The sequence below is a fragment of the Euwallacea similis genome, chromosome 20, assembly GCF_039881205.1.
Source record: "Euwallacea similis isolate ESF13 chromosome 20, ESF131.1, whole genome shotgun sequence".
Taxonomy (NCBI): Eukaryota; Metazoa; Arthropoda; class Insecta; order Coleoptera; family Curculionidae; genus Euwallacea; species Euwallacea similis.
The window spans coordinates 2,329,460-2,557,538 of NC_089628.1; the positions used below are offsets into that span (position 1 = coordinate 2,329,460).

A 228,079-nucleotide genomic window follows, 5' to 3' on the forward strand; every position below is an offset into this window, starting at 1 on the left:
TTGCGTAATGAAATGTCGATTTCCGACATAATATACCTTGATGAACAATACTTGTAAAAACACTTACTGGTGGTATTCAAGTCCTTACTACACAAATTTCTTAGTCTCGGCGCGACCTTCAATGTACCGTGAAAGTTTTATTGAAGAGCGAGAAGGAGAAGGTCAAAAGTTTTGACCCACAGGTTGGTATTTATAGATTTCGCTTTGGCTCCTTCCTTAGGGAAAACACTTATGATTTTTTAAAATAAAAACAATTCGATAAGTCAATAATTTTTATTATTAATAAAAATAAAAATGTGACATTATTGCACACCTGTACTCTCAATAGTTATAGAAATACGAAAAATCTCTCTTACAATTTACATAATTTGTTCTTCAGTAACTCCCATAATACTTCAATTAACAGTTATATACAGCATGACTTAAAGCTAGGAAAGGGAGACAGAAAAGGGGTCTTTATATACAGAAATGAAGCAGCAACAATAACAAGCAACAACTCAGGTTTTAAGCTGGTTAGTCCCAGCCGTGATGTTTGTGTACTTTAACCCACACTTTTTCCCACACTGGGATAGACACTTTCTTCCAGGCAGGCACTTGAATGGACTTCCATACAGGCACCCATTTCTTCTTCCACTGATCGACCCAAATTTGCTTCTTCTCTGACACCCATTTCTGCACCTTTTCTGTCCGCCAGATCTGTACTTTCTCTTGTTTCCAAACTAGCTGCTTTTGGGGTACCCATATTTGCTTTTTCTGGGTACGCCATATTTGCACTTTCTTCGAAACCCAGATTTGTTTCTTCTCAGTTCTCCAAATTTGCTTCTTCTCGGTTCTCCATACCTGTTTCTTTTCGGTCCTCCAGATCTGCTTCTTTTCGGTCTTCCAGACTTTTACCCACTCAGCTTTCCACTCCATTTTCTTTTGGGATACCCACACTTGTTTCTTCTCAGTTTTCCATACTTTCTTCCATACGGGTTTCCAAATCAGTTTTTTCCTCCATAAATCATGAGCAGTGTACTCGTTCCCATGCTCGTCCTTGCCCAAATAGTGTTCTCCATGAATCCCTTCCTTCACCCACTCGGGCGCAAACTCCTTCTTCCATTCCGGTACTTGGACCTCCTTCCAGGCGGGTACTTGTTGATCCACCCAGACGGGCTTCCAGATTTTTTTCCAGGCTGGAACTTGCACTTCTTTCCAATCGGGCACTTGGATTTCCTTCCAGTCGGGGACCTGAATTTCCTTCCAATCGGGTACTTGAATCTCCTTCCATGCGGGCACTTGCTTTTCCACCCAATCTGGCACTTGAATCTCTTTCCAGGCAGGCACCTGCTTCTCCACCCATATAGGTTTTGTAACAGTTTTCCAATCAGGAACCTGAATCTCCTTCCATATAGGCACTTGAATCTCCTTCCAAGCTGGCACTTGAATCTTCACCCATTCAGGTTTCCATTCGAGCTTCTTATCAGTTTTCCAAACCTTGACCCATTCAGTTTTCCAGATGAGGCGTTTACTCCAGTACCCTTCGGGTTCGTGGTGGGATCGTTTCGTGCGCGAGAGACTAATAGGACTCGAACGAGTTGGGATGGCTAAGAAGCATCCGATCACCTGAAAATTAAATGAATATATCATATGTTGAAGTTGAAGGAAAACCTCGGGTTCGCAACTGCTAAATGACAACACTGCGGCTGACTTTTGTTTTTCAAAATGCAAAGGTTTAAAGGGCTCCTTCTAGCAGTTGAAACTGAGGCAATGTCGCCGGCTTTTCCGATTTTTCTTCGACTACTTAGTTATTTTGTTGCATTAAACACAACTTAAACTCTCTATAGTCTATAAGATTCTTATCGAGCGACAATGCTACAAAGTAACAATATCTTGTTTATGACTTTCAAACATAAAAACAATAATTCAAATTAGAAATTATTGTTTGCAAAAGGTGTCGTAACAATTAATAATGACGAGCTCGTAAACAATAAACACTGTTGCTTTGCAGGGAAAGCTGTTTTACTTATTACAGAAATTAAGACGAAAATTTCCTGAAATTCTTTGGTATTTTTACAGGAATTAATGTATCAATTTCGCTGATTTCTCTATACATATATATCATGTTAATTTCATTATGTTACATGGTGCGCACTTTAAATTGGAAATTGGGCGGAAGTCATTCTTGGACACGAGTTGCTATGTTGAGATAAAAATCAGTCTGAAAGCTGCGAAATGGCTTATCAAATAATTGTACATTTATTAATGGGTAATTATAAATTTATAGGTTGATTAATTGCATATTTAATATCAGAAGTTATCTGTAAATTCGGCGTTACTTGAATATTGAATAGACGAAATGTAGCACTAAGTGGTAACAATCGCAAAAATGTAATTTAAGGAGTCGGTTCTTGTGGTCAAAATGTCTTAATCTTTATAGAGAGGAGAGTGGGAAAAATCGAGATTTTAGGAAAAAAAAGAATTATGACAAAAACTCCCTTTAAACAGTATTTCGGAGTGGTCTTATTAAGTGTAACTTTACTTGAAAACTGTCAGACAAATCAACCTCAATGAGAGGCAAATAAAAAAATCGCATGTACAGGGTGTTTCACATGAATAAAAATTAATTTTCGCGTCCCAACATAAGCGAAAATAATCATCCAAAAAAGACATTTTTCAAGCTCCTCCCGTTCCGAAGTACCCATTATGCACCCCTCAAACAACCACCACTAGAATAATCCATGTCAAACGTCACCGTTAAATCACTATAAAACATGCACAAACGAAATCGTCCATATAAACAAAAAAAAATTACACTGACCAGTAGTGATAGCCACTGCATAATGAATGCCACCCCTGTTCGTAAGGGTTGGTGGTGGACGTAAACGCTGTCGATTTACTGAGCGGTCAGGCACCCAACTTGGTACCTTTATACCTAGTTGATAATGTGCTTTTTGCACTACGGTCCCCTCTTATGGCGGTCTAATGTGCCGAAAGGAGAACGCATAATGATGGGCGCACTTTCTTCTAACTCTTCGTCGGCGATGTTTGGGGGGTCACCTCCTAATGAAGGCTCCCTCGGAGACCATGTGATTCAATGCGTTATTTAATCGGTGATGATGGAACTAATTCCTGGTTCATACAGAAGGACGGAATTGGGTTTTGGAGTCATTGAACAGAAGAAATTTGATCATGCTTGAGATCAAGCGCAGATTCGTACCTCCCATAAGAAAGTTTATGTGGTTTTTAGTTGCCATTTCGCGTTTCGCATTTTCGTGTAGAACTCCTGGTAAGTTCTTAGGCATGACCGTGTAGTAAATTGAACAATAAACTCTTCATTTCATACAACAACCTTAAAATCCTTAAGTTGAGTAAGAGATTATTAGATTTCAGTTATAAATCAGGAGTTTCTTTTATAGATATCCTTGAGTTTCGACCTCTGTACAGAAATTTGGGTGCGTCCGGGCGTCAAACTGTTGTGCAACTGTGACTCGATGGTAATCCTGCTTACGGGCATTTTCATTGCCATTATCGTGCTTTTTCCGATTTTTAAGAAAAGTATTCTCTAGGAACACTTGCGATACGAATATTTACATAAACTTGTTTAAGATATTTATTTACATCACCATATAATGTATGCAGAGATTCCGAAATCCCTCAGCCTCCTACGAAATTTTCAGTATGTCATCATTACATAAATGACTTCATTTTACTACTAAAAGCAAAATTCTTCAAATCTTGAATACAAAAACCCTCGAATTCCGCATTCCTTCCAAGGTGAAGATCAAATTCCGGGCTCCCGTCTGAGCTGCTTTAATTTATTTGCATTATTAAGCAAAACAGGCTGATTTCGTATACGATGAATCGGTGATAATGAACCGGAAACTGCAATTTTCACTATACCTGCTCGAGATCTTCAATGTGTTTACGCGTCGATCGGAATTATGAATGGACTTCTACGATGAAATCCATTGTTGTTCAAATTACTCGAAAACCGATAAAGATAGAAGCGTGTATGAAGGAATTATCTTCAGTAATCTACAGGGTGTCCAATAAATAAAGGGATGTTTACGTCGAGTTTTACTCGAAAACTCAAGGAAATAAGGCGGGGGAGGTGGGGCATTCAATGAAAAAAATTTAGACAATTTTAACAAAAGCAAAGCCCATCGTTATCAGTTTAACTCAATTCTGTTTTAAGCGGTTGAAAAATAAACAGTTTAAGAGTGCGTTTTCCTGGCAAATTGCCCCACAGGGGCAGAACCTATTGAGGAGCAACAAATTGTATTTTGACGCTTAAACCTTCAAATGCCGCGTAATTTCCAACGTTTTTTTCCTGTCAATGCTGAATTACAACTGCACTTTGCAACAAAACTAAAAATCTGTGCCGAATTTCGCCACATCTGTCCTATTAGAATGCCCGTAGTGGGCTGCTTCGATGAGACAGGCAAACAAATGACCAATTAGGAAAGGAATCGCACAACATTAAATTATCATTCACGTGCCATACAATTTATTAGTAACATAATTACCCGTGTGTGTGCCTCTTTATTCTGAAATAGTTATTTGTTTGTTAGTTATTGGCTTCGCGTTATATAATGACGAATTTACGTGGAATTATTCGGGTCGAATTTGGGTCAACGGTTCAAGACATCGCTTATACCGTTCATCTTTGGTAGGTCTACAAGGCACAAAACAACAATTGTCCATCTTCACATGTCTCTGTAAGCTGTTAAATCACATTTCATAACTGCGTAAGTAGGTAATCGAATTTTGCGGTAGTCATCATCAGCAGTTGCGACAGTAAAGAATATTTTACGATGGGTAACAACGCTTCGCGCAATTACCTTCAAGATGACCTACCACAAATGGCTCAGCAGTAGAAAATCTCAATTTACCAGCCTTTATTTGTTGAATTCTGATTTTTCAGGTATGTTTAGTTTGCTTGCAATGTTGTCTTTTGAAATTGACGATTGCCCCCACTGTGCGAAATGCAATTGTCATCAATAGTTTGTTTTAGTCAAACATTGATCTAGGTCGTATAGCTATCCTTCTTTGCTTTATGCGCTTGTTGGGATAGAGCGAGTCGGGTGTAATTAGTTGCAAAAGTGGATTAAAGCTGCAGTGGCTGAAAGTGGCAATTTTTAATTGACCAAACCCATTTTGTACCAGGAGAATTCTTTAGGTTCTTCCCATATTCTCGGGTATTAATTTTAATTATTCGTAGAATCATCAAAATGGTTTTCATGTGATTTTGTTCATCCTCGTGATTGCTTTCACTGATGAGCCGTACCGTACGTAACTTCAGTTTCTACACAACGTTAAATCGAATATTATTTGAATATGAATGTGGTATACAAACTAAGATTTTATCTAGTCTGTCACATTAAAATGTAATAAACATTTCGAAATACATAATTCTCTTGTCTGGATTGCATTTAAGATACGAGGAATTTCGGTGACAAATGGTTTGTTGGATTGAAAGGTGAAATTCAAGTAGATAAGATAGATTTAATGACTATATACGCTCATTTTTCTTCTATACTTGCAACAATTGCGCTTAGAACAATATCTATTTAATGTACTTTTAAGTCCTCTTTCCACTCAATTGAAGCAACCAATATGGGCGCTTACGCAATCTCACAACTTGATGGAGTTACACATAAACAACCAGTAATTAGTCTTTTCACCTGTTAAGATGAGAAACCGGAAAGAATACTGTACATCACGAAGAAAAAGATTTCATTTTCCCTTGACTACCGCTTTCTTTGAGACACAACGGTTTGATGATTGTGTGAAAAAGATCTCGTAACCATTAGTCAAATCATAAATAAATTGAATAAAAACAACTCCGAGCAACTCATTGTTGTTTTCTTTACTGGGATGCGGGCATTAGGTAAATTGAACCACTTTTTGCTGTTGCAAAGGTGGCTGCAATATGTGCATAATCATGGCAATTAATGCCAAACACGTAAAATGGTATTGCTGAGGATTGTGATTTTTACTCAATTAAATTCCTTGAAATTGTCGTAAGACGCGAGTTTTAACTTTTGTAATGTTGACATTTTTCCTTTAAATTCTTTAGCAAAACGACCTTCAAAACACAATATTCAAATTTAGTCAGTGTATACGTAGCTCTATCAAAACCATTAATATTTTTTACTCGATTGTGGTGGAAGCAACGAACAATGACTGAAGAATTAGCTTATTAACCTATACTCTGCTATACCGAGTGTCCCAGATTTTATGTGACAGTAGCTATCTCAAACCAGTATATGTTGCTAAGACTGCATCCAGATTAGTCGGTTGCTCCAGAACTTTTCTGTTAGTCTGGACCGTCCTATTGATACCATTGAAGCCTATTGAAACATAAGATTAGAAACCATTAAAGTTAAGAGCGAATATGATCTAATCGCTCTTAACTGAAAAACCGGAAATACGCGCACATACATAACCCAACTACCTGCTAAATATAATTGACTTTACAGCCAGGTACCTCATATGGCACTGTTTGAATCCTTTCACTGACTAATCTGCATAATGGGGTCGCGAGCCATACCGTCGGAAAAGTATTATTGCGAAAAGTATCATCCTGCAATTTCTCCAAATACTACTAAGACGTCGTTATAGTACCTTAATAATCTGGTATTTTAGTCGCATGACATTTGCTATGAGCAGGTACATTTCCTACAAAATAACGTAACGAATTTTTAATGTCACAAAAGCAGTGTTATGCATCAATCTCGGAAAGCTGAAGTGGGCGAGTGTCATATAACATCTTTGGTCACTCCCTGAAATTTCTCTCTTAAAGTAGATCCATGGCGATAAATCATATTTACATCAAATGTGTCTCATTCTTAATTAACCGGTGATGCAATAATTACTATACTCTTGGATTAATGGAGACAATAATGATGTAATAACTGCATACCTGGTAGCGGAATTTCGTGCAAATGACAAAATCACACCCTTTTGATCACACACATCGAAGTGAAAATGTTCGGAAATGAGGGCGATAATGTTAAAAATCACTTTATTCCGCAAGATTTAAATTGCTCTTTACATGGGTCCATTTGGTAACTCATGTAGGTCAGCTTTTGGTGGCTATAGATGACTTACACTCTCTTCAAGTATGTTATGTTGTCTAATGACGCAACATGGAAAATTGATTGGTAGACTTGCGATTAAGACTATCATACGTCTGACAACAAAATATCATGCAATTTTAATTATTTAATGAGCGAGACTTTAAAAGTTGAGTAATGGAATGTAATGTTGGAATTTCTCTTCTATTTTAGGGAATAACCTGTTTTGTCTACTAAAATTCGCAATTGCCACCACCATCCAGTTGTATATGTCCAGACAAAAATATAAAGTGGTCTCAGTTACTCTAATGCTAAGTGAAGTACGCGAATTGTTAATTTGAAGCTTAGTTTCAACGCGACAGTTCCCACTAAACTGAGAATGCTTAATGTCAATATTTGAAAGCAATTTCAAAATTACCCATAACAGTTTTTCTATTTTTTTTTTTCGGTTTTTAACATCCATTATCGGCCCTCTAAATTGCGATCCAAAAAAAACAAAACCAAAACACAATACAAATGCGTCACGCATTTATCACTTTTATTGCCATTAATTAACACCAGCGCCGGAACTAATCTCGCTTGTAGGAGGATTTTTGTTTCTTCATTAAATCAGAGACCCTGTTAATGTCATTCCACTGAGTGGCGCTTAACATTAGCATAAAAAACATTCTAAATGGCGCCTTCGCAATCCGCTGTTAATATTATCTAATAGATTGTTAAATTAGGCAAGCAATAGCTATGTATGATTTCGAGTTTCATTCGGAACGTGCTTTGGTCTATAATCGTGATTTTTATTAGCGAGTATTTTGATTGGATTTTAATGCGATATCCATCTTTTGAATGCATTATATAAAGAGTTATTATTCGATTTGTAATGATGAGACCGCATTTTATAACTCATTAAAAAAAATTATTTTGCCTGTTGAATTTCGAAATTGTGGCCACTGTGTCATATTAGCTGACAAGCGGGTCAAATCTAATGTCAGTGCCTTTGGAGCGATCCTCGTTTGATGAAAGTGTTATTTGAAGAGCCCTCCACAAGAGTAATAAAATGGCCGACCATTCAAAGCTGTGTTTATTCAAGTATGAGGTTTAACGTGTTAGAGAGAGATAGATATTTCTTGGCAGCCATTTTAAGGTATTGATTTGATATTTTAAAAAATTTCTCCAAAGCACAAAACGTACTTGATTTTATAACAAAAATGCCATATTTGTTCGACATCATCAAGTGGGTGCAAGGCAAGGCCATAGACATCAACCACTTTCACCCGGCTAATTTCAGTATAATAATGTGCGATATGGATGGTACTTTGGTACTCACGAAAGATGCCCCGAAAGGTCAAACAGCGACGAACAATTTGAAAGAGAAAGGATGCGACTTTTTGTTCTTTGTTTCATACGAGATTATTTCGTTTTGTTTATATTTTTTGCATAATAAATGACTTGTGGAACTAAGATAGATAAACATAATGCGTTTCTCAATAACTCTTAAGGCCAAAAACATAAAGCAAAAAGTCCTAGACAACGAGCAAATGTTGAACAATGGCCGATATATCGAAAACGGATTTCCGCAAACCACCGGTTTCTTTATCCTAAAGGAAAGTGAAATTTATAGTGGGATGATGGCATGGCTATACATTGACTCGTTACGAGAAGCTAATCTCAGGTATTTTCATTCAATTTGTTGCGTAATTTTGATGATGGGTGTGCAAATTACATTTCAGATTACCCAATTCGTATGTCTAGTGCGTCTGTAAGATCGATCGATGAAAGTGTAATGAGAAATGAGATGACAGATAATGTCCGATAAATCCATCTGAAAGAATCAGTGCGATCTTTTCACTCATCCTAAAGTAAAAGCCAGCTGCCTTCACGTAATTCACAGACATCCCTTCAGGGTGTTACCATTTAATAATTAAAGAAAAAAAATCCCGATTATCGATTCACCGATAACAAGAGTCAAATAAGCAGCAATCCGGAAAGAATAACGTAATGTGACAAAAAAGAAGTAACTAGACTGTGAATGAATAATGATAATCCGAATTATTAGAGTGTAGAACAGTCGCAATCGTCTGGCATGCACAATAACTTTGAAATGCAATGTTCAAGTTCAGTTCCGTCTGGCGAAAAATTGTGAATTTTTACTCAGCTTTCGCAAGCCAAATTGAAATGTTTCACACCCAAATTACCGCAATCATCTTTTTCTCATCACGATGCAGAGTTCCTGAGGATTAAATCTATTTTTTTGGTGGATGATCTAAGGAGACTCATTTTTTTAGCTTCGCTTGCACAATTTGACAAAATCAGTATACAATAGTTATATACGCAATACGTAATAACGCTATAATAATAGCTGTTTTACACAATTTTGTATTTAGAATAATTAGACCAAACTTAATGTTATGCCTAAAACTTATTTTTTGCCTCAAATTGTTAATTTTGATAAACAATTTTTACATTCTTGACAATCTGGTGATTGATGATTAAATACCTCATCGACGTTGGTATTATAAATGTATTAAAAAGTGGCGAAGGTGATGATATTTCGCATCCAAATTGCTTTAATTATTTTATAATTGTGATGCAGGGTTCGCCAGGAGAATGAGTTACTACGAGTAGCTTCAAACTTGAGTAAATATATCATTTTTATAGATAATCTAAAGAGGATTAAATTTTTAGCTTATTTTGTTGTACAAGTTGATAAAACCAAAATAGCCATTTTACGTGCTTTTGTGTCTAGAATAGCACAGCTAAACTTGACGTTATATCTAAAACTGATGTCTTGCCTAAAATTGCCAATAAATAATTCTAATATTCTTCACAATTTGGTGAATAAAGGTTACTACTCAGAATGCACTAGAATTAAGTGCTTTCCTTCTATAATTTAAGAAGAATAAAGTCACGTACTGTTCGTATATCAATAGAGATGGTATAAAAAATAGTAATTTTTGACATAAATGTATATTTAAAACATAATATATACAAATAACAATAACGGTAACTATTTAAAAACATATTAACACAATGCAAGTGGAACTACAGAGACTTAGCAGCTGGGCGTGGAACCAGAGACATCTTGCACTTTCCATTGGTCATTGTGTCACATGTGTTTTCTGATGATTTACTTAAAATTTAAAAAAATATTCATGGTGTTGCTAAGAATACTTAGTTTAGTCCAATTTTACCGATCTATTTTTGCACTATTTGCAGGTGGCAAAGTGTCTTTAATGGTCGAATTACCACCAGCCTCCCTGCCAGGCATCGTGATGCCCATGATGTTCAATGATAGGCTCGTGATGGGTCTCAATTGGGACAAATACCTTCTTCACAACTGGCACCGGTACGTGCACTGGAACATGTACTTTTTCGATGTGGTGATGGTGCACGTGCTCCGTATGGTAGTGCGAAGGCACAATGATTTTTACGTGCTTGCTAAGGTCAGAATTAGAGAAGTCATCATGATTGAAAGCATTTTGACTTACTGTGAATATCCCCAAGGTTTTGGAGCAGCACAAGCGAAGCCTAAGATGAGGGTAAGCATCACGACCTAAAAATGTATTTGCATTGTTTACATTGTAGACACGTAAATGTGAATCGAGTATCTATTTTACCTGGGATTTCAAACAATTGTCAATATCTCAGTATATCGGATAGCTTCCATGGTAACGTCATTTTGACGTGTCAAATGCCTTAAGGGCCTTTACACCGCATTATGCGTATATAATGTTATTATTTATTATTCTATGTAAAGACGGTAATAACTGAATCAGTACATAAGAAGTTTTGGTTCACATAATATCAATGAAGTCCATCATCGTGCTAATTAGCCTTATAAGTCGCTGATTATTTTCAAAATAAGGAGGTAAACTTACGAATGTGTGGGATTCTTAATTTAGGATTTTTAGCGTTTCAGTTTTGCGGTGATCGTTTTTTTTTTAGTTGTGAATTTTTTCATGAATAACCCCAGAGAGGAGCCTGCGAAATCGTTGAGGTTTTCATGGTTTCAGGCAAAATTGAATAAAAAGAAGATTTAATTTTGAAATGTGAGTCAAAGTCAATATATATAATAAATGGATAAGAAACATGCCCATTTGTGGATAGAGTGACTGCAAAATTTCTTTCTGCAGGTGAATAATTGCATCTACAGCGTCAGTGCCTTTTCCCTAATTAAATTTAGTTAAAGAAATAAAAAAAAACACAAATTTAACTGGAGAAAGGGCACTGACGATGCAGACTCAATTACAAATCTACAAAAAGTGATTTGACTGTCTGTCCAAAAATGGGCAAACTTCTTATCCATTTATTTCATATATTCACTTTAACTCATAGCTTTGCTTAATTTTCTCAATTATCTGCTTATTGCTTAGCTAAAGTTTAAGTTTTTCTTAAAATAGACGAGGAACCTTAATGTAATTCATTGAGAAAAGTTGAAGATTAAAGGAGAGATCAAAAGATTGGTTAAAGCATAGACATGAGACAAGAAACTTTTAGGTAATTTAAAAGGCTTCAGTTGAAGACTGTAAAGACTCAAAAAGTTCAGAGCTTGAGAACGATACGATCAATTGCCAAATGGGCCTATAAATTTGGGGGGCGGGTCTCCAAAGAGCTCTGAGCAGCAATCTCTCCTTTAGGAGCCCTAAATAAATTACTCAGCTTGACCATAAAATGGAAGTGAACACTTACGACAGCTCTAAGGGAGATCATTTCGATGGTAATCCAACAAAGCAGGTCACTAAAACACCGAAAACAAAGTGATACCGCACCATATCAAAATTACTTATTTTATACCCGAACGACACAAGTGGCGCAGAGCCCCCCTCTACGAACCGGTTAAGGAATTCGCTCGGGTTCCACCAAGGCGTTACGTAAAAATAAAAATTCCTTTTGAAACCCTCCCCCATCAAAAAATCGTTTTTCGACCAAAGAAAGGTTGGGTTGACAGTCCAATCACGGAACCACCACTCTTGTGACCTAATTGGTCCTCATTAAGCCGGTCGGTCGTGCATTTCGATTAAGTATTATGTAGCGGTTTTTGGGTCAGTTCTAGATGATGACACCATATTCGTGCATAATGTTTAAAATTTATTTTTCATGCATAAATAGTCTCCGTTTATCGAGTTTATTCCATTGCGGGCCCAGAGCCAGCGAGGCCTTAAAGTTAATTTTTGTCGGCGACCTTAAATGATTTACTTCAGTCTCAATGTCTCTGCCGGAAGACAAATAAGAGAAATGCACGCTCAACGGCAGCAAACTTGAAACGAAATCTTGAACCAGTTTCTGATCGTGGTCGATTACGTGCGCATGACCAAATCGGGTATAATAGAAAATTACGTGCTTTATGTAACGTTTATGCACCAGTTTTTGTTACATATCGTAAAATGCACTTTCTTCACGCGTGGGTAAAGTCCCGCGTGCTTTTCCTCATATGTGACGCAACTCGATGTGATCCAGAATAAAACACGAAAAGTCACAAAATAATGCGATTCGATCTAATATTAATTACGCAGGAATTATTGCGCATCTACTACTCGTGACTCATTGTGCAATGAAGACGAGTTGTAGATCGTCACGATTCCTTTTTATTGTGCGCGTGTAAACACCTTGCAGACGATTGTATAACAAGATTTATATCTGCTTGAATAAATAGTAAGCAATTTCTTTGCATCCATCGATATTGCGAATTAAATGGATATTTAATGCCACCGTGGAGAGTTTATGCTATTCAGCTGCTGGAGACGCACATTACGCGCCTTCTCTTGCAATTTCATTAAATATATATATATGTAATTTTATTAGTAGAAAGCGTATATATATATATATATATATATATAGTATATGTAATCCCTGAAAGTGAGAGTGAAATTATTTTCAGTATCTGGCTCAAATGTCGCCCCATTGGCCTACTACTGTAAAGGTCAAAAACTGAAGCAATTCCAATGTGAATTGGATGGTCTGGTGTCGACAGGCATATGAGTGAGCATTAAAGAAAGAGAAATCCCATATTTGGCTTTATAAAACCATATGGGAATGAGCCTGCACGTTTCAACAGCGGTCCAATCACTCAGAGTGTCCTTTTCTAGACTTCAACCATCGATAACCATAAATGATGCGAAGTCGGTTAAATTAGGGCGAAGTTGCGCAAATTCAGAAATTTTCCGTTTTGAAATTTGAAAAATTCCGCTGGCTCTCGAGAGTATTCGAAAACACTAAAATTTTCAAAAAACGCTTTTATATTTTCTTCGGCTGATTTGACGAAATAATTTAAAATGATCGACACTTGATCGACGCAACTTTGCCTCTTCTGCAACGTGACGATGTCAGATTCGAAATCCGACGTTTCGATTTTCAATAATCATCATCAATCTTGTTTATTCTCATGTGGGCCATCTGAGATTTCGGAACTAGGCTTCAGAGCGGTTTTTCGCAAAACGCAAACTGAATCGTGAGTGATTGTTCGACTACAAGTGAATCGGCCGTCAAGTGATGTGGGGTTGCCTAAAGTTGAAAACGCTCTTTTAGTCTAAGAGGGACCAGATCGCTGGCGCCATCTAGCGGAACGCGCTTATTACTATTAATTCCTCAGGTTGTTTTTGATTTTTCTAAAGCGGCGGTTAGCTCTTTGGTGGGGTGTTCCCTAATAAATCAATCGATACAGTACTGAACTTATGAAAAATGCATCATATTTCGTTTGATATCTAGTTTATACATTCAATCTAAAGCGAAACGCCCTTTCTGAGCAAACAACATTTAGGTCCTTATAACAGATGTTTCCGTACGGTATGTGTATTTCATCTTCCTTACATTTACCTTAACTTAATAAATTAAAACAAAACACATAATAAACAATCCTAGTGCTTGTGGTACTTGTAGCTGGGGTGCGACACCACTCTCCTCTTCTTTACTTTACGCTTGTGCTCGTGCAAAGGCGCGTTCCTCTTCCTCTTGTAAAAGTCTGAACTCCCGAACTCCAACGAATCTTCGTGATGATGCTCCTTCTCCTTGATTATAATGGGATGATGCTCGATCTTCGGCGGCTCTTTCTCGATAATGATTTTCTCCTTCTCGTGGAAATGGTGGTGGTGTTCAGGTACTTTGATGATCTTTGTGTGATAGATCGTTTTGATTTTTTGAGGCACGTGGATTCGGTGATGGACACTGTGAAAGCAGCAGTCAACAGTTAATGTGAGTATTGACACGAGGAAATGTGAAGAAACTGAATTTTTGCGCCACATGCAAGCGCGTCTGCAGCCATTTGCAATACTAATTAATTAAGGAGAGAGTTTAATTTGTGATGTAATGAAGTGTTGCCTGAAGACATAAAATCTTAACAATGCTTATTATAGTCAATTTGAGTATTAACAAGTTTCTCTATGAATTATTATATATATTATTTCGAAAATTCGAGTGCATTCCGGAAGCGATTACCATTTTTACGCATGTACTTAAACTTGATCGAGAACTTTCTTTAGGGGAAAGTTCTGACATGTTACACAATGTTCACGAAACCCTTGTAGTTAAATTAACAACGGACTTTTAAACCGAAGAGATTCACGCCATCTGGCAAGCGCCGATGACGGCTTTTTGCTGATTTAAATGCTGCTTAACTCTCAGTGATGGATTAACTGTATGATAGTAATTGACTCTTTAGACTGGTGAATGGCATTGGAATTAGTCAACTTTAGACAGTGAAGGCGCCATAAAGAAGGTAAAGTCTGCCTCTCAAAAAACTGAGATTTTAAAAAGTTATGCGGACACTTTGTATATATTACAGGTACACATGCAAAGTTGAAAAACACAAAAATTTAGAGATGTATTGATTAAAAAACAGAGCCGGTCCGGGGAAAAACAAAAATGGCGCCGCGGCATGTTATGTTAATATGGCGGATTTGAGTATTAAATCGGCGGCATTTCAGAGGATACAATATATTCGTCTTCACTTTGTGGAGAGCGGATTAAATTGACTGAATTTGTGGATGGATTCGAATTGTTATGGGCGTACTTACTGATGGTATGAACCTCCTGGAAGCGATTGGACAATCGCGAATAGAACAGTGGCCAAAATCAAGTCCTAAAAAAAAAAAAAAAAGTAAAATTTTTTACGTGATGCAAATGAATTGTAACATGTTCGAAGAGCAGAATGGTGAATACATACTCTGATAAGTGTCATCGCGATGGATGACTACAATGAGATCCTTGAAAAGGCACAAGTTCAGGAAACCGACACCGACGATTTCTCTCAATATTATCGAGACCCGTTTCTTGCAACACTTTCCTATATACATACGAATTCGGAACTAAACTCTATAGTGGGGCTGACTATAATAATTCGACGAGAACAAATAACAAGCCTCCCGTTTCCGCTATACAGTATCAATCGCCGCACTATTATTTCACTAGTACGCAAAAATTTTACTTTTCGTAACGCCCTGATTGTGCTGGAATAATGGAACGAAGACACGCATTTTTTATCGCCGTTTCGCAATTTGGATGTCAAGAGCGAGTTAATCTTGGAATTTGAATATCATATATGAGTGTGTATTCCGAAAGCGTTTAAACCCCTCCATTTTGCACTCGAATTGTGTGGCGGCTAAAGACTTTCTTCTATACATATTTAATATAATAATAAGATAGAGATTGTTTAATAACTTAGTACGTACAGCCAGTTAATTTATGTGCAATTAAAGCAAAATTGTCATGCCAACTAAAGTCACGTAAACGGCAACATGGCATCTAGCATTTGTTTTTTAGGGGTGGTTGTAGGGCGTACGACGTTGACACGAACGGTATCGGACTCGAGGAGGCAGTGTTGCCAGACGCAGCAAAATCTCTAATGCTTCATGGTTTCAAAGATTTGAGACTCGCTCAAGCGAGAATTATTTGAATTTATTCAATGCAATAATCGCTCCTTTTAGTATCCATGAAATGGGTAATTCAATGTGCATTGTTTCTCCAAAATATCATAAATAGGATCTTTTATTTCAAGTGAGTTTCTAATAAATTTGACTGAACCCAAGAATGCTTTGTAAAAGGATTACTGCTCGAAAGAGAAAACCACAAGAATATGATGGTTTCCTGAAATAGGAAATGTCCGGTAATTTTACGTAATGTGAAAATTTCCCAGAAGCCTTCTCCTATAATGAACTTTGCGTTATGTGAGGGTATCAGGAAATTAGCTAGGAATCTGAGACATTTACTAGCAGCAGTTTGGTTGCAGTAAATTGGTTAAGCGCATTATGCGTAATAAGAACCAACGCATTAGCATAATTTTAAACTAAATAATCAAATACCGTAGAAATGCAAAGATTCTACCCATAGAAAAATCACAAAAACAATTATAAATAAACGGGGAATAATTGGTAATAAATTAAATCTCTTAAATATTTCTCAGGTCAGTTGTGAGTTATAAGTTTTACTTAGTAATAGCAGGGATTTGAACCAGGCCGCTGGCGCCATCTACTGGAAAGCGTCTGTTACTAATTTTTCCGAGGTTTTGATTATTTTAAAGCGGTTTTTTAATCATTTAAATGCCACCCCAATTTGTGTCTGAGGTCATATTCCCAAACAAAATAAAACAGATTGCTGCATAACTCTCTGAGATAACACATTTGTTTTACAACACCGTCAAATGATTTAAGTTATTATCTGCGTCACTGACTTAGATTCGAGCCACTACACAAATAAAATTGTTTTCGACAAATATCGCTTATTGCACCCAACGAATGGTGTTCCAGAACCACCTTCGGCAATGTACAAAACAGCATTTGGTGGGTGGTAATTGGGTTTTCTATTACGCCGTCTTTAAAAAAAATTTAAGGCAAAAAAAGTGGATTATCTTTTAATTCTTCAAAAAATGACTTGAAATTTTAATATGAGAATATATGTATGTTTCCTATCACCAAATTTAAGTTATTTAATCATTAATCAAACAAATAATATATTTATAGTTCTTGAGACAATGGTGAATGATAATTTTGCAGTTGAGCTCTGATTAGATTTAAATCTAGGTGCTAAAATTAGAAATGAAAAGTATTTCTCAAATAAAAGGGCCCCATTTACTGCATAACACTGTCTACAATATACCTTAACCTTTATTGCTTAACGTCTAATCTGAAGGCCAAACCGTGCTGCTATTTGAAGGTGACCTCGAATGCATCCAGGAATTTTACGTTCATGAAAAAATGTTCTTAAAGCAAAAAAAGGAACAAAGTAATACAAACAAGAGTTTTTTTGTAAACTGTTTAATGTAGTAAACTTAAAAGTAACCTTAAAAACAATATATTTACAATTAACAATAAAAATTAACAACACGGTATTTACAGTACCTTTACGGCTTGAACATGAGACATGCAATAACACGTTCTAAAATCTAGAATATTCTGTGTACTGACAGATTGATAAGAATATCAAATGCATGTCTCAATCATCACATCACAAATGAGCAGAGGGAAGAAACATTCCTTCAGTTTATACAGTAATTCAAACAAATTTCAGACCATTACTTGAAAGATGCTATGGTAAAAAAATTTAGGAAATTTATGACTAAAAATATGAAGTTAAGAGAACAGAAAGGTCATGTAATTTAATACTGGTTTGAAGTAGAGTTGGTTCAAGAATTCGAGAATCTTCTTATTTCTTATCCCATCCTCCTCCATGACCACTGCCGCCTCCTCCTCCATATCCACCCCCTCCTCCGTATCCACCTCCGCCGCCAAAACCGCCTCCTCCTCCGTATCCACCTCCTCCTCCGCCTCCATGATGATCATCGTGACCGCCTCCGAATCCGCCACCTAAGTATAATGCTTTCATTTTCAGAAACATGTTCCTGTTGATTATTCATTCATTTACCTCCGCCAAATCCGCCGCCTCCACCATAGCCTCCGCCTCCGCCATAGCCTCCTCCTCCGCCTCCACCATATCCTCCTCCTCCGCCGCCGTGGTGGTCATCGTGGCCGCCTCCGAATCCTCCACCTTAAATAATCATTTTTTTTTATATTTCGATTAAGGATTGCGAATTGAGGCTTACCGCCTCCATAACCACCACCACCTCCTCCACCGTGATCATCGTGGCCACCTCCAAATCCTCCGCCTGGAATTATTTGTACTTTTAAGAACAATCTTGGTAATAATACAATGGAAATATTACCTCCGCCAAATCCACCGCCGCCTCCGTAGCCGCCTCCTCCACCGCCATGGTGGTCATCGTGGCCTCCTCCAAATCCTCCACCTATAATTAATAAGAAAGTGAAAATGAATGAAAATAGATTTCAATACCTTACCTCCTCCGAATCCACCGCCGCCTCCGTAACCTCCACCTCCACCACCATGGTGATCGTCATGTCCGCCGAATCCTCCCCCTTAAGACACATTTTTTAGTAAATGATTTTTAAATAGGAAGTAAAAAAACGTACCACCTCCGAAACCACCGCCACCTCCGTATCCGCCACCTCCTCCATGGTCATCATGTCCACCACCTCCTCCAAATCCTCCGCCTGCAATTCGAAAATTACCATTTTTGTTTCATAAAATTGCAAATTAAGTTGATAAAAAAAATACCTCCTCCAAAACCTCCACCGCCTCCATAGCCTCCTCCTCCACCGTGGTGGTCATCATAGTCACCACCTCCTCCTCCGCCGCCTCCTCCATGATGATCATCGAAACTACCTCCGAATCCACTGCCTAAAAATAAAATGCACGTGTAATTTAGGATTATCGGAATGAGAATTTTGTTTTCTCCATACCTCCTCCGAATCCGCCGCCTCCTCCATATCCGCCTCCCCCACCTCCATGATCATCATGACCTCCTCCGAATCCACCGCCTCCTCCATATCCACCTCCGCCACCACCGTGATCATCATGACCTCCTCCAAAGCCGCCGCCGCCTCCGTAACCTCCTCCTCCTGAAAAACCACACCATGTTCACCTCATTCCGTATATTACGAAAAATTTTAATGTATTCACCTCCACTTGGCAAAGGGTCTCCACCTTGTAAGTGAATTATTTTAACGACACCTCCGCCACCATGGCCACCACCACCGCCATGACCGCCTCCCCCTCCGTAACCTCCGCCCCCTCCAAATCCTCCTCCATGCCCACCTCCATAGCCTTCTCCGTGACCTCCTCCATGACCTCCTCCATGACCTCCTCCATATCCTCCTCCATGACCTCCTCCATATCCTCCTCCATGACCACCGCCAAAGCCGCCTCCGCCACCGCCTCCATGATGCTCTTTTATCGCGATCGTATATGAAGCGGTGCCGCCTCCATGGCCACCCCCGCCGCCGTGACCGCCTCCAAATCCACCTGCAAACGCGTGTTTGGTTCTTTCTTTTTAGAGAATTTTGACGAAATTTAGTACCTCCTCCGCCATAACCACCGCCACCTCCGCCGCCTCCGTGGTGATCGTCAAAGCCACCTCCGAAACCACCTTAAAAATGAATAAGGTGATTTTTTTTATATAGGAACGATGAATATTTACCTCCAAATCCGCCGCCTCCTCCGCCATAACCGCCGTCTCCGTGATCGCTATGGCCGCCACCTCCGTGATCGCCGTGGCCGCCACCTCCGTGATGCTGTTCAGGTTCAGGGACATGAATTTTTATGTGAACACTGCAAGAAAAGTAAGATTTCCATAACCTCCAGTTACTGGTGTTCATAAGAACTTATTAAATACTCCAGTTAGTTATCTGAACATGGGTTAAAACACCCGTAAATGTGCGTAATGTTTTCATAGCGATTTTGGATAGAGGATTCATTTAATTTTAGTCCAAAGTGTTTCTGCCTCTGCAAAGCCATCCTCGGGGGCAATGTGTATAGTTCTAATTAACTTAAGAGAAACTTGCCTAATATCTCCGTTTAATTATCTCGGCATTTATAGTCGTGCTTCGAGTAAATATATATTATATACAGGAAAGAGGTCCAAAGCGTGAGAAGTGCTCAGGGTCTGAAAATCGCTTGACACGACGGATCTAATGGAAACTTTCTTTTTAATTACTTTTGCAAGTACTAAGATATATGTAGAGAAATGTTAAAACGTCCAAACAAGTGCTTTTGTCCCGTGACAAATAGTGATTTTCTCGAGATTTCTCGCTTATGAAAATTTATTAAAAATTCAGTATTTGCAGACACATAGTCATATTGAACATACCCCTTCTGGCTTTAATACTTACTGTTCCTTCCCAAATGTCGCCTCACTGTATGCCAAGAAGACTACAACCAGCAGCGCCCCCTATAAAGAAAAATATTGTCAATAACTATACAAGGTGATTCAGAAATATTAATAAAGATAAAAACATTTTTCTCATTTGTGACAACGCCACTTTACTTTTAAATTACTTATTGACCCAAGGTTTTTACGACTTCCATTGAAAGGACTCAAGAGTCCCGAAAATATTAGCGCAACTTAACCTAAAACTAATGACCCCCCCCCCCCCTTCCCCCTCGCACACACAAACGTTAATAAAATATATTTTTTAAATTTTATATTGAAATCATTTTTTTTTTACTTACGAGAAACTTTGAAGTCATAATGCGTATATGACTCTGGCGCACGCCACGTTTTTGTCAAATCGTGAATGCGCCGTCCGAACAAACGCACCTCGGATTTATATGGGTGTCTAAGCTTACGGGAACACCCCGTATAACTCGTCATAGACGTGGGGAATGGAGGGATGCAGATGTGCCCGCCAAAAGCGCGCTTTCTTGCCTTAGCACGCGTGTTGCCAAATCTCTGGTCTAGAGCAGATATTGCCGCGTCGTATTTGAAAGACGGTGGTTAAAGTGAGGTGTTAAAATATCCCATTGAAAAGTATAGAAAACACGTTTTAAATGAGCTTCTTAAGTTACTACTCGTATCTATTGTTTAAGCTTTTTGGAGGGTCAACAGGTAACGGTCTCGCTAACCCCAAGTTTCACAATTTCTCATTAATCTCTGATGATTTTAAAGCATTTTCGCTAGTACTCTGAAAATAAACAAGCACAATCTGACAACAGCGCTAGTGACACTGACCCAGAGCCTTATGCTAAGAATATGTTAGAGAGTGAAAGGATGATAGAAAACTCCACAATTTGCTTGATTGCAGAAGTAGTAAAGGCAGCATTGGCTTTGGCGTGTCCTGTGAAGCAGGAAATAATGCTTTCTTCCAAGGTTAACATGCACGTGATTTACATAAACAATCTTCGATATTTTACCAAAAAATCAGTATCGATTATTGAGGGGTGGTGATGCGGTGCGGATCTCAATTGTTTTCCTTTAACTGTCAAGTTAATACTTACGTTGTCAAACTTCCTACTTCCCAAAGTTAGTTTTTGGTATCGGAGTTAACGGCATAAACAGCGTTGCAACGTTGCTGGGTAGTGTCAAAAATTCGAAAACATAGCGAACACCTACCACAAGTAATTTGACTGTCCCTTAATTTCCTGGCGAGGTACCATACACTAAATGCCTTTTCCTCGATTGTCCTGTAGAAGAGCTCATTTTTATTGCGAACCACGATTTAATATTCCAAAAGTCTGAATTATTTACAAACCGAAAATGCGCATCTTGTCATTTGCGCTCTTATATCTGAATATTTATATTAGATATGCGAGTAATAGGACAATTTAAAGGGAATGAATACAGTTCTAATTTGATGCTTGACCGAAATTTGCGTCTGATTAATAGCGTTCAGATTGGGATTATAATTTTCCTAAAAATGATGGATTTTTTTGCCAAATTTAAAATATCTGTCTCTAATCGCACTACTTCAAAAATAATTCCTCTAGAACCACAATTGTGAGTTGTCTGTCATTGGCCGCATTCAGCAATTTCTTACTTCACTCAAACTCGTGTCGTACCTTACGTCATTGATACGCTCAATCATAATCCTGACCTAAACCATAATCTACCACTGATCGTTCCTCACAGGTCGTTAGACCCACCGTAATTGATTAAGTTGCGTTTTCTTTCCTCAAATAAACTTTTTTCAAATCTTTAATAAACCTACTATACGCTCTTCATTAGCATTCATATCCCATTACGTACTATTTACCACTGACCGTGCCGATTGCATCAAAATGTAGTACCCACAAATCTTCCTGTGAAAGTCCGACCAAATTGACGTTTCTTCATGGCCCAACCTTTATAGACAAACGGTTTCATCAATTGCACGTCTTCAGGCAGTAAAATCAACACAGAATTGAGATTAGGAATGATGATAATTGAGATTTTTCACCTTTCGGCAGTTGTGAAAGAAAATGACAATTCGGGAAACGAATTTAATAGTCTGAAAACGCATAATTTCGGCTCAAAATTCCGCCTCTTAACGTGGGTAAATGTTGGCTTAAAGGTGATAATTACCGGTGAGTTAAACTCGGTCGCAGTGTGTCAATAAGCCACTGAAGAGAGAATTAACGCCACACTGTGCGAATAGGAAAAGTAAAAGTAAGCCGTAAAAGGAATTTTTCGTAAATGTAATAACCGTTATTGCATAGTCTTGTTTGAATGCATTAGCGCTTCTGCAGAGTGTAATGGGAAGAAGCACTTGCTGGTATACAATGATGGGAATACACACAGGAAGTCCCACGTATTCGATCATAGAGAGAAAGAAAGAAATTTATTTCGTGAAATTTGAAGTTAATCACAAAACGGGGATTCTCACTGCTGCTTTTTTCAGCTTGTTAAATGTTAAAAATTCTACCGCAACTGAAAATTTTTTTCCGTTACTTTGGTGACGCTAAAACTCTACTTTTTCATATAGAGCATCGCGCATACTATTTGGTTTTTTGGATCTCCTATTCATCAGAGTTATTTTTCCTATAGAAATCCCTGTCTTCATCTGGCTGAGTTTCCAGATAACATAAAGGTTGTTAAGATTACGTTTTTAATAAAAGATCTTTAAAGGGAGTTTTCGACACGATCCTCTTTATGCCCAAGCAGCTCGATTTTTCTCCACAGCGCACCCTGAACGTCATTGAACAGCACATGCCCAATAAATACAATATTAAAAAAAATTTTGGAAATCTATGTATAGAAATTTCTGCTGTTTGTCCACTTTAGGAACAAAGCTTCAAGTTATAAAAAAACTTCTATTACATCTCGTACGTATGACTAAGCACAGATTGCGAACAAGACAAATAACGATACATCAAATGATAGTGGGTAATTGAATCTCAACACTACAATCTTCAAAATAGTGAAAGTGCTTGAATGCCCATAGTCACGAAGACAGGGATATTGCTCCTTGAAGAGTGGTTCTTTCACATATTCCGCAACCATAATATCATCATACGATTGCATAATGAAGATCAAATATGGGGTCATTCACTCGAAGGTAATATTGAACAAAAAATCATTGATCAATGTTAAAATTGGCCATAAAAGATGCCAAACGTTAATGGTTTTCTCACGCCATCAGGAAGAGATACTACATCAATAATACCATCATGAAGAGCCCATTGCGTCATCAGTATAATGCACCATCATCAGGTATGCTGGTCGTGACATATTCCCAAGTGAAGAGGAAAGTACACTTCGTTCCTTTCACTATCACTTGAGATGGTGGGACCAATAAATCTCGAACTTTAGCAGAATGTGCGCGATGAATTATGAAATTTCCTGCACCGGAGGAAGCAAAACGATAGAAAAATGTCAAAGTTCAAAAAATCTGCATAGTTTCCTGCGTAATTTACATCTTGTTTCTCATCAGGCGGGGAATCCTCCTTTCTCCTTTTTGTTATGCACTCTATGGTCAAACATTAATCGTAAGTAGTAAAGTTGAAAAAGCGGCATTGGTTTCTCTTTCATGCAATAATAATGTTAACAAAAGCTCGATATCTGCGACGTTGTGTACCTGTATAAACTACACTGAAAGAATATTACGGGTAGTAGCCTAAACTGAATGAAAGTAGTTGTGTGAGTCGAGGGTCTTTCATATGTTTAAGGTTTCCCTATTGAACTCCTACTTACTTGGGACTTACCCGAAGAGTGTGCTTATCAAAAGGTTATCAGAATGAGTGGTTCTCATTTATTTTCAAAATTTTGTTTTTGAGAAATTACAAAAATAGAAAGTAATAAAAAAAAAATTGAGCCAGCCCAGTTTCGAACCGTCTTACACTAACTCACGAAGACGATTTTTTACTACTACGCCAAAAGCAAACTAGTCAAAGAAGTCGAATATCTGAATTAAATGTAAGCGCCAAAAGCTAAAAAAGGTAAATAGTGCAACAAAAATTGAATTCAGCTAAATCGACGAGTAACCCCTGATAATATCAAAAAAGGTAAAAGAGGAGATATGAAAAATTTCAAAGCAAAAGAAAAAACAAGCGGAGTGTCCGGTGAGATTCAAATCCTTCAAAACATAATTGCAACGAACAATTTGCGCCATGATGACGATGAAACTTCAAATCCGATTATCTCCGTTTATTTCTGTAGCTTACAAAGCGGCTTTGATGAAGCAGTTTGACGTATCATTGAATTACAGTAATTAATTCTCTAAATTAAACAAGTGGTTGAAATAAATATTATTTATAATTAATTTTTAAAATTGTGAACGCGACAGACAGCTCGAGACTCCTATCGTAGAATAATATGTGTGCTGCCACCTTTTGATATTGCGATGCATTGAACGTCCTCCTTTTACCAGTACAAAGAAGCAGACAACACACAGTACTTACATGTGTTGCGCTTTTTCAAGCTAATAAAAGAGGACGCCATGGTCTTCATTGCATTCATATGCAAGTTTTAAAAACGGATTTTCAAAAAATGAAATATGCATTATCTCTAGAATGTATTTGATACTTAACATGAATTAGAAACATTAGGGATTAAATTTTTAATGTAAAGAGTAAGAATGGAATAGATCAATGGTATATGCAATTCAAATTAGTGCAAGAAAGTTGGTTGAATTTCCACGATAATGCACTTCAGTGCGGGCAACTTACTCCTGTTATACGTGTCCGTATGCACGTCCAGAGACCAGAAACCACCGTTAAAACTCATTTACGGCACTATAAATCGGTCCAAAACCGTAATCCGTATCATTCGTCGGCCTCTCAACAAACCTGATTAAACCAAACTGTACTTTTCGGTGAAATTTCTGTTCCGACCAAAAACGAGAAATTTGAATTTTAGATTTCATTATTGCCCACTAATTTTCCACTCATTTCATTAATATTTAAGATTATTCAAATTAATGTGTGAGCTTGGCTGGACGAAGAGGAAAATCGGTTTTGTCATGTTCTAGAACGAATGAGACTAACAGATTCAACTATAGATCCCTTGGAACCCATAACAAAAATTGTAGGTTCGGGATGCCACAGTTCTTCATTCGTTACGTCACAAGTAAGTAAATATTATTGAATATTTCTAAATACACTTTGATGCAGAGGTTCCAATTGATGATAGAGTAATTAGAGCCTTCAGGAAGTCGTGATTTCGAAATTTAGAATTTCCAAATTTTCGAGACGCGAAAACTCTACTTTTTCATATAGAATTCCCTGTGAATTATTCGACCACCCCGTATCTCTTAAGATAATTGAAATCACAGTGGTGGGGCTCGCTAAACGGGCACCCTGTATATTACGCTATTGTTTTAGTTTTCTGCTCATTAAAGCCTCGAAGAAGCTCCTTAGGAAACCACCATGGAGGTGCTTAAAACGGAAGCACTCAGCTTATAATAACGGTTATCCGTATTAGTGTCATTTCTTCCAATGACAACAAGCACTATGCAAACCAGGAATTTGTATTGCTTTCTATTACTTTCGCCGTTATGCAGCACTTTTACTCCGCAAAGCAATAAATCAATTGTTATTAATAGGATTTCAAATTACATACTAGAATATATCGAGATCGTTGCTGCTGATACAGAGTGTTCATTCGGATAATAATACAGTGCTGCACATACAGAAAACGCATTTATTCGTCACATAATCTTGCACCTCGTATCACAGTTAATATTGAATGGGGACGAGAACATCAGTGGGCACAGTTACTTCAAATTAATTTATTGGCAATATCTCTAATTAGACAATATTCAGTGCATTACCCTGTAAATTGTAAACTCAAACCTTCAGCTAACTTTGGACCTTAAGTTTTGCCTTGAAAGCAATGAAAATTGCCCTTTAACTTAACGTGTCAAATCATCTGAATGAGTGAATTTTGGTCCTGAAATCGTACTTCAAATCATCAGGATGCTCTTCTTTAACGGGCTTCACCCCATTATCCGCTGCTGCGGCTTGGAACCATGGGTTGACCACCGCACTGCCCTGATTTAGTAACAGAGGTTTCTCCTAAAAATGCCATTATCTTAGAACGTAAAAGAAAGTGCCTAGGTAAGAAACAGGAAAAGCAGTTATGCGTTTAAGAATATTCGATGCGGCTTAAAAATGTAGATCGACAACGTAATAAAGTCGTAGAACCGGATGATATTCATATGCGGTTATAATTATAACCATTAGGTATTCATGATTGGATAATTGCTAAACTAGCTTACAATGCGTTAATACGCTTTTTATCAACTCGGGTTTTATTTCATATTAATTATTCCACAGAGCCGATGACCTTTATGAGATTGAAGATGAAGATGGGATGAGAGGGACGTGTGGGCTGTGCCGTGGGAACTGTTAAGCCCCTTACTAACTAGATACGATCTTGATTTAGAGATAACATAATTTCCGGATTTCCAAATTGAATGTTGGATTTAAATAAATTTTAACGATGGGCCCTTTAGTGTACATGTTGGTCCAATATTGCCTAACATGTAGTTCCATTAGTAACAATTTTGACCTATAAATTATTGATCGGAAGGTACAAAAGGTACCGCCTCAGTTCCATTGCCCACACTCTTACAAACGTCCTGCTGTTCCGAGTTAAGATATATGATCGTGGTTTCTTTAATTCAAATTTTATTCATTTTATTGCCTGTTTAGTTGTTATAACTTCCCATCGATTACATTTCGAGGAGCACTATTGATGGAGAGGATTCGACTTGAAAGAATTCCTATACATGGGAAAATGGCTTCATTTAATGTGGGTTCCTGGTCAGTGAAGCGGTCTCAGAGAGAAAGATACTTAATTTGCCTTCTTCATTAACGATTTAAATAATCTCCTTTCGGGTTTGAAGTTGAATTAGAACGTTTGAATCAACTGATATAAGAAATACTAGGAATATTACGTTTTCTTGACAAAAGGTGACGGACAATTAACAGACTGTAATGATGCTATTTTAGATACAGCTTTAGGGTCAGAAAACCGCTTTTCTAATGAAAAAAATCATTAACTCGGCCGAGTATTCGATTGGTTTTATAATTCTCCAGTCATTTCAGCCTTGATCTGGCTATGATATGAAATTAAAAAAAAAAGTAATATTTGAAACGCTAAAACTCCACTTATTTATAACGAGCGCCTTGTGAATTATGCGATTTCGACCAGTAGACATACCTGTGGCCGGAGTAAGGCACGACTGCCACCCAAAGACCTACTATACGATGGGGCATACCCACTAAGGTAGCTCCCGAAATAAGGGCCAATAGGGTGCGATCTTAGCCTCAAATCGTCTACATTTGTGAGCGCCTTTCCAGCACCGGATCTGCCGTACTTGAATACAGGGTCGTAGAAATGATCTTGAAGATCCCTTAAAATATCGAAAATAGTTTTAAAATGCTTAAAAGAACGTTGGAAAATTGTCCCTTTACCTCTAATTAAATAATGATATGTGTTGGATCACTAAAAGTCAAGAAGATGAACATGAAACTAGAGAAAAAGATGAAGAAGACAAAGACGAGAAATTTGCGAGACAAATTCCACTTACTTCGAAATATATTTGGGGTGTTTATTTGGAGTCTCTTCAGAGAAAAATACATCTTCATCATCAGAGACTACAGAATCAATAAACCTTACTCGAGATTCTTTAGGTGTTATCAACGCTTCCTCATCATCCAAATATACTCGGACCGTTTTAGGCGCTTTCCTGCAAGTAGTTAATCACAAACAAATGGCATTTTAATTGCCAATTGAAAGTTTTGACTGACGAGGTAATGAGATTTTAAAGACGTGCAAGGGAGCAATGTCAAGGCACAATATTGAGTCATTTAAGTGTCGTTTTCTGACTATTGCACCATCATTATCTATGGTACATGGCCTGTACGACGGAACAATAACGCTCTTCATTTGTACATGTTCTCGTTGCTAAATCTGTGTTTTTATGACATACTTACGCAAATCCATATGAAGCACTGATTATTCGGTATTGGAGGACAAGAATTGCAACCTAAAATAATGCAAAAAATAGGGCTCTATATTCGACAATTTGTATATAATTTGCTTTGATTCCTCATTTACAATTTGGCAATCTTGCTTTATGCAGTTTGAGGACTCCCGATCACGCCGTCCTTGTCGCACTCGTATGAATTCTCCATAGGGCGGCTGCAATGGTTTGACAAAAGACTAACGCAGTGTTGCAAGTTTTTGGTGCCTATAGGGAATTTAAAGGGTAGCCATATGATTTTAAGTAGTCAATAATAATTTTGCGTCGTCAGAGTCCTTGTAACTATTTGTAAGAGGTCAGAGGGGGGTTTATTTGAAATTGACACCTTAAATATTATTACGCAACCAGCAAGTAAAGGGAACCAAAGCAAATCCGATTAGAACCATAATAGTAAGAAAAGCACTTACGCACCTGTAAAACAATAGCAGCGGTCTTCATATTGTTAGAATCGGCACTGGCCCCCTGGCGACAGACGCGCGTTCTTTTATCGCACTGCACTAACGAAGAAAGCTTCATTTATAACCTTTTTCACTCCCAGCTGAAAAGTCTGCATTTTTCTTCAGATATAGCTTAACATCACTGCAAATATCAGTGTTACTGCTTCGACCTTAATCCTTGAAATTCACGTTGAAAGTGCAGGTGAGCATTCAAATTTGCACTTTTTATCGAAGATTAAAGGAATAATTGTCGTAGTTCGATTACGCCTTAGGTGTTCGAATAACACATGCGCATCACCGGTGGTGCTACTTTTAAGTGGCAGGTGCGAAATGCTCAAGATGTGACGCATTTTCCTTCTTCATGCTTCCCATCACATGGTTAGTTGCGTAACCGGTAATGCGTAACGCAAATCGGCGCAATGAGGAATTAAGCGATAAATGCCGGACGGAAGAACCGGCTGACGAGAGTTAAACCGCGAAGACTACTGGTTGGGAGAGGGGCCGTATATCGAAATTCAGTTATGTAATGTATAGCCGTCTCCATGCGCTTAAAGCCAAACCACCAACACTTGTTGCTTAACTCAATGTCCGAAACTTACCGATATGGGACCAGCAGAGGCCACTGTAAAAGTATCATCACTACTGTAAACTACCAGTTAAAACCAACAGCCTTGTAAAACCTAAGCCTTATAGTCATAATTATGGATGTGTTGCGTAGCTATTAGCCGAGCCAGCACTAAATCGGCTTGTTCCACCTATACTTCGCAATCTCGTCCCTTTTCCCGTGGCCAAATTTACTTTCGAAGAAAGTGTTTGTTATGGTCCGATTCGAATTGGAGAAATCCCAGTGATAGTGCGGCACTGTCCGCTACCATTAACGTGATGGTGAAGATGAAGGTAGAGTGAGAGCCATTAAGCCATTAACTCAATCGAATCGGTAGAAAGGATACTAATTTGGTCAAGCAAGTGGGAAATTGTTGAAAAAACTACAAATATAACTTTTCCTTCCATCTCAATAAATATTATAAAATTTGCAAGTGTAGCACCCTTATTAGGATTTAAAAGTTAATCAATCATCATTGAAAAAATTAGACTTTATTAGCGCACCTCGACAGGTTTTGGATTGAATCAATGCCTGAAACCATTAAATTTCACCTGGAAATGGAAGACAAACTGCGTCGGGGTTTTCAATGAAAAAACATTAAATTTGCAGGTATAATGAGAAGTGAAGAAACCGAGGAAACAATTACAATGCAATATCTTCGAGGACCGTCATATCCTCGTTTGCCCATGCAGAACTACATAACTTTCCCGCAAAAAAGGTGCTGCTTTGGTATTAGAAAAATCACCCAAATAAGCCTGAAAAGGGTCTTGGGACAAGACAGCAAAAAAGGGAAACTGCGACCATAAGAAATGCGAAGCAAACAACCTTCTTAATGTTTCTTAACTCGGGTTGAACCATTCACCTAACCGCAAAGAAAGCGAAATTAAATGCTTCGATAAGTAATTGTAATAAATAAATAAATGATCTGCGAAATATCTTTGTTCGCAGCAGTTACTCCCTCCATCTGCCCTTAGATATACCAAGAAACTGTTCCTTGCGGTGGGTAGAGGTATGCAGAATGCCCCATGGAAAAAGACCCAGTTTTCATTGGGACTTAAACGTCAAAACCTCCATTAACAAGGCATGGAAAATTTGCTCTTATTAATCGTTCATGTGTAATAAATTCGAAAAACAGAATATGCAGTGTTCGTTTCTGGAACTCAAGCGTGAGGATCTCGGTAACCGTGAAAGATACGAGATCGGTTAAACTGGGACAAAGTTCTGCAATACGGAGTTCAAGAATTTGCCGCTTCAAAATTCGAAAAATTCAGATAACTTTCGGAGGTATTTAAAGAAAACTGAAATTTCCGAAAAACTTTTTAATTTCTCCTCAATTTATTTGGCGAGATAATTCAAAATCACTGACCCTTCATCATGGCAACTTTTTCCATTCCAGAATGTGGCGATGTCATATTTGAAATCCGACGTTTCGGTTTTCGACAACCATCATCAACCTCTTTTTCGTCCCTATCTTGGATGTTCCCATTTTTGAATTCAGCTTTTTTCTGATTATGATGATCACATGTTAAAGTTCAGTCTGCTCCAGTTGAACATGAGTTGAGCTCCAGAAATGGAGACTCGTGTAGGGTAAAAGTAGAGTTTTTGCGCAGCGAAAATAGTTTTCGGACATTTTGAAGGCTAAAATTCCTCGATAAAGAGGCGAGGTATGGACAAGTGTATGAAAGAATTGTGCTTTGTGATTGCGTTCTATGGAAAAAACAGAATTTCCGCGGCTCAAAACGAATCACATCATCACAGAAGCATTGGAACCAGGTCCTTATTAATCCTGATATTACTCTACAACAGAGAGATAGCTATAGGATTTCTATAGTTAAGTGCATCTTAACGAATGGTAACTTCAGCAAATTAAATAATATACAGGGTATTCAGAAACAGAATCCCAACTAATCGAAAGTCATTTCTCCGCTCTATTTTGATATTGGAACCTCCCTAATCAGATTTGGTCACCTACAGATTGATTGACTCTTGTCCTTGATTAACATCATTAGCATTGCATTACACGAAGAGCATCAAGGTGGTGCCAAGTCGGTTCATTGACAAGTTGAACGCTCCGCTAAATCTTCCTTTTGCTTTCATACCGCCGCCTCCTCGGTTTGTATCACGAACGTCCTTTCATTTCACTCTTCTGATATGATACCGAAATGTAGCATATAAATAGAGAGACCGACACTTACGTTACCGCATTCATCCCGATTTAGTGCAGTGTGATTTCTATACGTTAGCTCGTCGTAGCGGATATTACGCGCAATGGCTTCCGGATACATGGTAAACGTACTCTAAAATTTCATTCCGATGCCTTAAATTCAAAGAAAATTTTCAGATTGCTTCCATTTTGTTCCTAGCCCTGTTTGAGTATTGCAGTGCTGGTGGAGGACATGGAGGAGGGTAAGTAAGTTCTATAATCCTTTCATTGCCTCCTAGGACTTTCCGAGAGGAGAAATTGTGTTTTATATCCTTGTTTAAGACGCAGGAAACAGTTCTGTGCGCTCAGAACCCTTTAGCTTTAACATAGAACCCAAAAAAGTCTGCTTTTGCTAAGCGGAACTTTTCCAAGTTCAGTGTTGCAGCGCCAAGGTTGCACGAAATGGTCCGATAATCTCGCTTTAATCACCGCAATTATTGTCCTAAAATTGCCTTAGCACACACATCGACTATGAACGAGCCCCATTTGATTTCAAAAACATCACCATTCGTCAAAATTAGGGTCCATTTGCGGCTTACGTTCGCGAAAAGGAACATCTTATGAGAGGCTCGCGTGCTTGACAAAGAAAGGTAATATTGAACCCTGTTTCAAGGCGAGATGTGGAGAATTAAAATTGCACTTCATTTTTTTACGAGTTCAAATCCTTTCAGAAAAAAAATCAGTAAAATTGGCAAATGGAAGATAAATTACGAATATCAGCTAAAACTCTTTAGGGCTTTAGGTGCAAATGTAAATTGGAGCAGATTGAGGGTGCGCGACAACTCTCAAGGGCATTTCTCTTTGTAGACCAATGAAATTCCAGTGTATCAGAAAGTGGAGTTTTAGCGTCCCAAATATAGCGCTGGAAGTTTTCAAATATTTTGAAAAATCACCTTATGAAGGGTCATCTGTATCGATTTTGAGGAAGATCCGTGTTAGCGCATTTGCTTTGGGCATCAATTATTTTCAGCAACATTTAAGGGCAGATTATGAACATACGGTTAATACTATCTGAAAGTTAATGTTTGTGACTGGCACAACACGTGGGCGAAAGGCACATTTAACAATGTTATTTCAACTATTCACGCATTGCAACGTTTTCACTTTCAGTTTTTTAAATTTGCTTAACATTAACATTGAATCAACCCTGTACATTGGCCCATGAACTGTTTTCATCAGTAAAAACCCATGGCCGTAACTCGAGGAATTTAACGTTCCTCTCGACGGAGCGTAAAGAATTAAAAGATAATCGAGAAATGCTTTCACTGATCTTCTTTCCGTAAATTATCGGATTTCTCTTCCTAACGAGATACTTCGTATGGTTCCGGATTGCTGATCAATAATAAGTATGATAAAGCACAATATGCACCAATTAGCAGTCGAATTGGAGAAGTGAACGCGCAGCTCATTAAAGATTTATCTTTTGCACGAACTTTCTTCAATTAATTTTTTTTTTTTTTAATTTCAGACACAAAAAAGTAATCATCCACGTGCCGTACAAAGTCAAGACCATCCACCACACCCATACGGTCTACAAGCACGTAGGAGGGGGTGGTGGAGACGAGGGTGGCTACAAGGTCATTGGCTATTCCGGAGATGGTGACGTCAGCTTGGGTCATGGACACGAAGTGCACGCAGACGCAGGTGAACATGCTGGAGGATTCTCTGTGGGGGGTGACCATGGATACTGGCACTCAGGTAGTTAGAACGAGACGGATGCTGCCTTTCACTTTCTTCCTCGTTTTCATAATTTCTTCGAATAACCTCAACTTCATCCTAACTTATAAAATCTAACCTAACTTTATTAACAATTCCGCTGAGAGGATGGTAGCGAAGAGTTGTGGTCTGTGGCGCAGAAGTACCTTCTAAGCATGCTCCCATTCACGTGGTCCGACCATTTACCATCCCGTACTTAAGGTAATTATTTCACCACTGCACCTAAGTATGTTAAACCTGCTGGTCATATCCCTCTTCATGTACAAGATTACACTGATGCCTCAATTAATCGTACTTGTTTGACATGATTCTTGGGAGTCCCTGTATGTTTATTCATGAGACACCCTATATATTGTATTTAACGTTTTTATAACTTTTCCTGCAGTTTGAGCCTTTATGGGTCCATGATTTCAAAATTTTTAAGATTAACTATGACTGGAGTGCTAAAACTCTACCTTTTCATTTGCAACGCCGAATGTACTATGTCAGTTTTAGAATTTGTTACTCTTTAAAGTCAATTTATCCGCAATATTTCATATACCGATTTCTCTTAGTTTTCAAGAAATATTTGGATTTAAAAAAGGAAACATTTTTCATTGTTTTTAATGGAAGTTTTGGGAGTGATTCTATTTACTCGATTTTTCCCATTGAGCTGTATTACTGATTATCATGAGTCTACCAATCAGAAGGGCCAATTTCCTAATACACTTTCCTACAGCTATCTTTATCGGTTTCGAACAATCTGAGTAGCAATTTTCTCTTAGTATGTTATGCGAAAATTCCACTTCTTCCTAAGTATCCACTAAAACTTTCTTCGTATACGCCGTTCATTCCGGCACTATTTCTGAGCCTTAACCTTCGGCAGGCGGATCAGACGGAGGTCACTCTGAAGGCATCAGCCTCGGAGGATCCGGAGGTCACGACTGGAGTGGAAGTTCTGGAGTAGGAGGCGGCGACCTCGGTCTGGGAGCCTACAGTGGCCACGATCTTGGAGGAGCCGATTTGGGCGGCGGATACGACCTCAGTGGTGGTGACGGAGGTTACGGAGTCGGTAACTCCATCGGCAGCGAAGGTGGTCACGACCTAGGCGGCAGTTTGGGCGGTTACGGAGGTTTCGGAGGAGGCGACGACGGAGGCCACAAAGGCTACGACTAGATTTCTTTTTGCTGATTCTTGTTGATGAAAAGACTTATTTATTCTGAATTCGTTACCTGCATTAGTTCTCACACTCACTAGTCTGTTGAATAGTTGTATAGTTAGTTTTAAGGTTAGTTTTATCATTGATCATTGTTAAGTTGCCGAGATTTTTTGTTTTTTAATAAAATTTTTTGTAAATATTTGGTCAGTACGTACTTCATCGCAGCCATCAAAGCAATCCCGAATCTTAGAAACTCAAAGATTTAATAAAGACTTGTTAGTCTAGGCACATGAAGCTCGATGAATTTGAGCTGTTTTTAAGCAGCAATTGCTGCACGGGTTCCCGAGATATTGGCGCCAAAAATCAGAAATACGTTTGTTCTTTGGAAATTTTCGAAAAAATTCGAATCTTTAGAGGTGTAGTTTGTGACCCAAATCGACAGATATACCGGATGTTCATGCAAAGTGATTCCTCCCAAGTTTTTCAAATTTTTTAAAATAAATATTTGAAGTGAATTAAATGAAGAATACGCCATTTTGACATAAAAAAAAGCGTCTTTAACAGCCATTCTGAATCCAAATATCAGCTGTGTATTGAAACCTTACATATAAAATAGTCGAGGTCACTTCCGATTAAACCGGAAGATGTAAATAACTGTCTCATGCGTCAAAAAATGGCAACTTGAGAACTTATTATGTGATAAAGAATTGAAATGTTTATTTTAAAAATTGTGCAAAAATTTAGAAAGAAATCGCTTTGCCAAAACCACTCAGTAGATTCCATATTGGGCTTGAATTCCTCAATTAAAGTTCTGAAGCTGTGGAAACTTCAGGCATCTTTATTTTAAGTCATTTTCAAAATCGCAAAATGGGAACAGTGAAAGGGGAAGTATTTAATCTCCGAAACTACAAGAGATATTGCAACGTCGTTCGCGCAAGCTCTTAGCTCACCAAGATCAATTTTAGCCGTTTTTTTCAGACAATTGCTCCGCTGCGTTTCGAAGCGCTCTCTTCTTTTGGAAATTTTCTAAAATTTGGTCGACTCCCTTTCACCTAATTCGACTGATTTGAATTCTATATTGACCCACTGATTTTCATTTGGGGACCGAAAATTATTTATCGACATTATCATCTGACCCTTCACACGTTGATTAACGTGGCAGCCATGATGTTTTGACAAAATCGTAACGCTGTGTTGCCATTTAATGAATAATTACCAAATTCAAGTTTTCAGGAATGGGCTGATAAGGACAAAAGACAACGTCGTGTAAAACAATTGATATAATTTCAACTAGTTACACGTAAGAAAAAGGTACAAAGTCGAATGGACACTATTTACAAACATTTCAGATACAATAATTCGAGGCGTAAAGAGCTCCAAAAGAAACCTCCAAAATTTCCCATATTCTCCATTACCGCAGATCAGAGAAAATCGTATTCCATTTACACTGGCACTGGCCACTTTCTCATCATCGCTGCAGCCACTGTACCTATTAACTAGAAGACTAAAGTGGGCCGTGCCGTAGTGCAGCAAATCTGAACTCGTTCCTTTTCTCTGATTATAACAAAACATATTTGGGGACCGGTAACAAAATTAAGAATAACAACGAACGAAGAACAATAAATAACACTGAAATTCTTTCAAGGAAACTAGAAACTTTCCTATTTACAAGGATGAGGGATAGAGATCATTGGTTGCCAACTAGTGCCAGCCGTGATGGGATATTCCATGGGAGTAGGTGGGTTCTCCTATGTGGATGCTGCCAGAGACATGTCCAGAGCTGAAGGCGTCTCCTCCCTCACCGCCGTGACTGACCACCTCCCCGTCGTCGGTCCCGACGATTTTTATGTGTTTGGTGATGATCTTCTTGGTGTGGACGTTGGTGTGCTTGATAGGGACATGGATTATAACATGTTTGTGTCTAGAAGAGGTATAAAATTATTTAAATTAATTAATAAAAATATTTATTTTTAATGGCAAAAACGCAGCCATTCTCATTTAAAACCCTTGTGTATAAATATCCAAAGATCTTGCGTTTTGCCGTCAGGAACGGAATGTTTTACATTGTATAACACTAAAATAATATTGATCTTTTTTTATCATGAACCAGATCGCTGGTTAACAAGGAAATTGAGGTAAACTTTCATCTACGCGGAGCGCTAACGGCAAGCGAATGTGAATCGACCCACAATGGATCAAGTGATTAAAGCTTACGTAATTTGGAATATGAATTTGTTATAAAATCAGCTATATTTACAATAGTAACCTCAGGATAATGCCAGTTATTAGACAAAGTTTGGCAACCTGGCACACGCATAATGACAAAACAGTAACGCTGCATTGCCATTTAGTGAAAGTACAGGGGTAAATTTTTTAAACGAATGATCTTACCCTCCTCCTCCATGGCCTCCACATTCACTTAGTGCCACGAGAGCTAGGACCAAAGCACATGCAATCTGAATTAAAAAAAGCAAAATTAAAGTACTTTACCGCGAAATCACTGACATTTTTGACAGCTGTGGCAAATATCAATTTATTATAAAACTCTTTGAAAACGAATGCCAGTGGGTAACTCTGTCGTTTATAACGGCCATTGCGTAGATCTCTAGATTTTTGAGCAAAAAAATGGTCTTACCAAAATTTTGGAGGTCATTTTGAAAATAATGCGATCGAATCGGATGGAAGTGCACCGCACCAAATGTGATTAAGCTATGGATTCCTAGACATGCGGACACTTTCCCTTTATATGCCATAATTTAATGAACGAAAGGAAAGGAAGTGATACAATTCGAGATCCGCGCCAATTGGCCGATAGTTTAGAGGAGAACTACCGAAGCGTTCACCTTGATTCTGACGTAGCATCAGGAAGTAAAGCAGCTAAAACCATCCCGTAATCAGTGCGCTCGAAGAGAGAGGGAGAGAAATTGAGAACTGTGGTAATCTGTTATGTAACGATTATTCGAGCTAATTGTCGTTAATTCGGGTAGCTTTAAAGATAAATTTCCTGCGAAATTGCAGCAACAAAATATAGAGGTAAAACCTTTTTTCGAAGATGGTTCGGCAACCTGGCAGAGTTCACTTTACAGCGACCTTCTTGCCCCATGACGCACCCTGCTTTGACAAATGAATAACGCCACGTTGCCATTTTTTGTACTTAAATAAAACACCCTACAAGTAAAAAAACACTATATTTACATTTAAAATTCGATCGTTCACGCCACAGAAACTACGCCTTATAGAAAAATTGCTTCAAGGGCTCAAATTCATAATTCCCTGCAAGAAGAGTACTTTTTTTCTCTTCAGCGCCATAATCGAAATTTTCATAGTCTTTGCCCCATTCATCATTCAGCCCTTCCTCCTCCTCAAAATTACTTCTCGACGCATCTCCTCCGTAGCTGGTTTGCTGCAAGTGGATGTCGGCCAAAGGGACCTGGAACAATTTCTGCTCCTTTGAAGTAGATCCTACCCCATCAGGGCTGCTCTGCTGCACCCTGTAACTGCCAGTGACCACGTGTTGTCTCACAGGGTCGATTTCGCCCGAATTTTTAGCCTCGTGTAATTGAAACTTCTCCAGTTTCACAGATTTTTGAGAGTTGGCATAATCGCCTTCATAATTTTCAGGATTAGACTCAATCTCATTAAAAGTGTAGGGGTCAACTTCAGGGGGGGGACTGAGGCCTGGGTCTTCGTTTAAACCTGAGTCCGCGTAGCTGCTCCAGTCGTGGTGTTTTTTATGCTCGTATTCATCCTGGATATCCCAGTTCTCATGTTCATTACCATCTGAAAAATAAGTAAATAAACTTAGAAAAAATGCCGATTTCATGCTGCCAAATTCACCTAAATCTTTGTGGTGATGTCCATGTTGATGCTCATGTCCGACCTTGTGCTTGTGGTCGTGTCCATGTTGCTTATGCCCGTGATGGTGGTGGTGCTTATGGATGATTATGTTGGGTAGAGGAGGCGGTGGTACATGCTTGTAAACTGTGTGCACATGCCGATGGTTGTGTTTGTAGATCGGTAGTAGAACTTTGATATGGACACTGCAATATTTTATTTAGACTTGTTTGAATGCGAACTAGTCACGATGAACTTACTGTTTCCCTTGATGGCCCTCTGAGCAGCATAAGGTGAAGTAATACCCCATGAAAACTAAGACAATTGAAGGCCCGTTCATCGTTAATCAGTAGTTTGAGCTCTGTAGTTTTAAACTTGAACAGACCGCACAAAAGAAATTATTTTATATTAACTTCCGAATTTCCCCCCAAATAGATCCAATTATTATTTGTGGGTTTTGCTTAATCCTGCAATTTTTGCCTAATTAGCAGTAATTTATTAAGCGGCAATAAATGGTGTTTTCACTTGTAAATTTAAAGAAAAATCGATTTCTGCATGAAGTGTACAAATGTTGATGATTAGATTTGGCATAATACAGCCTGGGAGCAAGTTATTATTACGCAACAAAATTATTTATCCGGAATAAACAAGATTTAGAGATTAAAAATGGATGTTGTGCAGTCAAAGGAAAAGTTGTGCTAATATTCAAATATCGCCGAAAAATTTGAATAAGCCGCCACCTGCAGAATAGCGATGCGTCAATTCAAGTGACCAATAGCGAAACAGCTTTCAGCGGTCATAATGTTTTTTCTTTCATTTGTTTAATCAGTGGTTTTTAATGGCGGCTTTTTGACAGGATGCAGAGCTCAGTGAGAGTTGTGATTTTCAGGAGATTTTTGTCTGGAAGTGTGCCAAAAACTTAAAAAAATTTAAGTCTTGGTCGTTATAGGTAACTCGTGCAAAGCCAGTATTAAAATGTCTCTTGATTTGCGATTTTTGATGAATTGGACACAGGGTGCCAAACTTGTGAGGAGTTTTCATGCCTTCACGGCTTATTTCTCTGTTTATCAAGGGGGTATGAAATAATTTTTCTTGACCTTGGTAAATTCACATAATTCATAATGCTGCAGTTTGGTGTTCAATGCCGAGCCGGTTTTCGACGGTTACAATGACTCTTCGCTCATTTGTTTAAATGACGTTCTGTAATGGCGGCTCTGACGCAATAAACTGTGATCATTTAAGAACATCTCAAGTAGGCAGTGGAATATCAGACACGTGTCTGAGATTAGTTCACATGTTTGATGATAAATACTAATATGTTTAAGCAACGTCCTACGTTTTGGTTCTCTGCCTACTGCAAAGTTTCTTTTAAGAATCACCCTGCATAAATGTTAAATAGTTCGATTTATTGTGATTTTAAAAAGAAATCCTCCCTCCCCTCCCACTCCACAATTTAGTGGGGCCTATACACGTGCTTTGGGTAATTTTCGAGATTGAGGATGCCTAATTTGGAGGGAAGTTCGGCACTTCAGGAGCCAATCTAGGTTTTTTCGTTTATTAATCAACTAGAACGACAAACTAGACTCAAAAACGCAATTTCCACAGTCAAATTTATCTTAATTAAAAGTCTGTAGAACTGCTGTATCATCAGAGATGTGAAGAAAAAGCCAGCTTTCATTAACAAACAGTTTAATTTTATATTGAAATGTACGACACCTATTCAATACTCAAAAAACCACATAAAAAGCAAATTAATAGCTTAAAACTACCATCCTCCGTGTCCTCCAAAGCTGAAGGGCTTTCCTCCATGACTGTGTCCGCCACCGCCACCACCTCCATGGTGGACGGTTTTGTAGACGGTTTCGTGATGGTGGTGAGTATGATGAAATTCCGGCACTATTATCTTCACGTGCTCATGATGACTGAAATTTGTTGCCAAGTCATAGAAGCTAGGCAGAGACCTAGAGCTACTTACTCTCCTCCTCCTCCTCCCGCTTTGACTACTGTGCAGTAAATTAGGGACACCACCGAGTAAAATAGCTAAAAACAAACAAGTGAAACCAATTTCTTATGACTCAAAAACATTCCTCACCCAAGAGAAAAAATTCATTTTCACTGTGTCCAAAGACTAAAGAATCGCAAATATCTCCGGTACATTATCGTCTGCTGTTTTTATATACGGTGTGCCCAAAAACTTTTTGGTTCTTGTAAGCGTTGGTGGTGGTGCCGAAAAGAGGCCGGCCGCACTCGTTCCATTCGCGAACAGAGATGCGATGCAATCTATGTTTGTAATAAGGACAGAATGTGGTCTAGATATGACATAAGTCGCTTTCGTTAGTTCGATAACTAGTGCCGGGTTTAATGCATTTTTGGTGCGAGGAATTCCCCCAAAAACTGCGCCACACACCACCTGATCTTTGCACGTATTTATCAGAGAATGCCCCATGTATATGTAACATAGTTAGGCCACAGAAACGATCAGCGCTAGGTGTTAGCTAATATTACATAACTCTTAATTAGGGAGTCATTAGCGATTTTGTTTGATTGTGCTCGATTTCCGGGGGGTGATCTAATCATCCTCATTCACAGCAGGGGAATCCATCAGGAGATAATCTAGCGATTAACCTAAATCTGTCCAGAGTATACCCATGAGTGGTATTCTTATACTACAATAGTGATGTAACTGCCATCTCTGTATATTGTTTCAGTAGATGATGAATGAAACCAGGGATAATCAAAACCGAGGCACTGGGTAAATATTATAGTTCTTTAGTTGGACCGTTCTAGGTAAATACCCATCAACATCAATTAAGGTTTAATATTTCGGAGTAGCTGCAGGTTCGGGTGTTGTAGTTGGTTTGAAATCAACTAATGCTCAAGTAACAGTCTTTATTTTTAAATAAATACGGACGTAGTAAAATCGCTGCGTTCCCAAATTAATTAACCTAATAAAGTCAACTATGTTAGCAGGACTTAAGTCTATAGCTTACTTGAATTTAAACACCTAAGGTAAAAATGTCAGGTACCTGCTCCTCATTGAGGAAATGTATTAATTAAACCCGTAAATTGTCTAGACTCGAGATGAGCCCCACAGAGTGGTCGACTTTTTTGTTAATCAATTAAGATATATTAAATTAAACTGAACATCTCGTTTACTTCCTCCTTTGCTGATGAGCAACTGGTTGCATCTTCCTGGTGTGATCTGGCGAATTTTCGTACGAATACTCTTGACTAACTGGACATAGGCAGGGCACCAGCTGGACGTTCTGGACAGCACTGGGAGTGAGTTGGGCAGGCAGGGGCACTTGAAGAGGTATGCTGTATGGTAGGGGAGCGGGCACGTACTGCCTGTAGTAGTCTGGCGGAGAGTATAGAACTCTAGGGCTCCTGAAATTAATTTGAGAAAATTTCATTTTTTTTCTTGACAAAATGGTAGATGGTAGGGCGTTATTGTTGCTATTCAGAGTTGATGGAAACTGCTCTGCTCTGCTCGACCACCCTTCACTTAGATTTCCCATCTGCCTGTTGTCGACCACGTATGTGGTCAAGTGGTTTTCGAAATTAATTACTGAGAAGCGCATCAGATATTGCAACATCATGCCGTGGCTTCTGAAGTAGAACGAGGTTATTTAGGTCTGACAGCGGGTCCATCGTAGGCACTACTAAGTCATTCCGGGTTTTTAATGATCGAGCAAAAACAAGTGTTTGGTTTACTAATTGTTTTTCTCCGTGTATTTACGTAAGCATGGTCGGTAGACGCAACATTACAGAAGAATGGTGGAGCGTAAAGAATGGAATGAAGCTTACAGCGTTACAAGCGGTGAAGCAGTAAAAGAGGATGATGTCTTCTTTGATTATGTGTTCTTGATTTGGATTACTACTTTGATTAGCACTTGATTACTGTTTATTGTATGTGATATCGAGTGTTTTAACTTACGTGGGTTTTGGTTCTTCGGCGGTGCTGAACCAGAAGGCTGAAGACTGAGACAGGGCCGCCAAAAGACTTGCCATGAACATCTATAAAAAAGGAGAGCCTTGAAATAAAGACATTTTAAGGCAAAATTATGTTCACTTTGTCGCTTTAATAGAACAATCAAAGGAACGAGTACGTATCCGAGGCCAGTTTTTTATTCTTCTCAATATTTTATATATTTTTTTCTTCAAATGATCCTTTAACCTGCGACTAAATTCAAATCCAATATTGTATTCTTGGTTGCATAATTCGACGTAACTACGTCTATGTAAAAAATTCCAAAGAAACAAAGATAGCCATGGAACACTGCCAGTTTTAGTCGTCATGGATACCGCTGCAAATTGACGTAAGCTAGACAAAATGGAGTCGACAGGAGTTTTCACTCATAGAGAGATTTGCATTTGTGGAAAATTAAAAAGAAAATTAGCAGCAAAATGGTCAACGCTTGGATTAGTTCGGATCAAACTTACCGCAGGTTTCGTGGAACCCAACGAGGGGTAAGATTTACTATTTACATACATACATCGGTATTTCTTAAAATGTTTTTATTGCGAGACGTGGCAGAGTAGGGTTGGGTACCTGGTAATTCAGGGGCGGAATCAAATTTTTTTAAAGGCGCCCAACCTATATTTGTAGAATTAATGTAAATTATGAGCATTTCATTGTCTTTCTAAGAGATATGTGCACATGCAGATATATTCATTTTGATGAAGAACATTTGCAAAATACGATTTTCTGTAGCCAAAGGATAAAGATACCACAGACAAAATTGAAATTGATATCGATAAATAAATATCGTTGGACGGACTATTACAGATCAAATCAAATACTTTCTTGTCCATTGATGAGGAGATAAAAATCTGAAAGAAATCGGGCCGATTAACATGTTAAAGGATGCGCGAGTCAAGGAAATTGAATATCCGGCCAACACCTGTATCAACTGTTTTAGATAGTGGAATGCGACCGGTTAAACCTCAAGAAAAGTCACCGCACCTCTGGGAAAATAGAGCTAATAAACGACTCAGGATTTGTGTTTCCAGTTATAAGGGAATAATGCGATGATCAGTTAACACATACGTGTCAGAGATGTGTTAGTTTGAGCACAATTTACTTACTAACCAAGTAGCGAAAAAACTTGAAACTCAGGAAAATAGCATATTATTAGCCTCATAATTAAGACCCAAGAAACTTAACCAAAAACTGACAAACTTGAATACAAAAACCAAATAAATTAATGATGGCCCAATGAAGAAATTTACGAGCCTGTCAGTCAAATAACACATATTTACACTGGCACGACGATAAATAAGCCGAGGAGACAACATAATGAGTACCACTTTTCAACGATTCATAGGATGCGGGAACAATAGCCGACAGTCAGGTTCAACCTCCCCCCCCTGGTTCTATATGGAGATATCAGGCAATTAGTAGTCAGAAGTCGTGAAGAGTTCTTGAAGAGACTCATTGCTGCTGTCAGATTTTCGAGATCAAAATGATCTGTTAAGCGGCAATGATTGACAGCTCCTCATTACTCAGTTTAATAAAATCCAGGGTACTTACCAATACGTGGGTACCACTAACCGTCATGGTGCACAAACAAGCGGACGAGAAAAATCAATGATTTTGGGAACTAAAGAGCACCTGTAACGCGATTCTATCGGAGATGAGCAGAAGAATGTGGCCGGATGGCGCCCGGCTTGATTATATAAACTTATATGGGGCCTAAACCCTTCCTTCCATGCATGAGGCCGCCTTCATGGCAGTAGTGTCGGAGGCCCTTGGTCACATACGCGCTTCCGATAGGTCCGTCAGTGCCTTAAGACCGGTCATATATTGTTTGAGAAGTTGAGTAAGTTATTGAAGAATTATTAGTCAAATTTTCTAAGAATAAGGGTTCTTAATATGGGGCCTTGCTAGGGACTGCAAGCCTTGACTGTAATGGGAAATAAAACACTTTCTGCGAGTGACGTCGGAAATCCAATAGCTGCCATAGAAGTGGCGTATTGCGAAATGAGTTAAGTTTTTGTGGGGTTTTTAGTGTAATTCTTGGCAGGTCTTTCCAGGAATGACTTTGTTTTCGGTAGCCAAATTCTCAAATCTGAAAAATAGATCTCTCTAAGGGAATGACGTCAACATGCCATAGGCATCCCCGCGATTCTGTAAAGGCCAAACTCTGTAGGGAGCATTGATTGATATTTGAAATGTTTCTACACCTCTTTTTAATTGCCATTTAAGTTTCCCGATTAGTGGCAACCACTAGGCGATTCCTCGCAATTTAGAAACCGGAAAACTTACTCATCCAGTATCTCATTTAATTTATCAAAACAGGGCTCGTAGTGGAGTGCTTAATTGGCCCTCGGTAAACTCCGACGATCTCCTAAATTATTTTAAAGCGTTTGCTGCTTCTTCGGCCATCCCCCCCCCCCCCCCCCCCTCTCGCGGTCTTTATTCTTCATCTGATGATCTACGATCCGAAACAATTTACATATTATCTATGTATGTGCCGGTTGTGGGCAGGCCGCACATTGTCCGTAACGAATAAATTTGGGCCGCTTACAAGATCTACAAGTCATAATGTCAGGTTTTTCGGAATATATTGTCGTGTTTAGAAGGCACCGTTTAGGTGCAACGGCTGCCGTAATGGGTTTATATCGACATTGTATATCTAGAAATTTTTTAAAATACCGTTTCGAGCTTTTACGACTTTTCCGAGTATTTTCCGGCAGATTGTGCGGTTGTACTGCTAACTGAACAAATAAATTGTAAAACTTTATTTGTCCCGCCATGAATTAGGAGCCGGTATTGCTTTACTGGTTGTAAACCAAGTCATTGATCAGAGACGGACTTTGCTTTAGTTTTGCCTCTTCCCTACTCAACGATAATTTGACATCTGACAGTCGAGGCGGCAAGAGGGCTCATGCAACTGTTAGAAAACTTAATTTTCAGAAAAGATTGATGGACTTCGGCTCGTCTGACCGAACTACACCGCCCTTTCCTTTTATTAAATTGTTAGAAGTTTTTTCGTGTAGTCCGCGGCTCACGTCTTCATTATTTCGTAATTTAATGACTCTTTTATGCTAATTTGTTAATGAAATAAAAATAATGCCGTCGCTCTTAACGGGGTGCTCGTAATGGCAATTAAAAATGAGGCACAGGGGCGGCCTTGCTCCACGAAACAGCACCTATGGAATATCTAGACGGAAGAGTTGAGAAAAGATAAAAGTGCGTTTCTGCTCACATGTCTGTATTAACCGTGGTTGAATTCTTTTCGAGCCGTCCCTGACTCACCAAACTTATCTCTAACGTTAACACTTACCGTGTTTAGTAAAACAAAGGGCCCTGTTGTGATTCCTGCATAGGAAATGCGGTCAGATCAAATTGAAATATAATTTACTTTTAACAAGGCACAAAAGGCAATTAGTCGAAACAACTGGTTTTGGTTTATTACATGCCCGGGTTAATCACTTTAAGCCTTTTATGACAGTGGAAGAAGTGCGCTTCACGCAGCCAAACACGATTGTTTATTTTGAGAACAAATTCAAAGAACTCCAAAACTAAAGAAAAATCTCAAATCTTAACAACGTGGATGCCGCCCTGACAACTTCGTCATTCGGTCTAGAGCCATGACAGTTTTAAAACGAGAGAATGGGACGTTGTTGCTATCTCTTCAGAGGGGAAAAATTTTAAGGGATTTTTGTTATTTTAGTGTATCATCTGTTCTAATTTTAAAAAAATTCCGAGAAAACTACATTATTCTGACTGTTTCTACAGCTATGACAGTTTGGACACAGATGTAGAACGCATCGTTGCAATTTTTCGTTTAAGCTGGCAAATTTTTAAAAATTTCAATTGCTCTGTTTCTTTTTCTTCCATTGCCGTTTTCATTGAAACGCAACGCAAAAACCCCGCAAGTCATCGTATTTCTCAAGAGAATAACAAAAGAGAAAGTACCTCCTGTGAACATTCGCAGTAAAATTACGCTTGTGCAAACATATTTTTCGCGGTCGCTAATTAACCGCAAATCCATTTAACACGGTCACGTGAGCTGAAATGGCCGTTTCGACGCTACTAATAACGTTATTGATGACGCTTGTCATCACGTGCTGCATATGGGCAGCCGCCGGGTACGACCCTAATGATCCTGAAATTAAAACGGTGATTCCTGAAAAAGGTAAGAAGAAATGCAGTCATGGAAAGACTCTTTTAAGTTTCAATCTTTGGAGAGTTTGTGAAACTGGCATTTGAGCTTGAGCGAAGGTTAAAGGGGCATTTTGGAAAACACAAGTGTCAAAAATTTTAGGTCATTTTGAGGCTTTTTATCCCAGAGGGGAAGTTCTGGGTTCGGCGAGGGCTGCACACTCTCATGGAAGCTTTTACAAACACCGAAACCCAGCCTTGGTCGACGCGAGGAATGCGGCTGCTTATGGGTTCAGATTTGACGGGAAAAGGAGATTTAACTACGATTAAATACGCATTTGCTTGTAATCTATGCTGACAATAATTAAAGCTTCTATTGAATGGTTCGCCCTGAATTTTTATACGGAAAATGAAAACAATTTTTTTATTGATAATAATTACAAAAACATTTATTTACAAAAAAACCAAAAACATAAATTATCACATTGGTTCAACTTTGGTTGCTCAGCAACAATCACGTAACCTCAGAATTGTCTTCTAAATCTAACACTTTCCTCTTTTTAAATATCTTCTTCCCCCTCAGCTCCTCTACCTTCCGCTTCTTGGCCACCTTCTTCTTCTCGTGAATTTTAATTTTCTTCTTGGCGTAAACCTCCGGGTCGGTGACGGCCAATTGCGTTCGCTCTCTCTTCCGCTCCGCTCTCTTCACCGTCAAGTTCTGCTGCAGCCTCTGCAACGTTTTCGTGTATTCTTCCATGCCGATCCTCTTCTTCACATGATGAGAGACCTCTTTCGCAAGTTGCCGTAAAGGAGCATTCTTCTCCTCGGTAGTGATCATTTCTCGCACTAGAGGTGCTAATAAATGATGCAACATCGGTTTGTAAACTTCCAAATCTAAGGCCGTCACCACACCAGCAATCCATTTGAAGACTTCCGTGCGCAGTACTGTGCTAGAACTGTTCTCAATCACTTCTGAATTGACAACTTTGCGCATTCGCTTGCAGAGCCAAAGCAAATTGACTTTCTTGCTCTCGCAGTTGGGTACTTTACTTAAAACGCGTGCTATGAATACTAAATTTTTTATCACTTGCTCAGCTAAATCGCTTTTCACTCCCGGTTGTAGCTGATCGCACAAGTCTAGCGTGAGACTTTTGATGCAACTCTCAGGATCCAGTTTTAAGTAGCCCGGCTCTGACTGGTTCTCTGCGAGCAGCGTTGCCAGCTTGTCGACGTCCAAAAAAGAGAGTACGAAGCCTAAAAACTGGGCTGCAGAAAGCCGTACCCAGTCATGGGGATGTGCGAGCAAAGTCTGGCAATGATAAGCCAAGTTTTCGATTGCATCGTTCTTTTTCAGGAATCCCGGGCAGTTCGAGCAGATTTTCAGGATGAGCTGCAAAACCTGGAAATGATGGTGGTCTTTAAGACGTTGCAGCTCCTCAGTAGTATTCTCGTTTTTGTTGATTTTAACGAATTTGCCGGCGCTTTCACTCGTGAGGCCGAACTGTTTGAGTATTATAGGAACAATGGTGTTCAGGCGACTGTCAAATTCTTCCTTTTCTACGGTGACGAGAAGACCGCACAACTGGGCCCCCAGACGACGGTGACTTGTCTGAAATCGAAGTTCCTTTTAGTGGAAATTACTTCACTTTTATCGTTAATTACTTCTTTATCTTTAAGCCACAAAGTAATGATTTCAAACAGAGGGTCTCGGTCAGGTTTGGAAAGACGCTCAAGCATTGAAGAGATGCATTCGGCTATCATTTTTCTTAATTCGGGCACATCGTCGTTGACCAGTCGAGCTCCCAAGGTAACCAGCAAAGTGGGGCTATTTTTCTTCAAAACCGACTAAAACCAACGCAAGAAACTTTTTAATGTGATCCACTAATTTCACTTAATTAAAAGAGATTTCTATAAGGTTTGCAGTTATATGGCGCATCCATCATTTAATCAAGAAGTAGCAAAATTTATATAAAATATCTTACCAGTGGAAACGAATTAATCAACGAATGTAACGTTTCCACAGCCGATTCTCGCCCATACTGTATCTCATAGCTCATCTGAGAAATAAAGAAACTCAAATGTTTCTCCAGTGTGTTCCCCAGCGGATATTCCATCGCGAATTGATAGAAGACCGATCTAGCCTGAGCTCTAACGTGACTCAGCTCTGAAACGACGCTCAATTCCGCAACTTTGCTCATCACGTCATGAATCTCCGGGACGATCAGTTTGCGAGCGATAATCGCTTTCAGAAGGCTGAAAGCTGTTGCTTGTCGATCGTGATCGTGCATGTCTTGCTCCACATACAGCAACAGTACTTTTAGTTGATTTGTGTCTACTGTGTAGTATTGAACATCCCTTACTAAAACTGCCATGCTCTACAACAGACAAATATTGTATTTTTAAGAGATTGCAACGTTGAAAAGTTACCTTAAAAGCGGCAACAACCAAATCGAAATTGTCTCCTTTGCTTAATCCTGCAGCAGCGTATTTGTGCAGTATCGAAAACATGTCTTTAGTGATTCCTTTTATGTTTTGTTGCATCGCAGGAATATCGTATTTCATCACCCATTGAAGGCACTGCAAAGTCAGCGAGCATAACTGAAAATGACCACGTAGAATGAAAAGCTAAATTGCCAGTGTAACAAGGTCAAACCTTGACATGCTTTGACTTCAAACACTTTTTAAACACCATCACAAAGGGGTCTATAAACGGCCGGTACTCCTCATCTTTGATTTTTTCCCTTTTTAACATGAGGAAGCACAAGCGAAGTCCAAATTCTATAATAATGTGCGCGTTTGTGTTTGAAGAAGTCTTGACGTTCAATTCTCTATAAGCAGTTCTATTTCCAGGCACTTTAGGAATGATAAAGCAGTCTTCTTTAATCGGATTTTGTTGCTGCTGAGTCTTTTCCTCTTTCTTTTTTGCTGGCAAAAGCTCTGCGATTTTTTGGGCAGAAGTACCGTAGGCAAATTTGAGTAGAGATTGTGCGGAAATGAACGTGTTGTCCACGAGGCCTAGGGCGATGTGTTTCAAAGCGTCCTGAGCCTTCTGCACGGTCTTAAAAGAGTGACTGGCCTCTAGGAACTTTTTAATGGGTAGAATAATATCCATTAGACATTTTTCCGTTATATGCTGAGCCAGAATTTGGAGCGTACTGTAGCTCTTGGTGGACCTGGCTTCGGAGATTTTGACGGCGATTTTTACCACTTCTTTTTCCTCGGACAAGATGCCAAATAAATCGGCGGTACAGAGCTAAAAAAATGAATTTAATTATATTCTCCGATAAATAATACTGGTATCACTTAAATCAAGGCTGATAAAACTATAGGGAAACAAATCAAATTTACTTACATTAAGAACAGTCAGCAAAATACTGTCGACATCCTTAGGTTCATACGCCCCTTTCAGCGAGCAGAGCACTCCATGAATGGTGAATACGAGCACATGCACTTGGAAGCCTCGATTCATCAAAGGTGCAATTTCTCCTAATAACATTCCCAAGTACTTAGGACCTAAGGTTTGCATGATTTTCTGAAAAGTTTCCCGGGCCACTCTTCGCACGGATTCCAGGTGAGATTTCAGGAAAGTGCATAACTTCAAGAAAACCCTAGAAAAGGAGATATCTCGTTGGACAACAGAAATTTCCTCGCAATCGCTGCTTATCTTTCATTGAATTATAAAATAAATAAATAAATGCAACGTCATAATCTCTGTTAATAATATAAAGCGAAGCGTTGACCTACGATATTTGTATTGTGTAAGTAGTGGGCGACTAAGTTTGTTTAATTGTGTGTGTGGGTACATTGTCAACGATGAAGATCGTTTGAAAGGTGTGCGGGGGTATAGCTCAGTGGTAGAGCATTCGACTGCAGATCGAGAGGTCCCCGGTTCAAACCCGGGTGCCCCCTCATTATTTTTTTGCTGTCCTCGCTATAAATCCTCTTCCTTCTCCCTTGCCCTCTTTTCAAAGCTGATGTTAAGTGAACTTACCTAGGTAAATTGAAGTCCAATATGGCCTTAGGTAACCTCTGCAACAACTTGACTACGGCCAAAGAAATGGGCACTCGCATTAAATCGTCCTCTTCCCGCTCGATACCTGTCTTTTTTCTATTCAACTTGTGCGAGAAATCGTAGTTAGTAAACTCGGCTAAGGACCTGTGTAATTGCGGCAGCAAAACGCCCTAAATAACGGATAACATTGACTATTTTTAGGAGTGGATCAAGACGCAAAAACTCACTTGAATCGTCTTTATAACCCGGGTAGCAGTGGATTTGCATAGCACCGAAACTTTGTCTACTATCTTCACTGTCTCACATTCAGCACCATCTTCAGCTTCTTCATCTAACTCCTCACTGCATAAATCTTCGAGATCAGGCTCTTCTTCTAACTCCTCTGTGTTTTCTTTCACTGCATCTAGAACTCCTTCAACACTTCCTTTTCGTAAATCAAAATGAAATCCATCCAATACCACCACAACCAACCGAACCAGCTGCTTTTGAAACTCAGCCTTATAACGCAGCTTTGACAAAGTGTACTTCAACACCCCTTCGTACTGGTGCCACGGTACTATCCTGCAAATGACCCCCACCATATCGATAGCCCCGTCTACCACTGCGTTCTTGCCGCTGAACTTTTCTGTGCATAAATAGTAGGTGGCCAAAGGCAGCAGGAACTGTGTCACTGTTTTTGGATTCAGGCCTTGAGTCTCCTCATTCATGACTTGGCCAAATTTGTTCATTGCCCGGGCATGTCTATGCATCTGCAAATGGGTCAAATTCTCAAAGAAATCCACTTCTAAGTCGGCTTTGTTGGTCAGTTTATTGAGATCTCTGAGGGCGAAGTGCACTCCGGGACACTCCCTGGCCAAATGGCCCAGTAGGGAAATACATTCGTTGCGGAACTCCTGGTTGTTGTGCGTTTTAAGGCCGGTTTTGATCACAAAGAAAATGCAACTGTTCAGTAAATAATCCAAATCTTTTGAAGTTGTGGTCAATAATAGAGTGGTACATACTGTGCGTAATGCGTGAGAGGAGTTGTCTCTTAAAGCCAGATCTTTTTCGGTTTTCATTGTATAAAACAAGTTAAAAACGAGCAGAGCTCCGCAGGAGGTGTCCATCTGAGTTAAATCCTGGATGTTCTTGAAGGCCTGATGGCGCCTCTCGAAGTCAGGCTGGTCAAGCCACTTGGCGTCAAAAGCGTTCAATTCTCCAATTATTTCTGAAACGCGCAAAAGCTCCTTTGACTCGCTCTTTGCGGCGATGTGACTTAAAATGCTCAGCAGGATTTTTCTGCATGAGGCATGCGTTATATCTCCAAACAGAGGAGTCAAGCTTCTCAAGTGCGCAGAAGGGTTTTCGACGTTTTGCAGTAAATTATACACAGTGGTCAGTAATTCCTTCACCACCTCTTCATCTGCAGTACTTCGCTTCAACACCACGGGGACTAAGAGACCTAGAACGGAATCGCTAATTCGGGCCTCCCACACTAACTCGGATATCCGGCACAAAATAAACAGCTCCGCTTTATTCAAGCTTTTGCTTCTGCTCTCGAGCTTCTGTTTGATCTTCTCCAGAACTTTTGGAACGTGAGGCAGCAAAATGCAGCTTCCGTAATTTAACTTTTCGTTAACTTTGCACCTTGCCAGCAAATCCCCGCTTAATTCCATCACACCATTGACCTCAATTTCCAACTTCAACTCCTCCTCCGAGGCCTCATATTTCAGTAAACACTCGATCATCTCGTAAATTACATTCACGACTGAAATGTGGCTCTTGGGGTTTGCGAGTAATTCAAAAATTAGGGGTAATATATAATGCTCTTCATTATCTTTTTGATGCTTGACCAACAGTTTGAAGAAGCGGGGGTTTAAGCTCCACTGTCTAAACAGCCGCAAAAGAGCAGTTGGACTGTGAATTCCTTCTATGGTAAGTTTGCTCAAATAGGGCCAGATGAAAGTGTCGAAAATTGCGTCAATTTGAGTGCTATTCCAGGGATACTGGTGAAACTGCTCAAAGAACCTTTCAAGGGTTTTTATAGAGGTAGTTCGAATAGTGCGGAGAATGGATAAATAGCCTGAGTGGACTTTGGCCAGTTGATTCATAATACCGCTCACTAGAGCCCCCACTATCAAGAGGATTTTCAGCAAGTAAGTCAGTAGTTGATCTCCCATGAGGCCCCCAAATTGATCTAAGATAACGTTGAGCAAGTTTACAGTGCTGAGTAGCTTTTTTGGAGCTAAACACCTCTCCAAATCAACCCTCCCGGCCACGTCTGTGACTAAATCACACTCATTATCTTGCAGATATCTAGAGTAAATCGAGAAACTTTTCTGCACGAACGTCAGCATTTCCAGTTCTTCGCACCCGGCCAAAAACCGCAAAATCAAATTGCGTCTGTTTTGCCCCGAGGCCTTGCCCCCGGTCCTCAAACCCGTTTTACTACTCATCTTGCTGAACACTATTTGTAAAATAACGGGTATTAAACCCTCCCTGTGGCCAACCTGGACTTGTGTAGTCTCCTTATCTATGCGGAAGTCGCTGATGACGTGCTTAAAGTTCTTGTCGTTTATCAAGTCGTACAATTGGTCTTTGTAGGGTAGAAGGTGTGTGAATTTGTAGGTCATCAAACAGTCCAAGGCCAATTTTTGTATCTCGGCGTTTTTGTGTTTTAATAGATCGAAATAGAGACGGTAAAGTTCCGGTTCGCGATACATGGATTTTGGGCTTTTGAATTGGGAGAAAACCGCCAATTTGTTAAGAAAAGTACTGGAAATTATACAAAAGAATGAGATTATCACTGAAAAATCAGCTAAAAAACTTACTTAATCATCGCCTTTCTACCAGTCTTCCCCACTTTAACATCCTCAATTACAGCCTCATCTTCCTGCTCCTCAATATTTTTCTCTGGGCTTTCAGGAATTTTCTGGGCCGTTGTCTCCCCATCCTCAGCAAACACTTTAATATTACATATTGTAGCCATCTCAGTGTTCGCATTGGTATATTCCTCCCTAAAAAAATCGTATATAATCGTATCTGTATATAATATTAGATCTGAAAAACCCACTTACTCAACAAAGCTTAAAAACAGCTGAGAGACATCCCTAGTCTTAGCCTCTGCCACATCAGCAAACATCCCCAAAGCCCTCCATAGCAGCTGCCTATAGTTGATAAAATCTGGTTTGTCTTCCATCTTCTGGGATTGCTTAAAAGCCTCATTTAGAGCTTCAAAGCCACTCTCAATTGAATCCACCATAACGTCAGGAGTACCTTTAACTCTAAGCGCCACATACTTTAGTTCTTCTCCAAAAATACCCCAGAACACATTGGCCTCCATCCCATGAGCGTGAGTTTCAATCATTTTACACACGGGTTCCCATAGCAGCTTGAAATTCATATAGAGAACTCCGCATAAATAGCGCAAAGGAATTAGCTTAAAGACTGTCTGGGAAGACATAATCATTTGGGGCTTGTCAAAACTAAGCTTTTCCAAGCGTTGAAGTTGGTCTCTATAGGTGTGCACTAATGGTTCGATGGTTTCAACTTGGTGGATGAGGGAGAAGACTTTGAAGGGTTGAATAGGTACTTCAGGGTTGTTAGAGTGTTTCAATTCAAATTCAGGTAAGTGTTCAAACTGCGAGTATATGTAGGAAGTCTCGAGACGCATCTGGTATGAAAGAATAAGAACAATTACTGATGAAATGAGACGTGAATAAAACTTACCTGATGGCATGGACTGCTGAAATTGCTCTCACACGCACTATTAAAGTTCTTCAATATGTTTATCTTTGTTACAGTTTCGCTCAAGAATCCAAACATAAAACTCAGAGATTTAAGTGCACACAAATGCTTAACACTTGAAGCATATTTGAGAAGTGTGTCAAAGACTTTGGGAAACAGCTCCTCTAAAGCAGTTCTTCCCTCCAGGTGAATTAAACTTTCAAGTACATTATTGATCCAAAACAGTCGCTTTTTAGTTAGGAAATCATCCTCTGAGCTCCGCAAAGCTTCCAACAGCGAAATTAGGACCTTGTGCTGCTTTTGCACAAATGAGTCTTTTTGAATCGTTGTCAATTCCATATGAGGAGAAATAATCAATGCGCAGAAATATAAATCACTGTTGGAATCTTCTAAATCTTCAAGGATCTCAGATAATTTTTCAAATATCTCTTGGCGGTAATCTTTGAAGTCAATTGAGTATTTATTCCATTGAGGTAAATTGATCCCAGAGGTACACAAAGGCCTTTTTGCAAGAAGTAATTTTGTAAGGGAGTAAATGCAGTCTTTATCCAAGCCATAAATGACACATTTTCTGAGAAAGGAGGGCAAAATTAAAGTCTCAAACAAGGAGCATTGGCTAATATGGTCAACAAAGTATAAAATATGTTTCTTGTCATTCAAAAACAGAATTTTACGTATTAACTGTGAGGCCTGTTCTTGAGGCAACCTGATTGCTTTTGACAGCAATACTGAAACTCCAATTTGAATCAAAATTATCAACACACTCTCAGGTATTTCCTCAACTGAGAGCAACTTCACAACTTGTTGAATTAAAGGTCCAGAGTCCTGCACCAGTTTCCCATGTTTATATTCCACCATCTGACCCATTAGCTTCAAAGTGAGCTCTAAATTTGCGACGTCATTAGTAGATAGGTTGCTTAAATTGTTTATTAAAGCATCCCAAAAGGGCTGAGTCTTTTTCGGATGGATGTGAGCGACAATATTGGCAATAATGTGCTCAAAAATTTCAAAAAATGTGCATTGAAAGTGTGAGTCTTTATAGAGAAATTCAAAGTAGAATGGTAGAAATTGTTCTGAGCAGTTGTGGAACTGGCCATCAATCCCATTTATTACTTGAAATAGTAATGTTCCACAGCCAGATTTTCCCTAAAATATATAAATAAATTTTAAAAGACCAGTGAAAGGAATTTTTCTTGATTTTGAGGACTGAAATACTTCAAAATTAGAAGTAACAATTTGATATTTTTTTCCAATTTTGACTCACTCAGTCTACAAACTCACACCTCACTCTACTCACATCTTCATTTTTATGCACAGCTTTAAGTAGAAGACTCAAAAAAGCGTCTTTATCTTTAACTTTCCTGGCGACGAATGCGAAACTTTCTGCAGCAAAAGCTCTTATATACTCGGGTCTGGAGTCTGATAACAATGGCAATAAGGATATGAACACCTCATTTATGTTTTTGATCATAGGCCTCCAGAGGATTTTAAATAAATGTGCCAAACTGGCAAAAGCCCATTCAAGCTGATCGGTATCTTTTGTGTTTAAAAGGTCTATAATAACTTTGAGGAATTGCTGGTAATGGGGGTAAAATTGCTTTTGCAAATCTTGAGCTACAGCTATGACAATGTCTAGTATTGGCTGCAAATACAAGGGATCCTTCTCTTTCAAGTAATTTAGCAGTACTTTAACAATTTGGTCCTTCTCCAATAAAACTTGAGGTAAAGTAATGAGGCTCTGAGCCTTAATGTCTCGTTTAAAACGGCTATAACCCTCTGTCAAATTGAGGACGTTCCATTTTTGAATAGACTGATAAAAGTAGCTTTCACCTTCCTCGGCCTGATCTTCGTATTCATGATTAACTTTGTGGAAAATGTCTATGTCAATGTTGGATATTCTCTCAGCAAATGGGATGAACTAAAAAATTACATTCAGTATTAGATTTATACATAGACATGGAGAGTTTGTATTGTATTTGCAGTGAAAATGAAATATAGATCCCAGAATCGCAGATATGTGTGATGTCTGATGCGTTGAGTGGTATTTACATGACTTAAATGTGAGCTTACCTTGAATGTATTGGCATCTTTATGCTTTGAAGATTTATTCTTCATGATGGCAATTATAATGCAGCTCTATTTTATTAATGTCAGGTTTAATTTAAAGTTTAAATCAACAATTTTCACATTCTTTTTTGCGGAAAAACACAAACGTTTTCGATCATTACCTCAATCGCTCAGCACGTGCTATTGACATTCGTGACATACCTGTTACCGTCACTGTCAGTACCCAAATTAATAAAGTTCCAGTATATCTCTATCTAGGCTATTGAGCCAGAAAAAAGTAGATAGCCAGTTATGCCTCCTCCATTACAAAAACTTATTTTCTGACGTCATAAAATGCCTTCTTCAAATTTGTATTTAGTCAATAAAACTCAAAACAAAAATTTCTTGTAATTGTTTTTTTAATATAAATAAATAAATAAAATAATTATAATTACATTAACGAATCACAACAATATCTAACTTCATATAGCGACCTACGATTCCTTCCTGTTGCTACTATTGAACAACCTCAAAATGCTATACAGGGTACAATTATACACAGTAATGCTCCCCAAAATTGGTTCTATTTGCGTAAGACGCTGGGAAGTGGCACCCACTCTTTGATTTCCACGGGGGTCCATACCTTTTTCCACACAGGTATGAAGACCTGCATTTGGCGAATGAATTAATTTCACTATAACTGATATATTTAATACCTTTTTTTCGTGCCATTCTTTCAACCACTGGAATTTCCATTGAGTCTTGGTTTTCCACACCCCTTCAGGATTGTGCAAAGCAACCGAACGTGCCACCACTGGATGATTCTTAACTGAAAAGTATCCACTAATTTCTGCAAATAACGCCAAGAATATGAGTACCTGAAACACACTTTTCAAAATTTTATTATATCTTTAGAACCACTGGAAACCATACATAAATTTTCATTATCTAATGTAACTAATACCAGCGATTCTGAAGCCTCATTGGAGGTTCATACATACGAAACCGCGAATTTATACTTTGTAGAAACGTGGGTAATTTGCATCCAAGACACTAACACTGAAAGTGTTCCAATTTTGTGCGGTTTAGCAGACCAAAATCTCATCGAAATTCAAAGCCACGAGACTTCAAATTTTAGCTTTTATTTGCTGACTTATATGGAATTTTAAATAGCTACAAGTTAAACGATGCTTTCGTTTTTAATCCAATTTCTGAAGAAATAGAGAACTCCATGACGCCGCTCACTGTGCACCTTATTACTGAGGGATGCTTAAATGATCATCTTTGTATAACCAGTTGCAGATTCTATTGAGAACATCACTAATATTACAAGACTTGTCTGAAAAATGTCGGTCAAAAAATCAGTGGCGTACATGACAATTTTGCACTAAAAAAATTAAGTGAAAATTGAGTGCTCCGATTTCAGTGAGATTGAGTTCCGCAGTAGGTATACGATACAGCTTTAATATGCTGCAGTCAAAAGTCGAATCGGACAACTTCGATTTTTGAGCCCAAAATTTTTCATGATGTATAGTCCATGATATTTTTTGGGCTCAAAAATCGAAGTTGTCCGATTCGAGTTTTGACCGCAGCATATTAAAGCTGTATCGTATACCTACTGCGGAACTCAATCTCACTGAAATCGGAGCACTCAATTTTCACTTAATTGTTTTAGTGCAAAATTGTCATGTACGCCACTGATTTTTTGACCGACATTTTTCAGACAAGTCTTGTAATATTAGTGATGTTCTCAATAGAATCTGCAACTTTTCTTCGAAAGCCGTTTCAAGAATGAACTACCATAGGAGAAAATTAAATGAAACACTGGATTGGAAACGTTTATAACGATTATCGAATTTATTCCAACTCACTTGGCTTGACAATACAGAATTTAACGATATAGACAAATAACTTAAAAAATTATTTATAATCTAATAATAAATAAGCAAATTCTTTCATATGGCATAAAGCCAGTACAGAGTTCGTTTACAGCCGCAGAAAATTGCATATCTTGGCTCAAATGGATCCTTATCTGTAACGACTCCCTCCTCTGTTATAATTGGACCTTCCTCTGTGATAAAACCCGCGTCCTCCTCTTTGATATTGCTGGTTGTGCTGACTCTCCTGCACGTACTGATCGGCGTATGTACTTTTACTGGCCTGAATACATGGAAAAACATAATTCCTGATGGTTTAAAAAGGTGTGAAAATTACCTGAAAGTTGTCGTAAGTTTTGGGACGTTTGTTTTGCTGGTAGTGAGAGGGACCGCTGTAACCACCACTGTCGCGTCGGTTGTAGCTGTAGCCCCGATTCTCATAAGAACTGTTACCGCCGTCGTAAGAACTGGTGCCGACGTCGTAAGAACTGGTACCGCCGCGGTTGTCGTAGTAATTGTTGCTGTAACGGTTGTCGTATGAGCCGCGACTATCATACTGACTACCTCCGGAGTAACGCTTCTGGCCGTAGTCTTCTCTGCCTTGGCCTGAGTAACCGCGAGTACTTTCGGAATCCTGATAATTGCCCGAATTTCTCCCTTGGTAACCGCCACCTAAACCATCTGAGCTGAAACTCTGAAGAGCAAAATTTTTAAAAAAATCATACTCTCATTGCGATTGCGATCGTTGCCTCGCCCTCCCCGTCCTCCAAAACCACCACGATTACTAAAATCTCCACGACCCCTCTGAGCACCAGTAGTAGGTCCTCCAGCCCGATTCTGCTGCCAAGAAGGCATTTCCGGTGGTGGAGGTGCCTGTTCCCAACTGCGACCTCCTCGATCTGGAACCTAACAAGAAAACGTATTTTCTATCTCACTTGACAACCCAGTAAACAAACATGAATTTCGCACTTGAAAAAGGTAGTTACCTACCTGTCCAATAATGACTTTATTGATGGGTGTCTGGGTATTTTTCCTCACTGAGGCATTGCTAGTTTTCTCAATAATTGCCAACTCAGTGCGGGCAGCAATTAAGTCAGACATGTCCACATCTGGATCTGCATGCAACAGTTTCCTCTTATCACAATAAATCTTCTCAAATAGATGCTCTTTGCCTTTGGTTTTATCTGACCACTGAAGCCCTACATTACTACACAAAAAATACATATGAACAAGTTAAACATACCTGAAAAGACTGAATAGTGACATCAAGTCTAGTGAGTATCATCTCCCTCCTAATCTTATATTCATTATTTAAGTCATTATGCACCCCCTTCAGTGCTTCACATTGCTTATCTGACAAAACCCCATTAAAAATCCCTTCTCCCACTAAATCAGTCCCAGTTTTCTTTAAAACTAGAGACAATGTGGTATCTATTTTGTCAAAAAGTTGCTTTATGGTAATATTGGCTGGAGGTTTGGGGAAACGTAATGTTTGAAGGATTTGTCTCATATCAGCCCCCTCAGGAGTCTCTCGCTGTGGAATTGACAAGAGAGGAAAATATTCTGTTATTCTTCAAGAGCTACTCTAAACACTCACCAGCTTAAGTTCAATTTTCTTTTCTGGTTTTTTATCATGCAAAATCCGAGCAACCATTAACTCAGTAATTAAATAATCTAACAATAAAAGACGCTCACAGTACTTCTGAAGTCTTTCTGATACTAATCCTTGAGTTAAAGCTTTATATGGACAACCTATAAAAGGATTTTAGGATTCAAACAAAGATACACTACTAGCATTCTTGATGACCATACTTAATTCCTTTAAAAATGAGGTAATCTCCATAACAAATGCCACTGCATCCCCAGGGGATGTCACTGCATTCACTTGCTCATCTAGGCTAAGTAAAGTCCTAAGTTCTTTGGTTAAAAATTGAACTAGTTCTGTGAAATCTTTGCCCTTTTGTCCAATTTCCGTGGCAGCTTGCAGCTCAGACAATTTAAGCAAATGCCCATTGTATCTGTAATTTGAGGAAGTTATACAGGTAGACCATAAATGAAGTTGTACTAGGGCAAAACTGTTTAGATTTCAATGGAAATTGCATGGAAAGGCCTAAAAAACTGTTTACCCAATGTCCTTTAACCCTCTCAAAATTTTATCTTCCAGAGAGGCCATTTTTACTGGCGAAGATGTAGTAGAAGGGGAAACGGTCGAAGCTCCTAAAAATGGATCCAAATGGGGTAACTTTTTATTATTTGAGAACCTATTAACAAATTAAATTGACAAATATAAATATGGAAAGCTTCAATTAACCTTCATCATTTCTTTTTGACATTGGTAGTTGTTTGACACAAGAGGAACGGGATCAGTACAGTGTTGAACGGATTTTAAAGAATTCGTTCCTGTTGTGACGTCATAAAGAGCCAGAGCCTCAAATGTAACAGCTTTGGCAAAGTAATTTTAAATGTTTGTAAATCACTTATAAGTTTTAACTGGAAGTTTAACAGCAACTCCTGACCTTTGGGACCACTTTTCTCATCAAAATTCTATAATATTCGCCATCTTAAACCACAGATCATCAAGGAAAGTGTAACAGAAAACTCAAACCTCGGTAAACTATTTAAATTTGATAATTAATGCAAACTAATAGGAAAACAATAACATGCAAAAAATTAGTAGAAACACAGCTTTCGTTTATCCTGAAGGAGTTTTAAGTGCCTCTGGTGGCGCTAGCTATGCATCACATAAAGTCTTAAGATTATAGATTTCTGCATATAGGAAAGGAGTTATTTAACCAAGTGATGTGTAGATGGCGTTACGTCAAGTCATTCTTGCTAAATTGGCGAATGAAGTCTAACCCACACAACAATAGTTCACTATGAATGTGACCTTAGTGGCCTACGTTTTCTATTCAATAATACACAATAATCTAGTGAAGATTAATAAATTCATTCGTGTTTATCTTCACAATTTACATTCTATAATTAGATCCCGAGGTCACAAATGTGACACGAAGCTTATTATGTGTAAATACACTGACCCCAAACAAACTTAAAGTTATGTGTTGCCACTGAAAAATTATAGTCCGAACACAGCCTTAAGTAATATGGCTACAAGAAAGTTGGCCACCATCCGAAACAACTTGATCAAACCACCAAAATGCGATTTTGTCCCCAAAAAATACCAAGTAAGTACATTCAAATCTATTAAACAACGCTCCAAGGGAAGATACGATAGGGCCCGTCTTTACCGGTACTGGACCAAATGAGGAAATCCTACTTAAGCCCTGCTTTAACCACCTACTACAACAAACCTCTAGCTATTCACCAAGGTTTTAAGCAGTGGCTTTTTGATCTCCAGGGCAACCGCTATTTGGATATGTTTGGGGGGATTTGCACAGTTTCTGTAGGGCATTGCCACCCGTAAGTTATTTGAAAAAAATGATCAATTTCCCGAGAAATCAATTCATAGGAGGATTACTGAAGCGGTAAAGGAACAAATGGGAACTTTAGGGCATTGTTCTAATGTATATATCCATGCGAAAATTCATGAATATGCTGAAAAACTGGCCGGGACATTGCCAGACGGACTGAAAGTGAGGGAAACTTACGGTACACCTGTAAAAACCTAACGTAGTATTCCAGGTAATATACCTGGTAAATAGCGGCTCTGAAGCGAACGACTTGGCAATACTAATGGCTCGGTGTTACACGCGAAACCACGAAATTATATCTCTAAAAAATTGTTACCATGGAATGACCTATCAGACGATGGGTTTAACGTGTAATAGCAACTACAAATATCCAGTATTGCCAAATCCTGGATTCTCCAAAGTATACAAAATTTCCTTTGAAACATTTTATTACTTCAAAGTCACATTATTTATTAGACAACGAACCCGGACGTGTACCGGGGAATTTGGGGCGGAAATAAATGCAGAGATAGCCCAGTTCAAACTGAGCGAAGCTGTAGCTGCAGTTGTGGAGACTGCCAAGCCGGAAATCAGTACATTAACCAATTCAACGAGGACTTAAAATTCGAATTTTCTAAGAGCGGCATAGCGGCATTTTTCGCTGAAAGCATCCAAGGAGTCGGGGGGGCAGTGCAATTCCCCAGAAATTACATCAAAGGCGTTTACAACTTGGTAAAATCCGCTGGCGGAGTGTTCATTTCTGATGAAGTGCAGACTGGTTTTGGAAGGACCGGCGAGAATTTCTGGGGTTTTGAATCTCATAATATAAAGCCGGATATTGTCACGATGGCCAAAGGCATTGGCAATGGTTTCCCCCTGGCTGCAGTAGCAACTACCAAGGAAATCGCCGAAAGTTTAACGCAGGCTGGGCATTTCAACACTTTCGGGGGTAACCCTGTGTCCTCCACAGTAGGGATAACTGTCCTTGAGGTAATGTGGCTTCATGTTTCAAAGCACTTAATTTTTCTATGTGACGCAGATAATTGAGGAAGAAAAGTTGCAAGAAAACGCCAAAGAAGTAGGAACGCGCTTGTTGCTGGGACTGGAAAAACTGAGGAATGAAAGCGCCTTCGTTGGGGATGTTCGCGGAAAAGGACTGATGATTGGAGTTGAATTGGTACAGGACAAACTTTCGAAACAACCTTTGGAAGCTGACAAGTTTATCCAAGTTTGGGAGAGTTGTTTGAGGCTGGGTTTGATCTTGGGAAAAGGCGGGCTATACGGAAATGTGCGGATTCGGGTAGATTTTTTACACATTAACTAAAATTTCGATATTTTAGGTTCTGCGAATCAAGCCCCCGATGTGCATCACCAAAGAAGATGCCGATTTTACTGTGGATGTTTTAAGTGAAGCTTTGAAAAGCATTTTATAAATGCTAATTATATATTTAACATTTATTAAATAAAAGAATTTCCCAAAAACAATACCACTGAAGTACCGTATTTATTTTATCGTGGATACTAATCTCTGAATATAAACAACATCAGTTAAAACTCACATAAACAAGCGCGCTTAAAACCAAACATCATCGTCGTCTTCGGGAATTCCTTCTGGTTCCGGCTGAACTTGAGGCCGATGGCCATCCTCTTCCTCGCTTTCGCTCACCGCCAAATCATCGTGAATTTTAATGTCTTGGCCTTGAATAGGGTCTTCTACTTTGCGCACAGAAGCTAAGCCCGACATTAGGAAGTCGGAGGGATCGTAGTTAGGGTCGACATCCATACTGTCCTCTACGGAAACCACGAAATATATAGTTATAAAACCTATATGGAAACGAATTTAACTATTACGGTAACAATGTAATAAACAATGTGTTCTGAAACAAGAAACAGTCTGAATGTATTCACCTTCTTATCAAGAATAAGAAAAGTGTCTACCAGTAAACATCACCCCCTTTTTTACATTTTCCATACTTGTTCCCCTTGAAAATAATGAGTCATTGGCGCACTCTACTACCTTTGAACATAAGGGGTTCGGCCTCAGCCATCTCCCCCTGCTGATAGAAGCCCATGGATCCCAGCTGTACCATCGCTTCTGCGGCCTGTTGACTGTCATCATCTGCCGGCAACTCCGCAGAGATCAAGATCCCTTTCTGGTCGTTTTGGTCAGCCTCGAATTCTGTTAACGGCACCTCGTCTAGTTCGTCTTCGCTCGAAAACTGCAAGTCTTGTTCCAGCGTCGCTTGCTCGGTTTTGACGCGCTTTTTCGATTGTTTCGGGATGAGTAGTGTTTCGTCTAATTGAACGTCGCCCTCAACATCCACGAAATCATAGTCCTCTTCGTGGGTTTTCGAGGGAGACATGCCGTGATCCGGGGAGCTTAGTTGACTCTGTTTTTTTGTTAGTTTACTTATTGGGTTGTCTGATTTCCGACCTCACTTACAGCTCTGTCGTGCTCGCTGACTGAATAGCCCTCTTCCTCTGCCACCATCCAAGATTCGTCATCTTGAGCCGCCTTTTCCTGCTCCAACGCCAGCTTATTCTCCATGGCACTCAAATGCTCATCAAACTACACCATTTTAAACTACATTTCTTCGTCAACAAGTGTGTGTTCACTTACCTCATCTAAAGCAGCCTTACACGTCTGCACTAGTAGCTCTGCCTTTTCGGTAAAGGGTGAATCTTTTCCATTATACAAAATGCAATTCTGCAAAATTTGCTCCACGTCCACCAGAAAATCGTGTCTATTATGGTATCGATGCGATAGTATTCTCTTGGAAATCGTCTCTAAATCCATAGGTCTTTTGACGATCATGTAATAATCCTTGACGTTCTTTTTGTTCACAGGTTTATGGAAAGGCCAAGATTCAGACATGGATTTCAGCTTTGTATTCATGATGTTCTCGAGCAAATACGTGAAAGCCACTTGATCGTTGTCCAGCAGAGGATTTATTGCTTTTTCCAGGCGCATCAGTCTATCCTCCTTCTCTCTTAATCGTTCCACGCACTTGTTTAACATACGAGTAGCCGCAATGGTCAAGCTGCTCTTTGGACCATTGTAGAGAGTAGAATTCTCCACGATCTGGTTCACATCGGCTAGGAATTCTTCTCTGCTTTGATACTTCTTTTGCCTGGAAACTACTTAAAAAAAAATTGCTAAATTCTAACTTATTAGCACCTTAAATTCTCTCGAATCGTCTGTAAGTCCATGGGTCTCTGGACGATTTTGTAGTAGTCGCTGACTAATTTCTGGTTAACAGGGAAAATGAACGGTTGCACATCTGGCATATCACGCATTTCGTTTAAAATCGCCTCAAGGATGCTGGATAAAACCACTACGGGGTCAGTTCTGCGTCTGTTCGCAGATTTGTTGGGTCTCTTAAGGTAATCGCAATGAAGATCCGCTAGCGCGGCTACAAAAATACTAGTTTAATATGCTAGAATAACGCAATTATTAAGAGTTTCAACCTCGACGTCGCTTCTTCCCTAAGGCATCTTTGGGCACTTTTAACAACAGGCTTCTTCGCTTCATTTCCTCTGCGTGTTTAATAAGCCTCGAGGAGAGTTTGACTTTGGTTCCGTCGACGTTGACTAAATCTTCGTCGTCTGTGTTTAGTTGCTTTTCAATTTCCTCCTCTTGCTCCTCACTCAGAGCCACAGCCATGGGGGTTCCAGTTCCACCTTTAAAATAAGGTGATTTTTGATTCTACCTTGTATTTTCATCATTTGATTTACTCATTAGTTAAACTTTCAAAATATGAAAAACGTAAAAGAAAATGATGTCCAGTTTAAGAGACTTAAACGTTGCAATATTCCAAGTTTCTCGATAAGACAAATGTACACAGTCATTTTAAGTGATAAAGCTGAAACTGCAAACGCAATAACACTGTGACTATCACAAAAGGGGCAATATTTTATCGTATATTTTCCTCAATCGTGTCAGGAAGGACAGAGTATTAGCAAATCAAAGGAGTCATAGTTGAGATAATTTTAAACTTACCAGAACCTTGGTAAAGCGGACATGCTTTATTGGTCCTCATATGCCCCACCTGCCCGCAAGCTCCGCATTTCAACTTTAAATCAGGTTTGAGCTTTGTTTTCCTGCGCGATTTCGACGGGCTTTGAGCGGTACTTTTGGTCGGCGTCGACGGGGAAATGGTAGTTGGCGAATCATTTGGATTGGGCAATTTTTCAGTCGACACATTCGGAGTCATAATCGAGCTTGGGTTGTGATGCGCCAAGCTCATGCTGAAAAAAAAAAGAAAAAAAATGTTGAAACTTGAACTATTACTGAATTTCTTGCTCTACAATTCGATAATGGTATTGAAATTTAACTGGCTGCAACTATACAACTATATAATATTTCATAAATTAGATACATAATTCAATGCAATCGGATGCCATTTTCTCATATGTTTTTGAGGAACTATCTATAACCATTTAATAAAATGATAAACAGAATATCTTACACTTACCGCTCTTTCTCTTGATTCCTCTTGATCCGACGTAACTGTTCCTGAATTCGTCGTTTTTCGCGCTTCATTTCTTCTTTCTGCGCCTCGTCTAATGTGGCAAATTGCCGTATAAAACTCTCGTCCTTGGTTGTCCTGATTTTAACGTACGCATCTATAACTGCGGGCTTACGCACGTACTCGACACGCGTGAATTCCTTCCCTTCCGGATTCTTAAACGTCCTGATGATTTTCAACACACGTCCCTGCGGATATCCCCCCTGGTCTTGACTCTCATCTTCCTCCTTTTTCTTCTCCTTGTTGCGCTCCCGGTCACCTTCCATAATCATCTTGCGCAGTTCCTGTCTCTCCTGCTCTTCCCTCTCCAAGGACAGTTGCGTGCTAGTTTTCTTGTTCGAGAGCATGTTTTCAATGTTCTTGCCCATCTCTTCGATGTCCTCGTCGCTTTCGTCCTCGGAGCTCTCACCCTCATCGGTACTTAGCACTTCAGAGCTTGCCAGAACTCTGTTTTGTAAATCGAAGATCCTTTGGCATTCCTCCTTGTAGCGCTCCTGGTGCTCGGCAATAGAAAATCTGTTTCCACGGGAGAATTTGTCCATGCCCTCTTCTCCAGCTTTAGCTTTTTCTGTAGAGAGGGTGCGCACCACATCAATGACTTCCCAGCGAGATAGCTTTTTAATTTCCTCTTCGGGGACTCCGAATTTGCGCAATAGCGCTTTAGCGTTGTTCAGAGAGAGACGTCTTAAGTCGGCGTCCGTGCCTAGAGAGAAAAACAATTTAATGCTTCAACACAATATTAGTTAACTCACCAGTAACAGTTCTCTTCGGCTGCGACTCCTGTTCCTCCTTGCTCTGCGTGGGCTTGTTTGGTACCCGCACGTAGCTGAACCCCTCCCCACACCCAGTCGGATCTGCAGGTCCAGTCAATTGAAGCAGACACTTGCCTTTCATGGCCTGAATGTAAGCCCTAGTCGTGTTCCAAGGAGCCACCTTAACTTCGTCGTCCATCTTTAATTGCATCTCTTCATCGTCGTCTTCGGCCGGAGTCAAAATAAATTTCTCGCCATAACCCGCATCTTTTAATCGCTGCTCGGCCGCCACCATACTGAAATAGGCGCAGCACTGTTCCGGCGAAACCATAGCCCGTATTTCCTCTTCTGTAGGCAGGCGAAATTCTGGTTTTATCACCCACCAATTGGAGTCCATGCCTGTTCTTTTAAAGTCGGCGCACAGCTTCAGTCTCTTCCTAATGCTGCTCTCGGAGTGTGATGGAAAAGCCCGCTTAATATCATCCATTTTGATGCGACGTGGATTGTCACGGCTCTTCCAGAACAGCCGGTAAATGAAGACTTGCAGAAAGTCTCGGACAAAGTTGTTAGCTCTCTTGGAGTTCGGACCCGGTACCTCATATAGGGGGCACTCCTGCCCCGCTACAAATAGGGCGTCTATTTCGCGGATGTAATACTGCTGCCGCGTACGAATTATCAAGAAGTCTAGAAAGTTATTGGAGGTACAAATTGAAATTAGGAGGAAGAGGGAGAATTACCAGTTATGGGAATTTGATGATTATAAATCGGAGCTCTATACATGTTGTTTTCTACTGCTTGAATGGACTGACCAGGGTGGAGGATACCTAAAAAGGGGGAAGTGTGCGCGTAGGCGGTCTCCCCGTATCGGTAGCTGGGCGGGCCGTTATCTTTGGCTGCCTTTCTTTTATAGTAGTTCTTGATCTTAGAACACATGCCCACCTAAATATGCCCACTAATCTTTCGCGAGTCTACCAAATTATTCGTCCTTGCCTGGTTCATTAATGGTGGGTGTTCCTCGCAAAACTCCACAAATACGAGATCGCCATCACGGCCGGTTAAATCGTCGGGGGTGCGCATGAAGAACACGTCTCCTCCTCCTGAGGCCATTCGCTCCTGTTCGCGCAGTTTTGCCTTCTTCTTTATGTGTTTTACCTGTAATAAATTATAAAATTGAAGAAAAAAATGGGGAAGATCGAAAAAATACGTTCAGGTCAAGTGATGGTGTGGAAACAGTAAAAATGAAAGCCAATTACAACAATTTTAATTTGACAAACAGTGAAATTGAAAATTTGGCAACATTAACTAGCAAAAAAGTTATAAGGTGTATCATCCACTTTCTGTGGTCGTCCGGTAAACTTATTGCCATTTTAGAGGAGAGGAAGGAAATGTATGTATTAGTCGAACTCTAAGCAAATCACAGGCGTAGTATAGTTACCACAAATGTATTACATTCAATTGAATTTAACCTATTAAGGAAACATTTCTTCAATCTTGAAAATATCACCCTTTATCATAAATACAATTTCACTCACACAATTTATACCCCAATACATCTTAATGTCTTTACTTAATAGTACCTGTTAAAGCGGTTGGAGTTCTGATAGCATCTTTCGACACTCATAACAACACACCCGATGTTTCTCAGTCATGGCTAGATCCTTAACTTTAACCAATTCCACTTTAGTGTTGGGCATTTGCCTCTGTAAAACTTCAGTCAATTTGTCAAGCTTAATGTTTATCACCTCAGCCCAATAAGACGCCCTTGAAGGAACCTCCCGCTCAACGCAGTAAGACATCAGGGCAATAACGTCTTTTAAACGAAAATAGTTCTCTGATTTCATGATCTCATTTTCGTCAATTTGCCAGCAGAAATATTTAAGTTTGTTCTTCAAGGTGATTATGCAGTCGAACACCTCAGAGTTTTCCAAAGCAATGTCACGGATCGAGCTGAAATTTTGTGTTCTGCTAGTATTTCTATTGAAAGAAATTGTGAGATGACTAAGATTGAAGTCGGCGAGTTGCTTCATCAAATTGTGCGTGCCTGCGTTTGGTGATAACGATATCTGTAGTAGAATCAATTCTTTTAAGTTTGGCAAATATTTCAGATTCCTTAAAATGCCGAAGTCACTTTTGGTATTGTTGATCTGCAATTTCCTTAGAGCTTTCAAATATCTCACAGAACTCTCCTCAAATGAGGTACAAATTAATGAACTGAACAATGAATCTAGTTCTCTGTTAAGACACAAAGATTCCAAAGATCCCATGTGCATGAGTTCATCTTTCATGTTCCTTCTTGAAAATCTAAAAAACTTAAGGTGTCTAAGCTTTTCTAACTTTAGCAAGTGATGCAGACTTCCCACTATTTCATGCGAAATTGTTACATTTAAATAGGTGAGTTTCTGAAATACACTGAAAAACTTCAGATCTGTTTGGTCACAGCAGATTTCTACAGATATTTCTTCCAACTTTTCTGAAGCCGTTTCAGCCAAGATTCTCAAGTGATCTACATGGCATTTATGCAAGCGGATACTATTTATCACAGGAAGGTTTATGCAAAGTTTTGAGAAATTGTCAAAAGATATGTGGATGGGATCCCCTATTTCTAAATGCTTCAAATTTGACCCGCAAAAATTCACTAGGGTATATACATGTTCCGCACAGCTGAACACTGAGATATTCCTCCAAAGGGGAAGCGTCTTAACAACCCACCGCCACGTTTTGCATACTTGCGCGCAGTTTAGCAAGTCCTTAAAGTTGAGATACTTGAAAACGTTGATCAGGGTGTTAAAAGCGAAGGATTCGTCAGTGGTCAATAAGTGGCCCAAGGTGTTCTCCATATTAGGGATTCAGGTTGGTTAATTTCGCGTGATATCAAAATGTACACTGAGCGCACTAAAAGCGTCTATTTAGTTAAATTTAACGCATATTTTGGTTTTTTCAACGACCACATTAAAGATACTTTTTTTCTGCATACGTATCGCAAAATGCCTGAATTTTGTTTATTTACAAAAAATAGCATTGTGTGTTTGTTCGATTTTACTGCTTGCCTGGGACTAGATTTTCTCTTCTAGGGAGAAGAACGTTTCGCGGGAAATAATGCCAAAATGACGTGAATTTGTTTTTCTCTTACGTAATTAAAATTGCAAGAGATGTTCAAGATAGTACTAAAACATACCAAAGGTAGGGCAGAATGGGGTCCCGGTTGAGACAAAGGCCCGTGCGAAAACCGTTTCATTGGCGGTCTGTGGAAGTTCCTCAGTCTCATGGGGCCCATATGAGTCTGAATGAAGGGCACGCGCAATTCCACCACTGGGGTTGAATGCTGAATTAAGTTTGCGCCGCCTACCTTCAGACGCATCGTCGATTCGGTCGTTCGTGGTTGATAAAAGCTGAAAAGGCGGATTTAAAACTATCTTGAAATTGATGCAAAACTTACATGTCATTAGATATATTAAATGGATCCCGGTCGGGGGATTTCGGAGGCGGTGGTGGAGTGTCTTCTTGCAAAACGTTAATTACGCCAGCTTTTCCCAGCAAAATTTTCGATTTTTTCACGTGGGGGTGCGGAATTTTCACCTTCACTGGGGTAGGTTGCCCAGCAACTTGTTTCGACGGGTCTATATCATCAGGAATACCTGCACGGAGAAAAAATATCAAGTTTGCTCAACGAAATTGAATTTTACTTTCCTAAGATGATGTTTTCGTCATTGGGATCTAAAGTGAGAATCGAAGGCTTTGGTATATAATTCATATTGTCGCTGTCCCAAATCACATCGTCTTCCCATCGGCCATAAACCAAATCTTCATTTTCCACAGGAAATATTGAGTACCAAGTATCATCCTGTTCCTGATCAACTCTCTGTTTCGTCGGTATTCTAAATGACAATTCCGCCTTTAAATCGCATAATTAGAGTTGCCTAAAAACCTCACATTGCACTTTTCTGCTTAAAGCTGCTTAAAACGGGGCTCGCGGCAGGTGGAATACGAATATTAGTCCCCATTTTACCAGGTTGACTGAATGCCTGCGCCGTCCTGTTTCCGCTGCTCGGAACCCAGCCGGCGGCATTGGTTTTGCTGTTCAATTTTTGCAATACCTAATTTATTGAATTTGGTAAATTTAAGTTTATTGGGCAGTTGAAAATCCTTCTACCTTATGTTTAATATCGTTGCCGTCCCACACTACATCGTCTTCCCAATGTAGTTGAGTAACCATGAGGAAAGCATCGTCTGGGTATGCGTCGCAATCAGAAGGTTCTTCGAGTTTTGAAGACACCTTAAGAAGACATATTTTGTTAGACATAGATAAATTAATAAAACAAAACAGTAGGACCTGGCAGCTGTTCTAATGTGGCAACATTGTGGCTAGGGCAATATTTTAAGAGTCTTTACTTACCTCTTTCTCATCTTTTAATTTAAACCCATAATTAAATCCATCTCCACCTTCTGGTACTTCCAGCATGTCATACCAAATTTGAGCTGGCCCAAACCTCCAGTCAGCTGCTTTAGGTCCAGTCTCATCTCTCTTCTCCATATCTTCCTTATTGGCCTCATTATGTTGTTCTGCTGGTTTTAGAAATTTTTCCTGCAAAAACAAAGTTTTCAAAACCTTTTGAGGAGTTTTTTCTGATTATTGTACCTCATCATCACTCATCACAGATTCTGGAGCAACATTAATTGCATAATCAAAAAACCACCCTCTATTCTTGGGCTTTTCCTCATCAGAAGAATCAGAGTCATGTTGATTATCCTTCTGTTTCCTTTTCCTACGCTTTTTCCTTACACTTTTCCAAATATTGGGCAAACTGCTGGGCTTTCCAGGCCCAAACAGCCTTGAAAACCTCAAAACCTTTAAGTGAAAAAATATTGTTTTTTTGTTGTCCCATTAGTGAAACTTCAAACTCACCTTTCCATGTCTGAAATCAGGAAACAACTCAGTAACATCCACATCAGCATACTTTGAAGGCAACATAGCAGCCAATGGAGTGTCCAGTTTCTTCTTTTCTACCCCTTCATGACCAGTCTCTAATACTTGACTACTTGAAGAACTGCTAGGCACTGGTGGAGGGGGCATAAGGGCTTTATCTTTTGGAATGGTATCATCTGCATTATAATTTAGTTCCTAGACATGAAACTAATAGTTAAAAATTCCTGTCAAAGACTCATAACTAAACTAGAAAAGCCACAATACTATAATATTTCTATCTATATTCCTTCAAACATGCTTACCTCGTCTTCAGCAACTTCATTTATATCAAAAAAATCCTCAGCAGTAGGAGATTTCTGGTCATCCATATAGAATCCCTCTGCATCTGATTCATTCTTAATACCCTGCAGAAACTGTTCCTGAGAATGGTTGTCTGATGTTTCATAATCACTTCCAGAATCATCTATAATTATTCTTTCTTCTCCTATTACATCTTTCAGTATAGAGCCAAATGCAAGTCTACAAAATCATGTCAATTTCTGGTTAATTACAGTTTTCAGTGTTTACCTGCCCACAGAGGATAATTGCTTCTGGGTCTCAGAATCAAATACATCACTTTCTAAATTACCTGACTCATCAATATTACCAAAAAGAAAGCCAGTGAGATTAAGACTATTGGATTCACTGAATCCTTCTTCATCACTATCAGCCATAACTAAAAGACATAACCATTAGTAGCTGCAATTCGATATTTTAGTTTCAGGGATACTTGTCAAATGGCTTAAAAAAATTGGACTAAAGAAGGTTGGAACGTGGTACCTGGCGAAAAGAGTTCTATTTGGTAAAATACTCTACTTACTTGTGTTACTAATTAGCTTAGATTCACCATAAGAATTAACATTTGAACTGTTAAACCCTTTAGACTGTTAAAGCCCTTAAAGCTTCTTTATAAGGGACCCTATTTACCATTGAATTAAACTATGTTGTGCTCTCATTTTTAAGTTAAATTGTTAAGAAATCTTTAGGAGGCTTCAAAGCCCTCCCCTCTTCTGGATTACAAATACCTTTCCTAACAGAATATGTAGCCATAACCTATAAAATAAACAAAACACTAACAAAACAATTAAAACAAGTGACGAGAGACAATTGACTTTTGCGTCACATACTTTTTCTTTTGTTTTTTTAGTTCACAACGCTTCAGATACAAGTGGTCGTTGTTGGAGCAGTAGAAATGCCACTATTCTCATTAAAAGTTAATTGAAAATAATATTCACCCATTGCTAAGGGCTCGGAGGAAAAATAAAAGCATAATTTTCCTCGATTTGAGATTACCTTAAACCGTCATAACATTTAAAAACTGATTATATGATATTGTTCAATTTTGTTCTCGGACTGTTCGATGCTTCTATTTCCTCTCTCTCTCTCTCTCTCTCTCTTTTTTCCTATCTATCTCTCTCTATCCCTCCCCCTCACTCTTCTGGAAATTTTATGTTTTTCTGTATCATTCGAAAATGCTTAATTTTTATTATTTTTGTTTTTAATTAGTTTTTATTGAATTGTTAAATTCTTTTAAGTCCTTTAATTTTAACATTTAAATTAATTAAGGAATTCTTGTAAGAGGTTTATACGTATACATATATGTATTTTTGTCTATTAAAAGCATAAAAACCTTTGTATGTGGGAATTATATTAGCTTCCACCCAAACTCAACCCAGAACATCTCTTGTGTTTACCAGCCCCTATTTGAAGTCAAAATAGCCCCATGGCTCTCCTGTATCTAGAGGAAGATCCCTGGTAACTACACTGCATTCTCATAGAAAAACACTCATTAATCCCTACAAAATTAGGATCATCGAACATGAATCTTGCGAGAAGCTGCAGCGGGAAGTGATGGGACAGTTAGCTGAAAGGGAAAAGTTCCCCAGGACCAGCACCAAATACGCACAAATATCAGCTGACATAAGGCTAAGACTTAAACAGTTCAACAATGAAGTTATGCAGTTAAAACAAAAATTGGATGCAACATCAGGAACAAGTTCAATGTGAGAGTTCCAGGTTTCTTTCTGTTTATAGTAAAATTTATCCCACATAGAACTTTGGCGGAATCAGAGAGAAGGACCAGGCAGATTGAAGTATTGATGACCAAAGCCACTCAGATGCAGAAATTGTTTGATGAGCAGTTGTCAAAGAAAAGGATGGCTGAGAGATCAGATTTAATAGGAGGCATGAGAGGAGCTGATTGGGATACAGTTGAGACTTCAGGTTTGACTGTTGAGGAGGTTCAATCCAGACAAAGACAAATGTTGGGTGGTAAGTGTCTTTAAGCTTTGATCCTTAATTTCTTCACTCATTTAGTCATTGTAGATCAAGAACAGGGCTTGGAAAACCTTGCAAAAATCATTTCTCGACAGAAAGATATTGCTAACACCATCTCTAATGAAGTGGATTACCATAATGGTTAGTAGTAGTATTATGATTTGTGCCTGAAAGTTCTTCCATAATTTATTGTTTATATGCAGAAATATTGAATGATATTGGCACTCAAATTGATCAAACTGACCAACGTGTTCGTGCAGAAACAGAACGGGTGAGCACTGTAAGCCAAAAAGACAGCACATGTGGATATTGGATTGTTATTATTATTTTATTTATTAGTATTATTATAGTCGCCGCTCTTTAAAATTAGTTACCAAAATTTCAAAGGTTGCAAATATAGAATTGTTATAAAATGATGAAAGTGCTGAAAATTCTCAACTATTTTAATATTACTCCAAATATTCTTTTTACCTATAGATTTGCAACTTTATTAAATAAAACATTATCACGTGTTATAAGAAAGAATAATCCTAAAAAGGGTTTTACCTGACCTTAAAAAGGTCACTCTATATGTAATAATTTATTATTAAGAATGATAATTACACAAAACAAAACACTTAACAAAGTGCTCACTTCAAGTCGTCGGCGTAAGGTACATTCGCCAAATTACCTACTGATGCAATGGTCAATTTCTTGCCCACTTTCTGAAGAATCTAAAAATTAAATTACATTGGTAATCTGCTTGATAAACTCAATATTAGCCCATACATTGCGCACGTCACTCGTGGTCACAGAATCAACAGCAGCAGAAAGATCACTAGGCGACAAACCACTTCTAGTCAACACTGCTTGGGTTCCCAGAAGCTGTACTGCCTTGGAACCGCTCTCCAGTTCAAGCAAAAGGGATGACTTCAATTGGTTTTTGCCTAAATACACAGAAAAATATAATTCCAATTTGTTATGAGAAATGAGAATCTAGATTGTACCGCGGGTTACATCGACATCAGAAATATTGCCACTTTGCAGCAATTTAACTGCGCTTTCCACCAACTTGCCGGCAGATCGAGCAGGAGCGGCAAGCAAAACTCCCACCAAGCCAGTGTCAGAATAATTGGCATTAATAGCTGAAGAAGCAAACGGTTCACTTGAAGACCCAACAATGGCCTTGCTGATGAGACCATTATCATTACTACTCCATTTAACCTTTAAAAAAAAAACTGAATATTTCCAACACCATCTTGACTTTAACTTACCTGAGGCCCTACTCCCAGAGCTCTCTGTAAGACTGCAGCTGCTAAAGCTTCTTTTGTGTTCTTGATTGAGGCACCTTCCCCAGCAATAGCAACAAAGGCAAAATCTCCACCTTTGTCAGACCTGATTTCCCCTCCTTTATAAGGGCTAGCAGTATTCTTCCCATCACTATCATCCAAACTTAATGACTGCGCAAATGCAGTGACTTTATTAGGCTCAACCCCCACACCCACTACAGCAGCCCTTCCTGAGGTAAAGTTACTGGCAACATAATGCTGTAAAGTCTCAGTGGATATTTTCCCAATTTGGAATTTTGGAACAAACAGAGAGTTCCCTAAACCAGTGTGGAATGCAGCTTTATGCAACAAATCTACAGCACGCAGCTGAAATAAAAAAGCTTTGATTAAAGTCCTTTTTTTCTCAATACCATACTTGTAGTGGCCTGACAGCCAGTTCTAGCTTTAACCGATCAGCCAATTCAGCTACTTCCCAAGGTCTAAAAATTTGTTGAGTGGCTACTTCACTGAGGAATGGCAAAGCTTTCTCCACTGCCTCTCTAGTGCCTTCCAATGTGTAAGAAATTGTCTCACGGTCTGAAGTGGCAGTCAAACTGGCCCCAAGCTGCTGAATGTTACGGGTGATAGCAAACTGTGACTGATTTTTTGTGGTTAGGCCCGCAGCCACCCTTACAACATGGCTGGCGCCCAAATTGTCCGCTGTCTCGTTTCTGGCTCCAGCTCTGGGTTAGATAATATTGTCAGCATTGTGATTATAAGTTATTTGCAACTTTACCTAAATACTATGGAAATTCTGGAAATAGCTGATTCGTTTTCGGCGGCGACAACGACAAGTTTATTGGGGAGAGTGTTGATTTTGAGGTCATAGTTAGTGGTGCCGCTTACAGGGGACAGTTGAGCGTAACCTCTAACCTGAAAATTTTGTTTATGTAATACGGATAAAACCCAAACCATACGATCTTAAGAAATACAAAGGGAACAGACTTACCCCAATCGTCCGCAATAAGGTCCTTTTTGCAATTGTCGAAGCCATAATTCCTATATTGAAGTTATTATGTAATTAATAAGAAACTTTAGGAAACTTCTAACAAATTTTTGTTTCTACTATGACAACTGTCAAATCAGATGATCTCCATCAAAAGATTCCGCTATAAAAAACGACTACCGACACTATTCCCTTCTTTATTTAATCACATTTATAAAATAAAGATAAAAACTGGCAGGCATTGGGATGATGAAAAAAGACAAATTCAATATGGCCGTTGAACTATACAACATTTGACAAAAGTAGGGTAAAGTTACACGGATCTTTAATTAAATTTAAATTAAAGTGTGGAGATATGGCTGCAATTGGTACAGAAGAATCATTTTGTATAGAATGCTCAGATGATGAATTAAAAGACAGTGGAGATCCGTGGGAGCCCGACCTTGAAGAAATTTACCGCATCTATAGTCTTCTCAGCAAGGGTGAAATTCCACAACTCAAATGGAGCTGCCCAGGATACAGAACCCCTTCCCCAGAACCTAGTGAAGAACCCAAGGAGGAGAATACAGAAATGAATACGTGAGTACCAATAAATTTCATTGGTGTGTAGTTGATTCCTTTCATATAATACATTTTTAGGGATGAACAAGACGATTTTGATTTTATGGATGAAACTTCGTCGCCAAGACTGAAAATAAGGCACAATAAGACTGGAGATACCCTCAAAGGGAGCGCTAAGAAAAAAACTACATCTCTAGATGGGGTAATAAATAACATGAGGAGACACCACTTGTTGCCATCAGCGAAGTAACATAATTCTCAATATTTGTGTTAATTAATTATAAGGACGTGAATAAAAGCTGTTTTAGTTTCTAAAATGTTTTAATTATTAATTATTATTAAGCGTATTTAGCGGTCTTTTTGTAATTTTCTTAATACAGAAGAGAAAATACCAGTTCAGGACAGTCTTTTGACCAGTAAATAACTAGCAGGAATCCAATAAATATAACTAATTACAAAGGAAAAACTACTATCTTTGAGGCGCTGGCTTCGGTTTGGGCATTTTAGCCAAAAACCCTTGAATTTCCTTTTTCTCATCGTACGTTTTCCACAACTCAAACAAATTCATAATATACCTAGCAATCTCCTGTATCTTTTCCAAATCCACATTTAGTTCAGCAAACCACTGCTTCTGGTCCTTTTGCAAAATTACACAAGCAATTCCTAAACATCCTAAAAAACACTCCAATCATGATTAGTCCACTTCTTTTCCCCTGAAACAAACCTATAGCAATTTGATAAGGTGGAAAAAGGAGACAAACATCAGTCCTCAGGGAATCATTCACAATTCTCCAGGCTAATGTAAGCAGCTGTTCTTCATGACCAATGTCCTGCACTAATTGGAGTAAGGGCCGGTAAGGCTGATAAACTATCAAGCAGCAGTCGAGATTTTCCAACAAATAAAACTCACATTCTAAGATATGATTGGTTCTATAGGGAAATTCTTGACTGTAAGCGTAGGCAAATTTGTTCTTTACTGCACATGGAGGAAAGAAAGAAATGACTAATATTCCTATGATATCTGCAGATTTTTTACTTACTGACTGTTTGACAGGTGGATATCAGTCTAGTGTTCGAAATCACCCCAAATTCTTCAACCTTTGAAGCCAGGAATATACAGGTTGGTGCTAGGAGCAATGGATCTATGCACTTCAAAGAGTTTCTGGCATAAAATCTTTTAAAGTATACTGTTGCTGTGGCAATTACTTGCTGCCTCAACTTCAGCTGTTCTCCTAATGTCTGGATTACTGCAGAAGGGAAAATTTTTACGTATTTGTCCCCCAATAAAAGCGACAACATCACATCGTTATGTTCTGTTCTTACCACTGGCAAAGAAGATAAAAATTTTCTGATATTCTTCCTCTGTTAGTATGGCTAAATCGTGCTGTCTTTCTCTGGTTAAATCCTGTTTGTCTAGAATCCACTGTTGGCTGAAAGTTTTCATAATTATAAGAGGCAAAGCTGGAAAATTGAGGAAGTTATTAGAGAAAAAGCTTAGGCGCATCCCTTGGAACTTTTAGAGGCCTTTGAAGTGAAAAGCGGCAATTGTACATTGTTTTTGTAGGTTTTAAAGTTGTAATTAAACTGCAGAAGTGGAATTAAAGGAGGCTACTGTGAGTAAGAAAGTGGGTACTTACTGATGAGAGCTTTGCCAAAAATTCCCTGCCATTCTCTTGAATCAACCCCTAATGTACTAGAATTGTATACAAATATTTAATTCAGATTTTCACGTCTCAGTCACCAGTTTTTTAATATTTTCTCATAATTATTTAATTTGTTTTGGTATTTGAAAATTGTTGATTAAAACACTTTTTGAGGTTAATCATCGACCTTGACTTGAGAGTGTTGTAGTCTTCGACTTGTACACGATAATTTCATATTTCTACCTCTGTTGCACACTAGTCGTTTTCTGTAAGGGGTTATATTGGTCTCTCACTCTTATAGAACCTCCTACCCAATAATACAGTGACAGCAGCGACAGGGACAGTGACAACACCCGAAAACATTTCCTCGCCTCTGATTGTGCAAATTGTGATTTGTGATGTGTTTACATTGTTTATAAATTTCTGCGATTATTATTAATTAGTTCGTATTTCTCATAAATCACGGGTTAGTAAATAAATCGACTAATCTATTTTCAATAAATCAATACTCCATTGTCCATTCTACAGCGTCTGTGGTGATCTCATTCCTTATCTGTGGCTACTTATTCGTCCACAACTTCCCCATCCGTCCTATGATTCATTTCAAGATTACTAAACAACGATTCCTCTCATTTCTAGGTGTGAACATATTGAGCTATTTTGTTTGACGTGCTGCCTGTTATCAAAAGAAAAACTAAACCACCATGGGTACAGTGACTGTGGGGGATCACTTTGGGCTCAAGTGGGACCCAAAGAATCTGGAAATACGGACGATGTCCGTGGAGAAGACACTGGAGCCGCTAGTGTTGCAAGTGACCACTCTGGTCAACACTAATGGACCTTCGAAGAAGAAGAAGGGCAAGTCAAAAAGAGCCACTGCCCTGGTGCAAACTGTAGAGAAGGCCACTCAGAATTTCATTGAGAAAGGAGAACAAATTGCCTATGAGAATCCAGACATCACTGAGGAAATGTTGGCTGCAGTGGATGAAGTTAGGAAAACAGGTAAGAAGTTTTATCATAGCATGGGGATCAGATTTTACTCAAAAACCATCTCCTAGTCAATCATATCATTGAATTGTCCCTGAGCATATATTATTATCCCTGTCCTCAGGAACCCAAATGAGTAAAGACGCCCGAGATTTTGCGGAAGACCCCTGTTCCTCCTTGAAGCGCAGCAACATGGTGCGAGCAGCCAGAAATCTTCTATCTGCCGTCACTCGTCTATTAATATTAGCAGATATGGTCGATGTGCATTTGCTCCTTAAGTCTTTACATGTTGTGGAAGGGGACTTGGAAAAGCTGAAAATGGCATCCAGTAACGATGAGCTTTTAAATAACATTGAAACATTTAAACGTAATGCCCATGAACTGATGAATCAGGCAGCCAAGAGGCAGCTGGAGCTAAAAGATCCTCAACTAAGAGATGATTTGGCAGCTGCAAGGGCAGTATTAAAGAAACATTCCACCATGTTACTTACAGCTTCGAAAGTGTATGTGAGGCATCCTGAATTGGCTGCAGCCAAAGCCAACAGGGACTATGTTTTAAAGCAGGTTTGTTGTAATGCAAGGATTAAAACGTCTAAAGTACCAATTTTTTTCTTTCCTGATATATCTAGGTTTGTGAAGCTGTAAATACAATTAATGATGTGGCACAAGGCAGAGCCCCACAGGGCATTGGCCCATATGATGGACCTGGAGAATTGGCTGCTGCTTTGGACGATTTTGATGATCATGTTGTTATGGAGCCGCTGGCTTATAATGAGGTATTTTTTACAGCTGTTCATTTTGGCAAAATGTAATTTTTGGGTGTTTAGGTGCACACAAGACCATCTCTAGAGGAGCGCCTGGAGAGCATTATAAGTGGAGCTGCCTTAATGGCGGATTCGAGCTGCACCAGGGATGACAGGCGTGAACGAATTGTGGCTGAGTGCAATGCCGTCAGGCAAGCATTACAAGATTTATTGTCGGAATATATGTCCAATGTATGCACTAGTAGAATTTGTATTGTATCAAAAGTTCCAAATGGTTTTTCTTCTTCAGATGGGAGCTAAAGAAAAAACCGAAAGTTTAGGCAAAGCCATTGATACAATGAAGGGAAAAACCAAGGATTTGAGACGCCAACTCCGGAAAGCAGTTGTAGATCACATTTCCGATAGGTAAATGTACATAAGGGTTTATTAAAAACTTGTTTTTCTATAGCGGTTTTACAGTTTCATGGAAACAAGTACGCCACTGCTGATTTTGATAAAGGCGGCTCAAAATGGAGAAGAAAAACTGGTGGAGGAATATGCCGGAATATTCACTGATCATTCAAATAAGCTAGTTGAGGTTGCTAACCTAGTGTGCAGCATGTCCAACCACGAGGATGGAGTGAAGATGGTGCGCTACGCCGCTGCGCAGATCGATGCGTTGTGTCCTGAGGTTATCAACGCCGCCAGGATATTAGCGGCCAGACCTAGAAGTAAAGTGGCCCTAGAGAATATGGAGGCCTTTAGGCACAATTGGGAGAGTCAGGTAAAAGCTATTATCTTGTACTCCTGATTGTTAAAAAATAACCTCGCGGTGAATTGAAAACATTGTGTCTTTATGCATGATTTCTAATTTTGTTGCATCTTCTAGGTGCGCATTTTAACCGATGCCATCGACGACATAACCACAGTTGACGACTTTTTAGCCGTCTCGGAGAATCACATCTTGGAGGACGTGAATAAATGCGTTCTAGCTTTACAGGAGAATGAAGCTGACATGTTAGAGAGAACAGCGGCAGCGATTAGAGGCCGCACCGAGCGAATTGGGGTGGTTGTAGCTGCTGAAATGGACAATTACGAACCGTGCATTTACACTAAAAGAGTGCTGGAAGCTGTCAAGGTATTGAATGACCAAGTGATGCCCAAGTTTACCCAGAGGGTCCAAGTGGCAGTACAGGCCATCGTGAACAGTCAAGGAGGTGTTCCGCCTAAGGAATTGGACGAAAATGAATTCATTGATGCTTCGCGGTTGGTGTATGATGGAGTGCGCGAAATTCGACGTGCAGTGCTTATGAACCGAGCAGATGAAGATTTGGATCCTGAGGATGTTGAACTGGACGAGAACTACACTCTGGAAACCAAGAGCAAATGTATTATATTTCGTCTATTTTTTTTTGTAAATTATTAATTGGGTTATAATACTCTTCAGCAAGTGCCCATACTGGTGAACATGGAGTGGATGAGTATCCAGAAATCAGCGGCATTACCACTGCCCGGGAGGCCATGGGTAAAATGCCCGAGGAGGACCGCAAGAAGATTCTGCAGCAGGTTGAGTACTTCAGGAGCGAAAAACTGAAATTCGATCGAGAAGTGGCCAAATGGGACGACACAGGCAACGACATAATCGTGCTAGCGAAACATATGTGTGTCATCATGATGGAGATGACTGATTTTACACGAGGCAGGGGTCCATTGAAGACCACTATGGATGTCATTAACGCAGCCAAGAAGATTTCAGAAGCTGGCACCAAACTGGACAAGTTGACTAGGCAAATCGCCGATCAATGCCCGGAGAGTTCCACCAAGAAGGATTTGCTGGCCTATTTGCAAAGAATCGCCCTGTATTGTCATCAAATGAATATTACGTCGAAGGTGACAGAAGCCATGTTAAGCTGAGACAGTGATTAAAATAGGTTTTATGTTGCAGGTGAAAGCGGACGTGCAAAACATCAGTGGTGAGTTGATTGTATCTGGATTGGACAGCGCCACCTCCCTCATTCAGGCTGCAAAGAACCTTATGAACGCCGTGGTACTGACGGTGAAAGCTTCTTATGTAGCTTCGACTAAGTACCCCAGACAAGGAACTGTGGCCGTAAGTGAATAATTGGGGATGTTGATTATTGATGAATCATATTTTTTTCTGTTCTTAGTCTCCGATCGTTGTATGGAAGATGAAAGCGCCAGAAAAGAAGCCCTTGGTGAGGCCCGAGAAACCCGAAGAAGTGCGCGCCAAGGTCAGGAAAGCCTCCCAAAAGAAACTCGAGAACCCAATTCGCGCCCTTTCCGAATTCCAAAGCCCCACCGAGTCAGTTTAAATCGTCGACGAACGGACATTCCCTTCGTGATAGAGAATTTGCATTTATTTATTTAACTGGACGTGTGCGTTTTATTCATAGTCGACTACGAATATCTCGGCAATCAATCAGTTACTAGGATTTTACCTACTTTATCGTATTTATATATATATGAGTTGCGTGGCCTAAAAGGACTCACAGTATCTTATTATTTATTTAAATAAAGACATATTTGGATCAACCATCTGAAGGCAGCTTTATAAACTTTACGGTCTGCATTCTATCATAAAAACCTTCTCAATGTGACAAAAAAATGGCCTACGTACACCAATTTTACGTTTGGGATCAAAACTACGAAGTAGGGTGGTCTCATCCGTGTCAAAATGGAATAGTACTTGCCATCAAATGGCCTCTACTGTTAGTGTTTATATATCGTATCAATATCCTCACTTTCATTCGGTTTTTGGTTCATTTAAGCTATTAAGATATACAGTGTATCAATTACATAACTTGTTTCGCCAAACGAAAAAAAAACGACTTAAATTTTCGGATTCAAAGTAAGTATTTATAATTGTAAACAATAAGGGAAATAACACTTTGAACAGGTCCGCTTAAGCTTACTTAAACGACAATGTAAATTAGAGCATAAAAGGGTTCATAAACGACGTCCTACACTGTAGTTGTTTTAGGTAAAATCGTTGTGTTGAGCCCTTAAAATTGGTCTGAATTCGGGAAAAAAAAAACAAACAAGTCTTGCTTCATTTAAAACTTTTGGCCCTGGATTTTCCTTAAATGTATTGGTGCAAACCTTTATAGTATTAGGTATATTGTAATAATGTATTCTAGCCTAAGATAGAAGTAACGCATTTTCGTACACCTATTTCAAAGAATTATTTTATACCCTGGTCAACTAGCTGTACTTCTAATAGAATTATACCTATTTGTAAGTGTTTTTTTAGTATCCTTGACAGAGCTGCATACTACGTTGGTTTGCCGGTTCCAGTCCAGTCACCGAAGTAGATCGGCGTCGGGCTTGATCAGCAAATGGATGGGATGATCGCAGGTAAAGAACGACCTACTGCATCACCACCACAAAAAGAACTGGCTCTCGGGCAAAAAAACACGTCAGAGGCCCATAAAAGATCAAGACGAAACAGCAGAACTAGCAAAAAGATAAATAATTTGTCTCCAACACTGACGATGATATATTTCTGAGGGACAGTTCCCGAGTCGGAGAAGAGTTCTCTTCCATTTCTAAGGTTTTTGGTAGGTAGACGCCTTGGCGAATCCCACACTACCCCTGCCGATAGAACATTTGGCCAGAGGTGTCTTTCGAAGACTTTCATCGTGATAAAAAAAATCCCTGACAGAAGCTCCGTAACATATCCTATTCTCGATAGGTTCTTGAATAGTGTACGCCTTTTATAGGCCTTTAAAGCAGCGGTCTTTGGTCCAACCCAAACTCCTGACAATCTGGTGAACTCATTTGTAATAATCTTATATTTGGTGAATTCTCTGGTATATGTAAATTTACAAATACTTAACATAATAGTTCCAGATATTTAGATTATGATATTATGCCAAATTAGCTTTAAAAACTTTGATTTAGTAGCGATTCCTGTCGTCTCTAGGCGACTTAAACAAATGGTTGAAACATGTTAATTGTTGTCAACGACTTTTTGGAAACTTTGCTTACTTAAGGCTTAATAATAAACTAAAACTTTGCATTGAACAGATACGAAGAACTCTCCTTTATTTACTAGGAATGTAAATTTAAACATGTAGATAATGTAAAAATTGCAAATTAAGGCATAATAATAATTGGTAAAATTTGTAATACACGTTTATGAAACATATTTCTACATATGTACACGTTTCTATACACCTACCAAATATAGCTTAAAAGACAATAATACTGAGTAACAAATTACGTACTTTTTAACTTCCATTCACGGGGGTGCCTCCATTCTATTTCAATTTCAAGATTTTTCCCTCGACACAGCAGCTCCTTTCCATTGAAATGGACATACAACAGTTCTAACACATATAACATCTCACATTTAGCTATACAAAAACTCACACTAACTCTACAACACTTATTCTTGCATGATGAAGTTAAAAATGTGAAAAACCTTCAATTTCCGTGAAAATATTTATGGAACTTAGGACCATCAACCGTCACCGGCTGATTACCATTGAACTTATCTGCTACGGGCATTTTATTCTCATCATTGCAATTAACGCTCAAATTGGCAATTTCTTCTTTCAACCGCTTCTGGAGACCATCATCATCAAGCTCCAACACCGAATTAACTATGCTATCATTGTCTTCAAGTTTGCGCGTCCCAGGCTTCTGTATGTTATGATCATTGCCAATGGAATGATCACTCTGTATATACACGGATTTATTCAAATTGAGCTGATTATTCGGACTGTCGAACCAGTGAAATGTAGGAGAATCGCACGATTGCGGGGTAACGCATTCGAAGACAGTCTTGTCTGCCACTTTCGAGCCTTTTTGGTTCGTCGTTTTGAGAAGGTATCTGAATTTCTCGGCTGCTTCCAGCCCGTTGCTTTCTTTGAGGTAGTTGTACCAACGCTCTTGCATTGACTGCGGTTGCAGGAGCATTTCCGCCAAAGATGTGTTATGGGGGAGCAAGTTTATGCAATCACTAAAGGAAGTAACTTCGGGGAAATGGACGTTGTTCATGAATTGTATGAGATTGTTCCCTGTGTTGGCAGTCGAAGATTTCCGCAAATGTGTAGCATTATTTTGCTCCAAAACAGGGTTCATTGCTGGGTGGTGCATGATATTTAGTTTTTGTGCATTGGAGACGGAATTTTGAACTACTGCTAAAGGGTGAGTTACAACCGCAGAAGGCCTCAAAAGCAATGGGGAGGTGTGGCGTTGATACACTAAAGGGGCAAAGGGTGGTCGATATTGAAGAATTACAGGCGACATTGGAAGGTAAGACTGGTGCATTGCCGGTAATCTCTGAGGGGAATGTAAATTGGGGACGCACTGCTGCGGCTGTACATAATTCCTAGGGTAAAATTCTGGGGCTAATGGATTTAGAGTGTAAATCTTCTTAAGCTCAATGGAATCGAGTTGGAATCTCAGTTGAGTCCATGTCATACCAAAGAAACTTTTATTCTCGTTGCAAAGTTCAATATATCGCTCCCAAACTTTGCTGCAAAGCCCCACAGAGCACAGAGCCACTGGGTCTCCAACTACCACCACTAGGCTTTGAGACCTCGTTATTGCAGTATTCAAAAGTTTGGCGTTAGACAGAAACCCATAGTCTGCGTCGTCAGTTTGCCCGCTTGTGCAGGTTTTCCTAGTACGCACAGTGGACAACATAATCACTCTAAATTGTTTGCCTTGAACATTCAAAACTCTCTCAACGCACACGTTATCAATTCTTTTTTTTCTCAACTCAGACCTGATCCTGAACACTTGGTCTGCATAGGGGGTAACCACCCCGATAGATTGATCCGTAAACTTTCCCCATTCCTCCGGCCATGTTAACTTCAAGTTAGAAATACACTCAACCACTTCGTAGACCTCAGAGTTATTGTAAAATGCAGTGGAGTTTTTGTCCTGAATATCTTCCCCTCGGGTGGTTAAAAAAGTTAAGGGGTAAAAATCAGAGTGCCTTGGTTGTTTGCTGCTGGATAGCAACTTTTGGTCGTAGAAAGACTCAGAAGCGAACTGAATAATGCTCTCATGGGAGCGATAGTTCTCGCACAACAGTATTTTGCAGGAAAACTGTTTGTGGTAATGATCGTACAAACGCTCTAATAAAGATATGTGCAGGTTTCTCTCTTTCGCGAAGGGGGAGAACACATCTGGGCCTATTTGTATGTGATCTCCTGCTAAAACTATTCGCGTTTGAGGATTTGCCAATGCCAGAGGAATTATGGTCTCGCACTCTAATGCCTGCGCGGCTTCATCAAGGAGAATGTGAGTAAAGAAACTTTGGGGCAACCCAATTGATGAGAGATAGACGGACGTTGAAAATGTGACAACTATAATGCGATGTTTTACCAAATCGTCCAGGGAGGGATAACGGAAGGAGCGTTTTCCTGCCGTTTCTTCTATTAGACAATACTGAAACATTTTTTAAGTAAATAATAATACTTTTGACAATATATCTAAATTATTTCTACCTTCTGTACTGTCGGGTTAACAGTGGTCACCCATCGCTTTTCATAGTAAATCCTCAATGGCCGTGCATTCTTTTCTCCTTCCTCGTACCAAGTATTGAAATATTCTCTGATGTATAAGTCAGCGGCGCTGTTCGAATGTGTACAAAGGAGAATGCGATTTGATGGGTCTTTAATCAATATTCCAATCGCCTGGGCCAGGGTAAACGTTTTCCCAGTGCCAAACGGACCTACAACGATTTGAAAATGAGAGTTGAAACAGTTGGCAAAATACATCGAAAAACATGCGCCACGAGAAGAACTACGCTACAATCGAATGAAACCCTGAATTCCTAAGACTTAGGATCCACGAGTCTGGACAAAAAGCTTTGGAGATCCACAACTCACACACACAATAAATTTACTGGTGCTTACCAATCACCAAAATTGGCGGCAGCGCCACTTCCAGAGGCGTTGTAATGGCTATCACCGCTTCCCTCTGTTTAACATTGAGCCGAGAATCCAAATTCCTTGACCACTGCCTCGAGGGCGACCACGGAATTGTCGGCTCAATATACGTATCTGGAAACAGTATCTTAAAATTACCTATTTGGTCCAAAATATAATGCAGCTCGCAATAAGGCAAGCGATTCAAGTGGAATTGAATTTTCACTTCAATTTCAGAATCAGGTTTCAGTTCGAGTTCCTTTACGGTATTACTCGACAACCTACGAGTTAAAACAGGTGCTGAACCTATTCCAACCGTAAATAAAAATCACCTCAGATATATTGTATGTTTGCCTTTATCTTCGATTTGAGCCTCATACACCTTACAGTTTGAACCAGGAGTATCCATATGAGACGGTTTCAAAAAAACATAGTTGCAGTGCATCAAAATTAGCCGCCCTTCTGACGTGTCCTCAGAGAGGTCTCTTCCAAGTTCTATTCGCGCGAATAGTTCGTCGTCAATGGAATATTTGGCCGTGCTGGCTGCAATGCCATTGGGAGATAAGATGTAGCTTCGCGTAATCTTCATTTTTGTTGAAAAATTATAGCGGGATACTAAACCGTAACGCGCCATTTCTTCCACAAAAAGCAGTTGATGCATGCGATCTCTAAAAATGAACAAGAAGACTTCACATTAGTGAATATAAGAGGGGGCATATATAATACCTATAATTATGCCTAGTGAACTTTTTATCTGCAATTGTGGAATGTGACAAATTAAATGTCCCCGCTTGAGGACAAGGATATATTGACTTCAACATGTTCTCAAATTCAAGGCTTTTACTTGGCTTAAGGGAATCTGACTGAAAATGCTCAATAATGCAATTATCTGGCGTCCATCTTTCTGCTATGGACAAGGTAATTCCCTTGCGAATTTCATTAATTCCTTCAACTTCACAGTCCGGAATTAAATCCACACAAAGATGTTTTACCTGCAAAATTTCCATATATTTCAAGCAACATAAGAGAATCTTGAGTCCTGATATTTCTTTATACCAGAGCTATCTCCAGTTTAAACAAAAGCAAATTACTGCTATTTTGAGAGTAAAGAAAACTTACCAAAACAGGTTCCATGTTAAAGTCAAAGACAATGCTTTGATGAAAAGTCCCAAAAACATTTGCTTTAAATGTCACTATTACTGAGTATTCGAATAATCTTGTCATATCTCTAAGGGATAAAGGGGAAATCCACTCTTGGTTGTTGACCAGTTGGACTTTTGTATCATTCACCATGATGCAAGAAATATGAAAATACATTCTGAAGGAATCTTGCAAGAGTGCAACTGCCTTAAGGGGCTTATAAGTTTTTATTTTAAATTTCCAATTATGGAAATTATTTTTTGAGGATACTGTTGCAGAGAGAGGACAAGAGCACTCAACAATCACTTCACTGATATGGTCTTGCATTATGTTTTTAGGATTAGTGGATTGAACTAATTTTTCTAATAATTCGTCAGTATATGAAGCTCCTTAAATTGACAAATCAGCCAGAATACATGACAAATAAATTCACAAACCTAGAAGCTCCTTCTCTCTTGCCCTTTGAAATTTCATCTCTCTATACCGAAATCTCTCATTCCACTCATCAAGCTCCTCCTTGCCATGAGCCTGAACACACTGAATCCCAAACCTAAATACCAATTTTCACATGGTAGCTAATAACAGACCAAGATTAAATGCTACCTGCAGTGTCTCAAATCCTCCCAATTTTGACACAAAACATATGTATTGCACTTAAGACCACGTGGAGGAGGTCTCCACTTCCAATCATGCCCTTCATCACTCATGACCACTGATTCATGTGACTCAGTTTGGCAATGGGCTCTAAGCTGGTTTCTATCTTTAAAGTGCAAATTACAGTAGATGCAAAAATGCATAATTTCAGCCATCTGTAATGCAAAAAAAAAAAATATTATTTGTTTTATCAAGAACATTGGTATCAGTCAACATATTTGAGTTTGAATATGAAATTTTTTAACTTTGTAATTTGAGCTGTACTGACTGTGATTAATGTTATCAAGATATGATAATGATGGATTGGGATGATCCCTCAATTTTATGTATATAACTATGGGTTGGGAATTTGGCGTAATTCACCTTGTTTCGCGATTTTCGGAGCTGATTCTGGATAAATCAACTCACAAACTGAGACGCAAGGATTTTTGGCAAAATCTTGAAAGAGACCTCTAAGCCTGAAATACAGTAAAAAACGTTGATTTTTTAGCTACAAATAAGGTACTTACGGTAGGTCGAATATATGGGAAATAAAAGCCAAACACCCGGCACCTATCAAATCATAATTAACACGAATACAATTTTAATAACAATAATAATTAAAAAAATTTAACAAAAACAAAATTCAACATAACCTAACCTCAAACGACAAGTTGATTGACACTAATGAGAGTGTAGATCACAATCGTCCAAAATCGTAAGTAGAGCAATCAGAATCAATTCCGAACTCATCCGAAACCTTCCGGTGAACTGATATTCCTACATAGTGATCGTCACTTGATCAGCTGATTGTCACTTTGTATTTGACATTTTCTAAATTAGTTTATTTTGTTTATCTATTTCCCGTTTATTCACATTTTAGCTAACTTTGAGTTCAGAACCAATAATGGAAAGAGATTTGGAGGGTCTTCATTCAGCCTTAAATTCCCTCAAAGTCCTCAGATCTAACGTACGCCGCGTGTTTGAATCTGTAAGTAACGGTTTACGAGCGGATCATGGAGAAGAAGGAAAAGAAAATAAATACATCTTAGAACTCCAAGAGCTTTTAACTACCGTAAATAATAATTTACGAGATGTGGAAAATCACGTCGCGAGTCTTACGCCCCCACCAGGAGCCTTTAATTTGGGTAACACCACTTATTTAAGTCAAGAAACCACTCAGGAGAAACAGCAGTTATATGGGCAGTTGGTGAATAGCTACAAATGGACTGACAAAATTCGAGAGTACAGCGCTCTTGCTGGAAACATATTGGCGTCAAACTCGTTTAACAAAACTTACAAAACTTTAAGCACCACAAAGCGTAGGAAAACACAAACAAGTAACCATAATGTTGCCCCTGAAGTTATCGAAAATCTGATTACCACAGTGGACAGGCTGTTTAATGATGTCACAATTACTACAAATAGGCCATTTGTGCCTAATCCTGTTATTCAGGTTACTCTAGGTAGGGTGCTGAAGGCCTCTATTGCATTTAAAGGTAAATATTTTAAAACAAAAATTGACAGATTTTAAGCATTGTTCAATGTGTTAAAGGAAGGTTAATAAATATTAAATTGACATTTATAACCCTTAATTTGAAATTCTTTATTTCCAGGTCTAATGATTGAATATGTAGTAGTTAAAAACTTCTCAGAAAACAATGATTTATGGACCGAATCCAGATACAAAGTGTTCCGAAAAGTCACTGAGAACTGTCATGCTGCAATGTGCCACTTTCATTCTCCTATGATGCCTGAACTTGCGGTGCGATCATTCATGCACTGGTTCCATAGCTACATCACCTTATTCAGTGCCCCCTGCAAACGCTGCTCAAAACATTTGAATTACAACTTGCCCCCTACTTGGAGGGATTTAAGGTCTTTGGAACCTTTTCACGAAGAGTGCAAATAGTGATTTTTAAGTAATACACAAAGACAGTTTTGAGAAACCTAGATGTGAGAATTTGTATTTGTAAGATTGAATGCAGATGTGTGACATGTTCAGGGTGTCTGTGATGTCGACAAATAACTTTAGGAAAATAAAAGAAATTGATAACAGGAAAAATCTATTATCTTTTCAGGTTTTGCTAGATCTACCTGCTACTTGTTCCAGCTCACTCCTAACATATTCCTTGCCTGAAAAAAGCAACAACTTTAAACTCTGTACTCTTGCAAAATAATCATTAATAACTTACAGTCACAAATACTGATTTGGCAACGTCCTTCACGCCTTGTCCAGCAATATCTGATTTCCTAATGATCCCATACAGCTGAACTGCTTCTTCCATTCTCCTCCTCAGAAAATCCCAAGTTTGTTGATTTCCTTCAGATTTATCTTGTATTAGATACAATTCTGTCGCTTTGTACACTCCGGCTACTCCTAATCGGCGCATATACCAATTAAACTAAAATAGCCCACATTAATCATTATAGATCGACAGTATCAGTTTCTAGTTTTAGGCAGTATTTTCAATCGCATACTTACGTCTACTGACCTGTCACCCGCATAATAACAAATATCGTCAATCATCGTCAACAACGCGGCCAGGGAATATGGCACATTTGGAGGCAAAGACATTATAGCAATGGCTTGCGGCCATTTATGGATATAAGGAACCAGCAACTTTAATCGCTCTTGAATGGCTAACTCAACAAACTTTTCAGGGGCAACTGGTTTTTGGGAAAATTCATTTTGGAGCTAAAATTCACCCTCGTCAGTTAGTTTTCTATAAAGTCAAGACATCATACCTGTTGTAGAATTTCTTTCAATTTCGAATTTGAACTAGTATTGAAGTAGTGGACGAGGTCGCCCGCTCCATGAGTAAACATCCCATAGGCGATGCCAGGGTAGCCCACCCTTTCGGCACCCCTAACGAGACATTCCTTAGACCAGCCCAGCTCTAGAACATAAGGGAGGGAGGCGGCCAGAATCTTATTCTTAATATCCTCTTCATACTCCGTACTATCCTGTTTTGAAGGGGTACTTGAAAAGTATTGCGCTTGTGTAACCCATATGCAATACGTACCTGAAATACAAAATGTCGGCAAATGCATTTTGTTCCTTACAGAGATGCTGTGAGGGAGAACTACAAAAACTCTTTCTTGACAAAATTATTTATTTCCTTCTTCAATTTTCTATAACTTCAGTAACTCTAACTAATAAACAGCTAATCACGTCTAACACAGTTCGGGATATTTTAAGAAAATTCAACCGCTCTAGCTTGCTCATCTTGGGAAACTCTGGCCCATAAGCGTTGGACAGGGCCTCATCATTGCCGGATTGCTCGTTATTTATATTATGTATCTCCAAATCATAATGGGCCTTTGACAATTCCAGGCCTCTCCTTAATGGATCTAGGAATATCTCCTCCAAAACTGGTACAAAGTCTTTTAGCTGAGTGATGTTGTCCTTATCCTTGAGGATCATGTATCTGATCAAGTTAAGGGCGGATATTATCTGGTCGGAATTATCTATAATGTTGGTATTCTCCATTTCCTCAAGGTGGCAAAATTTCCGTAGCAATCTAAACATTTTGGGGCCCCGATAAAACGGTAGCAAATCTTCACTTTTCTTAGTAAAGTTTTTGTCTAATGAATCTTTATAGATGGTGACTAAAAATCCCTTCATGCCACTATGGTTGATGGTAGTGAGCAAATTGTAAAGTATTGTATAAAGAGCCTTTGGCTCGAAACGCAATAAATACTGAATAAACATCTGCATGGCTGCTTTGCGAAGCTTCTCACAGTAATTGTAGATTATAACATTTGTCACCACTGTACAGAACTGGGGGTGACGTTCACAAACTAAGAGATCATATGGAAGCTCCCCAATTCCAATAGGACTCAGGAGACGCAGGGTCAACTTTATGCCATTTTCAATTTCAACTATGTTCCCTAATTCTAACATACTGGTTGCAAGATGTAAGGAAGATTCAAGCACAAACTGATGTGTGTACACCTTTGGTATAGACGTATAATGTAGGCCTTCAGAATAAATTAAAAACATATAATTTGCAAGACTGTAAATGTCTGTTCTGGTGAAGTCATTAGGATCCCTATCATACCACAATTCAGACAGCGCAATTGGATCTACAACACTCAGATTTTTAAAGATTCTCTCAACTATCTGCTCAGCTAATTTTCTTCCTTCACTCATGGTGAGCCCCCCTCTTCCTGCAGTCAAATGAGAAAAAACATTCCCTAAAAGTTGCATTAAAAATTTTCTTATCACATTCCGAAGAGTCTGATCTTCTGACTCCACAAAGGTTTGACATTTAGTATAGAAAATTATAACTTTTTCATAAAGATATGCAATGTTATAAACAAAACGTCTTTCATCAGGTGCACATGTCTTATTTGCCTTAGTGTTTCCATAGTCACGCAACATGTTGTTGTTACACAAGAATGTCTGAATGGCATTAAAACACCAGCAAAATGAAGTATATTTCTTAGGTGAAGTTCTGACGAGAACTTCATATAATGGTTCAAGCAATGCTGTAAACTTGGATTTGTCTTTGGATTCCTCAATTTCAGTCACCAACTGTAACAAGACATCTTCTGTGTTTGAGCTGACACTTATAGTATTAATAAGCTTAAAACAGCATTCAAACACTTCAGGGTTGGTCTCTTGATTTGCAAAAGTAAGATGACAACATATTGCTCGAATAACGTCTGAGGAATTGTTTTTAATTTCATCCTGGTGTTCACGAGCATTGAACAATTTCATGACATAATCAGTGTCCCCATCTTGCAGCGCAATATGCAAGGCTTTAGCAAGTCCCTTGAGGGAGTCTGACATTTTTTCGGATTAAAAGGGCCGAGCCTCTGCAAAGAAATGTTTGTGTTGACCCCAAATGCTGAGTGGTTAGGAAATGTTGGTGAATACCGAGGGGCAAAAGGTTATCGCTAATGTGGACAGGTGAGGTAGGTACTTACGTCTGGACGCAATTCTCAATGCTGATAAATGGAGGGTGGAGAAGAAAGACATGCTTCTGCAATCTTGGAAATTTCTCAATCCTGGAGCTATCCAAAAATAGACATTTTTCTATTGAGTAAACTCTGCGAAAACCGGTTAAAAGTTATTTGATGAATGGAGAATTGAAATAGAGATAAAATAGGAAGCGAAAGAGTGATTTTATTATCGCTTGATTTGAAATGAGCATATAACCTCTTTTTCTCTTCATCATCTGAAAAAAAATGTTGACAATCAGCTGATTAATACCGAAATCGACCAATCACAACACAAGAAAAGAACGTCAAGTGGCAAAATTCAAAATGGCCTATGAAGGCCAAGGACAACATGTGAAATTAATAATTGTTTAAAAATGTTCAGAGAGTGTTTTACTCTAAAAGGAACTTGAGGCATCAAAGGGTTGACCAAACCCTTCGCTTAAATGGCAAACAACCCCAAGTAAAGCCCAATTTCTGACGTTTATCTCATTTGCATCGTGGTGGCCATATTGACATTCAATATTCACATAACTGCACCATTAAAATTCCTCATATAATCATGAAATTCATAATTATTCAAGCACAAAACTGTATAAAAATGTGACTAAAACAAATCGGTCTTTCCTCGATGTTTTTGTTTTTCTCGCACCCACTGACACGTTTTGAGATGTCCAAATCACTCAGTTTTGAAGTAAATGTTCAATAGTTATGCAAAAATCATCCTAAAATATTCTTGTAGCTCAATGACGACACTTTTAAACCATGAATGACGAAGATGAAGTAATGTATGAGGATTCCGGAAACGAGACTAGCGGAGATGACGTTGATTTTGCTATAGAAATGGACAACAACTTGAGCAAAGCCTTTCCTAGCTGCGAAGAGGAATATCAGTATGAGGTGCTCTCCACTGAAGAAATTGTTAAGCACATGGTTGACTGCATTAAAGAGGTGAATGTGGTAGTGCAAATACCCTCTACGACCACCCGGATCCTCTTGAATTATTTCAATTGGGACAAAGAGAAACTCATGGAGAAATTTTTTGATGGAAATCAGGATGAGTTGTTCAAGGAAGCAAGGGTGGTGAATCCTTTCAAAAAAGTTAATGCAGTAAAACCCAAAGTGGCCAACAAGGCTTTGGGTACTGAGGAATGTGATATTTGCTTTATGGTTTATCTGCCCACTCAAATGACAGGGCTACAATGTGGGCACAGGTTCTGCCTGCAGTGTTGGAATGAGTATTTAAGCACGAAAATAATGGAAGAGGGGGTGGGACAAACTATTGCTTGCCCTGCTCACACCTGTTCTATACTGGTTGATGATGAAACTGCAATGGGACTCTTGAAAGATTCAAGGGTTAAATTGAAGTTTCAGCATCTCATTACAAATAGCTTTGTGAAGTGCAATAGATTGTTGAGGTGGTGCCCCAGTCCTGACTGCAGTTATGCACTGAAAGTAAGTTGCAAGTCATTTAAAAATTAATGTAATTTCATTAAACCTTTACAGGTTACATATGTAGATACAAAGGCTGTAACATGTTATTGTGGGCACAAATTTTGCTTTAACTGTGGAGAAAATTGGCATGATCCAGTTAAGTGTGCTTTGCTTAAGAAATGGCAAAAGAAGTGTGATGATGATTCAGAGACATCCAACTGGATTGCTGCCAACACCAAAGAGTGTCCCAAATGCAATGCTACAATTGAAAAAGATGGTGGGTGCAATCACATGGTTTGCAAGAACCAGAACTGCAAGGCTGATTTTTGTTGGGTGTGTCTGGGACCATGGGAACCACATGGCAGCTCTTGGTGAGTATAATAGGTTTAAATAGTTAATAGCTCCAAAAGAGCACCTGTCTGTTGGCTTGATATCTATCATTTTAATAGGGGTCTCATTATACATCTTCACACTATTTAACCTCAGGTACAACTGCAACCGATATGATGAAGATGAAGCAAAAGCAGCCAGAGACGCTCAAGAACAATCCCGGGCAGCGCTTCAACGTTATCTATTTTACTGCAATCGTTATATGAACCATATGCAGTCGCTCAAATTCGAGAATAAACTGTACGCGGCAGTAAAAGACAAAATGGAGGAAATGCAACAGCACAACATGAGCTGGATTGAGGTGCAATTCCTGAGGAACGCAGTGGATATTTTGTGTCAGTGTCGTCAAACTTTGATGTATACGTACGTGTTCGCGTATTACCTTAAAAAAACCAACCAGTCTGTGATATTTGAGGAAAACCAAAAAGATTTAGAGCGAGCTACAGAATTGTTGAGCGAATATCTGGAGAGGGACATTACTCAGGAGAATTTAGTGGATGTTAAACAGAAGGTGCAGGATAAGAACAGGTATTGTGATGGAAGGCAGATGGCCCTGCTGAGGCATGTCCACGAAGGCTACGAAAAAGATTGGTGGATTTATAGCGAGTAGCTATAAAGGATTCATGTGTAATAAACCTTGGGAGAGGAGATTCGAAATTACGGTGTATCAACTGATTTAATATTTTAACTCTTTTTTTAAAAATAAATATATCTCTATTAAAGTTGGACTTTATTGGAGTAAAAGCGCGAATGTTTGAAGAGACATACACAGTACATTCCGCGAAATACCGAAAATTATAAGCAACACAAAAGCAACAAATGGTTATTCTACACAGGTTTATAATCCAACTTGCTCTCCAGTTTCTTGTTATCTGCAACTTTCCTTACGGCCTTCATGAAGTCCTCTTGAATAACGTATTCCCTCTCAGATCTGATGGCGAACAATCCCGCCTCCGTACACACATTCCTAGCGAGATAATGCTAAATATTTCAACATTTCAAAGTCGCATTGAAAAATACCTTAAATCCGCTCCGTTAAAATTGTCTGATAATTTAACGATCGCCTCATAATCGATCTCTCCATGCTTCGCTATAGGCCCAGCGTGAATCTTCAAAATTTCTAGTCTGGCCTGTTCGTTAGGCAGAGGAATTTCAATTTTCCTATCCAGACGTCCGGGCCGCAGTAGGGCGGGATCGAGGGTGTCTGGGCGGTTGGTTGCCATTATCATTTTAACCTTATAAATTATATATTTGTGCTTAAGTGGCAAAGAATGGTGGATAAAACTCACTTGACCCAGGGAATCAAAACCATCCATTTGATTTAGCAACTCCATTAAAGTTCGTTGAATTTCTCGATCAGCAGATGTGCCCTCAGAAAACCTACGTCCACCTAGAAACATAAAGAATAGTCCTTCATTGCAAAAAAAGAGAAAAAAAACAATATTCACCAATGGCATCAATTTCGTCCATGAAAATTATACAAGGCTGATGGTCTTTGGCATAATTGAACATTTCCCTGATCAGTCTCGCAGATTCGCCAATGTATTTGTCCACAATGGCACTGGACACCACCTTCAGGAAGTTGGCATCTAATTGGGAAGCTACCGCGCGGGCCAAGAGTGTTTTACCAGTTCCAGGAGGACCATAAAGTAGACATCCTAAAGTGTTATTGTACTCAATAAATTCAATTTTGTCTTCAATCAAATCTCCTACCTTTGGGAGGTGTAATACCAACTCTCATAAACAACTCAGGGTTGAGTAAAGGCAGCTCAATAACCTCTCTAAGCTCTCGGATTTGTTCAGACAATCCTCCAATAGCAGAGTAAGTTACATCTCCTGGGTCTTCATGGCTCATATTATATACCAATGGGTCCACTTCTCTGGGTAAATATCTCATAATAGTTAGAGTAGTCATATCCAAAGCAACTCGCGTTCCTGCCTTGAGTTTCAATTTGTCAAGCTGCCTTCGACACCCTACCACATAGCGAGGACCATTGGTAGCTTTGACAATGACTAGAAAGGAAATACACATCCATGAATCTTTAATTGTTAGACATATGCTTGAACCCTATTTGTATTAAACATTTGGACAAAAAAAGTCACTGGTCTATGGGAACTCTTAGAAAAACTTACATTTCTCTTCAGTAAGTTGCTTCAGAACTTCCCCAACTATCTGCCCCATGCTCTGTAGTGCCTTAAGGTCGTTTTCTGATTTATCATACTGTTTTGTGAGGTCCTTTAACTGCTCTCTCACTGCAATATGATTGGAGTCAGTGTGGGTTTAAAAAAAGAAATGAAACTAGTGCTCACTTTCTTTTAATCGAGATTCGACTTCTTTATGTTCCATCAACTTCTTTCTGTAGTCCTGAAGGACCTTTTCGCGGTCCACCTCCACGGAGCTCATTTTGATAGCTTTTGGTCAAAGTAGTTGCAGTGTTTTTGTATGAAGGCGAACCTGAACTGGCCTGAACCGATAAGAAGGGTTTCGAATATTCTGTATACTGTAGAACTTGAAATATCGATGATTACCTATCTTAATAAATATAATTTAAGGGGTTTTAAGGGATAATATAATAGAACGAAATGATAAATCAAAAATTTATATTTCTTTGAGGTTAGGAAGATGTCATTGGATGACGAGCAAAATTCAACAAAGCGAATGACAGACCAATTGAATGAGAGTGGAAGTGAGTTTTGTGTGAGAGAGGCAAAATATCCGACATGCAGAAACATGTTGATACAAGAGAGATGAAGCTAATAAGGGCAGATGAGAAAAATTTTATATAACCCTTGTTCTTTCTAGTCTTCATGCTCGTTCTCAATCCGCACCCTGTGTTTTTGTCTTTAATTTTCACGGTCTTTATTTCTAAAAATTCCTTTCTGAACCCCAATCTCGTGTGTTTAATTTTTCTGCACACACACAAAATCACAATAATTTTACATTAAATTGGAATAACTCTATAAGCTCTTCAATTCAATACATACCTTTTTTTTATTGCAATGGGCGAAGGGGAGTTTGAAGCCCTTCCAGAGGACCGGCCCAAAAAATCTCGCCACCGCAAAAAGCACCTTTACAGCACAATCTTACAACAAATGGAATTTTATTTCAGCGACGCTAACCTATCCAAGGACCGATACCTATCGCAACAACTCTCATGTGGAGGTGAAGATGGTAAATACATCTCCAAAGCCCTCATGATTTCAACTTGTATTATCTCATGAATTTTGTAGGTGTTGACACGTATGTTTTCTTGAGATTTAATAAAATCAAGAAGTTAAATTGTACAGTTGAGGATATCCAAAAAGCCCTCAGAAAGTCAGACCTTATTGGTGTAAATAAAGAGGGTGCAAAAATATTCCGTAAGGTTCCATTCAAAGGTGAAATGGAATGGGATGTTGAGCGTCGCACGATATATGTAGAAAACATAAAGGCTGATGCCACACATGAAAGTCTCTCCCAGTTATTCTCAGATTTTGGCAAAGTTATCTATGTTTCTATACCAAAGTATAAGCACAATAGAGCAAACAAAGGCTTTGCATTTATAGAATATGAGACGCGTTTGGAGGCACAGACTGCTATTTCCTTTTTTGAAGATATTGGGTGTAAAATTCCCTTCCCTAATACTGATCCTGAAGTGTTAATGAGTATTGCCACATTTGAAGGAAATGGTGACCAGGGACAGGGTACAGAAATTGCAGATAATGAGATTGAATCTGGTGAAGAAAAAGGGAAGAAAAGGAAGGCAGAACCCGAGCAGCCTTTGAGCTCTAAAAAGCAGAAAACAGGCGAAAGCTCTGAAGAAACTGTTGCATCAGACTCTCAAAAAGAGCCACCAGCTATTTCAATTCCTGAAGAAGAGTTGACAAAACAAGAAGAAACTGAGGAGGTAAAAAAGAAGAAGAAGAGCAAAAAGGATAAAAGAAGAAATTTTATTAAAGATTTAGGAATGCAAGTTCTTCCAAAGTATTTAAAGTGCTCTCATTGATTTGGCTGAAAATCTTATTTCTGTAAGTTTGTAGGGAGGAATGGAAAAAGCTTCGAAATTACTATTTGAACCTACAAAGAAAGAAAATGAAGGAATTCAAGCAATATTTAAAAAAACAGAAAAATTCCAAAAACTCTGATAAGGATAAAGTGTATCAATATACAGGAGAGCCTTACCATATTGATATCAACAAAGATGAGCCAATTGAGGAAAAAATTCCAAAGCTTGATTTCACCTCAGGAGTCATTGTAAAACTCAGATTACCTGAGCCATGTGTAGATGTAAAGAAACTAAAGGTACTAGAGTAATTGTGTTTTATAAACACAAACTAACAATAATTGCTTCCAGAATGAACTGAAAGCCATATCCCCAGAAGTGAAATATGTAGACATTCCATTACCATCTGGAAGTGAGGAGGTACATGTGCGTTTCGGTACAAGCGAAGCTGCTAATGACTTCTGCAAACACGAATTCGAGGGAGAGAAAACGCTGTTAAGTGGTGAAGACGAGAGGAAATATTGGGAGAAAATTGAGGCTGATAGGGAAGTTAAATTTGAAAAGAGCCGGAAGAAAGTTAGGGGCCGCTATAAGTTGTTGAAGAGAGCTGAGAAGGAGTTGAACAAACATATAAGATTTGATGAAAATGATTGATTAGATTAGTGATTTTATGTCTAAGTTGGTTATTATATTATTTAAGTATAATTAGTTCAGAAGTGTAAAATTATCTCGAAGTTCTAATAAAGAGAATGTATGCAGCACAATCTTCACGTCAGTATTGTGGGTTTCATGCCTCACTGGAAGTGCCAAGGCTAAATACTGTTGACTTGAGTAGGTTCCTGTCGACTTGGATGTGTCGGGTTTATAGGTGTTTGCGTTTACCGATGGGATTCGGGGTAACGCGGCGTGCTATAGCTGCTAACGGTGTAATCTATGTTTCCGTTACGAGGTGAACACACTTAAGGGACCAGTATTCTAACCCGGCCAATATACTAGTCCTTGATACAAAATACGCGCTGATACTGCTCGACTATCTTTATTTACACAAAACTATTGCTACGCTTATTATCACAGTCTGTATGTACTATTCAGAGGGTGATAATCGTGGGACCTTCCTCGAGAGAGCTAAGAGTAAAAAAAGTAAAAATGAGAGAGCTTTTAAGGGTCGTTTTGAGTTTATATAGCTAACCAACCCTTTCGCTATTTCCGCACCTGCTACTCGTCAACTGTCACTTGTCGGTGCAGGTTCTCGGAGTGAACTACTCTCGAGTGTATAATGCACCACAGATGGAAGAATTGTCTATTTCATTTAAATTTGTGGTTAGGTTTTGATGTTTTTATTTGCTGATTTGGTTTTATATTAGAAAGACATTAAAATTCGTCTTCTCCGGCCTTTAATCTCCATTCAAAACCCCGAAAATAGATGGATTTAGCAGACACCTTTAACGCCATCGATCTCAATAGAGAATCTCTGCTGTCGACTAAAACTTTTGCAGCTGTAATCGACACTCATCACACTGAATTCATCATCACTGTGTTCAGCAATAAGGTAATCCTCCTTATAACACAATTTGAGAAAATCGGTAATTTATACTCTATTGAAACTGAACAAATTGAGAATGAAATACTGAGCAATGAACCAGTCTACAATTTGCGGCCTGTTCTTGGTGCTGGGAGTATAGAGGTTGAGGTAGGGGTTAGATTCCTTGCGGAGCAACTTGCGTTTAACAAACCCCTTATAATCAGCCTTACGCTAAAAAACTATACACCTGAACATTTGAAAAAAATTGTTTGTTTCATTAAAAGTTATAATAATGGCCCTGGTGAAAAAAACTAAATTAGCTGAAAGCTATTTTGGGCAGGTGGTCATAGGGCCTCCAGGCAGTGGCAAAACTACTTACTGTGGCAAAGTATTTGATTTTTATAAAATGAAGTTAAACAGGCAAGTGGAAGTCATTAATCTGGATCCTGCTAATGACAACATGAACTACTCTCCTAAAATTGATATAATGCAGCTGATTACTGTTGAGGATGTTATGAAGAATTATCAGTTGGGCCCTAATGGAGCATTGATGTATTGCATGGAGTATCTAGAAGCAAACTTTGATTGGCTATTGAACCAGCTATTTCAAATTAAAGACTGCTACTTAATATTCGATATGCCTGGCCAAGTGGAATTGTACACCCATCATGACTCAATTAAAAATATATTTTCCAAGCTTGACAAGCTCAGTTACCATTTATGTGCAGTTCACTTAGTGGATTCCCACTACTGCTCTGATGCAACCAAATTCATCTCAACTTTACTTCTGTCCCTATCCACAATGATGCAAGTGGGGCTACCACATGTAAATGTGCTTAGCAAGGCTGATTTGCTGAAAAAAAATTTGTCAAAACTAGACTTTGGTCTGGATTTTTATACTGATGTACTGGATTTGCAATATTTGCTAGAACAATTAAATGAGGGGGCTTTTACTAAGAAATACAAGAAACTTAATAAAGCAATTGTGGGGCTTATAGAAGACTATAGTTTAGTGTCCTTCATCCCCTTGGATGTGAAATCTGATAGGAGTCTGTTGGAGTTGAAAGGGGCTATAGATAAGGTTAGTATGGGATTTGTTTGTTTGTTCAGAGAGTTGATGTTGCTGCTGCTTTTAGGCAAATGGTTATATTTATGGAAGTGGTGAGGAGAGGAGTATTCAAGCTCTTTTATCATGTGCAGTAGGGGCCAGGACTGATTCTGAAAGGTTTGACACTGATTACATGTGATTCTTGCTGTTGCTAAGATTAAAAAAACAATTATCATTGTACTCATTGAAGGATTTTTATTAATAAAAAAAATTGTAATTAAGGAATCTCTTAATGCTAATTACACATTGAGAAGATGCTCCATTTACTTTGCTGGCGGTTTGGTTTTCTGTTTCTCAAGTTGCGCCCTTTGGAAAGATTGAGTTAGAATTGATAAACTGTAATTTGAGTATAAATCTTACCTCAGTTGTTTATTAAAGTCATCTTCAATATTATCATCTTCCCAATTGTCTTCCCATACGCTGATGTCTTGATCGTCCTTCTCTTTGCCCGTCCAATCTAGATCATCATAAAACCATGAGTAAAAAAGGCTTATAGTCTCTTATTGCCTTAATGTTGGTTTAACGTTATCATTAAAAAATTATAATGTACGTACCTTCTACGGGGAATTCTTCGAATTCGTCGTCTTCTTCCAGTACTCCCAGATCAAGCTTGGGCTTCTCGGACATTGTGTTTAGGTTTAAAAACACAGTTTAAAAACAATTGAAAATTTTTCTCTTTGGAAAAACGCAAGTAATCAAATTAAAAAAAAATTGTGGTTAAGTAGGGAAAATGCATTCTGTCATATTATTGTCTTGAAGACAGAATTGGCAACATGCGAGTTGGTTGGTTTTACCCAGCTCAATGTGTATTAAATAAAAAAAATGCAACTAAAGAAGCAAAGATACTAAAATTTTGCAAATTTCGGTATGGATTTTACAAAATGTTATTCATTTAATAAATCATTATTTATTAACTATTAATAATTTTCAAAGAGAGGATATGAAAAAATGGCGTAGGTTGCCGGCTACGTTGCCACATTTCCATTATTATTAGGCACACATCTATTATTTCATCATTTACCTTTACTAAGGGCTCGGACGAGAATGTGATAGTAATGTAGGATGGTAAATGTGATGTATGTGTCACCATTGTCATTGTCACTATGTAAGTTGTGTCATATTAGAATGTAAAATGAATTCATCTTTTAGGTTTAATAGAATCTAAATCTAAATTGAAATTTTAAGCAGTGTAGAGTTCAGTAGTTTTTGCTGCAGCAGACGTCCTTGAACTCGTAAAAATTCTTTTCAGTCTTTAATTCTTCATTCCCCATTTTGCCATCGAACACCGGCCTCCAAGGTTGATCTCAAGGTTCTGTAACTAAAGTGACTTAAAATGTAAGTATAAAGGGCTCCCTTTCGTTATTAGAATAGCTATAGCCCCTTTAGCTCAGTTTTATCATAAAAAATTCATTAAACTAACAATTGCTCTTGATGCAGAAACCAAGTCCTATTCCCATAAAATATTTTGAAGTTTATTCTCTAAATATATTGTAAATGAAAAATTTCCCTTTGTCAATCTTGGTTTTAGTTTCCACTCTTTGCAAAACACATTTCTGAGACTTGTTTCCCTTTTTTTTTTATTTTTGTGAAAAAACATATTCCATACCTTTAAAGCTCCAAAAAATAGTAAAATTATCTCAATTTTTGTTTCAAGAAGAAACAAACAAAGATTCACAAATTTGGTTGATTAGGTCCTTCAATCATGGCAGTAGTGGAGGCTTTCGAGGACGAGATGGTGGAGGTGGAGGCAGTAGATTCGGCGGTCGTGGCGGCGACGGAGGAGGTTTCAGGAGTGGAGGAGGAGGCGGCGGTGGTTTTCGTAGTGGTGGAGGTGGAGGCGGCGGATTCAGAAGCAATGGTGGTAAGTTGTGCACAATCTTACTTTTCCCCAAGTTATGAGAAGGCAAGGAATGAAATGTATGCGATTTTGTGCCATTTTTATGTTCCACCTACTAGCCTGAGGGTAATTTTACATCTTTTTCCCAATTGCGGTAGAATTTCCAAACGATCTTGTATTTTGGCATTTTCCAGGTGGCCGAGGTGGCGATCGTTTCGGCGGAGGCGGTGGACGATTCGGAGGTCGTGGAGGCGGAAACGGCGGCCCGGGAAGAGGTCTAAGAAAGCCCCATTGGGACATGCAGCAATTGCGTCCCTTTAAAAAGGACTTTTATGTGCCGCATCCCGCTGTTGCTAGCAGATCGCAGTTTGAGGTGGATGCGTTCCGCCAGGCCAAAGAAATTACTGCTGATGTGGATGCTCCTAATCCTATACAGAATTTCGATGAGGCGGGATTTCCCGAATATGTTTTAGAGGAAATTCGGAATCAAGGTAAGGATCTTTTTTGTTTTTTTTAAAAGAAAACAGAATGTGAAATTCCTGGTTTTGGGCGAATTTTTCAGGCTACGATGTTCCTACTCCAATCCAAGCTCAAGGTTGGCCGATTGCCTTGAGTGGTCGCGACATGGTGGGAATCGCTCAGACCGGTTCTGGAAAAACTCTGGCTTATATATTGCCAGCCATAGTCCATATAAATAATCAACAACGGCTTAGCGCCGGTGAAGGTCCTATAGTACTAGTATTGGCCCCTACTAGGGAACTTGCGCAGCAAATCCAACAGGTCAGTCAAAAATCTGACTTTCCATCATGTTCTTTTCTGACTCAAAAGGTGGTATATCCTTTCTAAATCAGGTAGCTGCCGATTTCGGGAGATCTTCATATATTCGAAACACCTGTGTATTCGGCGGAGCCCCGAAAGGGCCTCAGGCAAGAGACTTGGAAAGAGGAGTGGAAATTTGCATTGCAACTCCTGGCCGATTAATTGATTTCCTGGAAAAGGGATCCACTAATTTAGCCCGTTGTACTTACCTGGTTTTGGATGAAGCTGATAGAATGCTGGACATGGGTTTTGAACCTCAAATTCGTAAGATCATAGAGCAAATCAGACCTGACAGACAGACTCTTATGTGGTCCGCCACATGGCCCAAAGAAGTCATGAAATTGGCTTCGGATTTCATGCAAGATTACACCACAATAAACATCGGTTCTCTACAATTATCCGCCAATCACAATATTCTTCAGATCGTGGATGTATGTCAGGAGCACGAAAAGGAGTATAAGTAAGATTTTATTTGATGTATGGGAGGGAATGGTTTTCTATGTTCGATGTTTAGGTTAAACCAGCTGCTGCAGGAAATCTCGAATAGTGCCGATCCGGGTGCGAAAATCATAATTTTCGTTGAGACCAAGAAAAAAGTGGAACAAATCACTAGGAATATTAAGCGTTTCGGCTGGCCTGCTCTGTGCATGCACGGCGACAAAAGCCAGCAGGAACGCGACTATGTTTTGAGGGATTTTAGGACTGGGAAGTCCACTATACTCGTCGCCACTGATGTGGCGGCGAGAGGCTTAGGTGAGCAGGCCTTCCCGGCCCACAATCTATTCTTCTTAACTACAATTTTTCGCCCATTTTGTTCAGTTTTGAGTTTGAGAGTTTGAATTAATCTAAAAAAGCACATAAGGAAAATATTTCCAAATCAGCTTCATCTATAGTAGCAATGGGGATTTGCCAGACTGGTTTTTAATGACGTAAGTAATATGACCGCCTTTGCCAGTGAGACAGAGAACGTCTTGTCATTGAAGATGATGTCTGACAGTGTGAAAGCCAATCTCCGCGGCCATATTGAACCGGGGTTTCAGCCCGGTTACGTACAGCGGAGAAGTACCATTGGTCCAAAACGAGAGTAAAATCCCACGTTATACAGGTTGTCTCAAATTCGAGACTCAAGAGAATGTAATGCGATCTGTTAATTTTACTTGTAATAATTACTTGTACGAGCGGTAAACTTATGGGCGCGAGGAGACAGTCTTTTTCCATGATCCTTTAAGCAAATCTGCGAGGACATGCTGACAATGTTTGTTCCATTACAACAAGCGGCGTGTAGAGGGTGGTGCATTGGGACTCCATCTAATGATTATGAGAAAACTGAATAATAACTGGATAAATAACCTGAAGTGCCGTTTCTCCTGCTTAAAATTTCCATTGCACCACCCGATTTTAAATAAGTTGGAATAGGATATACATTTAACACTTAACATTTATTTTAATCATTGAATTAATCAGTCTGGGCATCCTTTTTTCTGTTTCAGAGGCACAAGCAGGCTCCGGCGTATTCGGCATAATAAAACTCTTAACCTCAGCAATGCCCAGAATACGCCACGCGGTTGTGTTCTAGTAAACAAATAGGATACAATTCAGCGTCTTGCGGGTGTCTCTGGCTGGCTACCCACCCTTTCTGAGGAACGGGTAGAAGACCGATGGGCGAGTTTGATGTTGGCCGCATCAAATCGTTGGCATATCAATGGATTCATTTACCCTCCCACTCTCTTTTCTCAAATTATGTCTGCCTCCCAACCATCGTTTTCCCCCATCGAACAATCCCAGCTCGGCGGTCGAGAGAAGATGCCGAGCTGTCTTTAAATTCAACCAGAAGTATGTCAACCTGTCGGTCCTGCAGTGGGAGTGTGTTGCAACTGAATCTCATTCCCGACACGAGGTCTCGCTTATTGTATCAAACGGCGAGACACCACTGCAGCAGCAATGAAATATACATATAATACGCTACTATAGAGAACTTTACGTTATCGCTCCTGGCCAGAGCTCTTTCGTCGCGCGGAAATTGCAGTACCGAGTTTTGAACGGTTAGTACCACTGTGTTTTCTTTCACTTTAGTTTTTAGTGTTAATTTAATCGTGAGATTCGTACATAAGTGCTTTAAAAGTTCCTAAACTGATCAAATAATTAAATTCTCGAAGAAATGACCACATCTAGTAGAAACATTCACAGGTACTTAAGACCTAACTCTCCAATGGTTGCAACATAGCTTTCAAAGCGCGCACACATTGCGACAACTCAGCGTTGTCCGTCTTTAATGCAATTGCACTGTTGATTTAGATGTGGACGGGATTAAATACGTCATAAATTACGACTACCCAAACTCCTCTGAAGATTATATTCATAGAATTGGAAGGACTGCTCGCTCAGATTCAACAGGCACTTCATATGCCTTTTTCACGCCTGGCAACTCTAGACAGGCCAAAGATTTGATCTCTGTGCTCAAAGAAGCCAACCAGGCAAGGAACACTCTTAGTGGGTTTATCATATACTTACCTCATTAATTTTCGCAGGTAGTGAATCCCAAGTTAGCTGAAATGATGGGTCGTGGGGGCGGAGGTTATGGAGGTAAAGGTGGCAGCCGTTGGGGAAGTTCTGGTGGTGGAGGAAGTCGCAGCGGATTTTCTCGAGGCAGCCGAAGCGGTCCTCCTGGTAAATGAATTTCTCAGAACAGACTCGTTCATTTTCTTTGAATTTATCCAGGTGGAGGTAGTATGGGCAGTCGTTCAGGTCCCAGTAGTAGAGGTGGTTCAATGGGTGAGGGAAGTTCTGGCAGCCGTGGGGGATTCGGAAGTCGCAGTGGTGGAGGCTTTCGTGGAGGTGACAGTGGCAGTTTTGGGAACTCCAGGAGCATGGGAGGAAGAGGAGGCGGTAGTCGTTTTGGAGGAGATCGCAACTCATCTGGAAGCGGTGGATTAGGAAGCGGAGGACCTGGAGGATTTAGGTTAGAATTTTTGAGTAAAAAAGAACGTTTTTGTTCTAGCTTGATACATTTTAGTCGAGGTGGTGGAATGTCCAGGGGAGGTAGCGGAGGAGGATCTCGTGGTGGACCAGGTGCAGGTCGCGGTGGTTTTCGAAGTGGTGGTCCGTCCCGGTTTAGTGGAGGACAAGGCGGTTGTAAGTAGACTTATTTAACCGATTTTTTGCCATTGGAAGTTTTATTGTTCCAAAATGTTGAGTACACATTATCACCACAGTTTTGTGAAATAAAATTTTTGGTATACTATCACTGAAGCTTTCGAGCCGCGTGGCCAAATACTCGGATTTGACTTACACTGAAAAGCTCGTAAAACGATTTTTTCATATCTATGCGTGGTTAAAACTAAAGTTTTTTTTTCAGTTAATTAATTATCTTGCTGTGAGCTCCCAGAATGTACGGCTTTATTCAATCATCGTATACTAATAAATCCACTCTACAGCGCATAAGCGTCAGTGTTTGATTGCTCCATTTTTCCTAGGTATAAGTAAATATCTATCTTGTTAATAATTTAGGTTTCGAGAATCTTGCATGTACGATTCTGTAGGTTGCTATAAATGCCATTACCGTATTAATTCGAATGGATGTTATCGTTTCTAAGACATGTAATAGTAGGATGAAAGTGAAGTTATTTTCGCCTTCAAGATGCATACTTTTTTATAATTTAATTCTAATTTCAATAAATCTTTCGTTCGAAACAGTGTTTGATTCAGAGTAATACAGTAAGGTGGAATTCTAGAATATTATTTTCAAGAGAAACCGAAAAATACGCTTTTATTAATATCTTAATGATCGCGATCAGTACGTAGAGTGAGGCATTTGCATCTGTCATTACCTGAAATTTCAATGCGTCATATTATCAAGATATATGATGCCGTTCCATAACCATCTCTTCGCCTCTAAAGCACTGCAAATTAAATTTTTATAAAAAAAAAGAATTATAGCAAAAACATTTAATTCTCATCAGAATCATTAAATGAACATTCTCTCTTATAAAACTTAAACTAAAGAAAAGTAAACTACTTCTATCACAGTCATAATAAATACATTACAATCATGACAGAATCAGATTAGAATGTTTTAAATTTCTTCGGATGCATGTTACGTATCTTAGACGAACTACGAAATAAGAGAGGAATACTTGTTACAGGTGCTATGTAATAAATAATGGAACTAAGCTAACACTGTGGAATTCACGGATTCAAGAATGTCACAGATCGGAATTTTCTTAATAACCTGAAAAAAAAAAACAAATTCGTTAAAGCCAGTTGAAGCAGAAACTCGTCGATTTCTAACTTTTGCCATATCCGTTGCTTTTAAAGCCACCGGAATTGAACTTAAAGTGTTGCCTTTGGACACCGTTGTTCTCTCTACCTTTGAAGCCGCCCCCTCCATAACTGCCCCATCTACCCTTGCTTGTTCCCCCATAGTTGCCACTTCTATTGGCAATTTCTTGTAATTTCGGATTGACCACCTAAACGGAAAATCTCTTTTGATCGGGGACAAACAAATTACGATAATGATTTATACAGATCACAAATGTTGGGAAACTTGAGGATGGGATTCAGACTTTTAAGTGTGTGAACACCGAAGGCATATTTCCCCATCAATTTACCTTCCACAAGCATTCATGCTTTGCCGATGTGTCAAGGCAATGGCATGCCAATTAGGAAGGATACAAATAAGTACTAAACGAAGGAGCAAGTAAACATCACTCACCTGATTGGCTTCTTTTAAGACGGAAACTAAATCTTTGGCCTGTTTAAAGTTGGACGGAGTAAAGAACGCATATGAGGTTCCAGTACTCTCAGACCGTCCAGTTCTACCAATTCGGTGAATATAGTCTTCTGACGAGTTAGGGTAGTCATAATTGACTACATACTTGATACCGTCTACGTCTAATTCAGAGAAAAAAGGATCATTTTCGATGTTTGTTCACTTTTTTACTAATCCAATTAATTAATTTTTAAATCAGTCTTAATTTCAATGAATTCTACAACAGCACAATATGAAAAGCTTCAAAAGATGGCAACAATACGTTCTAGAATAAAAGTAGTATCGCACGGTTGTAGATCGCATTATATAACAAAAACAAAGTAAACTGATACTAACCGTGATCGGGTGTCTTAACGAAAATCCATGAAGTTGTGAACCCTGGCTAGATTCAATTCAGAAGAGTAACATTGCAAAAATTAGTAGCATAACTATCTGCCTTATTTGCTTCAGTGGACCCCGTCCCAATGCGGACTTAAGGTCTACTCAAACACTCCAGCAGATCGACCATAGGAAGACAGATTTTACTTATTTACTTTTCCTCCCAATTATCACCTCCCAAGCGATCAATCAGTGATATTTTTTTGGGGGGGGGAAAGTGCTACTCCCGGTGGGTAACACAGCTTCAATGTCAAAAATCTTCCGCTGGTCTTATAGAGGCACCCGCAAGACAATATTGCATCCTTTTTGTTTATTTTTTTAGAACACAACTGCCATATTTTAGCTCAAACTCTGGCTAAATTTATAGCTATCCTGCTTGTGCCTCTGAAACAAAACAGGATAATACCCAGACTGATTAATAGAGTGAGGAATTGAATGTGGACTGAGTGATATTAAACTCTTTTAGACAAGGTTTAAGACTGAACCTTCATGGTTTTAATGAATGATTTAATATCACACACCACAACAAGAGGATTAAACTAAAAAATAATGTAATATTAACAATTGATAACTTATAATTACTGATAACTTATAATCTTCGCGCACAGTTATTTGATGCCCCGGGTTATCGATTGAAATTTCAAGGATGAAAAACCAAAATTTGACTCGGAAAGCTAAACCCACATAGACACAAAATTAGTTTTCCACCATACGTATTCAAATTGAAAAATTACCAAATTGCGCAATGCTCATAACAAGGTTTTAACACAATAAAGAACCTTGATTCGAATGAATTGAACAACGCAGGAAAAAACCGTAACATTCTTTCAACAGGGACAAGAAAAAAAATTAAAAACATACGTTCAATCAATAAAATTTCGATCAAACATCTGCAAACATTCAAAGCTTGACCAGTCTGGAAAATCCCAATAAATGCTACTAAAACTCATTAGGTCTGGTTTTTCAATTTAAGCGGAAAATGAACCGTAAGCATAACACGCAACACCTGCTCTTTTTTTTATTGCTGTTAACTGATAAACCGGCCCCTTTATACGCAAGCTACTCATTGAATCTCAAAATTCACAATTTAACATTTAGGATCTCGAAGTTTCCGATCATCTATATAGAGACAGAATCAACTCACCTAATCCTCGGGCAGCAACGTCGGTGGCTACCAATACGGTGGCCTTGCCATTTCTGAATTCTTTAAGTACATAGTCACGTTCTTGTTGGCTTTTATCGCCGTGCATGGCGACGGCCGGCCAACCGAACCGTCTAATAACGCGGGTAATATTGTCTACTTTCTTCTTGGTTTCAACGAAAATTATTATTTTTGAATTCGGTTCCCCGTTGTTGCCGATCTCTTGCAAAAGACCATTTAATCTAAAACGAATAATTTGCGATTACTTACAAAGTATAAAAATCAATGGAACATAAAAGATAATTATGCAAATTTAATCAGATCTTCTTAGAGGATTAAAAGGTGTGTAAGACATAATCACGGTACTCATAATCACTTGTCATCATGATGAAATTAATAAAATGTTAGAAGTATATACAAACACTCACTTATTTTCCTTCTCATGCTCCTGGCAAACATCTACGATTTGCAAAATGTTGTGATTGGCGGAAAGTTCCAAGGATCCCACATTCAACTGAATGTATTCCTTCATAAAATCCTCAGCTAACTTTTTGACCTCTTTTGGCCACGTGGCCGACCACATCAAGGTCTGTCTGTCAGGCCTAATTTGGCTAATAATTTTCCTAATTTGAGGTTCGAAACCCATATCCAACATTCTATCAGCTTCATCCAACACCAAGTAGGTGCATCTCTCTAAGTTGGTGGCGCCCTTCTCCAAGAAATCAATTAAACGGCCGGGGGTGGCAATGCAAATTTCCACACCGCGTTCCAAATCTCTGCCTTGGGGTCCTTTGGGGGCGCCACCGAAGATGCAAGAGTTGCGGATGTGCGACGATTTGCCAAAATCATTGGCAACTTGCTGAATTTGTTGGGCCAATTCTCTGGTGGGGGCAAGAACCAGAACGATCGGCCCGTCGCCTCGACGAACTTCTGGCTGATGGTTGATGTGAACTATCGCCGGTAAAATGTAGGCCAAAGTTTTTCCTGTAATTTAAGCATTTTCATAAACAACACGGCTTTAATGAAAATTTAGTTGGGAGAATTTTCACAAATCAGGTCTTCTTAGAGGTAAAGGGTGTATGATAATCATAGCTGTTCATAGAACCGTCTCATCATGTTCACGAGAAATACATTTTATTTGATTATAAAAATAATTCTCTTTCCAAACCTTACCCGAGCCAGTGTGTGCAACTCCTACCATGTCGTGCCCACTCATCGCAATGGGCCAACCTTGAGCTTGAATTGAAGTGGGACTTTCATACCCCTGAGCCACAATTGCATCCATCACATAATCAGGAAAGTTTGCCTCATGGAAGCTTTGAATTGGCTTAGGACAATTGTCACTCTCTATGGTGATTTCTTTGGCGGCTCGGAATTGATTGACTTCAAAATCAGATCTTGCTTGAATGGTTTTATGTTCCTGGTAGAAGTCTTTCTTGAAGGGTTGCAATTGCTTGTTTCCCCATTCCACTGGGCGCATACGCTGGCCAGCTCCTAACGATTTTCCGCCATATCCCTGATTGGACCAGTTGGAATCGCGCTGGCTGTAACCGCCATTTCTTTGGAAGCCGCTATTACGCGAGCCGTAACTGTCTCTACTTCCGCCGTTTTGGAAACTGTTTTGACGCCCGCCGCCGTAGCCTCCACTGCTGCCGTTCTGATATTTACCGCCATAAGACCTGTGAAAGGAAGAAGAATGACATTCAAAACGCGTCATGATTCTTAAACTAAATTCACATTCTCTTTCTACTCTGGTTGCTGCTTCTTCGTAGAAGCTTCAGATTTAGGCCATGTATGCCTCTCATTATAGTCGAATTAATGTGCCTTTTTGACAGATTGTTAAGGACATGCAAAATCATATGTTGAAATGCACATATTACCAACAGGCCCTTTCCGTTTAGAGAACCTAGAATCACGATCAAACACACAGTACCAGACTAACCGACTTTTAGGTACTTTGGCAATTTCACAAGAAATTAAAGGAAATTCGGGAGATACTGCAAGAATTGCATGGGATACTGCTAATGTGGAAAAAATAGAAAATAAACGTGAAACGTAAAATTTTGCTTTATTTCTGTTGAGCAAGTAATTAGTTCACATGGCACTGCGAGCTTGATGAGAAACGTGCAGACTACATGCTTACTTTTGTTAAGGATGTTGCACGAGCGGCAAAACGCGGATGAACTCAATAAAAAGTTAAATTTCAGAAATTTATAGAAACGTTGACCCCACGTGCAACATCCAAACCCGGATTCGCAACAAATCGGTTTAATATTTCTTCGGCAAATTACGTCATCAAAAGGTAAAAAAAAACTCCGCCATTACACGCCTGAACCTAAGACTTTTACCCGAACAAAATGGTGGCCAAACGAAGGGAATCAAATGAAAATACAATAGTTACGTAAAAATCGGCGCTTTAGTTTAACAATATTCTCTGAGGAGGCAAATACTTACATATTAAAGTTTTGTTGGTGTTGGGACGTTTTTTGATACACGTTCGGTTTGAGAATGTTGTGGCCGGCACGGAGCTGAAGAGTCCTCAGTCTGAAAACAAGACGGAACATTACAGACAAATTAGGCTGCTACAACAGTATTTGAGCGAATTATCTAAACCTACGATGTGGTTACGAACGCGTGTAAATGGAAAAACCACGGTTGAATACAGAAAACGACTGGAACATGAACAAACAATACGGAACCCAACTCACCTCTTCGGAAGGCAGACGAACAGAGAGAGAGATGACTGTTTGAAAGATCCAGATCCATGACGTTGGTCTTGGCCGGAAGAACGGTTTTGGTATTAGGATTTTCCGATAGGTGGCCGAATTTCCTGTTAGGTCGCGGATTTAGGAGAGTAGGGAAAAGCGGTGCAAATTTACTGGAAGTTTATGATATCAAAAACTTAATGTTTCTAGTTTCAGCAGCACTAGATTCGGTGTTCTCGCTTAAAAAGTTATGACAGATATGCCGTAAATTCGGATGAAATGAATGGAGAGCGCTAGTAAATCTAATCTCTCCGCGACACAGTTTCTTGAACTTAGCAAATCCCATTCCCTGAATTTGTACTCAACTAAAGCTTGTCCTATCTACACTTTAGCCTGCGTGTCACAACTTCCATTTCGTCGTATCTTTTCCATTCATACATATTTTGGGTGCAAATCTCAAACTATGCTATATTCAGCACTAATTGGTTCTAGGGACAAGTTGGACTTACTAGGATTTGCAACAGTGGCACCACTGTATTATTCCCTGAGTATTTGGCGAATGGATTCGGAAATGCCCGGCAAAATTCGGTTCGCGGTTTCTGGTTGAGGCAGGAAGGTGAGCACATTTTTAAAAATTATTATTAATCAAGTTTTCATGTTGAAAAACTGATTTAATGGTTGTGATTTTGCACTTAAAGCATTACTTAAGATATGTGGATTATGTGGCATACATTAGCTATGATTTTATCCATCTTAAACATCTTTTTTCCGTGTAGTTGCTGGTGCTGCAGATTGATATTTGGCCGCCATTTGAGAAAAATCTGCTGACATACTTCATAGCCACGACAGAATGCAGTACAACAACGTTTTTCATAATTCACAAATGTAAGTGAATTAGATCTAAATATTGCGTAAAGTAAAACACCCGTAATTTCTTGGTAATTAAGGCTGAGAATTGAGGTTATTGGTATGGGCCGTCGTGGCCCGCTTTGTAGTCCGCGTATATCTTGGGTGTATACAGAATTCAACTGCCTATCGTGTTTTCGTGAAGTATTAACAATTGTTATAAATCTAACAACACAAGTGCCGAGAAACGTGCTTCTCCTACAACGACCTCGAAGCTACCCCACACTAATGTGAGAGCTGCTACCTCTTCCATTCAAATACCTGGTGGAAACTGCCTTTTTCTGCAGATATATGAACAATAGTTATTTTTTTACGAGCGTGCTGTAAAGTTGTTTTATTGCCGGCATTTGCCAGTTGAACCTCCCCCACTTTACCACAAATATGCATTAAAAAGTTTTCTCGCTAGCAAATGGTAATGGGATGTGTAAGTAAAAATTTTTTTGTGGTTAGTTAACATTGATAACTAGGCGGTAAAACTTTTCTATGTCTACCAGGGGCAAAAGTACATTTTCCGAACTTAATTGCCTACCAAACCAGTTCGTATCATAACTGTTCCACTCTTTAAATAAATAATTACTGTGCATATACAGTGTGTCCAAGATGGATGGAACTCATAAACATCAGTAAATACAAACTTGGTTGCATGACTGTCGCAAAAATAAAGTGCCTTATGAAACTGACATGTATTTTTTCTTCACCTCTCATTTATCCATTATGATTCGCCATTGAGTTCACAAATGAACTTTGTTAATTCTCAAACGTAATAAATTTGTGTTATTTCTGCTATGATTAATGCCTTTTTAATTTCTTCTTAAATTGTATTATGCTATCTGAACATTTTCTTTTACTGTAGCAAGTAAAAAAAAAGTTTATTAACAACTTTAGGTATAGGTCACGACCCGACCGTAATGAACAACAATATGGAAAACCTTCAAACTATTGGAATGGACCACACAATATTGCGGCAGTTCAAGATTTTGGAGGTCCCAACATGCGGCACTTCAATAGCAGAAGATTTACCCCAAGGAACTTCAACAATTACCAGCAGAACCAGTTAGATCAGGATGACAAGAGTGACACTGAAAGGCAGGGAACCCCCAATTGGGAATCTACTGATTTGGTAGGCATTGTAGTTGATTTGTGTTTTGGTTTATAAGGGTTGTTTCCATTGCAGATGTCCCATCTCTTTTCCAATTTCTTCTAAATAGAAAGGCTTCAATTTCAGATCCCATTCAAGAAGGATTTCTATGTTCCACATGCAAACACCAAAAATAGGACTCCAGAGGAGATTGAGAAATACAGGGAGTCCAAAGACATCATTGTCCGTGGTAAAGATGTACCTCAACCCAACTTTAATTTTGAAGAAAGTAGTTTTCCTGATTATATAATGAACGTCCTTATGAGTCAAGGATTCGACGATCCAACTGCAATTCAGGCTCAGGGTTGGCCTGTTGTCTTAAGCGGTCGCGATTTAGTAGGTAAGCGATAAACTCCGAAAAACAATATTCGGTCATTTTTTTCCATGTGTATCTGTTTATTCAGGCATTGCACAAACTGGATCTGGAAAGACTTTGGCTTATATGCTACCTGCCACAGTTCACATTAACAGCCAGCAGAGACCTCAAAGAGGAGAGGGACCAATAGCATTGATTCTTGCTCCAACAAGGTATAAAATAATCTCAGTTTCTTCCTTCTTACAATTTTAATGATTTTGCTGTGTAAAAAACGATTCTATTGTACATGTAAGACTTATGACGATCTCCGAAATGGATTTAACTTCATCAATCAATAGTTTTCTTATAATTGTAACAGAAATTAAAAACTGCGATATTTATTTCAGAGAGCTAGCACAGCAGATTCAAAAGGTTGCCCATGAGTTTGGTTCAAACACCATGATCCGAAATACGTGTATTTTCGGAGGCTCACCCAAAGGTCCTCAAGCTAGAGATCTGGAACGAGGAGTGGAAATTGTTATTGCCACTCCAGGAAGATTGATTGACTTCCTGGAAAAGGGCACCACTAATTTGGCCAGATGCACTTACTTAGTGTTGGATGAGGCGGATAGGATGCTAGACATGGGCTTTGAACCTCAAATAAGAAAGATTATCAAACAAATAAGGCCGGATAGGCAGGTGCTTATGTGGTCAGCAACGTGGCCGAAACAAGTGCAAGCTTTAGCTGAAGAATTTCTGGAGAATTACATTCAGGTACGTCACGCTGTTGATTGGAATGTTTGGGATTTTTTAAAATTTAATTGCAGGTTAATATTGGAAGTCTTTCTTTATCGGCTAATCACAATATCAAACAAGTAGTGGATGTTTGCGAAGAGCCCGCTAAAGAAGAGAAATTGAACAGCCTGCTAAAGCAGATCGCCTCAGATCGCAATAACAAAATCATCGTATTCGTTGAGACTAAGAAGAAGGTGGACGACATCACCAAAGTTGTTAAGTCTGTGGGTACGTCTTTGTAGTTTTGTGATTTCCATTTTTGGCTTTGTTATTCCCCACATGTTAGAGCCCACTTGGAAGCAATAATTATCATCCAGTTGGGTGTCGGAATTGTGGGAGATTATACTTGAAATATGTCCCATTGAATTTATGCTTTTTGTTTGGAAGTATTCGGGTGTATTTGAACATTAAAAAAAAAACAGTTTGAATCAAAACTATTACTGTCTGGAATGATCAAAACTTTATTTATCATCACCTAGGTTTTTCTGCGATTTGCATTCACGGTGACAAGTCTCAACCAGAGCGCGATTACGTCTTAAACGAGTTTAGAACTGGCAAATTTTCGATCTTGGTGGCTACCGATGTGGCTGCTCGTGGACTTGATGTTGAAGATGTGAAATACGTAATTAACTATGATTACCCGAACTCGAGCGAAGACTACGTTCATCGCATTGGTAGGCTCATGGGTCTTTTTTGGTGTATTTGCCACGTTGAATGATCGAATTTCAGGGCGAACTGGTCGATGTCAACAAATTGGTACTGCATACACGTTCTTTACTCCTAACAATCAACGACAAGCCAAAGACCTGATTTCTGTTCTTGAGGAAGCCGGACAAGCCGTTAATCCCCAACTACTAGAATTGGCTCAAAGTTCGAAGCATATGCAAACCGGTCGCAACCGTTGGAATCAGAGGAAAAAGGTTAATAGTTGTGATTTTAGAGAAAATGATTATGTATATGTGAATAGGTTTTTTTTATTTGCAACTAATTCTTTAGATCATTTTTCATTTGAAATTTAAGTTTTTCACGCCTTCGTCCACTTAATTTAATCCAAATATTAACTGTTCAATCATCATTCCGTATTGTTTAATTTACAAGCCTTTAAATTACTGTTTTTGTGCTGAAAATATCTTAATTTCCTTCAAGGATAATTCGTCACCTAATTCGAATAATTCTGGTAATCGTGCTTGGCAAAAGAAGCCCCAGGGCAACTATATGGGAGGCATGGAATTCTACGGAAATCAGCAGCAGAACGTTCTCGGTGGAATGAAAAATATGCAGAGCAGGGAGGGCGCCTATCAGCACAAGCCAAGATACAACAACAGCGGTTTTAATCAGTATCAGAACTCGCAGTATCAGGGCTCTCAGGTTTACCAGCAGAACTACAGTCCGCCCTTGTATGGTCAGGGACAAATGAACAATCAAGGGAGAAACAATTATGGTAAGTAAAGAAAATGAGTTGTCGATGGTCCAGGCAAGAAATATACATTTGTTTTATTAGTAATTTAAATTTAAAAAAAGGACCCAAGTGGGTCTTTGCTATTTTAGCAAATGAATATAGTGAAATAGAAATTTTCAATTGTATTTTCTGTGACTGTGACGCACACTGTAACGGTTTTCGCTTCATAAACAGCTTAAAACATTACGCTGATAAATTTTCAATTTTTGTTAGTCATAAATTGAAAAATATAACAAGTGTGTGACTCACACATTAGAGCCCAATCAGTGTTATCATTATCTAATTGGGTGTCGGACGTGTGGAACATAATATGAAATATTTTAATTATTTGATTTTTGGTGTCTTCAGACTAAGAATCAAAACAATATAGTATTCCAACATACGAATATTTGTATCCGGATTACAAGCACATTAGAGTGTTCTTTCTCCCTGTTACGTATTTTGATGTTCGAGTCAAGGCAAAACTATTGCTGACAGAATCGCCGTCAAACTCAGCGTGAATAAAGATTTTAAAAACCTGATATTTTCTTCCAGGTCAAGGCAACCAAAGAAACTTCAACCGTTTCAACCAGCGCCAACAGTACCAAAACCCCATGCAGTCAGCCTCATACATGCCAACGGGTAACAGCTCGTACATGGTGCAAGGCCCCGCTAACTCCGGAGTACCCGATAGCATTCAAAATCTTATCAGCCACAAATTTTTCCAGAGCCGCGGGCTCACGGGGGCTGCAAATCCTTGCGCATATCAAAATCAAGGCGGTCCTTACGGGCAGTACGCTGCCGCTCCTGTGGGATATACTGCATATCCTGCACAGTACGCTGCGCCTCCAACGGCAACCGTGCAGCAGTAGATCCGTTTAAACAGGGTTGTCGCATACGGATCAGTTTAGTAAGTGCTGATTTTTTTGCCAGAAAAATCCTATTTGTTTCCGTAGCTTTATTCATACGAAGGTTAAATTTGATGTGCGACAACCACCGCTTTTATTCGCATACGCGGTACTCGCATAATATTTATCTTGCATGTATTAGCGTCTAGAAATAATCACATTATAGTTTTGCTTTCTCTCTTTCTATCTCTCTCTCTGTTTCTCTCTTGCAGTGTATCACTTGCTTCTGTTCAAGATCTTAATGTTAATTGTCGATTCGCGATCTTCGCACTCTTTTCAACCGATGTAACGTTGTATTAGGTGGAGAGGAGTTGTTTCGAATCGGGTCATTCCATCTCTGGTTTTACGTAGAGTCGAATTTAAGCTGCAGCGGATGCTCAGTGCCAGCTCCCCGCTCTAGCAAACTTTTACTTCAGCAGAAGTTCAAAAAAACCTTTAACGTTTTTCGCCTAGTGTAGAGGAAAGCTTCTGTTCGTTGCTATTAGAGAGTCAAAAAACTACTTTGCCGGAAATAGTAGCAGCCGCGCCTGTTGCTTTTATTTTTTCAAAACGATTGAATTTTCTAATAGTCACAAGGCCGTGAGGCGGGCAATGTTGCCAAAAGAATTTGGCATTTAAAGAGACATTTGTTTGAGAAATATGCGGATAAATTTGCTTAACTTTGTTCCCGTTCAATTCCATGGATTGCCATATTCAAACGAATTATGGCAACGTTGCCGTTTTTCCAAAGATAATCGTCTAACATAAGTGGATAGGGCCGTTTTTAGACAGCGTTGCCGTATCTTTAAAAACTACCGTACATGTAGGGAAGCCACATTGATGTTTTGCAGTAGCGTAGCAACGGACCGAAGTTTGATTTATATGTGAAGTAGTTAGAAGTAGTTAAGGTTATCCTGTATGCCATTGAAATGCACGAAACATATAGAAGGGGAGTTTCGGCTACTTTATAAGTATTTACAAATGATACATAATATTATATTGATACTATGCGGTGCTAATATCGTACCAGGATCCCAATTTTATATATATATGACTTGCATAGTAGATCAAAAATGCAGTATTTTCTTTCATAATTATTTCTACTTATCTACTGTAGGTTTTTAGGTTAGTTAGATGCCAAAATCTTAATTTTTTCTTCTTAAACGCAGTTCATTTTTTAAGGGAAAAAAGGCGGCATATTTTTAAATTTTAGTACTATACGAGACTGTAGGCGGTCGTCGGTTTACATACGTAGATCATATTTAGCTTCCAAAGTGTCGTAACGGAACCAGGAACTCTGCAAAATCAATGAAATAGCATAGTTTACGTAGAAATAACTCTAAATATTAAAAATGTTGAATCTTCAAACGGGCTGTGCTTAAGGGAAGTGTTTCGGGAGATTTGGATGCCCCCTGCGTCGAAATTAGCCAAAGAGTGTGAGTCATATTATTATTATTTCGTTCCGAATAAGGTTTTAGATTGAAATGCAAGCGATTTATATTTGCATCAATTCGACCCTTATGCGTCATAACGAACATTTAACCTACAAACAGCTGTGTAATCATAGACAATAAATTATTGCAGTGAAACCAAAATTTGTCTGGAAAAGGTTAGATTAGACTTTCACCGTTCGTTTCCTTGAATAAGGCTGTTGATTTTTCCAAGTCTCGAATGTTTGAGGTTAAATTGTGATATTGCGTGTTGGGGCATTAAAAGTGGATCTTAAGGACTGCTAGTGTCGTGTAAATATAATATGTAGTATTAAGTAAACTCTCGTTTATCGTTTGTAAGCGTGGTGCTAAATACGCTCGATATCGGATAAATTCAGGATGTGTTTTTTGGGACGTGGACCGAATGAAATTCGCCAGCAAACTCTCCGTACCAATTAAGCGTCTTGAGTGTTGTTATTAGCAATTAGCTCACGGTGTCATCTGTGATATTCTCTAGGAAATAAAAAGATAGCAAAGAATAATACATTAACTGCTCCGAGTAAAAGAGGCGCGTTACGTTTTTTACGATTATGATGTGATATTTATTCCTGTTCAAAGACTGACTGAAATAACGCATTAGTACTATACTTTATTTTAAATCGAGTAATGATTATTACTTTCCCTGATCAATTGCTATCGTTAATCTAAGTTAACCAGGGCAGTCCAAAAATACCACATTCTAAACGTACCTCGTATTCGGACTCGCGTGCATAAAATACTAAATTGGCATGCACAAAGTGAAGTTATTTCATTATTCTGTGATAAGCGCCATTGCATCGTAACGATTGACGACTTTCCCTATTTATGATTCGCAAAAACAAATTTAAAAAAAACGGGCAAGTGTCGTTTGAAGTATGAAGTACCCACGCGAAATAAATGCTTTATACCGAGCCATCTTGTACCAAAGCGGTATGTCGTGTCGCATTCCAACATTCTGGGATACATAATTTACTCACATTACCCCCCTCCCCCCATAACGTGATAAAAGATTTTTCAATGATACTCTTCTGTAAGTTTCAAGAGAAGTGCATTTCTTGTATGTAATACAGTATTATATATTAATCTAGAATGTAACTTGGATTTTGTTTTCTTTCACTTTGTTAAACAGTTTAAAATTTGATGTAGAATGGGTATAGTGTGTGTATCTAATGCCATTCGACGAATACATTTATAATTTAAAGGTAAGCTGTTTCATTGACCCATGTGGGAAACATTTGAAATTTTTATCCTATCTTCCCCTTATTTTTGAGCGGTTTCGACCTGGCCTCTCCTACCTTTCATGAAGTGTGAAAAGAACAACAATGCCATTTCCCTTTTGGCAGCAATCTAGAGTGCAACATAAATATTAGGTCGTGTAGCATGAAATGAGTAGAATTGAATTGAAACTTTAGTCATTTTTTTTTCATATGAAATGTTTTTCTTGTCAATCGAAATATGCACCACCATTATCAATACACTTCTGCCATTTAACGGGAAGTTCATTGATCCCCCTGCTGTAAAAGCCTGCAGGCCGGGAGTCGATAAACTCTTGGAAGGCAGCTTTGACAGCCTCGTCGGAGTTGAATGTTTTCCCTACCAAGAAGTTATCCAAATTTCGAAAGAAGTGGTAATCAGTGGGTGCTAAGTCGGGTGAATACGGTGGATGACGAAGAGTTTCCAATTCCAACTCCCGTAGCTTGGCCAAGGTGACTTGTGCGGCGTGTGGCCGAGCGTTGTCGTGCAACAATAGCGGTGCGCTTCGATTGACTAATCTTGGCTGCTTAACCGTCAGTTGCCTCAGCATTTCGGTCAGTTGTCGGCAGTAGACATCAGCCGTAATCGATTCACCAGGTTTCATGAAGCTGTGATGGATGACACCTGCGTTGGACCACCAAACGGACACCATAAGCTTCTTTTGATGAAGATTTTTTTTCGCACAATCTTGATCCAACCACTGCGATGAACGTCTGGTATTGTCATATAGGATCCATTTCTCATCACAAGTAACAATCCGATTCAAAAATGGATCGTTATTATACCGGCACAACAAAGAAACACAAGCTTCGAGACGTCGTTCTTTCTGTATGTCGCTCAACTCATACGGTGCCCACTCGTCCAGCTTTTTCACCTTACCAATTTCAGCCAAATGAGTCAATATTGTTTTTTTGGTTACACTGAACATTAACGATAATTCGCTTGCACTTTGACGTGGATTCGCTTCCACCACGGCTTTCAGATAATCGTTATCCACTTGAGTTTCAGGTCGTCCACGTGGTTCATTTGTTAGGTCAAAATTGCCAGAACGAAATTTCATGAACCAACGAGATACTGTTTGCTGCGAAGTGACTTCAGTACCAAACACATCATTAATATTGCGAGCCGTCTGAGCTGTTGTGGTTCCACGGTGGAACTCATATTTCATCAACACACGAATTTCACTATTTTGCATGGCTGCACAAAAATGTTTATAAAAATAAAAGTTTTCAATAATTTTTAACACTTTAAACTCTGATCGAAAGAGGAAGAATGTGCCTTTTCCACATAAAAAAGTCAAGTCCAAATGTAGATTTAGAGTGAAGTTATTCGCGGTTGAATGTGGCATTTCGAGAATCTACTCATTTCATACTACACGACCTAATACATATCAAAAAAGATGACGTGACAACGCGGCTTCGGTTTTAATCACTGGCGGCCATTTTGAGCTTTTTTCCTTACTATAAATAATAGTACCCCCTTCCCCTTAATTTTTTTCTGTAAACGCATTCATTTATCGTCTATTATATATATTATACAGAATTTAATAATACATTATAAAATAATTATGTGTCAGCAACAATCAATCAACACTTTGCAAACAACTGTCTCACAAATTCTAAGCAGCACTAAATTCCCTTTAATTTTAAAAAGTTTTATGGTCGTGCAATTGTCCTACATCAATTTCAACAAATAACTATTTCAGTGGCATTTCAAAAGGCGAAACCGGCACATTCGGAACACACTGAACGAACTTTTCTTTCACTTTTTGACATTATGTTTAACAATCCGGAATGAGACAGAACTACTAGGCCGTGAGGTGAAAGTTAAGTAAAAAAATAAAATGTTGCTATTACGTCCGATTTCAATTTGCGTTTGATGCCCTTTCCTCAGTTAAATTGCTTCTGTTCTTCATTATTTGGGGGAATATTATCTGATTGTCTGTGAACCGTCTTTCTTATCGCCCCTCATTATCTTCTTCTTCCAAAAACTTATCCCAGCCCTCTAATCGTTGATTAATCTGAGAATCTGTCTCAGATATTTTATACTTCGTTTTGCCGTCGTAAATTTCCGCACTAAGCTGCCGCTTCATGAACCACCTGCCGTTCAACATTTTGACAACTTGGGATGCCTCTTCTGGGTTACCCATTGTGATCTGGGCAATACCCTCTGGGTGCCGGTCAAAAAGAGTCACTTTCCGGACTTCTCCTATTTTTCCTGCCTCCTCTCGCAAATCTTCTTGGAATTCCAAAATTAAGCTGACATCCTTATCAAAAATGTCTGGATCAAATAAGTTCTTTATTATAACTATTCTTTCGTGTTTGGATTTTTCCCCTTCTTTCTTCTCAGGCCTCCAATCAAACAGCTTGTCTTGTTGTTTCTTAAGCTTCATTTTCTCTTTCCTTTTTTTCATTTTTGGTTTCAATTTGGGATTAAACTCTCCCTTTAACTCAAACTTTGCCCTTTCTACCTTGATTTTTTGCCCCCTCAAATTACAGCCATCCAGCAAGTTCAAAGCCAGCTCCACGGATTCAATTCTAATATATGTGCATAAGGCATCTCCTTTCAGATAATTAGTTCCTGGATCTTTGTACAGTTTCACTTTAAAACTTCCACTTACTGGATCTCTCATCACCAAACCACATTTCTGCATAAACTCCACAAATTCTTCTTCCTCAATATCTAAAGGCAAATTTGAAACATAGACATTAGTATTTTGGTCTTCATTTACTTGGAACCATGTCGGTTCTGAGGCTTTTCGTTTTTCACCTTTTGGCAGTTTAGCTTCAACTTTTGGAGCCTCTTTGTCTGGTACTGTCCTTGATTCTTCGCTACTATGCTCATTAAAACCATAAGACATTTGATAACGTGCCATAAAGTCATCATCAACCTTTGGAAACCAGGCTTTCTTCTCTTTGTCCCAAAACAGTTTCGTGCCATCAGGCTCTGTGTATACATGAGTGTCATCTTCAAATTCATAAGTAAGGTTTTGCCTTGGTATCCATTCTTGTTTGTTATCGTCCCATTGATATTGATAACCTGTGTATTGATCTGTGTAAATTGCCGTATCTCCATCGTAATGTACATTTTTGGAGTCATATTGCTGCTTTCCCACCTCAGTGTCTCTTACTTGGTTTTCTCTGCTTTGCATGTTGGTACTGTCTTGGGTGACAACAGATTTTTCCTCTGTTAAGAGTGTAGGATTTTCTGAAATTGGACGAGTGTTCTCTGTGCTGTTTAAATCCATATTAGGGTTCCTGTTTAATAAGCTAGTACATTTCTTACTCTATCAGCTTCAATTTATGACCGAACCGGGATATTTTGATTTTGCCGAGCTCGACAGTATTATTATTGATTTTTTGTTTGTTTTTTAGCTTTATTATAAAGTTTATTCAAGAAGAAATACCCAGAATGACCCCCAAAATTGTCGCTTGAACTAACCTATTGTTAACTAATCTGTCAAATGTCAAAATATTTATTCATAACCTCAATAAATGAAGGATTTTCGTGATGCGATGTGAAACAAGGATGTCAATAGATTATGAGTATCTTTCTGTTGTTGACATTTACTTCGTATTAGATATAGTAAACACCTAGCTTCATTGATATTCTCGTATTTAAGGTTATGTTCCATGTTATGATACTTTACGTATTTTTTTAAAATTTTGGATAAATAAAGTTCCAAATTAAATCCTTTTTAATTTTGAGAGGGTAATTAATCACGAGATATTGATTTACGAGATAACAAAAATTCAACCACTTTGCTGTAATATATCCTTTTTGTGGTAGTGATAGTACTTGCAAGACCCAAATTTAAGTTATTACACATTTAAGAATGTTTAACTATCCCAGTATTAATGACTTACTGACCACTATTATTATATAGTCGGCCTCACAATCAGGTGTACGCAAATATTAAATAAAAATGTTAATATAATAATGAAATATTAATGATTAAGGATCCCACTCACTGATTACAACAACAAACAATTATTTAATTTTAGGTGAAACAGAAAGGTTGATGCTTTAGAATGGAGGGTACCAAACGGAGCCTAGTAGAACTACTCTCCTATTTAGACAAAGATTCTTTAATTTCCTTAGCTCGTAATGTTACGCAAGGGCTAAAACAAAGTAGAAATGCTAAAGGTTCATTTTTGGTTCTTTAGGAAAAATCCTAATTTCTGTGGGAATATGTTTTTTAGAAGCCATTGAAAACATAATCAAGTATTCTCCAGATGAATTAAGCATTTTAAGGAAAAAAGCAGTGACCAGGGATATTCTGTTTAATTATTTGGAGGCAAATAATATCAAAGTCCGCCTGCCAATAACAAAAAATGAGCTAATTGACGGCGTAGCAGACTTCTGGAATTTACCACGTATAGGTGGAGGTCAAAATAATGAAATTACTGAACCAAGTCCCAGTAAAGTTTCTGTTGAAAGAACCCAACAAGAGGGTGGTAGCGTACATCTTATGGCAACTAAATTTGCTAATTGGTTTTATTCAATGTTGAATGATAACGAATGTGGAGCTGAGCACTTTTTTTCAGGTACAGGCAAAATCTGAGAAAAAAGTCACTCAAATTTACTTAATGCACCCTTACAGATGCCAAACTTAGACTCAACATGTTTGTGAATGATTCCTGTGACACCACTGAAGTGGACAACAATCCCAAAGAAGTTACAGAAGCTTTACTTAAGGTGAGACTTCAACACAATCTGCACTTCAATCTCAATGACACAAGCGAGGGAATCCAGGGCAGAATGGACCCTCACGGCTTGGTAATGGTATTGGCATGTGGGACCCTGCATGTAGGGAACACTTGCATAGGAGTGTTTGAACAAGTATTTGCCTTAGCCAGGGATCCCTTCAGTGAGAATAATTGGAAGATTAAAAACACGAGACTGAACCTGCGAGCTAAAAACAACGTTTTACAATTTCCAAAGTTGTGTGATAATGAGTTAACTCGAGATTTGTTGATGTTGCCTTCAGAGTGATTATTTTTATTTCAATTTGTAAGAATAAACTTGCTGTGTTGTGAGGACGAGATATGGACAATAGTTACTGTCACCTTCAGGCTGTAATAAAAATACAAATATAAAGAAGTATTACTGTAAAAATTGAATTCATGGTGTCCAACTAGTTTAGATTTTTTTCCTTTAGACGGCTTTGTCAAGGCCTACAAAGATTGCCTAGAGCACAGTTTTTTATGGGCACGTGACGGGGCATTGGTTAAAGTTTTCAACTAGCAGTAATCGCTCCTCGAATATGCCTCATTGATCACGATAATGCCACTGCGCAAATGGAAATTGCACAAATATGTTTACTTAATTCGCTTTATTTTGCATGGTAAGCAAGGGAGAACGTGTGGTGCGTTCTATTAGTAAATTAGACAAACTTGGACCTTCCACTAGTTAGGGCCGCCACGGGTAATAAATACATTTAAAGCAGTAACGCCAACATTATGTTACTGAGAATGTAGTTTTCGCTTTAATGCATCGCTCATTGAAGATGTAGTGAAAATAATACTGTCTGTATCATTTATGGGGTTCAGCAAGCTTTTATCCAATGTTTCCTATACGGTAAAAATTCATTTGAACGTTATACAGTTTTGTACAGGCTAAGGTGCGGACGCAAAAAAACCTAGAGTCTATTAAAAATTCTTAAGAAAATGGCGATCGCGACGTTGCCATAATTTCTGCTTTTTGTCTCAAAAACTGATTAAAATATAACGGGTTCTTGCGTCATGGTGTTTTTAACCTCAAATTCTAGAATATACATAAGCGGCGGGGTTACTCGTGTTGCTACACGTTCAAAACTGTTAAGGTCTCCAACAAGCTGCGATTTCAATGTATTGGATATTTGTATTTAATTTAATGTAAAAATATAATGCCTAATACATTGAAATATTGGTATCTATAGCTAGAAAATCAATTTTTTGTCCTCTATATGGAGGTTTAAGATGGAATCTTCCAGTGAAGATACCACCTCTGTCTCTACAAATGTAGGTAACATTGGGAAGTTTGACACGCAAACCCAAGACCTGTATGATTGTGGATCACCTTTAGTGCAGTAAGTTTATAACACATTAACTTTTTTATGAAACTCACTACTGTTGAGGACAGATGGGATCAAACACATTACGTTTTCGGTTGTGCCCTTATGTTTAGATATATTTACCTTTTTTAGTTCTAAGAAGAAAAAGCAAAGGATAAAAGCTATAGCTATTCAAGATCAGGACAAGTAAGATAAAATAAATTAGTTTAACGAAAGTCGAGATGTATACCTCCATTTTTAGTGAAAGCCCCATTTTTTTTACAAGACGTAAGAAGCACAATTTGGATATTAGGAAGGCAACAAGTTTCAATGAATCAATGAATACAGATAATTCTTTAGTGATAGACGAAAGGTTTGAGGATTATTTGCATTATAATAATACTGTATATGCTTGAATACTTAACTTTTTTTTAGGGAAAACAATGCTCTTAAACTTAAAAGAAGGAAGGTGAAAAAATCAGATTCTAAAAAGAACATTAAGTTAAATTCTAGTGGAAGTTTACATGATCTAACTGATTCTCAGTCCTCAGTAAGGTAATTAGTTTGATGTAATCACTCTGTATGGAACTAAAGAATTCATTTTGTTTAGTTCTAGAATACCTTCACTTTCACAATTAAGCCAAAAATCAAATGTACAAAGTGAGTCTATGTTAGATAGGGAAAATGAGAGTTCTTTAATGATACATGGATTGGAAAGGTAAGAATGTGCAGTTAGTTGGTTCTATTTGGCATGGAAAGGTACTTTGGCAAATGTGCCCTTTGTGTGTCTTTTGATGTACTTGCACAATAAACATTATTACTTATAGTATGTATATCTTACAGATCATTCAAAACAAAGAAGAGAAAATCAACTTATTGTGAAAACAGTGCTGATGAAAAAAAATCAAAACTAAAAGAGGATGAAGCTCTTTCTGCAACCAGTTTTGATACCTCTGAGATTGTATTCACTGCCTCAACCCCACATAAAAGTAGGAAGAAAATTAAAATGAATGATGCAAGTTCAGACTCTGGTATGCCCAGTGACCAAGAAGAAAATCAAGGATGTGTAAAGCTTGAGGGTAAGTTTACTAAGTAATTTTACATTAGTGTTAATTTAATAACTCCTAAACCAGTAAATTCTATTTAATTCTATAAATCTCACTGAGCAGCATAACATGTAGACCTCTTTAGGAGGCTGAATCTACTGGATGATTTGCAATAGCTATTGAGCTTTGCTTCGGGTAAGAAGTAGGAAATCCCCAATGCCGGTTCAGGTCCTACAAATGGTGAATCTACCATTTTGTCCCTAAATGGGTATTTCTGGGGGTCAAGCTGCAGGATTGGGCTCAGGTTTAGGCCATCCTAAACAAAGTCCCTAAGCAATCAATCAATCAATCAATGAGGCTTATTCTTTTTGCACTAACTGTCCATTACCTCAACCATACCTGAATGGTATTGGTGGATTTCTTATTATAACCAGTTGAGATTACTATTATTTTAGAATCTTTGAAAGAGGACGATAGTAACGATTTGTCAATCCAAGAAAGTTTTTGCGAAAAAGAGGAGGATATCAAGGTTTTTTCTTATGTTCCATAACAACTTCAATTCTTATATTTTTTTCCTTTTCAGTTGATGTTTAAGAGAAAATTTTTGGAGGTGCATTTTGAGGTCCCGCAGCTTCACAGCATCCTTGATCGCGCCTCTAAACCCACGCCCGAACAGCGTAAGCGTTTACAAACCAATGACATTAAAGTGAAATACGGCCGATTTGATAGACAAGAAGACAAACAGATCAGGGAGAACTGGGAGTATTTTGTAAAGGTTTGTGTAAGACTTAAAGGAGTCCTCAAGAAGTTTATTATCCGTTGTTTCAGTTGAATGAGTTGAACGTGGAACCTGAGGCGTTCTTTACCTTGAGTAAGAATCGCATTAGCGTGGCGCAAAAGAAGATCTTTCTGCATTATTTGGCACGAGATATGCCGGAAAGGACGCCATACAATGTTTATAAACGATTTAAAATCCTGATGCAGACTGCTAAGATTGGAAGGTAAGTTGTTTGTTGTTGTTGTGTTAATTAGAATTAAAATTAAAATTACTGAATGTTTTTCTCATAGATTTACAATAGAGGAAGATGCTTGCATAAAAGATTCGCTGAATTCAAATAAAAATGGATCCATGTCAATTACGAAATTAGCTAAGAAGTTGCAAAGACTACCTCGTTCTGTAGAAAAGAAAGTGAAAGCTTTAAAGATAAATCAGAGGAACATTAAATGGCACGGAAGAAATATCTCTGTTTTCATAAAATACATGCTAAAAGTGACGAAAACCCCTGAAGACCGAATAGACGAGTTAAAAACTCGGGACGTAACCGTCAATGAGTGGAAGACTCTCTCGATGAAGTTAGATAGCGTTCCAGTGCGGGTTCTGCAACGAGTGTGGTATCAATCGCTGTATCCCGCTCTGTTTATTCCTCATGCAGTATGTGATTTAAAGGAAATTAAGCTGCAGCTCATTAAAATGTGAGTCGTCTGTAAAATGTCAACAGTGCACCGTTGTTTTGTTTTACATTAAAGGATTTGCGTCTCTGCCTAAAAAGTGGCCCATATGACCACCTTGCGAGATTTGTCTTAAGGTTTTCGGAATTTACAGGTTGCACGAAAATAATGAAACCGAGTGGTGTAAAGTTGACTGGAAGCGATATGCGACACATTTTGAAGGAATGACTGCTCCGAAAGTCTACGCGTTATTCAGAATGGTGGTTACGCTTTTCGTACCAAAAGACAAGAGGACCAACCTTAAAAGTAAGTCAACTTAATAGCGTGCATCTCTATCTCAGAATTTGTGCTGTTTGTAAATAAGTAAAAATACACTTTTTTACAGAATGTCTTAAGATACTAATAAAAGTGGAAAACGCAAAGATCCGTTCTCATCTACTGCACAAAATTATTTATGACAAAGGTGAAGTTAAGTATGAAAGTCCAAATGTCATTACAATTTACGATGTCGATTCTGAAGAAAGTCTTGAAGGAGTGAATTCTATTAGTTGAAAAATATTATACACCAAAGTTGTGAAGCATATTATTATACCATTTTAAATCCCGAAGCGCACAACGCTGAGGGCACAACGTGAGGATAATAAGTATTCATAACCGCAGTGTATATTCAATTTTTTCCACTTTAGATTTAACTAGTTTTAATAAAATTACGGTAAAGTTAGTTAAATTAAGCAAATGAAAACATCAACGGTAACGTTTCATTTGACGTTAATTTCCATAGCAACCATAATAATACAATTACAGAAATGATGACAAGATTGTGGCCGATTAGCTCGCTAGGTAAATAATTATTAACCTGTTATTTAACTGTTTTAAGGAACATACTTCACAGTCATTTACACACCCAATAATGGTTTTTCTTAAAGTTAGTGGCGGAAAATTGTTTTTATTTGGAAGTGAAGTGCTCTTATTTGCTTTTCGGCTTTATATGTAGTTTTATTTGAGCTTATCCTTCTATTTCCCTATGGATAATTGTTTAACATAAATTTTATATCGTCTTAGGAAAGCAAGTTTTCATTTTACAGCTTGAGATTTAACACAATTGTTATATTACAATAGTTATATGGCATAAGTAATATTGCGTTTTATTGATTTTATTATTCCCCATCCACGCCAAATGCATACCCGGAAAACAAATATCTTTCAAACACGAATAGAAACAATAATTTTCATAAAATTAAGTGCAAATGAAAATTTACCTCACATATTGTCCGTTAATAACTTCAATCAGATTTTAATTAAATTTACAATAACGCGATTTGGGTATTTTCTTAGAACATCATTTTCATAATCTGCCCAATTTTAATACGACAAAAACTAAGTCAATTTTGATGTAAAACCTTAAAAGTACCTAATCAGTCGAACTTTTGCGATCCACTATCAATCGGGAGACTTGGTAACTTTCTTATTTCATTATAAGGCAAAATGTTTTATTTTGGGGCAAAATTGAATAAATTCAATACTGAAAGACCGTTTATTGAAAAGGTAATAATTAACGCGAGTCACATAATTAATTAACAGTAAAATTTTCTTTTTTTGCTGCACCTTTCGAAGTGGAAATAATGCATATTAATTTCTCAAAAGCGCACTTTTCTAGACAATCTGGCGGGGTTTATTCAACTATTCGATTTAATAAGTTACCTTTTCAAAAAAAAGGTAAAAAACACATATTCACGTTAAATAGGTATAAAATATCATGAGCATACAATCATTTGCCGTTAATACAAATATCTTATGCACTTAAATGCTACGTCTAAAAATATCGTTAAAAATAAATAAACAAAAACCTAATGTACACTGTCATAACAAAGGTAAAATATTTACAAAAGGCTATATAGTAAGATAAATTAATTTAAACAAAAAGGACATCCCTAATGACTAATTTAGTTACTATTAATCTTTGGATTGTACAAAAATCTTAAGTGTAGGAATAGTAATTCTACCTATGATATTTAGGAATACACACATTCACGCCGAACCGAGAACAACGGACTTTGATAGCACTTCTCGAGGTCACGAGAGTCTCAGCACAGAAGTTTGTATGAGGTCAAAATTGAGTAGCAGAGCTTCTCGAACCTCACAGGACCACAAGCAAAATGTTTTTGGGCACACTGGTAATGCCGTGAAATCATTTTTTAAGACTAGTAAGTAAAAGTAAGGGATATTTAACGCCTTGGTCCAAGGTTTGCTATTATTCTGATCTAGACAAAGTTTTAAGCGAGTCTTTGGATGGAAAGATATCGGTTACTATTGCACTAAAATCATATTATAATGGGACCTTACACCATTTTTATTTTAAATCAATCAGTCGTATTTTTAAAAGCATTTTATGTCTATCTTTGCACTGAACGTCCTTGGTGGGAGCCCTTCGAAGCGGAAGTTAGAGCAAATACCAGTTTTTTCCCTTAACCCTACATTTTTACCTTGATGAATGAAAAGATGATGTATCTAAAAAGTCATGGTAGAGTTGATGCACGGAGGCTACAGATGCAGGTCCCATTATTTACCAAACACTGCTAAAAATCTACGGGTTTTCAACCAAAACCTGTCTTTTATGGTACAGTCTAACAGGTTCACTGGAGGGGAAATAAGATCTGTCCTATAGTTTCGCCAGAGTGACCGCTTACAAATTAAAAGTATTCGTCCACTGAGACTTATAAATGCGAATTAGCGTTAGGCCCTTGAAATCAGCTTAAATCACTTTTTTAATTATAATTAACAAAATAGTCATGGACCTTGAAAGGAAAGTTATGTGAGTATTAAAAATGAGACTTGACGTTGCAAATGAATCGGGCTTCGTTTCCAAATTTCTTGGAGAGGTCCCGTAATACTCATATCCTAACTAAACGTTACGAAATAATATTGAGCATACACTAAAATTATTACCTAGTAAAGGTCGGTATCACAGTTGATTCAAAAAATATAGGACAGGATGCGCGGGCTACGAAATACCGACTTATTATCAATAGTTAGGGTAGGCGCGGACAATTGTCAAGACAACTAACAAATCGGTATTCGCACGTTAAATTTATACAAATTTTAGCGACAATCTAAACAAATCACATACTCACACAAATTGCCCCCTATGGAGTACCTCGCAAGCGCAAAATGTTTAAATGGTCCTTACCTTCGTATATTGTTTGAGTAAGATTCTACGTAATAATACGAATAATTAATTACTACTTACCAGTTCAGCCCAGGCCCTTTCCTAATCTCGGACTCATATTTCGCACAAAAAAGGGCTTAGACTGAACTTATAATCGCCTAAATTCCATCCATTCTATCGAAACACAACATTCACTACATCTTTAATAGTATTATTCACCTCATTGATACATCTAGTGTTTTCAGTTTGATTTCTCGTGCTCGCAGATCGCATTTGTCTGCCTTGATGCTCCAACCTTATTAAAAGAAGCAATTAGAAATTTTTCCTGTGGGTTAAATTTAGAATATACAAACCTGGTTAAAAGCTCTCTAAAATGGAATTTTGTGTGTGCCGGCACTGCGTTGTCCGCGTAATCCATGCACGAGCCATGCAGAAGGCCTATTTTATCGGAAAGTTGCAACCAGGTGGCGGTTGGCACAGCTGGAGTGCTTCTGCAGACAAATTATGATAATTATAATTGCGTACCGAAGACAAACGAACGTACCTTATCGTGTTTAACGTACTCTCGAGGGCCTGAGAAATCTCGAGAATACTCTCTTTTCCAGTCTTATCAACAGAAGCAGGGGATGCCCCCAATTTTTGGCTTTCCTCTTCAGGAGTTTTATTGTTTGCGTTAATACTATTATTACTACAATCAGTGCTGACGGGTTTGACTGATATTGGAGGTTTTGGAGCGATAGGAGTTGCGTAGATGGCGGGCCCGGCCGGCCGGTTCACTATAGGTTTGACTGCTTTCACGGGAGGTTTAATCGGTATCACTGGCTTTTCCTCACTACCGCAAGGAGGCCAAGATTTTTTCTCTGATTTTGTGGAGGATTTTTCTAAAAAAATAATAAAGTAATTTCTTGAATGCCTTATATTGATACTCACCAGAACTGACACTTCGGTCCATTTTCGAGGAATCGTCCGAATTATCAATGGGTGAATGCTCAAGAATTTCTTCACTTTTCGTACTCTTAATCGACAATTTTGGGCTCAATTGCACAGTCCCGTAATCCGAGTCTTTGGCCTCCCACAATTTCTTTAAACTACTGATGCTGCCTGTGCTCTTCCGCTTATCATCTGCCTCTTCAATCTTCAAATTCGCGCTCTCGTTGCTGGCCGTACTCTCTCGTTTCCCGGTCAATTCCGAAATCGTCTCGTTGTCTTCTAATTTATCACCTACAAATCTCAGATTAAAATGCTGCTTTAGTGCCATAATGAGAGACTTGCCTTCTTTTTTTGTATTTTTCTCATCTACTTTCCTAAGCCTAGATTTGAAGTCGATTATCAACGAGGAATCACCCAAGTCACTTTTTTCTTTGGTTAAAACTTTCTTAACTTGATCAGTTTTTTTAAGTTGCGAAACAAAAGTCACACCGTTCGTTTCTTTCTCGCAACTTTCCTGGGACCTTTTCAAATTCGTTGCCCCTAGGGAATTCTTCCGAAAAGGTTCTTTTTCTATATTTAACGACTGGGATAATTCAGTTACTAAAAACACATAAATGATCATTAGTAACCTAGAAAAAATAAGCAACCGTTTCCTACCTAATTGAGACACAGGATCGTGGCTAATGCCACTCACAGCCAAAATTGGGTCAATCGGAGATTCTTTCAAGTTTCTACCCTGCTTTTGATCCGCCCTTTCCTTTATTTCTGCGACTAGTTTCAGCTCCATTTCCTTCATTACTAATCTATTTTTGAACACTTTAGATGCCGTTTTATTGTCATCGCTCGCTGCGGCATCATCAAGCAGGCACGTTTCCAATGACTCTTCGTCTAAAAAAAAAACTTTAATTTCGGACGAAAAAATATACATCTATTTGTCAGAACATCAATGGGAGTTTTTGTCGATTTGGTCAGTTTTCGCTCTACAATTTAAAACGTTGATGGTGAATTGTGCCATGGAAACAGAGTTGTCAAATGTGATTTTTTGCCATCGCTCCAATTGTGTTTATAATGGAACATATTTCCTTAGGCCTACATTTTGATTTTTCAGTTCTAACCGCAAAAACTATTCAAAAAATGGTAATACTATCAGAAGTTTTTCTTAATAATATTTGGTTGGAGACGAACATAAAAAATCTGGTAATGCTAAAATAAAACTGCAAAACAAAAATGGCGATCAACACAAATAATAAAACATATCTTATTACCTACTGAACTAGTAATAAAATGTTTGAGTAAATGTAGAATCTGTCTACTACCTACTCTGTGTCTGTACATTCTGTCTTTTCTTTCTGTCATACGTTTGAATTAAAAATTTCGTCCTTTCCATCATAAGACATTTTGTGTTGACGAAATGGTGAACGAAAGATAATGAATTAATTTAATTTATTTTATTTTATTAATATTAAAAATGTATTGATCAAATTACTAAACTTACCAGCTTCAGGGAAAACTGGAGGAGGGGGCAAAGGCTCCAGAGGAGAACCCACGGCAGGAACATCGGAATCAACGCTCATAGGGCTCTTGCCGTCATGACTAGGACTAGTGAGACTCAAACTTGTTCGTTGCGGACTTTTCTCTTCTTTCGATTTATTTTCTTCCTTGTTTACGACTTCTTTTACGCTACTACAACTATCCGAAGAAAGCTCGCGTCGTTTCAAGCTAACACCGAATCTGAAGCAGAAAACCCTCAGCATTAATCGACACTTATATTTACCAGTTAGTAATTAATCGATCCCATTATCTTTAGAAACGCATCACTTAATTTTTGTAACGAAATTTTACCTCGAACTAGCTTCTTCTACCGACGGCTGCAATGTACTAACATCCCCCCCGCCGCCCTCCAAACCTTCCAAGACGCTCTTCTTGCTCGGCAACATCGGAGACATGGGAACTATTTTCTTCTTCAATTCGGTGGACGATGTCATTAGTGACGCTGTGCAGTCCACTGTGTCGATGCTGTCAAACTCTTCCGGAGGCGGTGGCAAGTCCGTGGGCGGCGGGGGAAACTCCAGATCGGCTAAAGTTGGAGGGGGAAGGGAACGGGACGGACTGCCCCCGCGAAAGGAGCTTTGCGGAGCTTTAAAAGTGCGGAGACTGGATCTGAGGCTGTCCGTATTATTCCTGAAAAGAAGTACACATTGAAGGCTATTTGTTAAAGTAATTTTACAGTTGAGAATACCTGGTCAAGTTCCTATTTCTAGATAATTTCGAAGAGGTGGGCGAGCTTGGCGGATGGGTCGCGTGAAATGCAGTAACACCACTGGATGAGTTGCTGCGTATCATTTGAGGCTGAGCCCTGATGTTCGTTCTGGGGGATAATGACCTGAAACCATAGTGACAAAGTTAAAAAATTATATCTGTGTTGAAAGAGAGTTATGTCATTGATCATTTACAGTTTGTAAAGCCCTAAAAACTCAGCAATTATTTTGAATAGCTAAATTTGCCTTGAACAAAATTGCGAAACTTCTTCACCAATATCTTACCTTGGAGTAGACTCAGACTCGCCTTGGACCGCAATACCAGCCACAGCTTGACCAGTCGCTGATTCATCATTTGCAGAAATTCCGCTCTGTCGAAGTGATTCCAAATACGCCCCAATTCGCGCCCCTTTCGGCAAGGTCCCATACCTACTAATAGCTTTTCGCACATTTTGTACTTCCAATGCAGCCACCTGTACCTAAAATAAACATACCGACTCAGAAACTTTCTCCAAAATTCTAACTTTTATGTCTCAGCTTACTGCGGGTGAATCTTTGGTTTTAGTCTTCTTCCCCCTTTGCTCTAGTCCGCGGTTACCCATTATAGGGACTCTTTTAAAGGAACCGAGGCCGCTGCCCCCTAAACTGCCCACAGCCGATATTTCGGGGTAGGAATGCGCCCCGGAATCGTCGGTGTCGGGGGTTTGGTCTTGGAAATCGCTCTCACTATCGCCCCTAGTACTGGCGGTTAAATTTTGCATTTCCCTTGTCAACCCTATACGCATAAGGAGGCTAATAAAGAGGAAATGAAAAAGGGTGGGTGGAAGAGCTCGTTAGTTAAAGTTAGTTATGGTACTTACGATGTAAAATGTGTGACGATGAAATGATGGTTAATTAATTAGGTTGAGATATTGACAGTTATAACGCACAGGCTTGATTAAAAAACGTGAGGAAAGGCTGATGAACTATAAGGAAAATGCGGAGCTGTGAATAAAAAAATGATAATCCATTCGGATTTATTAAGCAAAAACGGGGAAAACTCCGATTCTTATTAATTTTATTCTCCGTAAGTCCACAAATCGGCGTAACTTTTAAGTGTGGCTTAAATTGATGATTTTGCGTGCAAGTAGTAAATTAAACCACGTTTGTACTGGAGTTGGGCCTACGGGGAATACAAGGGTTGGTCCACCCAATACAATGGTCAATTAAACGTGCACATTATTCGTAACCTACACGACCAACTACTAATCTCTTTCAATTCGAGCAAAATTGGTGATCGCGAACACCGCCACTCAATCTATTTCTCCTCAGTTAAAAGTTTTAGAAACGAGGTTAGTATGCATAAGAGAAATCACCCTTTTTCAACGTCAAGCAAAACCCAAAAAGACTCGAGCTCAAACCACGTAAAACGTGAACAAAATACCTTTGAATCGCTTTTTTAATATACCATTTAGCTCGGATCCATCCTCGTTGGCGTGCTCTCCCTGACCCTGGTCGTCGAACGTACTGTCGCGGAACGAACTGCAAGAAGACAGGAGGCTGCAAAGATAATTCGGTGATGTGTTATAGCACACGTGGAGGGTTAGTTTGAGTTAATCAGGAAGAAATCATGCTTTATGATAATTTCGACTGAAAAAAAAATTAGTTAAACTGCACTGAAATAACTAAATTTGGGCAATAAAACGGGTTAATAGAAATTTAGTATAAAAGTGCATATTATTAACTTCAACTGAAACCGAACCAATGATCATGCATATGAGGATGCGGGAGCAGTAATTTTTATACAAAATGTGGAGACAAATTTTGATTAAACTTACCTGGTTCGTTTAGGGGGCGCTGGGGCGGTTTTGCCCTTTTTGTTGGTAGTTCTCCTCATTTGCACCAGACTGCTTTTCGAGCCCCCCGTAAATGTGGTTAATTTCGTGGAAATACTATTCAAGTTGTCTAAAAAAATCATGATTTTATAACAATGAAAAAGTCAACCAAAACAATTACCTGTAATATTCTGATCCGCCAAACCGACTAACCCGTGCAAGTTCCCTGTACTGCCCGAATGCGATTTCTTGTAAGACATGTGAGGTGTGCCAATCGGCACGGGAAAATCGTTACCCTGTAATTGTTTCTCTACCTCTGAAAAAGACGAGACACAAATAACTACCCAAATTGCCCTCGTGTGTTCTAAATGTACCTTCTGTAATACTCGACTCTTGAAACATATTTTCAAGGGCGTGATGGATCTCTTTAAACGTCGGTCTATCATTGGCGTGCCACTGCCAACACTGCCGCATCAACTCGTAGATTTTCGGGGGGCAACCCGGGGGAATCTCCATCCTATAGCCTATAAACCGAAAAGCAAAATCCTACAATACTCACAAAAAAAACAAATTTTACCCTTCTCTAGCATGTGATAGACGTCAGTCAAATCCACCCCTGGATAGGGAGACATCCCGTACGTGGCAATTTCCCACAGCAAAATGCCGAAGGCCCAAACATCGGACTTCGTGGAGAATTTATTGTAAGCCAGTCCTTCTGGCGCGGTCCATTTAATCGGGAATTTTGCTCCTAAATGAGTGTTATTAAACTGAATATATTTGATATGTAATAAATCACCTGCATGGGCAGTGTATGTGTCGTCCCTCATTAGCCTTGCTAGACCGAAATCGGCCACTTTAACCAGATGATTCTCTCCCACCAAACAGTTCCTCGCGGCCAAGTCTCGGTGAATAAAACTGCGGCTCTCCAAGTAGCTCATCCCGCTTGCGATTTGCGTTGCTATGTACATTAGTACTACAGCGTCGATTTGTTCTTTGCTACCGTTCCTTAGATAATCAAGCAAATTACCTAGATAGAGATCACGATAAGCCTGAGAAATTTCACCGGGCAAAACAATATGCATACCTTTGCTCATAAATTCTGTAATGATGTAAAAAGGCGGCTCTCGAGTGCAAACGCCCATCAATTGCACTAAATTGGGATGTTTCATCTCTTTCATTATGGCCGCTTCTTCCAGGAAATCTTTCAGTGCCATGGTATCTTCTTTTAGGGTTTTTACGGCCACCGTCATATTGTATCTGAAGGAAACATGTGATAGAGGGCATTTGACAGTGGATGGCACCTCAGACTTTTGTGGAATATTAGATATAGATACTAGATAGAAATACTAGGAAGTAATCTAGATATTTATTCATAAGAATCAGTTTTAGGACGAGTTACTTTTAACTCGTGATTTTAACTGACTATTTGGAACCTGTTCTAATTTGTTGCTTCACCATTGTCAAGAAGACAACCACCATGTATGGACGTGCTGCTAATCTAAAGCTATCTGTTTCAATTTGACATTATGCGAAACGTCATTATAAGGTTGTTTTCGCCTAATCTTTGATTTTTCGATATCTCGTTGCATAACGCTTAAACTTAATGCCAGGAAGGCCTAAAAATTGCCCCATTACTTAAATAGTAATGGAATTTCGAAGAAAAGTATGAATTGTAACGGAATAATGAAAAACACTGATTTACTTATCCTGGCCGCCAGCCCGCCGGCATTGCGGCAACATTAATCTTTACCAACATCAGTGAGTTTCACCAACATCCGGTCCGAGCGGATCTAATATTAAGTACCCATTTCCAGTAACGATGTCTGTTTACGAATAAAAAAAACCCTTACGGCCCGACTTTTGCTAAAAATTAATCGATATGGTGTAGCAACTTTTTAATGCGAACGTGGTAGAAAAACAAAAAACTTTCGAACTATTTCCCACAATCCCCGCAATGACATTGTTGTCGTCATGCACAGCCAACTTTCTGATGAGAATTTCGGATTAATCGTTCTGAAGACGCAATGCTGGTTGCATATAAATCGGAGAGACACAACTGCAGGGGTCGACATCAATCAGAAAACTTTATTTATGTGCCCTTCCATACAATCCTGATATGGATGCATGGCAAATGGTTCATTGCTTTTCTTTTGGTTCTATCTCTTTTTTCGGTCTGCTCACGACACTCGGTTTAATTCCTTCAGAAATCAAATACATTCTCACCTTTTCCATATGGCCTCGTATACGTCTCCGTATTGGCCGCCGCCCAATTTATGTTTCATTACGATATCGGTCCGATTAATCTCCCATTCGTCCGGCTCGGGACTCAACGGGAACACCGTGGGTTTGTTGTGTTTCGGAGCGGGATAGAGCAATTGAGTTATTAGTCCGTCCGAAAGCATCGAATGGTGGTGAACGAGTTCGGCCAAAGTGTTGAATTTGCTTTCGGCAGTGACGTAGACTTTGCCCTCGGGGTCTTCGTTAATTCTAAATGGAAAGAAAAATTTATTTCTCTCGATGGCACTTCGGATACGACAGAAAACTTGCAATAAAATAAAAACATATCTTCCCTTAGTACCAAAATAGCGAATTCGTTTAAACACGGTCGAAAATAAAAAATAGTCCATTATTACCATCTGAGCACATAAAAACTGTTGAATAATTTCGAATTTCTCATGCATTTCATACCCCAGACAGATAATTATAACTCTAATGAAAATTACCAATTTAGGCACTCTCATTATAAGCCAATCACCAGCAAAATTTGCCATAATCACTAATAAAACACATGATAGACATTCCCTGCACAATGCATTAATATCGCAATACCATCTACTGGTCTATATATAATCCACACCCATCAAACTCACTATTTAACACGATCTCGATGCGGGAACGCGCTTAGTAGCGAAACAATATTTTATAAGGTCGATTGGTTTAGTTAATCACAGAAACATGTCTGAGAAACATTTAGGACCCGGTAAGAAACATGAAATTATCGCGTCTGTTTCTAGGCCTTTAATTTTAATTATAGGTTCCGTGGAACCCTCACGAGTACAAAGACTCCTTCGAATGTACTCAATGGTATTTTGCCCCTTTGTAAAGCGGGCCCGATTGGTGGCGAAAATAAAAAACATCCCCACGACATCGTCAATATCGACCTCACAAATAAGCCTGAATGGTACTAGACAATTTATCTTAAAGATATAGTTTTTCTTGCTTTTCTGACAATGGAGTAATTGTGATTATGTACAGGATAAGTCCCATCTATCCTAGACGGAGACAAAATTGACATTAAAGAATATAGCGGACTATCTATGAATGGAAAAAGACTCTACTGATGAACTTTTATACCCAAACGATCCAGCGGAGAAACTGGAGGATAAAGCTGTAATAAGGACCCTTGTGGGCAACACCACGGGGGCATTTAATGGCTTCATGTGTTCCAAAGCAGAAGATAATCAAATCCCGACAGCAGGGAAGACCATTGGAACCACACTTCCCAGCGTTCAGTCATTGGAGAATGAATTAATTCATGGGAAAAGACTATTTTTCGGAGAAAAAAACAGGAATGGTATGTCAACAAAATCCTTATTGTTCGCTTCATAGGATTTCTCTCTCAACACAGATTGATTATATGTTGTGGCCTTGGGTGGAAATTATTTTTGTATTGCCAAAGTGGGAGTCCGAAAACTACCTTCAAAAGTAGACCAAATACCTATCCTGTGTCAATGGGGAGACAAATGGCCGAAGAGCCCATAATAAAGGAGCTCTTCGTGTCGCCAAAGGTACTGGCCGAGGTCGCAGAATCCAGGAAACACATCATGAACTATGACGTAGTTGGTAGTAAGATTCAGGCCAATGCAGTGGCAAATTTGTAAAAATATAGAAGATAAATATCACAGTAACTTTTATTTGAAGCTTTCCTTTCCAAATATCTGTCTCTTCAATCAAATCCAATTTTGCTTCTCCTGAAAATGGCAACAATGTACCGCTCATTTGTTTTTTTCTTACTATCGCGTCATGCCGATCTTCAACTGGCATGAATAGTGTTGTCACGTCGTGCAGACGCTCAAGCTTTTCACTGAAAATTTCCGTGCGTGCAAACTTAAGTTTTTACCGAAATTGTGCTGATTTCAAGGAATAACTTTCTATTGAATTATTCACAAAATAAATAAACAATTAAGAAAAAAAAACAAAATTTTGCTGCACTATCAGCGATTCTTTTATGAGAGCTTTAAAGCCATCAAAGTCTAAGATTTGACACCACAAATTTGTTGAAAAATACACGATAATATTCAAAGATAGATAACATGCATTTCTTCTGGAGTATGTGTGTACAATCGTGCACTATACATATGATATAATACACTATGTTCCGAGTAAACACAGATTTTAACTGGTAACACTAGTTAGCCGCAATGCAATGCAAGTGATACGAAAGCTTGTGAACTGTTTAACACAGGTTGGCGTTATGTTCGAGAAACACCTTTCTGCTGGTAGGTAAATGAGTCGCACGGTGAAGTTAAAAGTTATGGGAAATGCGCGAGGGATCAATAACACTAAATTTCAGGATCCCTCACGAGTCAAAGGACTGCTAAGGGTTTACTCAATGCAAAAATTTGCTCTTTTGCTAAGAGGGTTACGCTGGTGGTCAAGGTGAAAAACCTACCGTATAATATAGTTACCATTGACATTTAGATCAAGCCCGATTGGTATTTCAAGATACATCCAAAACGCAAAAGATCCGAGAAACTTAGAGGAAATAAAATAAAATATGAACTACGCTTTAATTTCAATAACATCACACACAAAACTCTAAAACTAGGATTGTATTGCCATATTTACCAGTTCCCCTCGTAAAAAATATACGTTGTTATAAGCAACCAGACATACACGTGCATGTCCGCTTGGTTGCCTACTGACGGCGAACACATAGATATGGAATCAACGTTATTGAACCGACTGGATTTCTATTTTTCTAAGGCAAATCTTTGCCCTTCTCAACAGCGACAAAATAACAATCGAAAGCCTAGATATTGCCGATTATCTGGATGAGAAATATCCGGAAAAAGCCGCTATACTTTGGGATAAGTTCAATATAGCACCGAATCTTACACTGTGGAGTCGGCTTTAAAAATTCTACTGCCAGAGCCGCAATTTTTACAAGACGAACTGGAGAGAACTGGCTCTTTCTTCGAAGGAGAAAGACCTGGGATGGTCGATATACAATATTAAATGTTGGTTCCCCTTTAAAAGTTAAATTTTAAATTGACTGTGTATTGTGGTTGTGGGCGGAACGCACTGCTAGTTTACTGCAACTACTGGAAGTGGCAAAACTCGCTTTGAAAGATGACCAAATTCCGAAACTGAGAAAATGCATAAAGGCAACGATCGAAGTACCAGATATCAAGGAACCATATACCCCTTCAGATATCTTGATTAGGGCCGTAGTGGTCGGGAAGAATAATATTTTGAATTATGCCACTCTGTTCAATGAATAAAGCTGTGAATTTTCCCTTTAATTCACTTACCTGTAATGGTATACTCTCCCCTCATACCGCAGCGAAATGCTTCGTTGTCCAGGGCTGCTCTCCGACTCCCTGACCAGGAAACTGCCATTAATGCCGGAACTGAGGAGGTATTCCGCTGCGTTCCGAGATATAGGTCCGTGGTACCACGAGTGCTTTTCTAGGGAATTTACAGGGGTTACGTAATTGGAGGGTACCCAGCCGACCAGATTGGAGGAGGAATGAGCTTCGCACCATTCGCCACTTTTGTTGTAGCTCAATATTCGGACGTGTTCACCTGAAAATTGTCATTGTGCAAATATTCGCAAAGGCCAATATGTCGGCATCCGTGTTTAGCGCATATCGTCACGTGTGTCCGTTAACCGATTATGGCTCTTCATTGTTGAACAGCCGCTAAATAGCCGGACCTAGATTTTTGATACGTATTCAGAGCATTCAATAAGTAAAAATTATCAAAATTCTTCAAATTCAAAATTAGTATGATCATCTCAAAGGATCTCCAAACGGCCCCATATTCATTTACATTACCTACGCAAAAAGGAGGATTACACATACTTGATGGCTCTCCAAGAGACGCTTAAAAATAGTCACGATCGTGCCCTCTTCTCCGGTTATTTTAAGATGAAGCGGGTAATAATAGAATGTTCACGTAATTAACCTATAAAAGCGGTTTTTGAGTGATTAAGAAGCGACGTGAGTGGACGAAAAATAACCGCATTCTAATTAGGTACAAACACTACCGGTATAAAATCAACCGAAAGAGTCATTTTGAGCTGCTGCAACCTTTGGTATTTCTTTGCTACTATGAGACAGCCTTAGAGGCGAGTCCTCCAAAGACCTGCAGCAGAGCTTCCTATCCCGTAACAGTTTATATGCCCAAAATCAGTCTGCAGGGCGTTCTAATCACACGTGGACATAACTCGTCTTGAAACGCCTTTATCGCCAGACAGGGATTTTTGTGATTCATAAAACAATCGTCTCACCTTTCTTCAAGCTGAGCTGATTCTCTCCCCCGGCTTGAAAATCATAGAGGGCCACAAACAACTGCGGATCGTCCTCCTCCTGCGCCAGCAGGTTCTCTTTAGATGTCCACCGATTTGCTGTCTCCAAGGAGAGGGGTGTGGAGGGACCGGCCGCCGCTCCTCCGTTGGTACCTCCTGACTGGGCACCTCCCCCGGAGGTGCCTCCCGATCCGCTCGAAGGAGGGTCCGACTCTGGAAGACTGGGAATATGCGGCAGGGGTCTACTTTGCAGGAGAGCTTCTGTAAGAGATACAGAAAATGTTGGTAATTTGATGAATTGTTATTGAACGGTGAAGAGTCATGTGTGACATAAAGGAATATGCAAATGAAAGTGTGTGTAGGTAATATAGATAAATTGGTTTTAATATTAAGATTGGCGTGATAAGTGAATTTAAACTGTGTATGAATAAGAGTGACTTCAGACACGCTTTAACCTCGTCAAGGGCCCTAAATTGTCGATTACGCAGCCGTGAATTAATTGTACACTGCACAACCCCAAAAGCATGTCATAGGACGCATACTGCGCTATATGTTAACTAACAGATGCGCAATGACCCTGCAATAACTATTTCTTTATTTAATATGAGCTTTTCTTTCCTGCGGCCACAGAGAACAAACGACCATTAAATCCAATATCGGCTTCGTCTACTTTCAATAATTTGTTTGAATTTGCTTTGAGACTATCTAGAGCGGAAGCGACGCCCAATATAAATGCCCTCCAATTGAACAGATAAAACAAGTAAAAGAAGGTACAACATCAACATAGACTTTGGTACATTATAAGGGGATACAGAACATAAGGTTTGTTGTTTAATGAGGCACAGTGAGCCCTCTTATCGCCAATCAATTTGTTACTGACTGGCAGGACAATTAATGAGACTTCCTATACGTGTTGTGTAGGCAGATATCTCAAAGCAAGTGCATTAATTTTAGATGCAGTAAATTTTCGTGTATTTTCAGTGCGACTTCGGTTCACTTTTAAATTCGCAATAACACTAAAATGCGACGAGTACTTGAGGAACTTAATGGGTTAAGTGATCCAAGTAGCTTTCTAACATATTCTTACTCCACCATTTTGCCAAGAAACACACTTCCCATTACCGAGCCCTTTGTAACACCAAGTTCCCTTTTGAAAGACTTGATTACTCTACAAACTATAACTGACTCAATCGGATGAGATGAGCATGATAATTTATCTGGACACTTTGAAGGCATTTTTGAGACGGAACTAGGCAGCACATAAGAATGAAACAGCTGTTAATAACAAGTGCATTGATCAGAATGGGATTCGACCAGAAGTCTGGCGAAAACAAAGAGTGAAGGCGATTGTTATTAGTATGAAAACCAAAGCAAAACACATAAACACACACAGATCTTCCAAAATACTCACCATTTTTAATAAGAAGTTTTTTCACTAGACCTACTGGATCTACAAAAGACAAAAATAAAGCAAATTAAAACATAAACTGGCGATTCTCTTTAATGCACGCTCAATCAGTTTCAATTGAAATTAGTGTTTAAATTTCAAATTAATTAAATTTAAGTTATAATCGACAATTAATAAAAATAATTTCAGTTTTTGAAAGGTGCTGCAAATTTCCTGATCGAGGGCGCTGGTGCAAATCGCAGCGATGGCTATTTAAACTTGACGGAACTGGACATGCGACAACGTCGCGAGCGGTGCGGCCGAAAATTATTTCCTGTATACGCTAAAACCAAACTTCAATTTCAAAAACTCCAAACACATTTTAATAATACCAAAGAATGATTCAGACACGTCAAATAAATGGTGAATTAATTAGCGATCAACAAACCTCGAGTTAATGAAGGTCTCGTGTTATCTAAACCGCGATTTCCCATCCAAAACAATGGATTCAGAATTCGTTGCGCAATAAAGGGGCTCTTCTTCGCTTCAATTAACCCAGAAATAAGCCCATGGACACCCTTGCGGGATGGAAACAAGGAGACTAATTACTGAAGCTGGTACCTACGACTTTAATTTACTTAACTTTGAGTGACGAAGGTTAAAAATAGACTAAACCCAACCCTTGTCGTTTTCTCATTTGCCCCCGCGTAAGGGATGGTATTAGTTAATTGAGGATGATGAAATGTACATTAAGCAGGTTTCTTTGTTTGGATAGTGTGTCTACAGAGCGTTTCCTCGTACGTATTTCGACTCTGTGCTTTTCAGTGTTTTTCTCGTCGCGTATCGACGGGTCGTGGATTTAAATCCGGTTCAAAATTGATGTAATAGATATGATGCGTATATGGTTAAATAGCCCAGGAATTTCCGCCTCGGGTTCTGGCTATTTTAATTATTATATCTACTCTTCACAGCAAAAATGCGGCTCTCTGTTGAGTATGAAAATAGCCAGAGATCCGACCGTGTTTTGTATTCCCGTGGCATTTTTGCCTGTTTGCGAGATTATCAAATCTCTCTTCAGGATAAGAGAATTTGAGTTTTATTGACGTCAGTACCGCCTTGTTCGGCGGGATAAATCGTGCGGTTCATACGCGCATCTTCATACTTATCACTGTGGCTATTACTGAATTTCACTGTTTACCTCATGGCACGCTAACATGAGCCACAGTGATATCTTATCGTGTTTCTGGACGTATCCTGATGAACGCTCTCGATGCATCAATGTTTACACGTGGAATTAACCCAATTACTCCACTCTAAAAACAGATATTCGCGCCCGGAGTGTGTACACCCGGTAAACAAAAACAAACTGAACATGCGGCTTAAAATCAGTTCAATGGGCCCGTTACAATCTATGATTAACGGCGATAGAAAAAGGCATTGTTTCATCTGGTTCCATCAATAAGATTTAGTCACTGGAGCTCTTGCTGCACCGGTGGCATAATGTTTGTTTTATGCATGAATGGTCGCCGCATTAAAACATGATACGTCGTTGCAGATCAAATAATTTGTTTGCCATGTAAAAACGAGTAATCAGGCACTTGCGAATCACGGCATAAAATTATGTATGCAGGTTAGTTTTTTTTATACAGGGTGTAACGTATCATCGTGGAGATGTTTCAGGGGGCATTTTTGACCGTGGGTCTGTTAGCGTTTTTTCATTATTTCGTTCACTAAAATATCTCCATGATGGTGTGCTACATCCTGTATAATCATTAAAGACATCAAAACCTGAAGTGTCCCGAATCAATCGATAGTCACGTAAAGTGAGTATGACTAGTCACCCCCTTAAAAGCGGCAGACGCAGTCTGTTGACCTTCTGCTCGGAAATCCGTCGTCGGCCTCAAAGCCCCTCGTTTTCCAAGAAAACACTCTCTCATATGCCCGAATTTATCCACGTTTCTGCCTCTATTTGATTCACGACGATCACTAAAGTGTTTACTGAAGTGCGATATTGAAGTTGATGAACAAAAGCCCACAGCGAAGAGCAATGATTTTTTTAGACCAATAAATCTTATGAGTCTGTAAATTTAAAGTAGCTCATGAGGCTTCTCTGAGGCTATCTTCTTTCAGCCTTAAGTTCCAACCCTCAGCTATTCCAAATTGTTATTGCGTAAATTCACCACCCAAATGAGTGGTTGTCAAATAGCAATTGAAATAGTCCTCAGAGAATACCTTTAGCGATAATAGCACAGAAATGGGTATGGAAAAGATTGAAGATTTCCTAACCTGTCAAACAATGTCATGTCACTCATGTGACGTTGGTCTCAACAACTATTTTGAATGAGGATTTTGACACCATTTTGAAACACCTTAGGAGGAGGAAACAATTTTCGAGCAGAAGCATTCACCAAAGGTTCTGTAGATTCTCAGCAGAAGGGTAGATAGGAGAAATTCTAAATATCTACTCCCGTACTCCCAATAAACTTGACACAATCAATTATGGCAAAATTAGTACAACATAAACAATTATTCCTGTTGAGACCTGAGAAACCACAACAAAGATGATGCCTTAGGGTACAATAAACATGGAACAATTCTGTGGTTGGATACGCAATAATTTCAGCTAGAAACATTGGGAAATTGTAGCATTTCTTGCAGCCTGCAGAATTGAGTGCTGAATATCGAGAAATCCGAGTACTTACCGCTATGTTCTGTAAAAATATTGGCGACAGTTTGCCGTCCATCTTTCACCGTTCTTGGTCTATTTCTCGTCGTTCTAGTCGAATGGATTCCCGTAGGTAATGTCCTTTCTTTGGTATTTTGCGCTCCCATGATTTGCACACATACCCTTCTCGCTGGCTAGCCCAGATTCCGAATTGTCACCACTTTAATTTTTACAAAATTCTCTGCAGGCACACGAAACGTCCGGTTTTAGCCGCGGTTCGGGGAAAGAGCCGCAGGTCTTTGTCGTAGATATCGCATCTCGAACGTACGAAAGGAAAGATTTAATTTATTACACTCGTTTAAACAACAAATAAATGCAAAATCAAATGTATTTTTGTTAAACACAGACCCCACTGACAAATCTATCTCGTCGCCATCTTTAATGTTGCCGTCTGTCTTCGTTCAACAAATCGAATTGCTTTATTACCTTTCTCTTTCTGTCGTATGTAAGTTTCTAATGCACTTCGATTTTTGGGTTCCGCATTCTTCTGCTAGGTAGCAGCAAGAGAGGAGAAATCCATTGTCAAAGTTCCACTAAACAGAGGGAGATAGCTACATTAAGACAGATTACTGCAGTATTAGTGCAACGAGGCTCGCAGATGGCGCCATAGGCTTATGTATTGAATGTAGGTAATGTAATAAATAAAATTCATGACAATTTGGTGAATGCAATAAAAACATCTGTTTTAAACAAAGTACATATATTATGTTGAAACTTTTTTTAGCAAATAGTAAATAATTAATATGTATAAATAGTGATTTGCTATTAATTTACATTAAATTTAAACTTAAAACACGTCATTATTAAGTAAAAAAAGTCATAGCCTCAGGATAAAAGTGTATCATCAATGCGGGGCAGAGAACGTAATAATTTGTACAATATATAAAAATAATACTTTTTTAGCAGTAAGCATTAATAAAATCTTAAATCTATAATGCAAGTCTATAACGAATTTTACACGCTTAATGACATACATAATTAAAAGATATTCCATTTATTAAAACAGAAAATCAGTAAGTTTAAGGGAAAAAATTACAAATAAAATTCCCAATATGACATATTACAGGATAGTGGGTATTTACACACCCTATGTAATGCCATCCTTACACATAAGAGTAGGTACTTTTCGCCGTTTATCTAAGTATACATCCAATTTCATTCTGCACACAAACTGCCTGCCTTTAGCAATTTTTTTAAAGATTGATATGATTGCAATGATTGTAACAACTAATTTCTGCCCTTATCAAAGCCTTCAGAAGACCATAAATATGATCATTACACCTTAAGAAGAAAGTTGTTTTCAAGGAAATACTGTATGGTGAAATTAACATTTTTCTCGGCGTGACAACTACCTTAAGATCGATATTACTTGTTGCTAGTAACACATTTAGTAGTAATTATTTATTGTTAGTAGGAAATTGTTTAATAACATTTATAGTTGCTACTAGTGATATAGTAGGTAAATCGTATGTAGGAATGTAGGTACAATTGTAGATTCTCTACTTAATAATATCAGTACTTAGATTACAAGTTAAACTACTTCATATATAGGGTACTGTCCTATAATTTGCACAATTTCAAAAATTTGCCGCATACAAACATCTATAACAAATTATCCTCAAATTGAGCATCCGTCGAAAATTTAAAATACTGAACTCCTAAAACAGAGTTAGGAGATGAACCTTTCAGATCCATCGAAGGATTTAATCAAAAATCAGCAACGCGTTATTACATATTTAACTTCAAATGAGTACCTATGTACTGAAAATCACCGTTTTGAGCACTGGCGATTATTAGTTGGCCTATAAGCGGGCTTAAGTAGACAATGATATGTTTTAATCGTATCAAGCTAAAACACTAATGTCCAGTAACAAAACTAAATAATCTCAGGACCCTGTCATTCATAAAGCATTCTCTAGAGAAAGATGTATACTTAACTACCATAGTATGTCCACTCACATCAGGTTACGTAGTAATTTCGTATTGGAGTTCGATTAGTTCACAAAATGCAGATTCTCACCATCTGAACATTTGTTATTGTGTACTTTGAACACCTAAAATGCAGCTTTTTATTAATCCTTTAGACATACAGGGTCTAATTGTCGGAAAATTACATACCTTAAGATTTGTCGACGCTATTTTTTACATTCTTGTCATCACTGTAAATCGTCTTCAGACTTGGGAACATCAAATATTTCGGCAAATAATGGAGGCAGTACCAATTTTTGCCAGTTTTCCCGAAACCAGTCCAAATGATTGTTGTGCTTTAAACCTAAATTCCTTAATTCGGGCAACTTAATTAGGAGATTATTGAAAACTTGCAGTTCGTTAGTGTGATTTCGATTAATCTGAAAACAAACAGATCTTGAATATCCACGTACGCTACAATTAATAAGAATAAACATTTGGCAAGCGCTAGAATTGGAGGGCGTCAATAAGTCACCTCTAACGCAAGAATCAAGGGCTCAGGAGCCCTGTCGTAAATTGCGATCTCATGCACTCCCTCAGTTCAATTTCGAACTGAATATTTCACAGAAAATTCAGCAAAGTATTCGCTTACAAATCCAAGGATTTGTCAATTTTAAGATTATTCAAATCTCCGCAAATCGTATTTAGAAACATCTCAGCATTACCTGCACTTTAAGTGCCTCTATCAGTTTGTCCTTATGGTGCTCTATGGATTTAATATCCGTTACTCCAGGTCTATCAGCAGTTAGAAGAACTATTGCTGAGAATAATCCCACTTCAGTATCGTTTAAAGCTAATGCGTTGAATGTGTTGGCGAAATGAACAAGGGATGATACGAATTCGGCCTGAAATCAAAAACTATTATAACAGAAACCGAAGAATCTGCTAGAGAATCGTAGTAGTGCTCAAGCTTACATCATACATTGTTTCCAGTTGTTGCCTGGTGACCGTGGTGCCGTCATCGAAGATCATACTTTGAGCATTCGTAAACCTAGCGATATGTGTTAGCCACACTTCGAAAAAACCTAATTTAATGAGTATTAATTGGTCATCCTGCCCTAAACTACTGAAACCGGGTATTCGTTTGGCGAATTCCACTACTCGTTGAACACTGGGCGTCATGCAAGCCGCGAACTGTTGCCACAACCAGCCTCTAAAGATTCAAATATGTAGAGAAGTCGTTATGTTGTAGAATGTACGCACCTATCATTTTCTAAAGACTCTGCAGTGGATGAGGCCACTGCATCGTCATCTCCATCATCCGTCTCATCCTCTTCGTCCTCGAGCTTATAATTGCGCAGTGGCACCAAGGGTCTCCTTTGGAGATTCTTCATCCTCTCTTCAACATAATTACAATTCGCCAAATGTGCCTAAAATGTTTCTGAATTTTTTTCCCTTCCGACTAAATCTGAGATTTACCTGAGATACGCCCAAAATTATGTAATCATATACTCCTAGCTGTTTATTATCGTTATCGACGATAACGCTGGTCGTGTTGGTCACTGCTGAGGTTGGTGACATAGCTTCAGTGGTGTTGGGGCAGGGACTGACTACAGAAATGACGTCCGGAGCCGTCGTAGACACCCTGGAAGGATTGTCCTCGACGCTACGCTCTCTGGAGCGCTTCGGTACGCGACCGTATCTCACAGCTGGAAACGCACAAACTTTAATGTATTAATTATTGCAAATAAATGGCGTTTGGCGAGTCTACTTATTTTACTTACAATCTCTAGACATGCCAACGGCTAAACATTTTTTGAATCTGCAATACTGACATCGGTTCCGGTTCAGTCTTATAACCAGGCATTTGCCGTCTCTTAGGCACCTGTATTCTATTTGCTTTTGGATACTTCTTCTAAAAAAACCCTGAAGAACATCTGTCAAGATCTAACATGCAACCAGATCGCACGCCACTCACCTTACAGCCTTCACAAGAGGTTACGCCATAGTGATACCCTGATGCTTTATCACCACAAACTTTACAGGGCACAAATGTTTTCGTAGTGGTTGAGCTGTTTGAGTCGGCAGCAACGTAGTTGCTCTGTTCTGAAACAAATTAGGTATTTTTCAAACGAAACTCCTTTCCTTCATCGGTGTGATTAACGCAGCTTCCAATTTAATAGAATTCAAAACAATGCACTTGTCACATGAAATCACATCGACCTTGCAGAAGATTATTCCAATATTATCGATGTTTTATATATCGAAGGGAGCTTATTGTTATTCTCTTAATGCGTTCTTTAGTAATATTTGATTAACCCAATTCGCCTCCCTTCGTGACACGCTCAGGCTGGAATGTATGTGTTGGAATCCACCTTTATTATTATTCTTGATTAAAGGAAAGATTAGTTTTATTCTTGTATGTAGGTGCAGTAATGGGCAATCATTTATTTTAGTTTTAAGAGAAAGGAAGCTTTTAGCTGGTGTCCCAATTTCACTCAAAAAGCTCGTTGTTTTCGGGTGAAATGAGACACGCAGCTATAAACAAATTGCGGTGGACGCTGTAAAATTATAACTCTGCATTAATTTTCATCGAAGAATCAATAGAGCTGTGCTGGAAGTTGGAGCGATTCAAGTCCAAGGCCGATAAAGCGCGAAACAAGGTCAGTAACAACGGACTAATAATGCACTGCAGGTCGCCGACGAGAATTAAAAATTGCCTCAAGCTTCCAGGAAAATGGTAATAAATGTATATAATGGGGCTCCGAAAATATGTTATTGTTGCTGAGGGAAAGTTTAATAAAAATCGTACAAAAAATGTTATTGCAGTGCTTTTTCTCCGTGTACAGCACTTATCTGCCTCCTCACTCACAAAAACAGGCGTGTTCTCTCAGTGTAGATTTAAGATTCAAATGAACCAATTGTAGATTGGAAATATTCAAACCAACCAATCACAGCTTGCTTTTTATGGCCATCTGTCGTTTTAAGTCAAATATTGAAGTACTTCACATAGAATTGCAGGTATTTACACATGTTATTACATACGAACAATAATAGAAACAAGAAATTCTAGCAGCAATTCAATTAATTGATCGCAAATATTCAATAATAACGGTAAATTGCGCGTTCATTAATTATCATCCCCGGTAAATCCCCCGTAAATGAAACCATTTTTAATTTGTTTCTATCTTTTTACGTCATTTTTATAGGTTTCATCGATTAAATGACATTTAGTTTTACATCACGTTCATTCAATGATCAGCAGGTTGACTTCCATGATTTTAAAATTTGCTTCCCACGAAGAGAGTTTCCGAGGGATTTGAGGTCAAGTTCAGTAGCGTTATTAAATTTATCCATGAAATGTACTGAATGAATAAATTACAACGCTGAACTGGTTTAAAAGTTGAAAGGATAATGACCAATGTCACTTAAATAACAGGATAATAGAGAAACTCGGAAATCAATACCACAGAGGAGATAATGCAGGCACCCTTCGGAGTGGCTGCCTTTAAATAGCTAGATTGAGTGCTTTAAAAACGCGTCCTTGACCCTTAAGCAATTTCTCCTTCAATTTAATCACCCTGTACACTGTAACGTTTCATAGGTTTGTAGTATTATGATGTTAGAATTAGTAAGAGGATAACGACAAACAAAGACACCTGGGGATGAAGCACTGTCGAACCAGATGGCCGAGTGTCGGGGAATTCCCTTTTGGATTGAAGAACCGAAAGTAAAGGCAAGAGGAAGGGATGGGCGATCCAGGTACAGAAAGGCAGAGGCACCGTCGAGTAGTAGTAAATTCGTCAGTTTGTCTTTCTACATTTAATTAATTATTACAATTAATGAATCTATTTACTATGGAGAACGTTCCGAATGTTATTCCGGCATATACCTAAAAAATAACCGGTTTACACCGGCACAAGCTTCCATCGAACACACAATTTATTATCCCGCATATAATTGACCTTAAACTTGAAACAGTTTCTTTCAAATACGCCGCATACGTGGCTTATTATAGATAAACACCATCAAAAGGTACGTGAAACGTTTCGATAGCTGGATACGCCCTCCCGTCAGAGTGAAATTTCGGATTTAGCTTTTGAAATCGAGGATGCGACGATACGCACACGAGTGTTCCCATAATTGCGTTTGTGATATGAGTGCAGGAATCTCAATAATTAATTAGCCATAACACAATAATTAGCATTATTACAAGGTGTAAATGACCTACCACAATATTGTGTCTGTAACAAGTAACTGCGTGTCGTTGATTGCGATGTGAACAATGCCGAACCGTTATGGTTGCGCAAGCCACAGGCAGGTAAATCGGGCAGATTATTAAGTATCGAATACTACTGTTCCCGATAAAAAAATAATAATAATTTCAATTATATGAACCTAATTTGCCAGAAACTGCGTTAATCGCGTTAGCGAAACTTTCTCATTTCTCTGCAAAATCAACAAAGAAACACAGTGTTACGTAATGAGTTGAAAGCCACCGAATTTGGATAGATACTATCTGCGAATGTTAGGCAATTGCTGTAAATTCAAAACAAATATGTAGATCGATTTGGTTGTAAGAAGCAATTGTATGTAACTTTCGATTCTGTTTCCCATGCGTTTAATGCAATTAACCTAGTGACAAAGCGCTTGAATTTACTTGACCTATGCAAAAGCTTTCTAATAGGATGGCAGTTTGGTACCATTAAGGGAATTAAGAAGTGCCTTTTCTCAGTGTGCACTGTTCATTGGCCAGTTGACAAAGTGGATGGTTTGTTTCTATCGGCGGAAAATTACAAGTTTTTCTTCGAGTCGACCTATGATAGACAATTAGCCGTCAGCCACATTGGTTGAAATGCCAAGATATTTTGCGCAATAACTACGCCAAAAAATATGGTTCGATTTCAATGGGTTGAATTGTTTTAAATTTAATGCATTCCTCTTAGCGAGGGTACCATTAATTCGCGTTTGACGAAACGCTTGAGGTTTTATCATTGAGTCAGGGGGTATGAATTTTGGCTCCCAATGATAAGGTCATTCGTTCAAATTAAACACACAATTAAACTTTCTTTCAGTATCTTCTACTTTTAATAGCTGTATTTTCGTTTTTATCAATTTTCCGTTAACAATTTAACAATTTTAAAGTTTTTCATTTTTAATGTATTCCCTTCAACTTAATTTTTACACGATTCTTAAGAGATGTTGCAGCGGCCGTTGGCGTTCTTAACGTGGAAAAATCCAAACCAACTCTTTTTCAGTTACCTTTCGTTGTTCTGGTGGAAAATTTGTTCAAAACGTCCCCAAAGTCTGCCAGAACTGCACAGCTCATCCTTTATCAAATTCCTCAAAAATGGCACTATAAGCTCCCCCAGCGCCTCTTAGAAGTTTAACTAAAATTTAAGTGCCATTCTGCGTAAAGCTTCACTATTCCTCAGATTTGTTTCCACGGAACCGATAAAACGGTCGTTAACAGAGCAACTTTCCCACAAAGCCGCAAGTCCGTTATGTACGTATAAAGACACGCTTGAACTATACTGCATAATACCAATATTTCGATGCAATATATTTATTACTCTTCGGCATTAGCTGAGGAAAGGATAATTTGGCTTTCGCTGTAGTACACCTACGGGGTATGGCTATTGTTCTATTAGGAAGTTATACAACGTTCAATCTTGTTTAATGTTTAGTAGCGTAAAAAGTAACAGCTGAAAGGAACATATTTCCCATCAGGAATGTTGTTTCAATTACCTCGAGAAGTACCAACCATCACGGTGCGTTAGTGTCTTGTTTAGGTTATTCGATTACTATAATTGGCGTAACGAATTTACTAACGAGATCATTAAATTATTAAAGAATTAGCCATGGTATTTCAAAAAGAGCAGACTTTACACGTATAAAAAAATTATTGCCAAATATGTGTTTTTTCTCGGTATACACTAATTAATTGCCACGAAAATAAACGAGTTTTCTCAGTGTACACATTCGAACGTTGCTCCAATCAAATCCACCAATCACATTTCCAGAACGTTAAAATCGACCAATAACAGGCAATTACCTTTCCACAGGCCGCCATTTTGATTTAATTGTCAAAATGTTTCCGACAATAGTTATGAGAATGTGTTATGCGTAAGTGTTGATTAATGTATCTGGAGATGAATAAAAATTCATCATTTTAGCAATAATAATTCAACAAATTGATTTTAATGATTGATTAGTTATAATGCCACATTTTTAATAAATTTTTCGGCGCAATATTAATTATTGTTATTTAATGAGAAAATTGGCCAGTTACTTGTGGCATTGGCTACGTTTTTTGACCCCGGTAGCAAGGACTAGGGTTCCAAACTCTGCTTACCTAAAAGTTTTTATATTTCTTTTTTATCTTTATATCGATCTTCTAACTAAATTTAGTAGTTTTTAATGTGCTTTTAACGGAATTATCGACAGACCAGTGAGAAAAGGTGCAAAATTCGCAGTCGATAATTCCATCCTCGAAGGGCCAATGTAATACAGAATTCCATTAGATACACATACATAGGTACACAACCATAAAATTTTATTCTACCATTCCGTTCATACACTGTAGGTCCCATGAGTCTCGTTTTTGAATAATAGGCGGTTCATCGACCGTGTCGGAATCAAAAAGAAATGATCAAAACCAGTTTCTTTTTTGAAGTTGTTTTAAGTTCTTATGTAAGTGGCGTGGCTTATAATACATGCATGAATCGATAATTGTGAATAACTTGAATCTTTTTATATGGGTTCCGGCGAGAGAGATAATCAACAACTCAACAACTCTTGGAAGTCTTTAACGGTAAGTTCCGGTGATAGGGGCAGTGCTCGTTGCTAATGACCCCTAATGCAAACACAATTAAAGAAATAATGATACTGGATCCTCGGTTAGGGAAAAGTTTTATTCACATTTGAATAATGTTCATATGTAAATCCACCACCAATTATTGCCATCACCACACCTCCAAGGGCTCACCTTGTTTTACGCTTATGCTGCTCGAATTGCTCCCTTGCGGAGACAAAAGTAAGGTGCCAACGTCTGCAAGATCAGAGGTACTGGACTGCAAGGGTTGTATGTGCAAAGGAGTGAGTTGTAACTGCGGGGGAGGGGGTGAAGAATCGCCCGTTGAAGGCGATTCCACTGATCCTGGATCACTAAATCCGCCCTATGGTGAATGTCGTTAAAAAATATAATCGCAAAAAGTCCAAAGGTCAAATTAAAAGAAATATATCAGAAACGTTTGGCAACAATGAGCAACTTGTCATGCCATCGTTGGCGCTTTTTTCTGACATGACATGACAGAAGTGTGCTTGGGCAACGTTACCGGTTCATATATCATCTAATAACAGTAATTATTATAATTTGAAGGAATAACTGTTTTGCGCTGTGCGATATCTAAAATATTATATTATGCCTGATCCTATGTTAATTACATATTGACGTGCTGGTTAGCGTATTCTGTACCTATGTTTTAATGTTGCCGTCTGGTTAAAATGTTAAAAATCTAACAATAATAATTGCAAATTCGTAAGGTCAATACTTTGAAAATTCACCGTCTAGCCGTTTACCGTCTGGATATTACAATTTTTTAGGATTACTCAGTAGAGGTGGAAATTCGCTCTTTGACCTTTGGTGTTCTAATTTCTCTATTTTTTTCCACTCGACGATCTTCCCCACTTGTTATCTGGTTACGTACCTGTGTGTTATTATCTTCGTTTGTGTCAAAAAACTGCAACTTAAAATCCGAACCAGCTTCGAAAATCACTTCCGGGGTAATCTTGTCGGGAGTGGGGGCTCCGCCTAGCGATCCGCTCAGCGATTGGTCGATTTGAAAAATGTCCATGCTGAAGAGACCGTTAAGAAAGCGCTGTTATGATAGGCGCATTGCAAACTGTCACGCATACCAACTTCGTGAGAATTGAAAATTCGCGAAGTTTGTTTACCCACAATACACATTTTTACAACGTTCATGAGTGTTATCTTCTGCCTTCCGTTATAAATTGTGCAGAATTGCAGGCAATTTGAAAAAAAAAATACTTAAGCGCAGTCATAAATAATTTTCGTTCCAAATGTGAGGTATCTCAGTTGTTAATAACAACTGAGAGTTAATAAGTGTTGAGTCATACAGGGTTGCCGGATGTACCTCAGAAACCATGAATGGAAGAAGTTCTAAACAAAAATCTTATTAAGAAAAACTCTCTAAAAATAATTTCCCTGAACTTTAAACTGACCATGAAAAACACTTCAAAAATATTTGCGTCATTACAATGTTACTAATTTTACCTTAAACCAGTGACATCATAGAATTTTTGAATGACAACCTCTGAATCTGAGGCAATTTTTGCCGAGCAATATTTCTCCTATCAAGTTCGCCTTTAAAACGTGAATAGTTTATGTTTTGCAGCTTTCTAACAAATGAAAACTTAAATTTTTCATTTGCTCGAAAAAGGCTAATCTTAGAGGCGAACTTAATGTGGCCCAAATTGCTCGGGGAAAAGGTTGTAACCAAAAATTGCCTCCGATACTGGGACTTCAGAAGTCCTTCACAGGTCCTTCAAAAATCATATGATGCCCTGCTTTCGGATAGAGGTGGCAACGCTGAAATCACGACAATATTTTTAAAGTGTTTCTCATGGCCGTATTCCTTAATAAAATTGTTGTTTAGAACTTCTCCCATTTACAGATTCCGAGACACAGCCAAACTTTTTTACACCCTACACGGGGTACATAAGGTTTGCGCAAGCAGTATGGACCTTCTTCAGCAGAGTCAACAGCTGCGCAACTGATGGGATTTCAAATAAATGACATTTTTTGCTCCAAATTTCAAACAATTGTGCAACAGTTCCGTGTGCTGAACGTGGCCACTGTGCTTGATTTTCGTTTCACGAAAATTGACACTGGCAGAAAACCCATCGTCACCTTCGTTATACGCTATTCGTAGCTACGGGGTGTTTTTGAAAAATCTGCATTTTCGAATTTGGAACTCCTGTACTTATTCGACAAGTATGTAGACTTCAGTGGCGTGGTTTATTTTCTTCTGCAACATATGGTGTGGCCGTAAACAGCGTGGCACAGACCAAACTTATATTTTTCACTGCTGCTGATCTCAACCGTAATGACGAATTTATGTCGATTAAAGTAAAAAAGTGCATTGTGACAAACTGAATGAAAGGGGAGCGAAAAGGGAATGGAAGATACCTTAACTCCGTAAACCCTTCTTTCTCAGTCTATCCGCAGGGCACCACATCCCCATGCCGCCGAATTCGAAACCAATCGAAACGCGCTCCTCCTCGAACCACCCACACCACCTACACCCCCACGTACCCTAGCGCGGCGCGTTTCTTCTTTCTCTTGTCGACGACACGACGCATGACGTCGTCAATCAAGGTCGGAGGCGTCGGTGCGTACCACGACGTTGTCCAAGAACTACGCTCGGCCACATGGCTGTACCCGCATGATGCTGTTGACTCTACGGCGACGACGTCGTTGTGTAATATCCCGGACTACTGCCGGACGGTGTCGATTCTCTCAGGTGTGCCGAAGAGAGGGAGAGGAGAGGAAGACGGTTCAAAGACCTCAATGGTGGAGTTGTATTCAAGTCGGAAGATAACGCAAGAAATGATGACTTGAAGATGAACGCCGGAGATGGTCTTCGAGTATAAACTGATGATGTCGTAACGCTGTAGGAAACGGAGTGTCTGTTTTGATTTAGAAGGGTCACGACACCGAAGTTCCCTCATAAATAATATACCATGGAGGATTGTAATAAAATAAATCTCGAGGAAAGTTCCGACTGCGCAAAACTGCTTTATTCTCGCCTTGCTATTAGGCATATTGATTTATGATCCGAAGTTTAACTTTATTAACAATGAATGTGCAGGGAAGGACCCAAATGTACCTGCAAATGCACTTTTGAGGACTTCGTGAGAATGCATAGTAGGCCTACACTCAGCATGTTTATGCCTTGATATGCAGGAGAATTTATTTTCTCACAGATCGACATCTGATAGAGCTTAAATGGCTCGAGGGTATTGTAAAGAGAGTCCCGTAGGAATTTGCGAGGAGTTTCACCTGCTCCTGTGCAAGCAAATGTCACCCCTTCGAGAGGTACATATAGCAGGCCTCCATTATGTTGTTGATGTACAGGAAAAATCGCTGAAGTTCGAAAACACGTGGCAGACTTTAGCTCCGCCCCCAACCAGCACAGCTCTCACAAAGAAAGTTGTCCAGATACGCTTTTTTTTTTAAGCAAAATTGCATCCCTTTGCTGATTGGTTGGTTTAGATTGGTGTGGCCAACGGGGTCGGTGCTTCAAGGCTTCATTATGAAGAATATAATTGGTTTTCACGACAAAAATGGGATTTCAGGACTTAAGGGAATCTTGCAAAAACTCCCTATAAGCATTATTGAAAGGGTGCTCTTGTTATCCCCATAACACGCGAAAACTAGGAGAGATTGGCATTGGGATTTCTGTAGGAAAAGTGAGGCCTAATAAATAGAAAATTCAATAAATCGCATAATATACGGGGCGTTCTATATGAAAAAGTAGAGAAAAGTTTCCCGTGCATGCCGAGAGTAGTTTTCCAAAATTTCGAGCTCCTACTGAATAAACGCTCAAACCATCCGAAAGCCGATAAAGACAGCTGTGGCAATGCTGGGCTGAGTCTATGGTGAATTCCATGGTTCAAGTTCAAGTCCAGATGAAACACTCTAACGTGAACGAACCTTTATTAGTTTCAATATAGAGGATCAGGAAAACCGGTTATATACCTTTATACATAATATAAAAGCTGGACCACGCATAATATCCTACACACGGTGGCACGTGCAAAAAGTCGCAATAGAGAATGGTAGATATCCCATTCCCATATTGTTGGGAATAAAGGCCCTTTTATTGCTCGAATCTCTGTGTGTATTGAGGAAGCAACCCGAATTCCTTTTGAAATGAAGAATGGGAGAATGGTGCGTTAATAATATATGGAACCTTATATGGGGAATATTTCAGGAGCTTTTCTCAGAAACTAACTCGAGTAAGGACAATACTGCTTGAATACTAATGGAACTCTTCCTCATCATTATTCGACATTACTGTGTCTTAAACATTACCATTGTATATTAATCTTTATTTGAATGTCGTCATCCCGAACTGTCTTCACAAGAAAGACCGAACAATTTTTTATTTTAAACATTTTAATTGTGCAGAAGTGGGAAAAGACGTGGGCAGTATATCAACTGATTACATGAAAATTGGTTGTACGCTTTATGGCCTTCAATAAAGGTTGGCGCTTCCTAGTGATGCGACTTGCTGATACCACTTCTTGTAGCAGCGCCGATCTCCATCGGGAGGTGAACGCCCGTTGCGGTTATTCCTCTCTTCTTGTCAAAGAATGCCCGGGGCTAAATAGCTCTGGGGAACGGCTAGTTGGACAAGATAGATCGCCATGCCCGAAGGGATTTTGCCCAAATCCAAGCCGTGTCGAACATCCACTAATAATGAACCAAAATGGAGCTCTCCAATACGTCAATGACAATTCGATCAAACAACCATCATCATGTAGGTAACAATCATTTTGATACGGCAAGACACTCTAAATCGAATACCTATACCAGCATCATCATCAGTAAAAGATGGATTAAAAGGCCAATGGCACCTCACTCATGATGTAATTATTTTTTTGCCGGGAACGGGCTCTTATAAGGAGAAGGAGTGGTTCTCAGATGGTATCGAGAAAACGGCGGACCACAGGCGTAACAAACGGCAAATTTTCACGTAATCACTCATAATTAAACCTAATAATTGATGGGTTCTTGATGTGGTTAATATGTACAGCAAGTAGAATGTAAGTTCATCCCGGGCTCACCTAGAAGCGTATAAAGTCACAATAAAGTGTCGGGCAGATAGCTCATTTAATTTCGAGATAACTGAGATTTAGTTTGATTTGAGATCATCTTGATATCTACCCATTATCACGACTTTCAAAGTCCCTGAAAGGCACCTGAAAACGTATTTCCACGGTTTCCAGGACCGAAATTGAGGTCAGTGAAAGCTCCAAAAATGGCACCATAAAAATTTCGAACGTTTCGCTGATTCGAATTATGGCCGATGCTCGAGGAAGTAAAAAGTGCAATTGTGGGGAATTTGGCAGTTGTGACCTCTTTAAAACCAACCGAATCGCTTATCTTTAGCTAAAAATCAAGCGATAATGTAGCAAATACACTGGCAATGGCGAAAATGGTTATAGTAGGCTATTTTATACACTTTTTCCGTATGTTTTAAAATTTTAAACTTTAGAAATGAACTCCATTTTGATCCGAATTTTAATATGGCATAAGCACCAACATTACGTCCGAATTGAGTATAGGACGCGGTGTGTAACTCTACAGAGTGCCTTAAAATTCCCCATTTAAAATATCATACAAATTATGAATTTTTGTCATAAATTCTTCCAAGTGATTTCCTAATCTACTTACTGCTCTTAGCGTCATTTGGTTTTAGTCGCACGTCGGAAAAACGTCCCAAATTTCCGAGAAACCCTCTGAGGCTTTAGACCGCATTTGACTTCACCACTTTCACGCACTATTTTAAACAAATTTCTTTAAAATTTCGTGCAATTTTTCTGAAAAAATTTAAATTCAAAACTGCAAACTCACTTCGAGTGGTAGCAATTGAGTTGCAAAATGGCCCCCAACGCCTAAAATTTAACGTCGCAGAGGAAACTTGATCCTGAAGGAAACTGATGATAACCCGATGACTTTGAAAACTATAAACATGTGAAAACCTCGAAAAACGCAATGAGGTGTAAAAGCGCAGTTTACTCCATTAATTTGACACACTCGCTTAATCGTTTTTCGCAATTTTTCCCACGTTTTTCTGCGAAAAATTTAAAACTCTAAACCCCGCGCGACGTCTAATACACTAATTCAACATGGCGACTAGAACATGTAATTTTTCCGCATCGGCCAATCAGAAGCTTCCATAGTGACGTCGCAGCCAACTTGATGAAAAACCGGAAATAAAAAATGACTTTGTGAAAAATACTTATGTGGTCCGGATAAATTCATGGAATCGATAGATTAAAAAGAAAAAAGCGCTTTAAAAATGGAAATCTTCGTAGGAGGAGCCCTCTACTTTTCTTCCATTTGAAACCTTTGAGGGAAAACATCTCAAAAACACATGGAGCAATTTTATTAAAAGAGAGCTCGAATGAATCATCTTGATGAACTCTATTATAAGCCTGCGCAAGCGGGGTTGTTATAGCTCTTATTTTAGTTCCTGCGATACAGGGTCACTTAAACTGATTTTTGCCGAAAAGACTAAAAGAGCATCAAATGGCATTGACTTATGCATATTAATGCTTTGTATATTCTTACCTCTTATTGCTATAGGACTTGTAGCCTCCAACGGGCTTTCCGGATTGGAACCAGGTTCCTGTTTGAGGCTGAAATCAATAGAGTTTTCTGTAATAAAATGTATTACTAGAGAGTTAATTAAAAAACCATTCTTAGTTAATTTCGATCGAGACGAAAATGTGCTCGTAAAATTCTTCAACATGGAGCAACATTCATCCCATCGAAAGTCCTTTAATATTTCGGACAATCGCAAATAAATTGCGGAATACATAATCAGAAATCTATTTATGTCATTCCCAAAAGCCCTGAGCTCTCAATCTGTCAGCACAGTTTTCACATTTGGAAAGCAGCCAAATGGAAATGGGCAGAATGGAAGTTTAAATTGTTCTACTTCTAGCGGGCATCAGTGTGTTAAACTGCATCTACCATGGAAGATTCCGATACATCGTCTCTCGATTTATTTAAATTATTTTTCTGTGAAAACTGACCGAAAAAATCCATTGAACATTTATATGGAGACAAAGTCTAATGCACCCCTTATTGCACTCGATAAAGGCCTGGACAAGAAGGTTACATTGTTGCCACGCAAGCCATCTTACAATTCCTAAATCAACCGCGCCAAGCTCTTTCCAGGTAAACTGCAAACCTCCCTTAGCAACATTCCGACTAATCCGGCAACTCCGCACCGGGAACTTACCTGGCGAAGGTCGAATCTGCATTTCCCTTCGGCCGGGTTTCGGCCTTCGGAGACGGTGTGGTTTCCGTGTGATCTCCTGGAGTTGTCGAGCTGGCTACTGCCTCCATAACGACGGAGCGCGGCCTCCAGGGGGGCCATAGTGCCCCCTATCTACAACGCGAAGTACGGGACAGCGACGGCATTGTTTGGATCACCAACTGGACGACGAGCAGAACGATAGGGTCGCGGACAAACTGGGAAACGGGGTGTCTGTGTCCCGGCTGGAAACGAACGAATTGGGGGGTGCGCAGGTCTCCGGAATTCAGAACGGGGTTTGTGGGGAATGAGGATGCGAGTTTGTTGTATTTTATGGGTATGGATTTGATTAGCGCGAGGGGGATATATTACTCTTGGTCAGTTATGTTATATCGGGTTGTTTAATGTGGTTTTTGTGTTTGCCTTGACTTGTTTTTGCTGAAAAATTGACTAAACTCTCCGATAACGAGTGATTCAATCGAGGAAAAGGCGGCCGAACGTTTTTGTTACGCAAATTAAATTCATATCGGTTGTTGTTGTCACAAACCAATACAAAATGGCTGTCCGCTTCGCGCTTGACTGTTGACAGGGGCAACGAAAACAAAAGAATCGAGGGAACAAGGCAACGTGATTTAGAGAAAAAATCAAAAAAGGGATTTTGTTAATCATTTTACTAAAAATTATACAATTAATCTACAAAAATAGCATTTACAACAATTATTATTACAATAAACCTAAAGAAACATAAATAAAGTGGCATTTTAATATATTACAATAGAAACGTAACTTCTAGAGATTACTTAAGGCATGTTACTTAAGGCACTTGTTCAGATCAAGTACTTCAATCCACAGAAAGCACCAGGAAAAACGGAGTTATTTAAAGATAATACGAATTATTCCTAAATTAGCACATAAATAATAATACATTAACAAACAGATTAGCGAAAGTTGCAAACTTCCTTGCTCTACATAAATAGATCATTGTCAATTCATTAATTCCTTCGAGACACGAAGAGTAGAGTTAATTTACAAAATGAACACAAAAATTAAAAATAAAAATTGCTCGAAGAGGAGCAAAAACTCGCCGTGTCCAGGAAGATTCGGTTCAAGCTCAAAATCATGACAAAGTTACCTCTCCAGATACTTCAGTGGCACCAGCCTACATCTTTCCGATAACATTAGCGAGTCATTTTCTCAAGAATGGGAAGCACCATATCAAATTTGGGCCTCTTGCCCGGATCCTCGTTCATACAGATCCGAATCAGTTTGGACAAATGCGGAGATATACCCGGTTTGAGACTGATTCTAAGGCCTTCCAGAGCTATGCGCATGCCTACTTCCATGGGACTCTGATCCGGGAAAGGAACCTCACGCGTTGCCAGTTCCCATAGGAGGATTGCAAAGCTCCACATATCTGAGGCTTCCCAGTTTCTGGAAAACAAAAGGATGGAGAAAGGTGTAAAAAGACCCTAAGAGAGCTCACCTATCAATGATTTTCTTTTGCAAAGCCTCAGGAGACATCCAGGCAGGATAGTAAATTCGCCCTTTCTCCTGGAATGAAAACTTGGCATCTCCCATATTTATACGCGCAGTCAGGTCATCCTCGATGATGACATGTCGGCTATTTAGAAAATACTCAGGGATTGTGCGCTCTAAACTGTGCAAAAAGGCCATCCCCTTGGCAATGTCTATGGCAAATTTTAGTGCTTGGGCGGTATCCACAACAATGCCTCCTCTTCCCTCATGCAGAACATTATAGAGAGACCCTACAAGCTCATGTTTATTACGTATAGTGACCACTAAAACTTTCATAATCAACTAAAGTAATTCTTGGAGAAGCTGCATGTAGGAAGGACTTCAATCGTATTGAGACATTAATAATCTTTTTTTTTCCACGAGATGAAATTCAAGTACTTACCCAATGGCATGAATTGGCTGATAACAATCAAGTTCTGTGGATCATTGCAGCAGCCGATAACAGGCAAAATATTTGGGTGAGAGAATATGCGCAATTTTGGGAATTCTTCATTAAAATCTCTGGATATTCTTGCCGTTATTTCTCGAACATTCAGCACTTTCGCTACAATATCGTTGTTCTGCCAGCGGCCACGATAAGTAGTTCCACTATGACTTTCTGCAATTTTATGTTTTAAATCCAATTCTTTGAAATTTATGCCCTTGTGTCGTGACAAAGTTGCGTCACGCGAACGTGTCTTCATTCCTGAAATCAAATTTGTCTAATGTATATTATTTTATATATATTTCAAGCTGCGAAAAAATGAAAAAGGTGCTAGACCCCGAGCCTGATTAATGAATGTCTCATTTGCTCTCTTAGCACCTTCGTCATTCCAACACAATCATCACAACAAATCGTCATTAACACACGATTATCATCTAAATGAGTTAAATTTTTAATTATCGTGACGTTGCATCGCACAAGACAGGGAACTTTTTTTAATAAATATGCAATTCATATTTTAATAGATATTTCCTCATTGAGACTTACCCAACCAACTCTGATCTTTAAATTTGATTTTCTTCAAATCTTGCCCATTTTCCACTGCAATATCGTGCAAAGTTTTGGCCAAGCTGCCCCTGGCTTTGTCAAGGGGGGTATCTCCATATTTATTAGCAATGGAGACCTTGGCTCCGTGATGTACTAGATCTTCAGCCAGTGCCTCATAGCTCCAAAAACATGCGTAATGTAGTGGAGAATTACCATGTTCATTTGTGAAATTTACATCAGCTTTTTGACGAAGTAGCTAAAATAATGTAATTCTGAATTAGTATTTAATTTGTGGAATAAAAAAATATTGAAATATACCATTCCCAGAATTTCTCTATGTCCATGAGCAGCTGCTAAATGTAAAGGTGTATCATCACCCCTGTTTGTGGCATTCACTCGAGCACCTCTTAGCAAGAGCATCTCTACAATTTTGTTGTGACCCTTCATGGTAGCCCAATGTAAGGGACTGAAGCCATGGTCATCACTGAAATTGATTTTTCAGTAAAGATCAACCCAATTTTTTCCACATTAACTTTGTGTCCTCACTTTTTTTAAATGAAATTTTGCAATATGATACAAAAATGACAAAGTTGCATGGGACCATTTTTTTTCTTCTACTTCTAAAGCAGTTTGTAAGGAAAAAAACTATTTATAAAGTACACTTCACAAGTTAGGAAAAATTAAGCAAGGAATTTTAGGTGCATTAAAAAGACTGGAAATTAATAAAATCCTACAATCAATTGGCAAATATAAACATTATGTAATAGATTAAATTATCAAGACAAGATATTTGGTAACATATCTCTTTGGTATTAATATCACAAATTCCAATATTTCATGACAAACTCTTATGGTTTTTATGTAGATTAGATTGTTGTCAGTAACCATATAAGGAGACATGATCAGATGTGGCCTTTATTAATGGAACAGTTGAAAAATTACCCCTGGTTCATATCATGTTCAGGTTCATCCAGCCATACCCTCACTTGCAAAGCATTCCCTTCCTTACACCACTGGAAAATATCTTCCATGATAATAGGGGAACTGGGTCAACACTACTGGAACTAAAAATAAACAAGGTTGCACTGGGCGTTTTCTTCACAGTCCCTAATGGGACATGTGTGATGTTGAGGTTGTACCACGAGTTTTCGATTGTGTTTCCGGCTTTTTTGCTTATTTACGTAGCATTTAGTTCCTTTTTCAAGTTTGATTATTTCAAGGATAATTTAAAATTTAAGTAATTGGAAAATAAACACTCAACAATATTAAAATAAAAAAATATGAAGTTTACCATAACCTATCATCCAACTGTCACATATACTTATACAGTGTTGCCAAAGAATCGTCGTTGATAAAAAAATACTTAACTCCTACCGTGCAAACATAATATAATTGGAGCGGTATAATTGAACGAATTATTGTTCGGTTTCTAAGTAGGCTATCAAGGAAACACCTTGATAGCCTGGGAAGGCCTGTTTAAGCTTTTCTTAGATGAGAATTAATATTAAAATCACTCAGTTCTTGTATTTCATTATAGGTGGGCAATCCAAAATACTAATATATACATCTTGTCGTCACACCTGACATAATTAGATTACTGCTAATTTTCTAAGATTTTATTTATAATATTGTGAGGGAAGATCCATAATAGCAAATCAACATTTTTGGGATTAAGAATGTTTTAAACAGATGCTTAATTAATATTTTCATGACTGGTAGACCTACGCGCTGTGTGACTTTCGAAAACCCATTAAAAATATAGGAGAAAATGAACACATCTTATCGTCGGCGGCATTGCCACATTTCGTGCCTTATCCGTCCAATATATTTATGTTTACGTGATTGTGATAGTTCGTTTAACCTAAAAAAAAAACGTAAACAAAAATAATCATAATTTATACAAATTCAAATATTTTTAATTTATAACATAATAAACTATCTCAAAATTTCAAAATAAATATGTAAATCCTGATAATGAACTAATCTGCCACTCTTTAATCTCCTCAAACTCAGTCATGGCATTTGGAGCTGTAATTAAGTTAAACAAGAAAGGCTACAGTCTTTTAATCCTACTGATTCTCATTTTACTCTATTTTCACTTCCATGACAGACACGTTAAAAAAGCGGACGATAGAATTAGTCTTTTACACCTTCTGCAAGTCTCAATTGAAGCTGCTGAAGCCGGTGGAAAATTTGTAGTGTCTACTCGTAATGACCTTAAAGTTGAGTCAAAAGGCAAAACTAAAGAAGGACTAGATGACAGCGTGACTACTGCCGATTTTATGAGCCACTGTGCTATGGAACACGTAATAAAATCGGCTTTTCCTAAGGTGCATTTTGTGTCAGAAGAGAAAGATGTGGGATGTGAATTGGCTCATAAACTAAAGGAAGTTGTTGAGCCTCAATTGGCCTTACAAGGCGACAATGTTCTTGCCGAGGCAAAGGACATTACAATGTGGATTGATCCACTTGATGCCACACATGAATATACAGGCATGTGATTAATGTGTGTTTATAAATTTATCTGATCTTGGAGATCTTTATAGAAAAATTGTTCCAGTATGTCACTACAATGGTGTGTGTGGCTGTTAAAGGGGAGCCAGTCATTGGGGTTATACATAATCCTTTCAATAAAACTACTTCATGGGCTGTGGTTGGCAAGGGGTATTCAGCTAATTTAAAGCCAAATGTAATTATTTACTTTGCATTATAGCCATACTTATATCACGATTCATCTATTAGGTAAAAAGGGGAGATTCTGATATAAAAGTGATTATATCCAGATCTCACAGTGGCACCATTAAAGAGGTTTTGGAGAAAAACTGCAAAAAGTGCAAACTGGTTATTGCAGCGGGTGCAGGTGATTTGTTTGCCTAAAAAAACATATATAATACCTACTTTCAAATTGATTTTTATACAGGATATAAAGCACTTCAAGTGGCTGAAGGCGCCGTAGATGCATATCTGCATATAACAGAAATTAAGAAATGGGACATTTGCGCTGGCCATGCCATTCTTACCACTCTGGGAGGCCAAATGACCACTAAAGATGGGAAACCTCTCATGTATTACAATGAATCTGAGCCAGTCAACACTGAAGGGCTGATTGCCACATTAAAAAACCATGATTATTTTTTAAACAAATTGTAGATTCTAGCGACTATATGGTCAAATGTAGGTGATAATTCTTGTTTGTGATTAATGGTCAATTAAAAATGGTGATAAGGAATTTCATGGTTTTTGTTGGAATTGACCCATACATATACACATTGAAATTTAAATAATATTTACTTGTATTAGTTAGATTAGCTATATTTTTATGCTCATTTTCCAACAAACGCAGTAACAAAATGATATTAATTAAGGCTGAGTTAATGTAATAATCAACCGCCATTGAATTGGTGCTAGTAATGCTATGTTATAGATGAAAAAAACGGGTTTAATACGCGTGTGAAAGAAAGCACTAGACCCCTACTTCCTATGGGTAAAGAGATGGGATGTGGAAATTCCTATAAGAAAACCACTAGCAGATTAATTTTGTTAATTATCAAATTTATCACTGACCTCTGCAGTGATTACTCTTAGATTATAAAAACAAGTCATCTATAAAACCCAAGAACTATCAAACAAAGCTAATAATTCTAGCATACAGTTAATCAAGTTAGAGTTTGATAATGGCAAAACTCCTAGCAGTAAGTAGCCACTGATAGGATTAAGTATTTATGTGACTTCCCCTTAAAACTTATTTAGATTGCCATTCTAGCAGTTTCTGCTGGAGTAGTATTTTCACTTCCATATGGTGGTGGAGACGGTGGTCACCAAGGAGGAGGATTTGGTGGTGGTAGCCAAGGTGGAGGATTTGGTGGAGGTCAGGGAAGAGGATATGGTGGAGGTCAAGGAGGAGGATATGGGGGTGGCAAACAAGGTGGAGGATTGAGTGGTGGCAACCAAGGTGGAGGATTTGGTGGAGGCCAGGGAGGAGGATATGGTGGAGGTCAGGGAGGAGGATATGGTGGAGGTCATGGAGGAGTACTTGGCGGAGGTCAGGGAGGAAGTAAAGGCCTCTTTACTGAACAAGGTAGCATTTTTAACTAATTTTTTTTTCATTACAAAATGTCTTATGATTCTTTTATTTATTTCAGGTGGTCATGGGGGTGTTGGAGGCTACAAAAGCCACGGATATTAAAAACCATAATTTTATAACTTTAAATAAATATTTTAGTAAATAAAACACTATACAATATCTTTCTTCTTTTTGTAGGCACACTCGCTTACATTGATCATAAATCACAGCTTTTTTAGTTGTGGGAAATTCTCAAATATTTTATTTCTTACCTTAGGGTCAATAATCTTTATGCTTCACTCGAGAAGTGTACACATCATACCCTAAAGAAACCAAATTATCAAACAACACTCTATACTTAGTAGAGAGTACATAAAAGTTCAAAAACTGGCAAGGAGGCCAAATCATCCATTCAGCCGCATATAACCTCCACGCTTTCGCCTTCACTTCTGCATGAAACTCTTCCATTGTAGATTTCTCAAGTACTGCAAGGGTGCTAAAAAAAGTAAAAATACAAAGGGGAGACCCAATTATTTGGTCCACTAGTATTTTCTTAAACACTATTCGCACTGTGTAACCCGGTATAGTTCTGTCCACAAATGAATACCAGTAATGGCACACTATCCCCACAGTGGTACCCGATATAGTCATATTTCTAGTCCTTTGTGGGTTCCACTGTGATAATTCATTGTTCATTAGCTCATATTTCTGCTCTAGAATGTCTCCCAGACCTGACAGAGACAAGGAAAGCCCTATGTTGGTGTAAAGCAGGAACTTATTGCTAAACATCGTGTGAAAGGTTTTTATAACTTTGGGGTAAAAACTCATGTTTTGGAGTTTGCTTTTGAGCATAGCCATAGTAGTTAAGTATGATTATATTTGGAAAATGCAGTAATAAGATTAGTTTAGTTTGGTACTATTTAAATAGTGAAGTAGAAAAATGAACAAAAATGTTAAAATTCTAAACGAATATGTAAAAAAGATCTTACAAAAATTAAGGTTATTTTATTGATTTTCTAAAATATTTGACAATACTGCTGGAATTGTGGCAATACTGTGAGTAGTGCTAGTTTGTGAAGTTGTCAATTTGATTTAAACTTTTTGATCAACTATCAATCAATAAGGCCAAGAAAATTATGATTTTATAACGATTTATGTATTTATTATTACTTAATAAATTTTAACTAAAAAAAAATTAAACATATTATTAAAGCTTGTATAGGACACCATAGTCTTTAACAAAATTAAAAATGGCGTATTTTTTTAAGTGTCGCCCTCTACGTGCAGAGAGCGGCAATTATAGAAGAAATCCTTATGCTGTCAATTTTTTTTATCAACAATCGTCTAAACCGGCTATTTGTCCACTTGGCAAAATTGATAAAAACCTTTGCCACGGTGTTCCCGGGATTATTTAATTTCAATATAATTAATTGAGGGCTGTCGTGGCACACTGTTGACTAGCAAGACGACATTCAGTACAAAATGACCAGTGAAAACGGGAAAAAAGTGGCCCTTATCACGGGAATCAATGGACAGGTTAGTTCGGGTCTTGTAATGTTACTTTAAATCGTTGATTTTGGTCAGTTTAATTGTCCAGTTCGTTGTAAGAGGTTTTTAACGATTTTGATAGTAAAAAGGATGAATGTCACGGGAATTTTAAGGGAAAAATTGTAGTTTCAGAGTTTGTAAATAAAGGGTCCTAACGTCAAATGACATTGACAAGAAAACAAACAATAGATTGGTCGGCAAAACAGGGAATAGCCGGTGGTCAGAAAATGGCGCCTATTGCAAATTCGTAAAATACAAATATTCCCTCCCTAGACGGTATAAATTATTATTGCCAATAGAAATTAGAATTGCTACTCAGTTTGTTACATATATCTCATGACTTAACGATAATTTACGACATAGCAGTAAACTCTTACACTTATGAGCATTTTTTCTGCCTTTAGGACGGCTCGTATCTATCGGAATTCCTTCTCAGTAAAGGCTATGAAGTCCACGGAATCATCAGAAGAGCCAGCACGTTCAATACAAGCCGAATTGACCATTTGCATACCGATCCTTACGCCCATAAAGGTAAAGACCCAAAATAACACATCCTTGACAGCATGGTGAAGGATTTCGTTCCATCTTATAGGAGGCAAGCTCTTTTTGCATTACGGGGACATGACCGATTCGAGTTGCTTAGTTAAAATCATCAGTAAGGTAAAGCCCAACGAGATTTACAACCTGGCTGCTCAAAGCCACGTGAAAGTCTCCTTCGATTTAAGCGAATATACCGCTGAAGTTGATGCTGTAGGCACCTTGAGGCTTCTGGGTGAGTTGTTATCTCTTTTTATTGGAAAATTGGGCTTAGCTTAATCGCTTAATAAATTATTTAATGTTCTATATCCCACTCCGGTCTATAATAAAGGTATTAAGGCAATTTTTTAGTTAATATGTTCAATTTGAATGTTATCATTTAATACGGAACGATTAACGTATATTTGCTTTAAAAAATAATGACGTAAACGTTCCCATTTGTGTTATTAGACGCCATTAGGACGTGCGGCTTGGAAACTTACTCGAAATTCTACCAAGCATCTACCAGTGAATTATATGGGGACGTTAAGGAAATTCCGCAAAATGAAGACACTCCATTTAACCCTAGATCTCCTTACGGTATGTGCAATAAATAATGTAGCGTTAACAATCAACCAAATTGTTTGGGCCCCCCGGGTTGTGACGTCGCCATCTAATCTGGTGTGTCTCAGCTTGATTGGTATCGGCACTGCTCGGAAACGATTGATTCGCCTCGGTGTCTTCCGACTGTCATTTTTCTGTTACAATCAATCTCAGACACATTTTTAATCATTTCTCTCTTTCTCTCTCTCTCAGATTGGTCACGTTACACCCATTACCTGTTCTCAGCGGTCTTATACCGTGTCCCAAAAAAATTTCAGCATGCGCCAAGCTCTATGCTTTCTGGATAGTGATCAACTACCGCGATGCCTACAACATGTTCGCTTGTAACGGTATACTTTTCAATCATGAGAGTCCCAGGAGAGGCGAGACTTTCGTCACTAAAAAAGTCACAAGGGAGGTAGCTAAAATCCACCTGGGACTGAGCGACTGCTTGGTCTTGGGCAATTTGAACTCGAAGCGAGATTGGGGACACGCCCGGGATTATGTGGAGGTGAGTTTGCCCATTTGATCGTAAACTTTATGAGGAAAATGCGATTTCTGCAACTTTTTTCTTGCGTAAAATGCTTTTTCTTATCTTGGGAGTTCCCAAAGAATCTTCCCGACAAAGACCGTGATTTTCATTAGACGCGGTTTTATTATTGTCGCTTCAAAGCAGGAGTAGTGTGTGGCAATTTTATTATAGATTTTTCGAGAGAATAACTCATGAAATTGCGAAGGAGACGTTGCCGAAGCGGCACATTCTTTTCGCCTGCACGTCTGGCTGTAAAAGTAATAAAGCGCAAGCACTATGCACCATAACAGTCTCATATTACCTTTCCTATATTACAACCTACCTGCGTCACTCAAAGCGCTTTCATTGTGCCGAAATTGTCTCTTTTTAAACTGAATTAAAATAAATAACCGCCGTGCAAGGGGAAATTACTATTCACCTCAACGCTTAGAGGCGACTTTTCGAAGTTTAACGAAACCCAACTATGGTCGTTCCGCGAAGGATGTCCGATGGCGCCATGCTACGACTGCGAGAAATTCATTTTTAAGTGATCCCAGATGCGCCTCCAGGATCATCAAAAATTCATTTGTAATCCGACGGCATGCGACCGCTCAAACTTAAATTTGCAACTCTCGGCTAGTGCGAATTTTATGACTGCGGATCGGGAGGGTTATTTGACTGGTGAACTTTAGAATAATTTAAAAACGCCTAAAAAGCACCGAAAAGCGGGAGAAGATATGAGAAAAAATGGCCGCCAGGCTGGACGTTACCAAATTTCCAAATTCACAGGTACAAAAAACTATTGTAGCCATGTTTTTGAGGGTGGTACGGACAACTTTGATTTTTAGGCCATGTGGTTGATGCTCCAACAAGAGAAACCCGAAGACTTCGTGATTGGTACCGGGGAAACTCACAGTGTGAGAGAATTCGTTGAACAGGCCTTCAAATATGTCGGCAAAGAGATTGTGTGGGAGGGAGAGGGAGTACATGAAGTGGGCAAGGAGAAGGATACAGGGATTGTGAGGGTGAAAGTGGACGCCAAGTATTTCAGGCCCACAGATGTGGTAAGTAAATTATAAGGCCTTTTCGAGGTTTTTTAGCGTACAAAAACGGACCTAATTTTCGTCAGTGCTTCTTATTGGGAGACCCAAAAAAAGCCAAAGAGAAATTTGGGTGGGCCCCGAAAGTGACGTTTTTGGAGCTGGTCAAGGAGATGATGGAGTCGGATATTGAGCTTATGAGGCGCAATCCGTTGGCCTAAGGTTTCAAGCATTTTCCACGCGGGAAAATATTTCAGCTGGCATTTATGGGGGGTGGGGGTTTATTTAAGGATGAAACACGAGTATTATGTATTGTAAATAAACGATATTAAGTTTGCTTTAGTCGTTCATTTCCTCCCTTATAAATAAGCAAGTTTCGGTCGGATTTTAACTGCGCAAAAAAATACAAAAAGGAAAGAAAATGGCGTACGACAGCGGTAATGTTAGACTCGGCATTGCTGCTCTCCCGGCGTCGAGTCTAGAGTGAGCTGGTGCCTCGTGTCAACCCTATGACCAATTGTTTGGAAAACAAAAGCCAAGCTCAACGTTGCCATTTCTGGGCGTTCTTCTTGTATGCCTTGAAATTTGAACGTTGAGGCTTATTCAAATTTGTGGTCTGATTCCTCTGTCTTGGCACTTCTCTCGGATGTTGAATCTAGCTCATTAGGGCCACCCACGATGCGTTTGTCACAGACAGAGAGAACGCGGCTTTCCATCGGGCAATAAAAACCGCCCGAATAAGTAAATAGCCATGTTCTAGAAACCGAAAGTGTTTGTTTGCCTGGATGCGGACGCGAACATTAAAACACATCAAGTCAAACATCATAACACCAAGATCCAAAGAAAGCCGCTCGCCGTAACCCACGGGGGGGTTTACGTTACCCAATTCAAAATAAAACATACATGTTTTATTGTCAAAGCTGGATTTGAGACCAAAATTATCCCGGGAAAATACACTTAGGTTGGTGCTGTAGCGCGTACCCATTGAAAGGATAAAATCCGATATACGTGATGACAGCAGACCTTCAAGCAGCCAGATTCTTATTAAAGTAATTCCTTTGTGGTGGGTAGAGTTAAAGAAAATAAATCGTTCTCGTTTTATGGAGGTTATTAAAGGATCTTCTTTGATTTCTGTTTGTAATGGCTTTCCCGACTTTTATTGCCTCCATATTTCCATCCATTTGTTAGATCGGAGCTTTACAACGACAAAAAAACTACAATGCTTTCTAAAAATAGTGTAATACAACTCTAATATCACCTATACAAATAATATGCAAATAATGAGAGGTCTCTTCCGTATGAATCAAATAAAGATTCCTCAGACTAAGGACATCACTTTAAAGGGCTGTGAAAAATGCTGAAAATCCACCGTACAAAGGAGGATTAAGAGAAATCCGTATATAAAGGAAATACCTTGTGCAAAGTGTCTGGAACACGCCCGGCTTAATAAAACATTCAAAGGGCCGGTTTTTAAAGGAGTTGAAATGAAGCTTATTATTTGTTTTTCGTATGAGACGATTTTAAATCGGTGAAAAACACTTTCTCAAGCGCAAACTCTCGAGAAACGTAAAAAATATAAGAAAATGACGGCTGGAGGCATAAGCACTGTTGCCGCTTTCAGCGTTGCGCCTAGTCACCAGAAACAAGTGATGACTAAGCATTCGTTTATTCAATTTTGGAAAATATAAGTGTGAAGTGCAGCGTTGCCGAACCTCTAATAATTTAGTCTAGTTTCGGTGCCGTTCGATAAGTAAAATCTCTTTAACAACAAAACAAATTACATTTTCATTAGGGCTAACTATCAGTTCCTGCACAAACCTCTAAAGGGCTGACGCCGTTCTCATGACTCTCATGACTCTTAATCAAGTTCTCTATGGTAAACAGACTAGAATTCTTTTGCTTTTTACTGGACTCTTCCGCGGCCGCTGCCTCCTTATCACACGCAGTTCTGGTGACCAGCGAAAGGGCCTCTTCCTGTCGAAAAACATCTCATTTAATTCTCCTTGTTCTGGGAAATTTTCCGGTCCAAAAAATTAAGCAACTTTGAGCCCCCGAAAAGCAAAAAACGGCTAATTAAAAAACTGGAAAAAGTTTTAACAACAGCAGTAGCAGCAGCGACGTAAATTTAGTGTGCGCTTTACTGCATCTAAAGTTGTTAAATTATTTTTAACAAGGGCCAGTTAAACGCGGCTCGTTTGTTTTTCAGTTTTTTGTGTTTTATGTCGACTACAAAAGGGCCTTGGTAAACGCTTTTTGTTTAGTTATGATCGAGTCGGCCGATTTCCGGTATTACAGCAGGCGCGTGTTTCCTAATTTGCAGTCTTTTGTTTGTTCCCACGGCGTTCGTTTGTTTCAAAACAAAAAAATAAAAAACTATCACTCACTTGAAATATGGAGGCCTCACACTCCCCCATCCTCTGCCTCCTAGTTTTTCTCCTTCTGTAATTCCCCTTTTCGAACATGTTGGCCGCCTTGGGATCCAGCATCCAATAGGAACCCTTGCCTCCCCCCTCCCCAGTCCCTGGCACCTTATCTCTTGGCACTTTAACGAAACAGTCGTTCAAACTCAGATTATGCCGAATCGAATTCTGCCAGCCCTGCTTGTTCTCCCGGTAATAGGGAAAGTTGTCCATGATAAATCTAACACATTATTGGGGAACTAAGCCATCGATGAGGGTGGTGCTGTTAAACGTAAACAAACCGAAGAAAGCGTGTCATAATTGATGTGTCATAATTTGTCATCACACGTAATGACCTGTCATCATAACTTACTCGCTTTCTTATGTTTGAACGTTGCCAATTCTACTCTCTAAGAACATACCGATATATTCCAGACAACGTAAGTCGTTGCTTGGGGCTGGAACTGATGGCCATAGCAATAAGGGCTATGTACGAGTAGGGGGGTTTCTCGGGGCGTGGTTGGGATATTTTCAGGGGCAGAGGGAAGAACAAGTGAGGGTAGTAAGGGTTGAGCAGTCTCTGCGCCAGGAAGCCGTGGTTTTGGGCGCTTTGGAGGCAGTCGGCTAGGTGGTCCAAGCAGTAGCAATTGGTGTCCAACAGAGCGGAGGGTGGTTGCATGTGGAACATGTTGCATTCTAAAAGCACAGAAGGGGAATTGCTTCAGTCTCGAAAGTCAGGGTTGTTGAAAAAACGCAATTTGCTAAACGTGGGCTGAAAACAATGTGGACCTGGCTCTGAAATTTAGTTACGTCCCTGTTCCCGTCAAATTTTTCTAGTCCAAACATTTTTTGAGTTGAAAATATCAAAATTCAGTGCCGTATCAGGCTGGATTCTAGGGCAGCAAAACTTGGAAAAATTGATTACAAAAAGATAATTGTAGTTATTCCTGAACACCAGCGACACCATCTCTGTTCAGGCCCGTACTCGGCCACTTTCCAAGTGAACCCAAAAATTTAGAACACCAGGACTGTACCATAAATAACGATGCTAAACAAGATTACACCACTCACCAACTTTTCACACGCTGACAATAACCAAAAAAGCACTTGTCTCACGCCAAAAAGACAGGTTTACGCGCACCTTTCACGTTTTACTTTCCGCACGACTACCGGAACTGTCGATTACTCGGAAACCTCTGGACCACTAAAGTCGTTCCAGCGGGTCCAGAGTTCTCCCTCCTCGGCCAGTGACGTTAAGCCATCTTTAATTAAAGCGCCTTAAGGCGGGGCCAATTGCAGGAACGACTTTCCATTGGTTAAGTGTTGAAATAATAATGTTTTGTGTTTATTTTCCAGATTTTTGTACACACTGGATTTGTTTTTTGAGAAATGTTTGTCATGTTGAAATATTTAAGGAAGAAAAACGCGCCGCTCTTTTGTTTTCATTTAAGGGCTGGAGCAGCGATTTTCTCACCATCTAGAATTTAGCTTATTTGGAAGATTCTCTGTTCTAATGTGTTATACAACAACAACAACAGACCATTTAATTCGAATAAATTCCAGTAAGCATCATCCTCCGAGGCGCACTTTTCCCAAGTTTCGAATCGCGGAAAACGGACAGGGCATTTAAAAAGGGATTTTCCGAGGGTTCCGAAGCAATTATCGTTCGATTGCTAATAATACCTGGCTCCCGGATTGCGGAGAAAAATGCCCTCCATTTTCTCGGTTTTAATAGACAAAGAGAATTGCCAGGTTGGAAATTGCGAACCTATCGATCGGGGCTCGTAATTGTTCAACTAAATCCCCCGATTCAAGGTTTTCGAGTTGGCCCTTTACCTTTCGAGTACCACGTTTAGATTACATCAAAAACACGGGAAGTCCTATATGTTTTCGTGGCCCAATCCCCTTTAGAAAGTCGTCTTCAACGACGTGAAAGCCCGTTTGAAAAGGAAACTGAATACATCCGAGTGTTATCCTCTTCCCACGGACAGGAAAAATAACGGATTACGAGATTAGTGATCCCCCCCCGCAAAAATCCTCCTGTTGAATAGAGCGGCAATTATACGAGGAGAGGTCCCAGGGGGCAATCAGAGGCTTCGCCTTTGGAAAAGTTGCTCCGGAGAGTTTCCAGGAGGGGATTTTCGGCTTAGGGCATACTCGATGGCAACAGGTTATAACAAGTCATTGGGAATACTCTCTCTCTGATACACACACACATACACACTTGAAAAGTCCGCTCAATGAGTTGAGTGTAGACTGGATTTTTGCGCAGCAAATGAGGCCCTAAGAAACTGCGTTCTTGCAAACATCGGCCTGGTACGGCTCTCATTTTACTCATTTCAAAGTTAAAATTTCAGGATTTTAAAAAGAGATTTAGAGCTTGTCAAACACGTTTAAAAAAGTGGCGGAACTAGCTGCCAGGGACGGCTTCAATATTTTTTATAAATAAGAGAAATAAAAAAAATGTGCCCCTTTAGAAATCATCCTAGTGCGACACTGGTGTTACATTTTTAAAATTATGAAATTTCAAGATTTTTTAAAGGGATTTCGAGCTCGGAACATACATTCAAATAAGTGACGTAACTAGTTGTCAGGGCCGGCAACAAATTTTCATTTTTTGCGGATTTGCAACAAAACGTAGCACTTTCGAATTCGTCTCGGTACTGCCCTGATTTTTCATATTTGAATATGCTACGTGCTCCACATGAAAAAAACTGCATCTAAAGCATATTGTGATTTGACTGCAAAGCGCACTGGCACAAAATTAATAAAAGAATGCCTTGCTGCGCTCTCTAACTAATAATTCCAAAGCGCAATAAAAGTCTCATCAAATTGGGCCGTAAAAGAGCAGTTTTCAATATACCGGTGTGCGTTTTTCGCTTCTTATAAGCTGTAATATATGAATACAAAATAAGGCCAAATTCCCAACTTTGAACTTTGCCGTAAAAGAAACCACCACCACGCTAAGGAAGCCGCTTACAATGTACATATTTGAATCCAATATTCACTCCTTTATTCTATTGAAAAACTCATAAATAAGGCGAATTCCCTTAGCTGTGCAAAGGTAATATTATGGCTCAATTCAAGTTCGGTGCAGTTAAAAATATTTCGCAGAAATACACATTAAAAACGTACAAATAATCAGTTTTTCGAGGTTAAGGTGGATCGCTCTACTACCCACTGCAAATGCCCTGTTGCCGTTCCTGCCTTATGGCTTGCAAGTAGCTCTACCTTGATGATTTTTCCGAACAGTTCCATTAGGACAACATTTTACTTTCCAGATTTAATTTCCAAGTTAATAACACACGACTTAATTTCCCCAAACCCTTATTTAACCTTCGGTTAACAGGGAGGATATTTTTCATATACTCTCGGACTTCAGTGAACCGACCGCACGGGCCACTTTGATAAATTAAAAGAGATAAGCCGGGCCGGACTTCATTAAGTCTCTTCTAGAACGACCGAAGATGGATTTTTAACCGGGCGTTTAATTAAAATAGCGCTATATCATTCTCTATCTGGGAAATCGTGTTAATCTCGGACACGCCCTTTGTTGACCGGCGAATTGTAAACGATTTTATTAAGTGCAGGGGCGTGGCGGTAATAAAAAAAATTGAATAAGCGGGCACCTACTTAACTAATTTGTGGTGGAGTAGCCCTGAAACGTCCCACAATTGAACTTCACGTCGGGAATCCTATACAAGGACCCAGACAAAATGGCTGCCCTGGTTCACGGTGACGTAATAAACGACCTTCTGAATAACTCATGTTCATTTTCAGCGAAACAAAAAAACTTTAAAAAACCAAAGTAGGAAATTAATGGGTGTCAGAACCGTCATATCAAACACATGAGGGCTTCTGGCTAAAATTAAAAAAATAGCGTCAATGCGAAAAATGAATTTTACGAACTTTTAAAACAGAACATTGTCAAAATGGCTGCCGCGGTTCTTGGTGACGTAGCAAATGACCTCATGGGTGACTGATGCCCAAAAACGTCAAACGATTATATTGACAGATTTTTTAAATCTGCATGTGTTTAGCTGGCTCACGCCTTAAATTTCTCATCAAGGACTCCCCAGAGTGTTTCATTCAAAAAACGGAATTTTCGCGGGGACAATATCAGCCCCGAAGGGAGTTTGTAACGCTTTCATTAAACCGGGAAAGTGGCCCATATAACCGGGGATAAAGCAAGTTTAGTTCCTTACATCATATCATCTACACAGAGCCCCAGATAATGTTTACGATCCATTTGGAGCCACTAAAACCGACGCTTTATTTCCCCGATAAGGACGGGGGGGGCGACGCCCAACCGGGGGGTGGGTTCTAGAGCCATTTCGGGGGTTTTATTCTTTCCTGCAGTTGCGATAGTTCGGGGATGCAGCAACAGGGTGAGAAGTGACACTGGCGGAATTATTCGTTGAGTTATTGCCGAATAGGAGGATCGAGGGGGATATTCACTAATGTTTTAATTAGAAAAAAGCGGGATGTCGTCCCCGTTTTTTTAGGCAATATTCTGACAGAGATGGCTGTCAAAGCGTGACGCCCACATTCAAAAAACAAAAGCTGGCGCAACGTTGCCACTTTATGGTATTAGTAAATCTCGCCCGAAACGCGGTTGGAATTGAGGGGCAAGTGGCACAGGCACTGCCAGTCGCCTCTTCTGGATAAATTAGCTGCAAATGATCTATCTTCAAGAATAAGGAAGTTTTAACTGAGCGACGGCTATGTCAAAACTAAATGACAGCTATGTCAAAACTAAGTGACAGCTACGTCAGAACTGTCGCTTTTCCAGGAAAAACTTGCTGAAAATGAGCACATAATATCGTACGCGTTCTGAACTGATGAGTCGTCAAACTCTTGTGGAAAAATTCATTTTCTGCCAAGATAAAACGAGACACAAAGAACGTTATTTCTGAATGAAACGGTCTCCAACAAAGCCCTATTCACCATGACTTAAAAACTGACATTAACGCATCTCATTAAAGTCGCTTCGCAACATGTGCGCCGATTATTGCTTTGTAAACAGCTTTACGCACTTTCGTAACAACTTTTATCGACGGCCGTTTCCTATGACTTTAATTTGTTGACAAATTAAAATCCTCACTGTAAACCTGACTTTAGTCCGAACCGGCGATAAAAACTAAACATTCAACGTTACCGGCGAATCTGACCAAAATGGCGCCCGAGGACGCCATTCCTGATCTATTTCGAGGGATTAGTTTATCTTCGGGTTTTGATATCGATGGGGGAAATTTGGGGTAATTGGCCACACTCTCGAAGATTGTCTTTTGTTTGTTGTGAAAGTCGCTATTGGCGTCTTAAACGTATCGGAAATTAAAAATCAGGCCGAGGAAATCGAGATGGCGGCCAAGGATGGGAACGTAATTTAATCCGTGGCAGGTCATCTGACTAATGGCCGTGTCGATAATGGGCAGCCCCGATAGTCGATACCGGCCTGAAAAAGACCTTGATTTATGGTCGATCCGACGTGCATTTGGCATTTCGAGAGATAGCAGGAAATGGGCCAGTTGTTTATTACCTTTCTTTTGTTTGAAACTGATTTACACTGTAATCGATAAGCCCCGTTTGATGGAAAACTTGTTTGAATGTCAACTGCAGCGTTTGGAAATGATCGAAATATTGAGAAATAGCGTAAGCGCCCAGAGCTTGAATGTAGGGTTGCAGCCGAAAAGCATGGAGAGGTTGTCGTGACCCCGGGAATTCTGCAAATGCGCATGCACGCACACATGCGTCAATTCCTCAGCAGGAGCACGATCTGTTGCCTGTCAAATATAGACATAAGGAAGGGTCGCCCCGTTTTTGATAGGGGCTCCCATGCTGTATTCCACGGCTAAAAAAGGGACTTTTTGAGCTAACCTTCCCTTCGCCCCCCTGTTATTTCATTGTTCGATAACTAAGAGATATAAGTGCAGGAGTGGAGTACAGTGCAGTCCCGTGAAAAGTAGAGTTTTAGCGCCCTGAACGAACCGAAAGCATTTTTTGCCGTTTCTACGGAAACCATCGTTCTGTGACATATAGTTTTGATAAAGGAGAACGCGTCGGAGAAAAAAGTCGATAGATAGCGACGGTACGTCCCTGCTGTGGAAGTATGCGACGGACGTAAACAGGGAAACTTCGAAGCCAAACAAGAAATTACATCTGATTCTGAATCAGCGAATCGAGAGGAAAGATGGCATTGTTAGAGACAGTTCGTCTCGTTGTTTGTTGCTGCACGTTTTGCGGGTTTGACGTGCCAGCAGGGGCGGGGGCCGGAGCCAAGAGGCAAAACTCTGCGTTTTCACGCATTCCTCCGATGCCCCTAATTTGAATTTCTCCAGGGATAATTTGTCATAACCCCATATTTACCCGAAATACATAATAAACATCACACCGAGCGACTTTGTAGCTGACACTCGTGATACGAGATACGTTGTTGCTTCTTGGGCCGTGCGAAAAAACCGCTTTTCGCACACACGTCTCTCGGCAATTAGTGTCGCTCGTGTGTATGGAAATTCGGGACACACGCCCGACGGTAAACAAGCTGACAGATTGTGAAATATGATCCTTAAAGTGTGCCGTTTTGACCTTTGCAGGTTCTGATGGTTCGTAGCTATGCCGACGCGAAACCGGGAAATTTATGTTCGAGTTAGTTAGTGCCAGTGGGAGCATAAATGAACGCACACAAAAGAGGATCACACACGAAGACGTTTCCGGGAAAATGAAACTGCCTCCGAAGTGTAATAATAAATTTCGAAGCGTGAAATTATCGCGTATAAATGTTTTGTCACAATATTCGTATTTTGTGGACCACACACACATAATGTGAGTTTCATTTACCGCTTCGTGACAGGTAAATGCGGTTTCGGCTGTCTGAAATAACGCGACGTTTTGCTCACATATTGAGTCGACTCACATGAGTCATTGTGCGGGCTCAATCCAATCCGGAACGAGTGCCAAAGACACGATATTTGCTTTATAAAGAACGTAATAATTAAATCCTTTTCGCACTAATGAAAGCCCGCATGCAACCCCCGGGAGGAACGAAATCAATTACCGACCTTGGCACGCAAAATGAAGACTACTCCCAGCTGGGAAATCCATCTGTTTCCTCTCCAGAAATTAATAATCATCTTTCGACTTTTGACGGACAGTTCCCGTTCCGGCCCTTCCCCCCACGCTAAACATCGTCCGACTCATTAATTCGCCGCTTTAACCGGAATTAATCCACGTGTTAAACACCCTGTGTATTACCGCCCAGAAAAAAAAGCATTAGCAGCGTTATCAATCAAATCAAAGGCTCATTGAAGTGACATTCATCTGTTTTTTCAGCGGCGTTTTCATTCAACAAACGCGCATCGTGCCGCCAATTTGATGGCCTTTTTAATGTTTTTTTAGTACTTCGACTGTTTTGCTAAGGCCGCGTTTACTGCGTTCGGATGCGGATAAATAAACGCGAAACAATCGCACGCCTGTTCGGACCAATCCAGGGGCAACACGTGTGCTCGGGAAAATAAAAGAAACGCGGCCTGGAAAAGTTTGGACTTCCACGGTGACGTCACGTGAGTGACATACGCTAAAGGCCGTGTGTCGTCGACAGGCGTGATTTCCTTTCGGCGAAAGAAAAATGCGTCATTTAGCGGGAGCCGGGGATGTAACCCCGGTAAAAACCGCGCTCTGTTTTAGAGTGGCGTCATCTATCATCGACTGTCGGGATTTGCTCCCCCGAAGTGACAGAAGTGGCGCTTTTTCGCCGGCGTCCCCCCAAAAAAAACTACCGAGCAAATGATGATGGCGTTCGTAATGGCTTCGTGTTGTTTCGTTTATATTTCTCCCCGTGACAAGTGACAGCGGCTAATTAAGACCTCGTCCATGGTTAGAAACAAATTGCGCAACTTAACAACTGACAGTGTAATAACATATATTAATTTGCACACAAAGCTGTTCTTTTAATCGGGGAATGCGGACAACAAAAAGATTTACAATATTTGACAAATGACGTTGGCTTATTGAGATATGACAACCTCTATGCAAACCCTCTGACAAGTGACAGTTTAACTCTTAGGCTCACCGTAAGTCCATGAGCTGAGTTTAAGCGTGGCTTAAATCGACACTTCTCCGTTCAAAACTACCGATTTAAGCTGCGCTGACTCGACAATTGAGCCTCATTATCCATAATCACAACATTTTCCAATGCCATTCCTATGCAGTGCGTGGTCTAATTGCCATAATTATTATTGCCCGTTTACTAGAGAGTTGTCGCCTTAAGTCGAAATAACGCACGCTCCAAATTTGACCATCACCGAAATTCCCTCAAATTGACAGATGGGAAAAACGCAAATTCAATTTTACGTTTAAGGTTACGATTAGGTACTCGACTGTCGTTTTAGTTCCCGGTCACACCGCGGAATGTCGTCATCGCGTATGCGACGCCAGTTCCCTATCCAGAAAGGCCGTAAATTGCCTAAGCCCCAAACCGTTTTGTTGTTATGTTAATGCCAAGTTCATTCAATAATATTTATTTTATTGCAACTTCTAAACAATGGGAACGTGCCTAGAATTGCGGATTTCATTACTGGAAATGGGAATGAACTCAACTATCATCAGTGCGAAATTTGCTTTAGTTAAATTAGCTATTAGAGAGGCATAATGGTGTCTATCAGAAAACAGTCATAACATGCGAATAACGTTAACGAAAACCGACAAGTCATTAAGATGTTAACTCCGTCAAGAAGAAGAGACGTTGGTGTAAACCAGCTTAAGGAAGATCGCGAAGTGTTAACTCGTCCATTGTGACGATTTGTTTGACGTGATCGTTAAGGTAACACTGAAGACGTTTACGTTACGACGTTACCAGAGTTAACATAAACCGCTTCTAGGGAAATTTCTGCGCGTTAACACTTCCGAAAGAATTTTGATGAGCGGATAAGTTATTATTCGGAATTTCTAGTGGTTATAATTGAATCGTTTTCAGCAGTCTAACTTGAAGAAACCTGCAAACTTTCCAAGCGACGCCTTTGTTTGTGTGTGTAAAATATCATCGAGAACTCGCAAAGTGAAAAGATTTTTCATCAGACGTATTTGGAAGTTTGAGCAATCCGATTAGCCAAATAAATTGCTCGGCTGCGAACTTCCAAAGTGGAGTTCGGATGTGCGGCAGGTAAGTAGTGCTTTTGCCGTGAAATATTTATTCACGGGAGTTTTCTCGAAACTCCACGTTAAATTACTGCCAAGAAATAACAAAAATTCGAAAACTTGTGAATCTATGAAATTGCGAAAATTTCGGAATGAAAAGAAACTTTTCCCGTCGCGAAGGAGCCGCTTCGCGGCCAATACCACAAATTAAAAAAAAGAGGAACTAATGGCGACCGGCTCGATAAAACAGGTCCCTGGCCGAATTAACGATGGCGATGCCGGGCGAAAATTTATTCTCCATACACCGAGGGCGGTTTTAATCCCCGCTTCCCGTTAAAACTTTATTAATGGCCGGTTTTTGCTGGTTTAATTGGCCGGAGGATTTCGTGTATGACGTGTAATCACCGGCGAAATCACTTTCCCTTGTTGGTCCTGCAAAGTCAGATTTGCAGGGTAGCCCCTAAACAAAAGCGTATCGGGTTTGTCAATGTCACTTGTTCGCCTGTAAGCTGTCAAACTTCACGATTTGCACCGAAATGATCCACCAGTTGGATCACCGGAAGCTCCAGGACAAAAGCACGTGGGGTTTGCCAGTGTCGCTTGTCCTTCATTCAACTTACACAATTTGCTCAGAATCGGTCCGCAAACTGAGGTGCAAAATAGGTTTTTTGTGACGAATTCAGGCAATCAAAGAGTGCGCCTCGAGCACGGCAATATGGCCGGCAAATGCCATAATAGCATAATCGCACATTTAAATTGATTTTGAAGGAGTTAACATTTTCCAACCCCGTCGGTTAATAACGCTATTCGCTTATTAAGAGCCTTTTCTCACGTGATTCTCTATGTGTGTGTGATTGTCTGATAATCTCTATTTGTATCTGTATGTGATTCTCCATGACTGCTATAGTGAGGCTTGACATGATCATGCCATGCCTCACTACACCGTAAACCTAATCGATTTACGTTAACGTTATTCGTTAAATAAGAGCATGTTCTCACGTGATCCTCTATCTGTGTGCGGTTCTCTATCATCGGTATAGTGATGCGTGACATGATTATGTCATGCCTCACTATATAGGCTAACTTAAGCAAATCAAATTTCGCACTGATGATGATAGATGAGCTCACTACCGTTCCCAGTAATGAAATCCGCAATTTCGGATACGTTCCCATTGTTTAGAAGTTGCAATAAAATAAATATTATCGAATGAACTTGGCATTAACATAACAACAAAACGGTTTGGGGCTTAGGCAATTTACGGCTTTCCTGGATAGGGAACTGGCGTCGCATATACGATGACGACACTTTAAGCTGTTGCCGGAAACTCAAGCAAAAATCGAACAATCAAAACCTGGAATATAAAATTTAGTGCTTTGCGTTTTGAAGACAAATGGGAAGAATATCGACAAAAATAATGGTGTTCGTGGAAATGGAGCCTGAAACTGCTGGCGATCGACCTCCGCAAATGCTCCAAGCAGAGTGACTGCGCATGCGTCTGATTTGACTAGTGGACGTCAGGAAATCGGCCATTTTGAAACAGCATGTGGTGCGCAGGAGGAATGCGCCGCTACACTGTTGAAGTCTTTCGAAAGGATTCCATAGCTAATTGGCGGCCCATCCGCCAATTTGTGCCGATTTTGGCGACGATTCAATTTGGGGAATACTGCTTGGACGCTATTTTAACTCAAAGCAGCAACTCCCTAACAAATTGGCAATAATAATTATTAAAATTAAACCACACATTCTAATCGTTGTACGAATGGCGACGGAAAAGGCCGTGATTATGGAAAATGAGGCTCAATTGTTGGCCAATATTTGCTCTATATTTGGGCGTTACGTTTCGAGCAATTTCGTATGTTTCCGTTAGGTTCCATTAAAATTTGACATTGGAAATTATTATTATATTCGAGAGCACACACGCGAAACGGCGGAATACAAAAATTCGATTTATTGTAAATGGGGCATATCCGTTGTTCGGGGATTTTATGGCAAAAGCAATTTAAATGTTTTTATATATTTTCCAAAAGGAAAACGAGGAATTTTTTACGTGAGCCTGGCGGGTCTGCTCGTAAATTTTCTTTTTATGCGGTTCGAAGGGCCGCAAACAAACCAATGCCCTTTAAACGGTCGTTAGGGCTATTTACGATATGTGTATATAGTGACATAAATTTTTTATTTTCCAATAAATAAAGAGATTTACTTTCTCGTGGTCATACACATTTGGTTGATTTACGACCCTTGATGTGGATAAATTCCCCAGTAATGCATTTCAGCTGAATGAGAAAGGTGCGCCTCTGTCCTAACTATTGCGAATTACATCTTATACAGGGTGTCCCAACCTGTTGTGTTAAGACCGGCTATTTTAAAAATTAAAAAAAAAACGCAGTGTTTATTTGAAAAGTTCAAAGGTTTTCATTGCAATAAAGAGTAAAGGCATGGAGGTCGCTGATGGGACACAATGTCCGATAAATAGCCCCCTCGGAACTGATGGCACTCGTTGATTCTTTTGATGAAATTTTCGATGACGTTTTAGCAGAGGGACGGTTCAATTTCATCAAAAGCGTATCGAATCTTGATTTTCAGTTCAGGAATTGTTCTTGGGTCATTGGCAGACACCTCTCCGTTCAAAAAATACCCAAGAAAAAAGTCCAATGGCGTCAAATCGGATAATCGTGAGGGCCACAATACATCGCCGCGGCGCGAGGTAACTCTCCCTTGAAATTTAATCTTCAACAATTCTATTGTTTGTTGTGTGGCCGTCCTGTTGAAATCACATATCTGTGAATCTAATCACTCTACCAATCCAAAATGCGTACCAAACAGTGACTCGTGGAGAATGTATGGGTCCTTAAACGATTTCTCTTGGATTGTTAGCCTCCAAATGCGACAATTTTGTTGGTTGACATAACCATCAAGTTGGAAATTTGCCCCATCACGAAAGACGATTTTCTTTGAAAAACCACCATTCACTTGTTTCTGCTCTAATATCCATTTTGTAACCGTTCGGCGCTATACATGGTCTGCTGGCTTTAAATGTTGTGTCAACTGAATCTCGTAAGCAGATCTTTAGCCAAAATGTGCTGTAAACTGCTTCGCGAAGCTCCCAATTGTTGGGAACGATGGCAAATCGAAATGGAAGGATTCTGGTCGACACTCTCACTAACTACTGCGATGTTTTCATACGACCGAGCTGGACGATCACGGACAGGTCTCTTGGTTTTGTCCTGACCCAATCGCTTTAAATTTCTCTATTAATTGCACCACTGTGCTGCGAGAGGCTGCGTGGAAAAAAATGAAATTTTGGAAAAACGCTTCCTCTTCCACAACTTGGCAGCGTCATTGAAATCCGACGTTTTGATTTTCGGCACCCATCGTCGACCTTATTTTTTCTTACGGGCAACATCTTGGATTTCTACACTTTCTTAAAAAAACCTCACCGCCAGTGAAAACGGAATACGTTTTGCTTCTTTCGTTCGGGAACTTTTCCGAAAGTTCGACGCAAATTTTTCCAATTTTCCCTCAGCAAATCCCCACTGGAACGTCGAGAAGTCTTCAACTAGCTGGTACGATAACCCCACATTAAAACCATCCCCTAAGGGTCTCTCTCGGGGGTGCATTCAACAAGCGCTTTCGTGTCGACATTGGAATCTCGCGTGATTTTTAAAATGAACACGTAAAAATGCGCGCCCTTTGTACCAACCACCTGTACACCTGCTTACGATAAGGCCTCCGTGTAGGCCTCCGTGTGTATTTAATGATCGAGGGCTGATTTTATGACTGTCGGGGGAGCGAAATTTGTAAATGTCGGAGGTTTATTTGCATGAGGGTTTATTAGGATTAGCGGAATTGCTCGGCTTAGTCAAGCCATAAGTTGAAATTTTTGAGAGTTAATGAGCCTCCAATGCACACTTTTAAATGAGGGTTTTCGTTCCTGATCGCGGCCTTGGAACGTGTGAGCCTTCAGCGATTTTTAGCGAAATTTCAGTTCCGTGGGGCTCCATAGACGGTGGTTTTATTGTGAATTTCGAGCCTGAAGCACGTTTCCTTCCTCCATCCTTTCCAGGAGTAACGAAATAAGTTTTCAGCGTTTTGTGTTGTTGGCCAAAGTGCCAGCGTAAAAATAAAACTCGTGAAGTGTGCCCTGAAACGTTTTAGCGTTGCAACAAGTAAAATGCCAACTTAGGAAGGGTATAATATTGATCTAACGGACATGGACGGCGGGAACTCTTTTCCCAAAAATATCCTTTGATGTAAATCGCTGTCATTTGCCCAGCACTGCGAGCCCCTGGATGGTGGCCCGAAAAAGCGGATTTCCCAGTTTCAAGTCACCCAGGGCTCATGCCCCCCACCGGGAATTTAAATCCGCCAGGCCGACTGCGCCCCTGTACTTTGGGGGCGCAAAAACGAGCAAACAACCCTGGTGGCGAGGCAAAATGAGCGATTTTATTCGAGTCAGCTTTCCGTACTCTCGGAATCAGCTCTAAACGCCGACCCATTGCATATCTGCAAGAAAAACTGCCGCGCCAGCAATGATGAATTTCAATCCGGATCGCTAAATTACGGCGAAAGATATGCGAATATAAAAATATGCGAATACAAGAACATACCTGATGGTGGGAATCGGTGTTCCGGTCACGTATGCGTGACGTGCGTGTCCAAACATGACCCGTTAAGATTCGAGCTGAAATTCGCAGAGACAGCCACCCGAAGGGTCTGATAAAGCCCCGCGGGGCCCCCGAGGAGCTTCTAACGAGCTAACGGAATCGCTCTTGCTTGCGTGTTCTTGGTAATGCGATTTAGCCGAAGCCAGAACAAAATCTTACGGCACTGTTGTTTGTTCTATTGACGCTGCTAGGCAAGAATTGTTCAAAATGGAAATTTCTAGTGTTTGTTTGAAATTACGCGGTTTTGGTGCTTCTGTGGAGCGCACTTTCGCTTTCCGTATCCGCGGGAAATAAGATTTTCGTACGGAAAATACTGAGGACCCGAGAACATGTCTGACAAAATGGCGGCTACTCGGCGAAACGTCAAATCTAACCGCTGTTGCTAGATTGTGAGGGGCGTAAGGGAGCCGCGAGGCATGTCAAATGCCGAAGGAAATTTTCAACAAGAGTTTTAAAATAAACGCAATGCGTGTGTAATAACAATAAGTTTTAAGTGATCAATAGCAATTTAGTTGGGTTTGCAGCGGCGAATTTGGAGCTCTCAGGAGCAGTTTTCAGCGATCAACTTAGGTGATTGAACGACACTTGGCATCAGCGCAGTTTTGAAACATTCTTTTCCAAAACACGCGGTTTTTTGGCCATCTTTGGGACGGAGCCAAAATCCGTCACGTGATTGAATTACGTAATGAGCTTTCTACAACCCGAAGGGGTGTCTTGCTCCATTTCGCCAGCTCGAGTCGGTTAATATTCCTAGTTCTTGAAGGTCATAAATCTGCCGTGATCTACCTCTTAATGCGTCTAATCTACGCCAGTGTTACCCAACAAATTGAGAGAAAAATTGGAATAATTGTACGCCACTATTAGGCGATTACTCACGCAAAAGTCCATTGGCGTGACGATACTAGCTCGCTAGTCAAAATGCCTCAATACTTATTATCCTCGAAGAGCGGTGAAAAGGCAATTTGAAGTGCTTTTCTGTACGTATCATCGACACCGCTGTTTCCATTCCATTAATTTTACGTTATAATTAAATCAGCAACGTCTGACAATATGTGGAAATTCCATGACCCGCCCATGGTTGAAAACAGTAAACCTTCTAATTCCCCGCTGCTTATTTGTTTTTTTTTTACGCGCCACTGACACCTGTCATTATATTATTGAATTGTCTTCTTGCCTCATCTGACATAACCGCATTACGTGACCGGTATTTTTATTGTACTGCGAATTATCCTTGCAGATGCACCAATTAGCAGAGAACAAATTCAAATTTAATTAAACGGTAGAAAAACTCTACCTACGAGTGCCGCGGATTTGTGTCAACTTCATTAAAGAAATAACGAGAGACTTTTGCAATTAAAATTAAACATAAAGCGGGCTCTAGAGGGCGCCACCGCTGTTTCGATTCGAGTTACTTCATTACGCGATTTGTTTCCCGAATTAACTGAGCAGTGCGGTGGGTGAGGTTTTTATTAATTTGCGTCGTTTAATTTTTTTTAATTAAGGGCTTGTTTGCAATTCAGATTTTTGCCGGTCGACTACCATCCAGCGCGCCTCCGCCGCCCCACCACTGGCTCTAAAAGCATCTTCGCGAGGCGTATTAAAAATAATTCGCCGCCGCACATTTGCTTTTAAGTTGCTTTTATCGTTTGAAAATTGATTAGTTCGGGAGGGCGAGGGGGAAAGAGTGAGATGAAAGCGTTTTCGCCGACTCATCTTCCTGATGGCAAAGTGTTCTTCAAACGGGCCCGTTAAGGGTGCGAATTGCTTGGGAAAATTCATGGGGACACGTAAAGGGAGTGCACGTGTCTCAGTTTGTACTTTTATTTTTTTTGGTCTTTGCCTTACGTAAGCAACCGCGATTGCATTGAACAATTCCAAGGGTTTCTCTCCAGAGGGCACTCGCGCATTTTTTCGATCTTGCCTGTCTCGTGTAAACAATGTAGATAATTTCATAATGAGCGGTTTTTAATTTTATAGAGCCACTTAATTCACAATGTAAGGGTCTGGCAAACGTTAAATTTTATTGCCATTATTATTATTAATTTATTAAACATTGTACCGTAATTTTTCACGGCCACGGCGACCGTATTTAACGCTTTTATTGCCCAACTTTGGCGTTAATTTTCATCTTTACTGCCCGATAACTTTCCCGGTATAATAACTTCAACTAATTAAGATTGAGGAGTTCGAAGGGAATTTTTTAAGTCATTACGGTTGATGCTCGATTGCCATTATTAGCCGAGATCGCACGTCTAAAGTAACATCTCCAGTACTCACTTTCAGCTCTCTGGGAACTTGTTTTATTGGCATTTCCAGAGGCAATTTCAAACAGATTTCCACGCAAAAAAATATTTAATTTTGATTATTGCTTCAGGCCAGAACCAATTACACGTCGTAAATCATAACCACGTTGCCGCCGATGTTTTTCCAAAAGTCAGATTTCAGCCAATCGTGTTGGTTTATTTAACTTAGCGCGGCGGTCCCTTTGAACTTTTATATCATTGCTTTTAATAACTTTCGCCTCGTACGTTCCAAAATTACGAGGCGTAATGTGCAGCTATCGCGAAATGAAGATTTGTGAACAAGGCAAAATGCTACCATTTTGTGGGAAGCTTTTGGTCGAGTGGTTGAAAAATGGCGACCGCTCGTACATTGTTGCCAGATAAATGAAGCCTCAAAATGGCCGCCAATGGCGAGACTAAAATGGCGGCCATTTTGTGCCAACTTTTTGCTTCGCAATATGACAGTGGCACCGGACTTGTCCCTCTGGCGCCCGTTTTGTGGGTGTTTGATGAAAGCTTTAGAATAAGGAATTATATTAGTCTATTGTGCAATCAATCAACGTCCAGGGTGGATGTGTCAAAACTGTCAAAGGGTAAAAGAAGATATTGGGGATGAGCACGAAATAACAGCAATTAAAAGTTTTAATTATTTCATAGCGGATTTTTACGTGAAAATGGATTACGTGATAGCATTATGTGTGTATACTGACGTGAAAATGGGAATGTAAACACACGATACACCGCGTGGAATTACTGGAATGTTGTTTTCTGTACAAACTGCGCCTGTTTCAATAAGAACAACGCGTAAGAATACTGCTTAACACGTTAGGAATTACCCGGTTTATGAGCACTTCTATAATATTCCAGTGACAAGAACGTAACGCATCGTTAGAGTTAACATGCCGTGCCGTTAGGAAATTACAGGGCGAAATCGCAACGTCATTTCCCTTCTGACAGCAAACTAGGCGCGACGTGAGCACAGGTCAAAGAAGACAACGTGGCAACGTGGTTTTGGTTTTAGTCACCGGTGGCCATTTTGAGTTTTTTTCTTCGCTACAAAGTAGTTTTCTCCCATTTCTCGCAATGTGGAACACAGTCTCCCGCTGCAAAGACTTTAAATAATCAAACAGCATTTCAAAGAAACGAATTATTACCGCACACACATGCCTTTGGATGACTTAATATTCCCGACAAGAAAAATAAATCCCCTTTCGAAGACTTCCTTCGTGATTTTTTCGCTCTTTAGGAATAGAACAACCTAGGAAAACTTCGGTGTTTGTTTACGTGAAAATATTTACAAATCGCCTTTAAAAAATATTTACAAACGGACCTTTTATTGTCGCTAAAAACCTTACTAAAGTTCGTTTTAATTGTATTTATTCTAGGGGTTTTTAGTAGCGGTTAAACACGACCGTACCAATTGATTTATGTGACACGGGCTAAATAAATTCGAAATTAAGGCCGGGTTTGCAACAACGCCAAACAAAATATTTATATTAGTTTAATAGTTTATGTTTTTCATTGGTGTTTATTGTATTTACTTTCTTTTATCTTTGCTAATAAAACTGGCTAGCTTTTAACTCGCGGAGATCCAGAACGAGCCAGGAAATTGTATTTATTTGTAAATCGTTTTCCAGTTCTTTTAGACCAGTTTTCGGGGAATTGGCGAACGTTTCCTGTGTCACTAATGCAGCCAGAACCGATTTTGTATACAAAATCTATTTCGACTCACTTCCGGTGCATGGAAAAACTGAACTCCTCAATTTTCATTGCTCTCGACATTTTTTTTTTAACGCAATCTCTCCGCTCAGAAGAAGTTTCATTTTTATAAAACGCTCCCCCAGGTTTTTCGCACATTCATTGGCATTCCGTCGAAGCGCCTCGATCTCTTTTTCTGTTCATTAGAGGATTATTTTTACGCTTTGGACGCAAAAAAAGGTAAAAAGACACCCCGAGTTTCCACTGAGAAATTTCAATAAGAAGAGCCTCAGTTTTTACTCTGTCACGGGGTGGGAAAACAGCGTGAGAAGAGGGAATTTGTATCGTTCCTTTAAAAAAATATGATTGATGAAATAAGTAGAGATACGAGTTTGTTTTTGAAGGAATGCAAGCGTTTAGGGAAATCTGAAGTGAAAGGAAACCTTTTTTTACGCTATAACACCTCCTACTCGACCAGAATCCAAAACTTTAAATCAAATTAACCCATTTCGATGAATGGCGTGAACCATATGAAAACTCCTCTTACTGTCAATTTAAATGTTATGTTATTAAACTGGCAAAAAGCTAACTCCTCCTAGTGGCCTTGAAAGTGTCAGTATTTGACAGCTTTCCTTTCTTTAGACAAACGATAATATCTTTTAGACACACGTTTTATTTTTCTGTTGAGTTCCTCTCCTGTTTTGATCTCTCAGGTTGTCTCGAATTTCGTAAACACCATTTAAATGTCATGTAGGAAACGCTTGCAACTTAACCGCTTACGCCCTAAAAACCCACTTCAACCGGCTCTAAAATTGGAGTTAAAAAATGCGCGTTTTTTCACTTGTGCCCTTGTACCTCCGCTTCGGGAAACAAAATAGCATATTTACGATTTTAACGGTTTAAAGCGGATGAACAGAGCTTTCATTTGGCCTTTACTTGAAATATGTACCTCTAACAATAAGGAAGTCACGGTAGTCAAAAGTTGACCTATATTTTTTTCGAGAAAGTAAAAAATTGAGGCTATTCTCTATTTTTTATTTCAGCATTATTTAACTGGGAAAAAGCAATATTTTTTTCACTTTCATTAAGTCGCAGTACAAACGATAAAAAAAAGTAAAATTTTTCGAATGGCCGAATTCTACCATCAGATCAGTCCAGTCAACTTGTGCCGGTTTATGGATGCTGATGCGTGATTCGTCAGAAGCAGATTTTGACATTTAAATCTACCCCGCGTTTGGGCCGTTGATCAACTCACCTGGTAATTTCTTCACAGGAGCAGAAATAATTATTTTGCTTAGATTTTTGATATGCTCCATCTGTCATATCAGATGTGACAATTGGAAAGTTATGTGACAATAAGCCTCTCGAAGCTTAAACATCCCCGCTAGTGGAACAATAAACAGATAATTGATTACCCAAAGGATATTAAACCCCTGATGGCGGCATGGAGATTTATCAGAGATTTATCATTTTCAGTTGATACAGTTAGCGACTTATCGGATTTGGGGGCGTCTTTTTCCGTCACTCGCCCGCTGATTACGTTCTACACGACTGATTGATGATGATGATGATGATTGCGGAATTCAGGTGACGTCGAAGCTTCGCAGCTGATTAATGGAAATCCGCCACGTTCGCGGGCATTAGCGCCATCACCTTCGAGGTGTTTTCTCCCCGAGGAGGTCCATAAACTAGCCATGTAAAGTGCGCATCCGAGCATATAAACAGCACACAATTATGCCGCTTGCTCCCACATAAATCTATCCCGCAGATAAGGCCTTAGCCGTCGCACATTTATCTTCTTATGCCGTCCCATATATCTGTCCTTTTTCTGGATGTTAATCCTGACGGCAGGTCGCCTTTATCCTTCTCCGGGTTCAGCCCGATTCAGCGTTTTTAATGATTTAAAGGTTGGTTTTAATGGAAAAATTCTACCCAGTTAACTCTCCTTAGAGCAAAGTTCTATAGTAGCATAATCTTAGCCATAATTAGGGGTAACTCTCTCCTGCTGCTGATAAATGTCAGGAATTAGTCGAAAACACAAGACAGAGCCTCGTAATCCATTCCAACCCCTTTCCCACACTAAACTGCTTATCTGTATTATCTCAAGTTGTGCATGCACACCCTTTAAGTTGCGTGTGTAACTTCCAGGGTTTACGTTACGCATAGCAATAGGGGAAGTATGGAGATATAAAAGTTTCCATTACATCTAGCAGCGTCGCCCCCTCAGGGGCTTGTTATAACTTAATTGATTCCGAGTTAGCAAGTTCGGAAATCCCATCCAATCCACGAGGGAAACTTTCCTCTTGTCTAAAACACTCCAACTACTTATAAGTTATAAGATTCCGGGGTCCTCTGGAAACTTTTCGGAAATAATGGTCCCATTTTTAGCCCGCTTAATGGCTTTCAGCGCCTCCATATAGTTTTTTCACATTAAAAAAAAACACCCTCTCACCCCTTGAGCGCTAAAACTGTTGCTCTAAGCACCGATTTTCAGCGGTATTTATTTTGAAAACAGGATTCCCGTTGGCTCAGGATAATTGCATTTGTAACGATCGCGCAATTAGAGCGTCGAACGATTCAGCAAGAATGGGGGGCGGCGATGGGGATCAAGGGGTGGAGAGGGGCACAGCCCGGGAACCCCGATGGGGTCTGTGTTTTATGCTGATCGCGAATTCCGGGGTTACCGTTTCTTTCAGTCCTTTGTTGTAAAACTTTAATGGGACACAATGGGACACCTTTTTGGGGTTAAATTAGGGGTCAGAGCGTATAAGGTCCATTCCTGTCATGCTCATGCGGCACATTCGGCCAAAGCCATAGAAACGCAAACATTTGTCGTCAGTTTCCTCCCTTTTAATCCCACGAAATACGCCTCTGATTTATGCCAAATATATTTCACAATTTTCGAGAGTGAGTGGGAATATTTGGCGAATAAAATGTGTCAACTTCATTGGCGCCGCTGGTTATCGTTAGATGATAAACAGTGGCGTTCGAATCTAGGGCGTTAACTCCTACGTTCAATCAAATTTGGAAAATTTATCATCATTATTCTTCAATTGGAACGTCTGCGCCCCCGGGGGAGGAGATTGGCCGACAGTGTCCCCATCAAAACACTAGTTTTACTGTCCAGATTTTCGTACCGCTTTTCGATTAATTTTCCCGCTCTTCTCGCTGGCTTGAATCATATATAGACTTATTATTAGCGCGAATGTGGAGCGAAATTGATGTCGACCCTCTAATTAACACGAGGCCCGTTTTTGTTTTCGCATGATGAGCCCAACAAAAAAATGTCACGACATTTTTGTAACATTTCATCGAGGTAGCATTTAGTAGGGATTTGAGTGTTGCACTATAATCCACTAAAGGTTAAAACGCACGATGTTGTTTGAAAGCCGACTCCATTAAGCGAACTGTAAAATGGGACTTATTTGGGGAACTTTAATCTTTGCCCCCACAAAGATCTTCTGTAACTTTAAAAGCTAGGAAAAACAGCAGGAAATCGCAGGACTTATTGCCGATTTGAAGGTCCAATTTTTTAGGCGCTGCAGGAACCAAGGCAGGCGAAATACCAACTGGCAAATTTCTGTGTTAATTTCGTTTGAAAAGTTGCAGCTTCTAACCTGTACGCTTCAAGTCAATGATCTTCTAGGGCTAGTTGGCTTGTGGTTAGCCCTAACTACGGTACAAATTTCATGGCGATTCTCCAAGTAGTTCGAGGGCAGCAAGCAAGAGCGTCGGGGCTCTACGTGACAATTAAACGTGAAAAAATTCGTGAAAATTTCTTGACAATGGCGAAGGAATCTCTGTAGCTTACCGGCATAATCAAGTGACGCCCCTATGGGGTATCAGCTGAGCTGTCTGCAACAGCGGGAAAGAGAAACCGAACCTGAAGATTTATTTTTTAACGCTGGAGAAACAAAGGGAGGAGACGAACGAAACAACAACTGGCAAATTTCTATGTTAATTTCATTAACCCAAACCCGTGTCACGTGCGACACTGATGATGACGAGGTAATGAAGTCAGTAGCGTGCCGGCAGGACTAACGTGCATCAGAAATATTAAATCTCCATTATTATGGATTTATTCTGTAATTTGTATTCGGAGGTTATTTGCTAGATAGAGCTGGAATTTGGGTTAGAGGAAATGAAAAATGCGGTCTAACGTTCACGAATCGGGAGGCCCTTTTTAGCCGCGTCATTGTTAGTTCATATTTCTTAAATTAATGAGTTTTAATACAGGAAAATGTGGGCATTTCAAGGTAATCACGAGCATTGAATTGTGGAAAAATTCTGGAAAAACAGAACTTTTAAAGGCCTATAAATAAATCAGCAGCAACAGCGGTTGGTTATGTTCGACTACTCATATCGGTGTTGTTTGTTCTGCTTTCCTCTATTCCCTTCTACAAGGGGATGATCAATCATAGTTGTTTTGATGGGCTGCCTTCCACTACTTTTAACCTTTTGACGGATGGTTTTCCGACGACATACGAACGTCCTTAGACAAAAAGCCGCCTAATGGCCTCGTCCTGGGATTTTTTCTTTTCTGAGGTTTGTTGCTACGCAATGCATCATTACTGCACATTTTAATGGAACAATAAACTCAGTAACAAGTGCCTTTCAGTAACTGAACTTCCAGAATTCACGCTCTAATCTTCGAGACAGATTTATGGAGAATTTTCAACCCTCCACTATATATTTCGCTACACTCCGTATAGACATGTAAATAGGGAATATAAGCCTCCGTCTTTTATGGACGATTGACGCAGGACCGTCTTTGCTCACCTCGCTCAAATCCGACTCGCAAACCTAAACCTTCGTTAACCCCAAAAACACAACGGGCAAGCATTAATGTATTACTGGGAGCCCCAAAATAGCCCTCAGCGGTGGGTAGATTTCTAATCTTCCCAATACATTGCGGGACATAAAACGTTCTTCCTGCACGTGAGCCTTAAGGCCAATCCTGCACTCGTGTTACATGTGTATGAACAGCCTTATTTTCGAAATTTGCATCACAATTGGATTGTCTCGGTTTTCTTTGTTAGTTGGGAAACAATTTGAGTCTAGGCGCAATTTATTACCGCGATATTCTCTAAAACATTGCCCCATACATTCCCCGTAATATACATATTATTACACATGTATCGAGTTTCCCATTACGTAACCAAAGAAGGGAAAAGTCCTCGTTCCTAAGCTCTAATTTATGCAACCTTTGATTACAGAATCGCGTAAAATCCAAAGGGCCCGGAATCGAATCGATAATATATACCCACGTATATGTAGATAATAAAGGGCTCCGGTCCTAATGTCGAGGGGGGCCCTCGTTACGAATGTAAATCTTCGTTTTACCATAACGAACTGCAACTGCATTGCATGTGGAAACGCAAACGCCAAAATGCTAATTTCGCGTGGATCCGGCAACGTGTGTGATTGGCGACGGGGTCAAGGGCTACCCGGTCCTGGATTTTAATGCTAAATAGGGTCGTGTGTTTTGCCAGAAGAATTTGTTAATCGCTTCGGTGATTTACAAGTCATATTGGGACCAAACAGAGCAAAACCCCTAATTTGACTCATTCCACTATAAATAATTTCTTGACAATGGCGAATGAAACTTTTTAATACTTTTTTCCGCATGAAAATTTTCATGTAAGGCATTAAGCGAGATTCGCTCGTTTTTAGGCACTCATCGCAAAATTAACATTAACATACTTATATTGGCATAAAAAAGACACTACTTATAACCCCGCTTATGCGGGCTTACAGAGTCCGACGAGGCGATTAAATTGAAGTAGCTATTTCATATGTAAATGGTTACCTCATTTAGGGGCAAACCATCTTTGAAATGCAGCTTGAAGATTCTACATTTTCAAATACTTCCTATAAATAATTGAGAAAATAGAAATTAAATCGTCCCATATCTCAGACAATAAATGACTTAGAGGAGAGAGATAAAAGAGTTAGAGGCGATTAATTTGACCTAATTTTTACGGCTCCATGAGTTCCGGGGATATCCGCTCTTAAAGTTTGGAAAGTAACGTAGCGAAAGCGCCTCCTTCTATTTGGGAAAATTTTAAAGGGGCTCTGGACTGACAACCAGGAAGAAGATCACACTCGTCAAGAGTGGTAACCAGCCGCAGTTGACATACGCATCAGCATGCAGCAGCATGCTTCGGGCAGCGGGAAACGAAGCAATGGGTCCGCAATCCACATATTTATTGCAAAAACTCATGAGAATTTCTTGACAATGGCGAAGGCAGATACTTAACGGAATCAAGTAGCGCCCCTATGGAGTGTCAGCTCATATATCTAGGACAGCAGAAGAAGCCGAGTGTAGAGACATCAACTGAAACGGGCTTGCAACTAATTCTCTCTAAGGTGGTTTGAAGTTTTTTACCAGTGATTTTTCCTTGAAAAAAGTCTATTCGGCATAATTAATGAACTTTAGAGAATGTTTCGGTAATTTAGAATTTGTCTAGGGAATTTATTTATCCTCGGTCTTATTAAAGGACTGAGTTGGCAAGTGATAGTTCGGAAACTTAAACCGGCCCTTAAGGGCGACTAATCGCACCTATCAATTCCAAAGCTCGAATATTCAAAGAGACGCAAGAGCGTTTCCCTTTGCGGAGACGAGGAGGGAGATAATAAATGTTTTTCCAGCCCTTGAGAAACAAAGCCCACGCCATTATGGCAGTCACAATGCTTTTTAAATCCTCATATTTCCCGGTTTTTATCCGGAGTTTCTCTGCATTTGGGCGCCAACTAGGAAAACGCGTAGACGCCGTCCCGTCGAGGTTACGTCCAGGAATTAACAAACGAAGTCCGATTGCGAGAGATTTCGAGGAGTCAGAAACGTGGCAAAAAGAAGCGGGACGGCGACAGTTTCGGTCTGTGCCGCCGAGTCGTTGGCGCACTCTAAGTGTCGCACCTCGAAAATTTGAGTAAATCGCCTCTCTCCTCCCTTTCCCTCTCTGATCCCTCTTTCGAGCGATTCTTCCTGCTACTTGTTGGCGCTTTTTGTGCCGCTACGAGTTGCTGCGAGCAGAATAAATCCCGGGCAGTTGTTTTGTTTGCTTTCTGGCTTCGTAATCTTTATTGCCGGTCGCATAGTTGCCAGAAAAGTGATCGGCAAAAACCTGGAAGCGCGTGTAATATATGCCGGCCTTGCCTAATCGCCTTAAGTCGCAGTGCCATCAAACACCCTGCCGGTTCCCAGGAGGGCGAATTGATTCTTATCTTTTCGTCCCACATGCACACGCGGAGCCCCATGAATTATTCATGGCGGGGCCCCCGTTCCAGAAAAATACCTTTATCTTATAAAAATAATCGGTTCGTTAGAGCGCTCTTAAGAATTCAAAACGTTCCGCGACGCGAGGTGTTTGAGATGCCCGCATCCACTTTACTGCCTGGGAAAAGGGGCCTCCGGCGGCGAATGTCTATGCATTTGTTTTGCCATGATTTCAGTTTGAACTTTTCTTCTGAGCACTCGCTAATAGAGAAAACTCCGAACTGCTTATAAAAAGTTCCGTCTAGCGATAAATTTGTCGGAGTTGTGAGCTCATCGGCTACACTAGCCGATCCCCTATTCAGGAACCTTAAACGGTATCAGAACCCTGCCCTAAAGACATCTGACTTGAGGCATTTCTTACTAAACTGAAAGATATGTTCCAGTTCGGTAAGTACGGGTTTACAGAGCTTGCTTCGAGACTTAATTTGAGTCTTTTCCTTAGGGAAAATGCTCCTCTTGTTCTCGAGATATCTGCGCTTAAATTTTGAAAAGTGCCTCAGGAAGCGAGCATGGCTCCTCCGGTACCACTCCTAACAGACAACTGATTTGGAGTATTTTTCAGGGGAATTGCGCCAGGAGTTCCTGAGGTATCAGCGCTCAAAGTTTGGCAGCACCCAACTTCTTTGGCGTCGATGACTTGTTTTTTAATTATACATTTTTAAATATAGGGAACTTTTCAGAACTGAATAAAAACATGTTTTGAGTAACCCTCAAAATAAAGCAAATATTGATGTCACCACTGAGAGACCACTAGAGAGCTGAATCATTTTTTCCACATGCTCCTGCACAGATCTTCAACCAAATGGCTTTTTCAAGTGACGAAAATGCGAGATATTTATTACGCTTCGCATTAAAATGGGCAAATTACTTTTAGTTAGCACAATTTCACAAGTCCGGTGCAAAGTTACTGGAAAAGGACATGTGAGTGGACCACTCAACACCACTGAGACGAATATTAAAGTGAAACCAAACGGGGATGCACAAGAAGAGGGAAAATAATTCACTCTTGAAGCATTTCATTAAAACGCGCGTTCCAGAATAGTTCCTGGAGGGATCAGGAACGCGATGCGAGTTCCTGGTAGTTAAAGGATAGCGGAACCGCTGCTCGTGAAAAATAAAGTCTTTTCGGACGGCCCTGAATATGGATCGACATCGCAATTTGAGCGTTTACATGGCTAACGTACTCTATTATGACTGCATAGACTTATCTATTTTGAGCGGGTTTTATTAAATCGTTAGAAAACTTACTATCTACGCTACTGACCTAGCAAGCCACTGTACTTTTCAAACTGAACTAGCGAATCGCAGTTGGATCATCATTTTTAGCTTGAGTCAGAGATTGTCGATACGACCACAACCGAATGTTCACGATCGTTCGGACAATTGAACTTTGTTGTCGTTCCAGAGCCATCTACCGCAAAAATGCCTAAATAGTCCAACGTTTAAGAGACTATACACAAAACAGCATTTTTATTAGCGAACTTTGATGGTTTGGTAGCGGCAGGTGATCGTTTTAAACGAAATTTACTTCTTTTCTTACGCATTTGCTAATATACAGATTAACTGTGGATAGTGTGCAACTCGACCCACCATTGAGTGCGAATCCTTATTGTTAAATAGAATAAGAACGAAGTAAGAAACAAATCTTCAACTGCTTTCAACTATCATGGCGTTCCAGACTCACCGTCCGCACCATTGCGGCACAATGGATTTAGAATATTTAGCAGCATTCTAAACCGGGGCTGTGTGGGTGAGTTGATGCTACTAACAATGGGTCTTAAGGGTATGTTTTACGTTACGAAAACTAAAGAACTTCAGATCTCCAACTTTCTAAACATTACTGCCACATAAAGGACATTTTTCTTCCTGAAAAGTTGCTTATCGGCACTATTGTGCGCCGGCATACACTAACTCTATCTCTGGAAATGACGACAGAGGCGTACCAGCAAAAAAAGTTCTTTTTTCTTTTTGTTAGAGTTGACCACGGACCCATATACATCGCGTGTGAAGCTTTCCCTCCCATTAAAACATAGTTTTACTCACTTGCGAGTGTCAAAATTTTCTTCGCCGATGGCTGTTCAATGGAGAGCGCTTTCCCGAAGAAATTTACGTTGTCTCAGGTGAGTCTCTTTAGAAATTTGCGAAGTCAGAAATTCAGCACAACAACAATTTTATAATACTTCTGGTTTGTCACAACGGGCTGAGGTCCGGCTTTAATTTAACTGGGTTATAAAACAATTTAGCAAATCAAAACCGGCACGGCAACGAGGCAGAAAAACCTCATCGCCATCTTGGAAACTGTTTTACTTTGCTATGGTATCCATGGCAACTAGAGATGGCAACCGTCTATGACGGTCTTTGTTAATGCGGAGTATTTGAAGTATAAATAATGTGCCCGAGTTAGGCAACGCAGAATACACATCAGGCTAATGAATTGACATGTGCGGGGGATTTCTCTAATGGCGTCAAAATTTTTTCTGTTTGTTCACAAATTGATTCTGGCTTTAATTTTAAAAAAAGTTTCGAAATCTCTCCTCACGCTCGAATTGATTAACATAAAAGATCAATTAAAAAGTGTTTCTCCACACAATTCGAAATGGACGGTTTTAGGGCTGTGAGAATCCAATTAGGAGCCATTGGCAGCCATCCATTTTTCTGCGACCGCTGACGTACAATCGCTTTGAAAAATTTAATTTTATGAAAAGTTTTCTTGGCACAGTTAAAATTAGAAAAAGTTTCCTTTCTCTCCCCGGGCTTCACCTCTCCCGGTTAAGAGATCCGATCGCTGTGTCTTTGATTAGTTTTTTGAACAACTTTCGAGTGGCTCCTTTGATTCCGGCCATTTTCTCAGATTGCTTTCGTTCGATCGGTTTTAAAGTTTCGCCATTTCCATTTTCGGGAGTTCGACGCAATGTAATTAGTTTTCTTCCCCCTCGCACAGCACTGCCCGAAAAGGGCACTTAACTGTCGAATAATAACAGCATGCACTGGTCGTATATTTTAAGTGGGTCCGCTTTGTTTGATTCGGGACAGCGGGACGTCCGATCGAGATTCTCGCCCGTCGCATCCAGAATTTCCGGACCAGAATCAACAATGCGTGATTTAGGGCTCGGTCTGCACTTGTTGCCCCTCGTCACAGAATTTCCTTCGCCTTTCCAGATCCGTATTCGGAACGCGAAAACTCTCGACGTATAAATCCTCGTGCAGATGCACCCTCTAATAAATATTCAAATCTGATTTTCAGCCGACTTAAAAGTCTTAGGGAAACTTATTCAAACTGGTTACGGGCTTATGCAAATTCGATATATTTTAGTTTTAAGAGTCATTGAAAATGGCGGCGAATGTAGGCGGATACTTGATGGGATGCGACGTTTTGTGCTGTCAGAGGGTGTCTAGTCGAAACTAGGAAATATGTTAAGAAGCCCGTGGCGTCACTGATTTTATGCACTTTTAAACAGTCGCAGTGTTTCTTCCCCAGATACAAAATAAGCAATATGATGCACCCCGATAGAACCAGTGACGCGTTGAGAGTAATTTCCAAAAACATGTAAACCTTCACATTTGAATGATTGAGAATTTTTCTGGAAGCTCCAAGACGAAATAGTTCTGATTTAGAATATTTTCAGGATTTTTTTTGAGGAAATTTATTGTGACCGTTAGAAAATGGCAACGCTACCCAGAATATGTCTCAAATTTCGTGCCTCACTATTGACTCACCAGCGTCTCACTTGACTCTTACCGCCTTAGGCATTGTTGCCGCTGTGACAAAAAATTACCCTTCCAAATTTGGTTTTTCAACGCATTTTTGTTTGAACAGTTTTAAATTATTGCAAGCTGGATAGGATTGGTCCCAAATTAAATATTCCTCCTGTATATGTCAAATTACTGCAATTCTCCAGCGTTGGAGAAGACCGAATTGAATTCCCTAAATATTTGAGCGTGAAAAGGGTCCGTACTTGTTGCTAGAAATTGTCCAGGACAAAACCCTTCCCCCTATTAATCTATTTGGCTCGAAATGGATTTCAGCTGTAGTTTGGTCGATCTCAAAACTTTTGACGCTTTTAGTATAGTTTTAGAGGCTCCAAATTGAAATCCAGAAGGGAAATTGTTAATACTCGGTTTTAATTAGAGTGAGGAAGCAAACAAGGGTGATATTCCACTTTTCCACATTACAAGCTATGACTTTGACCAAAACCCCTGAAACAACCGAAGTTTTTAGGGCACAATAAAAGCGGTTTAATGGCGGGATAAATGAACAAATTTTATCGATTACAAGCGCTCAAGAAGACCGTAAACTCTTTAAGGGATATTTTGACGGCTTTATCGGAATATTAAAACCACCTCAAAGTTGCTTTACACGAGAAGTTTTGCGCCGTAGCCAGAGGCGCACAGCACTTCATTCGATTCCCTCAAAACCTTGAAAGGTTGTTTTTCGGTAACAGTCGGTGCCAACAGTGCAAGAACAATAATAATTAGCAAATTGCTCGCATTTAAATTAGTTTTGGGACAATGGCGTGTGGGGGTGAATTTTAAATGCCAAATATTTATCCCAAGAGAAACTATATTCCCGAAGGGACTACTATAAAGAAAATCCGCCAAAGATGGCGGGTATTACCGTAAAATTTAATTGAACGATTTGGCCCTCTCGAGAATCCTCAGGAGGGCCGATTTAGCGTTTTACGTTCAGTGGCGTACGTGATTTCATGGCTTCGTAAATCCGATTTTTGACCCAATTCTCCGTTTCACCCCCGAAAATTTACGAGCACACATCGCCTAATTACAATGGGTCATAAATCGGCAGGGGAATCGAAAGCCGCTCACCTCTATTGCGTTCGTTAATTGTCGGCCGCACTCGGCCGATGCCATGTCTCCATTAATTTCGGACCATTATATCCAAATGAATTGTGTCCGCCATTATTCTTGCAGCGCTGCCGGCAGTGGTAATTGGAAATTGGAAAATAGCTTGTTTTAAACGTTCACTTTTATTCCTTTGATGCGCATGCCGCCTGAGAGAGTTGGGCGCAAGTCCCGGGCATAATTCTGTATGCATTGGAAAAAGTTTCCGCATATTCTACGCTAATTGGAAAAATCGAATTGCAAATTCCCATTCCTCACTAATGTGAATATGGTGTAGGACACGCAATGGTATCAAAATTGCAACGTTTTATCGCTCAATTTGGGCAAAAGCCGAACAAAAAGACGCTAATTGCTGAATCGTGTTGCCGGCCATTAAAATATCGCCTAAATGGGGGTTTTATTTGCCGGTATCCTCTTTGGTGCTAATTATTGTTTATCGCATTTAGCGATTTGTTTCCCAAACCGAACACCCATATATTTTCTTCTATGATTTAGGGACTCTAGTGACTCGTCAAGACAGGAAAAACCGAATTATTTTAATAAAGCAATGTGGAAGTCCAAGATTCGGGTCGAATCGCCCATTAAAAAGTGTATAATCTTAAATCTGTAAATTTAAGGATCGTTGGGTCACAGCGGCAACAGTGCCAGACACGGCACAAGCCACGTGAGATGCATTTGATCCTACAGAGAAGCGCGAGCGTTGACATATGTTTTGAGCGGTGTTGTCACTTTGAGTTGTGGTCGGTTATATTCTCTGGAAATAGTCTGCTTCCTAGATTAGTGCTCTTTAAGGAGATTTAATAAGGACTGAATATGGTATTGCTATCAGAGAGCCAAGAGAGGGTACTAGTCAGGTTTTGATTAGTTTAAATCTCTATTAGCTCAAAGTTTGTAATTTGTGACTTGCTCTCGCCTAGAGTGTTTGGAACAATCCAAATGAAATAATCGCAAGGATCTCCCTTCTCGGGAGGCTTTACTATTACCATTTTTATCTATCTTGTTTACGTACAAGCTGGAGAAAATGCTCTTATACGGCATCCTCCATATGTTAAAAAGAAACGGCAGATTTCAATTCCAAACAGGTCGGGTATCAAAACCGATAGCAGGAAAGTGCAGCAGGAATGCCTTAGTGTATTCCTTTCCGGATGCTGTGTGTGTGATATCAGACTCCCCGGAGGGCAGAAACATTTCGAATTTGCTGCTTTTGTATTCTGCGGTTTAATAGGTTCTTGATAAACTCCCCGGGATTGGATTTCGAGTCGAAAATTCAATTCCTTCGTCAGTCTGGTATATCTAGGTTAGGTTGAAATTGGGGAAAAGTCATTAGCGGTCAGCTACCGTTTCTTGCGCGACCTTTACGCAAAATGCCATACACTCTGTTGATATTTGCAGCTAATGAGGCCGTAACCGCAGCTCAAGTTTGAGGACAATGCCGCCCGAAATAACAAAAATCGATTGATCGGCCCTTCATGAAAGGGGGGCCAATTCCCGAAAAGCGTCAACGCGTAAACCCCTATTTAGTGAATAGGGCGAACTGTTGCCCTTGACGGTCATTAATCTGGGCCTCGCAGGGCGACAGGCTAATTCGTCACTTAGCCCTGTTCAGGCGGAATTAAAATTTTTTACCCTGCTGCCTCGTCCGACAGAACGAGATTAGGCAATTTGGCGGCTTTTTATTAATGGCGTGATTTTTGAGTCCATTACGGGAACGTTAATGACTTTCATGGATTCATACCGATTTCATAATTACTCCCCTTGTAGATCCTGTCGCGTTTAAACCTGCGGCGAAATAAAATCGGCTTCGGGTATAACCGGAATTATGAAAAGACCCGGATACAACACGTTTTATGGCATTTCTCGCCGGGCACAACTTTAAACTTCCACGAGTTTATCGTCCACATTTTTCCCTTTACGGGGGGTTATTGCATGAAATAAAGGGTGAATTTGCCGCTTTTCATGTTTAAGACATGCCCGGTTTTTCTACGAGGCAGGGCAATAAAACCGCGTTTAAAAGATTAAGGTGGTTATCCCTGTATGTAAGTTTCGGGCGACGATAAATAAGAGTTAGAGTAAAGTGTAACGCTTGAAGCGTAAATTTTAAACTTTCGCAATTCTTGAGGCGTAATCAGGGATCTTCGTGCTTTATGACACATTTATCTCCTAAGAGGCTAAAATAACGACTCGTTGAAAGAATCTTCGGTGCACTCAATATTAAATATTTTCAATACAAATTGAGTGTAAATTCAAAATAGCTAGCTATTCGTCATTTGATGCAGATTCGAAAGTTTCCATGGTAATAAATGTGAATTAAGAAAGAAAGCTTTTGGCGGCGTTTCTCAAGGCCCTTGAAAGTCAAAACTAATGCGACCGACTCCTCTTCGAATCGAGCAGCGAGTATGTTGGTCTCTGTCTAAATATATACTCCAGAAGGGAACAAAAAATGTTCCTCCTGGCGAAAAAAAGTGAATATTAATAATTGCTCGGCCCGTCAGTTTGATTTTCAGTTTTCGTTTTTATTGCCCGGTTCTTTCGTGAATTTTCATTTCGCGTAATTTCTCATATTTTAGACGAGAAATTGTGTATACAAAGTACGTTTGTGATGGGAACTTTATGGTTAAGCACTTGCAGAGTGGGTTTTGCAGTGATTTACCACAGATTTTAGTTTGCAAAAGCTGGTCGGTAAGTTTGGAATTTCAATTTCTCTTCAAGCTGAAGTCTCTAGATGTGCTCGTTATTAATTATTAATTTAAACGTACAATTATGATTTATTTGTGCATATTTTCGTTTACGAAATGTCCTTAAAATTTTCAAGAATAAGGAGTTTTAATTGGTCCTCCAAGTAAGGCCGAGCTTTGAGGTTCCATCTGTGGGAACAACCTCAATCTAACTCCTGACGTAATTTTTGACCATTTTCAAGAGTTTTCGATGCTTTTAGCAGCGCTCTAATGGCTAAATCTATAGCCAGTTAATTAGCTAATAACAGGACGCCATAATTTCACCGATGATTCACTTTGCCTTGAACTAAACTCGACTTAGGGCCTTAAAAATTCAAAAGGATTTGTATCCTTGTCATTAACATGCATTTGCAGGTTTTCTTTCTTACAATGCGGGTTAGTTTTTAGGGTCCTAAACTCTTGGCAAGCAACCTAGTTTTCTTTGGACTGCGATGCAGTAATACCACCTGTCGCCTCTACAGATTCGGCCACTTCCAGTGACAAATGGCTTGAAATGAAGCCAAATCCGCTGCCATATAAATCCCCCGTATTAATTTACTACAATTGCAGCTCTAAGCCACACTAACACAACCGCACATTTTATTGCTCTTATACTTCCAATTTTTCATAACCCTTTTCAAAGAAAACGATAAACTTTTACAAACGTACTATATCTGAGCTCTCTGGGGAGCGATTCGATTAAAACGGACGAATAAAAAGTGGAAAATCCCCCCGGGGGCGGCACTGGTCACATGCACAGATAGATAAACCCCTTCAGTTTGTAATTGATGGCGTGTTTTCGGTGGCCCCCGTGGATGATGCGCCTCGTCATGCGACCATATATCAGAAGGAGTCCTGCGGCTGACACTTTGTTGCTAATGCAACAGTCAGCTTTTTTACAGTGGCGTAGCAAAAAATTTTCCCCCAATGACGAACGCGTCTCAAGTTTGATAAACGTATAGTTGAAACAATTTAATTATTTCCGTGCAGAAGTTGAGTAATGGCAACAGGTCTCCCGGAATGGCTGCTCCGACCGCAGACTCCAGGAGAAGTTGCGAATGTTGCACCAGAGTGCCGGAACTCGGCAGGAAACGTCATGAATTATTGTCTCCATCCTGTTAACGTCTGGTAAACTGGGCGAATAGTGCTTTAGTTTAAATAAAATCGTCTGCTTTCGAATGCCCTAAGATTCGTATATTGAACTCGTTTCGAGGTGCAATTGCTGTTGCAGGCAACATTGCAACGCTCTTCTGGGACAACCGCGGTAACTGGAACCTCTGAGTGCGAGGGAGGTGCAACATTAATCAGGTTTTAAACAGCGTTGCCGTGTTTTCCACGACGGCTTTGTACTTTCCAATCTTCTACATTCCCAATGTGTGTCCATAATTCTTTAAAATATGACGCTCCATTTACTTCGCGCGTTGTTATTTATGTACCTGTACCATTATCCCTATTTCTCGACCCTAATGCATCACCGGATCAAGGGGTGGAAAACCATATATCTAGTGGTCATCCTTTCGATATCAAGTAACCCGCGCGTGTTGACAGAGGAATTACGTCGACGATCCAAACAACTGCCGTCCACAATGGCGCCTGCCTCGCTATCCAGACAAAAGAGCCTCGTCCACAATCTTTTATTTCCACAGCTCTCTCTCATATATCACTATTTCCGTGGCCTCCCGGGATATTTGAATGAATTTAGATTATTCTCGGTCGAAAGGAGGGATAATCGAGAAATATGGAGAAAAGTGGCCGCGGTTTCTGTTATTCATTCCGGGGATTATATGGCAAGCGGTTATCGGGGATGGGTTTTAAAAAATCCCGTGATTTATGGTTTATGCGATACTTTTGAAAATATAATGTAGCGGAGAATTTTATATAACTTAACGTTCGACAAGCCATCAGAGAGAAAATTCCCCGAAATGCCGGAACTCGGGCAGTAAAAGCATCCAATTCCGGCTTGCACCCGATAAAAGCTTATTAAATTACCCCTAAATTTTCGTAAACCCAATTTAAAGTGGGGTATATGAAAACTTAAGCCGGCACTTAAGCCGGTGCCGTCTAATGCCCTGTCCGGACGCTATTTTACGTTCGGCAAGGACGCAAACTAAAGCCGTTTATACACTTTACATGTCGATTAAGCTCTAAACTTCCGCACTTGAGATTAAGGTAAAGTATTGGCGTGATGCGAGCTCCGTCTATAACTGCATAATACAATAAAGCGAGTCAACAAAGTCGAGTAAACAGAAACCTAAACAAGAAAAATGGCGCAAAGGCTCCTCTTGACGCTAAATGACAAATTGAAAAGGTAAATCTATGACAGAAACAGCTGAACGTTGCTAGTCGAGTCGCTCTCTTCGGCGATAAAAACTGTTTGATTTAATCTGACAGCGACGATGCTCGAATGTTATTTGTATTTTTTTGCGCCCGATTTATCCCGGAATTAAGTCTATAGAACTTCCTGAAGAGGCCCCTCCTCGAGAGGTTTCCATTACGATTCAGTGCACTAAAGCTTATTTGATGGTCCTAAATTCAGGTTTTCAACGCCAAAACTGTATTATCAGCGGAGCTGCAAGCCCCAAAGGCTTTTATCCCTACTGAAAACTGGGCGAAGAGACTATAGAGAAGATATAAAAATGCTCTTTCAGGTAATTAAAACTGCTCTATGATGTACCGGTTGTTTTGGTAAGAGGTGCAGGTGAATCGAGAGTGAATTAATACGAGGAATTTGTATGGCAGCTGAGTCGCGGTAAGCCACCGCTTCATATTAAATCAAGTTGATGATTTTAATAAATAGTGGCAGGAAAATCTAAATCGTACGTCAAGACGTAAAATGTTTTCCCTTGAAACAATAATTTTCTGAAAAATCTTTTACTACGAACATACCAGAAGCGAAATTACTCTTTCACTCGCCGCATTGTCAAGAAAAATTTAACACGCTTTTTCATTCAGCTCTATTCCTGATACCGATGATTAGTGGCGTCACCTAAACTCTCGTACATTCCCGCATTACATTAAATCCACCCTCCACAAAACCCCCTCGATAAACCGAACGAAAGAAACTTGTCATAACCTGATTATTCCCTGTTAGCCGATATTAACTTGCGGAAACTTTTAGAAAGCTTTGTTATTCGGTGTAGTTTAGCAGGGGTTTCCAGCGGAATTAGAGATATCCCGTTTCTTTGTTTTGATCGAATTTGCCAGTTTATTTCCACAGTTTCCAAGTTGGCGGAAGCACTTAGTTCCGGGTTTAAGTAGTTCGCCCTCTCTCTTTGTTTCCCTCTCGGTAATGACGCGTAATCAGAAAGCCGGTCGGTATAAGTATCGATTTTTAGTCGCTGCCTTGCAGCAAAAACAGATCACGTATAGAGTTCGACTTAGTATCTTGGAGACAAAGCACCTAATCAATCCGATAATAATAAGCCTTCAGAATTGGGACAGAGAGGGAAGTTGCGAATCCGCTTATCTATAGGCAAGATTTCACATAAACGTCTGCTAAGAGAGAATACACGTAAATGGGCCTCCCTGTATATTTAGAACTTCTTGTTTCCATAATAACTTCACTGTCTGCTTGGTTATTTGAGCTTCTTGGGATATTCCTTCAGGTTCCTACATCATCATTTTGATACGCCTGTGACAATAATTTGGCGAAAACTTAATTCGGGGCTCCTCTGGCATGCTAATCGTAGACAGAGCACTTAATTTGCTTGTAATGTCCCCCAAAACGCCAAGAAATTAATGACCGGTCTCGAGTGCTCTGTCGACCGGGATAAAACGCTCATATAATTGGGAAGGACACCGACAAACCGCCCTTGCTCTAATTCCGGCTTCGTTGTAAACTCCAATTAAGGAGAAGGGTTTAATTTGGGGGCAATTAGCCCTCGCCCTGCGACAGTCCTTATCCAGTATTTTTTCCCGGCTATTACAAATTCCGCTCCCGTTTCTCCGGAACTAAATGTGACGAATTTTTAATGTCCGGCCTGTTTTTCTGTTAAATGACGCGTTGTTTTTATCGTTATGCCTCTCTGACGGCCAGTTAGTTATATCCTCTCTCTCCCACCAATCTCGACTCGCATATTTATAGTTGGAGTTATTTTGCTCATTAGCCCTGTTTCTGGCTCATCGAGCTGCCTCAAGAGCCTCGACTATTAATTATGCGGAATTGGGGCGCATTTTTCCGTATTCTTGCTCCGGGGTTTAAAATATGGCTCGAATTAGTCAAGAGCGAACGTTCACGAGTGTCGTATACGGACAGAGGTAAAAAATTGACCCGCTGCAAACGCTTTATTGGAATTTTTCTGAAGTAAGTTTGTTGGGAAACAACACTGGAATTAATAGCCCGCAATTTGCGGAAGGGAAAAATGAGTTCTCAAGGGGAACAAAGTGGCTTGGAGATGTGCGTTTCCATAGGAGAAAACTGACATTTTTTCATAACTCATTTGTTAATTTTTTTTCGTAATTAAATGAGCGAATTTGGTAGAAACGGTTCTACATATCTTCAAAGTAAAAAAACACTATTAAAAAAGGAAAAAGTTTGCAAAAAGGGTGTATGAACTCTGGCTTTTCGGCTTACTAACCCAATACCTTTCCGTCATGCTAACGACCGTTATAACTCAAACCAGCTTTAACGGAAAAAACCTACCCAGATAAAAAAATAATTATTTTTCTTAATTAATGTTAAGAAATATCGTCCAAAAAAACCTTTCATGGAGTCTATCCCCGCGAGAAATGATCTATTCTTGGGTTATTAGAGACATTATGCACACGCAGTTTTTCCAAAGCACCCTGACTAATGCACCTCCATTTTTTCTTTAAATTATAAACGACCGGTCTATTTTTCCCTTTAAAAAGATTTATGACCAATTACGGCGCCATGTTAAATTTTTAACGACTGCTTTTTATTGCATCGGCGGCATATCTATCGCCAATATGGCCAACTTTTCCTTTTTTTAAGCACCCAGTATAATAAATTACATTCTTTATTATACCCCCCACGGACTTAGAGGCATGTTATACCTACTTACTACTTAATTTCCCCCTAAATTGAGTTTTTTGCAACCCTGTAAGAAAATTCGGGACTGCATTTAGCAAATAGCAATATTGAGTCAAATAGCTTGAAGCACTCCTTCATTACAAGCCGGCAAAGGAAAGTTGACACTCCAAATTATTTCATGATAAATCCAAGCACCGGTTTTAGATTAAGGGGCGTTTGATGCCTTGTTGAATTCAACTATAACCGGGGCCTATTTAAAGCAATTTCGTTAGACAATCAAACCGGGGGCTTGCGCTCCGATTGCAGCGAAAACAAATAATAAGTTAAGGCCCCTTTACAGTGGGTATGTATTATGCATTTCAGTTACTTCTTGCGACAAAAGAATTTAAATTCCGATCGCTATTGGGGATGCAAAACTGGGAGCGATTAACGATAAAAAGAGAAGGAGAAAGAGAGAGGGAGATATCTCTCAATGACTTTCGACAGGGTTCCAAGGACGGTTTCAAATATCAAAGAGTTATTTTATCGGGTCCTAAAGGTCGATGCAGATCGGCAATATCTGAAGTCAATTCGTCGTCGTAAAACGCAGCTTGTCTCCAGAAATGGGATCCGTGTAGGAGATTTAACCGGTCCATCCGTCATATTTCGATATTCGCTCTCTTTATGTGGCCCTCGTGCACCCCGGACTATAAAAATGTTGATTATATTGCAGGATTGTCCGGTTATGTCCTTTTTTCGTAAAGCTACCACACACGTAAAAAGCTTCACATGTACTATGATGACTTGAAAATATCGAATTTCTTTTGAAGTTATAAAATTCGCATCCCTCATCGCGGTAAATTTTCAAAGCATCATTTCATATAGATTCAAAAAATTGATAAATTAAAGAAGGTTCAGTCTGAACGTGTGTGTTCGGCCTTCGAGAAACGTCTTTCCAATAGAAAATGGACAAAGAGAGGGCACAAGTGTCGATGACTGCCAACTTTTCAAGTATTATAAATGTTATGTCGTCCATGGCTCGGGCCCCAGGAAGTCCCGGGTCTTGCCGAGAGGATTTAAACGATTCCGTTAAATAAAAATCACGGGCCAGGTCTGAGATTTCAGATTATGGCGTTCCAGAAATGACATTGTGAATCAATGCTTTTCTGAAGACCGAGAGAGAGAGAGAGAGAGAGAGAGAGAGGTCATGAGTTTTACACCTCCATTATTTGCGGTTCGAGGTCGATTTTTTTATACCTAGGTAAGGTGTCCCCTGACGCTCCATACTCATTTGAACTATTGTTCCAGGGACACCCTGTATACAGTGCTAAAATAGGTTCTTCGATAATTTTGTTTCCAATAGAAAAAGAAAAGAGTGGGGTGCTTAAAGAGATGTTAAACTCTGGTCCCTCGATTCGTTTGCGGGTACCCTATCACAGACGTATTGCAGCAGTCAAATGAACACTAGCAAAAACCAACAAAATATACTTCTGTGGACATTTTGGCGAATGCGCTTTAAGTAGACAGTATTTAAACTGAACTAGATCCGTCTCGGTGGCAGTTTTTTTGGCGTGAATAACTCGAGCTAATTTCGAAAGTTTAAATTTAAACGACACGAGGTTTAAATAATTTCCTCTGTAGTCGACCGAAAAAATAAAAACTCCTCCCGCAACATGTTCCGTTTCGAAAGTTCTTATAGTTTCGCTGCTGCTGTTACTGCGGAGGAGAGCCTTCGGTCCGGCATATAAAGTAATTTAAACTTTTCAACAAGTTCCGGATTCGAGCAAAGTATATAATTAGAAAGCTGCCAGCAATTATACAAGCAAGTAACGCCGTGTTGCCAAGCGTGCGAGAAAGCTCTTGATAAAGCCGGACTCGCTATTCAATAACGCAGAAAACTTCGGTAATAGCGGGACAATAATTGCCAATTCCAATCAATTTATTTGCGTGAATTGTCATAGGAAATATTAGGGAGCTTACGTAATGATATATTTGGCAACAAGGTTTAAATTATTCTTCGTTTCAGGCATTATTAAAGGATAAACGAGGAGGTATTCTGCGAGATTATTAAAAGTTTTGGTTTCGAAATAAGTGAGTTTGATTAAGTCTGAGATTCCGAGGAAACACAATAATTTAGCGCTATTTAGTGCGATTAAGATGAATATGAATTTTTTTAAATAAAACAAACAATATAATGAAAAATAAATACCTCGGTGGTGCTCTACTCTATTATCGTGCAAACGAAACGAAACACAAAGGAATAGGTAATGAGAAGATTTGTTCGGAAAACTCCGCTTATTAGACGAAAGAATAAAGGTTTGCTTTTTGAATTTTGTATGTGATAAGCCAGCATAAGTATCTGTCATGCATGTGCTTATAATTGTGTGTGTTTTTCGGTTCGTCAAACTTCGCAAACATTGTTTAAAAAAATGTATTTAACTCAATTTAACTCTACTATCGACATAAGCAACTCGACCGAATTCTCCCCTTTAATGATGGAATATTGAGGTATTTGCGAAGCCTTCCACCCAAATCCTTATTGGTTTCTAATTATTTACATTCCAAACAAGGCAAACTTCAGGTTACAATTAACCGAGAGCGAAATGCCGAAATGGCGTCCCGAGTAATTTAAATAAACAAATTAATTGTTTTCTGGCGAGGGTTGTTTCCGCCCAAATCATTTCCTCGTTATTTCCCCTCGTTCCGAGGCGAAATTTTGAAATTCAAAAGAGACCACCTACGACTGATTAGTCCGTGAGCAAAGGCTCCTTTCAAGCTCCCAAATGCACCTAAGCCAAAAAAATGGTTTCAATAGACCTAACTATTGTATAATAAAATTACTAAGAATAATTTGTTTCTTTTGGGGACATATCTAAGTCCCAGAGTCCTAGACTTCATCAGCCCCCGATCTAAGCCTCAGTCAGTGTTTTGAGAGACATTAAAGAAAAGCGCCCGAATTAATTATTTTGTTTTCGAAGGATCTCTGTCATTTATTATTGAGGCCGCGATGGTATTTTGATTAAAGGGAACGAGGGCTGCCTCTCCCACCCTTATCGAAAATTAAGGATCCGCTTTTCATAATTTGATTATTCGCCAGATCCGCGCGTTTGTTTGCTTTTGGATTCTTCTGGAATTATTCTGAAACGCTGTTGCCTTTTTCTGGTCTTTCGCCTTCTTGTCGAAGTAATTTTAATTTATATCATGTTAAAACGTGTCATTTGGTAATTTTGCAGTAAAAGAGAAAGTTAGGTTCAAGCGAATATCGCACCCTAGGACCTGGTGATTGAATTACGAAAACTCCACCACAGATCCATTGCTCCGATCTAGCCAGCAGTGAATCAAATTCTATAACAACAAAACAAAATATACCAATCTGGCTGTTCTGGTGAATGCGCATTGAGTGAATCAGCTTGCTTTTAGGTTTTGTTAGAATTTCATTTTTTTGGTTTTTACTTCTTTAAAAAATCAATTGAAAGGGGATAACGATTTTAATCCCTTGATGGATGGGGCAATTTGCGGCAACCCAAATACTCCCCGACTGTCATCGATATAGGAACTTAGGGGGGTGATTGGCAGGCACTTAGCACACTAGATCACTTCAGTCGAGGGGGCGGCTCAATCCTCCGAATAAAACGCATGTTCAATTCATTGAAATATGCCCATGGTAAACGTGAGGCTAATTTAAAACTATTTCACGTTTTTATGAGCGAACGCGATTCAAAGTAAAGCAACAGTAGGGCGGGAGACCCTTTGTTTGACACGGGTGCTAAGCTCTGTGTGAAAATGTCTCCTTAAATATTTAAGAATTCTCTTGGGGGGACCCTTGAACCTTGGTCATGTTTTATTTAAAAGAACTGCTTCATCACAATTCGGTCAAATACGATTCGCAATTTATCGTTAGAGCGAAGTGAACAAGGAAAGCCTTATGACGTAGATAAGCCTATTTCTTCCAGCTTTGGAGAAATCCAGAAGTTTAATGTAGCGTAATGTAAGTTTATAATGATGACTTTCTTCTTGGACTTGATTTGATGGAGGAAAAGGGCTCCAAATTAAATATACATGATAGGACCCTTTGGCAATTCGCTAACACTACGCCTCTGGGATGTATTGTAAATATACAGATTTTTTTTTTTTTAATTGAGACCTCTGAAGCCACACGAAATTAGTGGCGTAGACCGAATTTGCGGTTGTTCTGTTATAAATATTCACAGCGCCATTCGAATCCATATAGAAATCAGTCGCGTAGCATGCCAAACAGCAGTTCAGATTTAAAAAATTCAAGGCACTTACCGGGCAGATCGTTTCACGTTAAATACCTTTTTGGAATTTCATTAATTGTGCACCTCCGATTTAGGGTAAATATGTACTATAATTTCAGGGCAGGAAGAGGAATAAAAAATGTTTGAGTTCCCGTGAAAATCAGTGGTGTATCAAAGATTTAAGTGATGTTAAAAAATTCTAAATGCGAAGGAATCGCCCCAGCGAGTATTTCACGGCTTGCTAGCCTTTGGGAATTCGGGGCTTTGCGCTTTCCATCCTTCTTCTTTTGATCACCCCTTAAATATAACAATACTTCAAACACCCTCTATGCCCTCTATGCTCAAATATGTATAAATTTTTGCACGTTCTCTATGCGTTTCTCCCCTCTCTGATTCCAGATGTTTTTTGAACCTAATTGATCTTGAACCCGTATCGATCCATATCACCGCTCTCAACTAGACACCGCTCCAATTCAACTTGAAAGTATTTAAAAAGCGTCAGGTCTGCGTGGCATTTGAATGTAACCAGCACTTTAGGCCGGATATATCGTCCGCCATTACCACCAGACAGTGATAGATGTTTTTATTTCGTCTCTCTGGAATGAAGGCTTTAAAAGGGTTCTCTCTCCCCATTCAATCTGGGTTAATTGGCCCCGAAATTAGGCATAATTTATTTATTTACATGCGCTCATGTATTGTGCCTGAATGTGTAAATTTGCGCGACCGAAAGCCCGCGCGCTCCACGTTCAATCATCCATCACATTCAAATCGCATTAAAGCTTTAAGTTTATCGGTAAATGTATTTTGCATCGAGGCGAGGCGAAGGAAAACACGTCTAAAGCCCCGTCAAGAAGAAATTCAGTTTAAGGGCCGCCTTCTCGTCAAAAGCTTTTAGTTTTTGGATAAAGAGAGAGGGAAATGTAATTTCGAAATTATGTTCACGGGAATGTTTCCGGGATAATGCGATTTCGAAGGGAGGAATGTTAACTTGAGGTGAAGGAATCAATTTTTTTCCCGTGATAGGTACCTTCTTCGGTCCAATAAAATTTCCTATTCCAAACCAGGTCAAGCGTGCTAAATATTCCATTACGACTGCTATTTCTCTATTATCATCCCTATCCTAGACAAACTTCATTAAATTTCCATCAACTCCGCTGCAAGAACGGGAGGAAGTTGCAACGGCAGCCGATCGCTCGCACTGGCTCAGCATTCGCCATTACCATCTGTTTACCATACTAATAATCTTAAAACTAACGGCTAGATTTGAAAGGTCGACCAAAAGTTAGCGCAGCCTATCTCTATTTTTAACCCACGTTTAGTTGGGTAGAGAAGGGATGTGTGACCCGATGGGCAGGGGAGAGACCAAAAGGAAAGGCCATGGCCGAACAGAGAATTGACCGAAAATCTCCGAATCTACCACGTTTAGAGGGCGCCATTCAAACAGAAATTTACCGGACTACATTCTCCTTCCCACAGTCAATTACACTTTAACTAACAACTTCCGTAATATCCAGAAGAGAGCTGTTGCAGTGCAAAGCTGTCTCGTGCCAGCTGTCACTTGTCATCCGCAGACGACGCTCGGCATTCGGAATATGACACTCGCTATGTACCAGACGTCCTAATTGGGTTTCTCCATTATTGCGATCCCAAGTTAGCTAGTCAAATTTCCCAGGATTTCTCGGGAAATTATATAAGTTTTTTGCCGATTCAGTATGTTTAATCACGAGCGTTTTCGCGGCCGCAGGCTTGTCGGATTTGGATCGATTTTCCACTTAACCCCAGGAAATTTTCCAGGTTTTTCCCGTCAGCCCTATGCATCGGGAGAGTATCTGTGGCGGACGTGGATCTAATGCACTTTCGGATTAGGGCGGTTTTCGCGTTATTGAAGCGAGAAATGGTTGTTAACGTTCTTTGGCGATTAAGGGAACAGAACTTGATTATTTTCGTCGCTTGGGCTCCACAGGTTTTTATTTATATCTCTCGTCACGCCATCAGCGCCGAAGTCCCGTTAACCGAATCCATTCGGTAATTTCTTGCTTTCGGGTGAGCTCACGCACGAATTTAACAGGAAAAAACACTCCCTCACGCAGCAGTAAACGCGGGAAGATTTACAGATGGCCGAAAAGCATAGAGGAATAAAACTCGATCCTCAAGTCAAATCCTCATTTCCCTCTTTTTCCCTTATCAATTAGAAACGCAGGGACATTTTAATCTCGCTGCAAAAATGCTTTAATTCTATGGGGATTAGTTGAGGAGGGGAACGGAAGATTTGGTTTCGTAGTGTTACACCTCGATGGTAGATCACGCACAAAAATCAGAAAGAGAGACACAAATAACTCCATTTCCATCAGTTACTATCAAAGACGTCCGCTCCAATTTGGAAAGGGAAAAAGTCCGGGACTATTAATCACCTGAGCCACGACCGGTTCTGATTAATAGACCTTCTCCCTGTATATCGTGGTGAAACCACACTCAGTGGGAGGTGTGACGCCGGCTTAAAGCGTATTACTATGCCTCGCACTCCTATACAGATTAAGAGATAAAGGGGAAAATTGGTACTTTAACAAAAAAAGAAATGCCGGAGAGAGGGAATTTGCACCATGTTTGGTCGAATCTTGTTTACTCTAGACAAATACCTGGCCAATCGATTTTGCGGGAAAATCGCGAGTGTCCTTCAAAACGGACACCTAACGTTACCAAAGATATCAGGGTCGACGGTGGAGTGGGGTGTCTGGTGGCTGCTGCCACGGCCTGGTTGACACTCACGTCCCACTAGAATATTGCCCCCATCAACAATAAAGCGTGATCTAAATGCAAATACGACAAACACGTTTCCGTTGCATTCGCCATTTTGTCCCGAAACGGGACTCATTCTCCCCTATGTTCGAGTTACTCTTGAAAGGCTGCCCTTCATCTCTCCGACAACCCTTCGCTCCGACTTTCCTAATCTGAGCTCAGCTGCAGTTTATCTTCGAAAGATAAATAGAGATAATCAATGCGCCGATTTGCAAGCGACAGAGCGAGGCACTCGGTAAATCTTCGTTCAAACATTGCTTCTGATGATGGCTTAAGTTCTCGTTGCCGTCTCTCCATCTTTGCTTGTTTACGCCTTATTCGGCTGTTTATTGTCAAATACAGTTTTAAATTACGTGTTAAATAATGAAAGTTGCAGGGAACTGTGAGTTCTCAAGAATACAAATTTTAGTTTGAGTTTCTTCACTGATAGAAGTGAACTACTTCTGTTGGATCCAACAGAAGCGACAAAACCAAATTTGCACAAAAAAAAACGGCTTTTTCAGTGAAAAACGTAAACTCTATTTGTCACTTAAAATGCACATTTCCCGGTGGGAATTTAAAAACATGCAGTTTATTCGGCGAAAGCGGGAGAGGGTTCTATTTGCATTTTAACATCGAAACGTAACAGTGCGACCCTTTGAATTTTAATAAATTCCATTGTGGCCTGGGTCGCTTTTCGCCCTTTCAATTCACTGTGTATATCGTAAATTGAAAACGACCAATTCCGGATTAATGGAAATCCCTTTTCAGGGTCCCAAACTTAACTCTTTTTCCAAGTGGAGTCAATTTTCAGTCCGAACTTATTATGTAAGACACGAAATTGCATAAGCACTCGAGTGAAACAAAAGAGAAATTAAGCAGTGGTGGCGACGTCGCCGCCGCCATTGTACGACTAACCCTCCTTAATGAAGTTTTTAATGATTGCCCTCGTCGAAAAACGTACCTAACTACACGAACTTTGGAAATTTCTTTTTAGACACGTTAACTTCCTTGCTACTGTAATCGCCCCGGCTAAATGCAAGAAACTTTGTGAGTTACTCCAAAAAGACGAGTTTCGTGTCTGCAGTTTGTGTTTTATGCTTGTTTCGAGAGGAAAAAGGGGAACTTCATCGTGTTACGTACGATTATCTGGGATGTATCGTTAGGATTTGACCTATAGATAGGTTTTTTCAGGGCTTTCCAATTCTTTAATGAGGGCGAAGTTCTAAGAGATTAAACTAACTGTGAAACATTCTAATTACGACGAAAAGTTCCCCCGGGAACGATCGAAAGTTGGAGGAGCAAACTTGGAATAATAATTGTTATGTTAACGCAGCAGAAGAGGTGCACGTGGCCTATATTTGCCGTTCTAGGGCTTTTTGGCAAGAGCATCGATTCGAAGGAAAAACTCCCCTCCTCGACGCCAACGACGACGAGGAAAGAAGTTTCCAATGAATCTTGCGGGAATTTATATTGTTAGGAAACTACAATTTTCGGCACATTAATTATCGCGAACGACATACGAGCCCGAATGTGCGGATGGCATTCTTCTTCCGGAAAATTAATGACTTTCTTTTGGCAGCCGCCGCCGCTGTTCCAGATCTCGCGGAGCGCTCTGATTCCCATTTTACTCCTTGGGCATTTTTTTGCGAAAGTACCTATTTTTTCTTTGCGCTTTAATCCGCTTGGAAGACACAGAAGTCCGCTTCGGCCGGTAATTATATGCAGATCTTGCGTCTATTGGAAAGAGTGGAAAGGACACTTTCCTCCGCAGACGTAGCGGTCAGAGTCCAACCGAATTCGGTATAAATAATGCTTCTGGCAAGTCCGTTTTGAAGGATCGTTCCCTCTAGTAATTCCAGATGAAAATCTCTCAACGGAATGTGGTGGAAATTTCTCCCTGTTTTCCCGCTTACTGTGCAGCGTTCTCCAAGAATCGAATCCGAGTAGTTCGATGGCTCCTTGTACCTGGCTACATCTGAGGCACAAGCCTTCCTTTGTTCATAAATTAATTTATTAATTAACGCTTTAAAAAATCAAACTCCCCGGCCTTTCAGCAAAACAAAATCGGCTTATGCGATTCCCACCGGAGCTCTACTTAAACTTTTAATTATTGAAACGTAAATGCCGACTCCTCCGGCTCGAAATGCTCAAAATAAGAACCTTTTAGATTTTAATTACGGGACTTAATTTCCAACGAGGAGCTTTCAACAGTATCCGACGTCGTTCTCCGCTGTTTATAATATTACGGTCCCCTTTGAATCTCGTTAGGCGCGTTTCTTAACAACAAACACTCGACTAATAGTTATTTGGAAAAGAAAATTGCGATTTTCTCCACGGAAGTATAATCCGGCAACGATAAACTGACATCCCCGATCCCTCCAGATCCGTCCATCAGCCACCAGATATGGTGTCCGCAACTAGAACAGAAACTAGTTGAACACGGGTTAAAAGGGGATTTAACGTTTTGTCGTTTCCCGTAATTAGGGTCGGCCCCACGGACCCTTTTTGCTCCTCTTCCACGGGCTTATGCCTCGAGTCTAGCTGATGGTGACCTCGTTCCGAACTCATTATCTAACAAACGTATTTTACTACCTACATAACTCCGGACAGTCAGAAATGTGTCCAAAGAGTTCCGATTGGTATACTGCACATGTTTCTGTCTTTTTTGCCCCTCCGTTGAAACGAAGCTGTAGTAGAATTCACGATCAAAACTTCCCATATTCCTGGGGGCAAAAAAGGCCATAAATCAGCATCATCTTTCGAAAAGTCGAATAAAAAGTTTTCGGCAATTGCAATCGCAGATATCAAATCGGTCGGAAGGAAACGACTGTACGTCAACCGTTGGGGACTCCTGTTGATTATACCAGTCGATATTTTCCCTTCCCCCCATCAAGTTTTATTAGTCCTTTGAAATTTGGGGAAAGTCGTCGACAACGATAACAATAAAGCGGGGGCCGCACAATGCGGGACGAAAGCAAAACAGTCGGGCTGGCGCCACTTAATCTGTTGAATTTTGAGTCTGTGCTCCCCTCTCTTCCTTGCCATACAATACACCCCGGGCTAATAAGAATAACAAAAGAATGCTTTCGCAGTTTCCCCGGGGAAAACCATGTGAGATTTCAAATTAAAGATTTTCTCGTGTTGGTGCTAAATTAGGATTTCAATAAGGCGAAATGGTGATGGCAATATTTAAAGCGATATCCGCGACATATTTTGCGAGTAAGTCGACGTTAACGGGGGAAATAATAAGTCTCTGAAATTTTGAAGCGAATTACCTTAAAAATTTATGAAGTGGCTCCGCGATAAAACTCAGGATATTAAGGCCCTAAATTTAATGATAAGTGGTGAGATTGCCGGGCTACACGTTAATGTCTTGCTTTTCCTTAGTGCAACGTGACTTATTTTTCTTAAAAAAAAAAAATTATTTTGACACCCATTAGCTTCTACGGGGGATTAAATTTTTCGGGCGAATTTCAATACACAGGGTGTTTTCTAACCATTCTAAAACATTTCGCGGGGTGATTGCCCAGCTCAAAACGTAAAAAAAGTTCAGATGATCATAGGTCCGCAAACGCTTCGTCTCCAAGATACAGGGGGGCGTTAAAAATTAATACTTGTTTTCCGTACTATGTATCAAAATTTAAGCTTTCCGGGTACTTCCGAAGACATCCGAAAAGAACTAAAAATTAGAGATTTCGTTTTTATTTTTTTAGCGTTATTTGACAAGGAAACGCACGATCACACGGACATTTTCATTGCCACTTTTTCTCAGCTACACGATGACGTTTTCGGATTTACCATCCGACGTTTCGTCTTTCGGCTACCGTCATCAACTTTATTTCTCCTCATGGGCGTCAATCCAAATTAGTCACATTGGATTTTTCGATAGAAAAATTGTCGGATGGAAAATCTGAAAGCGTCATCGTGTAGCGGAAAAAAGTGGCAACGAAATGTGCCTGTGGCTTTAGCCTTCTTTATCAAATAACGCTAAAAAAATAAAAACAACATCTCCAATTTTTAGTTTTTTCGGATATCTTCGGAAGTACTTAGAAAATTCAAATTCTGAAAACGGCATTTGGTCAAGCGCTAAATTACGCAGTTTTGCCCCAATTTAAACTACTTCGTGCCTCCTCTAGTTTCCGAGATCCCAATGGTGAGGGCCGAATTTGAAATGCCCTGTGTATGACGAATAACGAAATCAGAATGAGCGCGGCAACATCGCCGCCGAATGCTACCTGCGCCTGTCTACCGTGCTCGCCGCTGGCACGCGAGAAGGGCGTGCGCAGACTTGCAACAGAGCTGCGTCGCTTGTTTTCGATTGAGACAAGTTCCCCTCACACTGCCAAGATGACAACTCACAGGTATAATTGCTTCGGAAAATATTCCTGTGCACATAAAAAGTTTGACTTAATGGAAAAATTTACCGTGCAGACACAAACTCGGCCCGTGCACAGGCCCCATCCTAAATTTCGAACAAAAGCCATCTACTCTCGAAAACCAAAATCAATTTGTCTAAATCCGATTATAATATTAATTCGAGTTCGAAATACCAAACGAGGCAACCAATTAGCGAATTTAATAATTAAATAATTTAACCGGCACAATGAATCTGGCCCGTATTGAACACTCATGCTTTAGATTAGAGCTGGGCACGGGGGTCGATAAACCTATTAATTGTTTCGGATGAGAAAAATAAGGAGATAAGAACAAAATCTGGCAATAAATCGGACGAACAACGTGGGCGGGAAGATCCGTTATCGATGGAGGTAATTATTGTGCATAAGCCCATCTCTATGATGCAATAAAACGAATTAGTTTCCACACATATTTCAAAGCCATTTCGTTACAAAAAGCTCATCAATTTAATTATTCATCAAACTGAAATTTCGAGCGAAATTTAATCTGCCAAATTAAGCTCAA

The 228,079-nt window shown here is 39.4% G+C and overlaps 40 protein-coding genes, 1 long non-coding RNA gene, 2 other non-coding genes and 2 pseudogenes across 60 annotated transcripts; 20 read left to right on the plus strand and 25 right to left on the minus strand.

Moving 5' to 3' along the window:
• Window positions 1–376: 376 nt before the first annotated feature.
• LOC136415534 (uncharacterized) lies at window positions 377–2,943 on the minus strand. The gene is made up of 2 exons (XM_066400143.1): window positions 2,801–2,943; window positions 377–1,605 (listed from the first exon to the last, which is right to left on the minus strand). The coding sequence occupies exons 1-2, from the start codon at window positions 2,819–2,821 to the stop codon at window positions 514–516; spliced, it is 1,113 nt and encodes a 370-aa protein (XP_066256240.1). The 5' UTR covers window positions 2,822–2,943; the 3' UTR covers window positions 377–513.
• Window positions 2,944–13,848: 10,905 nt separating this feature from the next.
• LOC136415470 (uncharacterized) lies at window positions 13,849–15,527 on the minus strand. The gene is made up of 3 exons (XM_066400053.1): window positions 15,214–15,527; window positions 15,065–15,129; window positions 13,849–14,216 (listed from the first exon to the last, which is right to left on the minus strand). Exons 1-3 carry the CDS (start codon window positions 15,226–15,228, stop codon window positions 13,910–13,912), a joined length of 387 nt encoding a protein of 128 aa, XP_066256150.1. The 5' UTR covers window positions 15,229–15,527; the 3' UTR covers window positions 13,849–13,909.
• A 2,160-nt stretch (window positions 15,528–17,687) lies between these two features.
• Window positions 17,688–19,563, minus strand: LOC136415586 (uncharacterized). The gene is made up of 11 exons (XM_066400226.1): window positions 19,524–19,563; window positions 19,417–19,473; window positions 19,020–19,361; window positions 18,800–18,958; window positions 18,615–18,737; window positions 18,470–18,550; window positions 18,338–18,415; window positions 18,205–18,285; window positions 18,085–18,147; window positions 17,907–18,029; window positions 17,688–17,848 (listed from the first exon to the last, which is right to left on the minus strand). Exons 1-11 carry the CDS (start codon window positions 19,561–19,563, stop codon window positions 17,688–17,690), a joined length of 1,308 nt encoding a protein of 435 aa, XP_066256323.1.
• A 26-nt stretch (window positions 19,564–19,589) lies between these two features.
• Window positions 19,590–20,709, minus strand: LOC136415691 (uncharacterized). Its single transcript, XR_010752640.1, has 3 exons — window positions 20,568–20,709; window positions 20,228–20,286; window positions 19,590–19,667 (listed from the first exon to the last, which is right to left on the minus strand). It is a non-coding gene; the product is annotated as an uncharacterized lncRNA (long non-coding RNA).
• Window positions 20,710–26,017: 5,308 nt separating this feature from the next.
• Window positions 26,018–29,538, minus strand: LOC136415632 (uncharacterized). Of its 2 annotated transcripts, XM_066400310.1 has the most exons (4): window positions 28,712–29,316; window positions 28,251–28,303; window positions 27,475–27,667; window positions 26,018–26,324 (listed from the first exon to the last, which is right to left on the minus strand). In XM_066400310.1, exons 1-4 carry the CDS (start codon window positions 28,814–28,816, stop codon window positions 26,175–26,177), a joined length of 501 nt encoding a protein of 166 aa, XP_066256407.1. In that variant the 5' UTR covers window positions 28,817–29,316; the 3' UTR covers window positions 26,018–26,174. The 2 variants fall into 2 exon arrangements, 1 of the variants encoding a protein (XP_066256407.1); XR_010752622.1 differs by lacking the exons at window positions 26,018–26,324; window positions 27,475–27,667 and adding an exon at window positions 27,928–28,003 and having other exon boundaries at window positions 28,712–29,538.
• Window positions 29,539–31,480: 1,942 nt separating this feature from the next.
• LOC136415403 (uncharacterized) lies at window positions 31,481–34,557 on the plus strand. Its single transcript, XM_066399971.1, has 4 exons — window positions 31,481–31,627; window positions 31,683–31,747; window positions 33,013–33,242; window positions 34,126–34,557. Exons 1-4 carry the CDS (start codon window positions 31,610–31,612, stop codon window positions 34,413–34,415), a joined length of 603 nt encoding a protein of 200 aa, XP_066256068.1. The 5' UTR covers window positions 31,481–31,609; the 3' UTR covers window positions 34,416–34,557.
• Window positions 34,558–35,775: 1,218 nt separating this feature from the next.
• LOC136415459 (uncharacterized) lies at window positions 35,776–37,181 on the minus strand. Its single transcript, XM_066400029.1, has 3 exons — window positions 37,034–37,181; window positions 36,790–36,854; window positions 35,776–36,319 (listed from the first exon to the last, which is right to left on the minus strand). Exons 1-3 carry the CDS (start codon window positions 37,049–37,051, stop codon window positions 36,100–36,102), a joined length of 303 nt encoding a protein of 100 aa, XP_066256126.1. The 5' UTR covers window positions 37,052–37,181; the 3' UTR covers window positions 35,776–36,099.
• A 443-nt stretch (window positions 37,182–37,624) lies between these two features.
• Window positions 37,625–38,742, minus strand: LOC136415588 (uncharacterized). Its single transcript, XM_066400227.1, has 3 exons — window positions 38,493–38,742; window positions 38,236–38,438; window positions 37,625–38,178 (listed from the first exon to the last, which is right to left on the minus strand). Exons 1-3 carry the CDS (start codon window positions 38,570–38,572, stop codon window positions 37,625–37,627), a joined length of 837 nt encoding a protein of 278 aa, XP_066256324.1. The 5' UTR covers window positions 38,573–38,742.
• A 1,236-nt stretch (window positions 38,743–39,978) lies between these two features.
• On the minus strand, window positions 39,979–40,614 carry LOC136415509 (uncharacterized). The gene is made up of 3 exons (XM_066400098.1): window positions 40,325–40,614; window positions 40,208–40,272; window positions 39,979–40,154 (listed from the first exon to the last, which is right to left on the minus strand). The coding sequence occupies exons 1-3, from the start codon at window positions 40,340–40,342 to the stop codon at window positions 39,998–40,000; spliced, it is 240 nt and encodes a 79-aa protein (XP_066256195.1). The 5' UTR covers window positions 40,343–40,614; the 3' UTR covers window positions 39,979–39,997.
• A 500-nt stretch (window positions 40,615–41,114) lies between these two features.
• LOC136415603 (uncharacterized) lies at window positions 41,115–44,071 on the minus strand. Of its 2 annotated transcripts, none has more exons than XM_066400254.1 (3): window positions 43,766–44,071; window positions 42,170–42,249; window positions 41,115–41,619 (listed from the first exon to the last, which is right to left on the minus strand). In XM_066400254.1, exons 1-3 carry the CDS (start codon window positions 43,790–43,792, stop codon window positions 41,385–41,387), a joined length of 342 nt encoding a protein of 113 aa, XP_066256351.1. In that variant the 5' UTR covers window positions 43,793–44,071; the 3' UTR covers window positions 41,115–41,384. The 2 variants fall into 2 exon arrangements, with proteins under 2 accessions (XP_066256351.1, XP_066256353.1); XM_066400256.1 differs by lacking the exon at window positions 43,766–44,071 and adding an exon at window positions 42,305–42,378.
• A 1,918-nt stretch (window positions 44,072–45,989) lies between these two features.
• LOC136415711 (uncharacterized) lies at window positions 45,990–46,728 on the plus strand. Its single transcript, XM_066400445.1, has 2 exons — window positions 45,990–46,376; window positions 46,506–46,728. Exons 1-2 carry the CDS (start codon window positions 46,256–46,258, stop codon window positions 46,670–46,672), a joined length of 288 nt encoding a protein of 95 aa, XP_066256542.1. The 5' UTR covers window positions 45,990–46,255; the 3' UTR covers window positions 46,673–46,728.
• Window positions 46,729–46,769: 41 nt separating this feature from the next.
• On the minus strand, window positions 46,770–56,297 carry LOC136415709 (small subunit processome component 20 homolog). Its single transcript, XM_066400444.1, has 13 exons — window positions 56,151–56,297; window positions 55,378–55,998; window positions 54,063–55,226; window positions 53,411–54,006; window positions 53,165–53,350; window positions 50,582–53,108; window positions 50,334–50,524; window positions 49,695–49,950; window positions 48,996–49,595; window positions 48,770–48,940; window positions 48,325–48,717; window positions 48,005–48,187; window positions 46,770–47,951 (listed from the first exon to the last, which is right to left on the minus strand). The coding sequence occupies exons 1-13, from the start codon at window positions 56,193–56,195 to the stop codon at window positions 46,857–46,859; spliced, it is 8,028 nt and encodes a 2,675-aa protein (XP_066256541.1). The 5' UTR covers window positions 56,196–56,297; the 3' UTR covers window positions 46,770–46,856.
• Window positions 50,180–50,251, plus strand: TRNAC-GCA (transfer RNA cysteine (anticodon GCA)). Its single transcript has one exon. It is a non-coding gene; the product is annotated as a tRNA-Cys (tRNA).
• A 1,658-nt stretch (window positions 56,298–57,955) lies between the features above and the next one.
• LOC136415541 (protein FAM98B-like) lies at window positions 57,956–60,332 on the minus strand. The gene is made up of 8 exons (XM_066400160.1): window positions 60,130–60,332; window positions 59,816–60,021; window positions 59,601–59,755; window positions 59,247–59,537; window positions 58,994–59,194; window positions 58,729–58,909; window positions 58,341–58,675; window positions 57,956–58,286 (listed from the first exon to the last, which is right to left on the minus strand). Exons 1-8 carry the CDS (start codon window positions 60,174–60,176, stop codon window positions 58,155–58,157), a joined length of 1,548 nt encoding a protein of 515 aa, XP_066256257.1. The 5' UTR covers window positions 60,177–60,332; the 3' UTR covers window positions 57,956–58,154.
• Window positions 60,333–60,988: 656 nt separating this feature from the next.
• LOC136415712 (alanine--glyoxylate aminotransferase 2, mitochondrial) lies at window positions 60,989–62,898 on the plus strand. Its single transcript, XM_066400446.1, has 7 exons — window positions 60,989–61,188; window positions 61,239–61,423; window positions 61,473–61,596; window positions 61,646–61,834; window positions 61,891–62,403; window positions 62,453–62,701; window positions 62,754–62,898. Exons 1-7 carry the CDS (start codon window positions 61,108–61,110, stop codon window positions 62,844–62,846), a joined length of 1,434 nt encoding a protein of 477 aa, XP_066256543.1. The 5' UTR covers window positions 60,989–61,107; the 3' UTR covers window positions 62,847–62,898.
• On the minus strand, window positions 62,885–72,494 carry Taf1 (TATA-box binding protein associated factor 1). Its single transcript, XM_066400447.1, has 22 exons — window positions 72,478–72,494; window positions 72,186–72,333; window positions 71,921–72,137; window positions 71,598–71,813; window positions 71,331–71,540; window positions 71,088–71,276; window positions 70,845–70,967; window positions 70,625–70,788; window positions 70,384–70,569; window positions 70,131–70,331; window positions 69,870–70,083; window positions 67,685–67,846; window positions 67,432–67,633; window positions 66,695–67,378; window positions 65,889–66,645; window positions 65,414–65,661; window positions 64,882–65,094; window positions 64,592–64,826; window positions 64,034–64,544; window positions 63,857–63,982; window positions 63,431–63,803; window positions 62,885–63,204 (listed from the first exon to the last, which is right to left on the minus strand). Exons 2-22 carry the CDS (start codon window positions 72,329–72,331, stop codon window positions 62,987–62,989), a joined length of 5,595 nt encoding a protein of 1,864 aa, XP_066256544.1. The 5' UTR covers window positions 72,332–72,333; window positions 72,478–72,494; the 3' UTR covers window positions 62,885–62,986.
• Window positions 72,495–73,218: 724 nt separating this feature from the next.
• Syx8 (syntaxin 8) lies at window positions 73,219–74,559 on the plus strand. Its single transcript, XM_066400025.1, has 5 exons — window positions 73,219–73,412; window positions 73,466–73,660; window positions 73,711–73,928; window positions 73,983–74,075; window positions 74,138–74,559. Exons 1-5 carry the CDS (start codon window positions 73,381–73,383, stop codon window positions 74,296–74,298), a joined length of 699 nt encoding a protein of 232 aa, XP_066256122.1. The 5' UTR covers window positions 73,219–73,380; the 3' UTR covers window positions 74,299–74,559.
• On the minus strand, window positions 74,502–76,336 carry UQCR-C2 (Ubiquinol-cytochrome c reductase core protein 2). Its single transcript, XM_066400024.1, has 7 exons — window positions 76,191–76,336; window positions 75,978–76,114; window positions 75,618–75,924; window positions 75,188–75,568; window positions 74,921–75,137; window positions 74,703–74,860; window positions 74,502–74,647 (listed from the first exon to the last, which is right to left on the minus strand). Exons 1-7 carry the CDS (start codon window positions 76,233–76,235, stop codon window positions 74,564–74,566), a joined length of 1,329 nt encoding a protein of 442 aa, XP_066256121.1. The 5' UTR covers window positions 76,236–76,336; the 3' UTR covers window positions 74,502–74,563.
• Window positions 76,337–76,474: 138 nt separating this feature from the next.
• Window positions 76,475–76,998, plus strand: Pa1 (PTIP associated 1). Its single transcript, XM_066400218.1, has 2 exons — window positions 76,475–76,766; window positions 76,827–76,998. Exons 1-2 carry the CDS (start codon window positions 76,543–76,545, stop codon window positions 76,996–76,998), a joined length of 396 nt encoding a protein of 131 aa, XP_066256315.1. The 5' UTR covers window positions 76,475–76,542.
• Window positions 76,999–77,050: 52 nt separating this feature from the next.
• Window positions 77,051–78,546, minus strand: CycC (cyclin C). Of its 2 annotated transcripts, none has more exons than XM_066400216.1 (5): window positions 78,386–78,546; window positions 78,072–78,178; window positions 77,789–77,995; window positions 77,473–77,724; window positions 77,051–77,420 (listed from the first exon to the last, which is right to left on the minus strand). In XM_066400216.1, exons 1-5 carry the CDS (start codon window positions 78,415–78,417, stop codon window positions 77,218–77,220), a joined length of 801 nt encoding a protein of 266 aa, XP_066256313.1. In that variant the 5' UTR covers window positions 78,418–78,546; the 3' UTR covers window positions 77,051–77,217. The 2 variants fall into 2 exon arrangements, with proteins under 2 accessions (XP_066256313.1, XP_066256314.1); XM_066400217.1 differs by having other exon boundaries at window positions 78,072–78,209; window positions 78,386–78,527.
• Window positions 78,547–78,730: 184 nt separating this feature from the next.
• On the plus strand, window positions 78,731–83,380 carry alpha-Cat (catenin alpha). The gene is made up of 11 exons (XM_066399983.1): window positions 78,731–78,857; window positions 79,031–79,393; window positions 79,503–79,942; window positions 80,008–80,154; window positions 80,206–80,373; window positions 80,432–80,547; window positions 80,602–80,905; window positions 81,011–81,509; window positions 81,569–82,011; window positions 82,067–82,231; window positions 82,290–83,380. The coding sequence occupies exons 2-11, from the start codon at window positions 79,096–79,098 to the stop codon at window positions 82,452–82,454; spliced, it is 2,745 nt and encodes a 914-aa protein (XP_066256080.1). The 5' UTR covers window positions 78,731–78,857; window positions 79,031–79,095; the 3' UTR covers window positions 82,455–83,380.
• Window positions 83,381–84,179: 799 nt separating this feature from the next.
• On the minus strand, window positions 84,180–89,469 carry Helz (Helicase with zinc finger). The gene is made up of 9 exons (XM_066399982.1): window positions 89,184–89,469; window positions 88,770–88,975; window positions 88,604–88,716; window positions 88,146–88,555; window positions 87,753–88,018; window positions 87,359–87,694; window positions 87,015–87,307; window positions 86,604–86,830; window positions 84,180–86,544 (listed from the first exon to the last, which is right to left on the minus strand). Exons 2-9 carry the CDS (start codon window positions 88,973–88,975, stop codon window positions 84,568–84,570), a joined length of 3,828 nt encoding a protein of 1,275 aa, XP_066256079.1. The 5' UTR covers window positions 89,184–89,469; the 3' UTR covers window positions 84,180–84,567.
• A 186-nt stretch (window positions 89,470–89,655) lies between these two features.
• Window positions 89,656–90,754, plus strand: MED27 (mediator complex subunit 27). Its single transcript, XM_066400372.1, has 2 exons — window positions 89,656–90,298; window positions 90,416–90,754. The coding sequence occupies exons 1-2, from the start codon at window positions 89,707–89,709 to the stop codon at window positions 90,709–90,711; spliced, it is 888 nt and encodes a 295-aa protein (XP_066256469.1). The 5' UTR covers window positions 89,656–89,706; the 3' UTR covers window positions 90,712–90,754.
• On the minus strand, window positions 90,372–93,973 carry LOC136415663 (ubiquinone biosynthesis protein COQ9, mitochondrial-like). 2 transcript variants are annotated; one of them, XM_066400367.1, is made up of 6 exons: window positions 93,735–93,969; window positions 91,548–91,825; window positions 91,285–91,497; window positions 90,995–91,204; window positions 90,897–90,935; window positions 90,372–90,626 (listed from the first exon to the last, which is right to left on the minus strand). In XM_066400367.1, the coding sequence occupies exons 1-5, from the start codon at window positions 93,784–93,786 to the stop codon at window positions 90,900–90,902; spliced, it is 789 nt and encodes a 262-aa protein (XP_066256464.1). In that variant the 5' UTR covers window positions 93,787–93,969; the 3' UTR covers window positions 90,372–90,626; window positions 90,897–90,899. The 2 variants fall into 2 exon arrangements, with proteins under 2 accessions (XP_066256464.1, XP_066256463.1); XM_066400366.1 differs by lacking the exons at window positions 90,372–90,626; window positions 90,897–90,935; window positions 90,995–91,204; window positions 91,285–91,497; window positions 91,548–91,825 and adding an exon at window positions 91,832–93,623 and having other exon boundaries at window positions 93,735–93,973.
• Window positions 93,974–94,092: 119 nt separating this feature from the next.
• LOC136415664 (E3 ubiquitin-protein ligase ariadne-1-like) lies at window positions 94,093–96,292 on the plus strand. The gene is made up of 4 exons (XM_066400368.1): window positions 94,093–94,440; window positions 94,489–95,201; window positions 95,253–95,551; window positions 95,667–96,292. The coding sequence occupies exons 2-4, from the start codon at window positions 94,512–94,514 to the stop codon at window positions 96,178–96,180; spliced, it is 1,503 nt and encodes a 500-aa protein (XP_066256465.1). The 5' UTR covers window positions 94,093–94,440; window positions 94,489–94,511; the 3' UTR covers window positions 96,181–96,292.
• Window positions 96,284–98,206, minus strand: Rpt4 (Regulatory particle triple-A ATPase 4). The gene is made up of 7 exons (XM_066400371.1): window positions 97,881–98,206; window positions 97,704–97,823; window positions 97,284–97,583; window positions 97,019–97,228; window positions 96,860–96,960; window positions 96,591–96,805; window positions 96,284–96,537 (listed from the first exon to the last, which is right to left on the minus strand). The coding sequence occupies exons 1-7, from the start codon at window positions 97,972–97,974 to the stop codon at window positions 96,399–96,401; spliced, it is 1,179 nt and encodes a 392-aa protein (XP_066256468.1). The 5' UTR covers window positions 97,975–98,206; the 3' UTR covers window positions 96,284–96,398.
• Window positions 98,207–98,447: 241 nt separating this feature from the next.
• Window positions 98,448–100,253, plus strand: Larp7 (La related protein 7). The gene is made up of 4 exons (XM_066400369.1): window positions 98,448–98,742; window positions 98,802–99,534; window positions 99,591–99,852; window positions 99,905–100,253. Exons 1-4 carry the CDS (start codon window positions 98,571–98,573, stop codon window positions 100,205–100,207), a joined length of 1,470 nt encoding a protein of 489 aa, XP_066256466.1. The 5' UTR covers window positions 98,448–98,570; the 3' UTR covers window positions 100,208–100,253.
• A 618-nt stretch (window positions 100,254–100,871) lies between these two features.
• LOC136415416 (GPN-loop GTPase 2) lies at window positions 100,872–102,449 on the plus strand. Its single transcript, XM_066399989.1, has 2 exons — window positions 100,872–102,156; window positions 102,212–102,449. Exons 1-2 carry the CDS (start codon window positions 101,368–101,370, stop codon window positions 102,320–102,322), a joined length of 900 nt encoding a protein of 299 aa, XP_066256086.1. The 5' UTR covers window positions 100,872–101,367; the 3' UTR covers window positions 102,323–102,449.
• An 878-nt stretch (window positions 102,450–103,327) lies between these two features.
• Window positions 103,328–108,498, plus strand: LOC136415402 (uncharacterized). 2 transcript variants are annotated; one of them, XM_066399970.1, is made up of 11 exons: window positions 103,343–103,518; window positions 103,875–104,044; window positions 104,215–104,511; window positions 104,583–104,800; window positions 104,872–105,299; window positions 105,354–105,592; window positions 107,135–107,313; window positions 107,368–107,506; window positions 107,558–107,798; window positions 107,853–107,971; window positions 108,195–108,498. In XM_066399970.1, coding segments are annotated over exons 1-11 (2,040 nt in total). In that variant the 5' UTR covers window positions 103,343–103,516; the 3' UTR covers window positions 108,203–108,498. The 2 variants fall into 2 exon arrangements, 1 of the variants encoding a protein (XP_066256067.1); XR_010752609.1 differs by lacking the exons at window positions 107,368–107,506; window positions 107,558–107,798; window positions 107,853–107,971; window positions 108,195–108,498 and adding an exon at window positions 106,330–106,881 and having other exon boundaries at window positions 103,328–103,518; window positions 107,135–107,274.
• Window positions 108,499–108,769: 271 nt separating this feature from the next.
• LOC136415414 (ATP-dependent RNA helicase p62-like) lies at window positions 108,770–113,916 on the minus strand. 2 transcript variants are annotated; one of them, XM_066399987.1, is made up of 8 exons: window positions 113,835–113,916; window positions 113,581–113,670; window positions 112,300–112,805; window positions 111,555–112,110; window positions 111,130–111,368; window positions 109,551–109,729; window positions 109,128–109,305; window positions 108,770–109,067 (listed from the first exon to the last, which is right to left on the minus strand). In XM_066399987.1, coding segments are annotated over exons 2-8 (1,668 nt in total). In that variant the 5' UTR covers window positions 113,583–113,670; window positions 113,835–113,916; the 3' UTR covers window positions 108,770–109,059. The 2 variants fall into 2 exon arrangements, 1 of the variants encoding a protein (XP_066256084.1); XR_010752610.1 differs by lacking the exons at window positions 108,770–109,067; window positions 109,128–109,305 and adding an exon at window positions 109,944–110,369 and having other exon boundaries at window positions 109,589–109,729.
• Window positions 113,917–114,362: 446 nt separating this feature from the next.
• On the plus strand, window positions 114,363–121,960 carry LOC136415413 (uncharacterized). 3 transcript variants are annotated; one of them, XM_066399984.1, is made up of 11 exons: window positions 114,363–114,447; window positions 114,608–114,716; window positions 115,623–115,857; window positions 115,963–116,215; window positions 116,280–116,403; window positions 116,578–116,944; window positions 116,998–117,193; window positions 117,445–117,639; window positions 117,695–117,924; window positions 118,112–118,406; window positions 118,959–121,960. In XM_066399984.1, exons 2-11 carry the CDS (start codon window positions 114,682–114,684, stop codon window positions 119,273–119,275), a joined length of 2,247 nt encoding a protein of 748 aa, XP_066256081.1. In that variant the 5' UTR covers window positions 114,363–114,447; window positions 114,608–114,681; the 3' UTR covers window positions 119,276–121,960. The 3 variants fall into 3 exon arrangements, with proteins under 3 accessions (XP_066256081.1, XP_066256083.1, XP_066256082.1); XM_066399986.1 differs by having other exon boundaries at window positions 117,695–117,885; XM_066399985.1 differs by having other exon boundaries at window positions 115,629–115,857.
• Window positions 121,961–123,645: 1,685 nt separating this feature from the next.
• Window positions 123,646–125,337, minus strand: barc (RRM1_TatSF1_like and RRM2_TatSF1_like domain-containing protein barc). Its single transcript, XM_066400274.1, has one exon. It carries the CDS (start codon window positions 125,258–125,260, stop codon window positions 123,971–123,973), a length of 1,290 nt encoding a protein of 429 aa, XP_066256371.1. The 5' UTR covers window positions 125,261–125,337; the 3' UTR covers window positions 123,646–123,970.
• A 430-nt stretch (window positions 125,338–125,767) lies between these two features.
• LOC136415433 (uncharacterized protein C3orf38) lies at window positions 125,768–127,087 on the plus strand. Its single transcript, XM_066400002.1, has 4 exons — window positions 125,768–125,917; window positions 126,018–126,159; window positions 126,216–126,560; window positions 126,617–127,087. Exons 2-4 carry the CDS (start codon window positions 126,045–126,047, stop codon window positions 127,006–127,008), a joined length of 852 nt encoding a protein of 283 aa, XP_066256099.1. The 5' UTR covers window positions 125,768–125,917; window positions 126,018–126,044; the 3' UTR covers window positions 127,009–127,087.
• Window positions 127,088–127,177: 90 nt separating this feature from the next.
• On the minus strand, window positions 127,178–127,317 carry LOC136415741 (U4 spliceosomal RNA). The gene has a single exon (XR_010752644.1). It is a non-coding gene; the product is annotated as a U4 spliceosomal RNA (small nuclear RNA).
• A 556-nt stretch (window positions 127,318–127,873) lies between these two features.
• LOC136415638 (transcription termination factor 1-like) lies at window positions 127,874–131,616 on the plus strand. Of its 2 annotated transcripts, none has more exons than XM_066400317.1 (12): window positions 127,874–128,083; window positions 128,201–128,254; window positions 128,310–128,420; window positions 128,483–128,602; window positions 128,658–128,765; window positions 128,891–129,126; window positions 129,549–129,622; window positions 129,677–129,868; window positions 129,922–130,094; window positions 130,162–130,566; window positions 130,697–130,848; window positions 130,928–131,616. In XM_066400317.1, the coding sequence occupies exons 1-12, from the start codon at window positions 127,974–127,976 to the stop codon at window positions 131,092–131,094; spliced, it is 1,902 nt and encodes a 633-aa protein (XP_066256414.1). In that variant the 5' UTR covers window positions 127,874–127,973; the 3' UTR covers window positions 131,095–131,616. The 2 variants fall into 2 exon arrangements, with proteins under 2 accessions (XP_066256414.1, XP_066256415.1); XM_066400318.1 differs by having other exon boundaries at window positions 128,664–128,765.
• Window positions 131,617–132,062: 446 nt separating this feature from the next.
• Window positions 132,063–149,738, minus strand: Abl (tyrosine-protein kinase Abl). 5 transcript variants are annotated; one of them, XM_066399981.1, is made up of 23 exons: window positions 149,332–149,738; window positions 146,654–146,692; window positions 145,225–145,503; window positions 144,245–144,518; window positions 140,934–141,197; window positions 139,795–139,967; window positions 139,507–139,737; window positions 139,288–139,458; window positions 139,085–139,234; window positions 138,892–139,026; window positions 138,714–138,840; window positions 138,344–138,417; window positions 137,439–137,671; window positions 137,182–137,375; window positions 136,878–137,021; window positions 136,481–136,819; window positions 136,134–136,369; window positions 135,296–135,526; window positions 134,981–135,238; window positions 134,639–134,929; window positions 134,253–134,589; window positions 134,062–134,199; window positions 132,063–134,003 (listed from the first exon to the last, which is right to left on the minus strand). In XM_066399981.1, exons 1-23 carry the CDS (start codon window positions 149,459–149,461, stop codon window positions 133,883–133,885), a joined length of 4,569 nt encoding a protein of 1,522 aa, XP_066256078.1. In that variant the 5' UTR covers window positions 149,462–149,738; the 3' UTR covers window positions 132,063–133,882. The 5 variants fall into 5 exon arrangements, with proteins under 5 accessions (XP_066256078.1, XP_066256076.1, XP_066256077.1 ...); XM_066399979.1 differs by having other exon boundaries at window positions 138,320–138,417; XM_066399980.1 differs by lacking the exon at window positions 146,654–146,692 and having other exon boundaries at window positions 138,320–138,435.
• Window positions 141,666–142,591, plus strand: LOC136415567 (glutathione S-transferase omega-1-like; annotated as a pseudogene).
• On the plus strand, window positions 143,137–144,214 carry LOC136415655 (glutathione S-transferase omega-1-like; annotated as a pseudogene).
• A 299-nt stretch (window positions 149,739–150,037) lies between the features above and the next one.
• On the minus strand, window positions 150,038–165,572 carry Eip78C (Ecdysone-induced protein 78C). Of its 4 annotated transcripts, none has more exons than XM_066399964.1 (11): window positions 160,474–160,625; window positions 158,972–159,119; window positions 158,251–158,440; window positions 153,241–153,368; window positions 153,047–153,188; window positions 152,742–152,986; window positions 152,526–152,692; window positions 152,238–152,475; window positions 151,988–152,167; window positions 151,473–151,702; window positions 150,038–151,408 (listed from the first exon to the last, which is right to left on the minus strand). In XM_066399964.1, the coding sequence occupies exons 2-10, from the start codon at window positions 159,116–159,118 to the stop codon at window positions 151,511–151,513; spliced, it is 1,629 nt and encodes a 542-aa protein (XP_066256061.1). In that variant the 5' UTR covers window position 159,119; window positions 160,474–160,625; the 3' UTR covers window positions 150,038–151,408; window positions 151,473–151,510. The 4 variants fall into 4 exon arrangements, with proteins under 4 accessions (XP_066256061.1, XP_066256062.1, XP_066256063.1 ...); XM_066399965.1 differs by having other exon boundaries at window positions 152,742–152,971; window positions 160,474–160,624; XM_066399966.1 differs by lacking the exons at window positions 158,251–158,440; window positions 158,972–159,119; window positions 160,474–160,625 and adding exons at window positions 164,647–164,714; window positions 165,323–165,572.
• Window positions 165,573–165,993: 421 nt separating this feature from the next.
• On the minus strand, window positions 165,994–169,071 carry Ilk (integrin linked kinase). The gene is made up of 6 exons (XM_066399988.1): window positions 168,786–169,071; window positions 168,162–168,327; window positions 167,844–168,099; window positions 167,256–167,558; window positions 166,821–167,103; window positions 165,994–166,768 (listed from the first exon to the last, which is right to left on the minus strand). The coding sequence occupies exons 1-6, from the start codon at window positions 168,872–168,874 to the stop codon at window positions 166,516–166,518; spliced, it is 1,350 nt and encodes a 449-aa protein (XP_066256085.1). The 5' UTR covers window positions 168,875–169,071; the 3' UTR covers window positions 165,994–166,515.
• Window positions 169,072–169,694: 623 nt separating this feature from the next.
• Window positions 169,695–171,072, plus strand: LOC136415628 (putative inositol monophosphatase 3). The gene is made up of 4 exons (XM_066400305.1): window positions 169,695–170,336; window positions 170,390–170,532; window positions 170,586–170,703; window positions 170,764–171,072. The coding sequence occupies exons 1-4, from the start codon at window positions 169,859–169,861 to the stop codon at window positions 170,991–170,993; spliced, it is 969 nt and encodes a 322-aa protein (XP_066256402.1). The 5' UTR covers window positions 169,695–169,858; the 3' UTR covers window positions 170,994–171,072.
• A 224-nt stretch (window positions 171,073–171,296) lies between these two features.
• LOC136415423 (holotricin-3-like) lies at window positions 171,297–172,116 on the plus strand. Its single transcript, XM_066399994.1, has 3 exons — window positions 171,297–171,535; window positions 171,594–171,921; window positions 171,986–172,116. Exons 1-3 carry the CDS (start codon window positions 171,518–171,520, stop codon window positions 172,027–172,029), a joined length of 390 nt encoding a protein of 129 aa, XP_066256091.1. The 5' UTR covers window positions 171,297–171,517; the 3' UTR covers window positions 172,030–172,116.
• Window positions 172,117–172,185: 69 nt separating this feature from the next.
• On the minus strand, window positions 172,186–172,764 carry LOC136415421 (mpv17-like protein 2). Its single transcript, XM_066399993.1, has one exon. The coding sequence runs from the start codon at window positions 172,762–172,764 to the stop codon at window positions 172,186–172,188; it is 579 nt and encodes a 192-aa protein (XP_066256090.1).
• A 526-nt stretch (window positions 172,765–173,290) lies between these two features.
• On the plus strand, window positions 173,291–176,421 carry Gmd (GDP-mannose 4,6 dehydratase). Its single transcript, XM_066400204.1, has 7 exons — window positions 173,291–173,442; window positions 173,859–173,985; window positions 174,047–174,226; window positions 174,442–174,570; window positions 174,852–175,084; window positions 175,933–176,148; window positions 176,214–176,421. Exons 1-7 carry the CDS (start codon window positions 173,389–173,391, stop codon window positions 176,343–176,345), a joined length of 1,071 nt encoding a protein of 356 aa, XP_066256301.1. The 5' UTR covers window positions 173,291–173,388; the 3' UTR covers window positions 176,346–176,421.
• Window positions 176,422–177,042: 621 nt separating this feature from the next.
• Window positions 177,043–192,374, minus strand: LOC136415438 (forkhead box protein C1-A-like). 2 transcript variants are annotated; one of them, XM_066400009.1, is made up of 4 exons: window positions 192,264–192,374; window positions 178,946–179,219; window positions 178,509–178,764; window positions 177,043–178,098 (listed from the first exon to the last, which is right to left on the minus strand). In XM_066400009.1, the coding sequence occupies exons 2-4, from the start codon at window positions 179,209–179,211 to the stop codon at window positions 177,919–177,921; spliced, it is 702 nt and encodes a 233-aa protein (XP_066256106.1). In that variant the 5' UTR covers window positions 179,212–179,219; window positions 192,264–192,374; the 3' UTR covers window positions 177,043–177,918. The 2 variants fall into 2 exon arrangements, with proteins under 2 accessions (XP_066256106.1, XP_066256105.1); XM_066400008.1 differs by lacking the exon at window positions 192,264–192,374 and adding an exon at window positions 179,595–179,838 and having other exon boundaries at window positions 177,044–178,098.
• Window positions 192,375–228,079: the final 35,705 nt, after the last annotated feature.

What these genes read in the sequence shown, in the direction of transcription:
- Syx8 (XM_066400025.1), top strand. Translation starts at nt 73,381, where the DNA reads ATGGCTCTCCTGTATCTAGAGGAAGATCCCTG. An exon ending in TATCTAGAGGAAGATCCCTG is followed by an intron (nt 73,413 to 73,465) that starts GTAACTACACTG and finishes CTACAAAATTAG; the next exon opens with GATCATCGAACATGAATCTT. An exon ending in TGAAGTGGATTACCATAATG is followed by an intron (nt 74,076 to 74,137) that starts GTTAGTAGTAGT and finishes GTTTATATGCAG; the next exon opens with AAATATTGAATGATATTGGC.
- LOC136415403 (XM_066399971.1), top strand. An exon ending in GGTGGAGGACATGGAGGAGG is followed by an intron (nt 31,748 to 33,012) that starts GTAAGTAAGTTC and finishes TTTTAATTTCAG; the next exon opens with ACACAAAAAAGTAATCATCC. An exon ending in CCATGGATACTGGCACTCAG is followed by an intron (nt 33,243 to 34,125) that starts GTAGTTAGAACG and finishes AACCTTCGGCAG; the next exon opens with GCGGATCAGACGGAGGTCAC.
- LOC136415709 (XM_066400444.1), bottom strand. Translation starts at nt 56,195, where the DNA reads ATGAAGAATAAATCTTCAAAGCATAAAGATGCCAATACATTCAAG. An exon ending in TGAAGTCAAAGCATGTCAAG is followed by an intron (nt 48,941 to 48,995) that starts GTTTGACCTTGT and finishes GGTCATTTTCAG; the next exon opens with TTATGCTCGCTGACTTTGCA. An exon ending in TGTGGCTTAAAGATAAAGAA is followed by an intron (nt 47,952 to 48,004) that starts GTAATTAACGAT and finishes CTTCGATTTCAG; the next exon opens with ACAAGTCACCGTCGTCTGGG.
- LOC136415711 (XM_066400445.1), top strand. Translation starts at nt 46,256, where the DNA reads ATGGCCGTTTCGACGCTACTAATAACGTTATTGATGACGCTTGTCATC. An exon ending in AACGGTGATTCCTGAAAAAG is followed by an intron (nt 46,377 to 46,505) that starts GTAAGAAGAAAT and finishes CAAAAATTTTAG; the next exon opens with GTCATTTTGAGGCTTTTTAT.
- Helz (XM_066399982.1), bottom strand. Translation starts at nt 88,975, where the DNA reads ATGGCTGAAATTATGCATTTTTGCATCTACTGTAATTTGCACTTTAAA. An exon ending in TTAACATGGAACCTGTTTTG is followed by an intron (nt 88,019 to 88,145) that starts GTAAGTTTTCTT and finishes GAAATTTTGCAG; the next exon opens with GTAAAACATCTTTGTGTGGA. An exon ending in GCCGCCAATTTTGGTGATTG is followed by an intron (nt 86,831 to 87,014) that starts GTAAGCACCAGT and finishes AAATCGTTGTAG; the next exon opens with GTCCGTTTGGCACTGGGAAA.
- LOC136415423 (XM_066399994.1), top strand. An exon ending in AGGCCTCTTTACTGAACAAG is followed by an intron (nt 171,922 to 171,985) that starts GTAGCATTTTTA and finishes TATTTATTTCAG; the next exon opens with GTGGTCATGGGGGTGTTGGA.
- Taf1 (XM_066400447.1), bottom strand. Translation starts at nt 72,331, where the DNA reads ATGGCTGATAGTGATGAAGAAGGATTCAGTGAATCCAATAGTCTTAAT. An exon ending in TCATCAAATTCCCATAACTG is followed by an intron (nt 67,379 to 67,431) that starts GTAATTCTCCCT and finishes ATAACTTTCTAG; the next exon opens with ACTTCTTGATAATTCGTACG. An exon ending in CGAACCCCTTATGTTCAAAG is followed by an intron (nt 63,205 to 63,430) that starts GTAGTAGAGTGC and finishes TGGTTTCCGTAG; the next exon opens with AGGACAGTATGGATGTCGAC.
- LOC136415459 (XM_066400029.1), bottom strand. An exon ending in GGAGGCCATGGAGGAGGAGG is followed by an intron (nt 36,320 to 36,789) that starts GTAAGATCATTC and finishes TACCTCTTCTAG; the next exon opens with ACACAAACATGTTATAATCC.
- Eip78C (XM_066399964.1), bottom strand. Translation starts at nt 159,118, where the DNA reads ATGGACATTTTTCAAATCGACCAATCGCTGAGCGGATCGCTAGGCGGA. An exon ending in TAATTTTGGGCGTATCTCAG is followed by an intron (nt 152,693 to 152,741) that starts GTAAATCTCAGA and finishes GAAACATTTTAG; the next exon opens with GCACATTTGGCGAATTGTAA. An exon ending in TAGAGGCACTTAAAGTGCAG is followed by an intron (nt 151,703 to 151,987) that starts GTAATGCTGAGA and finishes GTTTGTTTTCAG; the next exon opens with ATTAATCGAAATCACACTAA.
- LOC136415663 (XM_066400366.1), bottom strand. Translation starts at nt 93,597, where the DNA reads ATGTCAGACTCCCTCAAGGGACTTGCTAAAGCCTTGCATATTGCGCTG.
- LOC136415628 (XM_066400305.1), top strand. Translation starts at nt 169,859, where the DNA reads ATGGCATTTGGAGCTGTAATTAAGTTAAACAAGAAAGGCTACAGTCTT. An exon ending in TGCCACACATGAATATACAG is followed by an intron (nt 170,337 to 170,389) that starts GCATGTGATTAA and finishes AGATCTTTATAG; the next exon opens with AAAAATTGTTCCAGTATGTC. An exon ending in CAGCTAATTTAAAGCCAAAT is followed by an intron (nt 170,533 to 170,585) that starts GTAATTATTTAC and finishes TTCATCTATTAG; the next exon opens with GTAAAAAGGGGAGATTCTGA.
- LOC136415470 (XM_066400053.1), bottom strand. An exon ending in CCAGGAGGTTCATACCATCA is followed by an intron (nt 14,217 to 15,064) that starts GTAAGTACGCCC and finishes CTGCTTTCACAG; the next exon opens with TGTCCATCACCGAATCCACG.
- Abl (XM_066399977.1), bottom strand. Translation starts at nt 149,461, where the DNA reads ATGGGAGCGCAAAATACCAAAGAAAGGACATTACCTACGGGAATCCAT. An exon ending in GTAGAAGAAGCTAGTTCGAG is followed by an intron (nt 136,370 to 136,480) that starts GTAAAATTTCGT and finishes TTTCTGCTTCAG; the next exon opens with ATTCGGTGTTAGCTTGAAAC. An exon ending in TCCAGTTTTCCCTGAAGCTG is followed by an intron (nt 135,527 to 136,133) that starts GTAAGTTTAGTA and finishes TTTTTTTTTTAG; the next exon opens with ACGAAGAGTCATTGGAAACG.
- LOC136415603 (XM_066400254.1), bottom strand. Translation starts at nt 43,792, where the DNA reads ATGACGGTTAGTGGTACCCACGTATTG. An exon ending in TTAGTGGTACCCACGTATTG is followed by an intron (nt 42,250 to 43,765) that starts GTAAGTACCCTG and finishes CCTTTTTTATAG; the next exon opens with ATGTTCATGGCAAGTCTTTT. An exon ending in GCCGAAGAACCAAAACCCAC is followed by an intron (nt 41,620 to 42,169) that starts GTAAGTTAAAAC and finishes AATTAATTTCAG; the next exon opens with GAGCCCTAGAGTTCTATACT.
- LOC136415586 (XM_066400226.1), bottom strand. Translation starts at nt 19,563, where the DNA reads ATGGCGGAGGAGGCGGCGGATTTGGAGGTAAATATTCATC. An exon ending in TTTGGAGGTAAATATTCATC is followed by an intron (nt 19,474 to 19,523) that starts GTTCCTATATAA and finishes GTGGTTTCGGAG; the next exon opens with GTGGCTTTGACGATCACCAC. An exon ending in CGGTGGTTATGGCGGAGGAG is followed by an intron (nt 19,362 to 19,416) that starts GTACTAAATTTC and finishes ACGCGTTTGCAG; the next exon opens with GTGGATTTGGAGGCGGTCAC.
- LOC136415638 (XM_066400317.1), top strand. Translation starts at nt 127,974, where the DNA reads ATGGAATCTTCCAGTGAAGATACCACCTCTGTCTCTACAAATGTAGGT. An exon ending in GCTATTCAAGATCAGGACAA is followed by an intron (nt 128,255 to 128,309) that starts GTAAGATAAAAT and finishes CTCCATTTTTAG; the next exon opens with TGAAAGCCCCATTTTTTTTA. An exon ending in AAAAAGAGGAGGATATCAAG is followed by an intron (nt 129,623 to 129,676) that starts GTTTTTTCTTAT and finishes TTTCCTTTTCAG; the next exon opens with TTGATGTTTAAGAGAAAATT.
- LOC136415632 (XM_066400310.1), bottom strand. Translation starts at nt 28,816, where the DNA reads ATGAAGCTTTCTTCGTTAGTGCAGTGCGATAAAAGAACGCGCGTCTGT. An exon ending in CCGCTGCTATTGTTTTACAG is followed by an intron (nt 28,304 to 28,711) that starts GTGCGTAAGTGC and finishes GCATTATTTTAG; the next exon opens with GTTGCAATTCTTGTCCTCCA. An exon ending in AGTGCTTCATATGGATTTGC is followed by an intron (nt 27,668 to 28,250) that starts GTAAGTATGTCA and finishes CGATATTTTAAG; the next exon opens with GGATCTTCAAGATCATTTCT.
- Larp7 (XM_066400369.1), top strand. Translation starts at nt 98,571, where the DNA reads ATGGGCGAAGGGGAGTTTGAAGCCCTTCCAGAGGACCGGCCCAAAAAA. An exon ending in CTCATGTGGAGGTGAAGATG is followed by an intron (nt 98,743 to 98,801) that starts GTAAATACATCT and finishes TGAATTTTGTAG; the next exon opens with GTGTTGACACGTATGTTTTC. An exon ending in TAGATGTAAAGAAACTAAAG is followed by an intron (nt 99,853 to 99,904) that starts GTACTAGAGTAA and finishes AATTGCTTCCAG; the next exon opens with AATGAACTGAAAGCCATATC.
- MED27 (XM_066400372.1), top strand. Translation starts at nt 89,707, where the DNA reads ATGGAAAGAGATTTGGAGGGTCTTCATTCAGCCTTAAATTCCCTCAAA. An exon ending in GGCCTCTATTGCATTTAAAG is followed by an intron (nt 90,299 to 90,415) that starts GTAAATATTTTA and finishes CTTTATTTCCAG; the next exon opens with GTCTAATGATTGAATATGTA.
- Rpt4 (XM_066400371.1), bottom strand. Translation starts at nt 97,974, where the DNA reads ATGAGCTCCGTGGAGGTGGACCGCGAAAAGGTCCTTCAGGACTACAGA. An exon ending in TGGTATTACACCTCCCAAAG is followed by an intron (nt 97,229 to 97,283) that starts GTAGGAGATTTG and finishes ATAACACTTTAG; the next exon opens with GATGTCTACTTTATGGTCCT. An exon ending in TTTAACGGAGCGGATTTAAG is followed by an intron (nt 96,538 to 96,590) that starts GTATTTTTCAAT and finishes TTATCTCGCTAG; the next exon opens with GAATGTGTGTACGGAGGCGG.
- LOC136415712 (XM_066400446.1), top strand. Translation starts at nt 61,108, where the DNA reads ATGGCTACAAGAAAGTTGGCCACCATCCGAAACAACTTGATCAAACCA. An exon ending in TAGGGATAACTGTCCTTGAG is followed by an intron (nt 62,404 to 62,452) that starts GTAATGTGGCTT and finishes TATGTGACGCAG; the next exon opens with ATAATTGAGGAAGAAAAGTT. An exon ending in AAGGCGGGCTATACGGAAAT is followed by an intron (nt 62,702 to 62,753) that starts GTGCGGATTCGG and finishes TCGATATTTTAG; the next exon opens with GTTCTGCGAATCAAGCCCCC.
- LOC136415402 (XM_066399970.1), top strand. An exon ending in TTGCGCAGCAAATCCAACAG is followed by an intron (nt 104,801 to 104,871) that starts GTCAGTCAAAAA and finishes TTTCTAAATCAG; the next exon opens with GTAGCTGCCGATTTCGGGAG. An exon ending in GAGCACGAAAAGGAGTATAA is followed by an intron (nt 105,300 to 105,353) that starts GTAAGATTTTAT and finishes TTCGATGTTTAG; the next exon opens with GTTAAACCAGCTGCTGCAGG.
- LOC136415433 (XM_066400002.1), top strand. Translation starts at nt 126,045, where the DNA reads ATGGAGGGTACCAAACGGAGCCTAGTAGAACTACTCTCCTATTTAGAC. An exon ending in ACAAAGTAGAAATGCTAAAG is followed by an intron (nt 126,160 to 126,215) that starts GTTCATTTTTGG and finishes TATGTTTTTTAG; the next exon opens with AAGCCATTGAAAACATAATC. An exon ending in AGCTGAGCACTTTTTTTCAG is followed by an intron (nt 126,561 to 126,616) that starts GTACAGGCAAAA and finishes GCACCCTTACAG; the next exon opens with ATGCCAAACTTAGACTCAAC.
- LOC136415413 (XM_066399984.1), top strand. Translation starts at nt 114,682, where the DNA reads ATGCAGTACAACAACGTTTTTCATAATTCACAAAT. An exon ending in AGACTACGTTCATCGCATTG is followed by an intron (nt 117,640 to 117,694) that starts GTAGGCTCATGG and finishes ATCGAATTTCAG; the next exon opens with GGCGAACTGGTCGATGTCAA. An exon ending in GAGAAAATGATTATGTATAT is followed by an intron (nt 117,925 to 118,111) that starts GTGAATAGGTTT and finishes ATTTCCTTCAAG; the next exon opens with GATAATTCGTCACCTAATTC.
- LOC136415438 (XM_066400009.1), bottom strand. Translation starts at nt 179,211, where the DNA reads ATGTTCCACATGCAACCACCCTCCGCTCTGTTGGACACCAATTGCTAC. An exon ending in ACGTTGTCTGGAATATATCG is followed by an intron (nt 178,765 to 178,945) that starts GTATGTTCTTAG and finishes ATAATGTGTTAG; the next exon opens with ATTTATCATGGACAACTTTC. An exon ending in GTGAGGCCTCCATATTTCAA is followed by an intron (nt 178,099 to 178,508) that starts GTGAGTGATAGT and finishes GTTTTTCGACAG; the next exon opens with GAAGAGGCCCTTTCGCTGGT.
- UQCR-C2 (XM_066400024.1), bottom strand. Translation starts at nt 76,235, where the DNA reads ATGGCTTCGACAATTGCAAAAAGGACCTTATTGCGGACGATTGGG. An exon ending in CCTTATTGCGGACGATTGGG is followed by an intron (nt 76,115 to 76,190) that starts GTAAGTCTGTTC and finishes CAAAATTTTCAG; the next exon opens with GTTAGAGGTTACGCTCAACT. An exon ending in AGAATTTCCATAGTATTTAG is followed by an intron (nt 75,925 to 75,977) that starts GTAAAGTTGCAA and finishes TATCTAACCCAG; the next exon opens with AGCTGGAGCCAGAAACGAGA.
- Ilk (XM_066399988.1), bottom strand. Translation starts at nt 168,874, where the DNA reads ATGGAAGATATTTTCCAGTGGTGTAAGGAAGGGAATGCTTTGCAAGTG. An exon ending in GAACATGATATGAACCAGGG is followed by an intron (nt 168,328 to 168,785) that starts GTAATTTTTCAA and finishes AATCAATTTCAG; the next exon opens with TGATGACCATGGCTTCAGTC. An exon ending in CAAAAGAAAATCATTGATAG is followed by an intron (nt 166,769 to 166,820) that starts GTGAGCTCTCTT and finishes TTTGTTTTCCAG; the next exon opens with AAACTGGGAAGCCTCAGATA.
- Gmd (XM_066400204.1), top strand. Translation starts at nt 173,389, where the DNA reads ATGACCAGTGAAAACGGGAAAAAAGTGGCCCTTATCACGGGAATCAAT. An exon ending in CGATCCTTACGCCCATAAAG is followed by an intron (nt 173,986 to 174,046) that starts GTAAAGACCCAA and finishes TCCATCTTATAG; the next exon opens with GAGGCAAGCTCTTTTTGCAT. An exon ending in ACGCCCGGGATTATGTGGAG is followed by an intron (nt 175,085 to 175,932) that starts GTGAGTTTGCCC and finishes TTTGATTTTTAG; the next exon opens with GCCATGTGGTTGATGCTCCA.
- CycC (XM_066400216.1), bottom strand. Translation starts at nt 78,417, where the DNA reads ATGGCAGGGAATTTTTGGCAAAGCTCTCATCA. An exon ending in TTTTGGCAAAGCTCTCATCA is followed by an intron (nt 78,179 to 78,385) that starts GTAAGTACCCAC and finishes GAAAACTTTCAG; the next exon opens with CCAACAGTGGATTCTAGACA. An exon ending in ATCCACCTGTCAAACAGTCA is followed by an intron (nt 77,725 to 77,788) that starts GTAAGTAAAAAA and finishes CTCCATGTGCAG; the next exon opens with TAAAGAACAAATTTGCCTAC.
- LOC136415534 (XM_066400143.1), bottom strand. Translation starts at nt 2,821, where the DNA reads ATGCAGTGGCTATCACTACTG. An exon ending in TGCAGTGGCTATCACTACTG is followed by an intron (nt 1,606 to 2,800) that starts GTCAGTGTAATT and finishes TTTAATTTTCAG; the next exon opens with GTGATCGGATGCTTCTTAGC.
- LOC136415664 (XM_066400368.1), top strand. Translation starts at nt 94,512, where the DNA reads ATGAATGACGAAGATGAAGTAATGTATGAGGATTCCGGAAACGAGACT. An exon ending in ACTGCAGTTATGCACTGAAA is followed by an intron (nt 95,202 to 95,252) that starts GTAAGTTGCAAG and finishes AAACCTTTACAG; the next exon opens with GTTACATATGTAGATACAAA. An exon ending in GAACCACATGGCAGCTCTTG is followed by an intron (nt 95,552 to 95,666) that starts GTGAGTATAATA and finishes ATTTAACCTCAG; the next exon opens with GTACAACTGCAACCGATATG.
- alpha-Cat (XM_066399983.1), top strand. Translation starts at nt 79,096, where the DNA reads ATGGGTACAGTGACTGTGGGGGATCACTTTGGGCTCAAGTGGGACCCA. An exon ending in AGCCGCTGGCTTATAATGAG is followed by an intron (nt 80,155 to 80,205) that starts GTATTTTTTACA and finishes TTGGGTGTTTAG; the next exon opens with GTGCACACAAGACCATCTCT. An exon ending in AAATGAATATTACGTCGAAG is followed by an intron (nt 82,012 to 82,066) that starts GTGACAGAAGCC and finishes TTTATGTTGCAG; the next exon opens with GTGAAAGCGGACGTGCAAAA.
- barc (XM_066400274.1), bottom strand. Translation starts at nt 125,260, where the DNA reads ATGGATTTAAACAGCACAGAGAACACTCGTCCAATTTCAGAAAATCCT.
- LOC136415541 (XM_066400160.1), bottom strand. Translation starts at nt 60,176, where the DNA reads ATGGCCTCTCTGGAAGATAAAATTTTGAGAGGGTTAAAGGACATTGG. An exon ending in AGAGGGTTAAAGGACATTGG is followed by an intron (nt 60,022 to 60,129) that starts GTAAACAGTTTT and finishes CTCAAATTACAG; the next exon opens with ATACAATGGGCATTTGCTTA. An exon ending in AAACTTACGACAACTTTCAG is followed by an intron (nt 58,287 to 58,340) that starts GTAATTTTCACA and finishes CCATGTATTCAG; the next exon opens with GCCAGTAAAAGTACATACGC.
- LOC136415421 (XM_066399993.1), bottom strand. Translation starts at nt 172,764, where the DNA reads ATGGCTATGCTCAAAAGCAAACTCCAAAACATGAGTTTTTACCCCAAA.
- Pa1 (XM_066400218.1), top strand. Translation starts at nt 76,543, where the DNA reads ATGGCTGCAATTGGTACAGAAGAATCATTTTGTATAGAATGCTCAGAT. An exon ending in GAGAATACAGAAATGAATAC is followed by an intron (nt 76,767 to 76,826) that starts GTGAGTACCAAT and finishes ATACATTTTTAG; the next exon opens with GGATGAACAAGACGATTTTG.
- LOC136415416 (XM_066399989.1), top strand. Translation starts at nt 101,368, where the DNA reads ATGGCCCTGGTGAAAAAAACTAAATTAGCTGAAAGCTATTTTGGGCAG. An exon ending in TGAAAGGGGCTATAGATAAG is followed by an intron (nt 102,157 to 102,211) that starts GTTAGTATGGGA and finishes TGCTGCTTTTAG; the next exon opens with GCAAATGGTTATATTTATGG.
- LOC136415414 (XM_066399987.1), bottom strand. An exon ending in GAGCATGAGAAGGAAAATAA is followed by an intron (nt 111,369 to 111,554) that starts GTGAGTGTTTGT and finishes TATTCGTTTTAG; the next exon opens with ATTAAATGGTCTTTTGCAAG. An exon ending in TCTTAAAAGAAGCCAATCAG is followed by an intron (nt 109,306 to 109,550) that starts GTGAGTGATGTT and finishes TTTTCCGTTTAG; the next exon opens with GTGGTCAATCCGAAATTACA.
- LOC136415509 (XM_066400098.1), bottom strand. An exon ending in GCGGGAGGAGGAGGAGGAGA is followed by an intron (nt 40,155 to 40,207) that starts GTAAGTAGCTCT and finishes AACAAATTTCAG; the next exon opens with TCATCATGAGCACGTGAAGA.
- LOC136415588 (XM_066400227.1), bottom strand. Translation starts at nt 38,572, where the DNA reads ATGAACGGGCCTTCAATTGTCTTAGTTTTCATGGGGTATTACTTCACC. An exon ending in GAGGGCCATCAAGGGAAACA is followed by an intron (nt 38,439 to 38,492) that starts GTAAGTTCATCG and finishes AAAATATTGCAG; the next exon opens with TGTCCATATCAAAGTTCTAC. An exon ending in ACATCACCACAAAGATTTAG is followed by an intron (nt 38,179 to 38,235) that starts GTGAATTTGGCA and finishes CTTATTTTTCAG; the next exon opens with ATGGTAATGAACATGAGAAC.